At 38.6% G+C, this 259073-nt stretch overlaps 2 protein-coding genes across 4 annotated transcripts; both read left to right on the forward strand.

Moving 5' to 3' along the window:
* Positions 1–22690: 22690 nt before the first annotated feature.
* On the forward strand, positions 22691–178058 carry ST8SIA1 (ST8 alpha-N-acetyl-neuraminide alpha-2,8-sialyltransferase 1). 3 transcript variants are annotated; one of them, XM_061205081.1, is made up of 6 exons: positions 22691–22949; positions 78503–78647; positions 113958–114067; positions 119927–120019; positions 173629–173881; positions 177902–178058. In XM_061205081.1, exons 1-6 carry the CDS (start codon positions 22714–22716, stop codon positions 177941–177943), a joined length of 879 nt encoding a protein of 292 aa, XP_061061064.1. In that variant the 5' UTR covers positions 22691–22713; the 3' UTR covers positions 177944–178058. The 3 variants fall into 3 exon arrangements, with proteins under 3 accessions (XP_061061064.1, XP_061061063.1, XP_061061065.1); XM_061205080.1 differs by lacking the exon at positions 177902–178058 and having other exon boundaries at positions 173629–174532; XM_061205082.1 differs by lacking the exons at positions 78503–78647; positions 113958–114067; positions 177902–178058 and having other exon boundaries at positions 173629–174532.
* Positions 178059–178897: 839 nt separating this feature from the next.
* On the forward strand, positions 178898–198860 carry LOC133101736 (small ribosomal subunit protein uS3m-like). The gene is made up of 3 exons (XM_061206677.1): positions 178898–178954; positions 198084–198372; positions 198688–198860. Exons 1-3 carry the CDS (start codon positions 178898–178900, stop codon positions 198858–198860), a joined length of 519 nt encoding a protein of 172 aa, XP_061062660.1.
* The last annotated feature ends 60213 nt before the right edge of the window (positions 198861–259073 follow it).

Here is a 259073-nt window from a genome sequence, read left to right on the forward strand (position 1 = left end):
GTAGAATTTTATAACTGGAGGGAACTTCAAGATTATCAAGCATAACTCTCTAATTTTAGGAGAGAGAAATATATGGCCTAGAAAAATTAAGTGACTTTGTAGTCTACTGTGGGTGAAACTTTGTACAGTATACATATTGACATTTGGGAAAAATAAATATATTATGCTAGATGGAGTGGGCATTTAGTCTCCACTGGGTCTCATAAAATAGATTATCTTACAAAGTACACAAAGAATTTATGTGAACATGGCTCTATGATAAAAATCACCCTGGGCCACGGAAACAGGATTCAATACAAGTTTGCTTCTGGATATTTTTACTTACAGGAGCAAAGATGTTTGACTGTGGAAGGCAGCTATGCTCACTACTATACCACCAACGCTGTAAGGTATTTGACTGTGAAAGACAGGAAATTTCTTTGCTTTAGGCTGTGAACTTCGGAATACAGACTTGTCTTGATAAGCTTTTTTTTTCATGTTCCATGGGCACTTTGTACAACATAAAAGTCTGTTTTGTGATATGCTAGAGGAATTATGGGTAGGCATAGTCATTAAATACAGTTTTATCTCCATTAATACACAAAAGACGATTAGTGCAAAAAAGGATGGGCTTTAAGCAATGTGTGAGCTGGGACTGTGTCTGTCTTGCTCATAGTTGTATTTTTATAACTACATAGTGGTTTGGCTTTAAAAGACGGCCTTTTAGTTATATTTGTTGGTGCCTGCTCTAAGTAGTTTAAAATCTAACTTAGAAGACAAATCATGTAAATTCAATATACAGAGAGGAAAACAAAGTAAAAATTCAAACCCTGTTGCAATCATTCTATAAACTCTGCTAAAAGAGGTCTATAGATACTGGCATAAAATCAACCAGGGGAGATATGACCATGGCTTGGAATGTTGTGGGGAAAAATAGGCATTCATGAAAAGGATGGGATTTGAAGATGGGTGAGATCAGTACAGGCAGAATGTCAAACGAAGGCTTATATAAATGAAGCAAGCACAAGAAAGGTAGGGCCATGAACTAGAATGACTTGGTTGGAGGCATGGCTTGTATGGGGATATAAGCTTGAGAAGGATTGGTGAGACTGTGGTACATCCTGCCTGATAGACTATGGATTTAGTCACACATATGTGGGAAACTGGGAGTCCTTGTTTAACTGCAAGATGATGCAATTAAAAGAGTCTTAGAAAGGTAAATATGTCAGTGGTACACAAAATGAATGAGCAAAAGGATTGCAGGCAAGGACTATGTTCGGAGATCAAAGAAAATCAGGAGCAGACTTGAGATGGTAGCAACACAGGAAGATTGCATTCTAAAGGCACACAAAGAATTGGCCGAACTTAGCACTCATTAGATGGGATACATTCACTAATGCTTCATGCTTTCTACCTGTAACCTATGAACTTAGGATTTTCTTAATTTAAAGTAAAGATGGATATTTACCATACGTAAAGTTAAACAATAATATAGTCTTTTCAGTGTGAACAGATTAACACGTTTTATTAAGCAATCTCTGAATATATGTAGGAAGAATAATACCCCAAGACCCTTCAGTTCTGCTGTTTAGGGTTACTCCATGAGGGAATGACCCATTCTTTAAAAGTTTTTCTCAAGATATTTCTAGGCAGACCTTGAAAAAGAATAAAATGTTGTAAATCGTTGACCCTCTACATGCGTCAGATTGCTCCTTTGAAAAATGGGGACAACAACACACAGGGGCTGTCGAGTATTAAATGAGTTAAAACATGCGAAGTGTCACACAAAGTGTCTCAGGAAGTCTTAGCTCCCCTCCCATGCTCTTCCTCCTTCTTATGTTTAATGCATCTGAAATAGCCATTTTTGAAACCACACAACTGTTGCTGTACACCAAAGTGACCATTGCCTCCCAAATATAATTTGCTAAAATTGTATAGTTTCAAAAGGATTAACTATCAATACACAAAATATTGATATTCCATGACCAGATTTCTTGGACCACCTCAAAAGGACTTACCACGTGAAGGAAAACGTATTCTTTTTTTATACACTACTGATCAGGTCTTCCTCTATTCGCATACTTTATTCTCCTATACCAGATTCTCTGGGGTTTCATTCCACCTCTCTGGCCAATCCTTTTCTAACTCTTTTACACACTCACTCTCTTCTATCTGGCCGCCTGAATGCAGAGTATTCATCACTCAATCCTGGACACAGTTCTCTCCTTCCTGTGTTTTCCTTCACTAAACAGGTTCATCTATATCAGCGTCTACAGGTCCATGATTCCCAAGTATATATCATGTCCAAACCTCTCCTCTGAGTTCCAGATACAAATGGGTCCCTGCCTAGATGATATTTCTCCTTGGATTTCTCAAAGGCACCACAAATCCACATGTCCAAAACAAAACATGTCCTCAGACTCAACTTGCTCCTCTTCTAGTATCTGCTGTCTTTAAAAATAGCACCTTTTATTATTTAGCCAGAAACCTATGAGCTGCCCTCAACACTTACATCACTTTCATGTCTGTTTTCAAATTCATCGCCAACTGCCATCAGTTTTATCTCCTAAATGTTTCTCTAATCAGCTCTCTTTTCTTAATCTCTGCTGCATGCATCCCAGACTCAATGATCTCCCTGAACATCCTTTGGCTCCCCTACTATTTATCTTCTTTCTTTTAAAAGTTTATTTTCCACTTTACAAAGTGAATAAAAATGTACTTTAAAACATCAGGTAGTAGCTTAAAACAGTAAATAAATTTAATAAACAAGCAAATAAATAAATAGTGCTCCGTGCTCCATCTGTTATTCCTTACTCCACAGAGTACATCACTTTCAACTTTTTTTGGTTGTTTCTTTAGACAGTTACTCCATAATTCTAAATAATGTACTTATGTTGCCTTTTCTTGATCTGAAAAAAAATGGTATATATTGTATTCTCTCTAAGAAAGATGAGGATTTTGTTATCTTACATCCCCATTTTACCTCAACCTTAATATCATTGTACCACTTTTTGGGTTAAATTAGTATTTAGTATTTATTTTATTAAGATTATGGATTGAATGTATCAAAATGTTTCTTTTCCTATGTAACTTTTTGTTTTGATCAGGAGTTAGTTATTGCCTTGTTTTCACATTGATTTAGTGTTTTACATACCTATTAGTATTTCAGCACCAAACTAGTTAACACAAGTGTCTAATCTCAACACATTCAAACATAACAGGAGGTCTCTCAGTTTCTTTTTTTCTTTCTTTCTGTCTTTTTTTTTTTTTTTTGAGAACTCCTTTCTCAGGCTCTCTGTCTTCCTACTCCAGTATAGATTGACTGCTCTCTTTCCTTCTCTTTTCCAGCCCTCTGTGGTTATAATTGAGCATCTTCTCTCCTCTGTTAGCATGTCAGTTATATTTCTTTCTAAAATTTCTTTAGTTGTTACCCCAGAGACACAATATACGTTTTTGGTTAGTCTCAGTCCACCTTTAAATAATGCTATGATGCTTCATGTGTAGTGCAGGTACCCTATACCAGAGTATTTCCAATTCCTCCCTCCTGATCCTTCTTATGACATTGCTGTCATTCATTTTGCATATCTATTGGCTATAATTACCTTATGTATTGTTACTGCTCTTACTTTTACAATTATCTTTTAGATAAATTAAGAATAAGAAAAATAAAAGATTTTTACTGTACCTTCATTTATTCCTTCTCTGATGCTCTTCCTTTCTTTATGTAGCTCTGAGTTTCTGACCTATACCATTTCCTTCTCTCAAAGAACTCCTTTTAATATTTTTTGCAGGGTAGATCTGCAAAAAATATTATGAATTTCCTCACTTTTTGTCTGGGAAAGTCTCTCTTTTTTTTTTTATTACTTTTCAAGAATACTTTCACTGGATATGCAATCCTAGGTGAGTGATTTTTTTTTTCTCTCAACACTTTAAATATTTCACTACATTATCTTCTTGCTTGCATAGTTTCTGATGAGGAATTGGTTGTAATTCTTATCCTTTTTCCTCTTTGGATAAGACGATTTTTCCCCTCACTGGCTTCTTTCAAGATTTTACAAGAAAATGTCTTTGATTTCTGTAGTTTGATTATGATAAACTTATGTGTAGTTTTTTTTGTATTTATCTTGCTTGGTGTTCGCTGAGCTTTCTGGATCTGTGGTTTGGTGTCTATTATTACTTTGGAAAATTCTAAGCTATTATTACTGCAAATATTTTTCCTGTTCCTTTTTCTCTTAATTTTCTTTTTGGTATTCCAATTAAACATATTTAACATCTTTTTAAAAGTTGTTTTTGGTTGTTTGTTTTTTCTTCTGTTTTTATTGAGATATAATTGGCATACAGCACTGTATCAATTTAAGGTGTACAGCATAATGATTTGACTTACATGCATCATGAAATGATTATCACAGTAAGCTTAGTGAACATCCATCATCTTGTACAGAAACAAAATTAAAGATATAGAAAAAAAATTTTTCCTTGTGATAAGAACTCAGGATTTACTCTTTAAACAACTTTCTTATATAACTTACAGAAGTGTTAATTATATTTATCATGTTGTACATTATATCCCTAGTATACTTACTCATCTTATAACTAGAAGTTTGTACATTTTTGGCCACCTTCATCTAATTTTTCTCCCCCCACCCCCGCATCTGGTAACCACAAATCTGATCTCTTTTTCTATGAGTTTGTTTGTTTTTGAGGTATAGTTGACCTACAACACTATGTTAGTTCCTGTTATACAACATAGTGGTTTGATATTTCTATACATTTCTATACAAAATGATCACCTTGATAAATCTAGTTACAATATGTCTCCAACCAAAGATAACATAATTATTGACTATAATTGCCACACTGTACATTTCATACTGGTGACTCATATATTTTGCAACTGGAAGTTTATACCTCTTAATCTCCCTCACCTATTTCTTTCCTCCCCCACCCACCTCCCCTCTGGCAACGACCTGTTTGTTCTCCTTATCTATAAGTCTGTTTCTGTTTTGTTACATTTGTTCATTTGTTTCATTTTTTAGATTCCACATGTAAGTGAAATAATACAGTATTTGTATTTCTTTTCTGATTGTTTTCACTTAGCATAATACCCTCTAGGTCCATCCATGTTGTTGTAAATGGCAAGATTTCCTTCTTTTTTATGGCTAAATGGTATTCCATTGTGTATATGCATATATATATATATATATATATATATGACATCTTATTTATCCATTCATCTATCAGTAGACACTTAGGTTGCTTCCATATCTTGGCTCTTGTAAATAATGTTGCAATGAACATAGGTAAGCATATAACTTATCTAATTACTGTTTTGGTTTTCTTTGGATATATACCCAGATGTGGATTTGCTGGATCAGATGGTAGTTACATTTTTAATATTTTGAGGAATCTCCATAGTGTTTTCCATTTTGACTGCATCAATTTACAGTTCCACCAATGGTGCAGAAGGGTTCTCTTTTCTCCACATCCTTGCCAACACTTATTATTTGTAGACTTTTTGATAATAGCCATTTTGACAGGTGTGAGTTGATATCTCATTGTGGTTTTGGTTTGCATTTCCCTGATGATTAGTGATGCTGAGCATCTTTTCATATACTTGTGGGCCATCTCTATGTCTTCTTTGGAAGAAAGTCTATTCAGATCCTCTGCCCATTTTTTAACTGAGTTGTTTATTTTTTTGGTGTTGGGTTGTATGAGTCCTTTGTATATTTTGGATATTAACCCATTGTCAGATACATTGTTTGCAAATATCTTCTCCCATTCAGTAGACTGCCTTTTCATTTTGTTGATAGTTTCCTTTGCTCTGTAAAGCTTTTTAGTTTGATGTTGTCCATTTGCTTATTTTTGCTTTTGTTTCCCTTGCATGAGGAAACATATCCAAAATATATTGCTTAAGACTGATGTCAAAGACTGTACTGCTTATGTTTTATTCTAGAAGTTTTATGTTTGTGTCTTACATTTTAAGTCTTTAATACATTTTGAGTTTACTTTTGTATATGGTGTGAGAAGGTAGTGCAGTCTGATTCTTTTTCATGTAGTGGTCCAGTTTTCCTAGTCCCACTTATTGAAGATACTGTCTTTTCCTCATTTTATAGTCTTTGCCTCCTTTGCCGTAGATTAATTGCCCATATAAGTGTAGGTTCATTTCTGGGCTTTCTATTCTGTTCCATTGGTCTATGTGTGTGTGTTTTGTGCCAGTACTATACTGTTTTGATTACTGTAGCTTTGTAGGACTGTTTGAAATCAGGGAGCACGATACCTCCAGCTTTCTGAAGATTGTTTTGACTGTTTGGGGTCTTTGTGCTTCCATACAAATTTTAGAATTATTTCTTCTAGTTCTGTGAAAAATGTCATTGGTATTTTGATAGGGATTGCATTGAATCTGTAGATTGCCTTAGGGAGTATGGCCATTTTAACAAAATTAATTCTTCCAATCCAAAAACACAGTATATCTTTCCATCTGTTTGTCCATTTCTTCTAGGTTGTCCATTTTATTGGCATATAATTGTTTGTAGTAATCTCTTATGATCCTTTGTATTTCTGTGGTGTTGGTTGTAACTTCTTTCATTTCTGATTTTATTGATTCAGGCCTTCTCTCTCTTTTTCTTGATGAGTCTGGCTAAAAGTTTATTAATTTTGTTTACCTTTTCAAAGAAGAGCTCTTAGTTTCATTGATCTTTTCTATTTTTTTTTTGTCTCTGTTTCACTTATTTCTTCTCTGATCTTTATGCTTTCTTTCCCTTTACTAACTTTGGGCTTTTTGTTCCTCCTTTTCTAGTTCCTCTAGGTATATGATTAGGTTTTTATTTGAGATTTTTCTTGTTTCCTGAGGTAAGCTTGTATTGCTATAAGCTTCCCTGTTAGAACTGCTTTTGCCGCATTCCTTAGATGTTGTATCATTATGTTTTTGTTTTCATTTGCTTCCAGGAATTTTTAAATTTCTTCTTTGATTTCTTCAGTGATCCATTTGTTGTTTAGTTGTGTACTGTTTAGCCTCCACATGCTTGTGGTTTTTACAGTTTTTTTCTTGTAGGTGATTTCTTGTGCCATAAGGTTGTCAGAAAAGATTCTTCTTTTTTTTTGGCCGTGTGGCACGTGGGATCTTAGTTCCCTGACCAGGGATCGAACCTGTGCCCCCTGCATTGGAAGCATGGAGTCTTAACCACTGGACCACTAGGGAAGTCCCAAGATTCTTGATATGATTTCAATTTCCTTAAATTTACTGAGACTTGTTCAGTGTCCTAGCATATGATCTATCCTGGAGAATATTCCATGTGCCCTTGAAAATGTTGTGTATTCTGCTGCTTTGGGATGGAATAATATATATATGTGATATATATATCACATATATAAAAAATGATATATATCATATATCATATATATCATATAAATTATATATATATAAAGTTCTTCTGGTCTAATGTGTCATTTAAGGCCAGTGTTTCCTTGTTGATTTTCTGTTTGAATGATCTGTCCATTAATGGGATGTTAAAGTCCCCTATTATTGTTGTGTTACTGTTAATTTCTCCTTTTATGCTTGTTAATATTTGCTTTATATATTTAGGTACTCCTATGTTGGGTGCCTATATATTTATAATTCTTATATCTTCTGGGATTGATCCTTTGATCATTACACAATGTCCTTCTTTGTCTCTTATTACAGTCTTTGTTTTATAGTCTATTTTGTCTTATGTAAGTATAGCTACCCTAAGTTTCTTTTGATTTCCACTTGCATGGAAACTTTTCCCATCCCCTCACTTTCAGTCTGTGCTGTGTCTTTAGATCTGAAGAGAGTCTCTTTTATGGGTCTTGTCTTGGTATCCATTCAGCCATTCTATGTCTTTTAATTGGAACATCTAATCTATTTAAACTTAGAGTAATTATTGAAAGGTATGTACTTATTGACATTTTTGTTAATTGTTTTTGGCTTGTTTTTGTAGCTCTTTTTTATTCCTTTATTGTTCTTTTGCTGTCTTCCTTTGTGACTTGATGACGATCTTTAGAGTTATGTTCAATTTCTGTTCTCTTTTTTGTGTGTTATCTAATATAGATTTTTGGTTTGTGGTTACCATGAGGTTTATATATAGCAATCTCTACATATGCGTGATTATTTTAAGTTCTTGATCTTTTAAGTTCAAATGCATTTTAAAAATTCTGTATTTTTACTTCCTCCCCCACGTTTACTGTTTTTGACATCATATTTTACATCCTGTTGTTTTGTGTATTCCTTACCTACTTGTGGATATAGATGCTTTTACTACTTTTGTCTTTTGACCTTCCTACCAGCTATATAGGTGGTTGACTTACTACCTTTTCTGTATATTTGCCTTTACCAGTGAGTTTTTCTTCTTGTAATTTTCATATTTCTAATTTTGGCCTTTTCTTTTTTTTTTGCTTAGAGAAGTCCCTTTTAACATTTCTTGTAAAGCTGGTTTGGTGGTGCTGAACTCTTTTAACTTTTGCCTGTCTGTAAAACTTGTGATTTCTTCATCAAATCTGAATGAAAGCCTTGCCAAGTATTCTTAGTTGTAGGCTTTCCCCTTTCATCATTTTAAATATATCCTGCCACTCCCTTCTTGCCTGCAGGGTTCTGCTGAGAAGTCCGCTGATAGCCTTATGGGAGTTCCTTTGTATATAACTTATTGTTTTTACCTGGTTGCTTTTAATATTCTCTCTTATCTTTAACTTTTGCCATTTTAATTACATTGTGTCTTGGTGCAGTCCTCTTTGGGTTGATCCTGTTTGGGACTTTCTGTGCTTATTGGACCTGGATATTTCTTTCCCAGGTTAAGGAAATTTTCAGTTACTACTTCTTCAAATATATTCTCAGCCCCTTTCTCCCATCTTTTCCTTCTGGTACTCCTATAATATGAATGTTAGCCTGCTTGATGTTGTCTTTGAGATCTATTAAACTATCCTCATTTCTTTTTTCTTTTCTCTGTTCAGCTTCAGTAATTTCCACTACTCTCTCTTCCAGTTTGTTGATCCATTCCTCTGTATCATCTAATCTACTGTTGATTCCTTCTAGTGTACTTTATATTTCAGTTATTATATTCTTTATCTCTTTTTGGTTCCTCTTTATATTTTCTAACTCTTTGTTTAAAACTTTTAACTTCTCACTCTGTTCATCTAATCTTCTTCTGAGTTCTTTGAACATCTTTATGATAATTACCTTGAACTCTTTATTGGGTAGATTGCTTATCTCCACTCCACTTAGTTCTTCTGGGATTTTATCTTGTTCCTTATTTTGGAATATATTCTTCTGTTGCCTCATTTTGCCTAATTTGCTGTTTTTATTTTTATGTATCTGGTAGGTTGGCTATGTTTCCGGACCTTGGAGAAGTGGCTTTTGTGGGAGACATCCTATGCATCCCAGCAGTGTACTCCCCTCTGGTCATCAAAAGTATATGCTCTAGAGGTGCTCTCTGTGTGGTCTGTGTGTGTGTCCCTCTTTTGTGGTGGGCTGACTACCATGGGCTGTCTGATAGGTGTGGCTGGCTCTGGTTCAGTTGATTGCCAGGCCCCATCTTGTGCAGAGGCTGCTGGACTCTGGTGGGTGGTGCTGGGTCACAAGGTGGCTTGCTGCAGAGCCCTATAGCATCTCAGGGCTAGTGCTGGCCCACTGGTGGTTGGAGCCAGGTTCTGTGGTAGGTAGCTGTGGGGTCAGGGGTTCTGGATTTAATTTTGTCCTGCTGGTGGATGGGCCAAGCTCATGATATATATAAATATATATATGTGGCATCTGGGGTGTCCCAAAGCTTGTGTTCCTCTCCTGGTGGTTGGGGTCAGATCCCAAGGTGGGTGGTTGAGGGGCCCAAGGTATCCCAGAGCTGGTGTTGGCCTATTAGTAGGTGGGCTGGATCCTAACATGGCAGGCTGCAGGGCTGCCATAGTCCTGGGGCTGATGTCTGCCTGTTGGTGGTGGGGCTATGTCCCCACCTACCTAGTTGCTTGGCCATAGGAGGTCTAGTGCTGGTGCCAATAGGGCAGTGGGTGGGACCATGTCTTGGCAGAAAAAACTAGAGGGAAGATTCCAAAATGGTGGTTTCCAGCAACATTTTTCTCATGGTAGAACAAACTTCCCAAAATTGCTGTCACCAGTGTCCTTGTCCCCAGGGTGAGCTTCAGTATCTTCTTGCCTCTCTGGGAGGCTCTCCAAAATCAGCATGTGGGTCTGACCCAGGCTTCTTTCAAATGACTACTTCTGACTTGGGTCCTGGACCATGTGAGATTTTGTGTGTGCTTTTAAAGAGTGGAGTCTGTGTTTCCCACAGCCCTCTGGGTCTCCCCTCCCAGGATTAAGAACTACTAACTTTCAAAGCCAAATGTGCTGCTGGCTCATCTTCCCAGTGCACGACCCACAGGCTAGGGAGCCTGATGTGGGGCTTGGGCTCCTCTTTCCTTGGGAAGAACCTCTGCAATTGTAATCATCCTCCTGTTTGTGGGTCACCCATCTGGGGTATGTGTCTTGACTATATCGTGTCTCCACTCCTTCTACGCATCTTGTTGTGATTCCCTCATTATACCTTTAGTTATAGAAGATCTTTTCTGCTAGTCTTCTAGTCTTTATTATCAATAGAATATTGTGTATAGTTTTAATATATGTATATATATATGTATATAATATTGTATATAGTTGTAAATTTAGTATGCCTATGGGAGGAGGTGAGCTCAGTCTTCCTACTCCTGTCTTGGCCATCCTCCAGGAAGCTCCTTTAACACCTTTTGAATTAACTATTTACTGCCCCACATTTTAGTTTGGGAATTTTCTATTGACCTGTCTTCCAGCTTGCTGATTCTCTCCTCAGCCATATGCAGTACTGATGAGCTCATCAGATACATTCTTTATTTTCATTATGGTTTCTGTTTTCCAACATTTCCATTTGATTCTTTATTAGAGTTTCTATTGCTCTTCTTACATTAGCAATCTCTTCTTGTGTGCTGTCTACCTTTTTCATTAAAGCCTTTAACATATTAATCACAGTGATTTTAAATTCTGTCTGATAATTCCTACACTTGGGTCATATGTTCTTTGCTGTGTCTGGTTCTGATCCTTGCTTTGTCAATTCACACAGGTTTTTTTTTTTCCTTGTCTTGTAGGATGCCTTACAATTTTTTGTTGAAAGCCAGACATGATGTATTGAGTAATAGAAATAAAGGTAATTCGGCCTTTAGTGTAAAGTTTTATGTTAATTTGGCTGGGTGTTTACCTGTGTTTAATGCTCGTAGTAGCTCCAAAGTTCCATAGGCTTCAAATTTCTCTAATATCACTTGTTTTGACTCATCTATTGACTTTGGGCTTCCTAAAAGCTTTCCTCAGAGAGAATATGCATCTTGTAACTTTTCAGCTGTAATCCTCTGTTATTGCATTGGAAACTTATTAGCCTGGAGGTAATGTGTGTAAGAAGGGAATTGTTCCATGATACTATGATTAAATTTCAGTCTTTTAGAAGGCCTGTGTCCCTGGGCTGTGAACTTCATAAGTGTTTCATAGTTTTATTTTCTCAAATTAATTGAGGCAGGAAGACACCTGTGGGTTAAAATAGGAGAAATGCCCTTCCTCCAGATGGGATAAGGCTATTATAAGGTCTTTTTCCTTAGAAAGTAGGACTTTGCTATGGAGAATCTTCTGAGCATATTTTACAATGACTACTCTTCTCTACCCTAACCAGAGCCCTAAGAGGATCTTTCTCAGTTTTTCACCCTGAGAACCTGGTGGGATTCCAAGTTACTCTGAACTGTTCCTACCAGTTTATGGCTCCACATCTTCTGCTCCAAATAAACAGATCTCAGCTCTGGCTCTGGATCGGCCTATGTTTCAAGATTGGTGGTTTACCTTGTGACCTCAGTTCTCTGATGGTGCAAGAAAAGTTGTTGATTTACAGCTTGCTCAGTTTTCTTGGAAGGATGGGAGTTGCAATTTCCAATTACTTTTGAGCTAAAACCAGAAGTTACTGATTATTCTTTTGATCTGAGTCTAAGCTGTTTCCCTAGGAATTCCCTTTGCCCCTCTCCTGCATGAGAGCCTTGGATTTCTGCATCCTTAATTCATTTTTTCTTGGTAAACTTCTTATTTTAGTGAAGTCTTTCCAGTATTTTCCCAGGAAAAAGTGCATGGGAGTAAAGTTTTAAGACTTTGCATTTGAAATACCTATTCTACCTTAAGTTCTCAGTCATGTTTTGACTGGACATAGAATTTTTTTTTTTAACGTCTTTATTGGAGTATAATTTCTTTACAATGGTATGTTAGTTTCTGCTTTATAACAAAGTGAATTAGCTATACGTATACATATATCCCCATATCTCCTCCCTCTTGTATCTCCCTCCCACCGTCCTTATCCCACCCCTCTAGGTGGTCACAAAGCACCTAGCTGATCTCCCTGTGCTATGCAGCTCCTTCCCACTAGCTATCTATTTTATATTTGGTAGTATATATAAGTCCATGCCACTCTCTCACTTCATCCCAGCTTACCCGTCCCCCTCCCTGTGTCCTCAAGTCCATTTCAACATCTGTGTCTTTATTCCTGTCCTGCCCCTAGGTTCTTCATAACCTTTTTTCTTTTTTTTTTAAGATTCCATATACATGTGTTAGCATATGGTATTTGTTTTTCTCTTTCTGACTTACTTCACTCTGTATGACAGACTCTAGGTCCATCCACCTCACTACAAATAACTCAATTTCCTTTCTTTTTATGGCTAAGTAATATTCCATTGTATATATGTGCCACATCTTCTTTATCCATTCATCTGTCGATGGACACTTAGGTTGCTTCCATGTCCTGGCTATTGTAAATAGAGTTGCAATGATCATTGTGGTACATGACTCTTTTTGAATTATGGTTTTCTCAGGGTATATGCCCAGTAGTGGGATTGCTGGGTCGTATGGTAGTTCTATTTTTAGTTTTTTAAGGAACCTCCATACTGTTCTCCATAGTGGCTGTATCAATTTACATTCCCACCAACAGTGCAAGAGAGTTCCCTCTTCTCCACACCCTCTCCAGCATTTATTGTTTGTAGATTTTTTGATGATGGCTGTTCTGACAGGTGTGAGGTGATACCTCATTGTAGTTCTGATTTGCATTTCTCTAATGATTAGTGATGTTGAGCATCCTTTCATGTGTTTGTTGGCAATCTGTATAACTTCTTTGGAGAAATGTCTATTTAGGTCTTCTGCCCAGTTTTGGATTGAGTTGTTTGTTTTTTTAATATTGAGCTGCATGAGCTGTTTATATATTTTGGAGATTAATCCTTTGTCCATTGATTCGTTTGCAAATATTTTCTCCCATTCTGAGGGTTGTCTTTTCGTCTTGTTTATGCTCTCCTTTGCTGTGCAAAAGCTTTGAAGTTTCATTAGGTCCCATTTGTTCATTTTTGTTTTTATTTCCATTACTGTAGGAGGTGGATCATTAAAGACCTTGCTGTGATTTATGTCAAAGAGTGTTCTTCCTATGTTTTCCTATAAGAGTTTGATAGTGTCCAGTCTTACATTTTGGTCTCTAATCCATTTTGAGTTTATTTTTGTGTATGGTGTCAGGGAGTGTTCTAATTTCATTCTTTTACATGTAGCTGTCCAGTTTTCCCAGCACCACTTAGTGAAGAGACTGTCTTTTCTCCATTGTATATCCTTGCCTCTTTTGTCATAGATTAGTTGACCACAGGTGCATGGGTTTATCTCTGGGCTTTCTATCCTGTTCCATGGATCTATATTTCCATTTTTGTGCCAGTACCATACTGTCTTGATTACTGTAGCTTTGTAGTATAGTCTGAAGTCAGGGAGTCTGATTCCTCCAGCTCCGTTTTTTTCCCTCAAGATTACTTTGGCTATTCAGGGTCTTTTGTGTCTCCATACAAATTTTAAGATTTTTTGTTCTAGTTCCATAAAAAATGCCATTGGTAATTTGATAGGGATTGCATTGAATCTGTAGATTGCTTTGGGTAGTATAGTCATTTTCACAATATTGATTCTTCCAATCCAAGAACATGGTATATCTCTCCATCTGTTGGTATCATCTTTAATTTCTTTCATCAGTGTCGTATAGTTTTCTGCATACAGGTCTTTTGTCTCCCTAGGTAGGTTTATTCCTAGGTGTTTTATTCTTTTTGTTGCAATGGTAAATGGGAGTGTTTCCTTAATTTCTCTTTCAGATTTTTCATCATTAGTGTATAGGAATGCAAGAGATTTCTGTGCATTAATTTTGTATCCTGCAACTTAACCAAATTCATTGATTAGCTCTAGTAGTTTTTTGCTGGCATCTTTAGGATTCTCTCTATATAGTATCATGTCATCTGCAAACAGTGACAGCTTTACTTCTTCTTTTCCAATTTGTATTCCTTTTATTTCTTTTTCTTCTCTGATTGCTGAGGCTAGGACTTCCAAACCTATGTTGAATAATAGTGGTGAGAGTGGGTAACCTTGTCTTGTTCCTGATCTTAGAGGAATTGCTTTCAGTTTTTCACTATTTGAGAATGATGTTTGCTGTGGGTTTGTTGTTTATGTACTTTATTTTGTTGAGGTAGGTTCCCTCTATGCCCACTTTCTGGAGAGTTTTTATCATAAATGGGTGTTGAAGTTTGTCAAAAGTTTTTCTGCATTTATTGAGATGATCATATGGTTTTTCTTCTTCAATTTGTTAATATGGTGTATCACATTGATTGATTTGTGTATATTGAAGAATCCTTGCATCCCTGGGATAAATCCCACTTGATCATGGTGTATGATCCTTTTAATGTGTTGTTGGATTCTGTTTGCTAGTATTTTGTTGAGGATTTTTGCATCTATATTCATCAGTGACATTGGTCTTTAATTTTCTTTTTTTTTTGTAGTATCTTTGTCTGGTTTTGGTATCAGGGTGATGGTGGCCTCATAGAATGAGTTTAGGAGTGTTCCTTCCTCTGTACTTTTTTGGAAGAGTTTGAGAAGGATGGGTGTTAGCTCTTCTCTAAATGTTTGATATAATTCACCTGTGAAGTCATCTGGTCCTGGACTTTCGTTTGTTGGAAGATTTTTAATCATAGTTTCAATTTCATTACTTGTGGTTGGTCTGCTCATATTTTCTATTTCTTCCTGGTTCAGTCTTGGAAGGTTATACCTTTCTAAGAATTTGTCCATAACTTCCAGGTTGTCCATTTTATTGGCATAGTAGTATTGGCTTGTAGTAGTCTCTTAGGATGCTTTGTATCTGCGATGTCTGTTGTAACTTCTCCTGTTTTCATTTCTAATTTTATTGATTTGAGTCCTCTCCCTCTTTTTCCTGATGAGTCTGGCTAATTGTTTATCAATTTTGTGTATCTTCTCAAAGAACCAGCTTTTAGTTTTATTGATCTTTGCTCTTGTTTTCTTTGTTTCTATTTCATTTATTTCTGCTCTGATCTTTATGATTTCTTTTCTTCTGCTAACTTTGGGTTTTGTTTGTTCTTCTTTCTCTAGTTCCTGTAGGTGTAAGGTTAGATTGTTTATTTGAGATTTTTCTTGTTTCTTGAGGTAGGCTTGTATTGCTATAAACTTCCCTCTTGGAACTGCTTTTGCTGCATCCCATAGGTTTTGGATCGTCGTGTTTTCATTGTCATTTTTCTTTAGGTATTTTTTGATTTCCTCTTTGATTCCTTCAGTGATCTCTTGGTTATTTAGTAATGTAATGTTTAGCCTCCATGTGTTTGTGTTTTTTACATTTTTTCCCCTGTAATTGATTTCTAATCTCATAGCGTTGTGGTCAGAAAAGGTGCTTGATATGATTTCAATTTTCTTAAATTTACTGAGGCTTGATTTGTGACCCAAGATATGATCTATCCTGTAGAATGTTCCGTGCACACTTGAGAAGAAATTGTAGTCTGCTGTGTTTGGATGGAATATCCTATAAATATCAATTAAATCTGTCTGGTCTATTGTGTCATTTAAAGCTTGTGTTTCCTTATTAATTTTCTGTTTGGATGATCTGTCCACTGGTGTAAGTGAGGTGTTAAAGTCCCCCACTATTATTGTGTTACTGTCGATTTCCTCTTTTATAGCTGTGAGCCGTTGCCTCATGTATTGAGGTGCTCCTATGTTGGGTGCATATATATTTATAATTATTATATCTTCTTCTTGGTTAGATCCATTGATCATTATGTAGTGTCCTTCCTTGTCTCTTGTAGCATTCTTTATTTTAAAGTCTATTTTATCTGATATGGGTATTGTTACTCCAGCTTTCTTTTGAGTTCCATTTGCATGGAATATCTTTTTCCATCCCCTCACTCTCAGTCTTTATTTTTCCCTGGGTCTGAAGTGGGTCTCTCGTAGACAGCATATATATGGGTCTTGTTTTTGTATCTTTTCAGCGAACCTGTGTCTTTTGGTTGGAGCATTTAATCCATTCACGTTTAAGGTAATAATCGATATGTATGTTCCTATGACCATTTTCTTAATTGTTTTGGGTTTGTTTTGTAGGTGCTTTTCTTCTCTTGTGTTTCCCACTTAGAGAAGTTCCTTTAGCATTTGTTGTAGAGCTGGTTTGGTGGTGCTGAATTCTCTTAGCTTTTGCTTGTCTGTAAAGCTTTTGATTTCTCCGTCGAATATGAATGAGATCCTTGCCGGGTAGAGTAATCTTGGTTGTAGGTTCTTCCCTTTCATCACTTTAAATATGTCATGCCACTCCCTTCTGGCTTGTAGAGTTTCTGCTGAGAAATCAGCTGTTAACCTTATGGGAGTTCCCTTGTATGTTATTTGTCGTTTTTCCCTTGCTGCTTTCAATAATTTTTCTTTGTCTTTAATTTTTGCCAATTTGATTACTATGTGTCTCAGTGTGTTCCTCCTTGGGTTTATCCTGTGTGGGACTCTCTGCCCTTCCTGGACTTGGGTGGCTATTTCCTTTCCTATGTTAGGGAAGTTTTCAGCTATAATCTCTTCATATATTTTCTCGGGTCCTTTCTCTCTCTCTTCTCCTTCTGGGACCCCTATAATGCGAATGTTGTTGTGTTTAATGTTGTCCCAGAGGTCTCTTAGGCTGTCTTCATTTCTTTTCATTCTTTTTTCTTTTTTCTGTTCCGCAGCAGTGAATTCTACCGTTCTGTCTTCCAGGTCACTTATCCGTTCTTCTGTCTCAGTTATTCCACTATTGATTGCTTCTAGTGTATTTTTCATTTCAGTTATTGTATTGTTCATCTCTGCTTGTCTGTTCTTTAATTCTTCTAGTTCTTTGTTAAACATTTTTTGCATCTTCTCGATCTTTGCCTCCATTCTTTTTCTGAGGTCCTGGATCATCTTCACTATCATTATTCTGAATTCTTTTTCTGGAAGATTGCCTATCCCCACTTCATTTAGTTGTTTTTGTGCAGTTTTATCTTGTTCCTTCATCTGGTACATAGCCCTCTGCCATTTCATCTTGTCTATCTTTCTGTGAATGTAGTTTTTGTTCCACAGGCTGCAGGATTGTAATTCTTCTTGCTTCTGCTGTCTGCCTTCTGGTGGATGAGGCTATCTAAGAGGTTTGTGCAAGTTTCCTGACGGGAGGGACTGGTGGTGGGTAATGCTGGGTGTTGCTCTGGTGGGCAGAGCTCAGTAAAACTTTAATCCACTTGTCTGCTGATAGGTGGGGCTGAGTTCCATCCCTGTTGGTTGTTTGGCCTGAGGTGACCCAACACTGGAGCCTACCCGGGCTCTTTGGTGGGGACTCTTTAATGGCGGACTCTGGGAGGGCTCACGCCAAGGAGTACGTCCCAGAACTTCTGCTGCCAGTGTCCTTGTCCTCATGGTGAGACACAGCCCCCCCCCCCATCTCTGTAGGAAAGCCTCCAACACTAGCAGGTAGGTCTGGTTCAGTCTCCTTTGGGGTCACCGTTCCTTTCCCTGGGTTCCGATGTGCACACTACTTTGTGTGTGCCCTCCGAGAGTGGAGTCTCTGTTTCCCCCAGTCCTGTCGAAGTCCTGCAGTCAAATCCCACTAGCCTTCAAAGTCTGATTCTCTAGGAATTCCTCCTCCCGTTGCCAGACCCCCAGGTTGGGAAGCCTGACGTGGGGCTCAGAACCTTCACTGCAGTGGGTGGACTTCTGTGGTATAAGTGTTCTCCAGTTTGTGAGTCACCCACCCAGCAGTTATGGGATTTGATTTTATTGTGATTGTGCCCCTCCTACCATCTCACTGTGGCTTCTCCTTTGTCTTTGGATGTGGGGTATTTTCTATGGTGAGTTCCAGTGTCTTCCTGTCAATGATTGTTCAGCAGTTAGTTGTGATTGCGGTGCTCTCGCAAGAGGGAGTGAGAGCCCGTCCTTCTACTCTGCCATGTTGAACCAATCTCCTCATTATAATTTTTATTGAAGATACCTTATGTTTTCTGCATTATTCTTTCCTTGTCTGGGTATATTTTTTTTGCAGTTTTTTGTTGGCTTGTTTTTTCTTTGCTTTCGTGTTGAACACTCTTCAAATGTCTGTGATCCTTGACTCCCCACTCTTATTTAAGATTGAGGCCTAACAAAGAGGCCAGTGGGTCTGTGTGAGTAGAACTTATCACTGATGGGCTTCACCATAGGGTGTGAAGCAGGGATATGGCTGTTTGGATGGATACCTCTTGCATATATCACAATCTGTAGGTTTTCTCCTTTGTGCTGGTCAGTCTCTCTAGAGAGGTAATCTCATATGTTAAGCCAGGCTAGAGGATAACACTGTTCCTAGAGATATCACTGTTCCTTCTAAAGACTTTCAAACAAACCTCTTATTTTCTTTCATCCATCACCTCCATCTTCAGAGGTACCAGATGCTTCTAAATTCTGAGCCTTTCGAGAGCTCCATAATGCAAATTGGCTTGATTCTTGTTGGCTTCAATTTATACTCCCCCATCCTGTTCGAGTGCGCGCACACACACACACGCACAAACACACAATATCACTTGAAGGCCCAGGGGTTTCTCCATTCTGATAAATCAGTTATCACTCTTCAATTACTTACCTGCTTGTGAAATTTTTGACATAATTTGCCTTCTTATGCATGCTTTCCTTTTCTCTTGTTCTTTTGAGTTTATGCCTCTTTTTTTCCTTTACTGTCCTTTAAGTGGGGTCATAAGAGGGAGTGGAGATAAGCAAATGCATTTATTCAGATAATCTATATTCAGAGCCTTTCTCATTTTCCACCCCTATTTGCTTTAGTATTGTAACTGGTTGTGAAAAGGGCATGTTTTTTGCTTTAGCATTGTAACTGTTTGTGAAAAGGGCATGGTTTTTGCTTTCGTCTCTCAATTCCAAGTCATTCTGACAACAAGAACTTGAGAGGAGACTGAAGAAAGGATGACATTTTTGAATTTTGTAATCTCAACTCATTGACAATTCTCTTTAGTCTTCTAATGAGAAACTTCTACGTGACTATTAATATTTGTCTACACACTGTTAGCATCCAAGCTAGCTTGTAAATTGTGTGTGACCCATTCACTCTGATCACCTTCCTGCATCTTGGTCTCTCTCAACTTTTCAGTGTGAGGGGCTCCTTTTCCTTTCTTCTCCAAAGCTTCAGTTCTGTGGTGGCTTCATCTCTTAGATGAGCTTTCACCACAACTCTGATGTCACGGAAGTGCTGCCCATCAAATTTACTTATGGTATCAAGTAGTTTTGCACATCATGTTGACTGGTCCGGTAAAAGACATTTATAGAGCAAACCCTGCTTGTGTACTCAGATGCAGAACTATAAAACAATACCTAAACTACCTACTAAAAGTCGTATAAACCAGAGAGCTAAATATCAGGTAAAATATTTTATTTAAAACATTAAACATGGGGGTTTATACATTTCCTTAGCAGTGCTGCCTGAGCAATAGCCCAAATAAATTTGAGAAGCTCAAATTCTCAAGCAAACAACCAAGCAACAATTGTTTGTTGAGTACATATGTACTCAAGCCTGAGATTGTACCTGGAGGAATATGAAAAAAACATAAAATATTGTTCCTGCTCTTTCCCCAGACATGGAGGCATGTCATGTGGAGTCCTCCTTTGGATCAAAAGCACAGGCTTGTCATTTGACATATGAGGCCAAATACTCTTACTGTCCCGTTGCTGAGGCAAAGCTACATATGAAAAATGCTAGCAACATAACACTACACATCTAAACGTTTAATCATCTGTCAGAGCCAGCAAATACTACAGACATTCAGATCAGGAGGTCAAAGGGAATAGAAGCAGAAACCAGAAACATTTACTGAGTTCCTACCTACGAAGCCTATGTTTTAGGTGGTCTGGGAACACATGGAGGGAGAAATTCCTAGCCACTTGGTTTGGCCTTGAAGCATGTGCTGGATTTGTATGGAGGGAGAAAAAAGGTATCTCATGAAAGAAGAACGTGGACCACAAAACACAGTGACAAAAGTGATGCCTGTGTGACTTGGAAGGGGAAGGGCAATGGTCTGACTGGATTCAGTGTTCATGCTCCAGAGAAGCAGGGAATGAAGTTGGATTGTAGGGTAGGGCAGGAGTCAACAAGGGTAAGAGAATCTTAGTTTTCAGAAGAAGGAAAAACAGCACATTGCATCACAGAAATCCCTCGGTTTAAGGCACAACTTTGCTGCATTTTTTTTTGAAGTTAAATGGGGAAACATTTATATAACCCCTTCCTAACTGCAATATTTTTGGTTGTTGTCTCATTTATTTGTATCTCTTGGACTGGGACAGGAGTACCCCTTGGACTAGGGGAAGAAAAGAGAAATTGGATAGTTTGTGTTCTATTTAAATGACTGGAACAAAGGAGGCAGATGATTTATCCACAGCCTGGCAACTATGGGAAAGATTTCCCTGGCCCCTTGCACCCCTCCCCTCCCCGCCCCCCAACAATCCTCTTCCCAGAACAGAAGAAGGTGGGCTGGGTACTTTGCAGGTAATCATGATTTCAAAGAATCTCGATTAAGCTCCACTGTGTAGGATGTAACTTTGGGATTTTACGCTTTCTCATCTCTCCTTATTCACCTAAGTAGAAGGGATTCCTGGGGCATGCTTGCAGGCCGGAGGGCAGTGGGCCGTTCTCCTAAGAGGGAGGAATGAGACTTTGGTGGTCTTTTTCGGTAAATAACTTTCCATCAACTTCTCAAGTCCCATCTCTCAGTGGAGAAAGATGCACCAGGCCACGCAAAACTCAGTGTAGGTCCGAGGGACGCTGCAGCTTGGTCGGCTGAGCAACTGAAGTTATGGCCCTAAATTTTGGTTTCGTGACGACGAAGGCGACCTGGTTAGTAGGCTGCTGGATTTCTTTGTCCCTGCACACATCATGCTTGACGAGACGCTTAAGCAAATAGACTAGGCAACCGCTAGGAGGTAGCCGAGCTATTCGCCGGCCGCCGGGGTGGCAGAAATGGCTAACTGTGTGTCCCTGGGCTCGGCCGGTCCAGGCGGGTGGCGCTTTTCCAAGGTCGGGGTTGCGATAAGCTGGTCGGTGGAGAGAGAAGGACGTCGAAGAACAAACGGCCCTTGCATCTAAAAGGCAGAGGAGGCGACAGCGCCTCCAAGGCATTGTCACGTCCCGAGGTCTGTTTGCTGGGCCACCAGCTGCCTGCACATCTGGATGCAGCAGCGCCTTTCCCTGCAGGGCGGAGGCGAGGCGGAGGACCCCGGTGTGCACGCACCTCCGCGTGCGCGCGCGTGCGGGCCCGCGAGCGTGTGTGCCCGCGAGCGCGCGCGCGCACGGGTGTCGCTGGAGCCGCGGCTCCGGGACCGGGGAATGGGGGTGGGGGCCCAGGAAGGAATCAATCTCCGCCGGCCTCCTCGCGCCTCACTGCGGGTTAATAACCAACCAGTTACAGAGAGCCGCGGGTGACGGCGGCAGGGTGACAGCCCCGGCGCGTCGGCTGCGTGTCGGAGGGTCAGGCTTTCAGCCAGTCTCGGCCACACTCAGGGATTTGTGTATACACATTTTGGGGCAGGGTTATTATCATTATTGTATTCTTTGCCTCTGTCTCCGGGGGACCAGGGCGGGAGAGAGGGGCGCGCTCTCCAGCCGAGCGTCGCGCGTCTGAACGGGTCGAAGGAGGCAATTTCGCGGGTGGGGGAGGGAGGGGAGACCTTGATTTCCACCAATCCCCGGGCGTTTGTCTGCGAAGTCCCGGGCGCCGCGGAAGGCTGCGGCGCGCCGCTGAATTAACTGATGAAAGCGAGTTCTTTTCTTCTCCGGGAGGGGTGGGAAGCAGGGGTCCTGGCGGGGCAGGCGGAGAAGCCCGGGGCGGGCTAGCGGTCCCGGGCCGCCGTGGAAATTTCCAAGGACTTGGCGCGGCGCGGGGAGCGCGTCTGGGGGGTGCCTGGCAGCGCAGTAGCGCGGGAGGCGGGGAGAGGCGGCGAAGGGCGCAGGAGCATCGCTCAGAAGCGGACGCCGCGGACCAGATGTCTGCGAGGGAGCCGAGACTCTCCCCGGCCCCACGCCGAGGGCGACGGTAACGCTGCAGAACCGGCGGGAGCGACTCGCCGCCGCCGCTCCCCGCGCTCTCGGAGACCCCGGCGCCCGTCTTCTGCAGGGGGAGCGACCATGGCCGTAGCTCGTGACTTGCTCCCGGGGCACTTCCCCTAGGAAGAAATCCTCGAAAAAGTTGCCTTGGAAAAAATCCTTGCGCTGACCGTTGGGGCTGTGGGCGCCGAACGACCGTGCGTGCGAGTGCGAGCACGAAAGCGAAAGGTGTGTGTGCATGGGGGGCCGGCGGTGGGGGGATCCTCCGCTGCCACTGCGCCTAGCCTAGTGCTGAGGCTCCGGCCCGCGACCGCCACCCTGGGACCCGGGGGCTGCGATGAGCCCCTGCGGGCGGGCCCGGCGACACACGTCCAGAGGGGCCATGGCCGTCCTGGCGTGGAAGTTCCCGCGGACCCGGCTGCCCGTGGGAGCCAGTGCCCTCTGCGTCGTGGTCCTCTGTTGGCTCTACATCTTCCCCGTCTACCGACTGCCCAACGAGAAGGAGATTGTGCAGGGGGTGCTGCAACAGGGCGCGGCGTGGAGGAGGAACCAGACGGCGGCCAGAGTCTTCAGGTACTCCTGCTTTCGCGGCTCCACCCTGCTCGTGTCCTTTCCTCCCGGGACGCTGAGGACAGGGTCACCGGCGAGGACCGCCTTGCAGAGGCCCTTTCATCCCGTCCTTCTTGTCCTATTCCCTTTCTTTGTCGTTCCCAACCTGGAGACATTAGTCAGGGGCCCTTCCCCAGCCCTTACCCCGGGAGATGTGCAGACACCTGCTTTGGCCCTGGAAAGTCTGTACGCATTTTTTCCCAAGCCTGAGTTGTATTCAGCGATTTGCCGATAACCGCTGGGAAGAAGAATCTAGGCTAACTTTGTCCCTTGAACTTAATGAGAATTTATCTCGGGCTCTGCAGACATTCGAAGCTGTAGAGAACTAGAAGCAGGTACCAGGCGTCTTCCTGGGGTTTGGTGCATGGTTGGTAACGTAAGTAACTAATACGGGAGTCATGGGCAGTGAAAACATGGACATCCAGCCTGGCTCCCGCTGCTTTGTGCAGTATGCCCGTAACAAACACAAGGCACTTACTGATGCGCTACTAAAGAGCCGGGGACTGAGTGATTTTTATTGGCGTTTCACCGACTTTCTAATAACAGATATTATATCCGCATCTTACCAACCACAAACTGAATCTTCAGAGGAGAAGTTACTTCCCCAAGGTCATGTACCTTTGCAGGGTCGGAGCTGGGATTTTGGTCACGTAAAGCTCTAAAGCTTCCAGCTCTTTTGCTTGGCTTACTGTGGATGACTTCTGGAGGCTGGGAGATGTACTTTAGGTGGGGACTTGAAATCAGAAAACAAACAAAAAAACCAAAACCAGGTTGGAAATCACCCTCAGAGCATCACTCAGAGGTTGTAGTTTCCCTTCTTTTCTGGGAATTTCAGTTTAAGGGTCTAAAGATGAGTTCTTGGCAGCAGGGGTTGTGCGGTAAGATTGGAGGTGAGGCAAAGCTGCTTCCGCTTATTCTCTGCCTTCCTGATCATGCTGAAGGGGCACCCTGGTGCTTCTCCCACTGTCAGGAGCCCCTTTCACCTTCAGTCCCTTCAGCTCAAGGTGCTGCAGTTGGCTCTTCCTGTGATGGTTGTGGTCTGGAGGTGCAGAGGGGGTACAGAGTGCTTTCCTTTGCTCTGCAGGATCTTTCCAAGCCGTATATGGCCAGGTGAGAGCCAACTTCACTACTGTTAGTTACAAGTGTTCAGAAATATCTGTAAATTAAAAAAACAAACTTTTAAAACATATGGTTTCCTTCCCTTTCTCAGGCCTGCTCCTGGAAAGGTCAAAGAGATAATAGCCAAACCTTGCAAGGAAAGGCAGCTGAATTTGCCTTTAAACTGCGAGGGAAGACGTTCCTTCTGTCTCTCTGTTTAGAATTCTGCTATCATTAAGTTTAAAAATAACCCCACTCACCTTAAAAGTATATAAGAGCTGATTTTCTCTTGCCTTCATGGTATTGATTGTTCTACTCAAAAGGCATAGCATGCAGCCATCCTTTTCTCTAGAGACAGAAGGCACTTTCATTTCAAGTAATGTAAGGAAATGAGTTAAGAGCTTCCCATTGGTTTGCAATGAAAGAGTCCATTTTTTTTTTTTTTTTTATAGGAGGAGCAATAATGAAACTCGTTTAGAGAATAGATTTCTTTTGGAGGACATAATTGAGTGGAAAATGCTTCACATTCTGAGAAGCCCAGGCTCGTTGTTTCTCAGACACACTTGCCTCTTGCTGTCTGTAGCCTCGGGGTAATCTTCAGTGTGCTTGGCTGGCATTTGGTCTAGTCTCTCTGTGCAGAGAAATACTTATGAAAATCCCAAAACTGCCTAAACGCATACCCCTCGAAGTTAGTGTCTGTAAGACTGTGTAAGCGGCACCATTGCGCATGGAAAAGAGTTCGGGCTTTGGAGGAGAATCCTGAAGTTTTAGACTGACCGTGCCATGACTAGGGAAACAGCAGAGGATCTTTGGCAAGTTACCCTATCTCTTTGAGTCCGAGTTGCCTTTTGTATAGATGGACATAATAGCATCTACCTTGCAGGGTTGGTGTAAAGTTTAAATAAAAAAACTGATGCCAAGTGTCTGGCACATATAACTAGTCAGTGGTGTCATTCTAATTGTTAGAAAGTGTAAATAATAAGTTATATACGTTACAACTTTAATAAGGACATTTGGCCAGGCCATAGGAATTTGGTATGTTTCACTTGCCAAATTTGCAGAGAATCATTAGTGGTTCAAATTCGCCCGTCCGCACGCCTCCCCACTGAAGCTAATGAACGGGGACGAGGATTTTAAAAGATAGTCAAAGTATCATGGTTTGTTAAGTCAAAAAATTTTTTTTACTCTGCATGTTTAATTGTTTTTTAACATCTGGATTGTTAGTATGTGGGTAACAGAGTATGATTGTTAACTATTAGGTCAGCCAGAGGCCTTTATTGTGTTAAGGAGACACAACTTTGGCAAACAGTTATCTGTGTTTGCCAGTCTGAAATATCTTCTGCACAAATACAAACACACATACATAAATGTACAATATGCACTTACGTGTGGGGATGTATACACATTTATCCATAAACCACGGAATGATGTATGTATATGTATAAATATATGTATATTTATATATACATACATACAAATAATTTCAGCCAGTCAGTCAACCCATATTTAATGAGTGACTACAATGCACCAAGTATGAGTTAGGCCCTGGGGGATAGCAGTAAACAGGATGCATGAATTGCTTCCTCTGAGACAGCTTACCTCCTCCTAGGGCGCGACTGACAAAAACCTATGAGTAAGGAAATGTGATGGTTTAAAGTCTTGTAAAATCCTGTGAGGACAAAAGAAAGTGTTTCACTAGGTTTATAAACATCAGAGTTTCAGATTCCATTTTGCCCTCTGTGCTTCCATTTACTTTTGTGATTTTCTTCTTCTCCAAGCTTAGAACTTAAGTGCTGACTTCTCAGAGGGGAGTTTTGACAGATTGCTTGTGGGGGGGTGGTGGGCAGCACGAAAGTAACAAAGCTGCAAGAGTTTTGCTAAACAGGAAGTTTCCCTATCACCCACGTAGTCTAAGAAAGGTAAAGAAGTCAGTTCACCCTATCATAGAAACTTAAAGTTATTACACAACTCTTGCTGCTTCTGACTGAGTAATCAAGTAGTGCAAGGAAATGCCAAACCAAAGTGGCATTTGTCTCATTCATCAGGTCCTTCCCCATTTTGGTTGTTTCTCAGAAATAAACTCCTGTTCACGGTTTATGTGCAAGGCACCTGACATGGTAGCAACAACAACAAAACCAACAAATTATTAGGCTCTTGTTATGTGCGTGGCACTATGCTAAGTGTTTTAAATGTACTGTCTGATTTAATTCTTCTAAGAACGTTGTATGGGTAGCTTCTTATCCACGTTTACAAAGATGACTATGCCCTGGTCCCTGTGACAGGTGTATATGTATGTAATCAACTAACCACCTGGCAATAGGGCCATTAAACAGAGGCAGCATAACAGAGTGAAAAAGTTAGGAATTGGGGAACTGTCAGTACATGGTTGGAGCTCCCTTTCTGGTTGTATGACCATTGGCAAGTTCGATTCTCAGAGCTTCACCTTCCCCATTTGTAAAATGGGGTTTGTAATCATTTTTTACAGGTTTATAGTGAAAATCATATGGTAGCGTACAGATAGCATTTAAAAGGATGCTTGCTTCGTACTTCTGTTTTAATACGTGGCCCTTAAACAATTGAACCACAAGCAAAGGGCTGGGGAGATTCATAGAACGTGGCACTTGATTCCAGGGAAGGAGGGGAGTTGGAGAGGAGGTGGGATTTGTACTCAGCCTTGAAGGATGGTGAGATGGGGGAGTAGTGAGAGGGGAGGGCAAAGGATGTTCCGGGCAGACAGGACAGCAACCGCCAAGACGGGGAGGTGGGCAAGTGTCTGGTGTGCTTCCTGTGTGGAAAGTTCTTAAGTCGCCCACAGCGAGCACAGCAGTAAGCAGACTGGGAGGCAGGTGGGAGCCAGGTCCCAAGCTCTGAATGGGCTTAAGGCGCGGCTCGTGAGGAATGAACAGACATCAAGTATCCAAGGGCACTGGCCATGTGCCGACATCAGCAGAGGAGGCACATCACTGTTCCTGGTGGATCTGGGGAAAGGGGATAACACCAGAGTGCTGTGAGCATCCTGTCTGTTCACTGGCTGGAGACCATCAGTCTAAGTAGTCCTGTTCCTATTTCCCTTACTAAATTCTGAATGAAAAACACTCCGGTAAGCAGTTCTAGCTTTATGTAGCTTCCTTTTTGTCCCTATTTTAAATCTATGGTTACCAGAAGCTTCGGGTGTTTCCACAGCTGCCCTGGTGGCTGCAGAAGGGCACTGGTGGGAGGGGGGAGTGACGGGATGGGAGGGGCGTGCAGCCATCTGTGTATATAGGATGTAAGTTTTATGTTTGTTAAGTGGGGAATTTGTGGAATTCACTGTAAAAGTAGTTTAGGAGAAAGCTGGTTCAATGTGGTGCTTATGAAAATAAGCTGCCATTATGCTGCAGATTTACACATGTGAAAAAACTCCATCAGCAATAATGCGATAACAAAAGTAAGTCATTAACATTGCTTGGACTCATGACATGTACCAGGTCCAGTTCTTAGTGCTTGTATTAGTTACGTTTGTTGCCATTGCTATTTTATAAAGTAGATATTTGTATGTTCTTTGTCTTACAGTTGAGGAAATGGAGGTTCAGAGAGAACCACTAACAAAGTGATTGGGTTGAGTTTCCACCCACAGCTATTAGACTCTAAGCCTTATGCTCATTCCCTGATAATCTCGGGGAAATGAGGCATTGCCGATGTCACTTATGATCTGGCCATGATTACTTTTCCACCATCATCTTTCATCAGTGTTCCTCCTTATGCTTTAGTAATACTGGTAAAAGTTATAGCCCCTGAAATAAGCCAGGCTGTGTTGGCTTTGCTTGCGCCATTCCCTCTGCCTGGAATGCTTTTCCTTCAAGGCCACAGGGCCCGCCCTTCACGGGGTCAGTTCTTACTCATCTCTCCACAGTGCGTTGCAGTGGTTAAGAACAAAGGTTCCAAAGTTAGCTGTCCTCAAACCCTGCTGCCACTATTTGTTGTGTTCTGGAGCAAATCAGATTTCATTTCCTCATATAATAAAATGTGGCTTCTTATAGGAGTGTTGTGAGCATTAGAATAGGTAATACGTTGAAAATGCTGAGAACTGTTTCTGGCCCATAGCGGCGGCCCTCCGAATCCATGGTTTCCACATCCGCGGATTCAACTAGCTTAGGATGGAAATTCGAGACCCGCAGTTCATTGACTCCTTGGAGGCAGAACCCACGGATATGGAGGGCATCCTGCACTAGCCATTTTATATAAGGGACTTGAGCATCCGGGAATTTTGGTATCTGTGCGGGGTGGGAGGGTGGGGAGATGGGGTGGAGTCCTGCAACCGTTCCCTCACGGATACCGAGGGCCCAGTGTAATTAGTGCTTAATCCGCATTAGCTTTCCTCAAGGCAGCTTTCCTTCCTTCCTCCCCAGGATGTGTTAGAATCTCCTCCTTCAGAGAGAGAAAAAAAAAAAAAAAAAAAAGCCTTGTGCATATTTGCATTTTTTCATTGATCCAAAATATCTACTACTGTATCTACCACTATTATCATAAAAGGGGCTGGAACCATAACGGTGAACTTAACAAAACCCGTACTTTCTTGAAATTTATAGGCTAACGAGGGGAGACATAATAAACAGGTAAATATAGAAATAGCTGGTAATGACAGGTGCATTTCTCAAGCTGTGTTAAAAGTACCGGTTTACTTGTCTGCCTTTTATGCCGACTCATTCATATTTGCATCCCCGGAGCTGAGAGGTGGTTCCTGGCACACTCATTTTTGTTGAGTTACTGCGTGACCGAACGTTTTAGAATGGAGTGGGACCAGTTAGCCAGTCAACCAGCAAGGATTTATCGAGGTCCAGCACTCTGCTTGGCTGTTTGGGGACCGAAGGAGTAAATGGCATCCTGTCAAAGAGTTCCTACTCTAGAACAGAGTTTCCTCACCTCAGCACCACTGACATCCTGGGCTGGATAATTCTTTGTTGTGGAGGGTTGTCCTGTACATTGTAGAATATTCAGCAATACCCGTGGCCTCTGTCCACTGACCATCCACGGAATGAAACAACCGTATATATCCCCAGATATATCTCCCGGGGGGCAAAGTGGCTGCTGGTTGAGAATCACTGCTTTAGAGAAACAAAATCAATCCAATTGACAGGATTTAAAACACCCAGAAAATATCATGCAATTAACAGCTGCATTTGGAAACGACAAGCTGTAAATGCTTTGATGACTGGAGGAGGAGTGAATGAATTTACTTTGATAGATGGCCAGGTCTTGGTTAGGGAAGGGTAGGGAGAGGGGATGCATTTGGGGAGATTTATGATACGTTTCTATTGAAAGCTTGTGTGTGAGCTGATCAGTGCCCCGCCTTAGACCTTGGCAAGAGGAGCCCATGCTTTGTGTCCTGTGTTTTAGGGGGGGAGCTCACTTCGCTCCTCCTCTGGTCTCACCCCTTCTCAATCAGGCAAGGCTCAATGGGGCCTTTGTAGACCCTGGAATTCCCAGCCCAGATGACTCAAGCCCACTCTGTAGCCTGCCTGCCTTTATGTAGTGTTTCCCCCATTCCTCATCCTGGGGGTGGCTTGTCCCACTGCTGTGTGCACTCCTAGGCCCAAGGGTTCGCCAAGGAACAGCTCTTTGCGAGAATGGGAGGCTGTGAGAGGAAATTGGATATGGGATTGGGGGGATTTCACGTGTACACATGGGGAGGGGGTGGCTCTCTCTGTGTTGCCATGTTCCAGTACCAAACTTGCTGGAGTTTGAGAAGCCTCAGTTTGAATCTGGCATTCCCGATTGTTATACAGGTATATTTGTCCAGGGAAAAGGATAGGAGGAGAGAACATATATTTCATCTGTTTGTTAATTTGCACTTTTGTCTTCTGCCTTGCAAGTAGGGGTATTTTTTTTTTTTTTTTTTTTGCAATGTGGGAGCCTATTTGTCTTCATTTTGTAGAGGAGTGTTTAGGCAGCTAGTTGGATCAACTGAATAATTATAGATGTTAGTGTAGAGTATGGCCAGTTTGTCTTTTGACAAAGTTCTGTAAGGAAGCCAGAGCTGTTATATCAAACTAAAAACTTGCTGAATCAGGAGACACAAGCTCCCCACTGTGGGGATAGGTTCCTCCCTCAGCGTCCAGCGTCCACTTTGGGGAGGTGGAACCCGTGGTAGTATTGACTGAAGACACGGTTTTAATACGCTCATACAAAGGAAGTGGAGTCCAGGATTTGTTACTTACAGATCCCAGAAGCAAGGGGGCACAGTGAGCTTGGGGAGGGGCAGCCCTCCATCCCAGGCCCAGGAGCTCAAGAGTGGGAGACAGAAAACAAGGTAACAAGCACCTATTACTTATAAGGTGGTTGGGGCAGAGGTCTGGAACTTTTTGTCGGCTTAACTCTTAAGTGGTTATTTTAAAAGGTGCCTGGGGAAAAGCAAAGAGGGAACGTATGGCGGGCATCCTAAACGCGAGTCCTCATCAAAATGTCCAGACTCTGAGTGTGAGCAGGGTTATCATACTGTAAAATGCCTAGGCAGCAACTCAGTAAAACAAGCTTTTTTCGCAAAGCTTGTTTTTCTCATCATAGTTGTGAATCGTTTCGGAAGTGATGCTGACTGTGTATCATTAATGCAATCCCTTACGATGAAGTTGATAGATTTCTAGTCAAATACTTTATAGCTTTTCATTCTATTTTGGCTCTTTTGGGAGCTCTGTGACCTTGGGCAAGCTGCCTGACCTCTCTGTTCCTTTGTTCTGTCATCTGAAACATGGTGTAATATGCCAACTCACTTCCTAGGTTTATGATGATAATTAAGGGAGATAATTGTGTGCAATTGTGTGCAAGCCATAGTCATTCTCAAGCTGGCTTGGTGAGATGACAAGATGATTGTTCCCACGTAGGAAGAGCCTGGACTTCAGGGCCCCATAGAATCAGGTTTTAATACTGGTTCTGTCATTTATTAACTTTGTGACCTTGAAAAATTTACCTGGCTTTTCTGAGCCTTAGCTGTGGGTGGCACTTCTTACCTTGGGAGGATTAGGTACTGAATAATTGCTAATTATTAAGCCATAATGATGAGAAAGGCTGCTCCCTGGGACACATCCTATGCCTATTATTGCACATTTAGTAATGGAATGTATGACAATGACATGTGACCTTATGACACACTTCTTCCTCCATAGTGTTAGTACTAAGGTTGCTGTAAAATGGCCAGCAGAATTTTAAGGAAGAGAGCAGACCCCAGTCATAAATCACCCATTCATTCATTCATTCATTCATTCAATCATTCATTTATCTACATTTAGTAAATGCCTCTTGTGTGCCAGTTAGGTGCTGGGATACAGTGATGAAAGTTAGACATGGTTCATGATTTTATAGAATTTATTGTCGAGTCTAGTGTCATTAGTTAAGTCAGTAAGAAACTGAGTGCTGTGTTCCAAGGGTGAGAGTTTGTTTTAGATAATCATGCTGAGTTTTTTTTTTTTTTAATAAATTTATTTATTTATTTATTTATTTTTGGCTGTGTTGGGTCTTCGTTTCTGTGTGACGGCTTTCTCTAGTTGCGGCGAGCGGGGGCCACTCTTTATCGCGGTGTGCGGGCCTCTCACTATCGCGGCCTCTCTTGTTGCGGAGCACAGGCTCCAGACGCGCAGGCTCAGTAGTTGTGGCTCACGGGCCCAGTTGCTCCACGGCATGTGGGATCTTCCCAGACCACGGCTCGAACCCGTGTCCCCTGCATTGGCAGGCGGATTCTCAACCACTGCACCACCAGGAAAGCCCATGCTGAGTTTCGAAGCAACCCATTTTCCCCCTTTCTGTTGGACGGTCTTCTAGCAATGGCACTGCATGAGAGGGAAGCTGCCAAAGCCATAAGAGCTGTGCCACTCCTTTAATTAGGTGCCAGAAGGAAGCTGAAATGAATTCAGAGTTACACGGTCTCCATTATTCAGGGCTTGAGTAACAGACTACAAACCAGAGATTTATTTCCAAGTGAGTGTAATGAGAAAGGGCTTGTTTTGAACAAAGTGCTTGTTTCAATTATTGATAAAACAAATATGTACATGATTTTATGTCCCTCACGCTTATTTTAAAAATTTATAGTGTTTATTATTTGTCTGATTTTGGAAGTAATAGTTACCTACTATAGGAAAATTTTAAATGTAGGAAAAAGGAGAAAAAAAATCATTCATAATTCCGTTCCTCAGAAGTGCTCATTGTAACTGTTTCTTTTTCTATTTTTTTTTTTAAGAAGTAACTTCAATCCTTCAATCTTACAAATTCTCCCAAAGAATAGACAAAGAGAGGGAACATATAGTTTTTAAAAAAATTTTATTTATTTATTTATTTTTATATTTATTTTTGGCTGTGTTGGGTCTTCGTTTCTGTGCGAGGGCTTTCTCTAGTTGCGGCGAGCGGGGGCCACTCTTCATCGCGGTGCGCGGGCCTCTCACTATCGCGGCCTCTCTTGTTGCGGAGCACAGACTCCAGACGTGCGGGCTCAATAGTTGTGGCTTACAGGCCTAGTTGCTCCGCGGCGTGTGGGATCCTCCCAGACCAGGGCTCGAACCCATGTCCCCTGCATTGGCAGGCAGATTCTCAACCACTGCGCCACCAGGGAAGCCCGTAACTGTTTCATTTTGTGTATTTGTTTGCATGTGTATTATTACTAAATTTTATGTATTTTTAGTTTTATATCCTTTTTAATCATTCAACATTATAGCTTTAACATTTTCTCATATAATTAATTTTTAACTTACAAGCTTGTGATAAAATAGATTTATGATTTTCATTTTGGAAAAAAATTATTTACCATGAGTTTCTTTTTAAAAAATATGTTACCACATAGGAACAAATTACTTTCTTCAAAAGGATCCTTAAAAAGGATATTGAAAAGATATGTTGGCCAAAAGGTTCATTCGTTCTTTTCCATAAGATGGCTCTAGTAGCACTTAGTTGTCTTTAACTTCATTCAAAACAATTTTGTTAGATTGTATATGACAGCTGCCATATCAGCGTGCATTTAAAAAAAGACTTATAAAAATCGGTGAATTTTTGTGTAGCCATTTTAATATTGAAGATGGGAGAAAAAAAGCAACATTTTCGGCATATTATGCTTTATTATTTCAAGAAAGGTAAAAATCCAACTGAAACGCAAAAAAAGATTTGTGCAGTGCATGGAGAAGGTGCTGTGACTGATTGAACGTGTCGAAAGTGGTTTGCGAGGTTTTGTGCTGGAGATTTCTCACTGGACGGTGCTCCACGATCGGGTAGACCAGTTGAAGTTGATAGTGATCAAATCGAGACATTAATTGAGAACAGTCAACATTATACCACACGGGAGATAGCTGGCATACTCAAAATATCCAGATCAAGCGTTGAAAATCATTTGTACCAGCTTGGTTATGTTCATTGCTTTGATGTTTGGGTTCCACATAAGTTAAGCAAAAGAAACCTTCTTGACCGTATTTCTGCCTGCGATTCTCTACTTACATGCAGTGAATACATTCCGTTTTTAAAACATATTGTGACGGGCAATGAAAAATGGATACCGTACAATAATCTGAAAGGGAAGAGATCGTGGGGCAAGTGATATGAACCACCACCAACCACACCGAAGGCCGGTCTTCATCCAAAGAAGGTGGTGATGTGTATATGGTAGGATTGGAAGGGAGTCCTCTATTATGAGCTCCTTCCGGAAAACCAAATGATTCATTCCAACAAGTACTGCTTCCAGTTAGACCAACTGAAAGCAGCACTCAATGAAAAGCGTCCAGAATTAGTCAACAGAAAACGCATAATCTTCCATCAGGATAATGCAAGACTGCATGTTTCTTTGATGACCAGGCAAAAAATGTTACAGCTTGGCTGGGAAGTGCTGATTCACCCACTGTATTCACCAGACATTGCACCTTCGGATTTCCATTTATTTCAGTCTTTACAAAATTCCCTTAATGGAACAAATTTCAATTCCCTGGAAGATTGTAAAAGGCACCTGGGACAGTTCTTTGCTCAAAAAGATAAAAAGTTTTGGGAAGATGGAATTATGAAGTTGCCTAAAAAATGGCAGAAGGTAGTGGAACAAAAGGGTGAATACGTTGTTCAATAAAGTTCTTGGTGAAAATGAAAAATGTGTCTTTTATTTTTACTTAAAAACTGAAGGCAGTTTTTGGCCAACCCAATATTTGGCAAATACTGAATATGAGAAATCAAAGAGCTTCTTTAAAGAGTTCTTCTTTCTCAAAGTTGGCATTTAATATAAGACCAATACTGTTTTCATTTGTAAAAGTGACTGACATTTATTCACCCAGAGAGAAACATTGCTAATATTTTGGTATATATTCTTCCAGACCATTCAATGCCTCCATGTGTGTATATAATGGATTTGACAGTACGTCGTGAATATTTTTGTAGTAACAATATATGTAGATCTACATCATCGCTTTTTTTTTTAACATCTTTATTGGAGTATAATTGTTTTACAATGGTGTGTTAGTTTCTGCTTTAAAACAAAGTGAATCAGCTATACATATACATATATCCCCATATCTCTTCCCTCTTGCATCTCCCTCCCACCCTCCCTATCCCACCCCTCTAGGTGGTCACAAAGCACCGAGCTGATCTCCCTGTGCCATGCGGCTGCTTCCCACTAGCTATTTTACATTTGGTAGTATATATAAGTCCATATATAAGTCCATGCCACTCTCTCACTTCGTCCCAGCTTACCCTTCCCCCTCCCTGTGTCCTCATGTCCATTCTCTGCGTCTGCGTCTTTATTCCTGTCCTGCCCCTAGGTTCTTCATAACTATTTTTTTTTTTTAGATTCCATATATATGTGTTAGCATACAGTATATGTTTTTCTCTTTCTGACTTACTTCACTCTGTATGACAGACTCTAGGTCCATCCACCTCACTACAAATAACTCAATTTCATTTCTTTTTATGGCTGAGTAACATTCCATTGTACATATGTGCCACATCTTCTTTATCCATTCATCTGTCGATGGACACTTAGGTTGCTTCCATGTCCTGGCTATTGTAAATAGAGCTGCAATGAACATTGTGGTACATGACTCTTTTTGAATTATGGTTTTCTCAGGGTATATGCCCAGTAGTGGGATTGCTGGATCATATATGTGGTAATTCTATTTTTAGTTTTTTAGGGAACCTCCATACTGTTCTCCATAGCGGCTGTATCAAGTTACATTCCCACCAACAGTGCAAGAGTGTTCCCTTTTCTCCACACCCTCTCCAGCATTTATTGTTCGTAGGTTTTTTGATGATGGCCATTCTGACTGGTGTGAGGTGATACCTCATTGTAGTTTTCTTTTTTTTTTTAACATCTTTATTGGAGTATAATTGCTTTACAATGGTGTGTTAGTTTCTGCTTTATAACAAAGTGAATCAGTTATACATATACATATGTTCCCTTATCTCTCTCTAATGATTAGTGATGTTGAGCATCCTTTCATGTGTTTGTTGGCAATCTGTATATCTTCTTTGGAGAAATGTCTATTTAGGTCTTCTGCCCATTTTCAGATTGAGTTGTTTGTTTTTTTGATATTGAGCTGCATGAGCTGTTTGTAAATTTTGGAGATTAATCCTTTGTCAGTTGCTTCATTTGCAAATATTTTCTCCCATTCTGAGGGTTGTCTTTTCGTCTTGTTTATGGTTTCCTTTGCTATGCAAAAGCTTTTAAGTTTCATTAGGTCCCATTTGTTTATTTTTGTTTTTATTTCCATTTCTCTAGGAGGTGGGTCAAAAATGATCTTGCTGTACATCATCGCTTTTTAACAGCTATAAGATTTTCCTTTTACAGGATAGTTAATTATTTAAGTAATCCACTGTTACTGGATATTCACGTTGCAGTTTCTTACCTTTAGAAATAATGCTTTTATGAACATACTTGTGTATACATCTTAAGCATTTGTCCGTTTATTTTCTTAGTATAAATTTCCAAAAGTAGTTTCTTGATGGTTTGTTTTCCCCCTACCATCAGTTCTTTATAACTGGTTTCTTTGGCTGTGCATAGAAAATCTTTGACTTTGGTTGAGGGCAGATTTGAGGTTTCCTCCATTTCAGTGTGGATAGTGATTGCGTAAATAGTCAGACATACAATGATAGTTAGCATTAAATGATGAAATTGGTCAAGAAGCCAAAACAACTAAGAAAGATTCCCATAAAACTGGATATGTACAGTGGCAGTCTCCCCTCAATTGCAGAGACCTAGCTATGAGGAATTTACTTAGTGCTATGTAACATGTACCTTTATCTGTCACGGTTATCCTCTCCATTAGCATGGTCTGTCATCTACATTTAAAAGGCAGTGCCTTATTTTGTAAATAATTTCATTTGTGTTTTTTTTTCAGATTCCCTAGATAAGTGATATAATATAATATTTGTCTTTCTCTGTGTGACTTCACTTAGTATGATAATCTCTGGGTCCATCCATGTTGCTGAAAATGGCAATATTTCATCCTTTTTATGGCTAAGTAATATTCCTGTATATATATGCCACATCTTCTTTATCCGTTCATCTGTCGATGGGCCCTTACTTTGCTTCCACATCTTGGGTAGTGTAAATAGTGCTACTGTGAACATTGGGGTTCATGTATCTTTTTCAATTAGAGTTTTCGTATTTTCAAGCAAATGGACTCACAGACATAGAAAACAAACTTATGGTTACCAAAGTGGGAAGGTGGGAGGAGGGATAAATTAGGAGTATGGGATTAACAGATACACGCTACTGTGTGTAAAATAGATAACTAACAAGAACTTACTGTACAGCACAGGGAACTATAGTCAATATCTTGTAATAACCTATAATGGAAAAGAATCTGAAAAAGAATATATCTATATATCTATATATATCTGAATCACTTTGCTGTACACCTGAAACTAACACAAGATCGTAAATCAACTATACGTCAGTTTAAAAAAAAGCAGTGCCTTTATGGAACCATTTGCATCATTTTCCCAAGACTTAAGCAATTAAATAAAACTGTAATTTAAAAGGGAAAATGAACTTTGCTTCACTATAAGGTAGAGATTTCAAGGAAAAATACAACTGTCTTAAATTTAAAAATTGTGTTTTCTGACTCTGTTAAGAGTCTTTTTCCTGTTTACTGAAATTAAAACTCCTGAGCTTGACTCTGGAACAGATCGTACCCACTGAGTGGAGGGTGAAGGTGCAGTAAAAAGGCACAAAAATCCCATGATGATATTTTGTTGGGTTGGGTTTTTGGAGGTTGAGTGTTGGTGATTGTGTTGACATTGGCCTATGTCATTTCTTCCCATGTCCTTCCCCCCTTGCACCTGTTTGAAGCAGCTTACACATACTGTTGCTTTGGTGCTTTAGGGTCAAAGATTCAGTCTTGTTTTTGTCTGTTTTAGATCCCTCATCACAGTCTTATTACTAAGTGTCTAAGAAGTATTTGTTGTCTGAATAAAGACACTGGATTATCTGAAAGGCCTGTCCACAGCTGTTGGAATACCTTTCAGGGGTAGTTTCTTTTGTTGCCTAATATTAAGACTCCATGCCATAAATATTCACTCCCAATTCATTCATTCACTTCTCCACTCATTCCTTCATTCAGCAAATATCTCTTCAGTGCCTTCTATGTGCCAGACACTGTTGCTAGGCCCTGGGAATAAAGCGGGTAGCCAGGAGGACACGGACCTTCCTGCAGAGAACATAGAAGCACACAGTATTTATAGGAACAGTTATGTTCTCCAAAAAGCCTCTCAGCTCCTTTATATGGAGGAAAACCAAGCACAGGTTGACCTTCACTTTCAGAACTGAGCTGTGTGTGTCTGTATTTGGTGGAGTCCAGAGAGGGCCCGAGTCCCTCCTTTGGTCCATTGAGGTTTTGGCCTGCCCGGGGACTCCACGCAGCTCAGTGGTATAATATCTCTCGACTCTGGGTAACCTGTGCAATATGTGAGATATCAGAGAGAAAAAGCCCTTTAAAGCATTGCTAAAAGATACATGAGTCCTTGGGCGAAAGCAAAACTCAATTACCCGTGGAATAAAAGAGACGGAGAAGCCAGCCGGGTTTGGAGGGGGATCTCTCACTTGGTGAGCTACTGCTCTGCACTCCCCCCGCCAGGCTGCCATAGTGAGAGGGAGCTCAACAGGAAGCAGAGAGGCGGGAAATAGGACGCGTCCACCGGGGATTGGGGAGCCTCAATTTTGGGGTAAAAATACAGTCATTTTATTTTTTCCTGGTAACTGCTCCAGCTACGCCTTGTCAAATCTACCTCCTGACCCTCACCCCTTACTCCCCTTTATTGACACTAATGGGTCTGTGACCAACTTGGCCAGATTTTATCGATTTACATCCACCTTGATTACTGGGATAGTCTTATCTTGGTACTTAGCTCAGTTGTGTTGATTTTAAAGCACAGTGAAAACTCTCTTGTGTGACCCCGCATGAATCTCCAGCACCTGGGCTGGAAGTGTGAAGGGTGCCCTCTGATGCAGAGCCCTGGTCCTCCCCTGCCTGGAAGCTGCTCCTTCCCCACTGGGCAGGGAGGAAGGAGACTATTCACAGTCTTTCTCTTGGTGACTACTGCTTCTCAGGTGAACCCTGAAAGCCTGCCCACATTTTTTAAGAGCAAATTGTCCTGGTTCCTTTGCCTGCTGGGCAGCCTTCTAAGGTGGAGGAAAGACGCCGTCCTTGCCTCACCAAAGGGAATTTCACTGCCCATCGCCTCAGCCTCACCATCTCTTTCTACGTCTGTTTCTTCTTCCCAGACAGTGCAGGACCAGCGCAGCAAAGCACCCGAGGATGCAATAACTGTTTCTCTTTAATGCAGACCCTCAGCACTTCTATAAGTGGTTCTTTTGGAACTTCCCCCATCCCTCTTCTTCCCTAGTTGGCAGGCAGGGGTGGGGAGCACTGTCTCCTCTCTCCGCGGGATGGAGAAGCAATAGCATCCCGGCAACAACAGGGCACTCCCGGGGCTTCTCATTCCTCCCAGGCCTTCTTAGTGTGGATCAGCTCTACGGTGGGGGGACTGCTCCTCGGGTTGCATACCACCACTTAGAAGACTTGTAGAGAGGTGGCTGGCTCCAACTTCTGGCAGCTTTCTGAACTTAAAAGATGGGGTACTTAGCACATGTTGGTCTCAGTTTGGGGCTATGACCATCATTCCCAGATAGAAGAAAAAAACCCTCATATTTTGTTATACTTATCCCCTGGAAGACTTTTTGTATCCTTCTAAGACTGTCATTGTGCACTGTTTCTTAAAGGATCCCTGTGGGCCCTAGGAACAGTGAAATGCTCAACTGACTCAGTTCACTTTTTTGAAAAAAAATTTATTTATTTATTTTATTTATTTATTTTTGGCTGGGTGGGTCTTTGTTGCTGCGGGCTTTCTCTAGTTGCGGCAAGCAGGGGCTACTCTTCCTTGCGGTGCGCGGGCTTCTCATTGCAGTGGTTTCTCTTGTTGCAGAGCACGGGCTCTAGGCACGTGGGCTTCAGTAGTTGCAGCATGCGGGCTCACTAGTTGTGGCTCATGGGCTCTGGAGCGCAGGCTCAGTAGTTGTGACGCACGGGCTTTGTTGCTTTGTGGCATGTGGGATCTTCCTGGACCAGGGCTCGAACCCATGTCCCCTGCATTGGCCGGCGGATTCTTAACCACTGTGCCACCAGGGAAGTCCAAGTTCACTTTCATCTTGAGCAGGTGATCAAGGTCTCACATCCCAAAAAGTCATCCATGCTCCCCACACCCCCATTTTGGGGGTTTACCATGAGTGTCTCCAACTGTTGCCTCATCATTTAGGGTCACTCTTCTACTGCTGATTCATTCTCATTTCCTTTTCTTTCCACTTAGGAAGCTTGGGTGACAGGCCAACAAGGGTGTTGGCTTAAGCCAACCCTATGGAAGGATACCCCTCTGGCCAGGTACCCTCAGTCTTAATTCTGTTGGGTGCTCCCTCTTCTTTAAGGAAGGGGGAGAATCCCCACTCCTCAACAGTCTTCTCTGGCTCCCAGTTTTCTCTCTCTCTCTTTTTTTTCTTGAAGTGTAGTTGATTTACAATGTTGTGTTAGTTTCAGGTGCACAGCAAAGTGATTCAGTTATATATACATATATATATATTCTTTTTTCAGATTCTTTTCCCTTATAGGTCATTACAAAATATCGAATAGAGTTCCCTGTGCTATACAGCACGCAGTATACAACAAGTACAGGTCCTTGTTGGTTATCTGTTTTATATATAGTAGTGTGTATATGTTAATCCCAAACTCCTAAATTATTCCCCCCCCTCCAGTTTTCTCTTTTTATGACCATGGTTGGGGGATGGTAGTGGTGGTGGGGTCTCGATTGCTAATGAACACCCTTCAAGCCCTCCTGGGGGACTGACCGCATATCCAGTGCCTCTCTCAACTCAGAATATGATGTACTTAGCATCTTTGTCTTCAGCTTTGTACTTCAACCATAATTCCAGCATAAAATCCCACTGAAAATCCTGTTACAAAAGGAAAGAACCTGTAGAGAAACCAGAAGATTGCTCCTGGCATATCAGATTTCAAGATTTATAACTTTCAAGCACTCTGAAAAATGCTCTTTACATTTTTAAAATAGAGATGCAATACGGAAAATTAAGTTTATATTTAATTAGCATTTATTGAACACCAGTTACGTGCAAGCACTGTGCTAGATGGTCTCATGTGCAATATATCCATCTAACCCTGGATTTTAAAATCAGCTTCATTTTTCAAACAATAATGATGATACTTTTAGTAGTATAGTTATTTATTTTGTGTCTGCCATATGCCAAGCCCTGTTTTAAGCACTTTACGAAGTGTTATCATTTAACATTCACAAATGCTCTGTGAGGGAGATATTATCCTTATTTTATAAAGAAACAGGCTGTGAGTAATTATTTGCCTAAGGCCGCTTAGATTGTAGGTGGTGCTGAGAGCTAGCATTTAATGAACACTTACTATGTGTCAGATCCTCTTTTAAATACTTTTATGTATGTTACCATCATCCTAGGAGTTTTGTAAGATAGTCCTTCCCCACCCCCAAACAACAACACAAATTTATTATTTTACATTTCTGCAGAATAGAAGTCTAACGTGGGCTTCATCTCAGTGGGCTAAAATCAAAGTGTCAGCAGGCTGCATCCCTTTCTGGAGGTTCTAGAGGAGGGTCCATTTCTTTCCTCATCCATGTTGTTGGCAGCATTCACTCCTGTGTGGTTGAAGGATGGAGGTCACCGTTTCTTTGCTGGCTGCCAACTGAAGGCTGTCCTCAGCTTCTAGAGGCCACCCTCATTCCTTGGCCCATGTTTTCCGTCTTCCTTCTTAAAAGCTCCCAAGGGCCGGTTAGGCCCCTCACTGTACCTCTGCCTCCCCATGCCTTTTTTAAGACTTTATTTTTTAGAGCAGTTTTAGGTTCACAGCAAAACTGAGAGGAAGGTTACAGAGATTTCCTATATACCCTGTGCCCCCCACATATGCATAGCCTCCCTCATTATCAACATCCCCCCCTAGAGTGGTACATTTGTTGCAATTGATGAACCTACATTGACATGATTACCCAAAGTCCATAGTTTATCTTATTAGGGTTCACTCTTGGTGTTGTACATCCTATGGGTTTGAATAAATGTATAATGACACATAGCCATCATTATAGTGTTATACAATGTATTTTCAGTGCCCTTAAAATCCTCTGCCTGTTCATCCCTGCCCTTTCCCCTAACCCTGGCAACCGCTGATCCTTTACTGAATCCATTGTTTTGCCTTTCCCAGAATGTCCTATAGGTGGAATCATACAGTATATAGCCTTTTCAGATTGGCTTGTTTCCCTTAGTAATATGCATTTAAGGTTCTTCCATGTCTTTTCACAGCTTGATAGCTCATTTCTTTTTAGCACTGAGTAATAGTCTGTTGTTAGAATCTACCACAGTTTATCCATTCACCTATTGAAGGACATCGTGGTTGCTTCTAAGTTTTGGCAGTTATGAGTAAAACTGCTGTAAACATGTGCATGCAGGTTTTTTATGTGGACATAGTTTTTAAACTTTCAGGGATTAAATACTAAGGAGTTTGATTGCTGGATTGTATGGTAAGAGTATGTTTAGTTTTGTAAGAAACTGCCACATTATCTTACAAGGTGGCTGTACCATTTTGCATTCCCATCAGCAATGAATGAGAGTTCCTGTTGCTTCACATCCTCACCAGCATTTGGTGTTGTCAGTGTTCCAGATTTTGGCCATTCTAATAGGTGTGTAATGATATCTCATTGTCGTTTTGATTTGCATTTCCCCTATGACACATGATTTAGAGCATCTTTTCATATGCTTACTTGCCATCTGCTGAGGTGTCTGTTAAGGTCTTTGGCCCATTTTTTTTAATGTGCAATCTAATTGACATATAACATTATATTAGTTTTAGGTATATAAAATAATGATTCAATATTTGTGTATATTGTGAAATGATCACCACAGTAAGTCTAGTTAACACCCATCACCATACATAGTTACAAAGGTTTCTTCTTGTGATGAGAACTTTTAAGCTCTACTCTCTTAGCAACTTTCAGATGTACAATACAGTATTAATAACTGTAGTCACCATGCTGTACCTTACATCCCCAGGCCTTATTTATTTTAAAACTGGGCATTTGTACCTTTTGACCACATTCACCCATTTTACCCACCTCCACCCCCCAGCCTTTGGCAAACACCAATCAGTTCTCTGTATCTATGAGTTTATTTTTATTTTTATTTTTTATTTTTTTTCATTTAAAAATTGGGTTATTATTTTCTTATTGTTGAGTTTTAAGAGTTCTTGGTATCTTTTGGATAATAGTCCTTTATCAACTGTGTCTTTGCAGATATTTTCTCCCAGTCTGTGGCTTATCTTCTCATTCTCTTGACATTGTCTTTCACAGAGCAGAAATTTTTAATTTTAATGGAGTCCAGTCAATTAGTTGATAATATTTATCAGTTATTTCTTTCCCCTTGCTGTAGGACCAACATTGACTTTCAGGGCTTCAAGATAAAGCCTGCTACCTTTTTTAACACAAAGGAAAGAATCTCAAATGGTAAAATTTCAGTCTGTGAAGGTGAATTAACACTTGTTGTATTTTTAGTTATCCAAGTATCCAAGGCTGTTTTTACCACCCATTCCTCAAGGATCCTGCAAATCAAGCAAAGATCTTAGGTTCAAGTCAGCGGGAAGGTGTCTCCATCCTTTGTCTCTGCCTTACATCTCTTATTCATCCCAGGGGCTTAGCTTTAGGGTTGTTTGTTTGTTTTTTTTTCCTCTCCTATCTAGCTGTCGTAGCACACTTTCTTAATTCTCATTTATACCTGCGAGATGGATGCTAAGAAATGATACCAACTATGGGGTATCAGGGGACTGAAGTCTGTAAAACTGCGAGAAACCAGAGTGGAACAGCTAACTGCGTGGTGACCTTTCCTGTGTCACCTGAAAAGGGAAGTTATTCTCTCTCTTCTCTCCATAGCTGAAATCCCCAGAGGCTTTTCTTTCGGCGTCAGTCTCTGTGCCTGAAATGGAAGCCATGTGATAATATTTTGAGTTATTCCAAAAAGTAATATAGAGATCTAATGTGTAATTTCTGTTTCTTGAAAATTCTTCATCAAGGTAATGCATTTTTAGTGTAAAAGTTAAAACTTACAAGTGTGTATTAAGCAAACATAGAAATCTTCTCAATTTCATTCCCTCTAAGAGGTAAACAGTGTTAATGTTTTGATATGTATCCTTTCAGATGTTTCTTCTATTCAGAGTATAATTTAGTATTCAAACTGGGATACTTGAGGTAAAATACTATCATTACTCCAAGGCAGCAGCAATAAAATAGGACTATTTCAAACAAACTGGGATGTATTGATACAATCCCCCTACTTTTTATAAGTGTTTTTATCCATATCTATATAAACATCTAGATATACTCCATATATATATATATATAGTATAGTGATGGCTTCTAAGATGGCTCCCAATGATCCCCACCTCCTGGTATTCATGTGCCATCCCCTCCGTTTGAGTGTAGGCTGGGTTTAGTGACTCACTTCTAGAATAGAATCGATTACCGCAGGAGTGGTGGTATATCATTTCAGAGATTAAGTTATAAAGACCATGGCTTCCATTTTGGGTGTTCTTTTTCTCTCTCCACTGGGTCACTTGCTCTGGGAGAAACCACATGCCATGTTGTAAGGGACTTGGGCAGTTCATGGAACTGAGGTAAGAAAGTGGTAAAGGACACATGGCAAGGAACCGAGGTGCCTTGTCAACAGCCAGTGAGGAACCAAGGCCCCTGACAACCATGGAAGTGAGCTAGGAAGTGGATCCTCCAGCTTTAGGTGACAGTAGCCGACAGCTTGACTGCAAGTTCATCCGAGACCCTGAGCCAGACCCATCCAGTTCAGACACTCCTTACCCTCAGAAACTGTGTGAGAAGTATGTCTTTGTTGTTTGAAGCTGCTGAGTTTTGGAGTAATTTGTTAATGTAGTAATAAATAGCTAACATTTATCAAGTAATTATCAAATCACATGAAAAGTATTCTTAACAACATCCGTCTTTTCCCACTCACAACATATCTGTCAGTAGATACCTCATTTAGTGTGTGTAGCACAAAGCAATACTATCTCATTAAACAAAAAAGATGGAGAGAATATAAAATTGCATTTTAGAATTGACCATGGTGAGTTTTTTCCTTTGTTTTTTAAACCAAAACTGGCTTAACAAACATCCTGGAATTAGATGTTTCTGCTTCTGCAATTATCTCCACAGGATAGCTTCTTAAACTGAAAATTTCAGGGTCATGAAGCAACACATTTGATTTTAGATAGATTGATATTTACAAATTATCTTCCAATGGAAGTCATCTGTTTTGTGACTAAAAGGAGACTGTTGGTCTGTCCAAAACTGAATAGTATTAACTTTAAAACATTTTGTGATATGTAGGTGAAAAATTGTAATTTTAATGACTAGTGAGACTGGGCTTCATTTTACTGTTTTTTTAAAATTTTTAAAATTTATTCCTGAGGATTTCCTTTCCAGGGAAGGGTACTTCATGTATTTTGCCTACTTTATTCTTGAGGTGGTCATTTTTTTCTTTTTTGACTTTGTCATATCTATGGCAAATATTTTTCCCAATTTGTCTTTTGACTTTGCTTATGTTAATGTTTTAAAAAGTTTTTAAAGGCTGCTGTAATAAAAGTCTATTTTTTGCAAAAAAGGAAATAGGAAAAAGCTTCTTTTTTTCTGTAAAGACTTAAAGAATAATCAGGCAATCAACTTCATCAGTTTTTTCTTTTATGGCTTTTGAACCTTTGTGTCATGATTCCTGCAGCCCAAGATATTTTCATTTGGTATTTTCTTTTTTTTTTGGTTATTTCCGAGATATATATTTTAAAGTAATAACTAGAATTATGACTTATAACATTATGCCAGAATATATAAGATTTTTAGAAATTTCATGTAATGTCTGAAACATTTATATTAACATATTTCCATACAAATAACCCAAAGAAAGTTTAGTATTAGTCGTTTTGCTTGTTTGTTTGTTTTTTTATACTACAGGTTCGTATTAGTCATCAATTTTATACACATCAGTGTATACATGTCAATCCCAATTGCCTAATTCAGCACACCACCATCCCCACCCCACCGCGGTTTTCCCTCCTTGGTGTCCATACGTTTGTTCTCTACATCTGTGTCTCAACTTCTGCCCTGCAAACCAGTTCATCTGTACCATTTTTCTAGGTTCCACATACATGTGTTAATATATGATATTTGTTTTTCTGTTTCTGACTTACTTCACTCTGTATGACAGTCTCTAGATCCATCCACATCTCAACAAATGACTCAATTTCGTTCCTTTTTATGGCTGAATAATATTCCATTGTATATATGTACCACAACTTCTTTATCCATTCGTCTGTCGATGGGCATTTAGGTTGCTTCCATGACCTGGCTATTGTAAACAGTGCTGCAATGAACACTGTGGTACATGTATGTTTTTGAATTATGGTTTTCTCAGGGTATATGCCCAGTAGTGGGATTGCTGGATCACATGGTAATTCTATTTTTAGTTTTTTAAGGAACCTCCACACTGTTCTCCATAGTGGCTGTATCAATTTACATTCCCACCAACAGTGCAAGAGTGTTCCCTTTTCTCCACACCCTCACCACCATTTGTTGTTTGTAGATTTTCTGATGATGCCCATTCTAACTGGTGTGAGGTGATACCTCATTGTAGTTTTGATTTGCATTTCTCTAATAATTAGTGATGTTGAGCAGCTTTTCATATGCTTCTTGGCCATCTGTATGTCTTCTCTGGAGAAATGTCTATTTATGTCTTCTGCCCATTTTTGGATTGGGTTGTTTGTTTCTTTAATATTGAGCTGCATGAGCTGTTTATATATTTTGGAGATTAATCCTTTGTCCGTTGATTCGTTTGCAAATATTTTCTCCCATTCTGAGGGTTGTCTTTTTGTCTTGTTTATGGTTTCCTTTGCTGTGCAAAAGCTTTGAAGTTTCATTAGGTCCCATTTGTTTATTTTTGTTTTTATTTCCATTACTGTAGGAGGCGGATCAAAAAAGATCTTGCTGTGAGTTATGTCAAAGAGTATTCTTCCTATGTGTTCCTCTAAGTGTTTTATAGTGTCCAGTCTTACATTTAGGTCTCGAATCCATTTTGAGTTTATTTTTGTGTATTTTGTTAGGGAGTATTCTAATTTCATTCTTTTACATGTAGCTGTCCAGTTTTCCCAGCACCACTTATTGAAGAGACTGTCTTTTCTCCATTGTATATCTTTGCCTCCTTTGTTATAGATTAGTTGACCATAGGTGCGTGGGTTTATCTCTGGGCTTTCTATCTTGTTCCATTGATCTATGTGTCTGTTTTTGTGCCAGTACCGTATTGTCTTGATTACTGTAGCTTTGTAGTATACTCTGAAGTCAGGGAGTCTGATTCCTCCAGCTCCGTTTTTTTCCCTCAAGATTACTTTGGTTCTTCGGGGTCTTTTGTGTCTCCATACAAATTTTAAGATGATTTGTTCTAGTTCCATAAAAAATGCCATTGGTAATTTGATAGGGATTGCATTGAATCTGTAGATTGCTTTGGGTAGTAGAGTCATTTTCACAATATTGATTCTTCCAATCCAAGAACATGGTATATCTCTCCATCTGTTGGTATCATCTTTAATTTCTTTCATCAGTGTCTTATAGTTTTCTGCATACAAGTCTTTTGTCTCCCTAGGTAGGTTTATTCCTAGGTATTTTATTCTTTTTGTTGCAATGGTACAGGGGAGTGTTTCCATAATTTCTCTTTCAGATTTTTCATCAGTAGTGTATAGGAATGCAAGAGATTTCTGTGCATTAATTTTGTATCCTGCAACTTTAGCAAATTCATTCATTAGCTCTAGTCGTTTTCTGGTGGCATTTTTAGGATTCTCTATGTATAGTATCATGGCATCTGCAAACAGTGACAGTTTTACTTCTTTTCCAATTTGGATTCCTTTTATTTCTTTTTCTTCTCTGATTGCGTGGCTAGGACTTCCAAAACTATGTTGAATAATAGTGGTGAGAGTGGACATCCTTGTCTTGTTCCTGATCTTAGAGGAAATGCTTTCAGTTTTTCACCATTGAGAATGATGTTTGCTGTGGGTTTGTCGTATATGGCCTTTATTATGTTGAGGTAGGTTCCCTCTATGCCCACTTTCTGGAGAGTTTTTATCATAAATGGGTGTTGAATTTTTCAAAAGATTTTTCTGCATTTATTGAGATGATCATATGGTTTTTCTTCTTCAATTTGTTAATATGGTGTATCACATTGATTGATTTGCGTATATTGAAGAATCCTTGCATCCCTGGGATAAATCCCACTTGATTGTGGTGTATGATCCTTTTAATGTGTTGTTGGATTCTGTTTGCTAGTATTTTGTTGAGGATTTTTGCATCTATATTCATCAGTGATATTGGTCTATAATTTTCTTTTGTTGTAGTATCTTTGTCTGGTTTTGGTATCAGGGTGATGGTGGCCTCATAGAATGAGTTTGGGAGTGTTCCTTCCTCTGCAATTTTTTGGAAGAGTTTGAGAAGGATGGGTGTTAGCTCTTCTCTAAATGTTTGATAGAATTCACCTGTGAAGCCATCTGGTCCTGGACTTTTGTTTGCTGGAAGATTTTTAATCACAGTTTCAATTTCATTACTTGTGATTGGTGTGCTCATATTTTCTTTTCTTCCTGGTTCAGTCTTGGAAGGTTATACCTTTGTAAGAATTTGTCCATATCTTCCAGGTTGTCCATTTTATTGGCATAGAGTTGCTTGTCATAGTCTCTTAGGATGCTCTGTATTTCTGCGTGTCTGTTGTAACTTCTCCTTTTTCATTTCTAATTTTATTGATTTGAGTCCTCTCCCTCTTTTGCTTGATGAGTCTGGCTAATGGTTTATCAATTTTGTTTATCTTCTCAAAGAACCAGCTTTTAGTTTTATTGATCTTTCCTATTGTTTTCTTTGTTTCTATTTCATTTATTTCTGCTCTGATCTTTATGTTTTCTTTCCTTCTGCTAACTTTGGGGTTATTTTGTTCTTCTTTCTCTAGTTCCCTTAGGTGTAAGGTTAGATTGTTTACTTGAGGTTTTTCTTTTTTCTTGAGGTAGGCTTGTATAGCTATAAACTTCCCTCTTAGAATTGCTTTTGCTGCATCCCATAGGTTTTGGATTGTCGTGTTTTCATTGTCATTTGTCTCTAGGTATTTTTTGATTTCCTCTTTGATTTCTTCAGTGATCTCTTGGTTATTTAGTAACGTATTGTTTAGCCTCCATGTGTTTGTGTTTTTTACGGTTTTTTCCCTGTAATTCATTTCTAATCTCATAGCGTTGTGATCAGAAAAGATGCTTGAGGTGATTTCAGTTTTCTTAAATTTACTGAGGCTTGATTTGTGACCCAGGATGTGATCTATCCTGGAGAATGTTCCGTGTGCACTTGAGAAGAAAGTGTAATCTGCTGTTTTTGGATGGAATGTCCTATAAATATCAATTAAATCTATCTGGTGTCTTGTGTCATTTGAAGGTTCTGTTTCCTTATTTATTTTCATTTTGGATGATCTGTCCATTGGTGTAAGTGAGGTGTTAAAGTCCCCCACTATTATTGTGTTACTGTCGATTTCCTCTCTTATGGCTGTTAGCAGTTGCCTTATGTATTGAGGTGCTCCTATGTTGGGTGCATATATATTTATAATTGTTATATCTTCTTCTTGGATTGATCCCTTGATCATTATGTAGTGTCCTTCCTTGTCTCTTGTAACATTCTTTATTTTAAAGTCCATTTTATCTGGTATGAGTATTGCTACTCCAGCTTTCTTTTGATTTCCATTTGCATGGAATATCTTTTTCCATCCCCTCACTCTCAGTCTGTATGTGTCCCTAGGTCTGAAGTGGGTCTCTTGTAGACAGCATATATATGGGTCTTGTTTTTGTATCCATTCAGCAAGCCTGTGTCTTTTGGTTGGAGCATTTAATCCATTCACGTTTAAGGTAATTATCGATATGTATGTTCCTATGACCATTTTCTTAATTGTTTTGGGTTTGTTTTTGTAGGTCCTTTTCTTCTCTTGTGTTTCCCACTTAGAGAAGTTCCTTTAGCATTTGTTGTAGAGCTGGTTTAGTGGTGCTGAATTCTCTTAGCTTTTGCTTGTCTGTAAAACTTGATTTCTCCATCGAATCTGAATGAGATCCTTGCTGGGTAGAGTAATCTTGGTTGTAGGTTCTTCCCTTTCATCACTTTAAGTATATCATGCCACTCCCTTCTGGCTTGTAGAGTTTCTGCTGAGAAATCAGCTGTTAACCTTATGGGAGTTCCCTTGTATGCTATTTGTCATCTTTCCCTTGCTGCTTTCAATAATTTTTCTTTGTCTTTAATTTTTGCCAATTTGATTACTATGTGTCTTGGCGTGTTTCTCCTTGGGTTTATCCTGTATGGGACTCGCTGCCCTTCCTGGACTTGGGTGGCTATTTCCTTTCCCGTGTTAGGGAAGTTTTTGACTATAATCTCTTCAAATATTTTCTCTGGTCCTTTCTCTCTCTCTTCTCCTTCTGGGACGCCTATAATGTGAATGTTGTTGCGTTTAATGTTGTCCCAGAGGTCTCTTAGGCTGTCTTCATTTCTTTTCATTCTTTTTTCTTTAGTCTGTTCCGCAGCAGTGAATTCCACCATTCTGTCTTCCAGGTCACTTATCCTTTCTTCTGCCTCAGTTATTCTGCTATTGATTCCTTCTAGTGTAGTTTTCATTTCAGTTATTGTATTGTTCATCTCTGTTTGTTTGTTCTTTAATTCTTCTAGGTCTTTGTTAAACATTTCTTGCATCTTCTCGATCTTTGCCTTCATTCTTTTTCCGAGGTCCTGGATCATCTTCACTGTCATTATTCTGAATTCTTTTTCTGGAAGGTTGCCTATCTCCTTCATTTAGTTGTTTTTCTGGGGTTTTATCTTGTTCCTTCATCTGGTATATATCCCTCTGCCTTTTCATCTTGTCTATCTTTCTGTGAATGTGGTTTTTGTTCCACAGGCTGCAGGATTGTAGTTCTTCTTGCTTCTGCTGTGTGCCCTCTGGTGGATGAGGCTATCTAAGAGGCTTGATGGGAGGGACTCTGGTGGGCAGAGCTCAGTAAAACTTTAATCTACTTGACTATTGCTCTGGTGGGCAGAGCTCAGTAAAACTTTAATCCACTTGACTGTTCGTGGGTGGGGCTGGGTTCCCTCCCTGTTGGTTGTTTTGCCTGAGGCAACCCAACACTGGAGCCTACCTGGGCTCTTTGGTGGGGCTAATGACAGACTCTGGGAGGGCTCATGCCAAGGAGTACTTCCCAGAACTTCTGCTGCCAGTGTCCTTGTCCCCAGGGTGAAACAGAGCCACCCCCTGCCTCTGCAGGAGACCTTCCAACACTAGCAGGCAGGTCTGGTTCAGTCTCCCCTGGATTCACTGCTCCTTCCCCTGGGTCCCGAGGTGCACACTACTTCGTGTGTGCCCTCCAAGAGTGGAGTCTCTGTTTCCCCCAGTCCTGTCGAAGTCCTGCAATCAATTCCCACTAGGCTTCAAAGTCTGATTCTCTAGGAATTCCTCCTCCTGTCGCCAGACCCCTAGGTTGGGAAGCCTGACATGGGGCTCAGAACCTTCACTCCAGTGGGTGGACTTCTGTGGTATAAGTGTTTGCCAGTCTGTGAGTCACCCACCCACCAGTGATGGGATTTGATTTTACTGTGATTGCGCCCCTCCTACCATCTCATTGTGGCTTCTCCTTTGTCTTTGGATGTGGGGTATTTTTTTGGTGAGGTCCAGTGTCTTTCTGTCGATGATTGTCCAGCAGCTAGTTGTGATTCTGGTGTTCTCGCAAGAGGGAGTGAGAGCACATCCTTCTACTCCGCCATCTTGGTTCCTCGTCCTCATCTGGTATTTTCTGATTTAACTTTTTGCATTTAAATTTTAGATCTGTCTGTGACTTATTTTAGTATAATGAGGTAGAGAGCCTATATTTTACCCATATGTTCTAGCATCATTACTTAAAAACAAAACAAAAAACTTACCTCACTGCACTGATTTGAAATGTCAAGTTTATCCATGCTAGATAATTCTGTATGTTCGGGTCTGTTTTGGAAGTTCCACTTTCCTTGCATAGCTTTGTCTCAGTAGTTCTGTTCTACAGCCATACTGTCTCAAATACTGTAGCTTTTTAGTAAATTTTAGTATCTCGAAAGGCTAGTCATCATTTCTTTGTCAGAATTTTTTTTCCGGTTCTTTCATATTTTTCTCTTAGGTGCAATTGAGATTGCTTTTCAAGTTCAAGTGATTCCTGTTGATATTTTCATTTGAATTTCATTAATTGATATATTGTTACAAAACTGACATTTTCTATCCAAGAATAAGATATATTTACTTTTATATTCAACCCTTATTTTATTTCCCAAAACAGAGTATTTAATTGTTTTCTCTTAGATTCTATACATTTCTTATTGAGATTGCTCCTAGTTATTTTGTTTTTGATGCTTCTATTTTATACCCAGTAGTATTTTCTTTTCATAATTATTTCTGTTCATATGTAGGAAAGTTATTACTTTTTATTTATAACAATCCACCTTATTTAAGTTTCTTAGTGTGTTTTTTTTTTTTTTGGTTTATCCTCTTGGGTTTTCCACATATGCACTTGCATTTTTATATATCTTATAAATAGTGATAATTTTGGTCTCATTTTTAATATTTACTTTTTGTGATTGGTGTTCTTTAATGGGCCTGCTTTCGGTGTTTATTTAATGAGTTCAGGGCTGGACTTCTTTATCATTCCTCTCCTCTCTCTCTCTCTCTCTCTCTCTCTCTTCATTTCAATCTTACCCCTCATCAGTTTTGAGCTCTGTGACCTTGGGCAAGTTTCTGATGTGTGAAGACAGTGGGGCTCAGAGGGGTAGTGAGTGGCTGAGCCAGGATGCAGACTCAGGAATCTCTGACTTCAGGACTACTCTCTAAGACTATCCCTGTACATGGCCTCAAAAATGATTTTGGAAGCTTGTTTGCTTCCTGTCTGGCTCTTCTCTTCCCCTTCTTTCCCTCTTCCCTCCCTCCCTCCCTCCCTCCTTTCCCCTTCCCTCTCCCCTCCCCCACCGACCCCTCCCCCTCCTCCTTGTCATCCTCCTTCTTCCTTCTTTTTTTCCTCTCCTCCTCCTTCTTCTTCCCCCTCCTCCTCCTTCCTTCCTTCCTCCTCCTCCTTCTCCTCCTCTCATTCCTCCCCTCTCTTCCTCTCTCTCTCTCCCTTTCTCCCTCTCTCTCTTCCACTGTCCCTCCCTCCCCCCTGCTTATTTGCTTATAGATCCTCTAAGTATAGTCACCAAACCTCATCCCAGATTGCATTCTGTTGGAATAATTGTGCTGGAAATCTGCATTTGATATAATAAATATGCATTTGATAAACCATTATGGTGACTGGAAACAAGGTAAGATGGACCTCTGACTTGAAGAAACAGCAGATTTCATCATATAACATTGCCTCTCTGTGAAGGTCTTTTTGGAGGGGGGTTCTGAGTTGGTTTGTTTGTTTGCCATAACCACTTTCATCTTTTCCAGATTATTCAAAGTCCTTATTTCTTCACTCCTTCAAGGACTCTTGCTGCATATTCTCCTCTTAGCCTTCACTACAGTAAGGTCCTCAGTTTGAGAGGGAAACACAGCTCACTGTGAGAGGCTTAAATGAGTCTGGTTTCTGGAAATGTCATTATTTTAGGAGGGCACATAGGAGGGAGAGCAGGAAAATAGTTTAGATTTTTGTGGGGAAATGGAAAGCAAGAGCCAAAACAGAAGTTCTGTTCAGGAGAGAGGAAATTGATGATAGGCTTTAAAAATTGGTGTGTGTTAATTTTGCTATATTTTCTCTGCCTGTATCTTACTTCAGAGACAGATTGGCTGCTCTAAACCAAGTTTTTTGTTAATGGAGCACAGGTCTATCATGGGTGGTTAGGATGGGGCTGGAGTAGGAAAAATGGCAAAAATAGAAACTTCTTGCTTGCAAGTGAGAGAATTTCAACTCTGCTTAGTACATCTTCTTTTATCCATCAAATCATTGTTGAGCTCTTACTATAATGATGGCTTTGAGGCGAGATACAGAGAAAGGGAATGGCATAGTCCCAGACCTCCAGGTGCTTGTAGGCAATGAGTCAGACAACTAAGTAATGTTATTTAGGAGAAGAGAAGAGTGCTGAACTTATGCCTGAAGGATGAGCGGGATTTGAAGTGGCAGAGAAATAGTAATGGCACATTCTGAGGCTGAGAAATGGTTTCTGGTTGTGAGCTAGTGGTGAATGGTTGGTTTCAGCAGAATTATGTGAGCGTGAGAATGAAAGAAAATCTCAAGCAGTTCGGACGAGGTTCAGTAGGAGTTTGAGAGCCACTGTAAGCTCCTGGGTGTGGAAGTAACTCGGTAACTGTGACTAGGAGCCGACGTCTGGTGGAGGGGTGGGAGCGGATTGTCAGAGGTGGGGATGTGAGTTAAGAAACCGCCGTGCCAAGAGCCCAACGTCGAGTGCAGAGGATGGGGCTGGCGTAGAAGAGGCAGATCTAAGAGACCTAGCAGAAAACCCCCCAGTGAAAAAATGATTTAGTAGAGCTAATGGAAGAGGGGGAAGATACACGATAAATCAGGTTGGAGCCTCAGGTGCTGCTGTTTAAAACTGGACCGACAGACCAATTTGACATTAGCTACACACTCTCGTCCTGAGTCATGGAGTCTGTGCTGGAATCGAGTTTTCTTCTGCCCATTGAGCCAGTTATCATTTCATTTTTCTTCTTTAAATCTTTGCCCCATTCATTGTTTGATGGGATTCTCAATGCATTCCCATAGCTCTTTCATGGGTTATGTGTTGACTTGTCCTCAACTGATCCTCCAGAAGATGCCCCAGGGAGTGAAAAGTCAAAGCTCTCACCATGATGACATAACAGAGGGGGAGTTAGGAACTTCTATTAGGAGACACACGGGCTGGTTTCCTTTTCTTCTTCTTTTTTTTTTTTTTCCTTTCTTTGATACTATGGGGTAACTGCGTTTGAGAGCTCTTTGGTGACTGAAAATCTACAATGAATGCTGATACCTCAGTGATCACGGAGGAGGGAAGGGAAGAGTGTAAGGCTAGACCAGTTCCACATTAGTCACTTGGTCAGTTGCTTGCTTCTGGTCCGTGTGCAGTGGATGTTTGTGCACCAGGTGGGACCGAGCTAGCAGGGGTCTGGATGGATGGCAGAGGCAGACATCCTGACATACTTATTCCCTTCTTTTATCTGTCTTCAGATAAACCAACTCAGTGCTTGAAGGATCACAAAGCACTTATTCCAAATGCACCCCTTGCCTTGCAGCATACCCAAACATAGGCGGTTGTGCACGCACCAAAGCAAATACAGCAAAAATATCTTTTCACTAGACAAACATTTGATAAAAATGAAAATCTCTAGATTTGCATTGTGAGCAAATACCAAGGCATAAATAGAGCATGTCTGCTGGTGCCAGGTATCTGACCACTAATTGGTCAGCCCATATGGCCTAGGACCTTCCTGCTGGCAACACATGCCCTTGGCTTCATGGACATTCCTAGCATATTCTGGATATAAAAGCACCTGTGTGAGAAGTTTAAAGTATTTTCCATAAAAATTGGGAAATTGAACTTAGATATACATTCATCAATTTTGGTACAATTTAGTGTACATTTCAATAATTCTATTTTGTTGATCATCAGGGGTATCTGGCTTAGTTGTCTATATTCACTGGAATAGGGTGACATTTGTGGACAAGTGTTTACCCAAGCCCTTTGGCACAGGCTGGAATTCTCTTGCTTCTCATTTTCTCCTCCCTTGGATATTATCCCATTTTCTGTTCCTGATGGTTTCTGTGTGGAAATAACTCCTCCATCATTTGTTCTGCATTTTTCCTGTTTTCTTTGTTGGCAAAACTCAAGTGTGTTTATTTGGTGGCTTTAATGCATGAAGTCTTCTTGTCCTTCTTTGTAACCTAGTTTTACTTTATGTTGAAAAATGAATTAAAATAGTAATAATAATAATGGCTAACTTTGAGCAATGTGACAGGTTCCATGCAAAGGAATTCCTATGATTGATCTTATTTCATTTTCTCTACTAACCTGTGAGGTAGATACTGTTTTACTTCTATTTCCAGTTGAGAAAAATGAAGCTGAGAGAGTTTACGGAATATAGCCAAGATCTCATATGTATTAAGAGGTAGGACCAGAATTCAAATTCAGGTTAGCTTGCTTCCAAAGCTTACTAACCACGAGCTATGCCTACACCAGCACATTTATGGATGGTTCATATTTGAACTGTAAATAATACAGATATGTCTCAAATTAAAGTTACTCGAAAATTATAACATACAACACTCTCAGTGTAAATACTCTTCTCTTACCTGCCAAAGAGTCTAATAATGCATAAGAAACTAAAATTGTTTGTGAAATTAATCAAAAGTTCTGCTTAAAACTTTTAGAGGCCGTAACCATTGAAAAGAATATGGGATGCTTGGTTTAGCAAAGTTTTTTGAATTTGCCCATGATGATTATTTCAATGCTTTATAGGAATTCAAGTATCAAGTTATTTAAAAAATTTCTTTTTCCATTTCTGTGATGCCCTTACTTGGTTGGCACACCGTATACAAACATATCTGCCTTTTGGTGAATCCAGCAATGACTAAAGTAATTTATATTTACAAACAAGAGCAGTAGCTGTTGAAAATCACAACCAGTTTCCCATACACTGATGATGCGCTGATACAACACGTCTTTTCTAACAATTGTGGGAATTTCAAAACTGCATGTGTCAGGCACAAAAGAAGCATTGTCCTGTAGCCAAGTGTGACACAGCAGCCAGGCTTCTTTGTAGAATGTTGAGTGGGAATTCTTGGTAAACTCTAAAAATGTTGTAATTCTAGTATTTGAATACTAAATTTTTCATAACTCTTAAAAATTAGCTTGGTACATTGTTAGGAGGTGGTCCTTTGTTACACATAAAAATCAGAGTCTGTGCAGAGACGTGTCATTCATCAATTAGAACTCAAGAGGTGTCTTACTGTTTTTGGCACTTCATGTCCTGTCAGTAAGACCTGTTGGTCCAAAATCTTGGCCAAAAGTGATGGGGGTAGGGGTGGGAGTTTAAAACTGGTTAGTTTAAATATTTATTTAGAGAAGAGGGAGGATCTTATTAATATTAACCCTTTACCTTTGGAATATACCCTAGAATTTATGGAGTATTTCATCAACTTGTCTTATTTTGATTTAAGCACCCATGAATCTGGTAGGTGTGGTGTGGTTACCAGCATCAGCATTTTCCAAATAAGCAACAGAGAAAGAGAGTAAGCGACTTGTCCAGCATCACACTTACTAATTCCTTTCCCTTTTGAATGTCACTCCCCTCCTTTTTGCCTATGAGATAAAGTCTAAACTTATTAACCAGCTGTATAAAGCCCTTCATAATCTGGTCCTCGCCTACTTTTTGAATTCAGATCTCCTCGTAAACAAATGCATGCTTATTTGCCATGTATGTTTTGCCTCCTCATCATGCCAAGTACTTGTGGCTCTGTTCATCGTGTTCCGGCTTTCCCAAATTTAGGGTTTAACGGGCTAGAAAATTACCAAAGAAATTAAGAAATGGACATTAATAAATGGATAATTTTGTGTTGTGGCAAGAAAGGAAATTATAAGATACCACCATTTCATTAAAGACTTTACACGTTACCATCAAAATGTAGAAATGACATAATCTCAGGAAAAAAGGCTGCTAATTAAAATAAAATATGAAAGCCTCACTCATTGCTTGCATTCTCCTCATTTTACCAGAGATGGTTGAAAAAAATTGTTCTGGACTGGCCCTGGCCTGTGGGATTTGGGAACTTGGTGCCTTTGTACATGCTGTTTTCTTGGTCAGGAATTCTTTATTTTTCTCATGCCTCTAGCTTTTGGCCTGTCTGGCTAAACCCTCTTAGTCCTTCCATTCTCAGTTTACATGTTGACTTTAGAAAATCTTTTCCCATCTCCCTCCACCTGTTCTCTCCCACCCGAGCCAGCCCTCCAATTATCTCCCCTCGGTGGCGTTCTGTGCATCTTCCTCCAGACACTGATAAATGGTGCCGAGGTTGTTTATTTGCTGCTCTCTCTTACCACAAGACCATGAGATTTTAGAAGACAGAGGCCCATCTTATTCACCCGCATTCCTAAGGTTTAGCATATAGTCTTTTGCACAGTGTGTAATAAGCATTTAATCGATGAATGAATAAATATCTGGGTACCCCTCATGACCTTGGCTTGTGTCTTGTTCATCTTCTGTGACCTGCAGTTTCAAGCACAGAGGATTTATTCAAACAAACACAAGCGCTCATTGAATTGAATTAATTTATGGATTTTTGACCTCATTGGTTCTTCTATTTTTCTTTGTCAAGGAAAACTAATTATGTTCTCCATTATCAGAGTGTCTGGGAACAGTCTGCAGCTGCTGTCTGAAATACTTCCATGGGCTATAATGCTTCTCTCAGCTTTTCTGGTCAGTTTGTCTTTTTCTTGTAGTCTGTTCACTTTTGGTTTACCAGGTTGATCATCACATTTTAATGTATTTTTATGGCAAAGGAATGTTAAGGCATGCTATAGAGGAGGTATGGAGAATATTCAGCATTTATTGTAGTCTGATCTTTCTAAATCCGCAGGGGCTTATGATGCTTTTCCTTTTTGTTATTGTTCCTTTAAAAAATACATACCTTTTTTTGGCTTTTAAAAATTTTGTCAAAACGATTTATCCAGAAAGGATAGCCACAGCTTGTCGTAAGATTCATTAGTGATGCGAGCACTCTCTTTTGGGGACATGTGATCTCTCGTCAGTAGGAGCTCCTGGGTCGAGCATTTTTCCAGCTCACAAAACGACTTTGACTCGTGTTATTTCACTGACTCTTGCTCAGTCACAGTGGGACCCACTTCTTGGCGCTGCTCACAGAGACGCTCTCTGTTGATGGCGAATTGCTGAGATCTCTTCTCTAAAGCTGTGCAGCCATGAGAAACCTAGAGTTCCGTCTGGGCTTGGGTCTATGCTTTAGAAAAAACATTACCTCCTCTTCTTGAAACTCTCTTCCTTTGCTTTCCATCGTATTCTCTTTTGTTATAAAAATATCCCGTCTTTATAATAGAGTCAGAATAATAATAACCACAGCTACTTATGAGCACTTCCTATGTACTAAGTACTTTATACATCTTATTTACAGTCCTTTCATTAGTCATCAACTAAGTTTGTCCCCATTTTGTAAATGAGAAACCTGAAAACCAGAGTGTTAAGTGGTTTGGGTAGAACCACATGGCAGTAAGCGGTGGAGTTAAAGCCGTGTGACCCCAGAGTCTCTGTTCTTTACATTACACTGTGCTTCTTTCCTCATCAGATGACCTGGATCATAGCTATGTGGTTTTTGTGCCCCTGCTTAATTCTTGTAAAGAGAAATAAAGTACCTGACTCACGGGATTGTGTCAAGAACTAAATGGGGTAGCATATATTTGAAAGGACCTGGCATAGTGTCTTGTGCATTGTAAGAACTGAGTGCTTTTCTTAATTCCTTCTTTTTTCTCTGTACCCTCCTTTTTCCATTAGCCCAACCCTGCCCACTCAGTTTTAGATATCTCCTGATGGTCTGTTCTAGGTTTTTTCTCTTTTGTATTTCTATACGAGATATTATTAGTTTTTTTGGTTGAGCGTAAGGAATGTGACTGTGACTCAATCTTTCATTATTATTAGCATAAGAAAAAAGTACTGGGAACCAAAGTTGAGTACTGGGAACCAAAGTTGGGACATAATCACATTTAGGTAATGGGAGGAAGAACTGCTATTTTGTCAGGAAAGAGAGAAAAAGCAAATAGAGAGGAGGTGGTTAGGTGGGTTGATACGCTGCCATGGATATCCAGGACAGAGAAGCTTATAAGAAGGAAACAGTTGGTCAACAATGCCAAAGGCCAGAGTGGTCATTTGGATGAGTAAGAAATGAGGAAAGGCCATTTGATTTGATTTGGTCATTTGGATGTATTTGAAGCCCTTGGAGAGGGCTGTTTCAGTGAAGGTGATGGACTGGAGGCAAGTGAAAAAGTTAATGAGGGGGGGCTTCCCTGGTGGCGCAGTGGTTGAGAATCTGCCTGTCAATGCAGGGGACACGGGTTCGAGCCCTGGTCTGGGAAGATCCCACATGCCGCGGAGCAACTAGGCCCGTGAGCCGCAATTGCTGAGCCTGCGTGTCTGGAGCCTGTGCTCCGCAACAAGAGAGGCCGCGATAGTGAGAGGCCTGCGCACCGCGATGAAGAGTGGCCCCCACTTGCCGCAACTAGAGAAAGCCCTCGCACAGAAACAAAGACCCACACAGCCATAACCCAAAAGTTAAAAAAAAAAAAAAAAAAAAAGTTAATGAGGAAATAGAAGCAATAAGTGCTTTGAGATGTTTTGTTTGTAAAAGTCCTCAGAGAGATTTTAGCATATCTTAAAGAAGGTGGCATTTTTGAGGAAATTTTTCTTTAGCTTAGGATAAATATAAGTATTTTTATGGTCAGAAATTAAGGATTTAGATAAAAAGGAGACTTTCAGGATGCTGGAGAGAAGGGGTGTTTAGTAAGTGTAAATTAATTTTAAAGAAAGCCTGAGAATATGGCATTAAGATCACAGGGAGAAAAAAATATTAATTGCACTTTTCTCCGTGTGGTTGTATTGCTTTTTAACTTTTAATTTCTTCTCTGTCCTTTTAAATATTTACCAGATTTTCTATAACAAGCATTTATTACTTTAAATTTTTAATAGTTCTAAAAAATTAATCAAATTTAATATGATAAAGTAATAAAATGGTAAATATAAATGCATAATATGAATGAATGAATAAAAATATATATGACAAATAAGTGATAAATTGATAAAATAATAAAAATGATAACTTTCACAGCACTAAAAAGGTATAGAAACATATAAGATGAATATTAAAATCCCTATATATCCTAATACCCCATTTCCATTTCTTTAAAGCAGCCATCATCAGAATGGTTTTTCCTGGCAGCCTTTTAGTTTTACACACATATGTTTTCAAATCAGAAAACATTATTGAAAATCACCACTAAAGAAGTTAAACTGGAAAAGGATAATACCACCCGGCTTCTGGTTTTCTGACCCCTCTTGAAAGACTAACAAATAATAATAGAGGAATATAAATAAGAATGAACTTGTAAGAATGAAGAAAATGGAAGAGGCGACAATAGCAGACAAAAGACATCAACAGAATTTTAGGAGATGAAAAGCAGATGGCTCAGTCACATCTGACAACATGTAGAGTACAGAAGTTGGAAACTTGAGTGTTTGCAACAGGGTAAGCCAGCAAGAAGGAAGCCAGTTTATGTTGCAGAATTCCTGAAAGACTCAGCAATTAGAGGTGAGTGCTGATGACACTAAAAGCAGGAAGATTGGTTGGCAGTGTTCCCCATCTCCCCTTACCCACAGACACAAGGAGTTGTCTTTGTCCATGTGTTAGAAGACTGGAGATGACACGGAGCGACTCTGGACTTGGGACATCAGCTGAAAACAGGGAAATTAAGAGAAAGGTTATATTCTGAAGAGTGAGACCTCAGCCTTCTCTTTTCACTTAGCTCCCAGAATGTTATCAACCAGGCTTATACCTTATCAAGAAATTGGAAGATTCCTCAGTGGGAAAACTGACTAGTACAAGAGAAAAAGATGTGGATACTGACATTTGGGGATCCTCTCATGAAATGGCTGTTGGATTACACTCTGATGAGGCCCAGCAGTTGGTAATTACTACCCAAGCATAGAGCTTTTATTCATCTGTTTAGTACCTCATTCTTAAATGTAAACAGAGAGCTATAGATCTTTATTTAGAAGTAAAAATATTTCTAAACTATTTTTAGAAAGCCTCTAACATGAAAGACAGAGACCAAAGTAAACCAATAGAAAAAACACACATGAAATGGACAATAAGGAAGCAGAAAAAATATATAACAAATTATATGGCTACGATTCTCACAAAAAATTGTATTGCATTCACAAAGGTTAGGAAGCTATGAACATAAAACTTTTTGAAAATAAGATCATCAGAAATAGAGACACAGACGTAGAGAACAAACGTATGGACACCAAAGGGGGAAGGGGGGAGTGGGATGAATTGGGAGATTGGGATCGACATATATACACTATTGATACTATGTATAAAATAGATAACTAATGAGAACTTACTGTATAGCTCAGGGAACTCTACTCAGTGCTCTGTGGTGACCTAAATGGGACTCTTTGTTTTCTTTCTCTATATCAAATCAAACCACGAACAAGTCAGCTATTCGCATGACGAGTAGCTATTTTTAAATGCCCATCCTATAAACTTCCATAGATGAGAACATAGCTTATTCTCCAGGTCAAATGTGTCAACTCAGTTTACCCCCAACATGTTGTGAAAACAATCAGGCAAATGGGAAGGAAATCCAAAAAAAGAGGGGATATATGTATACGTATAGCTGACTCACTCTGCTGTGCAGTTAAAACTAACACAAAATTGTAAAGCAACTATACTCCAATAAAAATTAATAAAAAAAATTTTTTTGAAGATCAGAAAGAACTTTTTGATATTAAAAATATGGTAGTTGGAAATTAAAAGTTCAATAGGTGGATTTGTAAAATAATGTTTAGGAAATCATTCCCCCCAAAATAGAAAAGAAAAATAAAACAGTGAAAAAATGGAAAAAAAGGTGAGAAGTTTGGATAATAAGAATTTCAGAAAGAGAAATATAGAAGAAAAGGAAGTTATTGAAGAAATAATAGAAGGTGGTTTCCAGAACTGAAGGACCTGTTTCCTGGTTGCAAGGGACCACCAGGTGTCTAGCACAGTGAATGCAAAAGACCTATTCAAACCATATCATTGTGAAATTTCAGAATCCTTAATTTAAGATCTTAAAAACCTTTGAAGATGAAAAATGATTAAAATCAAATGATTAGAAATAAGAATGATGCCAGATTTCTCAACAAAATACTGACAGCTAGAAAACAATGGATGATGCCTTCAAAATCTGAGAAAATTTATCTTTTTTTTGAGAAAAATTATTTTTAAATTAGAATTTTATACCCAGCCAAACTAAGCGAGAGTGTTTTCAACATTCAAAGACTAAAAGCCTATGAACTGCTCTCTTTATTGGTGGTTATTTTAAAAATATTAATGGTTGTTTTTTAAAATGTACTATATTTTAAAATTCTTATACTGACCCTCAATAAAAGCATAGCTTTGTAATGTAACTTGGTTGAAGGTGTTTTACAGGATGGTTAGTTTATTCAGAGACCTCTCTACTTTTCACAGGTTACTGTTCCAAAAGTTGTTTTCAAGTCCAAAATGACCAAGAGAATTTTTGACCTTGCATTCCCCAATACATTTCTACTAAGTAGAGTGTGAGTCTGTCCTTTGAAAGTATGTTATTCTGCTTTTTGGTTTTATAGCCAATTAAGTTACAGTTTCCCCAAATGGTTAGGTTTTGTCTGCATTGAAGGGTTTTGAGGTAACTAAGCATTTTCCTTGATCTCTTCTGATGTTGTGAGGGATTCCTTAGCAGGTAACCCATAAACACTTGCCTTTGTCCCCTTTAATGGGCAGATTCAGAGTGGCCTTGAACATAAGGAAACATACATTTTTGTATTTCCCCCAGTTGAATGCAGTCTTGTTTATCTCTAAGCACTGAAGACATCATAGTAGGCTTATCCGGTCTCTAGTTTTCAACTTTTGTTTATCCTTTATTGACAAACTAAAAACAAAAAAATTCCCTTTCATCTATTATTTTCTTCTCTTTTTTCAATTGTTTCTTTATTCACTCTTTGTCAAATGACTCATTCCATCTACACTTGTAATATCCTTTATTTTCTCAATGCTTTCAGTTTTTAAAATTCATCTCCACTTTTGTTTCCTTTTTAAGCCTACTCTTCTCCTTAACTGTTGCTGTCAACTGTCTCAATACTTTTCTATCTCGATGGGGTCAATGATATTCACAAAACAATTCAAAATTAAGTACAAATGTAGTGAACATAACAAACAAGGTGAGGGATGATAGATGGATGAACTGAAAATACCTGCCTGATTGTTTTCACAGCATGTTGTGGGTAAACTGAGTTGACACATTTGACCTGGAGAATAAGCTGTGTTCTCATCTATGGAAGTTTATAGGATGGACATTTAAAAATAGCTACTAGTTATGCAAATAGCTGACTTGTTCGTGGTTTGATTTGATATAGAGAAAGAAAATAAAGAGTCGAACTCCTAGGAGAAAATCCGCTAAGACATCCCTTTGTCTCTCCCAAATACCCGTTCCTTTAACCACACATTTAATGGGAACTAGAGGACAGTAAATTAAAGGTTGTTGACAACCTGAATGGCTGATACTCTGTGCTGAGTAAAGAGAGACCCATATGTTTTAGACAAGCAGGTGGCACAGTTAATATTCTGGTAAGAAAATTGAGAATCCCTGGTTTGTTTTGTTGCACAGAATTCTATCCTGTGAAAATGGGTCATAACGAAAAGCCAAAATTTTTCTCAGAAAATAATTTTGAGTATGTTCAAATACTGGAATGGTTACTCACATAAATACCAGAAGTGTGTGCCATACATCATGGAAGAGACAAAAAATTTCAGGATTAATGCTCCAGTCCTGCATTGAGTGGGCAGTAGAGCTGAGTTGAATCCAGCAAACTTGACTCCTGGGTTTGAACCTCTAAAATTTACCACTTAGGTCATCTTATGTTTGTTGGTTCAGTTTCCTAGTTTAGAGAAATCTGTATAGTTTGGAAAACCCATGTGGTTTCTATCACATTTGTCTCCTTTTTGTTTGTTTTGCTTTCCACTAACTTCTCATCTTTCACAGAAATAGTCTCAGACCTAGGTGTTATTAGAACAAGAAAAGAAAAAATCGTTCTAAATGGAGTTCTTTTTTCTTAATTTTTTTCAGCATAGTGACTTACATACATCATGAAATGATTATCACAAGAAGTTTAGTGAGCATCCATCATCTCATAGAGACACAACATTAAAGAAACAGAAAAAATATTTTTCCTTGTGATGAGAACTCAGGATTTACTCTCTTAATAGTTTTTATATATAACATACATCAGTGTTAATTACCTTTATCATGTTGTACATTACATCCCTAGTACTTATTTATCTTATAACTGGAGCTTTGTAAATTTTGACAACCTTCATCCAGTTCCCCCTCCCCTTACTCTGTCACCTGTGGAAACTACAAATCTTATCTCTTCTATGAATTTGTTTGTGTGCTTGTTTTTGAAGTATAATTGACCTACAATGCTGTTAGTTCCTGTTACACAGCATAATGATGTGATATTTCTATACATTTAAAAATGATCACCATGGTAAGTCTTGCTACCATCTGTCACTATACAAAGATACTACATAATTATTGACTATATTCTCCACACTGTACATTATTTAAAAAATTTTTAGAATTGAAGTATAGTTGATTTACAATGTTGTTTTAGTTTCAGGTGTACAGCAAACTGATTCAGATATATATTTATATTCTTTTTCAAATTCTTTTCCCTCATAGGTTATTACAAAATATTGAGTATAGTTCCCTGTGCTGTACAGTAGGTCCTTGTTGGTTATCTATTTTATGTATAGTAGCCCCACACTGTACATTTCATGCCTGTGACATTTATTTTGTAACTGAAAGTGTGTACATCTTAATCTCCCTCACCTATTTCTCTCTTCTGCTGATCCCCTTTCCCCTCTGGCAACCACCGGTTTGTTCTCCATGTCTATGAGTCTGTTTCTATTTAGTTATGTTTGTTCATTTGTTTTGTTTTTTATATTCCATATATAATTGAAATGATACAGTATTTGTCTTTCTCTGTCTGACTGGTTTCACTTAGCATAATACCCTCTAGGTTCATCCATGTTCTCACTAATGGCAAGATTTCATTCTTTTTTATGGCTGAGTAATATTCCATTGTATAAATACAGCATATCTTCTTCATCCATTTATCCATCAGTGGGCACTTAGTTGCTTCCATATCTTGGCTACTGTAAATAAGGCTGCAGTGAACATAGGGGTGCATATATCTTTTAGAATTAGTGTTTTCATTTTTTTTGGATAAATGCCCAGGAGTGGAATTGCTGGATCATATGGTAGTTCTATTTTTAATTTTTTGAGGATTCTCCATACTGTTTTCCATAGTGGCTGCACCAATTTATATCCCCATCAACAGTGCACGAGGGTTCCATTTTCTTCATATCCTTGCGAACACTTGTTATTTGTTGTCTCTTTGATGATAGCCATCCTGACGGGTGTGAGGTGATATCTTATTGTGGTTTTGATTTGCATTTCCCTGACAATTAGTGATGTTGAGCATCTTTTCATGTGCCTGTTGGCCATCTGTATGTCTTCTTTGTCTTCTTTGGAAAAATGTCTATTTGGGTCCTTTGCCCATTTTTTAATTGTTTTTTTTTTTTTGATGTTGAGTTGTATGTGTTCTTTGTGTACTTTGGATATCAACCCCTTATTAAATATATTGTTTGCAAATATCTTCTACCATTCAATAGGCTGACTTTTTGTTTCACTGATAGGTTCCTTTGCTGTGCAAAGCTTTTTTTTTTTTTAGTGTGCTGTAGTTCCATTTGCTTATTTTGGCTTTTGTTTCCCTTGTGTGAGGAAATACTGCTTAAGACTGGTATCAAAGTGTTTACTGCCTGTTTTCTTCTAGTCGTTTTTCGGTTTTGAGTCTTACATTTAAGTCTTTAATCCATTTGTACTTTGTTTTTATATATGGTGTGAGAAAGTAGTCCAGTTTGATTCTTTTGCATGTAACTGTCCGGTTTTCCCAACACCATTTAATGAAGAGGCTGTCTTTTCCCCGTTGTATATTCTTGCCTCCTTTGTCATGACTAATTGATGATATAAGTGTGGGTTAATGTTTGAGCTGTCTGTTCTGTTCCATAGATCTATGTGCCTGTTTTTGTGTCAGTGCAATACAGTTTTGATTACTGCAGCTCTGTAGTATAGTTTGAAATGAGGGCGTGTGATGCCTCAGCTTTGTTCTCTTTTCTCAAGATTGCGTTGGCTGTTCAGGATCTTTTGTATTTCCATACAAATTTTAGAGGTATTTGTTCTAGTTCTGTGAAAAATGCCATTGGTGTTTTGATAGGGGTTACATTGAGTCTGTAGATTGCCTTGGGGAGTATGGTCATTTTAACATTATTAATTCTTCCAATCCATGACCATGGTATATCTCTTAATTTGTGTCATCTTCAATTTCTTTCATCAGTGTCTTATAGTTTTCCAAGTACAGGTCTTTTATCTCCTTAGCTAGATTTATTCTCAGGTATTTTATTCTTTTTTGATATGATTATAAATGGGATTTTTTTCTTAAGTTCTCTTTCTGATAATTTATTGTTAGTTTAAAGAAACCCAACAGATTTTTGTATATTACTTTTGTATCCTGCAACTTTGCCAAATTCTTTGATGAGTTCTATTAGTTTTTTGGTGATGTCTTTAGGATTTTCTATGTATAGTATCATGTCATCTGCAAACAGTGACAATTTTACTTCTTCCTTTTCAACTTGGATTCCTTTGATTTTCTTTTTTTCTTGTCTGATTGCTGTGGCTAGGACTTCCAATACTGTGTTGAATAAAGGTGGCAAGAGTGGACATTCTTGTCTCTTTCCTGATCTTAGGGGAAATGCTTTCAGCTGTTCACCATTGAGTGCGATGTTAACAGTGGTTTTGTCATATATGGCCTTTATTATTTTGAGATATGTTCCCTCCATACCCACTTTGTGGAGAGTTTTTATCATAAATAATTGTTGAATTTTGTCAGAAGCATCTATTGAGATGATCATATGATTTTTATTCTTCAGTTTGTTAGTGTGGTGTATCACATTGATTGATTTGTAGATATTGAAGCATCCTTGCATCCCTGGGATAAATCCCAATTGAAACATTAAAAGGGGTATGATCCTTTTAATGTATTGTTGGATTCAGTTTGCTAATATTTTGTTGAAGATTTTTGTACCTACATTCATCAGTGATATTAAAAATCTGCAATTTCTTTATTTGTGATATCTTTGGTTTCAGTATCAGGGTGATGCTCGCCTCATAGGATGAGTTTGAAAGTGTTCTTCTGTAATTTTTTTGGAATAGTTTATGAAGAATAGGTGTTAACTCTTCTCTAAATGTTTGGTAGAATTCAACAAACCATCTGGTCCTGGACTTTTGTTTGTTGGGGGTTTTAAAATTACTGACTCAGTTTCAGTACTGTTAATTGGTTTGTTCATATTTTCTATTTCTTCCAGGTTTAGTCTTGGGAGATTGTACATTTCTAGGCATTTATCTATTTCTTCTAGGTTGTCCATTTTACTGGCCTATAATTGTTCATAGTAATCTCTTATGATCCTTTGTATTTCTGTGGTGTCAGTTGTAACTTCTCCTTTTTCATTTCTAATTTTATTTGTTTGGTCCTTCTTTTTTTCTTGATGAGTCTGGCTAAATATTTATTAATTTTGTTTATCTTTCCAAGAGTCAGCTCTTAGTTTCATTGATCTTTTCTGTTGTTTTTATTTTTTAGTCCCTAGTTCATTTATTTCTGCTGTGATCTTTATGACTTATTTCCTTCTCCTAACTTTGCATTTTGTTTATTCTTCTTTTTCTTGTTCCCTTAGGTGTGAGTAAGTTGTTTATTTGAGGTTTTTCTCATTTCCTCACATAGGCTTTATTGCTATAAACTTCCTCTTAAAACTGCTTTTTCTGTGTCCCATAGATTTTGAAAATCATTGTTTTTTTGTTTTCATTTGTCTCCAGGCACTTTTTTATTTCCTCTTTGATTTTTTCAGTGGCCAATTGCTTGTTTAATAGTATATTGTTTAGCCTCCAAGTGTTTGTGTTTTTTGCAGTGTTTTTCTTGTAGTTGACTTCTAGTTTCATAGTTGTTGGGAAAGATACATGATATAATCCCAATCTTCTTAAATTTACTAAGACTTGTTTTGTGGCATAGCATGTGAGCTATCCTGGAGAATGTTCCATTTGCACTTGAAAACGATGTTTATTCTGCTGCTTTTGGGTGGAATGTTTTATGTATATCTGTTAAGTTCATCTGGTCTAATGTGTGGTTCAGCTGAATAGAGTTCCCATATTTAAAACATAATTTCTCCTAGTGCTATTCAGGAACACCATTAACCATGATTACATAAAGAAATCCCTGCTGCATCCCCCTTTACTATGTAAACTTGTGCATTGGAGAAACAGCTCAATTGTAAATCAGTGTAACTCATGATTTGAAGCATCTGCCACTTGGGCACAAGTTTAAAACTCAGTAGAGTATGGTGGTTTATGTGGATACTGGTGCTTCTGATCTAGACCTCATTTTCAAAACCTCATGTTCTCATGGATGACTGCCCACTTATTTCTCTGAAGGGATGCACTTGCCCCTTCCCTATGCTCCTACTCAAGCCTCCAAAAGTGAATTTGTTGCATTCCTCCAAACCCATGTTTTTAGGTTTCATACCACTAAAAATATATTATCCAAATTTGGTGTATATCGATTTAGCTGTTTTGTCATGATCCTGGTAAGAGACCAAGAGAGAAATATCTTTATTCATAAAACTAAACATATACAACAGGAGAATTTTCTTTGTCTTTCAAATCCTTCCATTCTCCAAAAGAGAGAAAAAAAATCCAAAAAGAGTATGTATAATAGGTCTTTTCATACCTAAGTTTGATGTTAAATGATTAGAAAGGGAGCCAAAATTAGAGGGCTTAATCAAGTGAAGTTTCTCTGGATAAGAGCGAGAGGTGGTGGAGAAAAGGCTGGCTTTGGGGATGGTTAGAGGAAATGATAGAATTGTATCCAGAGGAAAGACAGATATTCACTGGGAGACTTTAAGAAGTTTTTGTGGCATGGTGACCCAACCCCCTCCATTACAATTTCAGGAAAATCCAAATGTCTTTGTGTGACTGGAGTTGGATTTATCCTTGAGGGTCTATGGATGATGCCACAAGAAGTTTGATGGTGAGGGCAGATTCTACTCTTTTCACTGGAGTAAAAACCACATGTGCACAGCCCTGCATGATCCTCTCCCTGCGACCCGCCTGCCCCCCACCATGCCACACTCCCCTTACTCTAGCTTCGCTGGTTTCCTCCGTGTTCTTTGAACATACCAGGGTCACTCCTGCCTTAAGGCTTTTGTACTTGTTTGTTCTCCCTGAATGCTTTTCTCTGGGATATCCTGGATATCTATATTGCTTACTTCCTCACCTCCTTCTGAGTAAGCTCAAACGTCACCTACCCCGTGAGGACTTACCCAGCCTCCTGTTGAAAATTATACTCCCACCCCTTACTCACATACTTCGTCTTTTGTCTGTCTTCTTCATTAGAATTTAAGAGGGCAAAGTATTCCAAGCTCTCCTTCTCCTGGCCCCCATTCTGTCCCTAGTGCCTGGAACAGCACTGGGCACATAGAAAGTTCTCAATAAATATTTATTGAGTGAATCAAATAATGAGCCCTGTTCAAAGGAGCCTAGTCAGTTTCAGTTACCAAAAAAGCAAACCGGTGATTCTCAAAGGATAACACTAGAGCTTTTCTAGTTGTATAGACAGATAAGCATAAGTAGGAAGACTGCAAGTAAGTGCTTATTGAGATCCTTCCTGGAAAAATTTACGCTCTTCAATTCAAATAATCATGTGTACTTGTTAAGTACACTACAAAACAAATATGTGTTAGGGAAAACCAGATCATCTTTGACATACTTGTTTTCCAGAAGTTTCTCCTTTAAGTCTGCTCTGCCTGTGGTAGAGAAATGCAGATTACACAGGACACAGATCGACCTCTCTTTGGAATACTTTTTCTTTATAATACAGTCATTTCAAATGTGAAGAATAAAATGCTGCTAAATAAGAGATTATTTGCTGTCTTAAGTAGTATGCAAGAGTTGTTTTTCTCTGTTTTTGTAGTCCTGGCAAATTATCCAGAGATTAATCTTTGAAAAGCCTTTTTTATTATATCTGTAGAAAACATTATTTTAAGTGATAATCTCATGAAACTAATTCTCCTCCATACCATTCAAGAGTGTTTTACAGAGAAATAAGATGAATACAAATCTCTACCCTGTATCGAGTATGTATTTTGAATCTCTTAGGTCAGGGATGTAAGCCATTGAGGGGCCGATACTGTGGACAGAAGGTGTGGCCTTTGCCACAGAGATAGTATTGTCACCACCTGCTCCCAAGTCCCCTACAGGCAGGGCCCTGCTGTTCAGAGCAGCTTCTGCTAGTGCTTGTTCTAGATCCTGGGCCCTCAGTCAACTGTGACTCCTGACTTTTATACTTGCTTCAAAATGGGTAATTTAAGACAAAGATTCCTTTAAGTTAGGGTGAAAACCAACTTCAGCATGGTCCAAACCCTACCTGCCATAATCTCTGTGAAATCTGCCGTTTCCATATTTAGAATAAGAAATTTCTCTGTAGGCCACCAGATTCTTCACTTAAAGAAGAGCCCTCTTTTATTGGATGCTGCTGTTTATCTTCTACTCTTAATGGAGTGAACATATAATTTATCATCCAAATAGGGACATGTTTGGGAATGGAAGTGGGGAGGTAACTGTTAATGGTTGTATCTGGGAAGCAGTCATAACCTAGGACTGTGGGAGGCAAGCAGAATCGAATGGTGCCTGAATATGAAGGCAAATGAAATGAATACTTATTGAAACCATATAATGTGCTAAGGACTTTATATATATTATCCTCTGATGTGGTATGTGGGCACATTTTTAACAGTGAATCTGGAGTTACATTAACCAAGGAGTTAACATATACTAGTCTAACAGGAATTTTAGGAACTCAACTCAGGACAGTTTACAACAAGAGCTATCGATTGAACTGTCTGGAGGAAATGCATTAGATACACATTTTGGCCAAAAGCCAAATGTTAAAATCAGTAGTTGACTGAAGTCAGACATCGCTAGAATAGAAAGAATTTTTTGGAGGCAAGATTAAATCTGAAAACTTGCCTAAAATTTTATAAGTCAAATTTTGAAAGTTTGACACTGGTGAAGGAAACAGAATTTATCAGTGCCATCCGCTGATGGACCACTCCTGTGGTGCCTGTGCTGCAGGCCTGCAATCCAAAAGGGATGCTCGCTTTAATCAGACTAATGTTTAGTGCACAGTGTAAGGAACTTGGGATTCAACACCCAGCAAATCTTAAAAATCCTAGATCTGCTACTACTGAAAATGTTTACCCACCTATAGCAGTTATTTTGACAAGCTTTTGCCTTTTGGTCTCCATAGACTGCAAGTGTAAAGAATTAACTTCTTCAATTTGAATTTTGATGAGTGAGGACAAAATGTGCATTGAGGTTCTGTAACATTTTCTTCCTTTCTTCCAACTTGTAATTTGTTCATCCAGTTGATCAACGTTTATTAAGCACCAATTCAGTGTCTTAGCCACCATTTAAGGGGATGGGGACAGAGCAGTGAATAGAAGACAAAAGTCTTTGCCCTCATGGAGTTTAAATTCTGGGACTTGGGGAGACAGACAATAAACAAAAGTATAGATAAAACATATAGCATATAAATAGCATAAGTGCTGTTAAGAAGAATAAAGCAGTTACGGATATGAGGAACTTTCTATTATGACTGGGCAGGTCATGATGATTTTTCATGGTGTTGTTTATAGGGTTTTTTATTCTCATGAAATTTTTAGGGGCAGATTTGGTATTTAACTATTAATCCCACATATGAAGGGTTCCCAACTAGGACTTTTTTTTCCCCTGAACAACTCATTGTCTAAATGGAATTAAATAACTGAAAATTAAATAAAGTTCTTAAGGGTTATGTGTTTAATATTTGTTTAATATTTTGAATGCTAGTATATCAACTAATTCTACAAAGATTAGAATTTTCATGTAATCTCAACTCTGTTATTCTTCCTTATATTATTGCTTAAAATTTTATAAATATTTGTTGGTAAAAAAATGATGCAGTATTTTTCCTAAGGTTTTATGCTAAGCACACTTAATATTTCCTTTAACTGACAATTTATTCTCCTCTGTAGTTGATGATCCTTCATAATTTTTATACATAAAATTAATAGCTTTCACAATAAATTTATTATTGCAGCATTTTCCTTTTGAAGTATTAAAGATACATTTATACTTCACCTAATGGATAGAAATTCAACATAGAAAGCATATAAGGAGATTTTTCACTCCATCTACTTCTAGGCTGCTTATCAAAATTTTAAATTGCGTATTCAGTTGTAAACAGCAAACTTTAGTGACATTCCCTGTTTATGTTACTAACATCAACACCCTATTTAGATACGATGGTGAAGGAAATGATCACACAAGCGTTTGTCACATACGTGTACAAGGAGGCCAGAAATGGCATTGAATTGGATGTTTAGCTGAGTCTAAAGCTGGAGTGTAACAGCAGAGTTTGGCCAAATACTGAGACCAAAGTGAAACTCTCCTTCACCTCTGCTTTCTCAAATTCAGTTCTTCCTCAGAAGGGGCACGATAGTGTCAGTCATTGGAGTGACAGCCTCCCAACCTCCTTCATGTCTGGTGACCAAAGTGATGAACATGACATCCAAGAGAGTTTAAGCAAGGTTCACGCTGATACTGGGCATTATTAACTGAGTGGTTGGGTTTTCACCCTTATTTGTCTGTTTAGTTTCACCAGAACCTCAGTCTTCCTGGCACAATAAGCCAGTGAGGTCTTCTTGGCTTAGTTGATATGCATGGCTTTCACTGGGAGAGGATGAGAACCTGAGTGAGTTTTTAGCAAGTGGCTCCCAGGCTTCCTAAATACTTACCTTCATGATGCAATTATAGCATCATTTAGCAGGAGCTCTGCTGCAGCTTGAATTCAAATAATAAAAAGCATTTACATTTTAACTCCAATACTCAACTCACACTTAACTGAAATGTAATAATCTGCAGATTTAAACTTGAATATAAAAATGGGTTTACTTTTGCTTTTTTAACTCTGTGATTTTATTGCCTGCCACAAATAATAGGCAGTATTAATGCAAAGCATGAGAAAGGGGGTGGGAACCAGATTTTCGAAACATTCTAAAAGCTGGTATGTGTCTTCTCTCCAGGGTCACCTGCAAGTTGGATGGAGGTGAAGTTCAATTTTATATCCCCCAAACCTAGCACAGTATTAGACAAGCACTCTGTAAAAGCCATTGCTACTACTACTACCATGATTACCACTCCTACTGCTGGGAGTGCTATTTCCACTACTGCTTTTGCTTCTGTGGTTGTAGCCCGTATAGCTGGTGAGCTCGTGTGGGCCCTTCTCAGGCATGGGGGGTGAACATACTTCTACGTTGTGGTCCCTTTTTGGCCACCCTCCAGACATGCGCATGGCAGAAGGAAGATGGGAAGGCACTCTGGATGGAGGGAAAAGTTCAAACGTTTATAAGAAAAGCACTCCCATATTGCAAATGGTGCTATGATTATTTTGAATTTGCTATAACTCTTAGATTTTTAAAAGTATTTGTACACATGTGACACTTTCTATTTTCTGTCGAGTATTTGGTTTTCCCACTCAGGGTATGATTGCCCTGAGCATGATGATGCTGTAGGAAAACATGTGAATTTGAGTCCATCTAAGACACATTTAATCAATAATTAAGCAAACATTTATTAACCTCCTGAACTTTTTTCCCCACATCTTTATTGCAGTATAATTGCTTTACAATGTTGTATTAGTTTCTGCTGTACAACAAAGTGAATTAGCTATATGTATACGTATATCCCCATATCCCCTTCCTCTTGAGCCTCCCTCCCACCCCCCCCATCCCATCCCTCTACGTCATAACAAAGCATCGAGTCGATCTCCCTGTGCTATGCGGCTGCTTCCCACTAGCCATCCATTTCACATTTGGTAGTATATATATGTCAATGCTACTCTCTCACTTCGTCCCAGCTTCCCCTTCCCCCGCTGTGTCCTCAAGTCTGTTCTCTACGTCTGCGTCTTTATTCCTGCCCTGCCACTAGGTTCATCAGTACTGTTTTTTTTAGATTCCATATATATGCGTTAGCGTACGGTATTTGTTTTTCTCTTTCTGACTTACTTCACTCTGTATGACAGACTCTAGGTCCATCCACCTCACTACAAATAACTCAATTTCGTTCCTTTTTATGGCTGAGTAATATTCCATTGTATATATGTGCCACATCTTTATCCATTCATCTATCAATGGATATTTAGGTTGGTTCCATGTCCTGGCTATTGTAAATAGTGCTGCAATGAACACTGTGGTACATGTCTCTTTTTGAATTATTGTTTTCTCAGGGTATATGCCCAGTAGTGGGATTGCTGGATCATATGGTAATTCTATTTTTAGTTTTTTAAGGGACCTCCGTATTGTTCTACATAGAGGCTGTATCAGTTTACATTCCCACCAACAGTGCAGGAACCTCATGAACTTGACTTGAACAAATCTCTTGCTATGAGCTTCAGTTTCATTGTCTGTAAGTTTAAGGTAATGTAATTAGCTCTATCTTAGTTTTTTGGGGGATGAATAGAGGAAGCCAGTGTAAAGTGATATGTAAGCTGCTAGCTTAATAAAGATTAAATGGGGTGTTATTATATGGCTGGGACAAATTTTTCTTCTGAATTTCCTGTAGCACTTTGTGCTCAATAGCAAGTTTAGTTTGGTTTAGAGGCGAGAGCTGTGGTCTGGCTGGAAGTAAGTACCAGATATGATGTAAAAAGACCTGGGAGCAAAATCATGCCCCACCACTTCACTAGTGATGTGCCCCAAGTTAAATTACTGAAAAAAAGAATCCTAAAGCTATGTAGCTCCAGGGTCACTCACTGTGAGAATTAAGTGGGAAAAGATCTAGGAAGGCACCTGGTGTGTTGCAGGTGTTTGGCTAGTGTTTGGAAAGCATTCCTTCAGGAAGGAGAAAGGTAAGGGTGAGTCACAATGGTCCTGAACAGGCAGCATGCAGAGAGGAAAAAGCATGTCCCGTGATGGCCCTAATACATTTCCTCAGATGTGAATTAGGAATAATAATGATAATAATTCCCTTAATTATCTCTTAGGGTTACTGTAAGGACTAAAAGTGGTAAGATATCACCAGAAATGGAATAGGGGCTCAAGAATTTACTCACCCCAAAAAGTTGAGAGTCATGCTTAAGATAATTCTCCTCATTTTTAAAGACAGTCTTAAGCCATGTCTAGTTCTATGTTGACTGACTATAGTACCTAGGATGCTTTTTTGAGAAAATGTAGGCAATTCACTATAAAACTTTCCTGCCTCTGTTCAGGCTGCCTTTTGGGTAATGAAACACAATAAAAATTACCAAAGATGGAGGAGGCAAGGAAAGAGCAGCTGATGGAATGATGATGTAGAAGCAAGAGTGACGCACATTCTAGCAACTTTGAAAGATGTAGGCCATTTTCCCGAGCCCCTCTCCCCTGTCCTTTCTGTTGAAACCTTTGTGAAGGGGAAGCCAACCAGAAAGCACCAGAGAAAGCACCAGGTGTTGGGAAGAGTTCCAGGCACTGACTCGATTTATTCGTCTCTGCAATGAGGTCAAACTTGTACTACATGCTTCACGTGTGCATTCTCAGGGAATTCTCAAGAACAGTCTCTGAGGCCATTTCTGAAGCCCAGTAACATTCCTGGGTTATGGAGTCAGTAAGTGGCAGAGCCAGTATTTGAACCCAGGTACGGTTGCCCCCAAATCCTCATCCTCAGATTCTGCCTCTGAGGATTCAACCAATGGGTAGATGGAAAGTATTTGGAAAAACTAAAACTTCCAGAAATTTCTAAAAAGCAAAACTTGAATTTGCCTCACACTGGCCACTATTTACATGGCATTTACATTGTATTTATAGCTATTTACATAACACTGAATTAGGTAGTGCACTAATAAGTAATCTAGAGATGATTTAAGGTACACGAGAAAAATTGTGTAGGTTATCTGCAAACACTGTGCCATTTTATATAAGGGACTTGAGCATCCATGGGGTTTGGTATGGGGGCGGGGTGGGTCCTGGAACCAACCTCGAGGAGACCAAGGATGACTGTACTGTAGCTCCCCATCCCCATCAGCTCTAAGCTTGGGTACCACTCGTGGCCAAAGATATCTGAGCAAGCAGGTCTATTTAGGGGCACCATTCAGAAGTGGTTTATGTCAGCGATTTGTTTTATTGGTCCTTCTAGAAGTGGGACTGGGGAATGAGTTCTTTTACTCCTGAAGGCTCAGTGAGGAAATGGAATTGGTTCCTGACAGGCTTTGAATTCGAGGAGAATGTGAAGCTTAGCCTGTAGAATAGTAACATGGCCACCATGTGAGGGGCAAGCAGAGGAGCGCCAGCGAGCCAGCCCAGGACAAGGGGAGGAGACCCAGGAGACCCTGGTGTTTCAGACACAAAGAGAGTGAGGAGACCTTCGCCAGGCCCCGGTGCTCAGCTGTGTCTCACACTACTGAGAGATCAGACAAAACGAGAACGGGAAAGGCCTGCAATTCACCAGTTGAAAGGCAGGTTGCTTCACCGGTGCCTGAAATCACATCCTTCATCTCATTCTGTTTCTATTTAAAAGGATTTCCCAGGGGTGGTTCTTTGATCATGCCCTCAGTTTGGGGGGATGTGCACCCTCTTTGGGGCTGCTCTGTGTATTCCCTACTCCGTACAGGTCACGTAAAGTCCCTGGTCCCCAAATGTAACCATCTGATTGTTAAATCACCATGAAGATGCGTTAGCCATCCAAGCCTTTTCTGCACCTGGATGTTTAAATCCATCAATCTGTAATTATAATGATTATTTTCGCCTTTGGACATATTTCAACTGCATGTGAGAGCTGATGTTTTTCTTTCTTTTTGTTTAGTTATATCAATTTCAGGAGTACAGCATTATAATTTAACATCTGCATACACTACAGATTGATCACCACCATGTGTCTAGTTACCATCCATCACCAGACAGTTGACCCCTTCACCGAATTTCTCCCACCCCCCAACCTCCTTCCCTTCTGGTAACCACTAGTCTGGTCTCTGCAACTATGAGTTTTTTGTTTTGTTTTTTTGTTTTTTTTTCTTAGATTCCACATATGAGTGAAATCAGACAGTCTTTCTCTATCTGATTTATGTCACTTAGCATAATACCTTCAAGGGTCATCCATGTTGTCGAAAATGGCAGGATTTCATTCTTTTTTATGCCTGAGTAGTATTCCATGGTGTATATATACCACATCTTCTTTACCATTCATTCATAAATGGACACTTAGGTTGATTTTATATCTTGGTTAGTGTAAATACAGTTGACCTTTGAACAACATGGGCTTGAACTGCACAGGTTCACTTATACATGGACTTTTTCAATAAATACATACAGTACTGCACAATCTGAGGTTGGCTGAATCCATGGAGGCAGAACTTCAGATACAGAGGGTCGACTATGGGACTTGAGCATCTGTGGATTTTGGTATCTGAGGCAGGTCCTGGAACCAATTGCCTGCAGATACCCAGGGACAACTGTAATGCTGCAGTGAACATAGGGGTGCATATACCCTTTCAAATTAGTGTTTTTGTGTTCTTGTGATAAATACCCAGAAGTGGAATAGCTGGGTCACAAGGTAGTTCTAGTCTTAATTTTTTGAGGGGTCTCCATACTGTTTTCCATAGTGGCTGCACCAATTTACAGTCCTACCAGCTGATGTATTTTTTTTAACTTTTTTAAAATTATGAAATATTCCAGTCATGCATTCTGATGGCTGGAAGAATGAATTAATAGTAGTCTAATCACCCTGGAGACACAGATGCTTTTGTGAGCTGGCGCTGAGGTAAGGCTGCACATCTCTGTGGGAATGACAAGTGAATGAGTCTGCTACTCACTTAACCTGCTGTTCTTTTCTCTCTCTGTTTTCTTTCCTAGGAAACAGATGGAAGACTGCTGTGACCCCGCCCATCTCTTTGCTATGACTAAAATGAATTCCCCCATGGGGAAGAGCATGTGGTACGATGGGGAGTTTTTATACTCATTCACTATTGACAATTCAACTTATTCTCTCTTCCCCCAGGTTAGTACAGAGTTTGTTGCCTTTCAATGTAGTCTCTTATATGTCTTGATATCATAGGAAAGGGATAATTGATTTTGCCTAACTAATCAGATCTACTTCTTTTCATCTTCTTACTTTTCTGAATTATAAATGCTTCCCTTTATACTGTCATTTTTTCGTGAAGAAATCAAATAATGTTGTGATGCAGGGGCAGCAGTAGGATATTATAGAGTAACAGATTTCCTAGCCCTTCTGATTCGAGTCATATGAGACTGAAGAAAACAAGCAGAGAAGGAAGCAAGGTCAGGGAATTGTGGAATTCCAGAGTTTTGAGGTTGGCTGTGGCATGATCTTGAAGATTTGCAATACTGGAATGTTTTCTTAGGGCTGATACTGCTCTCAGGGAGTGGGGACCATATGGTCAGAAGTTGCTTCTTAGAGCTTGTGAATCTTAACCCTGTGGTTAGATTACTGCTATGAAGTGGAGGAGTGGTGGAGATGGAGAGAAAGTATTTGACCACTTTTGAAGTGGTCTAAATCAAGCTTTGCTTCCTTAATGTTTTTCTTTGTGGTTTCCTAAACATTGAAATCAAATGTTTTACTAAAATATATCTATGTAGCTAGTGGGGGGAAAAAGGAAGTCTTTATTTCTAGGGAGCCCTAGTTGGAGATGGGAAGTGGATCTTAGGTGAAATTGCCATTAGGGAGAAATTGAGAAATGAATCTCGGCTTCCCCAAGTCTTCACGCTACTCTTGGTTTGGCCAGATGATTGTGCAGAAAGAGAATTCATGGTCAGAGGTGGAAAACATATATCTGTAATAATAGCAAAGATTCTTCAGAGGAGGCATCTTATAAAGTTTGAGGCACAGGCAGTACCAGATCCGAAGTCACATGCTCTATGAAATAGCTCCCATTTGCTAGTTCATTCTTAGGTGTTTTCATCCAATTTAACGGTTTTAAAGTATGTATAATGATACAGTTAAAAAATTTTATTTTAAAATAGGAAATAGAAGGTTTAATTCACGGCCAGCATCCTTGTCCTTTTTTCTCTCTTCTTCATTTGCCCTTGGGAGCCTTCCTTATGTCAAAGGAAATGATTAACAGTCATAAAATGTAGGATTGAATTTTGTCTCCATCTCTTCCTAACTAAATGCCTTGCTAAGTCACCTAACTCTTCTGAGGTTCAGCTTTCTCATTTGTACAGTGGCAAGAGCAGTACCTGTCCAGCCACCTCACAGAGTTGAGGTCAAGGACATGTCATATAATGCATGTCCAGATACGCTGTAAACTACAAAGCATTATGTAAATGTTAGGTTTATTAATGTTGTCCTGGTTCATATACTGCATCTTTAGACTGAGGAATGAAGAATATAATTGCATTAGTCAGAAATCTTCCTAGATGTTTTTAGCAGAAAGATATTTCATGTTGGGCATTAGGCACTTAAAAAATCGTTAGGCGAATAGAGGAGTGGGAGTCAAGAGGTGGCTCCTGGAATTACTTAGTCCAAGGACTTTACTGCCATAACTGTGGTTTAGGGATTAGAAAACTGCAGTGGCCACTGCCATCAGCAGAAACAGGGCCAGGAAGATGGGTTTCAACTCACCTCCTCCCTCCAAATCTCCTTCAAGTGCATCTAGTGGGTAAGATTAATTTGCATCCAGAACACTAGTTGCAAAGAAGTCCAGGAGGGGCAGTTTTTAAAGCAATCAAGCTTTAGCAGGAAACTAGAAAAAGGGTGGAATTGAGGTTGAGTAAGCCAATTCACAGCATCTTCTTTGTACAAACACTGATATCAACTCGCTATGAAATGAAGAAGAGATAAGGAAGCAATCTTCTTTAATAGCTCATCAAATAGAAAAGATTTTAAAGAAACCCAAAATAGGATTTTATAGATGAGGGCCTTCAGTCATACTAACTGACTTTGTGCTAGAAAATAGATTTGAAGAGAGGAAATGATTAAAGAAATACAAACTAACTTCCCATCTTATCTGTTAAGTTGCAGCAGTAAGATAGCGGGAAACATTTTCTTTTTCAAGTGTGTGCACATGAATTTTGTGTCTCTGTATGCCAGCTGCAAGACCAAGGAACCATCCCTGAATAATAAAGGAAAAATGCTTTTTTCTTAGAAAGTGAAAGTCATCACATCACTGTGTGTGTGCACAGTCATTACAAAGGGCTGAACCAGTTCAATGGGTAGACTTGAAAAAAGGTCACGTGTGTATTCTTCTGCAGAGATTCTGAAATGACTAATTAATTTATAGAAATCCTGGAGAATCAGTTTGCATCAACACAAAGGGTGTCTATCGCCGGGCCCTCTTATTTCTCAGTGAAAGATTTCTAGTTTGTTATCAGGAAGCTAAGTTGTCAGTTAATTGTTAGGCTTCATTCATGCTCCCTGTGGGAAGAAAGTGGTGTGTGCTGATTAGGCAGAAATGCAGGTGAGTGAGCTGGGCTCCGTGTGGTCAGTTGAACAAAGCATCCCTCCTCTCCCTGTTTCAGCAAGATAATGCTAAATCACTCCTTTGCTAACTCAGATGTATAACTTTATATCACACTTTTAATTATATACTTTAATGTATTTAGTTTAATTATATATTACACTTCTCGCCTAAATGCTCCATATATGTCAGCTGTCATTGTTATTGGTATTACTCCTTTGCCTATTTTAATCACTGCTTTTGTTGTTGTTGCCAAGATGCAATCCAAGATTCTCTGTGTGATGTGGAAAGTTAACAGGTCCTGAATCAAGGCTGGAGGGTCCACAAGGGCCCTAGTGAGATGCTGTATACTTTGTAATTACAGTTAGTTGCTTCTTATTTGGACCTCCTATGACTTCCCATGGCTTTATTATCAAATTTATTCAATTCTGCCTCCTATGCGGTTATTTGCTTAATCACCTATCACAGTTTTCTAAAAGTCTTTATCTGCTGATCTCAATACCATCTTGTGAGCTTTTGAGGAAACTCATTTTTGTGCCTCGTGCAGTTAAGCTTCGCACTTAATATAGATGCTCATTTCCAGCTGCTCTCCCTGCCTATGTATGTCCCGCCTGGGCTGTACCACTGCTGTGCCCTGGCTTGAACTATAGGAGACCAAGCAGGACAGTTTGATGCAGCTGTTTTCAAATGGCTCTATAAATGTATTTTGGTGAAATATTTGTTGAATATTACTAGGCATGAAGAGCCGAATTTTAATCCTCATGTAGATTTTCTAGAATATGCAGTGCGTGTGTGTGTGTGTTTGGAGGGGACAGTGTGATGGTAGTGTTCCCACTTTGAGAATACTTGAGGATACCTCCGTCCCCTAGGCTGGGATCAGCTCTTTCCTGCTCTGCCTCTCCCTTTGAAGCCTACATGGTCCCACATTTGTAGATAATACTGAATAAATGCTATTTTGGCCTAAGACATACTTTTACCCAGAAAGAGCATAAATTTCCTTGGCAATGAGTGAGGGAGTAGCAGGAATGTTAGAAACCACAACTGTGTTGATATAATTTGATAAATATTTTCTTTGGTGTAATAAATATATGGTCGGCCCACCATTCTCTTACATTGTGCTGGATAGTCACATGAAATATATCACAAACTAGACGAGTCAATTTTCCTCAAAATATCCACCCAAGGCCATATGTACAGAATCACAAAACATCATTAATGCACCTCGGACAGACATTTCCAGCTCTTCTGATTGCCATAAACTCCCTGACATCTTCCACTTGGCCTGGACCCACAATGCCCTTGGCCCAGGGGAAACCCAGCAGGATATTTTGAAGTAGTTTTGTCAAAATGACTTTGTTAGAATGAAAATACACATTTTTTTTCACAGTAATGTGCTTAATAGAATCCTCTGAGCTCCTGGGTATTCCCGAGTCTCAGAGCAATTTTTTTCTCCTAACGAAATTTAGATTCTACTATATAATCTACATCATTTGGTAGCTTGCTTTTTTACTTACCAATATGATTGTAATCATTTTCCAAACATATACCTTTTCAACTAGAAGGAAACTGAGGGGACTGTTTGGTGGGCATAGATCTTTGCCAAGCCTGTGTTGGTTCATGTTGTCAGACTTGTGTTTGGCTGAGACCTGACACAGGAGCTTAACCAAATAGGTATTTATTTATCTCAAGCAATAGTTAGGGATTAGGAGGTGAGTAGCTTAGAGCTAGATGGTGGCTACACAGCACCATCAAGTTCCCAGGCTCCTGCTTGAACATCTTTAGCTGATGGCCAAGGAACCTTCTAGTTTTGATCCAGGATCCCAGTAGGACAGAGGGGAAAGAGAAGAGGAAATCTGGACAGACTCCTGCTGATGTGTCAGTGGCCAGGACTGAATCTCATGGGTGTGTCTAGCTGCAAGAGAGGCTGGGAAATTTCAGTATTTCAGCTGTAAGGCAAATGCACTCCATGTGCTGACCTGGACAACTGCCTGCCTTAGTTTCTTCACAGGTTAGCTCACTCTGTCCTTATAGCAACTCTGTGTGGTTGTTACTCTGGTCTTCATTTCATGGGTGAAACTGAGACTGAGGAGGGTTAAATATCTTATTCAAGGTTCTAGAGCTCGCAAGTGGAGGGCTGGCATGTAAAACCTGGCCTGTCTGATTTCCAAAGTATTATTATTATTTTAAATTAATTAATTAATTTATTTTTGGCTGCGTTGGGTCTTTGTTGCTGCGTGCGGGCTTTCTCTAGTTGTGGCGAGTGAGAGCTACTCTTCGTTGCGGTGTGCGGGCTTCTCATTGTGGTAGCTTCTCTTGTTGCGGGCTCTAAGCGTGTGGGCTTCAGTAGTTGTGGCACGTGGGCTCAGTAGTTGTGGTACATGGGCTTAGTTGCTCCGCGGCATGTGGGATCTTCCCGGACCAGGGCTCGAACCTGTGTCCCCTGCAACGGCAGGCGGATTCTTAACCACTGCGCCACCAGGGAAGTCCCCCAAAGTGTTATTGTTTATTATCTTGTTTCTATTTTTTTCTTAAAAAGTCATGGGTTCTGGTGGATTCACTGTTAATTTTTATCACGCAATCACCTTGAAACCATTTTAAGGTTTTTGCTTCCCTTATATAAATACTCTTAGAGGAAATGGAGAAATTCTTTTGTAGCTATCTGAGGAAAAAAAATAGAGTACAGATATGCAGGCTCTAGGATCCTGTACAGCACTGTAGTTGCCCTTTGACTTTGGGTGCCCTAGTGGCCCACTTTGGAAGGAGAAATAAGACCAGTTCCAACTGGTTTCTATTTTGGTTTCTATTAAATGGGTTCCTGGACCCAAATCCAATGTGTGTGTGTGTGTGTGTGGAGACTCTCCCATACCACCAAGCAATTCTCAGACACTAGCTGGGAGTCTTACCATTCAACTCAATTCTGACACTACCTACCTGGAGTTAGCATCAGATTCCACAGGTAAAGGACTCAGTCCCACAAGACCACACTCCACTTCAGACATCCGTCATGAGCCCAGGTTATTACTTGTACTTTTGACCGACCGGCTACAAATGGGAAGTTCCAGTGACTCCTCCCAACTCAGGAGGCCAATCGCAAATCCGAGTTGTTACCTGTACTTCTGACCGACTGGCTATAAATCAGAGGTTCCCACGACCTCCTTCTTGGGTTCTATTAATTTGCTAGAATGGCTTACAGAACTCAGGAAACCCGTTTACTCACTAGATTACTGATTTATTACAAAGGATATTAAAGGATACAGGTCAACAGCCTGATGAAGAGACACATAGGGCGAGGTCCCCAACAAAGGAGCTTCTGTTCTCCTGGACCTTGGGGCCTTGCTTCGTGGCAAGTGGAAGCGCCCTGTTTCCCCAACATGGAAGCTCTCTGAACCCCATCCTTTGGGTGTTTTATGGAGGCTTCATTATGTCAGCATGATTGATTAACTCCTTGACCATTGGTGCTTGATTCAACCTGTAACCCCTCTCCCCTCCCCGGAGATCAGGGGGGTGGGACTGAAAGTTCCTACCCTCTGTTCATGATTGGTTCCCCTGACAACCAGCCCCATCCTTAGATGGTTTCCAAAAGTCACTTTCATTAACATCAACCCAGATGTGGTGTGAAGGGGCTTGTTATCCATAACAAGGCACCATTTTCACCTTTATGGCTCTGAAGGATTTTCAGGAACTGAGGACAAGAGACCAAATATTATAAAAGATGTTCCCTTTGCTCTTATTGTTCAGGAAATTCCAAGGGTTTTGGGAGCTGTAAGTCAGGAACTGGGCATGAAGACCAAATATATTTGGGAAACATATTTTTGTCATCTGAATGTTCCTTATAAATCACAGCATCACATCTGTGATAGAGAAATCCAGGTTCTCAAAGGAAAGCAAATTATTCTTTGCATACTGCTTCTATATTATAGAAATCCAGAACATGATCCCACTACCATTATATAATTCAGAGCATTTACTCCTATCATCCTTGGTTAAATGGCAACGTTAGAGAAATATGTAGGGAATGGAGTCTACAGATCTGGGTTTTAGACCTGGCTTTCTATGATGACATTTGTGATCCCAGGCAAGTCATGTAACTATTATCAGCCTGAATTTATAATTTTCAGTTTGGGACTAATAATACCTGGTGTTTGTATTTCAGTGTTATTATGAGACACCAAGTTAAAATGAGATTAAGGGTGTAAAAGTGCTTTGTAATGAATGCACTGCGCAAACATATAATAATGTTACTTTTATTATCTGCTTAAGCATTTATGCCATGTAAGCATTTCTTAGGCATTTTGGGAAACAATGGGGGGGAAAACTCTAGAAAAGTGGTCAAATCAATTTTCCATGCTGGTGAGTGGCGAGAAGAGATAAATCTGTTGAGTCTGGGATTTAGGGAAATATAAATTAGTTATGGAGGATGCCTCAGGCTGTGCCAATTGGACATTTGTATCATTATAGTTGGATAATAATTATGATACGCTGAAAGTGCAATGTAAGATACCTTATTAATTTCTAGTGAATTAAGATTGTGTATCTTAACAATGGATTAGTAGCCTCTGTTCCTCTCATTGTCCTGTAACTGAGCAGATGAGGAGAGTGGGTCATCACAGGACTTCCAAATACCTGTTATCCTCGGAGGAAAGGAAAGCACACGATTAGAAGTTAGTTGCCCCACGGAGTAGTTGAAAGTAAACTGTAAGACGCCTTTGTCTTTCAAACTTAGAAATAATTACAAATTAAGACCTTTCTCTAATGAAGATTATCACAGGTTGTCTATGGTTGAGAACAAAATGAAAATGAGTTGTAAGGAATGGTGTGTCTCGCCACGGTGTGGACCTTTCTAAAACAGGTGACAGTGTGTAAAATTTAGTACAAAGACTGATTATGGCTCAGGCTTAAAGCTTCCTGGGAACAACTGAAAAGGTTGCATGACACCAATTACCACTGAGTCAAATCTCATCCCATAGGTCTGATGGGAGTGATAACTCTTTTCAGGAGGTGTTAATGTCCCACAGAACGTTTTCTTCTTAGATTTGGTTGACATGACGGTGTTTTCCTGCAGAAAAAGCTGGTATAGCTTTGTTTTTCTTCAGTTGGTTTCTTCATCTTGGTCCTTCTTACTGGCAAATATCCAAGTGTAGACAGGCATTTCTCTCTGATTTTGACTTCGTTTTGAGCTTTTGTTTTCATACCAGGAGACCTCTGCTCTTGATATGCTCATTTGCACTCCTCAGGTCTATTAGAGATCACTTAACTGCATAAAGATACATTTGATTAGCAGTGGTGACCAGGGACTGGGGCGACAGGAATGAGGAATGACTGCTTGTGGGGGGGTGGGATTATCTCTTGTGTTGATGAAAATGTTCTAAAATTGGAAAAAAAAAATCGCTTCACATGAATTGAATTACAAAACAGAACAGAGTCACACATTTAGAAAACACACTATGGCTGCTTAAGGGGAAAGGTGAGGTGGGGTGATGCATAAAACAAGGGTTGGAAATTAGCACAGATACTGTTCCATAAACCAAATATGTAATAGACAAGACCTATTCCTTGCTCAGTGAACTGGACGCAACACCCCCTATTCACCGGAGAAGAATATATTTTTCTAGTAAGAATCTTAAAACCTATGTATTGGTATCTCTCTGTAAGTGAATCAAGTGGGTGTAAAGTGGCATAAACACAGCAGTGAAAATCAGCTAAACCCCATTATAAAAATAAATTACAAAAAAAAAGATACATTTGATTAACTTAGATCATATCAACACTGAATTTTCTCTGGCTTAATTAATTTGGTCAGGGAATAAAAAGATACAAAATGAGTACAGAGAACATTTTCTTAATGTTTGTATTTGTTCAAATCAACTTACTCTCCTTCTTCTGCTAATTGGCCTGTAATCTTTAGATCCCATGGGAGCTGGCACAATATTCTTGTCATCCCTCATGGCCTGACATATCCTCTTATCTGCAGGGTCAGAACTTCTGGGTGAAGAAGGGTTGGGGTGGGGATAGAATAGGGAAGTTAATTTGGCTGTGGAGAGTAAAAGGCGGTCCAGCTAGTAGCCAGAAAGGGTTATTAAGATTCTCACCCTAGGTAACTGTTTCCAGTAACCAGAAGATAATAAGGAATAAAAGAAAGATAACTACCACATGATATCACTTATATGTGGAATCTAAAATATGACACAAATGAACTTATCTACAAAACAGAAGCAGACTCACAGACATAGAGAACAGACTTGTGGTTGTCAAAGGCGGGGGGAGTGGGGGAGGGATGGAGTGGGAGTTTGGGATTAGAAGATGCAACCTATTATTATATATAGGATAGATAAACAACAAGATTCTACTGGATAGCACAGGGAACTATACACAATATCCTATGATAAACCATAATGGAAAATAATATGAAAAAGAATGTATATAGGGGCTTCCCTGATGGAGCAGTGGTTGAGAATCTGCCTGCTAATGCAGGGGACACGGGTTCGAGCCCTGGTCTGGGAAGATCCCACATGCCGCGGAGCAACTGGGCCCGTGAGCCACAACTACTGAGCCTGCGCGTCTGGAGCCTGTGCTCCGCAACAAGAGAGGCCACGATAGTGAGAGGCCCGCACACCGCGATGAAGAGTGGCCCCCGCTTGCCGCAACTAGAGAAAGCCCTCGCACAGAAAACGAAGACCCAACACAGCCAAAAATAAATAAATTAATTTAAAAAAAAAAGAATGTATATATACGTATAACTGAATCACTTTGCTCTACAGTAGAGATTAACATTGTAAATCAACTATACTTCAATAAAATAAATTAAAAAGAAAAGAAAACAAACTTATGGTTACCAAAGGGGAAAGGGGAGAGGGAGGGATAAGTTAGGAGTTTCGGATTAACGTATACACACTACTATATATGAATAGATAAACAACGAGGACCTATTGTATAGCATAGGGAACTATATTTAATATCTTATGATAACCTATAATGAAAAGAATCTGAGAAGGAATAGATATATATGTATGTATATAACTGCATCAATTTGCTGTACACCTGAAAGTAACAAAACACTGTAAATCAACTCCTTCAATTAAAAAAAAGAAAAAAAAACCGATGTGCCAATAGTGTGCAAAACTCAGACATGAAGATTGGGGGAGGGTGGAGCTATACCCAGAGAGCCAGATTAAACAGTCATTGATTTCAAGTTCCCAGCCACTAGGCTGGAGGTTTTGGCAACTGGCAGCTTTGGGGAGGTACTGGCCAGAGGAAGGCAGGGTTCCATCCTTCTAGAGGCTTGGAAAGCTGATCATTTAATCCAGGCAGGGACTCAAGGGAACAAGGTGGAAGTTTCCAGCCTGGGGGTCAAAATTAGGCACCATTTTTGAGAACAAGGTGGAAGCACCTTTCTGGAACTGAGTCTGAGCTGGGCACCAGGAATCTGGAAGGGCAACCTGGGGCTGTGTTTTGAAAATAAGACAGAAGCCAAGTTGCCAGAGCCATACCCGAAGGCCAGGGTCAGAAGACCGCAGGTGTAACTTGATGATGATTCCCACAGCTTTGGGTGGCCACCCCCCCAAATCATCCCCCTGAAGCCAGAGCTGATCCACATTTCCCAGGGCTCAGGCCGAATCTGCAGTGGCCCCGATGTGGGTTCAGGCTGAGAATTAGGCCTGATAAAGAAGAATTTTTAAGACAAAAATGTTAGGTTCTTATCCTTTCCTGTGTCACCTCTATGGAGGCTGACAGGACAGAGGGCGCAGAAGCTAAGTGAAGGAGGGAATCTGGGAAAATTGTTAATTAAGGCAATATGTTAGCAGCTTGTCAGAAAAATAGGTGAGGGGATAAGTGTGGTGGATAAATTCAGGATAGGGTGTGGGTGTGCTGTCTGTAATGGAAACAGAAGTGCTTTTTGAGGATAACCAACATTTTATTCTCTGAAAACTATTTTTCATAAAATTTTTCTTGCCGAATTTTATTTTTCCTGTCTACCGAGACTCAGAATTTTAACTCTTTACTAAGAAAAAAAAAAAGGTGCTGAGAAAAAGACAATAGCAAATTAAATTCATTCAGTAGTGTCTTTACTTGAGGTGGTCTGCTGTTAATAAAGCACTGGCTAGCAGCTCCTTATAAGTATATGATTATTTTGCTTAAATTTTTCTCTCCCTAGGGTTTGGTCTACTCTGCTCTTCTATACATTTTGGGTCTCCTCTACTACTCAGATGATAGCACATTCACAAAGTATTGTTAATTTTGGAGCCATAAAACGTATACATTTCCTAATTGCTTTTTCTTGTTAAAGCCTGACATAGACTTTGACTGTAAAGCACAAGGTCATTAAGAACTGAAGTAACTACGGTTGGCAGGCGCTTCCAGATGAGATGGGGATTATTGGAGGACTTCTTCAAACCCGAAGGCCAGTGATATGTATGGACTCAGGAAAAAATATAGTACTTCTTTTTGTTTTTATAAAATAAGCTTTAATCTTAATTTTATTTGTATTTACTTGTTTATTTACAAGTATCTATTGGTCCTGTTCAAATGTGATTTTTTAAATTGAGGTATAGTTGATTTACAATATCATGTTAGTTACAGGTATATAGCACAGAGATTCAGTTATACATACATATATAGACATACACATATTCTTTTTCAGATTCTTTTCCCTTATTACAAAACATTGAGTATAGTTTCTTTTGCTATACAGTAGGTCCTTGTTGGTTATTTAAAAAATATAGTACTTCTATATGATCCATAAAATTTAGTACAAATCAAGAATCAACAAAATATAGTCAGAGTTGAGTTAAAATTTAAAATAAGGCTCTGATGCACCAGAAATTCCCTTTCACATGTGTTGGACTTGCCGCCAAAATGAATATGCCCTGCAGCCAGCAAAACTATGCTTTCCTAAAATTTTGGTGATTCTGTATAAAATGAGTTCACCCATTCGTTCATCAAGCATTTGTTAAGCACTTTGTGCTGTGTACTAGGGACAGTGCTAGTTCTGGGGAGGTAGTGGTGAGTAAAGACAGACCCATTCTCTCCCCCCACCGGGTACTGTCTTCAGTGTCCCAGACGTTCCTTACCTTCCACATGTTCAGAATTAAATGCCCTCCCTCCCCATCCGCCTTCTCTTCTCTGTTCCCTGCCTCAGGTAATGATACTATAGCCCACGAATCACTAGAGCTGACACCTGGGTCTTATGTTTGAATCTGTCCTCTGTACTAACCACTTTCCCAACGCAGTTTTATTTTGTAAATATCTCTTGACTCCATCCCCTCTTCCCTGACCTCTCTGCCACTGTGGTAGTTCAGGGTTTATCATCTGTTATATGGGCTCATTCAAGGACTTTCTGACAAGTTTCACTCTTATGAACTTGCCTCCCTGCAACGCCCTCCACCCTGCTGCCAACGGCTGTCATTATAAAACGTAAATCTGTTTGTGTAACTTCTCTTAGGTCGCTCCTCTCTGCCCGCCGTGCACGCAAGAGCAAGTGGCCAAACGGCACCCTCACCAAGTCTGCTGGGGCAGTGTCAGTGGAGGAATCTCACAGAGAAGGCCAAGTAGCAGCTGGCAGATACTCTGCTGCCTTTTCATAATTACAGATGATGAGATCCTAGACTTTCTGGACTCCAGGAGAGGGACTCTTAAACTAGGCTGACATATTAGTTGTCTAATTAGGTGTGTGTGATTCAAAGACTGTGATATTAAAGTATTAAGATACGGCAGAGCCTTGGCTTTGGTCTGGTTTATCAGCTCAGTGCTTGTGGGTGATGGAAAGCCCGCTGCAGTCATGATTGGCAGCTCGAGGACAAGCCTTGCAGACACAGGTGAATGACATAGCTTGCCAGAAAAGGATTTATCAATCAGCTCATGGTTCGGCAAGAGCTAGCCTCTTCCCTGGCATGATGGGAGGGCTGGGATCCCTGTCTTGCTATTGGCCAGGATTGAGGGCCTTCAGCGCCTGACCACTGCTGGTCTCCATGGAACTTTATCAGAGGCCACTTCCTTTTCTGGACCGCGGGGGATCAGTCTTGGTCAAGTTAACCCTGCCTGATTACCACCTACAGGATAAAGTTCAAACTTCATACGGGGGCACACAGGCCTTCAATATCTGAACTCTCGGAGAATATAAAATAATATAAGCTTAGTAGTAGCCGTCCACCTTCTTTCCCCTGCTTCTCATTACTTTATACAGTTGATCCTTAAACAACACGGGTTTAAGGATGGGTCCACTTATACGCAGATTTTTTCCAAAGGTAAATACTAAAGTACTGTCCCGTCTGCCGTGGGTTGAATCACGGGTTCAGAACCATGAATACAGAGGAACGAGTATAAGAAGGGCTGATTATAAGTTAACACGAGAAGTTTTGACTGTGCGGAGAGTCGGGGTCCCTCATCCCCCCACTGTTAAAGGGTCAACTGTACTCTGTAATTACCACATGACTTGCATTTCCCCCAAAAAGTTGTGCTTTTTTATTCCGTCTGCCCAGAATATTCTTCCTTTCCTTGTCTGATGAATTCTTATTTTTCAAGATCCAGCTAAAGCATCTTCATGTCTGTATAACCTTCCCAGTTCCCTCTCCCAAATCTCCATTGCCTGCCATACCAATTAAAAATCTGTCCTCCGCCCCCCCACCCCAAATTTGTGTATATATCTGTTACTATACTATCGAATAGCAGTGATTTGTTCACGTGCTTTCTGCATGCCAGACTGTGAGCTCCTTGAAGGCAGCACCTAGACAGGGCCTGGCACCTAGCATAGCAGGTGGTAAATGAAAACGAGCTGAATGAACAATAGAATGGATAGCTATTCTTCCAAAGCCTTTGCAGCCACATGACAGCAGCCTCATTCTTTTGGAAGGAGATGCTGCCTGTGCTAGAAGGACCCAAGATCATTCCCACGAACGCAACAGCACTGGGAGAAGGAAAGGGTGTGGGATGGTGTGTCTGAGATCACCTTCTTAGTGTTCAGAATTTCATCCTAGTCTTGAGATGAAATGATCATACAGTTTTAAAGTGAGCCACAGTATTGGTGCCAGACATGTATGTAGTTGTTATTTTGGTTTTGTTTGTTTTGCTCTTATTATTAATCACTTTTCAAACACATTATTCTTGAGAAATTGTTACTGGGTAGTACTGAAGGACGTTTTGATGTTTGTGAAGATCGTTTCTCTCTCTTTATCTCTATTCCTTATTTTCCACCATTGCCTCTACCATCCTATTCCAGATGACTGTGGCCTCTTGCCTAGAATTTTACGGTAGTCTCTTATTGGCCTTCTTGTATCTAACCTGGCCTCCTTACCGGTCTGTTTCCACATTGCAGCCTGAGTTATTGTTTTAGAATGCAGATCAGATTATGCCATCACATTGCTTAAAATCCTTGATTAGCTTCCCATTGATTTCAGGATAAGACAGCCTTCTTAGGCCCACAAGGCTCTGCCTGGTCTGGTCCCTGCCTGGGGCTCCAGCATCAGTTTCCATAGTGTTCCCTCTCACCCTTTACACTTCACCTTCTTGGCCTGCTTTCAGCTCCTCATAAACACTAAGTTGTGTCTTTCTATAGAGCTTCTTGACCCTCTCTCCCTTTCCCCGGGAGACTCTTGTCTCCTGTTTTCTAGTTCACTTATGTTAATCCCTTGGATCCTGTTTGAGTATCATTTCCTCAGAGGGACCTTCCTCCAGGTACCTCTCATTTGTCACTTCAAATTCAGTTGTTTAAGTATTTGATTCAAGGTTCTCTTTCTCACTAGAGACAGCTTCCACTGTCCCTGGAAGCTCCCAGAGACAGTATTTAATTTGGGGGGATAGGGAGCCGTAGTACTGTTACTGAGTCCAAGCTTTTACTGCTCGCCACACGACAGGCCAGTCAATGGAGAGACGAGTTGTTGGGACAAGGAATAGCGACTTTATTTGGAAAGCCTGCAGACCGAGGCGATGGCGGACTAGTGTCCCAAAGAACCATCTTACCCGAGTTAGAATTCAGGCTTCTTTTATACTAAAAGGGGAAGAGGTGTGGCTGGCTGTTGCAGGCTTCTTGATGCTGGAATCCTTTGTTCCTGCAGCTGTCTCTGTAGGTCAGGTCATGACTTCCTGTAAACCTCCAAGAAGACAAATGTTATTCTCTGTTCTGCAACTTTTTATCATCTATATGAACGAAGAGTGTTATGGCTTTAAAGGTCAAGCCTGGGAAGCAGAGCCTTGAGAAAGGGCTCTCATGTATATTTCAGGTTTGTTCTGTGTTATAGTGTCTCAGATATTAGCTTAATGCCTGGGACATGGTAGATGTTCAGTAAATTTTAGTGGAATGAAAGAATGAATGAATGAATGAATGAAGCTGCTTGGTTTTGCTGTATAAAATCACCAGCTGTAATACCAGTAGACTGCACAGCCTAGGTTTGGTGTGTGTATATGTGTATGTATATGTGTGTGTATGTGCGTATATATATATATATATATATATATATATATATATATATATATATAGAAAGAAACTTGGAGTTCATTATCACAGAGCGGAGGGGAAGAGCCCCGCATCAAAAGCAGTCACTTGGGAAACCCCAGAATGACTGCCTCAGATTGAAGCCTGTAAGAGAAACCTGTGGTGATGGTCAAATAGGGTGACAGTGAACCCCTTTTGTTACTGTATTTTTGCCCTTTTGTGGTTATTTATCAATACAGGGTCTCAGGTGTTGCAGTGAAATCAATCTTATGAGTCACCACAATGGAGAAATTGCTGCTATTTCTGAAGATTTAAAATCATTGTCAGAGATGTCAGCTTAGCCAGTCTCTGCCCTCTGTCCAAGCAGAACTAAAGGGCAGAAGCAGTGATGCAGCCAGAAGAGGGGTGACTCCTGGGTCTCCTCCTTGCCATGAGCTGGCATCCCCAGGCTCTAGGCTCTTGTGTTGAGGCCATCATGCTCTCTCTTTTCTTCAATCTTCCAGCCGTCAGATATCCCTGAACCAATTTTCCTGCAAAATGAATGTGTGGGATTTGCATTTTGAAAGGACTGCTCTTATAATACCACCATCTTTTCAATTAACATACTGCTTCCCTGCTTGTTTTTAAGTTATCTTGGCTCAGCTGCTGGAGGGAAACATTTTTTAGTTTTTGTAGTACTGCGGAGCCAATATGTTTAGGAAACAAACCAACCAATATAGCTCCCAAACAGCCACTGGCCAGAGACAGTAATAATTTTTTAACCCCTTGGAACTCTAACAAGGAAAAAGATTTCAGCCAAATTATAGACACTACACCAGTGTGTAGTTTGGGCAGTTAGAACAATCATCTTTGACTTGAAAACTTTGTGACTTTTCTGGAAATTAGTAAAGGCCATAAATTAAGTAATCCTCTAAGACTTCTTTTTCAGATTATGATCACCTTTCATGGAAAAGGCCTTATAACAGAAGTAGCGGAGTGCTCTGTAATATTCAGAAGGAAGAATATAGAACAGGTCAAAATTTAAAAGTCAATGATCGGCATTAAGTTCTGAGTGCATTTTATCATTTCATTGCATTTTATCATTTATCATTCATTTGTTCGTTTCCATAATGAACAGATAGAGGCAAGGAAGGATTTCGAACATGAAGATTTAGGTTCAGGGAAATAAATCGTGGTGAGGATTTATAAGATGTGGGGTGGATGAAGTGAGGGCTAGGAAAACTTGGGGGGAAAAGGCAAACTGTTATCATATTAATAAAAATACTGGCAATAAAATGTTATAGATAATGTCATGTCTTTTAAAAGAGAGTGCCTGAAGGCAACGCAGATTTTATGTTTTAGTTTGTAAAAACCACTGGGATCTTGGTGAATCACGTTTCCAGATAGTTGAGAGAAGTTTTAAGCAGAACAGTGGAGGGATGCGTGGAATGTGGCATATGGGGACAGGCAGGGCAGGTGTGGGAAAGTGGGCATTGGAAAAATGATCGAAAACAGGGAGGAAATCAAAGCAATGTGGTTATTGGTTTCTTAAGTTACTGGTTAATTGAGGTTAGTAATTGCTAATATTTCCTGAGTGATTTCTAAGAGCCAGGCTTGGCACTTTTTATAATAATCACCTTATTTAATTCGCAATATCTCTAGGAAGGTAGTTTCTTTTATTTGCCCCCATTTTATAGAAGAGAAAGCTGAGGCTTAGAGAGGTTCAGTAATCATCTCAAGGTAATGTGGTTAGTAAGTGGCAAGAATCCCTGACTCTGTCATTTGTGTGTTTAACCGTTATATTCTCCATGACTTTTGAGTCCTTTCCATGACCTGGACACTTAGACGATGACTGACAAATAATTTAGGTATATTATATTACGTGTATAAATATAGAGTCTGTATATGTTATTGCTCTATCTGTCTGCAAAGTTTTCTTCAGTTAAGATGTGTTTGAGAAGTGCTGAGGGTTAAATTGGCCAACCCCGAACTTTCTATTGCCAGTGCTGCTTTAGGGTTGGCATTAGGTTTAGTACACTTGAAAGGAAATCATTCTAGCCTTGAAAATCACCCTGTCAATGCACATTTTTTCTCACTGAGTCAGCTAAGTGATATGTGAGCCAAATGGTCCATCAAGGCCGCTGCTGACAAAACAACGAAAGCTTCATTTACTTGAGAATCTTATTGGGAATTGCAAAGAAGAAAAAGGAAATCTATGTATCTATGGGAAATGAAAGACATCATGGAACTACCGTACAGCACATGAAAGGCTGCCATATTTCAGGAGAGACACGGTAGCAGTGAAGAGTGGATGCAAGTGAAGATGGCCAAATAAATAGGAAAAAGACATATTTTAATGGAGTTTCAAATATGTTTCAAGTTATTGATTATGACTCTACAACAAGCACCTATGCAAATAAAGCAATGAGTATAAACTGCTTATAACTCCTCTGTAAGTTCCTTAATTGAAATATTTCTATTTAGAAGAAAAATTATATTGAACATATTTTTGTTTTAATTCAGTGTTCTTATTTTAAAGCAGAAATAATAGATACATTTATTTAAATAAACTCAATTTCTAAAACTGTTACATTTGAAGTAAAACGTCTAAGAAATATTCATGAAAATCAAATATATTAAATAAAATCTACTAAAGAGTAGGTTAATTATATTTTTGTAATTTGATTAGGTTTTGTGGATATACTCTAGAGCTGTAGTTGGCTGAGAACTTACTATGTGATAGGCTTTTTGCTAAATGTTTTGCACATATCGTCTGATAATTCCAGCCTATACAGCTGGTTTTACTGTCTCCATTTTACTTGTAGAAATTGAGGCTGAGAGATGTTATGTGACTTGCCCAGATCTCCCAGCTAGAAACTGGTTCCAAGATGTGAGTCCAAGCTGAGCTCAGATTCGAACTCAGGCCCATTGATGCCAAACTGTGTGAATATAACCAGTTAAACTGAACTGCCTTTCCTCTCAGATTAAGTAATCCACCACAGAATGATTATAACACAATAAAGTCTCTCCCTTGGTATGTCTGAAATAGCTGTGAGAGTATATAAGGAGATTTCCACTCTGTTTTTCTTATGGAAATGGATGAATACTTACTCAGTTGCTAACTTTTATTGATATGACTCAAGTTGTTAGGGCGCACTGGGGTCAGTGAACCTGGTACAGTTTTTCTGGTGAGAAATTTCGCAGTGCATATCAAAAGCCTTAAATATGTGCTTCTTATCTGACCCAGCGATTCCACATCTAAGGATTTACCTTAAAATAACTGATCAAGTTCTCAAGGTTGTATGTATCAGGTCAGTAATAGCATGAGGAATTCTGCATGGAATGGGTTAGGGATGTCAATCTTGCTGAAAAGCGGTCTTGAAGAGGCTCTTGCATGGAACTTTACATAAAATTAAGCCAACCTGATTGTTTATACCAAAGGAAAAAATAGAGTGGGCTCATCCCTCCCTCCCCATCCACCTTCCTGGATTTGCCACAATCCAAAGATGTTTATAGCAGTATTGTTTATCATAGTGAAGAATTGGGAACCACCTAAAATATTCACAGTAAGGAATCGGTTAAATTATGAGCCACCTATCCAGTCAAATAGAATGAGGGTATTAAAACAATGGTGGAAAGATGCGCATCATATCTTGTTAAATAAACATGCGTGTTGCAACAGCAAGGATAAGATGATCCCATTTTGGTTAGAAAACAAACAACTGTTTAGGATGAGACTATCTGAATATGACTTAATATTATTTTAAACTGATATTAGGGAGACTTTTCAAAAAACCTTTGATCTGTTCTTTGTCTCTTTGAATCCTGAATTTTTCACAAACTGCCTTCTAAAAGGACCTCTTTCTTTGGGTCCTGGAAAGTGGAAGAGAGTCTTCCCCAGTCTTTGGCAAAAACTTCCCCAAAACATGCATTTTCCTATATCTTTCTGAATAATTGAAGATTCACACTCATCTCTTACCTCCTACTCTTTGGGTTTTTTTTAAGATTATATAAATATATTTTTTTAATTTATGCATTTATTAATTTTGGCTGTGATGGGTCTTCGTTACTGCGCACGGGCTTTCTCTAGTTGCGGCGAACGGGGTCTACTCTTCATTGCAGTGCGTGGGCTTCTCATTGTAGTGGCTTCTCTTGTTGCAGAGCATGGGCTCTAGTGCGTGGGCTTCAGTAGTTGTGGCACACGGGCTCAGAAGTTGTGGCACATGGGCTTAGTTGCTCCGCGGCATGTGGGATCCTCCCAGACCAGGGCTCGAACCCGTGTCCCCTGCATTGGCAGGCGGATTCCCAACCACTGCACCACCAGGGAAGTCCCTAACCTCCTACCCTTTGAATAAATATAAGTCTGCTAGGGCCCTGCCTGGGTTCTAGAGGAGAAAATGCTATCAGCAAGCCAAACCTGGCCCTCAAATGTCTTTTGTTTGGCTTTTACTGTTTAAGGAAAAAAGTCATCTGAACGATATTGCCAACATTAAAAACTAGATCTCATATAAAAATCTGGATTTTTAGTATTGCCTAGAAAAAAAATCAGTGTGTCTGGCAGCACTGGGTCCCAGTGCTCATAACAGGGTAGGGATCAGTTCCTGCTCTTTTTGGTTTGGTCAGGTGTCCTTTGTTTACCATAGTTCTTAGCACTCCCTATTGTCTTCCCTCCACTCTGCTTGTGCTTCCTGCCTGGATTCTGTAGGCATTTGATTTTGTAACTCTTGTGTGCTAGACTCTTTTAGCTCAGCTGTGTATCCTTAACGTCTATACCAGTAGTCTGGAAAAGTTAACAGATTTGCTTTATTTGCTTATATTCCTAGCATCTCTGGGTAAGTCAATCAATGAATGAATGAGAACTTTTACATACTTATTGTGGTCAGTATATAATGTCTGAGGACATTAGGAGTTACAAGACATGCTTTATACCCTTAGGCAGCTTATTTTCTATTTGTGGAGGATGGGTATATACACAAAATGGACTAGCAATTGGTGCCAAATGCTAAGTGTCTAGAGTGTTTGGTTAGAGGGAGTGACAGTCGGCACTGTAGCTCTTTGGTGGCAGTGGGCAGGATTGTGGATGACGATCCCAGAAGATGAGATTGGGCAGGGAAAGTTCTAAGGAAGGAAGACCTTAGGTTGTATTTGAGGGTTGGTAGGATCTGGTGGGTCACAAACTTTATTGTGCACATGAATTGTGTAGGAGAACTTTAGCTTTTCATGCTCTACTCAGAGATTGTGATTCAAGAGGGCAGAAGTGGGACCAAGAATACTCATCTTTAATATGCATTTCAGGGTGGTTCTGATATACGTGGGTCACACTGAAAAAAGGGGAGAAGATGGTAGGGTGAAATAAGTAGAGGTAGGGGTGTGAGTGGGGACTTTAGAGGCTATAAAATTTAGCTGATTGGGGGTTTGTATGGCGGTGCCCTGGGAGATGATTAAGGGAGCAATGCTGGGAAGAAAGGGGTGCTCTGGAAACAACTTCTTTTCCTTTTTTTTCTCACAAGAAAGGATGACAGATACTTTTTTATAAAGTTGGGGCAAGGTGGGAAGCCTCAGGAACCAGTTATTCTCAAAGAGAATATTCTCTGTTTGATTTCTGCATTTAAAAAAAAATTTTATTAATTTTTTAAATTGGAGTATAGTTGATTTACAATGTTGTGTTAGTTTCTGCTGTACAGCAGAGTGAATCAGTTATACATATACATACATCCACTCATTTTTGGATTCTATTCCCATATAGGTCATTACACAGTACTGAGTAGAGTTCCCTGTGCTATACACTAGGTTCTTATTAGTTATCTATTTTATATATAGTAGTGTGTATATGTCAATCCCAATCTCCCAATTTATCCCTCCCCCATGATTTCTTCACTTTTTAATGGAACAGTTATATACGGGACAGTACTGGGTTTGCTTTTTTTAAACTTAATTAATTTAATAGTTAATTAGCAGGCAATCGATCCGGTTCTGCTAGTTCAGGTACTTAATCCGTTAAATTGGATTAACAGTTTAACAATCTGCTCCATTACTGAGTAATTGCACACTATTTATAATTGAAAACAAAACAGATGTCTTAATTCCCACCACATTTTAGTGGGATAAATATAGAGCCAGGGGGTCAGGTTTTTTGCCCCAGTATGTTGTGTAGTGACTGGTATATGATTGGTTGTCACTCAATAAATACTTGCCAAATGTCCTTAGCTGAAATGTGTCTGATGTTTGTGGTTCTTCATTTCTGGGGAAAAAAAAAAAGGAATTTGATTAGGTTAGTAGTTTTCTGCACCATCAAATTCCTTGGGGTGTCTCAGTGTAACTTTCAGAAGTGAGAGAGACCAAGAGGTCGGGGAGGGGAGGGCGCCCACCTTGACCTCAAACAACATCTTCTCTTTTGTTTTTCTATTTTTGTTTTTGTTGACGGGGTTTTTCTGCATACAGCCTTGTTCAAAAAACAAGAGACTTCCATTTCCAAGCAAACAGAATAACGACATCAACAGTAATAAGTTTAAAAGTCTCTGACGTATTGAAGAAATGATTTGATTCAATTCCACATATACTTACAAGCCACCGTGCACAGCTTTAATACCTAATTCTCATGACTCATTGAGCATAAATGAATCCTAACGTTCCTCTGATCTTCTTCAGTTTTTGAACATTTCCTTGAATTTGTACAGGATCTTATTGGACACAATACCTGCAGACACTTCATAAATCTTAAGGGTGAAAAATAATTTGGTTGGTGGATAATAGAGTAGGGAAGGGGGGAGGGGAAGAGGCACTGTAGCAGCCTCAACAAAAATATAAGGAGACAAGAAATTTGGGCTGTATTGGAGGCCAACCGTCGTAAATAAAATGGTGTGGAGAGAATATTGGGTGTGAGCATAGATGATGTGGTTTGAGAAAAGGATGAGCAGGGAGTTTGGGGTGTTGGTGGGTCCTGAGTGCCTCTGTGAAGATCTCAAACGTTTTTGTCGGCAGACGACATAGTACATTTTGTACTTTTTTGGTAGGGGAGTGATTTGCATTAGCCTTTGTTTATTTAATGATTTATTGAGGGATAATTGATACATGTATTTAATGAGCATTATTTGACGCATTTGGACATACTGCAAACACCTGTGATGCCATCACCTTTGTCTTAGAAGAATAACTAGTATATGAGAGTGAAGGGGGGATGGGAGATAAGAACTAGAAGCCGACTAATAGTAACCAGCCGTTGTAAAAATATTTACAATGAAAGTGGAAAGAGAAAAAGCATAGAAGAGCTTTTGAAGAGGTAGGTGTTACGGTGATATTGAGAGATGGCAAACATGACTCCAAGGTTTCTAGGCTTGTTGCTGAGAAAATCTGGGTCCATTAAAAATAAAAATAACAGTTATTGATCACTTACCTTGTGCCAGACAGAACTCATTTAATCCTCACAACTGTACAAGGTGGATACCATTATTACCATTGAGAAGAGTAAGGCACTGAGGTTAAGTAACTTGCCAGCGGTTACAGAAGAAACATTAAGCCAGGACTCGGGTGCAGGCAGGCAGGCTCTAGGGTAAGGCTCATCAACAGGAAGAGGAACTGAGCATATTTGCAGAAAAAGAATCCTTCAGTGGTATTTCCACCTTGGGAGCTGAGAAGACAAAGGCTCGCCATGACATGAGGTATAGTTTCTGCTGCTGCGGCTGCCACTTTCTGCTTCACTACTAAGAATCACTGGCCACTACCTTTGCGATGTGCATGCCCTTCATATTTCCTTTCCTTTCCACCAGAAAAAGCCCCCCAGTTTTGAGAATTTTTGAAATGTGGCCAACCTCTGGCTTAAAGCACAGGCGCAGCCTTCCTACGGCTTTATTTATTTTTAAAAAATATTTTATTTATTATTTATTTATTTAGGCTGCGCCAGGTCTTAGTTGCAGCATGCGGGATCTAGCTCCCCGACCAGGGATCGAACCCAGGCCCCCTGCATTGGGAGCTCGGAGTCTTACCCACTGGACCACCAGGGAAGTCAGTCCCCCTTACGGCTTTAGCGTCCATGGGTCAGAAACAAGATCAGTAACAAACTTCAGTTAACCAGGAATTGAATATGAAATGTTCAATAAATCTGATGAATGGTCATCTTGTCACTGACAGCAAGTTTGTGTGCCTGACACACAGTGAGGCCAAACAAACTGAAACGTTGGCGTTTGGAGCAGAAAAAGGTTTATTGCAGGGCCATGCAAGGGGACGGTGGCTCGTGCCCAAAAAATGTGAACTCCTCAAAGGGTTTCAACAAAGCACTTTTTTTTTTTAACATCTCTATTGGAGTATAATTGCTTTACAATGATGTGTTAATTTCTGCTGTATAACAAAGTGAATCAGCTATACATATACATATATCCCCATATCTCTTCCCTCTTGCGTCTCCCTCCCTCCCACCCTCCTTATCCCACCCCTCTAGGTGGTCACAAAGCACCGAGCTGATCTCCCTGTGCTATGCAGCTGCTTCGCACTAGCTATCTATTTTACATTTGGTACTGTATATATGTCCATGCCACTTTCTTACTTTGTCCCAGCTTACCCTTCCCCCTCCCCGTGTCCTCAACTCCATTCTCTAGTAGGTCTGCGTCTTTATTCCCGTCCTAGGTTCTTCATGACCATTTTTTTTTTTTTTTTAGATTCCATATACATGTGTTAGCATAGGTATTTGTTTTTCTCTTTCTGACTTACTTCACTCTGTATGACAGACTCTAGGTCCATCCACCTCACTACAAATAACTCGATTTCGTTTCTTTTTGTGGCTGAGGTGAGTGAGAGGCTTGGTTAGTTGTTGCAGACTTCTTGGGGTCGGAATCCTTTGTTCTTGCAGCTGTCCACGTAGGTCATGATGTTCTTGCCAACTTCCAACAAGACAAAAATTATTCTCTGTTCTGCATCTTTTTATCTCTATATGAATGGACTCTTAAAGGTCAGAGCCCTGAGAATAGGCCATCCTGTATATTTCAGACTATAGGCAACATTCTTTTACAAAAGGTGCAGAGTCAGCATGACTAAGCACAGGAAAAGGAACAGATCTAATAAGGAGTCAGGTTTGTTCTTACAATCTGAACTGATGTTTTATTTTTGGCTTCCAAAAGTTATGTCCAGAATAATAGATAGTGAAAAATACATAATATTCCTTGGAATGCTTAAGTGTTAATTTTTTTTATAATGGATTGAGTCAGAAAGTTTAATAGGGAAACAGTACCCAATATATAAATATTCACATCATTCAATTTCCAGAGATGCCTCCTATGTAGAAAGACTATTAATACTGAACTAATCTTTTTTAAAATCATAATTTTATTAGTGGAATGGGGAATACGGATCTTAACAGCAACTTTCTGGAAATTCATTTTGTATAATTGAAGAACAGTTAACCTTTTTTGAGTGGTAGGGATGTGCAAATATTCTGTAATTAGTATTTATAAATATATATCCCAGGTGAAGTTTTGGGTAATATCTTTTTAAAGGGTTCAATAATTAAATATCTGTAATGAGAAGCATTTGTCTCTGAAATAAATTAATTGCTAGATATTTTCATCATAAAAATGCTTAAACATGCAAAATAAGAAAACATCTGAAATTTCAATTTGGACTTCCAAGGGGGCTGGCTAAATAACCAAAAAAGCAAATATTGGAAAAAGCTTATTTACTGGAAAGGACCAAAGCTGCTTTTGATTCAGCTGCATCTTGTCATTATTTTGCCTGTTTTGTTGGGCGCCATACTTACTAGGAATTTGCTTGTGGGAACTTGCCAGTCTTTAGTTGAAATAATAAAGTGGGATACAGAGATAAAGAGATGTGCATCTGAAGAATATGGTTGGAGGGCTGGGGGCTTCATTGATGCACTGGTTAGAATGTAATTAGGTCCTTGAGCAGGGCAGTGCAATTAAATAGTCTAGGAGGGCATAATTAGATGGGTGGCTGAATGGTGTAATTACATTCAGAAGAGGGGGGCTGTAATTAGATGTGAGGCGGAGGGGGGGTGTATTTAGATGCCTAGGTTGAGGATATAATTAACATATGGGTGAGAAATTAAATTATGTGTGTGGGTGAAGCATAATTATGTGTGGGAGTCCATGCGGATACATGGGTGAGGGTACATAGAAACGAATGGGTTAGATGCAATTAGATGTATGAGCTCATGTTCTTATGGACAAAAACTTGATATTTTCATCAATAGGGGCAAGCATATGTTTTGACTTCATCACTAATAGCAGCTGGCATATAGTGACAGCCTTTCAAGCCTAACTAAAGGGCTGCAAATCAAAATCCCTGCTTTTCTATTAGGACTTGAGACCCACATCTAACATTGACATTGATTCCTCTTCTTAATCATGGCACTTGGTGGTGTTCTAAGTACTGAAAGGCTTGGTAATTTTTCTAGCTTGAAAACTGCATGGCAAGGAAGACTTTCTCCTCCTTCCTATAAAAGAGAAGTCTGGAGGGAGTAGCAGAGCAAAACAAAGATTTTTCCTTTGAATTGTGAAGCGTGAAAATAGAAGTGCCAACTCTTCCAGCTTAAAGTATCAGCATAAAGTTACATGTGTAACAAAACCAGCAAAATTTAGCTTGACAGCCTCATTTTTTTTTAGTTTATGAAACCGTGTTTATTCAGCAATATTTATGGCATTTCTCCCCTTCCTCCCAAGTATAAAATTAGGAAGGCAAGGAATGTAGGTTATGGGTACAATAGAAACAGAATGATAGAAAGAAGCTAGAGGAAGAAGAATCTAGAACAAGTTAGGTCCAAAAATCACCCAGTGCATCTGAGAAACTTATATTGAATTAGTGAAGTATGGTGAGAGTTATAATAATCTGATATATCCTGTATTAAATTTAAAACAATGGAGTCTTTTGTTACCATCTTCAAAAGCAAGAGAGCATTTTAAAATACAAATTCATTGCTTACAGAAATTCTTGATATTAAAGTTATTTCACTGGCCACTAGTCTGCTTAATCTGATTCAGTCTGTTACTCAGTTCTCCTAATTCTGGACACCTTAGAGCCTCCTCTTATCTGTTTAGGGCTTAGGTTGTATCTGGTCGAGCTTCACCGTGGATAGAATCCAAGTGGGTCGCTTCCAGGATTTCAAACTTTTTGGCTTCCTGGTGCTCCCAAGAAGCCTAGATTTAAGGTTAGTTATTTTTATTACCTGGATGTAGGGACATTACAGCCTTCTCCCTAATCTCCTGTTTTGTCCTACAGTGATTCTGCAGAACATTGTCTATTCTTTGATTCTGATGCTAATTTTTTACATTGTTAGACATGCCTAAAAGATACCCTCTCTCTCCAAGAATATTGTAACTTTTTTTTTTCAGGCAAGGCTTTATTGGGGCCCCTGCTGCAGCAGGGGGGAGTGAGAACAAACAACAGGTTCCCTTGCTTGCTTGCTTCCCCAAGGCGGGGGCGAGCTTGTTCCTTATATGGGGGTGAGGTAGGGGTGTGTCCAGGGGTAGGGCCGGAGGGGCGGCTTCAGTGATTTGCCCACCCCTTTGTGGTGTTTTGTTCAGGGCGCATGCGCACTACCCTGCTTTTGCTCCAGGTTCTTCAGGAGTGGCAGTTGCGTTTTTTGGTCCCTTTTTTGTACATAATTTTGCCCCAACTGGGCATGTACACAGTTATTTTTAGTCCCATACAGTTTCTTTGTATTTTGTTGCTGGAGGAGAGGTGTGTCCAGGTACAAGCTCTGCAGCACTGCAGCAAAGGATCCCAGGTCCCAGCCTGTCTCATTCCCCCCTGAGAGACTCTACACCCTTATTCCTAAGGGGTAAAGGGCCAAAGGTCTCTTCTTCTGAAACTTCCTCCTGCTGGACAGGGGCCGCAGACCCTAGCCAGAGGTGTAGCAGTCCCTTGCTGACTTCTGCACTTCTAATTTGTGGTCAGAGGCGCTGTTACTAAAATGTTGTGTATTCCTGTGAAAATAGTTACCACAACTTTGTTTAATCCAGTTCTTTATTTACTAAATGGTTTGCACGTTTCTTTTTTCCCACACCTGTCCTTCCTCCCCTCCCTGCAAGGCCAGCCCAAACTCTAAGAATTAGAGATTGACGGTGGTTAACTCAGTCGCTCATAGAGGTAGTGTAATTATCATTGAGGACATCTAGTTATGTCTATGTGATGGAAGATGAGTAGATGATCAAGGTCACTGGGTCTTACTACTTTGTTGTCTTGTGTGGATTGCCCATGAAGAGGAAGAGGAAGTGACGTGTTTGGCTTTGGAAATGACTTGGTAAATAAGGCTTTATTCACTTAATTATAAAAGCCATTCTGGGACGCTTTGGAGTTATTTACATAAGGCACAAAGAACAGGGTTTAAGTTCTTCAGTTTTTAATAGCCTTCTTCAAGGCATATTCTCAGCCAGGAATATTTTCACAGTTGGCATTTGTAGTTTGTTTCTGAAAAAGTCTTCCAACCTGTAACAAGTCTTTTCACTTTCATTCATGCCATAAAACATCAAAGACTCTAATTTTTGTCTGTTTTCCCCCAGTCTTCCTAAGATGATCTAATAGGCCGAAATCTCAACTACCTTTCTTATGCCTGAAAACTTCAGATCTCAGGTCCCAGTGTCAGTTCCTCAGAGAGATTTTTCCTAACCTTATAGCATTCTGTACTTTCCTATTTGTTAAATTCTGTTTTTCCTGTTTCCAGGAGCAGGGTATGTGTCTATTTTGTTCACCAGTAAGTTTCCAGCATCCGTAACAGCTCATGGCGCATATCAGGGCTCAACAAATAATTGTTGAATGAAAAGGGAAGTCAGGCATCAGGGCTATTTAAGAAGAGGCACAGGCAGTGCAGGCTGTGGACCATAATAAGGGTAAGGGTGTCTCAGAAGCAAGATTCTGAATGGCTTCATTAATCGGCTCATGTTTAGAGAGTGGTGGGTCTCATGTTTGTTCTTGAAGTTTGGAGATTATATATCCATTATGGCAGAAGACCTAAATAGACATTTCTCCAGAGAAGACATACAGATTGCCAAGAGGCACATGAAAAGATGTTCAACATCGCTAATTACAGTAAGTCCCCTACGAACGAGTTCCATTCTGAGAGCTCGTTCGTAAGTCCAATAAAGTTAGCCTAGGTACCCAACTAACACAATCGGCTATGTAGTACTGTACTACAATAGGTTTATAATACTTTTCACACAAATAATACATAAACAAACACGAAAAATAAAGAAAACATTTTTAATCTTACAGTACCGTACCTTGAAAAGTACAGTAGTACAGTACAAGAGCTGGCATACAGGGGCTGGCATCGCGTGAACAGGCAAGAAGAGTTACTGACTGGAGGAGGGGGAGGAGGTGGGAGATGGTAGAGCTGAAGGATCGTCAGCAACAGGAGACGGAGGGCAAGATGCAATTTCACTCACGCCTGACGTTGATGACAGAGGTTCTGGTTCCTTGCTGAATTCAATTCTATCTACCCTCTTGAAAAAACGATCTAGTGATGTCTGGGTAGTAGCTGTTTTTTTCTCATCATGGATGACATGGTAGCACTGGATTGCATTCTGAATGGCTGCTGCAACCTTCGTGTACTGTTCTACGTTCCAGTCCTGTGCTTCAAATACTAACAGTGCCTCCTCAAATAAAGAAAATCCCCTTGCCATTTCCTGCGTTGTGAATCTCTTCAGTTCTTCAGTTACTTCTTCTTCCTCTTGTCACTCCACTCTCTCAATTATTTTCACTTTTGTTTCCATCGTTATCTCTTGGTGCTTCTTAGCAGCACCAGCTACATCACCGCTGCTTTTACGCTTGCTGCCAGCATCCTGGGCTTGAAATAAAGATACTGTACTATTGTACTCTATACAGTACAGTACAGTAAAGTACACAAAAGCACAACCACTTGTAAAGGATGCACGTATGTGATAATGTACACCAGACACGTGAACTAACTTACGTGATTGGACGTGCAAACGCATGTTCGCATCTTTGAAAGTTTGCAACTTGAAGGTTCGTATGTAGGGGACGTACTGTATTAGAGAAAGGCAAATCAAAACTACAGTGAGGTATCACCTCACACCAGTCAGAATGGCCATCATAAAAAAGTCTACAAATAACAAATGCTGGAGAGGGTGTGGAGAAAAGGGAACCCTCCTACACTGTTGGTGGGAATGTAAATTGGTGCAGCCACTATGGAAAACAGTATGGACGTTCCTCAAAAAACTGAAAATAGAGTTGCCATATGATCCAGCAGTCCCACTCTTGGGCATATATCTGGACAAAACTTAAAAGAGATACATGCAGCCCTATATTCACAGCAGCACTATTCACAGTAGCCAAGATATGGAAACAACCTAAATGTCCATTAACAGATGAATGGGTAAAGAAGATGTGGTGTATATATACAATGGAATACCACTCAGCCATAAAAAAGAATGAAATAATGCCATTTGCAGCAACATGGATGGACCTAGAGATTATCATACTGAGTGAAGTAAGTCAGACAAAGACAAATATATGATATCACTTTATGTGGAATCTAAAATATGACACAAATGAACTTATCTACAAAACAGAAACAGACTCATGGACATCATCAGAAAATCTACAAACAACAAATGCTGGAGAGGGTGTGGAGAAAAGGGAACCCTCTGGCACTACTGGTGGGAATGTAAATTGATACAGCCACTATGGAGAACAGTATGGAGGTTCCTTAAAAAACTAAAAATAGAATTACCATATGACCCAGCAGTCCCACTACTGGGCATATACCCAGAGAAAACCATAATTCAAAAAGACACATGCACCCCAATGTTCATTGCAGCACTGTTTACAATAGCCAGGTGATGGAAGCAACCTAAATGCCCATCGACAGACGAATGGATAAAGAAGTTGTGGTACATATATACAATGGAATATTACTCAGCCATAGGAAGGAATGAAGTTGGGTCATTTGTAGAGACGTGGCTGGACCTAGAGACTGTCACACAGAGTGAAGTAAGTCAGAAAGAGAAAAACAAATAACATATTAACACATATATGTGGAATCTAGAAAAATGGTACAGATGAACCAGTTTGCAGGGCAGAAACAGAGACACAGATGTAGAGAACAAACGTATGGACACCAAGGGGGGAAAGCGGGGCGGGGGGTGGTTGTGTGATGAATTGGGAGATTGGGATTGACATACATACACTAATATGTATAAAATGGATAACTAATAAGAGCCTGCATATAAAAAAATAAAATAAAATTCAAAACAAAAGCAGAAACAGACTCACAGACATAGAGAACAGACTTGTGGTTGCCAAGGAGGAGGGGGGTGGGGAAAGGATGGATTGGGAGTTTGAGATTAGCAGATGCAAACTATTATATACAGAATGGATAAAGAACAAAGCCCTACTGTATAGCATAGGGAACTATATTCAGTATCCCATGATAAACCATAATGGAAAATAATATAAAAAAAAATGTATATATGTGTATAACTGAATCACTTTGCTGTACAGCAGAAATTAACACAACATTGTAAATCAACTATACGTCAATGAATTTTAAAAATAAATAAACAAATACTATATCCATTATGACATTAAGAAAATGCCTTTAGGTCAGACACTGCTTACAATAGATTGGATGCTCAATAGAAATCTGCAAATTAAATAATTTTGAACAAATTGTTGATCATCTGATCTGTTCTTAGTTTGCATATAGAACAGTGAGAAAAAAGATATGATACTTGGATTGATTCATACAAAAATGTGCATTTGAAAACTCATTGATTGATCAGAGTAGTAGATATACCCTCTAAGGGCCAATGATGAGAAAATATTTTGTTCAAAATCTATGTAAACCTTTGAAATTGCAAGTATCTCACACAAAGGTAAACTATATGTAATAGTAGTGCTTTAGCAATGTAATGATAATTTTTCCCCAGATAATGTAATTCTTTTAGTATTTAATAATGTACTAGTCTCATATATTTATATGGGACTTCAGAGTTTTCTGATGATGTTCAACACCTCAGCTGATTTTAATTCTCATAATCATACTGGGAGACAGATGGGATAGTTATTATCATGTCTGACTTCCAGTGAGGCACTGAGAGTTTGCAGGGCCTGGTAAACCATAATCTGAATCCAGATGGTTAATATAATAGAGTCATTAAGAAGATGGCCATTAATAGATCGAACAGTGATAGGTGAAAAAACTTGGACAAAGATTTATAAGGTGAATTGGTGGTCAAGCAATATTTTGAGACCATTGCTGTAGTCAATCTGCCTAATCCATCCTTTCATTTAGAGTAGTATTTTTTAAGGTTAGCAGGAAGAGTGTTATAGTATAGTACTATATTCTCAGACCCAGTAGATATTTTCTTACATGGGTGCAAGGAGATACCTTTGAAAAGAAAGGATGCAGTTAGTGCCTTAATAAAAATAGTCCTTGACAGAATCATGATATTTTTGTGGAAATGGATGACCAAAATTCTTTCTATGTAATATACACCAAAAAGAGGACACCTTGTTCACGGATCATTCTGGTAAGCATCGACCATTGCCAAGTTAAAATATTTTGTGTCTGAAATAGAATAATGATAGTATTATCTCAATTAGTTAAAAAAAAATTCTGCAGTATTTTCTCAATTAAGTTTTTCCTCTGTAAAACTTTGGTGAGATCCTTTGTTCACTGGCATATTACCAATGCCCAGAAGAATGCACCCAGATACCAGAGAAACAGTTATTGAAATGAAATTGCTTGTGTGAGGGCTAGCATTGACCAAATGAAGAGGAAGTAAGCAAATATTACCAGCACAAAGTCAGAAATGGCTTCCTCCTCAACTGGGCTTTTGTTCAAAGGCTTAAAAAAGCGTAATGGTGTGTGTGTGTGTGTATGTGTGTATAAAACATATATATACATATATGCTGTATATGACATATACGTATATATAATGTAAGAACAGGTAAACACCCTATAAAGTAGGTCAATTTTCTGCTAATAAAATTATTCCAGTTGTTAAGATAGAGTGTGATAAATCACTATTTTACCATGTTTCTCCCAAACCCATGGAATCTAAGTATTTTGTGGCTTGAACAAGTCAGTGAACTCTGCTAGAAGGAGGAAAGAGATGAAAGAAGAGGGGAAGGATAACGGGAGGACCACCATGCTAGTGGCTCAGTGAGATGCTTTATGTACATCATCTCATATAATCTCATATAGTCCTGTGCAGCATTATCCCTCTTTAGAGACCGGAAGTGGAACGCCCACGGGTCCCACAGTCTGGAAGTTAGGAGGTAGTATTTGTACCCAGGTTTATGCTGCCACTGCTGCTGCCGCTTCCCAGCTCTGCTTGTTCTGTGCCCAGATTCTTGCTTGGAAAACTGGTATTGTCGGTCGATCTGGTCCAGGGACTTTCCTTTAACAACAATGAGCGGGGGTTAAGTTGGCTTTTACAAAGCAAACTAAATATTAGTAGAGCATGAGTGAGCCCAAACTTTTGACATAAACTATATACAGATAGTTGTATAACTCACTGAACTCAGATCAGGCTTCCATCCTCACTCCTGAAACAGGTCTGTCCTGAGGAAGGTTACCAGTGACCTCCATGTTGCAAAATCCCGTGGCAATTTTCCGCACTTATCTTACGCAATCTATCAATAGCATTTGCTGCAATTTTTCCCCATCCTTCTTGAGTATCTTGAGATATTTTTTTTTTAAACTTTGCTTGCAAGACACCCTACTTTCCTGTTTTTCTCTCCCATTCCATGGGCCACTCCTTCTGTCTCCTTTACCGATTTCTCCTCAGTCTCCTGACATCTTGTTGGAGCCTCCCGGGATTCAGTTCTTAGACCTCCTCTCTTTCCTGTCTACACTCATTCACCAGCTTGTCCCCTGATTTTAAATACCTCCTATATGCTGATCACCTCCATCTTTCTATCTCCAGGAGAGACCAGTTCCCCGACTGTATTCTCAGATATTCAACTGCCTACTTGACATTGCCACTTAAATGTCTAATGGGGATCTCACACTTGACATATTTAAAATTGAACTCCAAATTATCCCCCCTCCAAAACCTGCTTCTCTATCATCTTCCATGTCTCAGTAAATGGCAAGTCTGTCTTCACAGTTGTCCAAGCCCCAGACCGTGGCATCGTTCTTGATTCCTCTCTTTTTCTCTTATCCTATTTCCATTGCATCAGCAAATCCGGTCAGCTCTTCCTCCAAAACATCTCCAGAATCTGGTTACTTCTGACCACCCCCACTGCTCTCACTCTAGCCCAGGCCACCAAAATCTCTAGTCTGCTGTTTCAGGAGACTGGTCTCTTTCTTTCTGTGCATGACATCTTACAGCCTATTCACACAGCAGCAGAGTGATTGTTCCAGAATACGTTATAGCGTCGCTCCTTTGCTCACCCTACCTTGACTTGATTCTCATCTCATAGTAAAGCCCAAAGTCTTTACAGTACCCTCCAAAGCTCTACAGAATTTGTTCCCCAACCTTCCTACCAGATAAGTCTCTAATCTCTCCTCCTTCTCTGTCCCTTGCTTACTCATCTCCAGACACAGTGGGCTCTTTCCTCTTCATTTCACACCCCAGGAGTGTCCCCTCCCAGTGGTTCCCACAGGTACCTGTAAGGTTCACTACCCCCTGTCCTTCAGGGATTTGCTTCCATGTCTCCTGACCACCCTATTTCAATGGCAAGTCCTCTTCAAAAGTATTTCCTCATCTTCTCATGCCAATGATTTTCTTTCTCTCCACAGCCCATGTCACCATCTGATATTCTGTTTATTTACTCATTTGTCTTATGTATCATCCATTTCTCTGCTAGGATGTAAGCTCCTTGTGAGCAGGGATTACTATGTCCCTGTCACCCAGGACAGTGCCTGGGACATAGTAGGTGTTTAATAAATACTCGTGGAATAAAAGAACAGTTAATTTGAGCATAAAGACTTAAATCTACATCTAAAAAATTACAGATCTAGCCCATGTGTTTGTTGATTTCAAACCTTCCTCCCAGGAGTGACTGAGAAAAATGCCACGTGTCATCCTGGCTTATCCTGGGTGTGTTGGAGTGCTGGCCTTTGCTTGACACTCCTCTCTGTATCCTGATCTGGAGGTCACTGGACAGTCTCTGCTGTAGTGTTACGAAGGGAAGTCTTTCCCATCTGCACATGCTTAGACACTACGGTTTCAGTACCGTATCTTCATCAGCTATATTGTCATAGCTCTGGCTATTCCTTTTACAAAATAGAAATCAAGGAAGTGAAATTCCCTTCTTGTGCTACAGTGAGTGCCCCTCACCTACCAGTGATCACTCATACCCCTGGAATTTCATTTTTCTGCTTTAATTACTTTATGTGCATATATTCAGGTATTCATTTATTCTTTTGGTGCAGTCCATATTATGCCCTTCAGATTCATCAAGGATGGCTGACTTAATATCGGCATGGTTATTTTATGTCCCAGTTATGCAGATGTAAGGTCTTCCCCCAGAGAACACCAACTACTGTGCCTGGTTTCAGCAAGCAGGAAATGCTGTGCCTGGTGGTTCTTGCTGACCCAGCTAAAAGAGACCAAATGTCACATTTCACTTCCAGGGGCTAGTGCTGGGTTTTGATATTCCCTGGTACTATAAATAGCACGCCAGGGAACATTCAGGTACACGGAACATTTTCTTTGCAGTCCAGTTCAATGTCTGCAGAAAGTCGTATGCTGTCTGGATGGACACAAGTCACTCGTCCCTTAGTGCCTCCTAAGTTCTAGACAGACCCACCCAGAGTGTTCACGTGCTCATAAACACAGCGTTTGCTCTCAGCATACTTCTGTGCCTCTGTTTATGATGCTCTCTCTGCCTGGCAAAACCTTACTCATCCTTAAAGATTCATCTCGAGTGAGAAAGCGTTCCCTGAATCAGCTTGACAGACGTGCCTTCTTGCCCCTCTCTGGATTCTCCACAGCATGTGAAACATACCTCTTCTACAGCAAGTTCAGCATTACAATAGGGTCTGTTACATAAGTTTCTGTGTTCACACTCTCCTCACATCCCAAACTGTGAATTCTGAGACCTGTGATTTCTCTGTCTTCGCGTTTATCCCCAACAGTTAGCATAGGAAACGCCAGCAACGTTGAGTGAATGACTGATTGTATGAATGAATGGAATTGCATCCAAATAGGGGAATAGAATTCATTTGAGTTTGTTCCCAGCTTAATGCCTTTAAAAAGAATCCTAAGAATGTTTAGTGGGGATTTTTCCATTTTCTTTAGCAGTCACTCCCTACTATGTGCACGGCCAGTTTGATACCAAAAATTGTTATATTGAAATACACTTCAGGGAGTTAAAAAAAAAAAAATTTATTTCAAAGGAATAGGCTCGTTTGTTCCTAGCAAACTTCCTGACATCTTTCTTTCTACATGCTCTTTTCCCTCTGCCCAGTCTTCAGCCAAATTCTCTGGCCGGGTCTGCTGTAAACAATGATTTTGTGAGTGGTTGTGTGTTCTCTGCAGTGAAAACCCGCCTTGTTTTCTGTTGCTAGGCAACCCCATTCCAGCTGCCCTTGAAGAAATGCGCGGTGGTGGGAAATGGTGGGATTCTGAAGAAGAGTGACTGTGGCCGTCAAATAGATGAAGCAAATTTTGTCATGCGGTAAGAGAGCTCCCACAGCGCGGCTTCTGCCTCCTGTCTTCTCCCCCACCCCTCCTGCCAGCCCCGGGGCCTTTGTAAACCAGTCACTGGTGATTAATCAGCGGTAGCTGCTCTTCAGCGTCCCTTCAAGCTCCCATATAAGTGAGTTGAGGAGACAGGCCAGGGGAGCCAGGGAACGGACCCCAAGAAAGTGCAAAGCTGAGAGAGCTTCAGAGGTCATGGGGAGACCCCCAGAGTGGAAACACTCATTTAATTTTAGACGATACAGTTGGGTGACTCCAACTTTAAGACTTGTTCTTAAGACAGACTCTCTATGAATAAACATTTTCATTAATTCATTTCATTCTACACACTCTGCTGCTTTGTGTTTCACAAAAGCATTTGGAGGTAGTGAGTAGGATTCGAAGATGGGTTGGATCTGGGCAGGACTAGGAAAACTGGAAGGGAGGAGGGGGATTACATTTCGAGCAAAGAGGAAGCTTGGTAAGGGGACTGAGCAGAGTGGTGACGTGATCCTGCAGGGGTGTGTAAAGGAACTGCTAGGACACATCCAGCCAAGAGTAGAGACCATGACACTGAAATGGCACCAACCTGCGCCGTTGTGTAATTTTGACCAGAAGGGAAGGTAGCGAGTGATTGGATGGACACAGGCTTGGGATTGTCTGGTGGAGAGGAGAGAAAGGTGGGAAGGGACAGCATGGAGGGTCCTGGCTAGAGAGAGCGTGAAGTGACACACTTTGAAGTCTCGGCTGGATGGGAAGTGGGCCCTGAGAGGCGTGAAGGAGAAAGGAAGGGGGCCAATGGGACCAAATGATGAGGTTCTTCAGAGCTGGAGGGGGCGGTGGTGGGAAGGATGAGAGAAAGTGGAAAAAAGAGAGCTAATGTCAAAGAATGGCCCACTGGAGAATGTGACTTCACCTTCTCTGGGGGATGTGCAGACGTGTTGTAGAAAAAAAGGACATTTGTTACTGAAGAAGTGTAGGCACCTGGAGGCTATTCTGGGGAGGGTCTTTCAGGTGGGCCTCGAAGTCTCAGTGAAGTGGAAATGACTGTGAACCAGGGGCCAAAAAGCTCCGGGACCAGGAAGGCTGAGGTCTCCAGCAACACGGAGGGCAGAAAGCTGAAGGGGGGTGGCGGTTGTGTTTTGTGTTCATTTTTAAGGATAAATAGATAATGGTCTAGAAGTAACAAAAGTTAGCTGAGAGAACACTGAACCACCTCTGGGCTCTGAGCTAAGTGGAGTAGGGGAGAGTAAAGCCTGTCTGAGAGTGTTTCAAGGAAGCTGTGTACTGAGGGGAGGGTCAAGTTCCCTCTCAGAGAGCAAGGGTTGGGCTCCTTGAAAGACTTTATCTCGCTGGTGAAGCCTGCTGTAGAGTGGGAGTGGGGTCCTCTTCTATCTCTCTTTCCTTTATGGAGGTGCCCTGCCCTAGTTTTTCCAGTGTAGGACTCTGTTTTCCTCTCCATTGCCATTCTTATTTTTTGTGATACATACAAACCGTGGAAACATGGAGACAATAAAAATGTAGTTCTCTAAATTCAAGTCGATGTCAGTTTGGTGAGCACCTACTTTGTATTGGGTCTTCACTGGGGTTGGGAATGGTATGTTGAACAATTCCCTCATGGACTTAAAACCTGGAGATGGGCCAGTGCTGTGACTGGGGTGATTCAGAAGCAGATGATGAGTGACTGGGGACCTTCTGAGGGGAAGTGACATCTGGGCAGAGCCCTCTCTCCATTCCATTCTGGACACAGGCCATCGTGTCCAAGCTCTAAGGTAGGAAGGACGCCGAGTGCTGCCACAGGGTTGTGAGCCATGGGGAGAGCGCGGTGAGATGGGATTTAAGCTGTAGAAGTGGGGACAGTTACCTGAAGAGCAGAGGTACCCCCGCTAATACATTGGTGTTAGGTGGAGGCTGAAGGGCCAGCAAAGAAAACAGAGGGGTTGGAGGACCAGCCCTTGCTGCAAACTCACTCTGTGACCCGCAGTGCACCACTGTACCTTTGCTGCAGCTCAGCTTTCTAATCTATGTGAGGAAGTGGCTGCAGACAATACCCCAAGCCTTTCCATTGTGGAAACTCTGATTCTGTGATGATGTGACTATCACACCACTGTATCACATTCACATAGTCTAGTTTCAATTTTCATATTGCTCTCGAGTATAAGTTGATTTGCTTTTTCCAGAAACTATGTAAGGAAGAAAGAGTGGAAATATCATACTCACAGATTCAGGAAAGTTAAGTGATTTCAAGAGGTCTGAGTGCAATGTGGAAGGAGGCATTAGTACCATAAATGTATTTTTTTAGTATTCCTGAGTGGGCGTGTGTTTGTCACTACATTTAGGAAGATGGATATTTTAAACTTAACGTACACGAGATCAGGCCTAAGCATCTTAGGGGGTTACCTATATGATTTATTACAAATAAGCAAGACTACATTTGCGTTGTATACAATCAATATTGATATATTCAAGTTCAGAATTAATGAGTGCTTGTGATTAGGGTGCACAGCACAGGATTAAACAGATGTTCATGGAATGATGAGGGAGGTGAGGATTGAAAAAAATTCAAAGAGGGTAGCATCAAAACTAGATGTGCATGTGCCTTTGATTCAGTTTCAAGAATGGCGCCATTATCATAACACCTTTGAATCTTTAAAAGGCCTTATTAATAGTTTACAATGTGGGAGTAATTAAATGTTGACAAATTGTTTATAAAGTATTCTTATTTGACCATTTATGTATCTATTTATGCATGGTTGCTTAATACACATTTTGGGGGCACCCTGAGGAAATTGAGGTAATATCATATGTTCAAAATTAAACATTTAGTGAGTAAATGTGTGATTAGAAAGCACATAGTATGTTCCTGGACTATAGGGTACATGGACAGTTACATTGAAAGATGAGATCCATAAACAGCCTTACCTGTACACAGTGGTATACCCAGTGACAGTTCAAGATGTTTTCCAGAATTAGGATATAACAATGCCATAATTTCCTTTGCTTGGACATTTTCAAGTACGTCTTCTAATGCTAGAAGTCAACTCCCTGTTTTTCAAAGTAAACATTTGCTCTGTAACCAAAAGCAATACTTTAAAAAATAAAATGGTTGAATAAAATGTATCTGGAAGTTGTGCAAGACAGAGATAACAGTGATTGTGTCCTGGAGAGGAATTGGGTGGCTCAGGAATATGAGTGAGGACAACATAATTTTGGTGCCTTTGAATTATGCTCAGTTATATGTGTTTTACATATTTAAGTGTACATGCAACTTAAAAAGGAAGTTTATAATTTATTCTATTTAAAGATTCCTCTCCAGACCCATCACCCACCCATCTCCATTCCCCACTTCAAAGAATATTCATTCCTCATCAATTCTGTGATCATATCTTCTAGGATCACAAGTACAGTTACTAAGACACTTCAGCCATTAATATCCGTTCATTGAGCCAACAAGCGATAATGCAGAGTTTGAAACACTTTTACACAATTATGCCTTATTAGAAACAATTTGACTGTATTAAATGTGCCTTTTATGTAAATCTATGTAATTATCAATTTAGGAGTTGAGGAGCTAAAATTATAGTGTGCTTTTTTTCTAAGAAAAAAGCTACAGGGAAGTATCATAGAAATTTGTACTTGAAGAGAAAGTTTACCCAGAAGAACAGATATTTACACCAGAATACAATGTCATTATTTTCCAGAAATGAATGTATAAAATATTATCTTTATTGTTTTAAGCATTTCCCTCTATTGCAGGATTTGGCAGTTAGTGTCTGGAAGTGTTTTTCTGAGCTTTTGCTTTGTGATAGGAGGTGTGAAGTGGACCCAGACATATGAGCCATGGATCAATCTACTAGGAACGCACAGAAAAACAAAGTATTTTTTCAGGAATACCAACTAGTTTCATTTAATGATGACAAAACAGGTTAACTGCACTTTCCGGCAATATTCAGAGTTTACAGGTTTAATATAATGTGGTTGATTCTCAAATGTTATGAAGGGCCATCAAGATCAAAGGGGAAGTGATAAATTTATGGATATATATATATGTGTGTGTGTGTGTGTGTGTAACTGATTCACTTTGCTATACACCTGAAACTAACACAACATTGTAAATCAACTAGACTCCAATAAAAATTAAAAAAAAAAAAATTACATTCATCAAAAAAAGAGACAGATGCCCAAATTGTAGTCTGTGTTTTATCCTGGGAGTCCTTTTCATCTTTGCAAAGATCAGTTAAATCACAAGACCACAGTCAGCACCATGGCCGGATGAGCCTGGCGGTGAATAAACTCACTCCCCAACATGGTCTTCGGAAACCTCTTGGGATATGGTTCGACCACTAGACTAGAGATGCCTTAAGTAGTCTCTGTGACTTGACTTCCCCCAGGCCCCTCACCATGCCTGTTGTGTTTGTTCTCAATGGGCACTCAGCTGGCTGACATTAGTCTGTGGGGAGCTGCCAGAAGAACCAGGATCTTGTTACCGAAGAGCAGGTGAAAGGAAGATTCCAAATCAACTGAGACAAGTTTCTGCCTGGGATGCCCTGATGTGGTAGGAGTCAAATACAGGGTAAATACGAGACGACATCAAGGAACTTGTGCTGATCAGCTGAGTCGGTGCTCAGACAAGTCCATGTCCTGGGGGAAATTTGTAGGGAAATTTTAATAGTTGGGGAATGGCCAAGACCTTAATATTTGTAAGATGTCTACCGGCAAATAAACGATGCTTTGGTTTGCTGAAGTAAGAAAAAGTTAGAGGTGCCCTGCTGTGGAGTCAACTTAGAGACATGGGTGGAGAGGAGCACTTAGGACTCAGTAATAAAAGAAAATCTAATGGAAGCTATAGACTCATTTGGGATGGTCAGAAGTAATAGATATATATTTAGTTATATTTATATGATATTTCTGATAATGTGATATATTTGAGCTTTTACTAGGTATGAGGCATCAAGGTAGGGACTTTTTATACATTTCTTACTTTAATCCTTGCAGCCACCTTATTGGAGAGGAAAAGTCATTATCCTCATTTTGTGTAATGGGGAAACTGAGGCAGTTGACAACTTGGTTAATGTCTCACTGGCAGAAAGCCATGGGATTTGGATTTGCAGTTGCAATATTTTCCGTTGTAAGCATTCATAAGACGTTGCAGTCGAGGAGAGTACCCAGGGCTGTGTTGTGTGTGTGTGTGTGTGTGTGTGTGTGTGTGTATGAGGGAGGAGGAGCTATTTCTGTCACCTGTACTCTTCCCTTGCCTAGACTGGGATGGTGGAGAATTATTGCATTTCTTTAAATGACAGATTATTTTGTCTTCACCAGTAGGCAACCATACGTTGGTCATGTACCCAAAAGTCACACATGCATCGATTTAGGTGGCAGAGTTTGCCTTGAATGTACTATTATAATTTAGAATTTGGGAAAAGAATGAAAAACACAAGCAAATACAATTCGTCCTTTTCTCTTGAAGTTTGTTGGTATCCACAGAGAACACTGTAGGTCCTGTGTCTTCTAGGGGACTACACCCTCCTGAACACTAATTTCAAGTCTAATATACCCTGACTTATCACCTCAAAAATATTTTGAATGGAATAAATTCATTTTAGTTATATCTCTTTCCTTTAGTAAATCCCTTACCTCTCTAGCTGACATTTTCTTTCTTCTAAAACAGAAATAGTTTTTATGACAGCATTTTGAAGATGCTAAGAGTTAGTCATCTTATGTCTATTAAAAGGGAGAGGCGATAAAAACAGTTATTTGTGAATTGAGCTAGACTTAGTAAAATTCCTGTTTGCCATGATAATTGACCTGATTTAAAAGTATGTAAATCATTCTGAAGTGCTTGTTCTTGTTCCTCTAGATGCAATCTTCCTCCTTTGTCAAGTGAATACACTAAGGATGTTGGATCCAAAAGTCATTTAGTGACGGCTAACCCCAGCATAATTCGGCAAAGGTAAGAGTTTATGACTTCTGTTTGTGAGGAATTAAAAGGAAGGCTTTCGAAGTATTTAACATCTTAAAGGCAGTGAACATAATTCAGTTTGGGAAACAAAGAAGAAAACCATCTGGATAGGCAGGAAGGATGAAGGAGGGAATTGTAAATAAACTAGACAGGATTGTGGGAATCCAAACACTATTTTATGCTTCCTCTGGGATTCCGTTTCTCGCCTTTAGAGATGGTAAAAATAACATGTGAATCCATCGTTTTGCTCAAAGAAGTAATATAATATCGTGCTTACTCATTACTACTACTTTCCAATTTGTTGCCTTCAGTCCCAACTCATTGATTGGCACTGATTGGTGAACTGAAGTCATATCAACTTTATTAAAGAGTAAAAACAGAGAAGTGACCACTTTACTGCATGTACATGCATGAAAGTAGCAATATTGTGGGAATGTACAGGAATGTGTGATTATATGATGTAACAATATAGTACATCACATGATATTCAGTCAGATTTGGGAAAGTAGATGGAAAATTCTTACTCTAGTATCGATTCCAGAAATCTTGGCAGCTGCTGTGGGAGCTTCTGGGGGTCGTCGGTCTCTAGTTGATGAAGCCCAGCGGTAAGCTGTGAGCTGTTTATCCAAGGACTGTTCATCATAGAGAATGACTCAATCTCTGTGAAAAGAAGGGTCGAACATCGCCCTTATGCTTTCCCATGTACACTAGCAGTTAATAGTGAAATACCCAGATATTCTAAGCTCAGGCATTTGCCACCTAAGGAAGTCTTATCCGAGTGAACAGCACTTGTGTGTCACTTGATAAACAATTCTATGCTACTTGTTTTGGTTCATAAGTAAGTATTCCCATAAAATAGATGTTGGGAAACACAACCAATTTTTAATTTGACAGATATTGTGAAATTACACTTCCAAAATGTACTATTTACTTCCTGTTCGGTCATGGGTCAGACTGCCTGTTTTCCAGTACTGAAAACATTATGTGCTGTTCATCTTTTAAATTTTTGTCAGTTTGCTGAGTTAAAAATGATACATTATTTTTTACTTAATATGTGTTTTTTATTTTGAATATAAGAAGGGCTGAGTGAGTATTGACTATTAGTATTTTTTCTTCTGTGAATTGCCTGTTTGCCTTTTTTGCTCATTTCATACTTTTTTTCTTTTTACAAACTATTTTCCTGTTGATTTAAAAGAACTGTATAGATATTAAGTCTTTGCTATATATGGAGCAAATATTTTCTTCTAATCTGTTTAACTTCTGTCCTATCAGAATTCAACATTTTTTATACAATGAAACTTGTTAGTCTTTTCCTTTTTTTAAAAAAAAAACTATCTTTAGACAATCTTCCTTACCCACATTCCCTCCAATGAGAAAATATTATCCTGTATTTTTTTAGTGCATTTATAGTTTCATTTTTTATACTTAAGAAATTTAATCCATGTGACTATCTTCATTTTTATAACACTGATCTTAATGTTTTTCCACAAAAATATATGTTCATTATAAGAAATTAAGAGAGAAAAATACAAAGAAGATGGTAACAAAAAGAATCACCCCAAACCTCACCATTTGTAAATAACTATAACTAACACGAGGTACACTTTTTTCAGATATTTCATATATTCTTCAGAACTTTGAAGATATTGTTTCATTATCTTCTGGCACCCAGAGTTGCCAACCAAAAATCTAATGGAAATTTATTCATTTTTTTGTTTGAGGGAAATCTTTCTTTCCTTCCTCCACTAAAACGTATACATTTCTTTTTACCATTTAAATTCAGAGTTTACCAAGATATATCTCAGAGTGGGTCTCTTTTTTCATTAATGTTGCTTGGCACATTAATGAGAGGTCTTTTGAGTTGGAAGATGTGGAGGTGTAGTGGTTATGAGTCTGTCCTCTAAAGCAAGATGACTTGGGTTTCACTTCCTGCTCGCCCACTCACAGCTGTGTGAGCTTGACTGAGTTATTTAACACTTCCTCCTTCAGTTTCCTCATCTGTAAAACAGGGATAATAATACTTAGTTTAATTCATACTTACAATGAATTAAACTACATATATATGTAGATGTATATATGTGTAAATATGTGTGTGTATATATGTATATTATAATTATATATATGCTTAGAACAGTGCCTGGTATATTGTAAGCACTATATAAATGTTAGCTATCATTAGTATTGCTTTTCATCTTTGTGAACATTCTCTCTCTTATATGCCTGATTATTTCCTCTTCTTCATTATATTTGCTCTCTCTTTCTAGTCCTCCTATTAAGTGGATATTAGAACTTCTAGATATATTAACCATGATTTCTAACTCTTTCCTTGTACCATGTAGCTTTGTGTGTGTATATGTGTGTGTTGTGTCCCAAGAATAACCCCTTTCAGCTCAGTAAATCGTATTTCAGTTGTTTTCATTCTGCTATGTAGTCTACCATTTCCACTTTTTAATTGTATTTTTATTTTTTGTGAGCTAAATTATTTTTCTCAAAGCAGCATATTTTTTATGGATATAATGTCCTCTTAGGTTTCATCAAGACTGTATAAATGGACTTAGAAGTTTTGTGTTTTTGTTCTTTCTATATTCAGATTATTCTTCCTATTTTTTGGACTTAATGCTACATATATGATTTGACATTTTCCAAAATTTGTACTTTAGTTTTCTGTTCAATTTTGTATGGTAAGCCTTTTTGCTGTCAGTGAATATAGCTTTATAGGTATATACTTTCATAATAAACAGTTAGTTTTTAAAATGTCACTGAAAACCAAAAATGCCAGTCAAATTTGTGAGTTAGTATTGAATAACTTAAATGAATGACCAAAAATCAGTGCTCTGTATTTAATTTTTAGTGTGATTTGTTTGCTGACATAAACTAATGTAGCATAGCAAGGAGTTGGGAAGAATAAGAAAACAAAACATTTCTCTTTTACAGTTTAGTTATTGACTCACACTCAGTCTTGGGTTTTTTGTGGGTTTTTGTGAGAGGGCTTGGGGGTCTGATCAGGAAGATGTCAGAAAATCAACAATGGTGATGATGTCTCTTTAATTCAATTAAGTGGATTGGGGTTCTGGAAATCATAAATATGTGCAATTTTTAAAATTGGGAAGGGTTCATATCAGATTCAAGAGAATGAGCAAAAGGTCAAGAGAACACTTACAGAAATATTTTTCTTTGATTATTTAAATTTTTTTAGATAATTTCAGATTCACAAGAAGTTGCAAAACGAAAAAAAGTACAGGAAGGTCCTTTGTACTCTTCATCCAGTTTACCCCAATGGTAATGTCTTGCATAACCATAGTATAATACTTTTCCGTGCCTGGAGGGGAATGAAACATTCAGTACATTACACTGAAGGACAAAAGAGTCTATTTTTCTATCTGAATATGTGGAATTGGTGGTAAGATTTTTAAAAGCTCGTGAAAACGAGTATTTATTTAGAACAAGACAGAGCAAGATGAAAGAGAAAGTGAGATTGTGATTTTGAGAAAAATTATAACTACAGAAGGAGAAAGGAAAGGATCAATAATTGTTTGAAGGGAAAAAAGTTCAACATAAAGAATTAATGCAAGGCAAGCAAGAGTCATTATGAGTAATGCTGGGTCAACATTTAGTCAGTGTTTCTATGTGCCAGGTTCTGTGCTCTTTATATGCATTGCCTCATTTAATCTCAAAATAATCCTAATAAGGAAGTATTTTAATGTGTGTTTTTACAGAAAAACAAACGTGACATAAGTTTTGTCATCTGCTCATATTCACAGCTGCTGGTCATCAGTCTGGGACTTCACCCAGACTTGTCTCCCAAAACCCATACTCTTAACCAGTGACCATCGCACACCCCATCTTTCCAGGTGATCCATATGTTGCACAAGGAGACAATTGAGTTTCCACAAGTGATAAGTCATTTTGGAAAAGGGAGTGAAAGTTTTTTCACTTAACAAAGTATATTCCATGTTGCAAGGTTTTTGAATACAAAATCAAAATGCATATAGCAGTTCCATTTTGTGAAATATGGAAAAATATATCCCAGTAACATCAGATACTTTTATATACTTAACAGTTAGACCATGGGAATTCCCTGGTGGTCCAGTGGTTAGGACTCGGCGCTTTCACTATTCTGGCCTGGGTTCAATCCCTGGTCAGGGAACTAAGATCCCGCAAGCCACGTGGCTCGGCCAAAAAAGCAAACAAAAATTAGACAAAAAAGCAAACCCTCTATAGAAAAATTACGGAATTTTATTGAGGGACATTTTGGACAACCTAAATGTCAAATAATATTAATCCTAATGATTCTTGCTTAACCTTGTGTTAATTCTTTATATTGAACTTAATCTTAACCAACAGGTTTACTTTGCCTCTTAAACGTTTAATTTTTGAACCTTTCCTTTCTCCTTCTGTAGTTATCAGATTCACATATATATAGACCCTTAATATATGACAGAGGTAATATTGTAGATCAGAGAGAAAAGGACAAATTTTTCAAAATGATGTGAAGACAGTTAGGTGTCTATGAAATTATACCTCTACCTCATACCTTATACCAAATATCACTTCCAGATGGCTAAGACCTAACTTTGAAAAGCTAAACAAGAAAGCTTGTAGAAAGTAACATAGGTCTTGTGATTTCTTATATAAGAATCACATAGCACTAAATAGAAGGGAAAAGACTGATAAGTTTGATTTATTAAAATTGGGAACTTTTATTCATAAAAAGACGTGGTAGAAGTAGGGCAAATACAACCACATTTTAGAGGAAGACAACTAACAAAGGACTTGGATCCAGAGTATACAAATAACTTTTACGTGTAATTTAGAAATAAATTAATTGAATATGAAAAACAGAAAACCGGTAGGAAAATAAGTCAAAGAGTTGAACCAGACTTCATAGAACAACTCCAAATAGCCAATAAATGAATGAATAGATGCTCTACCACATTAGTAATCAGAAAAAATGAAAATAAAAATCCTTAGGAGATATCATTACACATCCATCAGGTTGGCAGAACTTATTCCAACTGTTAGTGAGGATGTGGACCCGAAAGTACCAGATATGCTATTTGGAGGGAATATGGTTCCAACCACTCTGGAGTGTGTTTTGACGTTATGTAGTAGGGTTGAAGATACACATGCTCCATGCCCTAGCAGTTCCACTCCTAGGTATATATCCTAGAGAAAAACAGTATTTATAAGAGAGAAATGTATAATAACGTTTATAGTAGCTAAAAATTAAAGTAGTTGATTGTGAATTCATGGTGGAATGAATCAATGAATTCAGGTATGTTCACATAGTGGAATGTTTTACCACCATGAACTATGACTACCCACAATAAAGTGGGTGAACTTCAAAAACCTGATACTGACAAAAAGAAGGGAGTCATTAAAAAATACAGTAGGATGTCCATATAAAGGTAAAAATAAAACTAATTAACAGGATGGTTTAGGGACACGTCCATAACAATTCTGAGGACCAACAAGTGGTTCCTTCTCAGGGGAGGAGAGTGTTGGATTCAGGAAGTTTTTTATTCAGACCTTGTAGTCTCCTCCCAAAGCTTTGCACGCCCAAGATGCTGGCAGTGTCTTGCACTTTCATGTGACTAAAAATCAAATTCATTGGGCAAAGATGTGCAGTGGAAATGCCTAAGTACCACTAATTTTCATGGCTGCCCTCCAGATCCTTGATTCTTATAAAAATATTCCACTGAGAGTTATAAGCACTATGAGTTTTCACTACAAAATTCTCGTAGAAAAGATATCTGTATAAAGGTAAAACAGGCGTGAGAAAATTCAGTATATACGAGAGGCACCCATGATGATGATTCACACATTATATATGTATAATTAATGTATATATATATTTATAATGTACACATTATTCTGCCTGTAGCAAAAATAAGGTTAGAGAAGGTAATATTCGTTGATGTAGTTAGTAGAAATTCTCAGTAAGAAGGGGCTCTGCTATAGCCTTTGTTAGGATATCTTGTCTAGAGTACAGTCTCAGTTTTTAAAAACAGCTGTATTGAGGTATAATTGATAGACAAAAAAAAAAACTGCACATGTTTAATGTGTACAATTTGATGAGTCTGGGCATACGCATACACCCATGATACTATCACCATCATCAAGGTAATAAACATAACCATCGCCGCCAAAAGTTTCCTTGTGCCCCTGTTTTTTTGAGTGTGTGATAATAAGAACACTTAAGATGAGTTCTGTTCTCTTAACAGATTGTTGTTCAATGGGTATACAGTGAACTCTTTTTGACAGCACCTAGAACAAAAGGATTAGTTAGGGTGCCCGGGACACAGATTAGAAAGGGCTTTGCAGTCACATTCAACTTCTGATTGCATTTTTATGGCTTAGAGAAGAGAAGTTATTCTAATGTGACAGCAGAGTCTGTTGGATCTTCAGACCCACTGCTGTTGTCTTCTTCCTTCCTTTGCTGGGTTTTGTAGGTGGATGGCAACAAGGATCCCTTCACAGGGTTGCCCTTCATTAACATACACCAGCTCTAACCCATTGGTCCACAAACATTTTTGTTCAAATACCCTTTAAAAGAATTTTTTAAATCCATCATTATTTCCTTGATCTTTTAAAAGTTACCTAATTTTTTTTGGCATGAAGTTAAATTGTTGCCAAGCATGCACTTTCAGAGCTTTCTACACTGTGCATATTTAAATACATATTGTCAAAGTCTCAGAAGTGCAGATTTAGCTTTTTGGATGTTCCATGTCCTCATAGCAAAGCCAGTGCGCTTTGTCAAATTAATTCATTAAGTTGAGTTGACTTTCTGTCAGAAAAAGGCAGACTACATTTTATTCAATTAAGCTCTAAAATGTAACCCCATATAATCATCTCACTTCTGAGTTCTAATTATTCAACATATAAGTAAGGTATAGGAGTTGCCAAGAGTTTGTCCCCTGGATAAAATAAGGCACAGCCTCTATCTATTTCTTATAAAGATCTTTTTGCTTTTTCTCAGGGGACATGTCTTCAGAAACTATGTACCTTACAAATGTTTCTTTGTTTGGTTGCCTGGTGGCTTTTACACTCTGGGGCACTGCATCATTATAATATTTGGGATAATAGGAGGTATGCCTTTTGTGAAGTGGAAAAGGGAAAATTATGAAAGTAGAGTTTGGAAAATAGTTGTTTAAGCTATCAGATTAGTCTTGAGTAAATGTTTTAGAAAAGTGCATATGTGGAATTTGAGGATTTGGAAATTCATGGGGGAAGAGGGAGATTAAAATGGGAGCTTCACAAGAACAAAGTTGCAGAGGTGCTCATTCAACAAATATATTTTGAAATCTACTCTGAGACAGAGAATACAAAGTTGAAGAAAATACAACTCGTACCCTGAAGTTGCTCCCAGTCAACAGACATTCTGTGGTCTTGGAATCCCTAAAGGGGGTGCAGGGGACCCCTGAATCCCTTCTGAAATTTACTTTTTAAATTTTATGTATGTGTATTATGTATTTTTTAAATCCGATTTTCCAAGGCTTCCATTACTCACAATAGGTTTAAAATTCACTGGCCCAAACTGAGTCATTCTGTCAAGTAAAATTAGAGATTACAGTTCTCAAAGCTTGTTTCTTAATTTTTCAATAGAATTGAAAACTCAATTAGCCATTTTGCCCATATCAGGAGTTCAGTACATATTTGGGCAAATGATGGTTAAAAAATAAAAACTGGAACTTAATTGATTGTCCTGTTATGATATTACTTTTGAGCTTTGAGGCTCCAGCTTGGGCAGTGATTATTATTTGCAGCCACAAAAAAGAGCATCAGTGTTCTGAGTGTGTGCTTCCATGTGGGCATATTAGAAGCAGTAGTATCAGTGTGAACAACTTGGGGTCAAGAATCTTTTATCTGTGCTCTTGAGACCCCAGCATGTTTTTTGGCATACAGGACATGCACAGTAAATGTTTAGGGAATGAATGAATAAGTGAATAAATATATTTTAAATATCCTTCAAACTGAATTTCTGGTTTAAACTGTCTTTAAAAAGGAAATTTAATGAATTTTTTGGTGTCAGTTAAAATGTTTCTATGCTCTTAAACTAAGGAGCTAAATTTTTTAGTAACAGATATTTCAAAGCAGTATTAATGAAATGTTTGGTTTAGCAGGGAAAACTTGGTTCCTCTTTTTTTAAAAAGTTGACATAAATTAAGGAACAAAAAAGCTATCAGAACAAATGGAGTACAAATCATGGTGGAGTTAACCTTTTAAAATTTGTAAGTGTGTAACTTTTAGTTGACTGGAAGGACTTGATATAAGACCCAAATATTTATTTTGAGGTTTCTAATATCAGGTAGAAACTGGGTAATCTCTTTTCGTACAAGTGAAAGAGACTATCCAATGGTTATCACCTCAAATTTTACTAAAGGCACTTGGGAGTATAGAGGTATTATCTGGGAGGACAATTGCTTATTTTATTGATGTACTTTTTAAAAAATAATTTGAGCTTTGAGGAGAATGACTTGGATCTAAAGAGGGTTTATAACAACTTCTTTTTAACATTCTACATGACTCATGCCTCAGACTGCGTTCCTAAACATCTCCATCTCTTCTGCCCGCTGACTTCTTTTTTCTTTTCTCTCCAAACTTAGAGCAGTTTATCAGTGTTTGCACCAAGGTTTGGCAGTCACTGATAGCCATTCTGTCTAACATCTGCTGTGATATAAGGGAATTAAAAGGCAGATGCTAAAACTGGAACTAGAGAGAGCAAGGAGAAGACAGAGAAGAGATGCCTCTAAAAGGGTGTAGATCTGTATGGAGTTTGTGTCTGGATGAAATAGTTATCCAAGTTTTGGCTTTAAACAGACTTTGTGTTCAAATTCTAGTGCCACTACTAGTAAGTGCTTCATACTTGCTAGCTATGTAAAGTTAGTTACTTAACCTCCCCCCCTGTGAGTTGAATATAAAATTATTTACCTTGAGGATTGATGAGAGATGTAAATGAAATAATGTAGCTGTGGCCAGTAGAAGCTATTCTGATTAATACCCAGAATAGCTACTCAGGAGGACTCTCCTGTTGGAATACATTTTGTTCTTGGTTAAAACATATTTTTAATGCATTATTGGGCTCATCAAATTTAGGGAATCTCCAAGAGTATCTGCATACTTCTCCCCCAAACAAACAAAAAACCCCAAAACACAAAACAGGAAATCATGAACCTAAAACCAGACCAAGCATTGTGAACTATAAAATTCTGATACCAAAGCTGAGAACAGGAGACCAAGCCCTGTATTTACCATGTTAATGTGTGCCCCATATTAAGCCTTGATAAGGGACAATGTGGTCCCAAGTCATATTAGCAGTCTATGGCTTCTAATAGAAGCAAACACAAATTTCTTCTAGAGAAAAGCTCTCAGAATACCACTTTCAAACAGATATAAGCTCATAAGGAAACACTGAAATTCACAATATTGAAAGTCCTCAGAGCTAAAAAGTAAACAAAAATTGTGGATAGACATGCCTGAGAATTTACTGAAATTGTCAGATGCAATATATTACTAAGTATGAAATTCTTATAGAAAAAATAAATATGAATCAAAAGTCAGCAAGAAAATATCAAAATTACCTAGATAGCTTTAAAAAAGAACCAAATAGGAATTTTATTTTATTTTTTAAAAAATATTTATTTATTTATTTATTTATTTGGCTGCATTGGGTCTTAGTTGCAGCATGCGGGATCTTTTGTTGCAGCATGGGGACTCTCTAGTTGTGGTGTGCGGGCTCTAGAGCATGTGGGCTTAGTTGCCCCATGGCATGTGGGATCTTAGTTCCCCGACCAGGGACTGAACCCGCCTCCCCTGTATTGGAAGGCAGATTCTTAACCACTGGACTACCAGGGAAGTCCCCCAAATAAGAAATTTAGTAATGAAAATATAATTGTTGAAATGGACAGACATCAGATTAGACATAACTGAAGAGAGAATCAGTGAACTGGAAAATAGAGCAAATAATTTTTTAGATACAAAGATGTAGAAAATATGAAGACAAGACAAAGAAACTTGGAGACTGGAATAAGAATGACTACCAGTCCAGTCTTTCTTTAAATGGAATTGTGGAATTATAAAATAGAGGTAAAAGTTGAGACTTCTTCAGAGTTAAAGAATAATGTAATCCATAAATACAAAAAACAAAGTATCAAACATGAATTAAATTTTAAAAAAATGCAAACCTAGACCATTTTAGTAAAATTGAACTAAAGATAATAAGAAGCTTTTAAAAGCAGCTGGAGAAAAAAGACATTACCTGCAAAAGAATGATCATTACACTAAAAGCAGACTTCTTCCAACAGTAAAAATGGAAGTCAGAAATCAATGGGAAAAAACAAATGGAATCTAATTAAACTTAAAAGCTTTTGCACAGCAAAGGAAACCATAAACAAAACGAAAAGACAGCCCTCAGAATGGGAGAAAATACTTGCAAATGAAGCAACTGACAAGGGATTGATCTCCAAAATATACAAACAGCTCATTCAGCTCAATATCAAAAAAACAAACAACCCAATCCAAAAGTGGGCAGAAGACCTAAACAGACATTGCTCCAAAGAAGATATACAGATTGCCAAATAGCACATGAAAAGATGCTCAACTTCACTATTTATTAGAGAAATGCAAATCAAAACTACAACTAGGTATTGCCTCACACCAGTCAGAATGGCCATCATCAAAAAATCTACAAACAATAAATGCTGGAGCGGGTGTGGAGAAAAGAGTACCCTCCTACACTTTTGGTGGGAATGTCAATTGGTGCAGCCACCATAGAGAACAGTATGGAAGTTCCTTAAAAAACTAAAAATAGAACCACCACATGACCCAGCAATCCCACGCCTGGGCATATACCTGGAGAAAACCATAATTCAAAAAGATACATGCACCCCAGTGTTCATTGCAGCACTATTTACAATAGCCAGGACGTGGAAGCAACCTAAATGTCCATCAACAGAGGAATGGATAAAGAAGATGTGGTACCTATATACAATGGAATATTACTCAGCCATAAAAAAGAACAAAATAATGCCATTTGCAGTAACATGGTTGGACCTAGAGATTGTCATACTGAGTGAAGTTAGTCAGACACAGAAAGACAAATATCATATGATATCACTTATATGTGTAATCTAAAAAAAAAGGGTACAAGTGAATTTATTTACAAAACAGAAGTAGAGTCACAGATGTTAAAACTTATGGTTAGCAGGGGATTGGGGGGGAGGATAAATTGGGAGATTGGGATTGACATATACATACTACTATATATAAAACAGATAACTAGTAAGAACCTACTGTATAGCACAGGGAACTCTACTCAATACTCCGTAATGGCCTGTATGGGAAAAGAATCTAAAAAACAAAAGAGTGGCTATATGTATATGTATAACTGATTAACTTTGCTGTATGCCTGAAACTAACACAACATTGTAAATCAACTATACTCCAATAAAAATTAAAAAAAAAAAAAAGAAATCTGGGAAAATATCTTCAGAATTCTGAGAGAAGAAACTATCAACATAGGAGTGTGTACAAATTTTCTTTCAAGTAAGAAAAACATTTTCTGTAAAAACAGACAGATTATTTACCATCAGCAGACCTTCACAGAAAGAAATTCTAAAGAATGTATTTCAGGAAAAAAGAATGTTACTTTAGAAGGAAAATCTGGGATGGCAAAGAAATTGGTAAACATATAAACAAATCTAAATGAACATCACCCATATGAAATAATAATTATACATTATCTTTACGTATGATTTGTAGAAGCCACAGATACAGAGAGCCTGCTTTAAGGGATGTGAGTATCCATGGACTGGGTCCTGGAACCAATTCACTGCAGATACCAAGGGATGACTGTACTGGAAAATAACATCACTTAAATTGAGAGGGAGAGATTGAAGTGTTTTAAAGCTCTTGTTTCAGTTATTTATTGCTCAATAGCAAATCATTCGCCATGGCTTAAACAACAACAGTCATTTTAGTGTCTTTCACAGTTTCTGTGGGTCAGGAATTCAGGAAGGACCAGGCTCAGGAGATCTGACTTATGATCTCTCATCTGGTGACTGGAGTTGAAATGGTGAAGGATTGGAGCATCTGGGGTTGGCTGGGCATCTCTCTTTCTCCATCTAGTCTCAGGGATCTCCATGTGGTCTCTCCTTGTGAGCTTGTTTGGGCTCCCTCACAGCATGCCAGCCTCAGTACAGTTGGATTGTTTGTATGGTAGCTGGCTTCCACCAAAGCTAGTGTCCAAAGAGAACATGGCAGAAGTCGTGACATTTGTATAACCTCACAATGGAAATGACATATAGGTCAGTTCCATCACATTCTATAGGTTGAGGCAATCACAAAGGCCCACCCAGCTTCGAGAGGAAAGAGTCCTAGCACAGATCTGTCTGTTGTTAGGAGAAGTGTCAAAGTCACATTGTTAAAAGAATATGTATGATAGGAGATGTTATTGTGGTCATCTTTGGAAAATATAATCTGCCTTGGTCACAACAATTCATATCCCTTGCCCATTCAAAATAACATTAGTCTTTCCCTGAAGATCCTCAAGACTTACTCCATCACAGCATCAACTTCAAGTCCCAGGATCTCCAAAGAATTGAAAGAAGGAACAGCAACAACAACAGAAACCCAGAAAAGAATAACCTGAAAACAAAAGTACAGCAGAGGGGATCTAAAAAGCTAAATTTGATTCTTTGAAAAGTTGATAAATAAAAATTACTTAAAATAGACCTTTTATAATTTTTCTACAAATCTATCCTAAAAATAAAGGGAAAAAATCCCTAGTGTGTACAAGCACACGTATCATGTTGTAAATAATTTGAAAACATTTGCACTCTTTAGACATACAAAAATATATCAGTGGTTTTGTAACTAGTGTCCATATTGATGGAATATTATGCAATGATATTATGGAATAATATTCATGAATAGTTTTAACAAATGGTAAAATGCCCACATAATAAGTGAAAAAATAAGTATATAAATGCGTATGCTTCAACTATGTAAAACTATATGCATAGAAAATCCCTAAGGAAATAAATCAACATTTTCCAAATTGGCTGCAAAATTTTATAATAGGAAAAAAATCATTAAAAGCAAGCCTTGTTATTTTACATTTTCTCCTAATGTTAACTCCTTTTGATGATACAGTAACCCTGTGAGTTAGAGGAGCAGACAATAGAATGAAGCCCTGATTTTGTGTGTGTGTGTTCCTGCCTTTCCAGATCTAAGTAAGATTGGCTTGGACCCCAAATTTTATGTACTGAATTCAGAAAGTCAGAACATTCTGTGCATCTTTTCAGGAACATTGTCCTGGGAGCAGTGGAAGTGAGCCTGGCAACAAGAACCCACCTCCTGACATGGAGTAGTTATCACATCAGTGTCCATTTGTTTCTTCCCTTTCTCTTTCCCTCTCTGAAGTTCTAATCCTCAGCATTAAGTAGCAGGTCAGATCAAATGTTACTTTAAAAGAATAATTAGTACATAATTAGTAAATAAATATTGGAAGAGCCTAATTTCTCATGATACTTTAATGCAGATCCATTGAGAGTAGGTTGCACTCCAGTGATAAAGCATTAAGGGGTTGACCCAGGAGGAGTACCAGGTTAAGAATTTTTACACAGGATTTATATTGACTTTCAACACGTTGAATTATAAGAACATGTCTCTTTTTCCATCCCCTCACTTTCAGTCTGTATGTGTCCCTAGGTCTGAAGTGGGTCTCTTGTAGACAGCATATATACAGGTCTTGTTTTTGTATCCATTCAGCTAGTCTATGTCTTTTGGTTGGAGCATTTAATCCATTTACGTTTAAGGTAATTATCGATATGTATGTTCCTATTACCATTTTTAATTGTTTTGGGTTTGTTATAGTAGGTCTTTTCCTTCTCTTGTGTTTCCTGCCTAGAGAAGTTCCTTTAGCATTTGTTGTAAAGCTGGTTTGGTGGTGCTGAATTCTCTTAGCTTTTGCTTGTCTGTAAAGGTTTTAATTTCTCCATCAAATCTGAATGAGATCCGTGCTGGGTAGAGTAATCTTGGTTTTAGGTTTTTCTCCTTCATCACTTTAAATATGTCCTGCCACTCCCTTCTAGCTTGCACAGTTTCTGCTGAAAGATCAGCTGTTAACCTTATGGGGATTCCCTTCTGTGTTATTTGTTGTTTTTCCCTTGCTGATTTTAATATTTTTTCTTTGTATCTAATTTTTGATAGTTTGATTAATATGTGTCTTGGTGTGTTTCTCCTTGGATTTATCCTGTATGGGACTCTCTGTGCTTCCTGGACTTGATTAACTATTTCCTTTCCCATATTAGGGAAGTTTTCAATGATAATCTCTTCAAATATCTTCTCAGTCCCTTTCTTTTTCTCTTCTTCTTCTGGGACCCCTAAAATTTGAATGTTGGTGCATTTAATGTTGTCCCAGAGGTCTCTGAGACTGTCCTCAGTTCTTTTTATTCCATGCAAATGGAAATCAAAAGAAAACTGGAGTAGCAATTCTCATGAAAGACAAGATAGACTTTAAAATAAAGACTATTACAAGAGACAAAGAAGGACACTACATAATGATCATGGGATCGATCCAAGAAGAAGATATAACAATTGTAAATATTTATGCATCCAACATAGGAGCACCTCAATACATAAGGAAAATACTAACAGCCATAAAAGGGGAAATCGACAGTAACACAATCATAGTAGGGGACTTTAACACCCCACTTTCACCAATGGACAAATCATCCAAAATGAAAATAAATAAGGAAACACAAGCTTTAAATGGTACATTAAACAAGATGGACTTAATTGATATTTATAGGACATTCCATCCAAAAACAACAGAATACACATTCTTCTGACGTGCTCATGGAACATTCTCCAGGATAGATCATATCTTGGGTCACAAATTTAGCCTTGGTAAATTTAAGAAAATTGAAATCGTATCAAGTATCTTTTCCGACCACAACGCTATGAGACTAGATATCAATTACAGGAAAAAAGTCTGTAAAAAATACAAACACATGGAGGCTAAACAATGCACTACTTAATAACCAAGAGATCACTTAAGAAATCAAAGAGGAAATCAAAAAATACCTAGAAACAAATGACAATGAAAACACGATGACCCAAAACCTATGGGATGCAGCAAAAGCAGTTCTAAGAGGAAAGTTTATAGCAATAAAATCCTGCCTTAAGAAACAAGAAACATCTCAAATAAACAACCTAACCTTACACCTAAAGGAATTAGAGAAAGAAGAACAAAATAACCCCAAAGTTAGCAGAAGGAAAGAAATCATAAAGATCAGATCAGAAATAAATCAAAAAGAAATGAAGGAAATGATAGCAAAGATCAACAAAACTAAAAGCTGGTTCTTTGAGAAGATAAACAAAGTTGATAAACCATTAGCCAGACTCATCAAGAAAAAAAGGGAGAAGACTCAATAGAATTAGAAATGAAAAAGGAGAAGTAACAACTGACAGTGCAGAAATACAAAGGATCATGAGAGATTACTACAAGCAACTCTATGCCAATAAAACGGGCAACCTGGAAGAAATGGGCAAATTCTTAGAAATGCACAACCTTCCGAGACTGAACCAGGAAGAAATAGAAAATATGAACAGACCAATCACAAGCACTGAAATTGAAACTGTGATTAAAAATCTTCCAACAAACAAAAGCCCAGGACCAGATGGCTTCACAGGCGAATTCTATCAAACATCTAGAGATGAGCTAACAGCTATCCTTCTCAAACTCTTCCAAAATATAGCAGAGGGAGGAACACTCCCAAACTCATTCTATGAGGCCACCATCACCCTGATACCAAAACCAGACAAAGATGTCACAAACAAAGAAAACTACAGGCCAATATCACTGATGAACATAGATGCAAAAATCCTCAATGAAATACTAGCAAACAGAATCCAACAGCACATTAAAAGGATCATACACCATGATCAAGTGGGGTTTATCCCAGGAGTGCAAGGATTCTTCAATATACGGAAATCAATCAATGTGATACACCATATTAACAAACTGAAGGAGAAAAACCATATGATCATCTCAATCGATGCAGAGAAAGCTTTCAACAAAATTCAACACCCATTTATGATAAAAACCCTGCAGAAAGTAGGCATAGAGGGAACTTTCCTCAACATAATAAAGGCCATATATGACAAACCCACAGCCATCATCGTCCTCAATGGTGAAAAACTGAAACTCTTTCCACTAAGATCAGGAACAAGACAAGGTTGCCCACTCTTACCACTATTATTCAACATAGTTTTGGAAGTTTTAGCCGCAGCAATCAGAGAAGAAAAAGGAATCCAAATTCGAAAAGAAGAAGGAAAGCTGTCACTGTTTGCAGATGACATGATACTATACATAGAGAATCCTAAATATGCTACCAGAAAACTACTAGAGCTAATCAATGAATTTGGTAAAGTAGCAGGATACGAAATTAACGCACAGAAATCTCTAGCATTCCTATACACCAATGATGAAAAATCTGAAAGTGAAATTAAGAAAACACTCCCGTTTACCATTGCAACAAAAAGAATAAAATATCTAGGAATAAACCTACCTAAGGAGACAAAAGACCTGTATGCAGAAAATTATAAGACACTGATGAAAGAAATTAAAGATGATACAAATAGTTGGAGAGATATACCACGTTCTTGGATTGGAATAATCAACATTGTGAAAATGACTCTATTACCCAAAGCAATCTACAGATTCAATGCAATCCCTATCAAACTACCACTGGCATTTTTCACAGAACTAGAACAAAAAATTTCACAATTTGTATGGAAACACAAAAGACCCTGAATAGCCAAAGGAATCTTGAGAAAGAAAAATGGAGCTGGAGAAATCAGGCTTCCTGACTTCTGACTATACTAAAAAGCTACAGTCATCAAGACAGTATGGTACTGGCACAAAAACAGAAATATAGATCAATGGAACAGGATAGAAAGCCCAGAGATAAACCCACGCACATATGGTCACCTTATCTTTGATAAAGGAGGCAAGAATATACAGTGGAGAAAAGACAGCCTCTTCAATACGTGGTGCTGGGATAACTGGACAGGTATATGTAAAAGAATGAAATTAGAACACTCCCTAACACCATACACAAAAATAAACTCAAAATGGATTAAAGACCTAAATGTAAGGCCAGACACTATCAAACTCTTAGAGGAAAACATAGGCAGAACACTCTACGACATAAATCACAGCAAGATCCTTTTTGACCCACCTCCTAGAGAAATGGAAATAAAAACAAAAATAAACAAATGGGACCTAATGAAACTTAAAAGCTTTTGCACAGCAAAGGAAACCATAAACAAGACCAAAAGACAACCCTCAGAATGGGAGAAAATATTTGCAAATGAAGCAACTGACAAAGGATTAATCTCCAAAATTTACAAGCAGCTCATGCAGCTCAATATCAGAAAAACAAACAACCCAATCCCAAAATGGGCAGAAGACCTAAATAGACATTTCTCCAAAGAAGATATACAGATTGCCAATAAACACATGAAAGCATGCTCAACGTCATTAATCATTAGAGAAATGCAGATCAAAACTACAATGAGATATCATCTCACACCGGTCAGAATGGCCGTCATCAAAAAATCTACAAACAATAAATGCTGGAGAGGGTGTGGAGAAAAGGGAACCCTCTTGCACTGTTGGTGGGAATGTAAATTGATACAGCCACTATGGAGAACAGTGTGGAGGTTCCTTAAAAAACTAAAAATAGAACTACCATACGACCCAGCAATCCCACTACTGGGCATATACCCTGAGAAAACCATAATTCAAAAAGAGTCATGTACCACAATGTTCATTGCAGCTCTATTTACAATAGCCAGGACATGGAAGCAACCTAAGTGTCCATCAACAGATGAATGGATAAAGAAGATGTGACACATATATACAATGGAATATTACTCAGACATAAAAAGAAACGAAATTGAGTTATTTGTAGTGAGATGGATGGACCTAGAGTCTGTCATACAGAGTGAAGTAAGTCAGAAAGAGAAAAACAAATACCATATGCTAACACATATATGTGGAATCTAAGAAAAAAAAATGGTCCTGAAGAACCTAGGGGCAAGACGGGAATAAAGACACAGACCTACTAGAGAATGGACTTGAGGATAGGGGCAGGGGGAAGGGTAAGCTGTGACAAAGTGAGAGAGTGGCATGGACACATATACACTACCAAACGTAAAATAGATAGCCAGTGGGAAGCAGCTGCATAGCACAGGGAGATCAGCTTGGGGCTTTGTGACCACCTAGAGGGGTGGGATAGGGAGGGTGGGAGGGAGAGAGACGCAAGAGGGAAGAGATATGGGAACATATGTATATGTATAACTGATTCACTTTGTTATAAAGCAGAAACTAACACACCATTGTAAAGCAATTATACCCCAATAAAGATGTTAAAAAAAATAAGAACATGTCTCTATTAAGTTTCTATTACTAAATTGCTTTAATTTGTTTACTAGAACTTTTTTTTAAAAAAAATAAGAGCTCTACTGTTTGATTGGATCTATAAATCGTGATATGCATTTTAACTTAAATGCATATCTGGATATGCTCTCATATCTGGATCTCTATATGACACACACCTGCCCACACAACAACAACCCAGGAGGACAGGCATCTTAATGGTCAGGGTCAGGATGTAAATTATTGGCATGGGAAGAATATAAATTGGTGGGTCAGATAGCATATTTGATAAATACTATTGCAAGTACTAATGAAGGGAAAGGCAGAAGGAAGAGATGCTTACAAGATAAAAATAACATATTCTTTTGATCAGGGGAGTAGTTTCATATTATAGCATTTGTGAGACTGAGCTGCCTTTTACAGCCTCTGTTGACCAGTTAGAAGCTGAGGCATAGTTGACACTGCCTGAGCAGGGTTTGTTCATTGTGGGTACTGCACATGTTAAATTTGATTGACATTTAAAATATAACCATAATGATGGAATATCTATTGTGTATAAAGAAAGGCACAGAAACAGCAGTGGGGTTCCAATTTGATTTATAAACAAATTATTTCAGAGAAATGATGGAAGCAACTCTATATTTTCTTGTAAGGCAGCAAAATAAATATGAAGGAAGAAAATACCCACAAGTAGATGAAGCAGTATTATAAATAGTTTCTAAGATGTGTGCAGAATGATCGTCTTCATATCAAAAGTCAAACAGTGCATGTGAAAGTAGGAAAAATTGATCAGTTCCTTGGAGTGAATGAAAGAAATGTCAAAGCAAGAAGAGGCTAGTGCAGGACTGTCCATAGCGCTACTGTAAAATCATTGAGTCATAGTTTCATTGGCAGTATTCTTTTTTTCTGTATTATTGATAAATTGTATGATAGCATCTTAGATCTGATGGAATATAATTTCTTTTAAATAAGTAATACCTGCCAATTACCCAGAAATAAAAATAATTAAGTAGAAAAAAAGAGTGATTGTGTGGAGGCAGAGTGACACATAAAAGAAAGAAACACTAAGCATTGTGTAACCATTATGTACACAGGAGCGACACATGGAGAGGCTAGTAATGCAGGTATTAGCATTATCCTGATTTTTCTGTGACAGTCTTTGTGACAAGTTAAGTGATTTGCTTCAATCATATATTGTGTCAGAATTGGCTTGAACCTAGGACTTTAGACTCTCTTTTCTTTTCCTGGGAAGTAGTTGGAGAACTATCAGCTAGGGGTTTATAGTTGCTATCACAGCTTATATTTAGTTGTTATCTCTGGGAGAGAAGAGAAGAGAAAACTCCAAGAGGCCAATAATGAGTTTACCATTTAAAAGGGAAAGGGAGAATTTTTGATGAAGAGACAATTGGGTGAAACTCCTGAGGAGACAAAAAAAGTGATTTATGACTTTGTAATACTATATTACCAAGATTCTGACAGCAGGAGGAAATGGCAGAGAGAAACAAAAACAAAACCAAACCAAAAAACAGAGGAAGCCACAAGATTACTACTGAAACACGAAGAGTCAGCAGGAAAAAGACCCAGGCCACTGCAAGTTAATACAGAAAACCTTTTTATGAAAGTTGAATTTACCATCGCTCCTATTTCCAGTTGCTTTTTGGAGCTGTTTAAAAGAGAAGCATCCCATCACTAAATACTTGCTTGTTGTAGTAACTTTAAACTCACCCCTTAGTATAATATTTCCCATCTGGGTAAAAGGTAATTGATTACTCATTTTCAGGATAAATTGTGATTACCCCTTACCAGGTTCTCTGCTTCTATTATCTTCCACCTTTTTACGATCAATTCTCACAGCCAAATTACCATGTGATATTTTTACTGTGACACCTTCTTTCAGTTCTTCAAATTGCTTTTCTTCAAATGAGGCGGCATCATCACCTTCTATTTCAAGCCACTTCTGCAGTGTGCATTTTCGGAATACTCTTACACTGGGCGCCGCCTGCTCTAGACCACTCCTGCCAATTCTCCGCTGGAGTTGACCTCTGCTCTTCTTCATGACCACTCAGGCTTGTGAGCCACCCTCTCTGCTTGGTGTCTTTTTTCTCCTATTGGAGTAGTTTCTGTTCTTTCTGGCTGCTCTCACCTTGCATTAGCTGAGTTTATCAGTCCAAAGAAACCAGCACTCTCATATGCCACTAAGAACTGGTAGACAGTTGCACAGCATTTTTCAAGTCCATTTATTCTCCCACTTCTAGATGGTTATATGCTGTCTTCTCCTCTCTCAAACTTCCAGCATCGCCTTCTCATTCCTCTTCTCTGAGGTGATAACCGCGCTTTCCACTTTCCAGAGAAAATAGAAGTGAGGATAAGGAAACAACCCTGCTCTCACTCCACAATCGCAATCCCTCCTGCCTGGAGCTAATTCATGTCTTATTCCTTCTTCTTTTTTTTTTTTTTTTAATGTACCTGTTTGTAGTACAACTTCCCAAATCTTAACCAGTTGTTTAAATGACACTCAGCTGTATAAACAGTCAATTTCAGCTTTTTAAAGAATGAGTCTCAGAATCTTCTCACGCATTCTAATACCTACTAGGTGCAAGACTGGTATCCTGGAATCTTCCCTCACCATCATCCTAGAGATTCCCTTCCCCTTTCACCTGTACTGATCTCTGAATTCACGTAACCTGTATCATCTTCTTCCTTGGATTTTTTTTTTTCATTTTACTGGTGCACATCCTCCAATAGCTTCCCAAGAAAAGGTACAAGGGAATTAAAAGTTTTGAGATCTTGTGTGTCTGAAATTATCTTTATTCTACCCTCAAACTTGATTGATATTTTTGGTAGGATTTTACTTCTTGTTTGGAAATCCTTTTCTTTTAACATTTTGAAGACATTTCTCCAGTGTTTTCTAGATTCCAAAGTTGCTTTTGAGAAAAGTGATGTCATTCTGATTCCTGATCTTTGTATGTGACCTGGATTTCTGTTTCCCCCTGCATTCCAAACTGGTCTCATCTTTACCTCCTTCTCTTCCTGCACCCCCAGTATTTTGAAATTTCACAATGATGTTCCTTATTATTGGCCTACTTTCATTTATCATGTTAGAACTCAGTGGACCTTTTTAATCTGCAAGCGTATGTCCTCCCACTTTGGGAAATTTTCTTGGGTTATTTCTTTAACTCCACATTGTTAATTGTCAGTTCTTATCTTACTTGACCTATTAGTACCATGGGACACATTTGATCCTTCTCCCTCTTAATGCATTTTCTCCACTTAGCTTCCAAATCCACACTCTTTTGATTCTCTTGCTGTTTCAGAAGCCACTACTTCTTAGTAGCTTTTCCTGGCGTCTCAACTCCTAAACCTATGAGCATTGGAGTGGTCCAGGAATCTACCCTCTAACTTTTCTTTTTCTCTATTTGTTTATTCCCTACAGGATTTCTTCCAGTCTCATGGCTTTAAATACTATGTATACTCTGATGACTCCTAAATTTGTACTGCAGCCAGGACATAATTCTTTATCTCCATGCTCATATACCCAACTCTCAGCTTGGCTAATCTATTAGGATATCAAATATGAATTTCAAACTTAAAATAATCTGTACAGAACTCCTATTTTTTTCCCCTTTAAAACCCATGGGTTCTGCCATCTTCTCCATCTGAAAAAAATGGAAACTCTATTTTTCCAGTTGTTCAGTTCAAAAACCTTGGAGTCTACCTTGGCTTATCTTTTTCTTTTATACCTCATATTTGATTAAATCCACTGCCAATTCTGATGAACCTTTGCTCAAACATTATAGCCATTTCTCACCTTCTCCACGGCCACTACCCTGGTCCAAGCTATCATCATCTCTCTCCTGAATTACTGCAATAGTCTTCCAACAAATTTTTATGCTTCCGCTCTTACCACTTGTGCCATTTAGTAGGTTGTTGTCTCTCAGCTACAAACACACTTTCCTTTACAGTGTTTTGTGATGTTGGAACCAGGACTCTACAAATCACATTTTTCCTTTGCCCCCTGGTTCCCTGTGAGGCTTTCCAATAGGGGGCATTAGACAGAGACTGGCGGAAGAGGAAGGGGGCCTTTCTGCTTCCTATTGGCATCCTGTGGATTTCCTGTCTCTTTATGGTTCTTACGGCATCACCCTAGCAACAGTCCCTTTCCATAGCAGTAGCTCAATCCAACTGGCAGTTTTTTCCAACACATTTAAAACAGTCAACACACAGATGAGAAATTCTTATTCTTGTCTTCTAGTAATTTGGCATTTGTAAAACCACAACAACCCAATCTAAGCAATAAAGCCTGTTGTAAATATTAGCATAAAATAGAAGAATTAGTCTGTATTTGGCAATCCCAAATTCTTGTTTCCTTATTCTCTTTTCAGGCATTTTCTTACCACATGGGCTGGCTTTTCTGGTTTAAATTTTTGCTTCAGCCTATAACAATTATTTTCTATGATGCTCTTCAGCTCAGGGAGGAAATATGGCCAATATTAGTTAATTTGACCAGTTGCTTGCCTCTTGCCTGTCTTGGAGTGCACGTGTTAGTGACAGGGGTAGTGGTGGTAGCACAGATGGTACGTTAAGTCAGGATCTCCAGCAGGACATGGGTCTTTGGAAAAACATATGCAGTATTATAATATAATTATATATTGAAATATTTATATTTGGAAATTTTAAGAAATTTTCTTATAGTTTTCACAGATTACAGGAAATCATGTTCAGTAACATTTTCTTTTGGTTGTTTGGGATTTAAAGATTTGTGATTCTTAGGGGAGGTCACAGCCACCTTGGGAAGTACATCAGAATCTGGAGGGACAACAACAAGATAAGAGATCTTAATATTTATTAAAGAGGAATTTGGGTTAAAAAAGTCTGAGAAACTCTGATTTACATTGTCCCTTTCCCTTATTTCAGCATCCTATCTCCCATTCCCAGTGACATGGTATTCCTTCTTTACAAGAGCCCTGTCCTAGAGGCAGAGCCCTATGACTCAAATCTTCTCAATGCCCTGTCACAACTCTTTTTTTCCTAAGACAGTAACAAGTCATTTGATGAACAGGTTTCTCTGTTGACATATTGGCTGATAATGAGTTAATGTTTTACTCCTCTCAGTGTTTTTATGGAAGCACCTGGAGGAATCTAAGTGCTTTAGCAAATTAGAATAATTCTCTAACTAGAGAAATTGCAGACACCTTGGCTGTCTTAGGGGTAGGGGCTGGGGAGGTATTTTCACTGATTGATTGGAAAGGAATCTTTAGTATTTATGTCACACCATGTATATGGCTAGTTATTCTTAGAGCTGACCCTGCTGCCCACAAGATTAATGATGGCGTTCGGAGAACTAATGGGAAACAGACTCTACTTTTCTGTATCACAAAGCCCCGTAAAGGGCAGGATTCAAACTCTAATGCTGTCTTCTAAGACCAGAGGCTCTTGGAAAGTTGTATCCTTCTTGGGTTACCTCTCAGCTCATCACTGCAACAAATTCTGTGAAACAAAAAGGCTACATTTCTCAAATCTTTGCTAGATAATAACCTGTGCCTGATATAGCTAAAAAGCCCAGAAGGCAGAGGCTTCCTAATACAAATTCTCATTAGATGGAAAAGTTTTCTGATTAGAAGCACTTGTGTTATTGTACAAGCGCTTTCAGTTATTATTTGTTTGAACATTTGTTTTTCTGCTTCCTTGAAATTTTTTTCTTTTTTTAAAAAATTGAAGTATAATTGATTTACAGTGTTGCAATGTGTTACTTTCAGGTGTACAGCACAGTGACTCAGTTATACATTAAATATATAAATATATGTGTATATATATATATATATATATATTTCAGATTCTTTTCCCTTATAGGTTATTACAAAATGTTGGGTATAGTTCCTTGTGCTACACAGTAGGTCCTTGTTGGTTATCTATTTTATATATAGTAGTGTGTATATGTTAATCCCAAACTCCTAATTTATCCCTCTCCCCACCCTTGAAATTCTTTGCTCCCTTGAGTCCCAACACATCTCTTTTTCCTGTTTCTTGTTAGCTTCCTTTGCTGGTTTTTCTTTCATCTACCCTCCCCCCTTGATGTTGGTGCTTCCCAGTGTTACCTCTTAGCTCTCTCTTTTTTTTTTTTTCCTCACTGGATTTGCCTTCTCTTGGGGAAAACATCCACAGCCTTCACCGTCAGCCATAAGCACCACTAGTGTAGATCCGTCCCAGACCGTGATTCTCTTCTTGGCTTCAGTCAGCTATGTGTCTACTGGCTGCCTCCATTGAGAAGTCCCATAGGTATCTCACATTTAATATATCCCCAAGGTGAATTAATGATCTTTCCCGTCACATCTTCCTTGTCCCTGTATCCCTATTACAGTTATTAGCCCCATCCAGCCAGTCACTGAGGTGACTAACCTTTAAGTCTTCCTTGCACCTCCTGGCTTCATCATCTACCTGCAAAGCCCTGACAATATTACTTTCACATTGTTCATTAACTTTGTACCGTCTCATTATTTCTCATGCCATTGCCCTTGTTCAAAGGATAACATCCCTTGTCAGAGCTCAAATAGTGTCCTAAGATCTTCCTTCAATCTGTTTTCCCCTACAGTACAGATACATCTTCTGAAATCCAAAATGAAAATTCTTGACTGGCTCCCCATCACTTTCTCAAGGAAGTCTCAGCTCATCATCCATCCCTCACCACCTCTCCCATTTGCCTCAAACTCCAGCATCATTCATCACTCCCCAAAGACTGCGCTCACCAGTACCACTGCACTCATGGAGTGCCCTCTGCATAGATGGTCCTTCTCCTCATTGTCCCTTACAAGGCTTAGCTCTCCAAAGGCTGGGCACTGTCTCTTTCATCTTTTTATAAACAGAGTGTTTGACACACAGAGAGTGAATCTTCAGCAAGTAACTGGGTTAATATATGCCATTCTGGTGAAATACTTTATTCCAAATTTTAAATTAAATCACCATAAATAAATAAATGAACCAGAAAATCTACAAGATAACTGAAAAATAAGGATAAGAGGAAATCAAATGCTAACATCTTTATGGAATTTCCACTAACTGTAGCGAGGAGAACGTTGAGTTGAGAGTCATAATCCTAAACTAAGCCTACTGAACCAGAAGAGCACAGAAATCTGGGAAGAAGATGGGAAAACACTATGACTCAACCCCATTCTATCCACTAGCCAAGAAACAGAAAAATTCCAAAACCATGTGAACTCTTTTTAGACTGATATTGTCATGCCCTTCCTTCTCCCTGTCAGTTCTCTTTTTCGTCCACTTGGAAACCATACTTCACAATACATTTGCTGCCATGGGTAGAGACAGTAGCACTTTGCAGGCTGAGATGTGTAAAAGCTTCAGGAAAATGTTTACAGAGGGAAGATGAAGAAGAGAGGAAGAGCCCTAAGAATAGTGTAGCTAGAAGTACAATTTTTACTTCTGTCATTGACTGAAGGAGAACTAAAGCTTGCATATGACTTCCTAGCAGTCAGTCAACTGGCCAGTTGGGGTAGAACATCCTCCCTCAGTCCAGTAGAAACAAGAGATGAATGTTTACAAGACAGTGGAAACCAGGCCCAGGGTTCAGCACTCCAGCATTCTCTCTAGGAATAGATCCAAAAAAGATGTACAAACACCTAAATGACCAGTAAGAGGGTAAGAAGACATCATGCACCCATTCTGCAGCCAAATATTGTTGTGGATCAGGTTTGTGGTTGTGTGCATGCATACGTGCATGTGTGTTTACTGTTTATGGAAAATAATTTTAAAATATTTGGTGTAGATCCCCCCAAATATTCTGCAGCACAAAGAAAAGTGACTTAAAGGCTCAGAAGAAAAAAAACAGAAAAAAATTTTTCCAGAGGAAATAAGAAAAAAACTTTCAAAGCCTTAGCTTGATGTACTTAACAGGAATTGACCCACTGAGTACAAGGGGTATTTAGGAGAACAGAGAATGAGCTGAAAGTACAGATGAAAATGGAGATGGCTCAGAGCAGGCAGAATTGCAAAGAAAGCAATACATTTCACATTGGATGCAGCAAAGAGCAGAGTTAGAGTGCAGACAGTAAAGTCTGTAATATTTAAACTTGAATGTAGAGGGGAAAAAAAGAGATGTACATGGCAAGTAATAAGACTGAGGACAACGCAATGTTTATAGCAGCACTATTTACAATAGCCAAGACATGGACACAACCTAAATGTCCATTGACAGGTGAATGGATAAAGAAGATGTGGTACATATATACAGTGGAATACTACTCAGCCGTAAAAAAGAGTGAAATAATGTCATTTGCAGCAGCATGGTTGGACCTAGAGATTATCATACTAAGTGAAGTAAGTCAGACAAAGACAAATATCATATGATAACACATATGTGGAATCTAAAAAATGATACAAATGAACTTATTTATAAAACAGAAACAGACTCACAGACATAGAAAACAAACTTATGGTTACCAAAGGGGAAATGGAGGGGGGAAGGGAAAAATCAGGAGTTTGGGATTAGCAGATACAAACTACTATGTATAAAATAGATAAACAACAAGGTCCTACTGTATAGTACAGGGAACTATATTCAATATCTTGTAATAAACTTGAAAGGGATCTGAAAATAATATATATATATACTTCAATAAAAAATATATACTTCAATATAAAAATTTAAAAATTAAAAGAAATTTTAAAAAAGAAATAAGATGGAGGAAAAAGAAAGGAGAGCCATGTAAGTTACAGGTTCTCTGAAGAAGAATCAAGAGAGAACAAAAAATAAGCAATCATTAGACCCAATCAGAAAAAAAATGTTAAAAAATCTTTTCTGAAACAGGACCTGGTCCACAGATTAAAGGCACTTGTCACATTCCAAATTAATGGGAAAAGACCCCCACTGACATATTCTGACAACATTTTTACATTTCAAGGATAAAGAGAAAAATTCTACAAGCACCGAGTCAGAGAAACATGGTTTACTTACAAAGGAGTAAGAATCAGTGTGGCTTCAGACTTCTCTATATCATTGAATTTCAGGAGCAGTGTCACAGTAGGTACAGAGATTTGAACAGCAGAATTCCTTCTCCAGCCAAGTTGTCTATTCATATAAAATACAAGGGCTCAGAAAATATATTTCTCAAATACCTTTCTTGAATTACGTGATTATATAATATGTTCTGTGTGTGTGTGTGTGTGTGTGTGTGTATATATATATATATATATATATATATACACACACACACACATACCAGAGCTGAGTGCCAAATACTCAAGGAAATTTGCAGTATAAGATACTAATATTAAAATCCAAAAGCTGTTAAAAATGTAGGGACTGAACAGTGGTATGCTGGTCAGTGTTTTAAAACCACCTGTAAGGGTGTGGAGGAACAACCTGATTTGTAGAGTTTGCCAACTTTCATGGTGTAAGAACGGCTACTGTGTCCGATTTCAAGCTACCAGTGTGATGTCAGTGTGGAATTGAGAAGTGCAATTGACTCTCACATGCCTTTAGGAGCTGGCTTCAGCTGGACCAGTTATTCGCAATTTGAGAAAAAAATAAACATTTTATCTGAGACCATATACCAAAAAAAACTGTATACTCCTCGTATTAGTTTCTTTGGGCTGCAGTAACAAATGACCATAAACTGGGTGGCTTAAACCAACAGAGGTTTACCGTCTCACAGCTCTGGAGGCTGGCAATCTGAAATCCAGGTATTGGCAAGGTCATGCTCTCTTTATGTCTCTAGGGGAGGATCCTTCCATGCCTCTTCCTATCTTCTGGTGGCGCCAGCAATCTTTGGCTGGTAGACTCATCATTCCAGTCTCTTCTTTCATCATCACATGGCATTCTCCCTGTGTGTTTCTGTGTGGTCGTGTCTGTTTTCTCTTCTTACAAGGATATCAGTCATTGGATTAGGGCCCATCCTAATCTGCTGTGACCTAATTTCAGAGTAACTAATTGCATCACAAAGACCCTATTTCCAAATAAGGTTGCATTCTGAGTTTCTGGGTGGACGAGGATTTTGGGAGGAACACTATTCAACCCAGTATAAGAATGAACACAAAACGTAAGAAACAAACCACACAAAAAATAACATTGATGTGAATACCTATTTGTTCTGAGGATGGAATACTTTGTGCTGGCAGAAATCACAGGAGGATGATTATTTGACTCCAAAAATTTTTAATTTCTTCTTGCCCAAAACATGAATGAAGTCGAAAATCCGACAATAATTTAGGGGAAAATTACATCAGCTATGAAAAGAAAAATGGTAAATCTCTTCCATATATAAAGATAGTATGTAAATAGATATGAAAAATATTACAGCCCAGGAGATAATTGGATATAAAGGTGGAAAAGTCACAAAGAAGTAAATGCGGATGGCTCATGAAATGAGTAAGTATTCAACAATATTAATAATTAAATACAATTACATTAAAATAGCAAGCTATCTATTTTTAACCATTGAAGTAGCAAAAATAAAGAGAAAGGATAACAATGACTATGTACATTCTCATGGGAGAATAATGAGGGACTAAATTAGTGCAATCTTTTCTTCTAGAAAAACCAAAGAATTGACATGTATCAAGAACCTTAAAAATGTTCCTACCTTTTGAATTAGGAATAACACTTCTGAAAGTCAATCTTACAATGGTAATCTTGAAATCTGTATAGCATAAAGTAGAAAGCAAAAAAAAAAGGAGGGGTATCAAAGAATTAAGTATTATCTTGAACAATTATAAACACTCTATTGTTGAAGATTTATTGTAGAGAATGTAATCCATACTAGGTAGTTTAAGCATAAAGGGATTGATTTAAATGGATTTTAAAATCGTTGGGAGGCTGATGAAACATTGAAGAAATGGAGAAGGACTCCAAAGGCCGCACTGCAGAACTTACTGTGATCAGTAGAGGGCAGAGCAGGGAGCCACCTGCCACAATGAGAAACTACACGTCAGCTGCTAGCTCCAGACTCATGCTACTTGAGTCAGAATCTGACTTTAAAACAAAAACACTTGTTTCCAGTTTCATTCTGCACTCTCAAGACTGAAGTTATAGATTTGGCTGCATTTCCACAGGAAATGATCAAGCAAAGACACCCAATTGGAGTCAGTTGAGTCTCTGCAGCCTCAGTGGGGGCCCTTCCAGTCTTTTCTTCCACTTCTGCAGAATTTCGTGCAGCAAATACTTCTTTCTCCTTGCTTGCCTCCACTATGATGTTTGGATAAGAGATGGCCAGTGGAGAATATTTGTCTCTTAAACGAAAAACAAAAACAAAAACAAAAACTAAACAAGCTAAAAAGAACCTAGAATCTTCAACTGAACAGTCATTATGAAAATTGCTAATGGTGCCAAGGCCAAGGAAAAAGTCACAGAAAACGAGTGTGGGAAGGAGTGATCACCCCCAGAATGCAAAATCAGAGGAGTGTTATCTGGTGCTCGAACAAGGAGCTCCACTTAACAACCATTTTTTTTTTAGGACTTGTGAGGGATGCAGCCACAGGAAATCCATCCACAAAGGATGCAGTGCCCCAACTGGTACCGCACCTGGATAGTTATGTGATCATTTACTGAAGAAATCTAGTGTACTTTAAATTTTTTTCATAAAAGTTTACATTGTATTGTAGGTTAATATTAAAGGTTTTATAACAAAAATTTCAAAAAAAATTCATTCAACCCAGTTCAGAATTCAAGACGCACAGGTGAATTTCATTGGTTGAACCTACATCACAGCTGGAACCCTAGCTGTAAAGAAGTCTGGGAAATGCAGTTTTTAGTACCCCAGCTTCTGAGCAGAAGGTACAGAAAGAGGTTGGAATGGATACTATGTGAGGACGTTGATATAATTGCCACACCCTAAACATCCAAAATGTAAGAAATGCATTCAGTAGCTTTTTTAAAATAAATTTATTTATTTTATTTATTTATTTTTGGCTGCGTTGGGTCTTCGTTGCTGCGCGCGGGCTTTCTCTAGTTGTGGCGAGCGGAGGCTACTCTTCGTTGCGGTGCACGGGCTTCTCATTGCGGTGCACGGGCTTCTCATTGCAGTGGCTTCTCTTGTTGCGGAGCACGGGTTCTAGGCACACGAGCTTCAGTAGTTGTGGCACTCAGGCTCAGTAGTTGTGGCTCGCAGGCTCTAGAGCGCAGGCTCAGTAATTGTGCATATGGGCTTAGTTGCTCCGTGGCATGTGGGATCTTCCCGGACCAGGGATTGAACCCGTGTCCCCTGCATTGGCAGGCAAATTCTTAACCACTGCGCCACCAGGGAAGTCCCCATTCAGTGGCTTTAAATGATTTTGGAAATACTTTTGCTTTAACATTTTTTAAAAAAGCATGGCATAGAAGATATATGTAAGATCTCAACTTGTGAAAAATATATAGGGGACAAAACACTCTGGAGAAATATGCCAGTGCATTCAGCACTTGCATGAGTCTATGAGGGATTTCTTTTTCTTAAGTATACCTTTTACCTCTACTACAATGACCATAAATTAATTCTATAATCCTCATTCCCCATCACAACAAGTCAACAAACATTTGTTAAATAAATGCTGGAATTAGTGACATGAATGAACAGACTATTTGTTTTGCTCTTCTAGGATTTAAAGAAATAAGAAAGGGCTTGTTAATTTCCCTCAAAACTTGGCTTTTTCAGAGCAGCCGTGAGTTCTGGCTGCTGATACGATAGTGTGGGTAGCACAGTTCAGCGATTTAGATATAAATTTAGGTACGTGTGCATGTCTTTGTCTTATATTATTTATGTTAACGTATATGACTATTGTATAAGTTAGGATTCTACAGGGAAACAGAACCAATAGGATAGATAGATAGATAGATAGATAGATAGATAGATAGATAGATAGATAGATAGATAGATAGATGAAGAGACTTATTATAGGGAATTGATTCATGCAACTGTGGAGGCTGAGAAGTCCCATCCTCTGCTGTCTGCAAGCTTGGAGACTGGAAAACTGGTGGTTTAGTTCCAGTGCAAGTTTGAAGGACTGAGAACCAAGAATACATAGTTAGGTTCTAGTCTCTGTCCAAAGGCCTCAAAACCAATGGTGTTAAATCCCAATCCAAAAGCAGAAGACCAATGTCCAGCTAAAGTAATCAGGCAGAGAGAATGAATTCTCCCATCCTCTGACTTTTTGTTCTATTCGCGCCCTCAATGGTTTGGTTGATGGGGAGAGCTACCTGCTTTACTCAGATGGATTCAAATCCTAATCTCCTCTGGAAGCACCCTCTCGGACACACCCAGAAATAATATTTAACCAGACATCTGGGCACCCCGTGACCCAATCAAGTTGACACATAAAATGAACCATCACTACTATATAGACTTATTTACTATTAATATATAAAGAAGCTAATTTTATTTCTCAGTCTTAAATAAATCAATGAGCTGTAATAATTGCTTGCAAAGAAAAATAAAACCCAGAAAGACAGTATGTATATGGTCTTTTCCTAGTTAACTAGCAATAATATTACTTACTTTTCTTTCACACAGAGTGCTCTACTTTTAATTAAAATTCCTTTGGTATTTTGAATGAATAATTTTTACCAACTGTGACAAAAACATAAACTCTTCGGTATCATTTCTCTCTTCCTTGAATATTAGAGATTTTCTTTTTGGAAAATTAAGGATTTTCTCATGTAAATCGATTCCTGAAATAAAACTACTCAAGAAGAGCAAAAAGTTTGTTTTCTTTTTCCTACAGTTCCTTCTCGTGAGGCACCTTCTTTTGCTGAACTTCTGTCTGGACCATGCTTTTCCAACTTAGCATATGACCTAGCAGAAGGCTTTTCTCAGAGATTCTAAGGAGCAACTTAACTGCCCCACCTAGTTACAGGAAACCCCTACAGGATGATGCTGAAAGATAGAGACTCTCATGTTAAAAATAAATTAATCCAATAACAGATATAATAAATCAATGAACTTTTTCCCCAAATTCATCCTTCCTATAAATATATTTGGTCTGTTATCCTAACACACTGTGATTATAGAGCATGGTACTAAGAAGATTCCAGGGCTTCCCTGGTGGTGCAGTGGTTGAGAATCTGCCTGCCAATGCTAGGGGACACGGGTTCGAGCCCTGGTCTGGGAAGATCCCACATGCTGCGGAGCAGCTGGGCCCGTGAGCCACAGCTACTGAGCCTGCACGTCTGGAGCCTGTGCTTCGCAATGGGAGAGGCCGCGATAGTGAGAGGCCCGTGCACCGCGATGAAGAGTGGCCCCCGCTCGCCACAACTAGAGAAAGCCCTCGCACAGAAACGAGGACCCAACACAGCCAAAAATAAATAAATAAATTTATAAAAAAGAATTATTATAAAAAAAAAAGATTCCAATATATGTGCTATTCTGGTTTTTTTAAACTTTCTTTTCCATTTTTGAACAGTGGGAGAAGAAGGTTGGTATTAACCATGTTCTAGAGAGATAGGAGAATGGCTGCTGGGTATATATAACATATAAAATTTGTTATCAAAATACTTTCTAGTGTAGACAGGCAGTGACTGAGGACAGATAGAAGTGGAAGGAGTCGCTATTTGCCCGCACATCTAATATAAGTGTAAGTGGGGAAGACGGTTTACTTTAAAAGCTGATGTAATCCACTAACACTTGAATCACAACATGAAATGAAAATAGATGTTCTGTTTTCAACAACTGTAATATAATTAACTCTTAGCCTCTGTTTTTGCCTAGCCACAGAATCAACTGTTTTGCAGCCTACCGAGGTTTGTCTGGGGTTGTTTGCAGTTCATGATTTGAAAGAATTGGAGGTGAGAGGAAATGGGTGTATAATTAGTCCTTGAAGTTGAAGAGAGCAAGTGAGACACACCTCACCTCCTCTTCTTAGTTACTTTCTTCACTTTGCGATTTCCCTCTGCAACTTGGTTCACTGTGGCAGATGGAGAATGGAGTCAGTGACAGGGAAAGAAGTGAAGTGATTTTTGTTCCTTTTCTCTATTTGTTTCTCTAACTCTGTACCACGCAAGTTTTTGATCCCCTGATTTTATCTTTCCATTTGTTTTTGGCAGTATTTTTTATTTACCTCCTCTTCCTCGTGTCCCTTTGTTTCCTATTCTTCTATTTTCTCTCTCTTTTTCCTTTCTTCCCCATCTTTCCTCACGCCTCCTCTTCTTTTTTCCGGGTGATGGTATAAATTAGAGAGTTAGGGTATTAATAATGTGGATGAGCAGGGTGTGCGTCTGAAAGGACTATGTGTCTCTCCAAGGAGACTGGGAGCCCAAGTGGAGTCCATCTTGGTGCTGGGAGGTAAATAAAAAATGGCTGAAAGAGAGTGCCCAGGGCTGGGCTTGAGATGATGTCTCCAGTTCTCCATAGCCTGCATGTGATATTTTGAGAATCACGACATTTCCATATTTCCAGTAGGAAGATACAAAAACATTAAAAGCACCGATGGAAGGGGAATTCCCTGGCAGTCCAGTGGTTAGGACTCCACGCTTCCACTGCAGGGGGGCATGGGTTCGATCCCTGGTTGGGAAACTAAGATCCCGCATGCCGTGCGACCCAGCCAAAAAAAAAAAAAGAGTACCGATAGAGAAGAAGAGGCCCAAGGTTGGGGAAGGGCAACCATGGATTACCGGGACAGCAGAGGGGACCACAGACTTGAGTACTAGTGGCCAGCTTGGTGTCCAAAAAATCCAGAGATACTGACCACATCTCAGAGACACCAGAGCTAGACCCCAAGGACCAGACAAGATAAACCACACCGCATTAAAGATGGCTAAAGGATCCACCAATTTTATGAGGATCCAGAGGGGAGAGTAGGAGGAGAGACCTCCTGAAAGAGGAAAAACAGCTCTGAAGGAGTTTTGCATTTTAAATAGATGAAACATTTAGTCCAAAGACTGTTTTACTTCAAAAGACACTGAATGACTTTAAACTGACAAATGGAAGGTTTTCTCCAGCCGTTAGTAAGAATGGGAACACCAGAACACGATGAAGGCAACTGTAGAGGGAAAAAAAAGGGAGACTTCTGAGTTCTGTGTAAATTTCAATCCTGCTCTTAGGGATGTGTGTGTATGTGTGTGTGTTGAAAGTTGGAAATCAGTATGTTAATAGAGGTCAACTCTGGTGGAATTGTGTGATTATTATTTTATTTTTCCTTCTCTCTATCATTCAGCGTATATTTACTGAACATTTACTATATGCCAAACACACTTCTTTGTGCTTATCTTCATTTCTTAATTTCTCTACAATTATACAATTACTATGTATTGGTTTGTAAAGAGGAAACCATAATTCAATGCTATTTAAAAATAAGTCTGTCCGGTTTACTCATTGTGGTATTTGAATGATCCATGTCCCACCATGTGAGTTGTAAATAAGGCCTTGGAGCTGATTCTTCTGTTCCTTAAGTATATGCTTTTGAGGTTGGTTAGTTGTAAATTCCAAGCTTCTCAGGAATCATTTTCTAGAGCTATATAGAGCTTAATTCTCAAGCAGACCTTTTCATTTACAATTTAAGACCTACCATGTTGCAATTATATACAAACTAGCGTTCTGTCTTGATCTTCAGAAGCAGGGCAAGTTTGCCAAGTAGCATGCTCAAATGATCGTACCCAAAAATGGATTAGAAAGGTTAAGTGAAAGTTAAATCTGATAGTTGATTACGTTTTTGAGATAATGACCTCTCTATGTAATGACCACACCAAATGCAATGGGTGTTCTTTGCAGACGAGTCATGGACACCCTGACATGTCTTGTGGCAGCCTGCAAAAGTAGCCTTTGCAAGTTACAGGTGGCACATCTAGTGAGATATTTCCATTTGCTTTCCCATGATTATCAAATACACTCTCTAGTGGCTTTTGGGATTTGTAAATGATTAGTTAATAATGATTTCACTTTTAAAAATTCTCATCAAGAAGTCTCCCCAAATTAGTCATATTTTTGAGGCAATATCAAGCATTCAACCTGCCTAGTCATCCAGCCATAGGCAGGTGGAACATTTATTCTTCCATTTCTTCAGATCAGTCAGTGGGCTGCACAGTGATAGCAAGTGCCCTTGCCCTCAGCTCTTTCCTGGCTCTTAAGTGCAACTGATCATCCCTCTCACCACCCCCTTCCCAGAACCTAGGGGAAAAGGATCCCTTCCTTCATACCCTTCCCAGATTTTCAGTTTGAGTTGAGTTTATGCCACAGAAGAGAAATGCAAGTTATTTTCTAACTTTTCAATTGTGAAGTAATCAAAGAAATAGAGACTCTAATAACATTAAAACATATAATTTAGATGTATGATAATGATTTTATTGGCAAAATTTTAAACTGAATAATAATTGAATAATGGAATATATCATTAAATAAATGTGATACCTAGAATAAATGTGCAGTACATTAAAAATGTTCATGCAAATGCAAATGATTCCATTAATTGTTTTAAATTACATTATGAAGGGCACAGATAAATTCTTTGTGATAAAATTATTTTACTATATTTTGGAGAGATATCATTGTCTTATAAAACTTTGATTATATTTAGCTTTTTTCTTTTTGATTATAGAAACGATTCTTTGATATTCCCTTTCTGCTGTCAATAAATCTGGCAAACTACATGAAATTGACCGTTTTCACTGACCCTTATACTTATTCTTTCCTTGTTATTTCTAAGTGTTCACTGATAGTTTGGAATATCAGTCACATATTTAATTTTTTTTTTCACAAAATAAAGAAAAATGACAAATGTACAGTTATACTCATTTCAGTATTCTAGCAATGCCTGGATAAACACGTGCTAGCCATATCCTGCCTAGGAAGTGGCTTTTCTGTTCATTTATAACTTGTTTCCTTGGCAGTAATGTTTACTTCTCTAGAGTTCTTTAAGAATCGGGTTCTCATTACTTGTTCTTGTAGAGAGGAGAGGAAGAATGATGATGATGCTGATGATGGTGTTGATAGTGATGATGATTGTAATGGTGATTATGATGATGATGGTGATGGCGATCATGGCGATGATGGTGGTGATGATGATGATAAAGCAAAAATTATAAGAATTCTTATGTGCCAGGCACTATTCAAGGTGCATCATGCGTATGAACTCACCTAGATCTCACAGCAACCATATAACTAGGTGCTCTTCTTATCTCCATTTTTTCCAGAGAAGAAAAGTTGAGGCATAAAGAGATGAAGTAACTTGCTTAAGGTTGCGTAGTTTGCCTGTGGAAGAGGCTGAATGTTCAGTCTTCTCAAAGTACCCTCTGTACCATTGGAAGCCACATTTGAGACCACCATCTATATTAAAATTTTTTGTGAGATACGAATATGGCAATATCTATTGACTTCTAAAATGGGATCTGTTTTTTAAAATATAAGATTATTGCTTTGTGCCAACATTGCCATATTTTTTTTACCTAAAAGGTGACATTCCACAGATTAGAATATACCTCACCTAATTTTATATGTCTTAAAATAAATCTATATCTGTTTTTAAAGTTTACTGTGGCTTTAATTTCATATGGAATTTTAAAGAAATAAATATAATTGCTATTCTGAGAACTACAAAAGGGAAAAACCACAAAAGAAGAACACCTGTGGTCAGAAAAACAAGCACAGTTTTATTTGTCTCGGAAAACAATGAAATTTTTCTAAATGCTTCGTGAGATTGAAAAATGATTATATGATTATTAGAGGGTTTGATGTTTGTCAAAAATGATCATATTCTGTTTACAAGAAAATGAACTAGCTTCTAATGAGAGATTTGTATTTAAGAGTGCTGTTCAGTTTCTAATCACCCATTTTCAGGTTTAAGACGGGGGCGGGGTGGGGGGGGGAAGGAATGGTTTGCATAAAAACCAGTGAAAGACAATGTTGCTTGACAAATGTGAAGGCAATCAAAAGTATCTCTTGTATTTTCTTAGTATTCCTGGGAAAAAAATTTTCCTGGGAAAAATTTTGTGTTTTGTCCTGTAGCATATTTTGGAATGAATTAAATGCATTTTGTGACAAAGATGCAAAAATGATTAAAAATTCACTCATTCCTGTATGCATTTATACACAATGAATGCCTACACTGTGTCAGGCACAGTATTTGGCTTAGAGAATACAAAGATAAAGGAATTAGCCTTTTTTGAAGGAATCAGTAAAGGAGCCGTAAAGGGAAAATTACATGACAAGGTAGTAAGTACCTTGATAAAACTAAAGTGCTAAAGGGCACAAAGTTAGCTACCTAATCCAGGCTTGGGGTCATGGAAAACTCTCTAGCAGATGCCATGAGTTGATTCCTGAAAGATTACTAGGAATTAACAGGGCAATGGGGGTGCTCACTTCAGACAGAAGGTATAACATGTACAATGGCTTGGAGGCGTGAGTGGGCATGGCCCATTTGAGGAACAGTAGGTAATTGGGCCGGGCCGGGCAAAGGCAGAGAGTGCTGATGAGCAATAGCAAAAAAGAGAGGCTGCAGAGGTAGGCAGGGATTATCCAGAATTGCCTGGACAAGTTGAGGGCAAGCCATTGAAGAGCTCCTCCTTGACGGGGGATTGACATGGTCAAGTTGGGGCTTGGGACAATGACTTGGGGAGCCTTGAGAAGGATGTGTTGGAGACTGAGAGATCAATTTGGATGTTGTTGCTATGATACAGAGGAAGATTGATGATGATCTGAAATAAAACTGTGGCATTGAGGATATGCATTAGTTAGGGTGGGCTAATTGCTATAAAAACTACTGCAAATCTTCGTGGCTTAATACAATAAAGTATCCTTTCTCACTCACATATAACTTGAGGGCACCTGAGGAAGAGGAAGGGTTCTGCTCCATGCTGTCATTTATGAACCTAAACTTCTTCTATCCAGTGGTTCCACCATTCCCCTGGGGCCATAGAATCCTTGACTGTGTCTGCTTTATTCTGTGTTACTGACAGAGGAAGGACTAGGGCAGGCGGATATTGGGGAGAGAGATTTTAGGGTCCAGGCTGAAGTGTCATACAGCAGTTCTGTTCAGAACGCATCACATGGCTCTGCCCAGCCACAAGGAATTCTGGTAAGTAGTCCTTTTGCATGCTCTGGAGGAAAACAAGATGGGTTTGGTGAGCACATGCCCATGTTCAACTGTTTTTGATCTGTAGAATGTCTGTTTCATGTGGCTCAGCCTGTAAGTAATAGAGAGAGACAAGAAAGTACACTCAAAAGATGTTATAAAAAGGAAACTTAGTGACCAGTTGGGTACAGAAGCTGTGAGAAGGGGAAGAATACATGTTTTAAGGCTGGGTTCAGTCACTGGTGGATGGTTGTACCATTTGTTCAGTTAAGGAATATGGTTGTTGCAAAAGATAATGGAGGGAAGATGCTGAGTTTGAGATGCTTCCTGCAGATCTCCACAGGACTTGCTGCCTCATTTTCTTTAGACCTCTGCTAAAATGTCACTCTAAATAAAATATCAACACCCCACCCCCTCTTTCCTATCATCCTACTTTATTTTCTTCATGGAACTCCCCACATCGTGTTCATTTTTGTTTATTGGGTATCTCTTCTCACTCAAAGGAAGGCTCCTAGGGAGCAGAGACTTTATGTTGTTCATTGCTCTATCCTATATTGCATAGAACAATGCCTGGCGCATAACAGGTACTCAATAAATAATTGTTGAGTGTGTAAATGAATCAAAGTGGAAATGACCAGCAGTCTATTGGTTGTAATAATAAATGCTAATATTTATTGAGTGTTGACAATGGGACAGATACGGTTCTAAATACTTTGTAAGTATTAATTCATGTAATAAAGCATCCCTATAAGCTAGATACAACTAATATCTCTGTTTTACAGATGAAGAAACTGAAGTACATACAGCTGAAGACACTTAACCATGCTCACAATGTTAGTTAGAGAGGAGGTTCAAATGTAGGTGTTAGGGCTTCAGAGTTTATGCTCTTAACCATTATGCTATTCTGCCACATAATTTTGGAATGTTTGAGAACTGGGCTGGAGCCAGAGATCAGGAAATCATCAACATGAATTTAGATGTGAGTAGAGGTCAACCTATCCCTTGAGATTTTTTTCAGACTGACCTGAAAACTCCTATCCTGTATCAGCCAGAGAGTTCAATGCTCTCGCCAATATTTTGGGAATTTCCATAAGCTTAAATTTACATGATCATTGTTTATTCCAATTACCTGTTTCCTTCAACTACCTTCAGCTTACTTGTCTCCTCATCTCATCTCCTGTGACTGGTCTCTTCCTGCTCCACATCAATGTAGACATGGATTAAAGCTTTCTTTCCTTAACTTTTCCAGAATACTGTTCCCAAAGGCATTATGCATATGTAGCAAAATTTATAGAAGGTTTGAGGTAAGAGAGCGGAAACACTGAAAAACTATCAAGCAAAGAATATAAAGATGGAACATCTGACATTTCTGTGCTTAAAAGTATTTGACCACCCTGTCACTGGGAAGGTCTCACTTGGTGTGTTACAGCTACTCTCTAGTCTCCTGGGATGTTGTTACTCCTCATTTCTTTTCTTTCTCTCTTCATCTCACCCTTTGGCTCTCCCCGCCCCCAAATTCCCATTAATTACGTATGCAGGAGAGGTTAGTTATCACTTATTTCCCTTTCTACTCCCAGGACATACTCTCAGAATTTCACCTTCAGCACCCAAAGCACCCTCTACACTTAAACAAAGGGAATTCTGTTTCCAAAAAGGACTCTGGCATCAGTTGTTAAAATAGTGTTTTCCACCCGTTACCAGTTTGGGTCCTAGTTTGGGAAATGAAAGTGAATGAAATCTCCCAGAGAGTATTGGTGACTTGAGATAAGAAGAAATCAGCTATGGATGGAAAGAAAGAGATCAGGAAGCAGCTAGAGAAAGATGTACTTTTGAGAAAATTTTTGTTTGTTGTTAGTTTGTTTTCAGTGAGGGAGACTTGGCCAAGAGCTCACATGGGGGAAATGGGCCAGTGGAAGGGAATGGATGAAATTAAAGGCAATAAAGAGGGTAACATGGACCAGATCTTTGAGAAGGTGAGAAGGAGTGTATCCCAGATCACAGGTGAATGAATTCATACAGGGCAGGAGGCATACATCTTCCCCTTAAGGAAAAGCTACACAGTGTGATTTAAAGAGCGTTGAATCACCAGTCAGACTGAGCTGAGTTGGAATCTGGAGTCTACTATATGCATTCCAGCTATGAAGCTTCTCTAGAATACTTAACTGCTCTGTTCCTCAATTTCCTCCACAGCAGAAAAGAGATAATGCCCTCTTCATAGAGTTACTACAAGGCTTAAGTAAGATAACACGTGTTAAGCAAGAACATTATAATAGAATTTGTTGATTATTTCTGTAATTTGATTATAGGTCTTCCAATTTCTTATCTGAGACTATCACTAATTTCATAAACAAGAGACCAAATCTACTACATTTGTTTTTTCATCTGCTTCAAAGGGATTTTGTGGTTTCATGGTCTCATTGTCATTTGGAATTTTGATTAAGTTTTGAGGGTTGACTTGTTGCCATCGGGCCAGACCTGGTCTGCATGACTGTTTTACTTAGCCATTCTTTTTCTTTTTCTTTTCAATTTGAAATCCTTTAGATGGGACACGTACATTCCATTTCTAGATCCACTCCCTCTTGTCCTGTCCTTGGCCCCTGCATATATTTTCCTAATCAGCTTAGCTCCTGGACACACTTGAGTTTTCAACCCATGATCTAGATTGATTTCTACTAAAATAGCTGATGCCACTGAAAACAGGTGTGTTACTGAATCTCCAGTTAGCATTTTCTATCTTCGTTTCACTAGATCTCTTCTCAGCATCTAGCACTGTTGACAAACTTCTGAAACTCTTTTCTCTTCTGTTATTGAACACTCTCCTGGTGTCCCCTCACCTCGCTGCCCATCTACCTTTTGCTAGAATTCTACCCCCTTTGCCCACCATTTAAATGCTGTAATTTGTCAGCGTTTTATATGTTGGCCCATTGCTCTTCTGGGTGATCTCACGTCCAGAGCTCAGAAGGTCCAAAATTGGGTAATAATCTTTCCCCTCAAACCAACTTCTCTTGTGTTGTGTATCATGATGAGAGGAGCCACCAGAACTGAAAACACCCTCACACCTAGGAGGGACACAGATCTAACAACTGGTGCAGCATTCATACTAAATCAGCACGGACACTGCGCCTAGACCTCACCACTGCTTTCTAGTGACGTTAAGCCCTGCCCCTCCCAGTCACCAAAGTCAGCTTCTCTTTCCTCTCCTATAGCCCCTGGGGGGCCACCCTCGTCATCTCCCTCACAGAGGAAAAATGCTCTCCATTTTTCCTTATGAGTAAAATCTCAACCTTGATTGGCAGTAGGTCAATCTTTTTTTTTTTTTTGCAAGGGCTTTCTCTAGTTGCGGCAAGTGGGGCCACTCTTCATCACGGTGTGCGGGCCTCCCACCATCGCGGCCTCTCCTGTTGCGGAGCACAGGCTCCAGACGCGCAGGCTCAGCAGCTGTGGCTCACGGGCCCAGTTGCTCCGCGGCATGTGGGATCCTCCCAGACCAGGGCTCGAACCCGTGTCCCCTGCATTGGCAGGCAGATTCTCAACCACTGCGCCACCAGGGAAGTCCAGGTCGATCTTTTATACTGCCCTGTGCACCAAGCTAGCCTCATCGCTAGCTACTCCCAAGGTGCTAAAGCTCTACCATATTAAATTATTTGCATTTTCCAGAAGTCCCCCTCTCTCCTCTCTGTGCCTTTGCCCACGCCGCTCTCTCAGGCAGGAATGCTCTCTCTCCTCAGTTCCATGTACATAGCCAACTTCTTCTCAGTCTTCAAAATTCAGTTCCGATATATCCATCTCTGAAAGGCCTGTCCTAAATCTCTCTGCTCTTAGCCACATCCCCAGTTTAGGTTTGGAAGCTTCACCTTGCAAATATGTTTTAAAGTTTGCATTCTTAGGGCATGTTTTAATATGTACTATGTATGAAGGGAATAGCTTGGTATGAAGTGTTGTTTGCAATCTGGTAAAATATTTTCTTGTGGAAGAGGCACCCCCGTAGCATGAGAAGGTCCAGAGGAGGAAAGTATTGTAAATCAACACAAAAATCAATGTTCATTGACAGAGGAAAAGGAAGCAACAGCTGGGTAAACAAACAGCTGCACAAAGAGACAGAAAAATGACAGCAGCCATGAACATGGCAGATAGTCCAAAATATTAAAAAAGCAAGTAACAGGAGGAAATGAGTTAACCTACTGGAAAATTGCTGAAACATTTGAACAGGAAGTAACTAATAAGAAAAGTGTTCAAATAAAAGTTATAGAGAAGAAAATTAGAACAAATATTCAGTGTAAAAGCAGTGAACTTTTAAAATGAAATATGCTTAAAAGATAAATTAACTTGAAAACTTGTGACTCTTTTTGTAAATGTGGTTTATATGGTACAGACAACATTATCATAATATTAAAAACTTAAAAAGAATAAAATTACACCCTAGGCCTAATTTATTGGTGTGTTGAAAAGAGTAAACTAAAAACTCACAATTGTCTTACTTTACATTTATATGAATATTAAGCTGCCTGACCTTTCAAAAGGAAACATCTAATAACACAAGAAACACATGAATATATTCAGCTTCTAAAGAACAGAAGCATTCCAGATAAGCCTGGACCCTCTTTTACTGCCCTATACCCACTGCTCTCCCCAGAGGTAACCATTGTTTTGAGTTTATTGTGTATCCTTCCAACGTTTTCCCATGCATTTATATACATATGTGAAAATATATATCTTTATCCTGTATGCTAATCCACTATACAAATTGCTGTAGTAATTCTGCATCTCCATCTTTTTCATGTAACATTTTGTCTTGGAAATATTTCTGCTTCCTTACAAATAGAGTCGTGTTATTAAAGAATTGCCTTGTATTCATAGAATGGACATACCACTGTTTTGCCATTCCCTCAGTGATGGACACTTAGGTTGTTTCTGATTTTCTGCACACTTCAGCAAACATTCATGAATATTAACTTGGTTCCATGTGCCAGGCACCCTTCTTAGTGCTCTAGATTTAGGGGTAAACAAAATAAAGTCCTCTTTATATACATTCAAGAGGATACAAACAATAAACAAAGATATATATATCTTTGTTTACTATATATATGTAGTAAAATGTCATGTAGTGATAGGTATAATGAACAAATGCAACAAATGTGAGAGAGATGGGGGTGGTCAGGAAAGATTTATTTGATGTGCTTTCATGTGAGCCAAGACTTAAAAGAGAAGTGAGGGAGGTTCTGTAAATATCAGAAGCACCATCAGAGAAACGAAAGTGCTGGGTCAGTAGGTGTGCATCTTGAAGATGCCAAATCACCTTCCAAACTGTAACAATTCATGCTTCCATTTGAAGCATAAAGTGCCCCTTTTTCATACTCTTTCTAATACTTGTTATTATCATGTTCCTTTTACCGATTGGATATATAGAAAACTGTTATTTCACTGTAGTTTTAATTGTTACAATTTTTAAAAATTGATGTAAATGTATAATTTGCATGCTAGTGAGGTTGTGCGTGTGTTAATATGTATGTTGGTCCTCTGACTTTCCTCATCTCAGACTCGACAGCTCATTGTCCATTTGTCTATTGTGTTATTTGTATATTATTGATTTTTATTGTTTGTATCCTGGATACTAATCCTTTGGGGTTTTTTTTTTTGCTTTTTTTTTAACATCTTTATTGGAGTATAATTGCTTTACAATGGTGTGTTAGTTTCTGCTGTATAACAAAATGAATCAGCTATACATATACATATATCCCCATATCTCCTCCCTCTTGCATCTCCCTCCTACCCTCCCTATCCCACCCCTCTAAGTGGTCACAAAGCACCGAGCTGATCTCCCTGTGCTATGCAGCTGCTTCCCACTAGCTATCTATTGTACATTTGGTAGTGTATATATGTCCATGCCACTCTCTCACTTCGTCCCAGCTTACCCTTCCCCCTCCCTGTGTTCTCAAGTCCATTCTCTACATTATTCTTGTCCTGCCTCTACGTTCTTCAGAACAATTTTTTTTTCTTAGATTCCATAAATATGTGTTAGCATGCGGTTAATCCTTTGTTATGCATGTTGTAAACATTTTCTCTCAATCTGTTGCTTGTCTTATTAATTACATAACCTTTATCTTATAGAAATATTTAATTTTGAAGCAGTCATGTTTATCCATCTTTTCCTTTATGGATTTTGCTTTTAGTGCCTTATTTAACAAGGCCGTTTGTATCCCAAGGTCTTAAAAGTATTTTCTTCTAATTTTAGAATATATTTTTATTCCATCTGGAACTTAATTTTCTGAACACTATGAGGGAGGAATTTATCTTAGTTTCTATTATTTGGCTTGCCAGTTGTCCCAGTACAATTTATGGGGGTCAGTTTTTATGAATTGGTTTGAAATGTCACTTTCATCATATAGGAAATCCCTAAATATGCCTAGTTCCATTTTTAAACTCTTTATAGATTGTCTGCTCTTTCATGGATTCTGTTGTGTTTTTATTACTATAGTTTTATAATCAGTTTTGGTATTTGGTAAGTTAAGTCCTTCCTGTATTATTCTTTTATCTAAAATTGCCTTGAGTATGTATACTTGATTTACCTTTCATGTGAATTTTAGATTCATCATATAAAATTTTATTTTAAAATAATATTGGAATTTTGGTTGAGGTTGCATTGAACCTATACATTTATTTGGGGAGACATCTTTCAGTATTCATTATTGTCTCCATAAAAATGTTATATATTTATTTTTAGGTTTCTTTCAAGGTGTTTGAGGACATGTTGCTATTACAAATAAAACCTTTGATACTATGTTTTTTTTAATATGTTCTTGCTCTTGTGTAGGGAAGCTATGGATTTTTTAAAGACTTTATTTTTTCAGAGCAGTTTTAGGTTTGCAGCAAAATTGAGAGGAAAGTACAAAGATTTCCCATCCCAACCCCACACATGCCTAGCCTCCCCCATTATCAACATCTCCCATTAGAGATACTTTTGTTACCATTGATGAACCTACATTAACACATTATAATCACCCAAAGTCCATAGTTTGCATTTCAGTTCAATCTTGATATTGTACATTCTATGGGTTTGGACAAATGTATAGTGACATGTATCCATCATTACAGTATCATACAGAATATTTTCACTGCCCTAAAAATCCTCTATGCTCTACCTATTCATCCCTCTCTCCCCCTCCAACCCCTGGCAACCACTGATCTTTATGTTGTACTATATCTGTAGCTTTGCCTTTTCCAGAATGTCATATAGTTGCAATCATACAGTGTGTAGCCTTTTCAGATTGGCTTCTTTCACGTAATAATCTGCCTTTAAGGTTTCTCCCTGTCTTTTAATGACTTCATAGCTCATTTCATTTTAGTGTTGATCATATTCTGTTGGATTGAAATAATACAGTTTCTTTATCCATTCACCTACTGAAGGACATCTTGGTTGCTTCCAAGTTTTGACAATTATGAATAAAGCTGCTATAAGTACATGTGTGCAAGTTTTTATGTGGACATAAATTTTCAACATCTTTGAGTTGAAGGAGCATGATTGATGGATGGTGTGGTAAGAGTATGCTTAATTTTGTAAGAAACCACCAAACTGTCTTCCAAGTGGCTGTACCATTTTGTATTCCCAACAACAGTGAATGAGAATCCCTGTTACTTCACATCCTCACAAGTATTTGGTGTTTTCAGTGTTCTGGATTTTGGCCATCCTCATAGATCGGTAGTGGTATCTCATTGTTGCTTTCATTTGAATATCCCTGATAATGTATGATGTGGAACATCTTTTCATATGCTTATTTGCCATCTGGTGAGATGTCAGAGTCTTTGGCCCATTTTTTAATTGAGTTGTTTGTTTTCTTATTGTTGAGTTTTAGCAGTTCTTTGTATATTTTAGATAACAGCTCTTTATCAGCTGCGTCTTTCGCATATATTTTCTCCTAGGCTGTGGCTTGTCTTCTCATTCTCCTGACATTGTCTTTCACAGAGCAGAAGTTCTTAATTTTAGTGAAGTCCAGTTTATCAATTATTTCTTTCATGGATTGTGCCTTTGGTGTTTTGTCTAAAAAGTTATCGCCATACTCAAGGTCATCTAGATTTTCTCTTGCATTGTCTTCTAGGAGTTTTATAGTTTTGCATTTTACATTTAGGTTTATGTTCCATTTTGAGTTAATTTTTGTGAAGGGTGTAAAGTCTGTGTCTAGATTCATTTTTTGGCATGTGGATGTCCACTTGCTCCAGCACCATTTGTTAAAACGACTATCTTTGTTCCACTGTATATCCTTTGCTCCTTTGTCAAAGATCACTTTGCTCCTTGTCAAAGACCCACTGTATTTATGTGGGTCTGTTTCTGGGCTCCCCATTCTGTTACATTGATCTATTTATTCTTTTACCAATTCCATACTGTCTTGATTTCTGTACCTTTATAGTAAGTGTTGATGTTGGGTAGTGTCAGTCCTCCAACTTCATTCTTCTCCTTCAATATTGTATTGGCTACTCTCAGTCTTTTGCCTCTCAATATAAATTTTAGAATCAATTTGTTGATATCCACAAAAGAACTTGCTGGGATTTTGATTGGGGTTGCACTGAATCTATAAATCAAGTTGGGAAGAACTGACATCTTGAGAATATTGAGTCTTCTTATTTGTAAACATGCAATGTCTCTCCATTTATTTAGTTCCTCGATTTTTATTTAGTTCATTAGAGTTTTGTAGTTTTCCTCACATAGATCTTGTACATATTTTGTTAGATTTATGCCTAAGTATTTCATTTTGGGGGTTGCTAGTATAAATTGTATTGTGGTTTTTATTTCAAATTCCACTTGTTATTACTGATATATATGAAAGCAATTGACTTTTGTATATTAACCCTGTATCCTGCAACCTTATTAGTTCCAGGAGCATTTTCAGTTCTTTCAGATTTTCTACGTGTCATCTGAAAAGACAGTTTTATTTATTCCTTCTCAATCTGTATACCTTTCACTTCCTTTTCATATCTAATTGTATTAACAATTACTTCCAGTATAATGTTGAAAGTAGTGGTGAGGTCCTTGACTTGGAGACATCCTTGACTTGTTCCCAATGTTAGTAGGAGAGCTTCAAGTTTCTCACCATAAAGTATTATGTTAGGTGTAGGTTTTTTATAGGTATTTTTTATCAAGCTGAGGAAGTTCTCTCCTAGTTTAACTATGGATTTTTAGAAGTTGATCTAGACTTTATTGGTTTTAGTAAATAACTTTTCAGTTGGTTCTCTTATATATTCAGATAGGTAATTATATCATCTGTAAATATTGATTTCCCCTTGTAAACATACTTGAAATATGTTTTCCAGTGCAGTATGTATATTTTTATGTGGTTGATGATCTGGACTTTATGATAATAATTGTTTTAATATATTTATGTATATATATCATACTATATATTTTCTTTTGTGACATAACGTGGTCATTTTAGAAACTTTCATTCATGTTTAAAAATAATAGACATTTTAAAATTAAAGACTTAATTATGATTGTGGGTTTGTGAATACCTATCCATCTGAATTTTAATCAGTTTTGCTAAATATATTTTGAAACTATCTTGTTAGGTGCATAAAGTTTCTTGACTGTTACACTTTTGGGTGGTATTGTTCATTGGATCAATATACATTAGTTTATATTTTTAATTTATTTTATTGAAGTATAGTTGATTTACCATGTTTTGTTAATTTTTGCTGTACAGCAAAGTGATTCAGTTATACATATATATATTCTTTATTTTCTATTTTTATGATTTAAAATATTTAATATCTATTTTACCAAAATATTATGTGTATACTACATAGTTTTCAAGATCAAATAATACAACAGCTTTCAAATAGAAAGCAGCAATCTCCTGTCATACACTCCCCCAAGAAATGTTCCAAGGCCTTCAACTTCTCTAGCTGATTTTTCTCTTGTTACATTTTAAAGCAGCATGCTTAATTGCAATTAAAAATTTTTTTCCATTTATCTATAGATTTCTTATGGAAAAATTAAGATTTTTCTCTCTTAAAGTGCTCCGCACAGCACCACTCCCCCATAGACACTTACACTTTCTTGATCTCTCAATCCAGATTTATCACAATCAAATCAATAGTCAGTGCTTACCTTAGTGTCTATCTAAGTACTGTTCACATCTGAGACAAAAAGTCTATTACAAGTATTTAATATCCGGTTCAACTTTTAATTTTTCCCCAGAGTAAATAAAGGCTTTCCATGCAACAGGCACTAATTCATCTCCAGACTCCCATTAGAGCTGCAAATCTTCTTTTATTACTGCCAACATGCTAGTCTGTCAGGGTCACTTTTTTGTTGTTGAGACATCCTTTTATTTATTTATTTATTTATTTTTTTGTTAGCATGCAGTATTTGTTTTTCTCTTTCTGACTTACTTCACTCTGTATGACAGACTCTAGGTCCATCCACCTCACTACAAATAACTCAATTTCTTTTTATGGCTGAGTAATATTCCATTGTATACATGTGCCACATCTTCTTTATCCATTCATCTGTCGATGGACACTTAGGTTGCTTCCATGTCCTGGCTGTTGTAAATAGAGCTGCACTGAACATTGTGGTACATGACTCTTTTTCAGTTACGGTTTTCTCAGGGTATATGACCAGTAGTGGGATTGCTGGGTCATTTGGTAGTTCTATTTTCAGTTTTTTAAGGAACCTCCATACTGTTCTCCATAGTGGCTGTATCAATTTACATTCCCACCAACAGTGCAAGAGGGTTCCCTTTTCTCCACACCCTCTCCAGAATTTATTGTTTGTAGATTTTTTGATGATGGCCATTCTGACTGGTGTGAGGTGATACCTCACTGCAGTTTCGATTTGCATTTCTCTAATGATTAGTGATGTTGAGCATCCTTTCATGTGTTTGTTGGCAATCTGTATATCTTCTTTGGAGAAATGTCTGTTTAGGTCTTCTGCCCATTTTGGGATTGGGTTGTTTGTTTTTTTGATATTGAGCTGCATGAGCTGCTTGTAAATTTTGGAGATTGATCCTTTGTCAGTTGCTTCATTTGCAAATATTTTCTCCCATTCTGAGGATGGTCTTTTCATCTTGTTCATGGTTTCCTTTGCTGTGCAAAAGCTTTTAAGTTTCATTAGGTCTCATTTGTTTATTTTTGTTTTTATTTCCATTTCTCTAGGAGGTGGGTCATAAAGGATCTTGCTGTGATTTATTTCAAAGAGTGTTCTTCCTATGTTTTCCTCTAAGAGTTGTATAGTGTCTGGCCTTACATTTAGGTCTTTAATCCATTTTGAGTTTATTTTTGTGTATGGTGTTAGGAAGTGTTCTAATTTCATTCTTTTACATGTGGCTGTCCAGTTTTCCCAGCACCACTTATTGAAGAGGCTGTCTTTTCTCCATTGTATGTTCTTGCCTCCTTTATCAAAATAAGGTGAGCATATGTGCGTGGGTTTATCTCTGGGCTTTCTATCCTGTTCCATTGATCTATATTTCTGTTTTTGTGCCAGTACCATACTGTCTTGATTACTGTAGCTTTGTAGTATAGTCTGAAGTCCAGGAGCCTGATTCCTACAGCTCCGTTTTTCTTTCTCAAGATTGCTTTGGCTATTCGGGGTCTTTTGTGTTTCCATACAAATTGTGAAATTTTTTGTTCTAGTTCTGTGAAAAATGTCATTGGTAGTTTGATAGGGATTGCATTGAATCTGTAGATCGCTTTGGATAGTAGAGTCATTTTCACAATGTTGATTCTTCCAATCCAAGAACATGGTATATCTCTCCATCTGTTGGTATCATCTTTAATTTCTTTCATCAGTGTCTTATAGTTTTCTGCATACAGGTCTTTTGTCTCCTTAAGTAGGTTTATTCCTAGGTATTTTATTCTTTTTGTTGCAATGGTAAATGGGAGTGTTTCCTTAATTTCTGTTTCAGATTTTCATCATTAGTGTGTAGGAATGCAAGAGATTTCTGTGCATTAATTTTGTATCCTGCTACTTTACCAAATTCATTGATTAGCTCTAGTAGTTTTCTGGTAGCATCTTTAGGATTCTCTATGTACAGACATCCTTTTAGAAACTATCTTTTTCTCTCATAGAATCTGATTGATGGCTTTCTCAGCCTGCTGTGTAAACTGTCTTCCTGGAGATTTCCTTTACCCGCATCCATCTGTTGTTATATGTTCTAATTACTAACAGCTCTTTCTTATTACCTAAATTATTTTTTTCATTTTATAGCATCTAAGTCTTAGTTCATGGGTGCAAATATTAATTAATAATTAATATTTCTAAACATACTAATTATAGACTTTTAAGAGTTTTCTTCTGCCTCTTTAATGATCTTGGTTTTTTCTGAGTTCTTTTGTTCTTCCATTCTGTTCTCTGACTTTCGTGTTGGAGGCTTTCCTTCAATGTCTTCTGATCTTGACTATCTGTTCTTGTTTGGAGACTGGAAGCTCTGTGCAGAGACTGGACCTGCTGACAGGTGGGCTTCACTCTCAGTTGAAGAGAAAGTGGCAAGGTGGCTTTCTCTTCGGTGACTCCCAAGTGTCATAATCTACAGGTCTCTCTCTTGGCCCTCCATTGGCCTGGCTGCCAATACTGTATGAGTTGAAAAGAATCCCCAGTTTCCTGTGGGCTGGACCAGGTATCATCTGGGCACACAGCCACTGTTCCTCCCTAGAGGCTGACACTCCCTCTCCACTACACACAGCGATAATTGGCCAGTGCAGGATTTTAGGGTTCGACCCACCTGCATGTTCCTGCTGCCCTATAATCTGAACAATGACCTTGTTGATTGTTCCAAGACACCCACCTTCTCCAGTATCTCCTGCCTTGAGGAATAGGGCACAACTACCTTTTAGAGCAATGCTTGGTAAATTAGTTTATGTTCTGCTTTCCTTCTATAAGCTTTCTGTTTTCAGAAGTATTCCAGATGTGGGGATTGACTGAAGGTTTGCCTTCTTTTCTTTTTTTAGGATAAATGTAGATTTTTTTAAAAAAACATCTTTTCTCTTATTTCTAGAGATTTGCTCTAGGAGGGGAGAGCTGGGCCCTTACCTTCCCTGATTCTATTCAGTTTGCATCTTGACTGGCAACCTGAAGCTGAACATTTTAACATTTTATTAATCACAATTGAAAAATTAGAAGATATAAAGAAAGAGATGCTGAGGGAAAGATGCAGAGAGTTAGATAGCTTACATTGATGGTGTCTATCTTCTAAATAAGTATAGCCCCTGGACACCTGCATCAGAATCAGCAGGGAATGCTGGGTAAAAATTCAACTCCCTGTGTCACTCTCATCAGAATCTAGGAATCTGTGATACAGGATATTCTAACTAAAGTTTGAGAACCATAGTTCAAATGAAGTAGGAAGTTATCTGCAGGGTGTATCTACACAATTAGGAAAGTGTTAGTGAGCCGCAAATATGGGCGGGCAATGGAGAGAATAAAAGAATTATTAAGCAGAGCCTATTGAAGTTGGGAAGCAGGAGTTTGTGTTGGAGAAGCTGGCCCAGCTCCAGAGTATGGATCAGTGTCTTCCATGCCTTCTTTTAGGGTAAAGTTATTGCACCTAAAAACCCTGTTGTCACTTCTCTGTCAGAGCCCAGGGAAAATTGCTAAGACAGGCTGCTGAATCAAGGACATGAAGAAAACTTGAGCAATTTCCCTTCCTTTGGGCTTTAGAAACACATCTTTCTTGGCAGGCAGAGTTCATAACATTGATTGCGACATAAAATCCTGTGGATTTGTGTATTCAGAATTTCAGTTTCACATATTTCTGATGAGCCCTGCCAACCTGTCAGGCCAGACTTCCCTCTGCTGGTAGTGGCTCAATTCCATTCTCAAATGCTGCTTCTTCACCTGCACGTAACCCAAGACAGGTGACTTCCGTTTGTGAAAGAACAAGAAGTTACAAGGCACTCACTGTCTTTTTGTCTTTCTTCACTTGAGCTACATCAGCAACCTCTTAACTGGTCTCCAGGCCACCAGCCTCTTCCTTCCCCAGATCACCAGAGTCACTTTTTTTTGACACGGATGATTGACAACTAAACAAATGATGAAATATTTGTAATCCGGATAGTAAGTGCTCTAAGTACTCACTTCTGTGAAGGTTCTCAGTCATCACAGAGCACAACCCAAACAAATTAGAGATGCAGGGGTTTTGGCAACACACGTCATCTCCCATCACTGCCTCCACAATCCCTGTCTCGCTCATTCCGGGGACACAGAATCCTCATCATTGTTTCAGGACACTGCACCCTTGCCTATGACCAAAGTGTCCTTTATAGTTTAGTGGTTGTTCTTCCTGTTGTTCCCCTAAGGAGATGTATTTAAATGTCATCCCCTCTCTGTAGCTTTCTTGGAACCCACTCTCTCTCCCAAGGCAGAATTATTTTTTCATCTATATTCCATAGTAATTTATACAAATATCAACGGTTGCACTTAGAACATTATATTGTGCTCACTTATATTTTTGTTTCACAATTGCACTAGAATTTCCTGAGATCAAAAATTGGGTCATTAAAATTTTACTTCCCCAATGCCTGATGCATAGGATGTGTACCATTAATTTTAGCTGAATACATTTGAATCAGAGATCCTCCTTCTATGTAATCCAAACTGAAAGAACATAGGAAAGTGGAGTTCTTTGGAGCAAGCAATATGGGCAACTCTTAGTAGCTTTTTATAATAGAGACAAGTCTTTCTTTTTCCATGTAATATTATAATATAGCATTCACTGATTAAGCTGCATACTTATAGAATTTCAATGGTAAGAAGTATCTTAGAAGTGATTCCTTTGATTTGCAGATGAGAAAACCAGTCCTGTGCTTATGTCTACCACACAAGTAGCTTTTATCAAAAGCCTATCCAACAACCAACAATCTTTGTGAATTCATGAGTATTAAATCATTTTTACGTTCCAGGCGAGTAAATTCTAAAAGAGAACAAAATGTACAATGCATTTTAGTTCAGAGGGCATCTCATTAAAGAATCTTAACTGGAGTTTAAGATGTTGCGGTGGGGAAAAGTCAGGCTACTTGATGAGAGATAACTGGTAAGTTCAAGGTGGATTTTAAATACAAGAGAAGTGTTTTTCTTGTTTTTTGCTGAGATGATATGAGCTATCAGGGCCATCAGAAGAATGGTAGAGCGGGTATTGATGAGTTTCTTTTCTCCAGGTTTAATTGAGCTTCTTCTTTTTGATAGGTTTCAGAACCTGCTGTGGTCCAGAAAGACGTTTGTGGACCACATGAAAGTGTATAACCACAGTTACATCTACATGCCTGCCTTTTCTATGAAGACGGGAACAGAGCCATCCCTCCGGGTTTATTACACACTGTCAGATGTTGGTGCCAATCAAACAGTGCTCTTTGCCAACCCCAACTTTCTGCGTAGCATTGGGAAGTTCTGGAAAAGTAGGGGAATTCATGCCAAGCGCCTGTCCACAGGACTCTTCCTGGTGAGCGCGGCCCTGGGCCTCTGTGAAGAGGTGGCCATCTACGGCTTCTGGCCCTTCTCTGTGAATATGCATGAACAACCCATCAGCCACCACTACTATGATAATGTCCTGCCCTTTTCTGGCTTCCATGCCATGCCGGAGGAATTTCTCCAACTCTGGTATCTTCATAAAATTGGTGCACTGAGAATGCAGTTAGACCCATGTGAGGACACCTCACTCCCACTCACTTCCTAGGGACTGTGGAAAAAGAAAGGACTGAGCCAGGGTATTTTTGTTAGGTTTTCTACGTGATTCCAAAAGGGAATGGTCAGGTCGTTTCATGGATTTGCGTGGGCCACTTGGAAAAAATGACAACAAAAACTCAAGGAGAACTCTACTTTTACTGTTGGCTGGAAGGACAAAAAAGAAGTGAAATGTCCTATGAAATCTTTTATAGCACATGGTGGATGTGCAACTAGTAACATGCTGATGAAATGATGTTGGTAAACCACATTTTCATGGTTCAAATAGCGATGGCACAGTTCACAAACAAGACAAAACTCTAGTTGTTGAAGCTGAGGAATTAAGGTATAGTAAATGAAATGCCAGGGTAAAAGTGTTAGTGATTATCAACATGAACTGGCTTAATTAAAAAAAAAAAACTATCTTATTAAGACTAACATTAGAACTATAGGTTTTTAAAAAATTATTATTTATTTTTGCCTTATTTAAGGGCAGTGAGTAGGTGATGGGGTAGATTTTTAAAATCCCTTACTGAATAATATGGATCCAAAATGCTACAGCTGATTATTGTGATTTGTTGAACCAAGTCTATGTTAACTAGAGTTCCCTTCCCTTCCATTTAAAAAATGTTAAATAAGAAAGACCTCCTCCCCTTTTGTCAGGTCTACTTAGACGATGTGAAGCACTGTTGAATTTAGTCTGGGTTGATTCATTGTCAGGATGAAGAGCCACTTTCCCTCCTCAGAATTTAGGGCATAAACTCAATTTTAGGTGTGCATTATGTAAACCTATTTGCATTATTATTATTTTAGTACAAAAAACTGCAATTGTGAGTGCATTATTTATTTGCAAATTGGCAGAATTGTCTTCATAATTTAATGTTTGGAGATGAAGTAAAGCACAATGGCGTAAAGCTTAGTCTTTGGAAGATAGATTGGAAGGCATATCCTTTTCTATCTACCATGGTATGTTCCCTCCAAGATAAAGAATATGCATGCACACATAAAAGAATACATATATTTGTGTACCCTCATACATAGTCTTTCACACACACACTGTTAAACAAAGCTCATTCCTGTGTGATTATGAAAGCCGAACCCACATGACCTGGGATGGCAAAAATCTGTAACTGGTGTTGGAGAGCTACAAATGCATTATGTACTACCTACTACACCTTGATATGAGAGAAGCCAGCTTACTGCATGCTGCTGTAATGCTCAAACCAGTATGAGATGCAAGCCTTACCCCCAAATCACTCCAAATGAGCAGAATTGGTTTAGTCAATGTGACTCTTCCCAACATCTCATGAGTAAGTCCTGTGTTAAGCATGGTCATCAAGGCATGGTTCACACCAGTAAAGGGATGTGAATTAGTAGCTGTTTATTCCCTTAGTAACAGGTAGGACTGCTTAGAAGGCTTGTTACCTCAGCTTCGACACAACTGCACACAAACTCTGTTGACAGATTACAAGCAGTCAGATGTGTTTACATATAAGAGAAAGGTAAATGAAACCTCACATGATCTTTGTGCTTTGGGATGCCTTAATCGAAAAGGAGACAGTAGAAATCACTAACTTTATTTTTAAGTGTCACCAAAATGTAGGTAAACTGTACCCAAAAGTTCTGCTTCATTTTTAATGGTAGAGACTTAGTATACAATATAGACTAAAACAGTTAAACAGGTGGCAGTTTTTGGTGAGTTAATTTAAAAGATACAAAGATAACAAAGCCCTTGGAAAAATTCTACATCATTGGAATTGCCAGTTTCTAAATATGATTGAATATTGAGGTTATTATAGAAATCAGCAGTTAAAATACGGCTGGTTGACATAACACAGATTCTGTTGATACTTAGAAAGTTAAGAATTTGAGAGTATTGATTCTCTGCAGATCTCATTTGCTCTTTTGATCCTATTTGGCAGCAAAAATGTAATGAGAATGTACTATGAGGGAGTTGCATTAAATATTCGCTGTGTGTACAACCCTGAATGTATTTCCTCTTTTGAGCTATTGTTATTACTTAATAACTACCTTAGAAAGGAATATATTTTTAGCTATATGTTTCATCAAAATATAAAAGGCCTAACAAAAAACATACATAAAAGTTAATAAAATATGTATCACTCAGATTAGTGCTTTAATTATTAAAATTGTTCAGATGTAACTAATGAGCTCCATAGAACCCATGTGTCACAGTTCCATTGGAGATGCCTTCTGGAAATTTTACACCTTATGATTCCTGGGCTAGGTTTATGCAATAGATTTGTACAGTGGTTAGTCTATACATTTGGGGTTTCTGAAAGGCAAAACAGAAATGGCCCAAATCGATAAAGTGTAATTAGATCAGGGCTTCTTAATGGGGTGATTCCCCTCCCCAATCTGGTGACACTTGGCAATGTCTGGAGACATTTTTGATTGTCATGATTTGGAGGGTGCTGCCAGCATCTAGTGGATAGAGGCCCGGGATCCTGCTAAACATCCTACAATGCACAGAGCATCGCCCCCTGCCCCCCAAACAAAGAATTCCCCACTTGAAAATGCCAATAGTGCCAAGGTTGAGAAACCCTGGATTAGACCAAAGTGATATTTTGATTGTTCCATATTGTCTTCAGTTAAGGATACACATACATGCTCACATCATTCAAAGTAGGACTACAGTTTAATGAGAATGTTTCCTTAGAGTAGGTTACAGTTTGGCATTATTTTATAGTGATAATTCTTAGGTATGCCATACATATTCCCTTTTCTGTGGTTAGATAGATGTATCTAAACCTAGGAGTTTTGAGTGTCTGTGTGTGTGTACGTGTGTGTAGCATAAAGTTATATATGTCCATCCTTATTGAAATATGTGTTTTCCTAAGTGAGGATCTTTCTAGAATTATCTTTCAGAGTACTCTGGCATACTCTATTACTCTTAAGAAGTTGAATTCTTTTTTATTTTTTCATCTTTATTGGAGTATAATTGCTTTACAATGTTGTGTTAGTTTCTGCTGTACAACAAAATGAATCAGCTATATGTATACATATATCCCCATATCTCCTCCCTCTTGCGTCTCCCTCCCACCCTCCCTATCCCACCCCTCTAGGTCATCACAAAGCACCGAGCTGATCTCCCTGTGCTATGCAGCTGCTTCCCACTAGCTATCCATTTTACATTTGGTAGTGTATATATGTCAATGCTACTCTCTCACTTCGTCCCAGCTTCCCCTCCCACGCCCCCCTCCGTGTCCTCAGGTCTGTTCTCTATGTCTGCGTCTTTATTCCTGCCCTGCCACTAGGTTCATCAGTACCATTTTTTTAGATTCCATATATATGCATTAGCATACTGTATTTGTTTTTCTCTTTCTGACTTACTTGACTCTGTATGACAGACTCTAAGTCCATCCACCTCACTACAAATAACTCAATTTTGTTCCTTTTCATGGCTGAGTAATATTCCATTGTATATATGTGCCACATCAAGAAGTTGAATTCTAAACTCCCATTATTTTATTTTGTTTATTTGAAATTGAGACCTTCAGAATTGGACCTCTTTCTTTGTCAAATTTGGTTGATTACATTTTAATATAACTGACCCTTAAGATGCAGCTCAGAAGAGATTCAAGTTATGGCAGACACATTTAATACAAAAGTATTTCATCATTTTTGATGCATCTGCCAAGAGAAGGTGTCACCCTCTGACATCAGTGTAATTTTTAAATTGCTTTTTAGTGACAAAAATTAGGTTGCTCCATGGGGATAAAAGAGGGGTTGAAGAGACTGAAAATGAGTACCTGATGCGAATTTTTATTTTTATTAGCTCCAACTGGAGAATTGCACTGATGTTAAGGATCATGAGTAAGGACGACCTGTGTTTGATTTTAATTAGACTTTGGTCCAATGAAGATGGCTAAAGGATTAAGTCATTCCATAACAAAGAAAAGTAATTTTTTATATGAAAGATTTTTATATGGAAGAGGACACTGGACACATATGCTTTATATAGAGTGTTTGACCAAGTTTATACAACATTGTGCATCTAAACTGTAAGTAACACAGGAAGTTAAGGAGTGCTTCCTGGATTTTGTTTCTGTAGAATTCACTTTTAGCTATTTTAACAAGGGCAGATGATCCAATGATCCAAAGTGACAGATGTTCAAACAGTACTCTGTGTTTGGCTTTGTGATGTTTTATGCCCTTTTCTGGGGTAAAAACCTTGTTTAGGTTAAATATAACTTGTACCTGAAGCAATGGGCAACATGGCTTAAAAATCTACATGGAAAATAACTGGGAAAATCCTAGGACTCTGAATTTTCCAAAAATATTCTGAGATTAGTCAAAAGATTTACAGGAATGTTACAGATAATTTCAAATAGAAATGATATCAATAACATTTCTTCTTGTCGGCAACTATGGTAGGTTGTAATTTTATTATATACCACCTCCTATTTCTCTGTTTTGAAAATCAGCCACCTAGAGTTTTCATTTCTATGTTTAAAACTACTGACTTTGTGAAATTTTTAACTGATAAATCCTTGTTAGGAGGGACTAAGAGGAAAAAAATGTCACAGTCCCCTGAAAACTTCAGGAAATGCTTACTGTGTTGTATAAAAACTTTCCCACCAGAACCAGGTAATAACTACTCTCTGTCTGTAGAGTTTCAAAGATCAAGAGCTGTAAGGACGTTTGTGGGAACTTGAGGATGAGCATGTGGAGGAATAAGTCTTGAGAACAATACTGTGCTTTTTATTTCTTCATCTTCCCAGTGTAGAGGTCTCCTCTGAGATGATCTGATTTTAGTGGGCACACAGCAGGGATGGAAGTGTGCAGGCAACTCCGAGGCACCTGCAACATAGATCAAGCCTCTTACAAAGTGAGCAGTAACAACAACTAAATACAAGTAGCAATTTTGGCAACCTCAGTGAATTGAGTGCTGGGACAAGGAAGAGGCAAGTCGAAAGGAGGAAAAACGCAGTCCCCACGCTCTCCGGACACAAGGGGTCAGAGAAGTCTCTGCCCTTGGCCTTGGCTTTCCAGCACTCTCTATCTCCGTCCACTACCAAGGAAGCTGGCCTGGCTCCGGGGTCAAGCTAGTAGCCTTGTGACTAGCGAGTTGGTGTGGAAATTTGCTGAGATGGTTAAACTTGTGCTCTCTAAATTTGGGTGTCTTGTGACAGAATTCTGGTCATCCTGACCTGATTATGGCCTTGCCAGTGTTTATTAAAAATAGAGCTTTTTTTCTCTACTCTGATGCATTTTCTGAGTTCTTGAAGCTGGGAAGATAGCACATATTCTACTAGTTCTCTAGTAGCCTAGAGAAAGTTCTGTAGCCTCTTTGAAAACCCTGGAGACTCATCCAAAGGCATCCTGAAGCCTAGACTGTCTGTCTGTTTATAAAATCCTAAATATGAAGCCGCAGTGTTTAGGATGAGCACCATAAAATTCCTATTTTGAAAGTGACAGGAGATTCGTGTGACTCTGCAATTGCTCTAAGCTTTTTTCTTCCTGGCATAAGAAAATGGATACTACTGGCTTTACCCCCAGCCTAGGCTTCTCTGAAGTTTTGACCTACATCCTAGGGGTGAGAGATTGAAATAAATACATAAATGGAAAATTCATTCAAACATAACACAAAAATTCTGCTTGTCATTGCAATAAAGAAAAAATATATGCTTCTGTCTCCTTCTTCTGATTTTCTGGTGCCGGCATTTCTGATTTCTTCCATCTCTAACTAATAAGGAGTAAATAACTTACGATAAATTGACTTACAATGCCTGTGAGCATTTGTATGATAGCCAAAGCCCATAACTATAACTTTTTAAAGCACAAAAGAGGAATTATATTTTGGTTATGGTCACTAATTTACCTACCTCCTGTGTTTGTATTGATCTCTACATTGTGCTAAAATTCTTTCTGATTTGCTTTCCTGTTGAAGCTGTGGGATAGAATCAATGATGCGAAGCTATCTGGGAGTTTTATAGAATAGTATCTAGATATATTGATCATGTCTCTTTCTGCTTCTATGTAATTAGATTTTCTCCAGTTATTTGTCATTTTAAAAGCTTATGTTTCACATGATACCAATGAACATCTAAGAGATGTGATTTTTATCCAGGGCAGAGAAAGTCAGGAGACAGGTATGTCTGTTTTTCTCTACATAGTAAGAGAAATGGAGAATTGTAATCTTAAAAAAGAGGTTTAACCAAAATGAAAAAGATACAGATAAAAATCAGGGCTTTAATGGACAGGGACCACTGGGAAGGATCTTAGTGTGCAGCAAAGAGAGAGCACAGAGGCTGCTGTCCTTGTGTCAGCCTCAAGAACCTTTTCAAAACATTTTAAAGGAAATACATTGTCATGCAGTTGTTATGGCTAATGATGGAAAGACACTAGAGAAAGCAGCGTGAGACTGTGAGAAAAGGGAGAAAAGCAGAAGTGGCACTTATTTACCTACTTGGACCCTCACGGTCTAAATGCTACCCCCCTTTCTGCCCTCTCCATGTTGGGCTTTTCTTGGTGTCTGAGCCTGAATATGTAAACACTCCCATTCCCACACCCCTCTTCCATCTCCACTTTGATTCGTACTCCCAAAATAAGATTATTTAGATCTTTTATCATGATGCAGCAGCGATAGTAGGAAGTGTTACCTTGAACTTGACCCTTTGAAACATGATGACCCTATGCTATGCATAGAGTTAGCTTTAGTCCACGGCTCCCAAAATTTTACCTCAGTAAAAGGGTTTTATATTCATGATTACTTAGGCAGACATAGATGTATTTTCTCCCCTGTGTTCCAGTGTAAACACACACACACACACCCCTTGCATTAGTTATGCCCATTGAAAAGAAAAAGATGGCTGACCTGGTGGGGGGTGGCAGAGGGTGCCTTAACTTTTTCTGGCTTGGCTCCCACTTCCTTGTGTATTTCCTTCGTGTACCCCATCACTCTAGAGGTGTAACCATGTTTGTTCCAAGTTGTATTTTTATCATCAGCAAGAACTCTTGTAAGTGTAGTGAATGTGACTATTTTATATAAATGCACAATAGTATATAGGCCTTGGAGACGTCTGATAACAGTATGTAAATATCCTTTGTTGAAGTAGTAGAACCTTCTCATAGGGAACGCCTTAGGTGATAGCCACAGGAGGACACATAGACTAAAAATGTTTGTTTTTCCAGCAAATTGTAGCATTCGTGGAATCAAGGAAACAATTTTTTTTTCTGTTTCTCATTCATTCTTTAGCACCAATCCTTTGGGCTTTCTTGTTGGTAGGTTACTAGAGACAACTCTTTCATAATATATAGGATTCACAATTTGTGATGATTGATGGCCACTGGGGTACATCAAAGTCAGAGACACTACAAGGAAGGGGGCGAGAACAGACAAGGAGAGCTCCATTGAAAACTTGCCTAAATTTTTAAAAGTCTGGAACATGATTAGAACTCCAGTTAACCATACAACATAGTTAGTCTGAAAAGCTCTGAAAAAGAAAGTTTCTCTTTAACTCAATGATTGCACATTACATAGTATTCCACATGTATGCAAGCTGTTTTTCAAGAGCAAATTTGCAGAGACTGGGGCTAAGAAAAAAATAGAAAAATTCAAATATTCTTCCTTGTACAGTAGTCTAAAAGTCCATAGATGCAGTAATTCTGGAAAAGATGTTAGATTAGACCATAACATTGAAATCACTTTTGAAGTGTACCTGGAATTACTTCTTCCTAATAAAACCAAACTCCACTGGCAGTAGGTGTGGGGAAAATCTGTGCTCTTCATTTCTTCTTTTTTTAGTTTCATAGAATATGTAGCAGGTAAGAAAAAACTTTAATTGGTACTTTTTATAGTATGACTTGAGAAAAACAGTATCTCTGTTGGTTCTGCTGAGTTGTTCTTTCCACAGAATTTAAATGCAATGTCATAGGAGGAGGTTTGCTGTAAAAACATGTCTTTTTCTTTGCTGTGTTCATTGTAATTATGGCTGGTACTGGGAAGGTTCAGTAAGTCTCAATTTCTCTATCTCCCTTACTTGGAGAAATTTTGGAAATGCACCCTGTGAATAAAATGATTTCTTTTATAGCTTGTGAAGTCTTTTTATTTCCCAGAAGCGTGTGGGTAATTCTATTTCCTTTTCTTTTCTTCCTTTATTTTGTATTCATATCAGCTACACTGATTTTTTCTTCTGGGTGAAAACTCATGCTACTTAGAAAATTATTTTAGAAATACAGAATTATAAATGCTATGAATAAGCTATAAGGACATTATTTGTACTTCTTATGCAGGTGAAAGGCACTATCTACTGGGCAAAGTAAAGTAGAAAGAATATTGAACATTTATTTAACACGGTATATGTACATGAGCCTACTTTTTCCAGGGATAACATTTTTCCTTCACGCAATGAGTCAATATCGGTATGTGTGCCCTAGAGATACTTTAATAAATTTCTAACAGGATTCAAAATATTTAGGTTCAGTGACTTTGACAAGCCTAAGTGTGCCTTCTTGTCTGAATTATTTAGATAATTGCTTCAAACTCCCATTTACCTTGAACTCTCGTGGCCCCATTCTGCCACTTTCTCAAGAGGGAGAGATATCAGAAAAAGTCACCTTGGTCCATCCTTTACCATACATTTCTCCTCAGAAATTGCTCAAGGTGCTTTGTGCAGATCTCCTTATTAATTCTCTGACTTCATTCTCACATAACAGCTTTTTTGGACTAAAGCTATTTTAGGAAAGGACATTCTATTACCTAATGTTAAATCTTCATGAGGTTTAGCTGAATCATTTGGGGGAAAAGGGCAGAGCTCCAGCATAAATGTGGGTTGCTCTAGTCTATTCTCAGATCACATGAGGAAAATAGATCTCACTTGTTTTCACCAACTATCATTAAGTAAAAAAATCTAGATATTACTGAGTCCTGCTGTTCTACTTTATTTTGGTTTAAGCATTCAAAAACAGATATTAAGAATCCAAAGGCATTAATTACTCAAGAATTCCTAAACCTAAAAAGTGTAATTACGAGTCACAGTCTATATTTTTGCTTGAAAACTTATTATTTGGATATACAGTTAGATTCTTGATGGTATGAAGGACTAAAGATTTAGGATGATTGAATTGAATCTTGTGAAGTTTATTGTGAGTGATCAGGAAACCGTGGGATGAAATTGGGGCCATATCTGTTTATGCTTGACATGTGTAATTCTGAGACATACTAACTAGTTTCTAGGATTTTGAAAGTACAGGAAAACAAATCCTTTACTTCTTTTATATGGATAGAAAATTATTTCTTTCCTCCACAAGAGTCATGGTTTCCAGGCATGAATTCAAAAATCAACCTCAATATTTGGGAACTTTTTCATCATAAACAATGCAATCGAAAGTTACATTACAAAACAATCAAGAGTTTATTGATCTCAAGATACACTTCGATTAAGAAGATTCTGACCTTTGTGTGTAGAGGAAAAGGGGACAGTAAGAATGGAGCATGAGAGTTCATTTGGTCGGTCAGCTGTAATCAACACGCCACCAGGTGGATTACTGATCTATTCAGAAATGGTTTTATTTATTTATTTATTTTTAACACAATTCCTCTTATTCTGATTCAAACTCATTATCTTTTATCAAGAACATAACAGTGTAAGTTTACTTGGCAGTCTCTCATACAAAATGTATTTCAGAGTAACCCCAAACAGTCTTTTTTTTTTTTGAACATCTTTATTGGAGTATAATTGCTTTACAATGGTGTGTTAGTTTCTGCTTTATAGTGAAGTGAATCAATATACGTATACACACATCCCCATATCCCCTCCCTCTTGCGTCTCCCTCCCACTCTCCCTATCCCACCCCTCTAGGTGGTCACAAAGCACCTAGCTGATCTCCCTGTGCTATGCGGCTGCTTCCCACTAGCTATCTATTCTACATTTGGTAGTGTATATATGTCAGTGCCACTCTCTCACTTCATCCCAGCTTACCCTTCCCCCTCCCTGTGTCCTCAAGTCCATTCTCTACATCTGCGTCTTTATTCCTGTCCTGCCCCTAGGTTCTTCAGGACCTTTTTTTTTTTTTTTTTTTAGATTCCATATACATGTGTTAGCATACAGTATTTGTTTTTCTCTTTCTGACTTACTTCACTCTGTATGACAGACTCTAGGTCTATCCATCTCACTACAAATAACTCAGTTTCGTTTCTTTTTATGGCTGAGTAATATTCCATTGTATATATGTGCCACATCTTCTTTTTTTTTTTTTTTTTTTAAACATCTTTATTGAAGTATAATTGCTTTACAATGGTGTGCTAGCTTCTGCTTTACAACAAATTGAATCAGTTACACATATACATATGTTGCCATATCTCTTCCCTCTTGCATCTCCCTCCCTCCCACCCTCCCTATCCCACCAACACATCTTCTTTATCCATTCATCTGTTGATGGACACTTAGGTTGCTTCCATGTCCTAGCTATAGAGCTGCAATGAACACTGTGGTACATGACTCTTTTTGAATTATGGTTTTCTCAGGGTATATGCTCAGTAGTGGGATTGCTGGGCCATATGGTAGTTCTATTTTTGTTTTTTGAGGAATCTCCATACTGTTCTCCATAGTGGCTGTATCAATTTACATTCCCACCAACAGTGCAAGAGGGTTCCCTTTTCTCCACACCCTCTCCAGCATTTATTGTTTGTGGATTTTTTGATGATGGCCATTCTGACTGGTGTGAGGTGATACCTCATTGTAGTTTTGATTTGCATTTCTCTAATGATTAGTGATGTTGAGCATCCTTTCATGTTTTTGTTGGCAATCTGTATATCTTTATATTGGTCCATGCTATTACTGCTTGGGCACTCAGCAGTGGCGGAAGCCAGATTATTGATTCCATGCATAACCTCCATACCTGCTAGCAAAACAACTCTGTATAGAAGCCTATAGAGAAAGTAGTGGGGTAACTGAGAAAAGAGATTAACTGGTATCTATTCAACATACTGTTTTGCCTCGATCTCTTATAAAGGTTAAGACTGAGATAGGACGGTTAATGCCTTGAGAGGTCAAGAGTGGTTATCAGTGCTTTCCATCATGGAGATGCAGCAATTTGTTCTCACTGAAATAGACATTTATTCTGGATTTGTCTCTCCTGTCCTCAATGCTTCTGCCATCACCACCATGACTTATGTACACCACCATCTACAGAAGGACTTGTGTACCATATTGGCATATACAACACACAACATCCTTTTGACCAAGGACACATTTTACAGCAAAAGAAGTATAGAAAGGAGCTTTTGCCTATGGAATTAACAAGTATTGCTCTTTACCATATCATGGAGAACATTCATTTTCAATGGGAGTGATATTGCCTCCACAAAAGGCAAAAGATTGTTTTAAGGGGCAAAAATATCTTAGATATTACAATGATTAGGGGCAAAAATTTTTTTAATTTCCTTGGAATAAGGGTGGAGGGGGGGATAATGAAAAAAGTTTGAGAAACACTGACCTAAAAGCAGTTGCCTTACAGAAAGCTGGCAGCGCCTAATAGAGATTCACTTTAAGGACCATCTGAGAGACAGTATCTTAGGAAGTTGTGGTACCATCTTACGAGACGTGGTGTATGTTTTGGACAGTAACAAGTTTCTCTTATATTTAGATATTTGGATCGTATTTAGAATATTTGGATCTGGGGAACCCAGGAATGGAAGTAGAAGTGGCCCCCGCAAATTGTGATATGTAGTGCTTGTATTACTGTTTAATTCAAAATATTTTCTAATTCCCTTGTGATTCTTCTTTAACCCATGGGTTTCTAAAAGTGTATATTTTAATTTCCAAATATGTGTAGTGTTTACTAGTATCTTTTTGGTATCTCTTTCTGACTTAATTCTGTCATGATCAGAAAATATACTATGTATGATTTAAATTTTTTGAAATTTATTGAACCTTGTTTTATGGCCCAGCTTCCATGAGCACAGTTGTTGGCTGGAGTGTGCTAAAAATGTTTACTAGGTCAACTGTATCCTTACTGACAGTTTTTTCGGTTTGCTCTTTCAATTACAGAAAAAAGAAATGTTAAAGTCTCCAAGTGTATGCCCATTCCTTTTTCAGTTCTGTGCATTTTAGCTTTATGTACTTGGAATTCTCTTGTAAACTACATACACTGAGGAGTCTGACTCCAGGTCAAACGACTGTCTGATCCTTCATGCCCTGACCACAGGTCATTCCAAGGCTTTGCCCGGCAGGCCTCGTGGGGAGAAAGCTGTCCCAGCCACACCAGGTTTGTACAGAGCTGATGCATTGATTTTCTGGAGTGAATTGCAGTCAGGGGCTCAGGACCTCCTGGGACAACCATTCTCAGATGCATGTCTGCATTCCTAGCCCAATACATATCCTCCTAATCAGGGGTCTGGATTAAGGCACTTTTCTCCACTTTAACTCAGTGCCTTTCTACTCCTAGCCCTTCTCTCTCTCCTTCCTCCTGGCCCATAGGTACATAAAGAGGCAGAAGCCTTTTGTTTAGGGCTCCTTGGTAGTGAGATGACTCCCCCATCTGCACTGCATCCATCTGACTCTCATCCAGTGCCATCCCATGAGGAAAAATGAAACCCTTAGGAACTGGCACTTGTTTTTACCTCTTGTTTGCAATGACACAGTAAGTGAATAAAGGCTTGCTTGCTACTTTCAAGTTGGTTCACTGTCCTAATTGATCACCTCGGCGGCTGATTGCTTGAGAAATAGTTTTTAAGACTGTTATATTTTCTTCATGAATTGACCCTTTATTACAGGTTTCCCCTGCTATCCAAAAGCAGAGCATTCTTACGAAACCTTTTGTAACCAGAAATGGCATGAAGTGAAGAAGCAATTCCCTTAGGACACATCTTGAAAACAGATGCACAAAATAATTTGAGATAAAGCTCAGATGCTCACAGACACAGTTCAAAGCTATGGCAGCTTGATGCTGAGATGTTGAGTGTAGTTCCTGGAGAAGGATCTTGGAGGTGCCACTGTCAGTGCCCGGGGTGTGGGCAGCCTCTATAACGGTTCACTGCAAAACAAAAGGAAGCAGCTGCATGGCACAGGGAGATCAGCTGGGTGCTTTGCGACCACCTAGAGGGGTGGGATAAGGAGGGTGGGAGGGAGACACAAGAGGCAGGGGATATGGGGATATACGTATGCATGTAGCTGATTCACTTTGTTATACAGCAGAAACTAACACAACACTGTAAAGCAATTATACTCCAATAAAGATGTTTAAAAACAAAAGACAAAAGCTGAAAGTTATTTTTAATTTTTGCCTTTTTTTTTTGTAAATGCAAAAATTCTCTTCAGAATTCCTTCCATTAGCAAAAACAGGTACTAATGTATGTCTTTCATAGAAGCAAAATGGTGTAAAGCAAATTTTTGAAAAGTGGGGGGTACCTGTATTAACATTTATAACAATATAAATATTATGCTCTAAATAAATATCAAGATAAATATATAAATAAAATGTTTTTCTTTACTTCTGGTCATAAACCTTGTTTTGAAGTCTACTCTGTCTGACATTAATAAAGACTCACAAGATTCCTTATGATTACTATTTTCATGGTATATCTTTTTCCATTTTTTAACTTTCCTTATTGTTATATTTATTTTTAAAATGCATCGCTTGTAAACAACTTATAGTTGGGTCTTGTTTAGCTTTGTATCTATTTTGACAATTCTATCCTTTAATTGGAATGTTTAACCCCTTTATACTTAACGTAATTGTTGATATGGCTGGTTTTAAGTCTGCCATCTTGCTATTTGTTTTCTATTGGCTTGCTCTGTTCCTTTTTTCCTTCCATGTTGCTTTCTTGTTTTCTTTTAGATTAATCATGTGTTTTCTTAGTGTCTTATTTATCTCCCTTATTGGATTTCAATCTATGCTTTTATTTTAATTGTTGCTCTAGGAATTATAATATGTACCTTTAATCACAGTATAACTTGAATTAATATACCACCTTATATGTAATATTAGAAGTTTGCAATAGTATAAGTCACTTTACTCTGTCTCTCCTGTCCTTTTTTCCCTATTGTTGTGTGTTGTGAAGTAAATGTTTACATTCCCCCAAAATTCATACATTGAAACTCTACCTACAATGTGATGGTATTAGGACGTGGGGCTTTTGATAGTAATTAGGATTCAATGAGGTCATGAGGGTGGAGCCCTCATGAATGGGATTAGTGCACTTATAAGAGCCACCAGAGAGTTTGCTTCCTCTCTCTGCTATCATATGAAGACACAACAAGAAATCAGAAATCTGAAACCTGGAAGAGAGGCCTCACCAGAACTTGACCATGGTGGCACACTGATCTCAGACTTCCAGCCTACAGAAATGTGAGAAGTAATTTTTTTGTTGTTTATAAGCCACCCAGTCTATGGTACTTTGTTATAGCGGCTCAAACTGACATGAAGACAACATGTGTTTTATTACCATGTATTTTATAAACCCTGTAATACAGTATTGTTGTTTTGCTTAGTCTTTCAAAGAAATTGGGATATTAAAATATACTTTGCTTATTTACCCCCATGTACTAATTTCATGCTTTATCATCCTTTCTGGTATCATTTCTCAACAACTTGATGAAATTCCTTCAGCTTTTCTGGTAGTGCTGGCAGTAAAATCTCTCACAGCTTTTGTTTATCTGAAAATGTCTATAGTTCATTTTCATTTTTGAAAGATGTTTTACTGGGTACAGAAATATAGCTTGACAGTTTTTATTTTAACATTTAAACTATGTCATTCCATTGTCTTCTGGTTTGCCTTGTGTTTGATGAGGCTTTTGCTTAAATTATTGTCATATATGTGATTTCAGCTTCTTTTTCACCCTCTAGTTCTTTTAGAATTTTTTTATCTTTGAGTTTCAGCACTTTGACAGAGGTTTTATCTTTGGATTTAGCAGCAGCAGTCTCCAGTTCTAGGCATCACCAGAATGTGCAAAACTATGTAAGTTCTTGTGTTTTTCAGGCCCAGCTTAACTAACCTTTTCACATCAAAATGGTTCTTATGGTGGTTTAGTAAGCAGGGAGATGTCAGGCCAAGTAATTATTGTTGCACCTGAGGATTTTACCAGTCCCCTCTGCTCTGCTTGCTAATAGCTTGACAAGTTTATTATTGTTGTTGTTATCATTATTATTATTATTATTTAATAGACAAGCTACCCAAGATCTGTGTGGGACATGAACATTACACTTTAGTTAAAACAAAATTAGGTTGCTAATAAATTAGGTTGCTAATAAAAACAATTTTATTTGGGGGTATTTTATGTACCACACAATTAACCCACTGTAAATGTACAGTTTGATGATTTTTAGTAAAATTTATAGTTGTGAAACCATTATCAGAGTCCAATTTTATAACCCTTCTATCATCCCCCAAAGTTTCCTAATTCCAGTAGCCAACCCTGGCTCTCAGCCCTCACCCCAGACAACTGTGGATCTGCTTTCAGCCTCTATAGTTTGGCCTTTTCTGGAAACTTTATATAAATGGAATACTACAGTATTCAGTCATTTATGTCTGGTTTCTTTCATTTAGTAGAATGTTTTTGAGATTCATCCCTGTCATTGCATGTATCAATAGTTTGTTCCTTTTTATTGCTGAATAGCATTCCATTGCATTCATTTAACACATTTTGCTTATTAATTCAACAGTTGATGTACATTTGGGCCAGTTTAGGCCCTTGGCTATTTTGAATAATGCTGCTATGAACATTTGTGTGCATATTACTGATCCACATGGTAAGATTTTCCTTTTAAGAAACTACTAAAACTGTTTTGCAAAGTAGCTATACACATTTTACACACCCAACATAAATGTATGATTGTTTCTTCACATACTCAATAACCGTTGGTATTGTTAGTCTTTTAAAAAATATCCCTCTTCTCAATGGGTATAGAGTGAAAAAGTTCTAGAGAACTTCTGTACGACGTTGTGCCTTTAGTTCGTATTATTATACTGCATACTTAAACCTCTGTGAAGAGGGTATATATCATGTTATATGGTTCTTATCATAATAAAAAATTATAATGATAAAAAATAAAATAAATAAAAATATCCTTCTTACTGTGTAATGGTATCTCTATGGAGTTTTAATTTTCTTTTCCCTAATGACTAATTGAGTATGTTTTCAGTGCTTATTAGTCACTTATATTTCTTCTTTGGTGAACTGTCTATTAAAATCCTTTGCATTGCACATTTGGAGGGGGGAGTGTTTCCTCTTATTATTGAGTTCTTAGATTTAAAAAATGTATTTTGTATGCACATCCTTTTTCAGATATAATATTTGGAAATATTTTTCCTTGTTTGAATTATTTCTTCATTTTATTAATGTTGTCTCTTGAAAATTAAAAATATTTCATTTTTACGAAGTTGATTTTATGTTTTTCCTTAAAGATAGTGCTTTTGATGTCATCTGCAAGTGAAGACACATGTATTTCTTTTTTTCAATAAGCATGTCTTTAATTTTATTCTTGCCTTACTGAACTGGCTAGAATCACAAGCACAATGTTGAATAGAAATGCTGAGAATAGACATCTTTGCCTTATTCCTGATCTTAAATAAAAACATTTCATCTTTCAGCATTAATACAATACTAGCTCTAGTTTTTTTTGTATATGCTCCTTATCAGAATGAAAAATTTGAATTCTATTCCTGGTTTTTTGAGAGTTGTTACCATGGATGACTATTGCTACTTACAAATGCATTATTGTGTACCTATTGAGATGAACATCTTTATTTTCTTTATTTTATTAATGTGGTGTATTAAATTAATCAAGTTTAAGATATTAAACCAACCTTGCATAACTGTGATAAACTCCACTTTCTCATGTCGTTTAAAGTTTTTATGTGTTTCAGGATTTGGTTTGCTAGTGTTTTAGTAAGAATTTTGTTTCCATGTTCATGAGGAACGCGTTCATTGGGATGTTTGCTTCCTTGTCATATCTTTGTCTGGCTTTGATATTAGGGTAAAACTGACTTCATAAAATAAGTTAGGATGTGTTTCTACCTCTGCTTTCTGAAAGCAGAGTGGTACAGCAACTATGGAAAACAGTACGGAGGTTCTTTAAAAAACTAAAAATAGAGCTACCATATGATCCAGCAACCCCACTCCTGGGCATATATCTGGAGAAAACCATAATTCGAAAAGATACATGCACCCCAATGTTCATTGCAGCACCATTTACAAGAGCCAGGACATGGAAGCAACCTAAATGTCCATTGACAGATGAATGGATATAGAAGATGTGGTACATATATACAATGGAAAGTTACTCAGCCATAAAAAAAAAAAAAAATGAAATAATGCCATTTTCAGTGACATGGATGGACCTAGAGACTGTCAGACTGAGTGATGTATAAATCAGACAGAGAATGACAAATATATGGTATCACTTATATGTGGAATCTAAAAAAATGGTACAAATGAACTTATTTACAAAAGAGAAATAGAGTCACAAATGTAGAAAACAAACTTATGGTTACCAAGGGGGAAAGGGATGGGGAGGGATAAATTGGGAGATTGGGGTTGACATATACACACTGCTATATATAAAATAGATAACCAATAAGAACTTAATAACTAATATTAATACTCTGTACTCAATACTCTGTAATGACCTACTCAATACTCAATACTCTGTAATGACCTATATGGAAAAAGAATCTAAAAAACAGTGGATATATATATAACAGATTCACTTTGCTGTACAGCAGAAACTAACACAACATGTAAATCAACTATACTCCAATAAAAATTAGTTTAAAATAAATAAATAGATAAATAAATAAATACAAATAAAATAATTTGAAAGGAAAAACAAAACTCTTCTTTTAAAAATGACAGGAAACACAAAATTACCAAATTCATCTACCAATATTTGACAAATTTAAAAATTAATGCAGAAATCTAGCAAGGTTACCAGATATAAGATCAACATATGAAAGTCAATTTTATTTTTTTATCACTACTACTTTCTAACAGCTAGAAAATGCAATTTGAAAAATAAAATTACTTTATTTCATAGCAACAAAAATAATGAAATGTCAATCCATGACAAATACAACAAAAATTTCAGAGGTCTTTTACAAGGTAATTATAAAATCTATTGACAGTAAAGAAGATCTACATTAATTGAGAGATGCACTATATTCATGAACAAAAAGATTCAATATCTTAAAGATGTCATTGCTCCTAAAATTGATCTAGACCTAGAGAGTTTGTTGTGTAACTTAACTTGTAATTTATATGGAAAAAGAAAGAATCAAGAATAGCCAAGGCAACTCAAGTTAGTTTTCAATGAGCTTCTCCTTTAACCATTAAGATACATGGGCATGAAATGCATCAGAAATCAAACTACTGTGTGAGTTATGGGTAGCTGTTGACACCAATTCCAAGTAACTTTAGATAGCCCACCATTAACCCAACCATTATCCATCCAATTATTTTGCCATTTATACATAATGCACTTTTGGAGAAGATCTCATTGTTAGATTTCATGTTGTGGCTTAAATATATGGAGATAATTGTTCAGTCATCAGTAATTATGCATATTATCATAGTGACATGCTGATTTTTTCAGTTTATTGAGAAATAATTGATATAAATCACTGTATAAGTGTATAGCATACAGCATGATGGTTTGATTTGCATATATTGTGAAATAATTAAAATAAGTTCAGCTAACATCCATCTTCTTATATAGACACAATAAAAATAAAAGAAGAAAAGAAGAAAGGAATATAATTTTTCTCCTTGTGATGAGAACTCTTAGGATTTACTCTCTTAATTTTCCTATATATCATACAATGGTGTTAGCTATAGTCATATGTTGTATGTTACATACTTAGTACTTATTTATCTTATAACTGGAAGTTTGTAGCTTTTGACCACCTTCCTCCAATTCCCCCTCCCCCTCCCCTCCACCTTTGGTAACCACAAATCTGATCTATTTTTCTAAGAGTTTAGTTTTCTAGGTTTTTATGGGGGTTTTTTAGATTCCACATGTAAGTGAGATCATATAGTATTTGTTTTTCTCTATCTGACTTATTTCACTTAGCATAATGCCTTCAAGGTCCATACGTGTTCTTGCAAATGGTAGGTTTCCTCGTTTTTGTTGTTGTTTTTATGACTGAATAACATTCCATCATATATATATATGTATATATATAACATTACATATATATAAAGTTATATATATAACAGTCCATCATATATATATATATATATATATATATATACATGTATATATATATATCTCACAACTTCTTTATACATTCATCCATTGATGGACATTTAGGTTGTTTCCATGTCTTGGCTATTGTAAATAATGCTGCTATGAACATGGGGGTGCAAATATCTTTTCCAGTTAGTGCTTTTGTCACCTCTGGGTATATTCCCAGAAGCAGAATTGCTGGATCATATGGTAGTTCTATTTTTAATTCTTTGAGGATCCTCCACACTGTTTTCCATAGTGGCTGTAGATATGCTGATTTTTATTACTTGTGTTCACTGTCTTGATCTCTTTAATACTTCTAACATTGTCAATATGATTTTGAGAAGTGTTTCTACCTTGAGATTCACCAGGATTTTCAATTTACCATTATTACTGTTTCCAGTTTTACCTCAAATGAATCCTGTGTCATTACAAGTAAACCACTTCTGTTCCAAAAAATCAGGAAGGTGCTGACAAGTTAACATCTTACTGATAGTCTGTGCAATGCGCAAATAGGTCACATCAGTCACTCATTACTTTGAAGTTTCTTTTATCTATTCAGAGGGAGAGTTGCAAATTTTCCCACTTCTGGCTGCATTGCTTGGCACATAATAAGCAATCTTTTTGCATGCATCTCAGTAATAGAATGCAACACAGCTCTATCGATTTCTGGGTCTCTTCCCCTCTTAGGCCTTGTAGGAAACTTGTTGTTGTTTTGCAGCACAACCTGGAATTCTTTCAAAACATAATCAATTTACACTAATTGATTTATATCCCACTGCATAATTTTCTTGCCTTTTTTGCATACACAATAGCTTTATGTTTTAAAGCCAAGTATGGCTCTGTCTCTCTATGTGTATGTGTATGTGTGTGCATGTATAAATATAGATATAGATATGCAGTTAGTGTATCTTAGTATATATCTTTTAAAATATATTCAAACGACAGTTAAATTTAACAAACTTGATAGAAACAATGCTCATAACTGATGTGAGAAGTGCCATAACCAAGTGTGCACACGTGTAAGCAATGGCAACAATGCCATGATTACTGCTTAGCCAAGAGTGACCTTGAAAGGCATCGATAAGATGCTGTTTGGCAGCTGTTTGTCAGAAATGTTAAAATGTGAAAAGATGTATCTTAGAATCAATGACACACTTTATCTTCCATTAATGGGTTGAATGAAAAGAACTTTGGGAAGGAGGCTGAAGCATAGTCGGTGCTGCTGTCCTGGAGAATTAATGAGTTTTAATATTCTAAAACTGATCTTTCCCCTCAGAAGAATAAATTAGAGAGATGAGAAAAGGAAAGCATCTTGAATTAAAGAAGTGAGTCCAAGATCATTCCCTTGAAAACTTGCTTAAATTCCTGTTAATCTGGGCTCCTTCACACAGCTCTTTTTGCACACTAGGGGGCTCTCACACACAACAACACGTCAAGTGAAATATTGATAGCCTAGTTTTTTTTGTTTTTTGTTTTTGTTTTTTTAATGTCATGTTCCCTCAACAAATATTTATTGAGCATGAGTTGTTAGGCATTATACTGAACTTTTTGAGGAGCATAAAAATTACTATGTTCTGTACTCAGCCTGTAGGAGATCTACAATTTGGTAAGGGAGATAAAACATGTATAAAAATTAAAATAAAGGGAGGCATGAGACAAGTGTTGGCAAACTAGAACAAAGAATTATAAAAATTCAAAGGAGTAGTGAGCCCTTGCCCAGTTTAAATTTCTTTGACTTGAAAAAAGTGTCATCTCCCTAATGCAGTGGCCAGCCCCTGTGTTTCAGGCAATCGTCCTCTCTGAGGTTTGTGGGAGGGGTAAGAGCAGAAGCAACCACCTCTTGCTAGTGGCTTCGAGGGGTAGCTGAGGTAGTGCTGGCAGCATGTGCTTATTCTTGTCTTTCTCTCCCTTCTTCCCTGTTTTTCACAGAATTCCCTTCTATCTTTGCCTTCTTTCTCGGGATATTCCAAACCATAATGACCTGGCAGTGACTCTAATATACAGTCTTAATCTTAAGGGTTGCATTGTGGACTAAAGAAGTTGTCCACCCCAGTTTCAAGGTAAATTCTGGAACGTGTTTTTCTTCCCAGGGAATTATCGTGGCCATCAATTCCCTGGCCTTCCCAGGGAATTATTGTGACCATTATTGTGGTGTTGGCCACAATAATGGTGTTGGCCTCTTACTAATATTACTGTATGTGCATTTTCCAGTGTTGCCAAAATTGCAATGAAATGTTCGTAGCCCCCTGAATTAGAGACGCAAACTGGCAGAGCAGGAGCAGAAAGAAGCCTGCAGAAATACTGACCTCCTTCCATTACCATCATGCATATGCATTTTTGCCCACTTTCTACCCAGGCTATTTTCTGGCCTTACTTTCTGAGCTCCTAGACACACCCCAAAGCTATAGTCTTTGGGACTTTTTGAAGTCTTTCCCGAGAATCCAAGAGGTCTACTCAATTCTAAGAGCCCAAGGCAAAAAAAAAATTCTCTCCTTTCTCTTTTGGCTTTCCTTCTCAATTGAGAAACTGCTCTTTGAAGATTCATTTTAATTATTTATTTAAAAATCCAAATTTAAAAGAACCATCGAACTTAAAAAGTTGTAAAAATCCTACTCCCGTATAACCTTTACTCAGAGACAACAGTCATTAATGTTTTGCTCGTATCTGCTTTATTTATCTCTCTAATCATTGCCACTATTATTTTTGATGAAATATTTGAGAGTAAATTGCAGACGCAATGATCCTTTAATCCCAAATTCTTCAGTGTATATCTCCTAACAACAAAGACATTTTCTTGCATAACCATAGTATAAAGATAATTTCAGAAATTTAATGTTGATATAACAGTATTATCTTACATAAGTTTCTATTCATATTTTATCAATTGTCCCATTTGTGTCCTTTATAACTATTTTTTTTTTTCTGTTCTAAGATCCAGTCTAGGAGCACATAGTGCATTTAGTTGTCATAACTGTTTAGTCTCCTTCAATCTGGAACTATTCCCCTGTCTTTAACATTGAAAAATTTTAAGAGTTCAGATCAATTGAATGTCTCTGAATTTGGGTTTGTCTGATAGCCTCACATGATTAGATTCTGTTAATGCATTTTTTGGCAGGAATGCTACAAATTCTGTGACTATTGTATCAAGAGACATACGATTCCCCTCCTTAGGGCTTGAAACGTTTTTTTCTTCCCGAAGCAATGTGAGAGTGTTCATTACCCCACAACCTCACCAAAAAAAGTGTGTTGTCAAGCTTTTGAATTTATTGTCAATGTGATAGGTAAAAAATGGTATCTTAATATAGTTTTTAAAATCTTTATTGAAGTAGAATTTAAAAGCAATAACATGAATACATTTTAAGTGCACAGCGTGATGAGTTTTTGACACATGATGTAAGGTATAGACTATGTCTATCACTTTAAAAAGTTTCTTGTTCTCCTTCTCAGTAAATTCCCCCAATCCTGGCCCCAGAAAACCACTGTTTGCTTTCTGACACTATAGGTTAGGTTTTTGTACTCTAGAATTTCACACAAATGGAATCATATGGTATGTACACATTTGTGTCTGGAAGGAAGAAAATACTGGTAGTATCCCTATCGTAGATTAGAGATTTCTCATTCTTAATATGATCCAATTTAGGCTAAATGGCCTGAATATATATAGATTATAAGTAAAACTGAATTCCTCTAATTTTAAAATGCAATTTCTACTCTGACTTTTAAAATTGGTCTTCTTACTATGCCAATGTACTAATTCCCAAAGAATGGCAGAATTATAGCATCTGTAGGAATCTCAAGACATCATTTTTATAAGTTCTATCCTTACTGTCAAATAACTTTTTGTAAACCTTCTGTGACAAGGATTCTGTACCTTCCAAAGAAATTACTCTCCATTTTAGAGTAACCTTCTTTCTCCCTTGGGAAGCTATATTGGGATCAGTGGTTAGTTCTTAAAAAGAAAAGAACTCTGAGTACAAAGTTTAACTCTACCTTTCCAAATAAATGTATTCTGAGCAAGTGTTGTAAGTGTTATATAGGGGAGGGGTATAAATGCTGTCATTTATTAAATTGTCTTTTCTCTCTGGGTTCTTGATTTGTCAGGGGGCACATCGCGCCAATAATTTTATTAAAGAGTTGATCCCATACCGTCTTAACTTTTCACTGTGTCATAGGTGTCTCTTCCAAGGTTTAGGAGAAAAAAAAGTAACTGCATCTTTGATACTTAATTTAGCACTGATTTCACTCTGTGTTAGGGCTGCTTTTAGCAACCTTTGAGACTCTGTGTGTGAGCCCAGTGTACAAACTGAGCTGATGAAATAAAGGAAGACCCACTTGATTGAAACATCTAATAACCCTCGCACAAATCAATCCCTACCATACTTGTATTCAAAGCTAAGCTTCTTGGTTGCTCTGAATCAATACATGTGAGAGATTCAAAAGAAGAACAGCAATTAATCGTCAGTACTAGAAATATTCACTGTTCCGGTATAAAACACTTTCCAAAACTGAACCTCATTTGCATAAAGTGTTATCTCTGATTCAATAGCTAAATGAGGAACTAAAGCCCTGATATTTAAAGTCAGTGATGCTTTGGTTCAGTTTGCTTTTCAGATGGTATTTTTTTTTTGGTTGGTAGAAAATGACACACGGAAAGAACACGGGGAGGAGAGGAGAGTGGCAGGCCAGGAAGGTGGAGAAAATAAGGGCATATTTAGCCCCTGAAAAGACAAACGTTAAAAAATCGATAACTTTAGGGCCCAAGGTGGCAGTGCCCATATGCACTCTAGAACCGGAAGCTGCCAGGAGTCTCGCGAGCCTTGCACACCTCTCCTCCCTCTCCCACCTCTCGCGAGGTCGGCGCTAAGAACCGGGTGGCCCGAGTTCGACTGGGCAAGGGGGACAAGCTAGTGACCTGCGAGGAGGCGCACGCGCCTCACCACATCACCCACCGCAAGGACTGGCTGGCACTGCACACAGGTAACCTGGATGGGGAGGACCAGGCTACAGAGCGAGCGGTGGAAGATGTCTTCCTTCGCCAGTTTCTGTTGGGCATCTTCCCCGGCTGCCTCCCCGACCAGCTTATTCTTTTTTTTTTTTTTTTAAAGATCGATTGATTGATTGATTTCTATGTTGGGTTTTCGTTTCTGTGCTAGGGCTTTCTCTAGTTGCGGCAAGCGGGGGCCACTCTTCATCGCGGTGCATGGGCCTCTCACTATCCCGGCCTCTCTTGTTGCGGAGCACAGGCTCCAGACGCGCAGGCTCAGTAATTGTGGCTCACGGGCCCAGCTGCTCCGCGGCATGTGGGATCCTCTCAGACCAGGGCTCGAACCGGTGTCCCCTGCATTAGCAGGCAGATTCTCAATCACTGCGCCACCAGGGAAGTCCCCGACTAGCTTATTCTAAAGCGCCAGGCTAACCAGGTGGAGATCTGTGCCCTGGTCCTGAGGCAGCTGCCTGCGCACAGGTTCTCCTTCCTTGTGGGCTACGGTGAGACTCTGCTGTCCCACTTTTACAAGTGTCCTGTGCATCTCCAAACTGTGCCCTCAAAGATTGTGTATATCTAGGACAACTGCCTTTTTTTGCATCAGGCTCTAGCCTGCAAAGGACAGACATTTGTGGAAAAGGACTGAAGTAGAAATAGGGGAAATACATCCCCTCAGACTACTGAGGGGATGTATTTGTCTTCAAAGCGGCTGTTGAATAAATAGACTCTCCATGTTGTCTTGCCTCTGGGTCTGTGTAGAGAACTAGAATAGGGTTTCTTTGAAGATGCTCCAGCGGTCCCAGGAAGGCTGCCGGTTACCTGAGGTTTAGGTAATAGCTACAGTTCAATGAGTGTCTTGTGCCAGTCACTGTGTCAGGAACTTTACCTGAAGTTCTTTATTTTCACTTAAAATGGAAAGATCCGTTTTTGGAGATTATAAAGCATGTTAATTTTTAAAAATCAAAACAGTAGGGCCATGTATTAAATCAGCCATGGAGCTTGAAATTCTACCCCGGAGAGAACCACTGTGAACAATTTGTTGTATTTTATTTCCAGATGCACTTTCATCCCCCATAAATACTGTACTGCATATTCATCATTTATTTTAAAAGCTTTTAACTGTGCAAATAATAATAATAATAATAACTTTAGCAAGAAAGACACCAACATAATTACATGATATTCCAATAGTATGGCCTTATTAATTTTAAAACTGCTAATTAAATTTCTAAATTAAAAAAACCTTTTAAACAATTTATAAAGGTAAGTGATTTATCAAATAATTTCAGTAGCATTGGGTCAAGACCCACTTCATATTGAACACACACTCACATTAAATAGGAAAGAGTTTGCAGTAATCTTTGATTGTCAGATTCTGGATATTGAAATATTTTCCTCGATAATTTTAACAGCTTCATTGAGGTACAATTGGTATACAGTAAATTGCACATATTTAAAGCATACAGTTGGCATATGTACACACCTGTGAAAAACATCACCATAATCAACATAACAAGCATATTAATCACACCCAAAAGTTTCCTTGTACCCCTTTCTATCTCTGCTTCCTGCCTCTCCCCACCTCCTTCCCAACCCCAGGCAAACACTGATCTATATTCTGTCATTATAGACAAATTTACATTTTTTAGAATTTTCTGTAAATAAAATCACAGTATATACCCTTTGTTTTCTGACTTTTTATCTAGCAAAACTATTTTGAGATTCATCCATGTAGTTGCATGTATCAATTGTTCCTTTTTATTGGTGAATAATAGTCTGTCATATGGCTATACCATAGTTTATCCATTTGACTCCTGATGGACATGTGTTGTTTTGTTTTGTTTTGTTTTTCAGTTTTGGCTATTACAAATCAAATCGCTATGAGCTTTATGTATATGTCTGTATGGATGTTTGTTTTCATTTCCCATACCTACATGTGGAATGTCTGGGTCATGCAGCAGGAATATGTTTAACTTTTTAAGAAACTGCCAAACTGTTTTACATCCCCATTGCTTCTTAGATCTTCTTCTATTTTGTTCTTTTTTTTTTTCATAATGGAAAAGAATATTTATTTGTTTATTTATTTATTTATGGCTGTGTTGGGTCTTCACTGCTGCGTGCGAGCTTTCTCTAGTTGTGGCGAGCAGGGGCTACTCTTCGTTGCAGTGCGCGGGCTTCTCATTGTGGTGGCTTCTCTTGTTGCAGAACACTGGCCCTAGGGCACACGGGCTTCAGTAGTTGCAGCGCGTGGGCTCAGTAGTTGCGGCACATGGGCTCAGTAGTTGCGGCGCGCAAGCTCTGGTGCAAATGGGCTTCAGTAGTTGTGGCTCACAGGCTCTAGAGTGCAGGCTCAGTAGTTGTGGTGCACAGGCTAAGTTGCTCTGTAGCATGTGGGATCTTCCCGGACCAGGGATTGAACCTGTGACCCCTGCATTGGCAGGCAGATTCTTAACCACTGCCAGGGAAGTCATATCTTGTTCTTTTGTTTCAAGTTGGAAAGTAAGCCAGCTCCCATTAACTCCATCTTTGCCAGAAGCCTCCTTCAACTTATATTAAAGGCAAGAAAATGCTCCATGAGAGAAAAATAAAACAATGAAGTAAACAAATAAAAACAAATATTCACGTGCTAATACTGCACTGTAATAATCTGAGATCAGCTGAGAATTTGCCCTACCAGTGAGGACAGTTTAACAGTGTCAGAACTCTCTCAGCAAATTCCTCAGTATCTGTACTCCTCGGCCCAAGGTAATTTTCTTTTCACTTAGACAACAGTATGGGTTTAGACTCTAGATGAGGACCTCCTCTTGAATGTGGAAAATGAAAACTGGCCCTCATAGAGAAACCTTTCCTGACCACCCAAATTAAAGTAACCCCCTAGTTATTCTATATTGCATCACTGTGGTTTTGTTATTTGTATTTTACTTATTATAACTTGATATTTTCTCATTGTCTATTTTTTAAGAAATTATCTGTCTTCTGAACTAGAATTCTCTCCATGAAAGTATATACTTTACAGTCATATTCAGATTCTATTTCCTGTAGCCAGAATAATGTCTGGTGCATTAGAAGTGCTTGATAAAATATGTCAGAGGAGTATTTTCTGACTGACCTTGGAGCAACTGTTGCTTTAAAAGAAAGTGTTCTAAAAGAAAAGGAAACATAAAAAAAATTAATATCACAAGGCAGCTCCGAATTCACTGACATCCACGTTCCTTGTGACTTCATTGTTTGTGTTACCTGTGGACCTTTCCTGATATCTCCTTCTTATCTGATATCTTTCTGTCTGTTACTCTTCCTGTTGCTTCACATTTCCTGTTTTGGGGTTTGTTTTATCCTGGCACTTGAAGTCACTGTCATACCCTCCCTTGGTATCAACATCATGGGAGAAAGAAAAAGAAATCTTTTTCCTTGAGTTTTTTATTACTGTAAACAACCACTGCACTTCATGTTGTGTTTTGTTTTTTTGGTTTTTTTACTACCCATATCCTGCTACCAAATTCCAGACCTTCTCTCTTTCACAGTCCTATACCTGAAAACACCTTTGCATTTCCTCAGCTTCCTGCTCAGTTCAAGCCAAGCTTTTTGAAAGATGCCTTAATTGGTCTGTCTGCTTCGAGTTCTCCTTTTGCTTTAGTTCATTTCATATATGACCCCCAGATAATGTTCCTAAAGTAATTCTAAACGTGTTATCCTTCTATTCAAAAAACATTAATTATTTCCTAAGCAAGGGGGCAAATTAGGAGCCTACGGTTCTAATTTAGATGGGATATATGTTTTGTTTGTTTGGCTTACTGAGTTTTTAAAACACATTTTTTAGCCATTGTTAAATAATCAAAGGATTTTATGTCAAAATCAGAATTTCTAATTTTTCATGAAAACCTAAAAGATCCGCAAGTACTGGGCCCAGTCTCTCATGAGGCAATAAAGAGCTGAGTGTTGAGTACCTCCAGAGACAAAGCAAATCCACTCCAGTTTGTCTGAGTCCTCAGCTCTCCCTATCTATTCCTGATGCTGGGACCAAGTGTAGTTTGTTATGTATGGTTGCGTTTGTGCTGTTGTTTTTCTTAGAGTGGAGAAATATTTCTCTTTCCTCATCTCTATTTCAAACATAAGAAAATGAAAGATAACCCGAGAAGCTACATATTTAAATTATAATTGAAAGGCAATGTATTTGCTTAGGGAAGTGAAGATAATTTCTAAGTGTTTAGTATAAATTAAGTATATGTCTCTGTCTTATACTTGGCCCTCTTTGCCCACATACTTTACTTACCTGGCCTCTGTGAGGGTGAGAACTTGTGACCCTTTCCTGTTATGTTTCAGGTTGAGAACGGACTGCTCACTTGGGCATCCAGGACTGTCCAGGGCAGAGACCCGGACAGTCTGACTTTTAACCTCATCTTCTGCTGTTCCTATTCTATCACCAGCCCAAGTTGTTGTAGCTGCACTTCTCAGCCGCTGTCCTCTAGGCCTAAATCTCCCTCTTATGGTCCCTGGTACCCCCCACCCCACCTCCTTTCCGAAATCCTGGTCCACCTACCCTTTGTCTGTGAAAATCTTCGAGTCCCTGGTCAAAGGCCACCCTCTCCAGGAGCCATTACTGACTGTTCATCAGATGTGCTCTCCCTTAATTCAGCTGACAGAGCACCGTGTTTCTCCCTCACTTATGGAGCCTGGATCTGCTCTTGGTTTTAGTTCCCCACTGGGGATTATGTCTAGGCTTCTGGAAGGCCCCAAAGATGCAAATCTTGCTTTTAGAAATGGAGGGAATGAAGAGAATTTACTTCTTAGTACATCAAATAGCAGACCAAAATTCTGATATTTACAGACTACTGAGGACATTTTACTCATACATGAGCACACAAGTACACACACTCTCTCTCTCTCTTCCATGGATACGACTAGGAGGACTATCACACAATGATTCAGAGCATGTGCTTTCAAGTTAATCATATTTACCACTGACTGTGCTATTCTAACTAAGTGTATTCTTACTTAATCCCATTGAGTCTGTTTCTTTTCACTAAAATAAATGAGTTTAATAATATTTCTTTTATAGTGTTGTTGTAAGGGTGTGCACATAGAACGCAGTACTGTGCCTGGCATGTAATAAGTACACTGTAAATGGTGCTTGTTGTGACAGGGGTGACATTTTAAAAAATAATTTCTATACTTTCCTTTTTGACTTTCCACGCACATGAACTTTACCTCAGTACTCTCAGAGGTAGGAAAAGAGAATTATGCTATGTTACAAAAGAAAGCAAATAAAAGATCATTTTCCACATTCGACATTGAAAATAGAATTATGCATTAAGACATAACCTAGGGGACCAGATTATCATTTTGAAAGAAGGCTTAAACGTTTCCTTAATATTCTTCCCTCCCCACTTTTTTTCAGCTGCGCCACGCAGCTTGCAGTGTCTCAGTTCCCCAACCAGGGATCGAACCCTGTGCCCTCGGCAGTGAAAGCGCAGAGTCCTAACCACTGGACCGCCAGGGAATTCCCAAGGCTAGCTTCTTTATCTTCCTAATCAAGCCTTCCAGGTTAGGGTCTTCCTTAAGGGGATCCAGACAAGAAGACTAAGGAAGAGGGTCTGCCCCTTTCTGGCCCCAAGGGGTTATGGGAGGAAGGAGAGGGAGTGAGGGAGGAGTTCAGGGTTTGACATGTGTTGCTGTTGGCAGTTGTCATTTCTCAGTCATCACTGTCACACACACTGATACTCTTCCTCCCCTCATTCCAATACTGCTATTGGCTCAGCCATCACACCCACAAGGGTTCCCAACCCTCTCTCAGGCAAGAGGAAAGCATTCCTCAGTATGATGCTGGAAGGGGTTTTCCTTCCCAAACAATTAAGAGCTGTTTTGGCCAACTTTCAGTTCTTGAGCTATCAAGGCTCTCTTGCAGGACCACTCAGTACTGCATCCAAGCACATTTCTTGCTGATGGTCAACAAGGCAACCTTTCAGACCTTTTCTGCCTCAAGATGTGTTCATTCAAAATTTAGCCTTCATCTCCTCAATTTTGAGGATATGAGGATGTTGTCTGTAAAAAAAAAAAAAAATTCAAGCAATCATTAACATGTATGTAAGTAAGAAACTGATACTTGAAATTCCTCCAGACTGAGATAACTACAATTGAAATTTAATGCTTCTCCTTTCATATATCTCTTTCTGCATATAGACACACATATATTATATGTCTATGTAATTTTACATAAGTTATATCATGTCATGTTTGCTGTTTTTCTCAGAAACAATCTTCTTGTTTTTTTTTAATTACTTCTTCCTCCCTCTTTCTTCTTATGCAGTCATAACATCCATGTGTCATAAATTTTCATATCTGTCTCTGACTCATATTATCATATACAGACAAATACATATGTGTACCCATACATACATGTGTAGAAATGTAAGGCTTTGGGGAAACTGCTTGCTTTATAAAAATGGGATCATAATATGTACATTTCTTTTTATGCTGCTTATGCCTTTAATGTATCTTTTTAAGGTAACATAATATTTCACTGTATCCAAATTTATACAACCATTTCCTTTTTGATGGAAGTAAGGCTTCTATTATATATTTACTTTGATTTGGATCTGTAGTTTGTCTCATGCTTTCTGTCAAGCTTTCTTTTTTTAAAATCAATTTAAAATCTTTTTATTGTAGATAAAAATGCCATCTGCCATAGTGTTTGGAAATATTTTTCACTATCTTAATTTATCTTGTAATTTACAATGTCTTTTCCCATTAAACATTTTCTATCTAGTCAAATATGTCTACTTTTTCTTTTACATCTTGTAGTAAACTATTAAGCCTCCTGGATCTGCCCTCCATTTTTATTATTAATGTTTTATTTCTTTTAATTTTTGCTCTGCGTTTTGTGATTTTTCTTTGAGTGGCTCTTATAGGTCACCTATTGGGTATTCATCAGGAACCAATCTCTCCTTTGATTCACTTGCTGACTTTGTAATTGTAAATCATTTTTAAAGGTCTTTTTCAAAAGGTTTTAATAGAATCTCCCTAAATGCTCTTATTATTTATTTTCTAAATTTAAGTTGTCACTTATCTCTACCAGCAATTCTAATCCATGAAATTCTTCCAAGTCTGGGCGTTCTGTTTGTTATTCTTCTTTCTGGCTTCTGGCTGACGAATTGTAATTATCCATCACTTATTCACGGTTTTACAGCCTTAGGGCTCAAACCAAGCTTTAGGGACCCCATGTGGCATAAACCTACCAGTGGTGGGAGATGCAGCATGCTCTGCTCCTGTGGTCCAGAAAAACACCTGCTGACAAATTGTCAACATCTGATCAAGACACCAGGATGAGGCTTCTCTCCTCCCAAGTTTCCTCACTGCAAAGACTAAAGTCTCAAAGTATCAAAGAGAGAGAAAGAAAGGAAAGAAGGTGGAAGGGAGAAAGAAAGAAAGAAAGAAAGGGAGAGGAAGAAAGAAAGAGAAGAAAGAAGGAAAGAAAGAAAGAAAGGAAAGGAAGGGAAAGAAAGGAAGGAATGAAGGAGGGAGGGAGGGAAGGAGGAAGAAAGAAAGAAATGAAAGGAAGGTGAACCCAGCAATCCCACTACTGGGCATATACCCAGAGAAAACCATAATTCAAAAAGACACATGAACCCCAATGTTCATTGCAGCACTATTTACAATAGCCAGGTCATGGAAGCAACCTAAATGCCCATCAACAGACAAATGGATAAAGAAGATGTGGTACATATATACAATGGAATATTACTCAGCTGTAAAAAGGAACGAAATTGGGTCATTTGTAGAGACGTGGATGGACGTAGAGACTGTCATACAGAGTAAAGTAAGTCAGAAAGAGAAAAACAAATATTGTATGTTAACACATATATATGGCATCTAGAAAAATGGTACAGATGAACTGGTTTGCAAGGCAGAAATTGAGACACAGATGTAGAGAATAAATGTATGGACACCAAGGGGGGAAAGTGGGGATGAGGGGTGGGGGGTGGTGGTGGGATGAATTGGGAGATTGGGATTGACATGTATACACTGATGTGGATAAAATGGATAACTAATAAGAACCTGCTGTATAAAAAATAAATAAATAAAATTAAAGTTAAAAAAAGAAGGAGAGAGAGAAAGAAAAGAGAGGCAGGAGAAGGAAGGAAAGAGGGAAAGAAAGGGAGAGAAGAAAAAAAAAGAGAGAGAGGCAAGAATAGGAAGGAAGGCAAGGGGGGAAAGGACGAAAATTTATCTGGTAGACAGCCCGAGACTAGTTCCCAGCCAACAGCCAGCATCAGTTCTTATCCATGTAAGGGAGCCGTCTTGGGTGACCAGCTCAGTCTTCACATAACTCTAGTCCCAGCTGCTGTGAAAGACTCCAGATCAAAATTGCCCAGCTGAGCCCAGAAAAATCATAAAACCATGAGAGATGATATACTGTTACTTTAAAATGCTACATTTGGGGAATTGTTTGTTATTCAGCAAATATATAAGGAAACAGAGATTGATACTTGCATATGAGGTGTTTTTGTAACAAAAACCTAAAACATGTAACATTGATTTTGGGACTAGATAGTGAGGAGAAGCTTGACAGGGCATGAGGAAACTGTTACCCAACTTTTGAAGGACCGTGAGGAAGTTATTATTGGAGTCTGCATGAGAGAGGATTATGGCAGAACAATTAGCAACACTATCCCCTGAGTCTTAACAAACTTGTGACTTTGCTCAGGAGACTTTCAGGCAGAACGTTGAAAGCGATAACTGGGTTCTTCTAGTGCCTGTAATAAAAGCATAAGAAGAGAAAGTTGAATTAAAGAAGAAACAGTCCAGTTTTTTACTAGAATGTATGAAATAAGATCCATGACAATGTTTCTAGCTAGCAAAAGGTTCTCACAGTAAGAAATGACCTCAGAACAAGATCACATCCTTGGCACTACCAACAAAACACGGTCTCAGGGTAAAGATGAAGTCAAGGATTTAGTCGTAAGATCTTTTCTTGATACCTCAGAAAGATAAAATGTGTGTGTGCCCCATAGACCTCATAGGTAGACAATGGGCTTTTAAGAATCTTAAGGGCATGACTCTCTCATCTGCTAGACAAAAAGACTTCTAAGAGTCTCAAGGATATCATCTCAAAGCACCCTGTTCCTCATTCCAAAGAAGAATGGGGCCTATCCCGGAGATATTTATGGGTGTGGCTTTTTGTCACATGGACAGAGCAACAATAATAATCACAGAAAGCTTACACCATTTTTTAAGAGCATTACGTTGGCAAAAAAAAAAAAATCAAAACCAAACAAAAACGATCACCTACTCAGACTTCAGGGACAGAGACAGTTCAAAAGTAAAAGAGCCCTTATAACCCCTGACCTTCTACAGGCACGAGTCAGTCTGAGAAATATGCTCAGCTGTGAAGAGTGCTATTTCTTAGGGAGGAAAGATGGCTCAGAGTGCAGAACTGAGAGCCCAGAAGGCAGACCCTAGAACGTCAGAGAATCACTTGTAGGGAGGAGGAAGATTGGACTCAACAAAATTTCTCTAGCTCACTAACACTTATGTGCTTCCTATTCTTCTCCTTTTTACATAGAAATGTCTCCTCCAGTTATCTTCTCCCTGTCTTAGCATTGTACATTGGGTGTGTATCAGAAGATAACCTGTCTCTTTAATTCACAGGTCTTCAGATTAAGAGAATCATGCTCTAGGAGCTGCACCCTAGGACCTTCAGTAGAGGGAGCTGTCCCCAAGGAGCTCCATTTATATTTAGACCTGATTTAGGTAATGAGATCACAGACTTCAAGCCTGACCCTGATGACTTAATAGAGTGAGGATTTGGAGGTCTTAGGAAGGTTGTGAGAGCATTCTGTTGCTAGATGGGAAATGAATCATGGAGGTTAGAGGAAGACGGTAAGAACCAGTTTCCCATGACGGCCCCGTGAACTACACTTCCCAGTATTCAAGTTCTGTGTAGTTCTCTCCCCACTGAATCTGGGCTGGCCCTATGTAGCTCATAGAATGTAGTTGAAGTGATGCCACATGACTCCCAAGAGTCTGTCATAAGAAGCCTTGTAGTTTCTGCTTTGGTCTCTTGGAACACTCATTCTTGGAATGCTCTCTCTTATAATCCAGCTGCCATGCTGTAAAAAGCCTGAACCGCATCGAAAAGCACATATAAGCACTCTGATAGAGAGCCCCAGTTAAACTACAGCAAACAGCCAGAATCAACTGCCAGCCATGCGAGCAAGCTGTCTTCTATGTCAAGCCCAGTTAAGTCTTCAGAAAAACCCAGTGCTTGCTACCATCTGACAGCGACTACACCAGAGGCCTGAAGCAAGAACTACCCAGCTGAACATGGTCAACCAACAAAACTAGTAAAGAACAAATTGTTGCTTTTAACTCATTACAATTCATAGTGGTTTGTTACCAGAAATAGGCAAATAGAATACTACCAAACACTTTTCCAATATGTTTGTAGCCAATTTATATACTCCTGCCAATAAAGTGTGACAATATCACATGCTGGCAAGGATATGAATCAACTAGGATTCTTATATTTTGCTGGCAAGAGATTCTAGGGGATGTATAGTCCTAGTTGTTTTTCTTAATATGACAGATTTATTTATATAAAATCACATACCCCAGAATCCACCCATTTAAAGTGCACAATTCAATGGTTTATAGCGTATTCACAGAGTTGTGCAAGCATATCAAATTTGGAACATTTTTATCATCTCAAAAAAAGAAATCCCATATGTATTAGTAGTCATGCCCCATTTCCCTCCAACTTCTCCAGCTGAAGGCAACCACTAACCTACTTTTGTCTTTGTAGATTTGCATGTTCTGGGCATTTCATATAAATGGAATCATAAAATATGTAGTCTTTTGCAAATGCTTTCTTTCAGTTAACATGTTTTCAACATTTACCCACGGTGAAGCATGTGTCATTATTTAATTCCCTTTCATTGCTGAATAATATTCAATTTTATAGTGTGATAGATGGAATAATGGCCCCCCAAAGATGTCCATATCCTAATCCCCAGAACCTATGCATATGTTGCCTTATGTGGCACAAGAGAGTTTGAAGAAATAATTAAGTTATGGATCTTGAGATGAGGAAATTATCCTGAAGTATCTGGGTGCACCCACTAGAATCACAGGGACATTATAAGAGGGAGGCTACAGGGTCAAAGTTAGAGAGAAAGTGATGTGACTATAGAAGCAGAGGGGGAAAAGGTTTGAGATGCAAGGCCATGAGCTAAGGAACGAGGGAAGTCTTTAGAAGCTGGAAAGACAAGGAAATGGAATTCCTCCCCACAGCCCCGAAAAGGAGCACAGCCTTGCCAACATCATTTAGGACCTCTGACCTCCAGAATTAAAATATAATAAACTTGTGTTGCTTTAAGACACTAAGTTTACAGTGTTACAGCAGCAACAGGAAACTAATACATATAGATATACAACATCATACATATATGTGCATGTATACATCTATCTCTATACACACACATTTATATTCATATATACATATTCATTAGTTGATGGACATCTGAGTAGTTTTCACTTTATGGCTACTGTGAATAATGCTGCTGTGAACATTTGTTTACAAATTTTTGTTTGGACATGTTTTCATTTGGGGGTATATAGTTAGGAGTGGAATTGTTGCATTATGTGATAACTCTATGTTTACCATTTTAAGAAACTGCCAGACTGTTTCCCGAAGCTTTGTACCATCTTGTATTCCCGCCAGCAGTGTCTGAGGGTCCCATGCTCTCCAAAATTGTCAACATTTATTATTATCTGCCTTGTTTATTATAGCCATCCTGGTGGTGTGAAGTCATCTTACGGTGGTTTTGATTTGTACTTCACTGATGGTTAATGATGTTGAGCAAATTTTCACGTAGTTATTATTCATTTTTATATCTTTGGTGAAATGTCTATTCAGATTTTTTTCATTTATTATGACAAAAAATTAGAAACAAAGTTTCTACAGTGAGAATTGATTAAATACATTAATTAAATACAACAGAATACTAAGGCTCCACTAAAGATTGTGCTTACCATATTTATAGTGTGTTACTTGTATTTCCATATTTATAGTGATATATTTATATTTATAGTTTTGTCAAACAGGTTGCAAAAAAGAATGGTAACATTTTTGTAAACACACACATATTACAAATATCCATAGGAAAAAATGTCTCAAAGGTGTATATCAACTTCTAGCTGTTACCTTTGGATGATAAAATTATGAGATAATTTTCTGGGGTTTTTTTTTTTAGCATTTTTTAATTTCTCTGATAAATACATATTACTTGTATTTAGAAAAGAAAAGGGTTGTTTTTCTTTCATGCATATTCTGTGTTTTTAAACATGTAGGATGCATTGTAAAATTAAAAATAGATTCTTCCTATGTTAGCTTTCTTTAAAAATATTTCTCTAAGTAATTAAAAATTTGCCCTCTGTGTATAACTAGGTTCCCAAATTCTTCATATTTTCAAAGCATAATAGTCCCAACAAATATAAAACTGAAATTTAAACTCAAGTGCACAAAGAAATTCTCGTCTCAGATATATCCCATCAGTCCAGAGAGAAAACAACAAAAAACCATCAGAATTACAAACTGTTCTACCATCTAGATTTTCTTCAATAGTCATTTACCCAGTCTACTGCCAAATGTAGAAGACCACTTGAAAACTCTGCTTTGTTGTCATTACAATAAGGAAAACTTTGCATAGCTCTAATGATATCTAATCACTGTAGTTTTCCCTGGGATTTCATTCTTAGAACCCAATTACCAAAACTCTGAAGATCTATTCCCACTCAGCTGATGAACTGCCTCTCTAAGCTGAAACCAGCAGGGCTATTTTAATATTCATCTATATTAAATATATAAATATGTTCAATATTTATACTTAATCTATAGTCCTTGGACACAGACTCACTAGCAACACTCGAGAATCTTAGGACATGATCAATATTTCCAGATTGCATTGGCTCTCACATCCTTAGGATTTTCTAGATACAAGATCATGCCATCTCTAAATAGAGACAGTTTTATGTCTTTCCTTTCCATCTGGAAAGTTGTTTTTTTTTTCTCAATTTTCTTGCCTAATTGCCCTGGCAAAAACCTCAGTACAATATTGAATAGAAGTGATAGGAGCAGACATCTTTTTCTTGTTTCTGTGGGAAAGCATTAAGTCTTTCACTATTATACATGATGTTAGCTGCTCATTTTCTTGTAGGTGACCTTTGCCAGATTAAGTTCCCTTCTATTCCTAGGTTGTTTTTTTTTTTCTTTTTTATCATAAAGGGATGTTGGATTTTGTCAAATGTATCTCTGCATCTGTTGAGATGATTGTGTGGTTTTTGTTTTTATTCTATTTAAATGGGGTATTAGGCTAATTGATTTTCAGTTGTTAAATCAATTTTGCATTTTTGGGATAGCTACCAAGAATTTTGTCACAGTGTATAATTCTTTTGCTGGATTTGATTTGATAATATTCCATTGAGAACTTTTACTAAGGGGCATTGGTATGTAGTTTTCTTGTGATCTTTATCTGATTTTGGTATCAGGGTGATACTGGTCTCATAGAATAGTTGGGAAGTATTCCCTCCTCTTCTATTCTTTGGAAGAGTTTGTGAAGAATTGGTGTTAAGTCTTCTTTAAATGTTTGGTAGAGTTTATTACTGCAGCCATCTGGAATTTTATTGGTAGAAAATTTTTGATTACAAATTCAGTCTATTAACTTATAGTCTACTCAGATTTTCTGTTTCTTCTTGAGTCAGTTTTGGTAGTTTGTGTCTTTCTAGGAATTGGTCCATTTTATCTAAGTTAACTAATTTGATTGAAAACAATTTCATAGTACTTCCCTAGAATCCTTTTTATTCCTTTAAAGTCAGTTGTAATGTTCTGTTCCTGCCATTGCCCACCCCTCCCCCCATCAGTTCAGCTAAAAGATGCAAATTTTGTTTTTATTGATTTTCTGCATTTTTTTGTTATTGTCTGTTTCATTAATTTTCACTCTAATCTTTACAACTTTTTCCTTCTGCTGCTTTTAGGTTTAGTTTGCCTTCTTTTATTTAGCACCTTAAGGTAGAAGTTTAGACTACTGATTTGAGATCTTTTTTCTTTTATCAATATGAATTTATAGCAATAAATTTCCTTGTAAGCACTGCCTTAACTGAATCCCATAAATTTGGTATTTAAAAAAATTATTTTCTAATATTCTTTTAATTTCTTTTTTGACCCAACTTTCTTTGCCCCATTGCTTATTTAGGAGTGTGTTGTTTAATTTCCGATATGTGTTAATTTTCCAGCTTTCCTACTATTACTGATTTTTAATTTAATACCACTGTGGTCAGAGAACATACTTTGTATGATTTTAATACTTGAAAATTTATTGAGGCTTGTTGTATAGCATAGCATATGGTCTATACTGAAGAATGTTCCAGGTGTACTTGAGAAGAATGTGTATTCTGCTGTTATTGGGTAAAGTGTTGTATAGATGTGATTAAGTCTAGTTGGTATATAGTGTTGTTCAAACCTTCTATGATGTCACTCCTCAGAGGGTGCATCCTTGGGCATGTACACAGTCACTCTGGGATGACAATGGTTTTAGCAGGGCTCTTTTTGACTGTCTCTTTCCTTGATCTTTCTGTTAAGCTGTCTGCCTCTGTTGGCATCACACCCAGCTATTTGACTACAATAACTGCTGGCTGATTGCTCTGTTGTTTTCAGCAATGCCTCAGTATATAAATTGATCCACAGTCTAACCCAATTAAATTTGGGCCACTTGTGGAGGTAGTTTTTCTATGCCAGGAGATCTTTTTTTTTTTTTTAACCGCTTTCCCTGGTTCTCTATGATAAACAAGTTAGTGTACAATTTATTTTATTGCTTTCGTGGAGCTAATTGCTTACTACAAAAATCTCCGTTGTTTTCTAGAGCATTTTTATCCTTGAATTCCCCCTCATTCTTTTCTAAATAAAGTCAGTTTCTTTAGGAAGAGCTTCAGAGCTCTTTGTTCTTATGCCCAGCTTCATGCTCTGGGGGAAAAAAATCTCTGAACCATTTACTGTGGAGTTGGGTGTGAGGACAGTGGTCCATTTCTCTTGGAGTGACACACCTTTTTTTTTGTGCGGGGATTTGGTAAATGATCAAAGCCGCTGGTCTTCTTGGCTTTCCTCTCCTGATATGGAACCTCTGACCTATAAGCAAGCTGGGCCAAAGGCAATCAGGGCCCCAATGTTTTCAGCCTGACACACCAGCAGTAGGACCTCCCCCCTATGAGTGGGAACTGGATGGAGGAAGGAATCCCTAAACCTTTTGCCTGCAGTCACCTGGAATTCCAACAGAGTTGGAAGGGATGAGAAATGTTGGTGGCTTGCTCCTCCCAGGGAAGTACTGGGGAGGTATTTTTAGGGATTTTATTTTTTTTCAAATTATTGCCTGGAAGCCAGGGGAAGAGGAAGCCCCATCTTCTTGGCCATAACTTCTTGGAGTGGAGCTTTGATGCTTAGCTGGCAGGGGCAATGGAGGTAGGGAACCAATTGTTGCTCAAGTGTGATAGAGTCTGGCTGTTCTTATAAATATTCAGTGCATTTTTCTTGAATAACTGTTTTTTCATTTGCTGTGTGCTTTTAGGACAATTTCTAGAGATTTTAAATATTTATTTATTTATTTATTTATTTTGGCCACATTGCATGGCATGTGGGGTCTTTACCGACCAGGGATCGAACCAATGCCCCCTGCTTTGGAAGCTCAGAGTCTTAACCACTGGACCGCCAGGGAAGTCCCTATTTATTTTATTTTAAAAATAACTGTCACCATTCATGGTTGTTTTTTCAGGGAGTGGATCCACAGAGCTCCTCATGCCAACATTCTGGAAGTGGATCCCCATACGAGGTTCATTTTTTTAAAAAATATTTATTTATTTATTTAGTTATTTATTTATTTGGCTGCGTTGAGTCTTAGTTTTGGCATACAGGATCTTCACTGCAGCATGCGGCATCTTTCGTTGCAGCATGCGGGCTTCTCTCTAGCTGTGGTGTGCGGGTTCTAGGTCTGCTTCCTCTACTGTGGTGTGCGGGCTCAGTAGTTGCAGTGCCTGGGCTTAGTTTGCCCCACAGCATGTGGGATCTTAGTTCCCCGACTGGGGATTGAACCCATGTCCCCTGCCTTGGAAGGCGGATTCTTAACCACTGGACCACTAGGGAGGTCCCACGAGGTTCATTTTAATTAGCATTTCTTTAACAACTAATGACGTTGAAAATTTTTCAAAGGCTTATTCGGGTCTTTTCCTCTTTGTTTTGTTGTTGAGTTGTTTGATTTCTTAAAAAATTGATTAGTAGGAGTTCTTTAAAGTGTCTAAAACTGAGTACAGTGTTGAATATATGTATCACAACACTTTCTTTCCGTCTGTGGCTTGCCTTTTTTACTCACTTAATGGTGACTTTTAATCAACAAAGGTTCTTAATTTAATGAAGTCAAGGTATAATTTTTTTCTTTAATGGATAGTTCTTTTGTGAATCATATGTAAGAAATCTTTGCCTTCCCAAAGATCATGAAGATATTCTCCTACATTTTCTTCTAGAAACTTTTTTTTTAGTTTAATTCTATGATCCGTCTTGAATTTTTCTTTGTGTATGATAAGAGCTAAGATTCCTTCTTTTGCCCAATATGGATCCCATTGAATAAGCACCATTCACTAAAAAAGACCATGTTTTTTTCCCCTTACTGAATTGCACCTTTGTCATGAATCAAGTGAACATTTATGTGTGGATCTTTTTCTGTACTCTTTACTTTGTTCCATTGATCTACATGTGCAGCATTGGGCTCAGACCACAGTATCTTAATTAGTGCTGTTTTATGGTAAATCTTGAAATCTGATCATCTAAGTCTTATAGCTTTGTTCTTCTTTAAGAGACCATTCTGGGACCTTTGCACTTCCATACAAATGCTTGTCAATTTATACACATGCACACACACGCAGACACAAACACACATACACACGCCTGTTAGGATTTTGACCTAACTAAATGGACTTCATAGACCAATAAGGAGAATTTTGACATTTTATTTTTTTGTTTGATTATTTTTTGGTTTTTTGGGGGTTTTTATTTGGCTTCATCCCACGGCATGTGGGATCTTAGTTCCCTGACCAGGGATTGAACTGGTGCCCCCTGTATTGGAAGCACAGAGCTTTAACCACTGGGCTGCCATGGAAGTCCCTTGACATTTTAATAATATTGAGTCATCCAGTCCATGGACATGATATTGTTCTTTATTTACTTAGGTCTTCTTTAACCCATCTCATTCATGCTTTGTAGTTTTCAGTGTCTTTCACATATTTTATTAGATTTATTTCTAGAGATTTAATTTTTTCATATTATTATAAATAGTATTGTTTTTCAAATTTTATTTTTCAATTGGTTGTTGCTAGAATACATAAATACAATTTACTTCCATGTATTGCCCTCATAATCCAGCAACCATGATCAATTTACATATTCATTTTAATTGTTTGTAGATTCTTTGAGGGGTTTTTTGGTATATAATCGTTTAAAATTTTATTTCTACTACCATCATTTGTATCGTCTTCAATTAGTTCTTCGACAATTGACCTCTACTTTTTTGTGCTCAACTAAAATGCTGATTATTTCCTTGTTGGTGTACATTTCTTTTTAATGTTTAGACGAGCAAACAAAAAAGATTCAAATGTGGTTCATTGAAGTAACTGGGCGCTTCATTGCCATATCTGATTCAATCCAGAATATAACAATATTGGTGACCAGAAGCTAAGAATGACTCAAACAAGAGTTTACTAGTTCAACCAAAAAACTTCCTGTGTACATCAAAGCTCAAGATTTGTTTTTTTTTTTTTTTTTGCTTGGGTTTCCTGATTCCCATGTTATCTTTTGTACTTTTTATTTAAAGTATTTCCTGTGGGGTTTATGTTTAGTCACAGATTTATCTGCCAATTCCTAGAAAAATTTATATTTTCTTACTCCATTCCTCTTTTCTTCCTGAAATGCAATACTAGCTGCTTCCTCTACTGTGTGTTAATATTAACCAGAAAAGGCTCAATTTTTCCAGTCACTTCCACAATGATATAATCCATTATAGCCACTAAAAGTCAGTCCTTATTTAGGACAAAGGATTTGAAGAACCTTAGTCCCTTAATATAATGATTACACTCTGATAACTTGATAGCTGTGTATGTAAACTATCTGAGTCAAGTTGGAGGGAATATTTTATAACATGTGTTATCAGCAAAATTCAGATAACATCATTTTCACAGTAGCCTTTGGCTCAGTTATCATTTAAAAATTACTGTTGTGAAGAATGGCAAAAAGTATATATATGTTCCTCTGATTGGAATGTCAGCTTAGTGATTACATTGCCAGTGAGCTAGGATTAAAATCAAGGACAACACTTGCTCTGTGCCTTGTGTAAAGTTAGTGTTTAGTAAATACTTTTTGATTGATTTGATGAAACATGTCATCCAAGAGCCAATCGAGTGTTCTTCATAAATTCAAGGGAATCCTCTTTTCTACTGTGTCTTCAGAATAACTTTTAAATTCCCTGGATTCTTCCGAGGCAAGAGAAGATGATGTGTTTCTGGTTTCCTATCCAAAATCTGGTAAAATTTATTTTAATGTATTTTGTTATGTAGAAATACAATAATAATACATATAATAGTAAATTTTATCAAACATTTATTTTTCAGAATTTTTCCACAGGAAATTAGAGTACCTTAAATGCTTATTGTAATGAAAAAGCTTGACATTAGAAAGCCAAAAGATGTGCTTTGAGAAAATTCAACTGGAGAAATTAGAGCTTTACTACACTTTCGTTTCTATTTTATTCATGAAGATATACAGATGTTAATATATATAATAAGCATAATATCTATAACATTATGAATTCTCTTCATACTTTGAGCCAGGCATAGTGATAAATAAATAGTTTTTGTTCAATTTGTACTTAATGATTGATTTATAAATAAATAATTGTTTTCTTCTGGGCTGATAAGAACAGGTGGCTAATTTATACCACATACAAACAACCATATTTAAGGCTTCCACTGGACGTATTGGTGCCTATAAATTGACATCTTCCACTAGTTGCCAGGAGGTCCCTTTCAGCAACACAAAGCTGTGTATTCTCTCTTCTTTATCAGAATAAATCAGTATGTTTAATTAAAATAATCCAAATATCACTACTATATGAGTCACATTTATATGACTATTATAATTATACATATTTAAGACTTATTAACATTATAATCTAAAATTGTCTGAAATTTGAAACATATAGTGTTAACGAGAGCACTGTTTAAATATTTAGTCAACTGTAAATTTGTTGATACTGTATCTAATTGGAATTACAATGAGATAAATGGAAACTAGGCCTCATTTAAACCCTTTATGGGCATTGCTTTCAAATTAGGGAAACACCCTCCCCACCCAAACTTCTACCTCTTTGCTCCAATTTACTATAGTCTACAGCACTGGAGCATATCTTCATTTGCTTTAGGTAAACATAAAGTGGTATTTCTTCCAGACTTCATGGTAGTTTGCATCTCCATGACATTTGAATATGGCATTCGTTCATTGTTCAAATGCTTTGTTTGCACAACTACTCTGTATTTGCATACAAACAAAAATAAGATTCTGTGTCTCTATTCAAGGGGGAAATAGGGAGACAGACAGACATGAATGCAAGCAGTGGCAACTCTATTCTGGTGTGTGCTGCTTCTGAGGGACAGAAAGAGAGAGCAATTATGAGAGGGGAGTGGGGACTCAGAAGACAGTTTTTAATACAGCAAGATGCATGAGCTTGCAGGACCAGTAGGAGTCGTGAATGAAAAGATATGTGTGTTTGTGAATTAAAGGTACTAGAAGTGAGTGGTAACATAGAAGAGTATTTCAAGCTGAGGAAACAGCATATACAGTTTTCATAACTCTTCACGCTCTTTAAAATGTGATTCCTCCTGTAAAGTGAATTAACATCTCAAAGGTTTCAACAGGTTTCAGTTGGTGTCAAGAGGTGATAACTATTTATAATAAAATTAATGCATTCATTGCTTTTATAACCTCATACTAATTTTCTATATTCATTTCAAGTATCACTTAATTATAAAATGCATTTCATTTTATTTTCTTATGAAAGCACTCAACTGGATTGCAAAAATCATTGAGAACATTCCCAATGCTAGAATTTTACCCTAACACCTCTATTGAATTGGGAGACATTTCTAAACTTGAAGAGCTAAAAATGTACTGTGAGAGGACTTATCCCAACGCATTTGAACTACAACGTGCTACCAATGAATATTAAACAAAAACAATGCAAGGTAAGTTCAATTGTTAAGGGCAGGGGCTCGGGGGTACACAAACCTGGACTTGGATTCTTGCTGTGTCACTTTCAAGCTATGTGACCTTTGAAAATTGCTGATGCTCTCTGAGCTTTGGTTTCCTCATTTAATACAGGGGTAATAATATTCATCTCATATAGTGTGATGAAGATTAAACAGGATAATAAGTGTATAGGTGTTACCACAGTATCTGGCTCATAAAAATGATTTTATTATCTTTCAGTAATGAAAGAAATCTGAATCAGTATGTCAGCTGTAATTATGCTAGACAATGTCTTATTCTATTCTGAATCTGGTTTGAGTCTTTTTACTTTAAATATTGATGTCTAGAGAAAGAAAAACTGCCTTAATAATTTTATTTTAATTATTTTGTCTATAATTTTTGCAAAAGATTATATAGGAAAAGAATAAAAAATAAACCGTAATATAAAACACTAAAGAATATTTACCTCAAGCCATTTTTAAAGTCCCCACATTATTATTTTAAGTTACTTCTGGGACTTCCCTGGTGGTGCAGAGGTTAAGAATCTGCCTGCCAATGTAGGGGACACGGGTTCGAGCCCTGGTCCGGGAAGATCCCACATGCCGTGGAGCAGCTAAGCCAGTGCACCACAACTACTGAGCCCACGTGTTGCAACTACTGAAGCCCGCGTGCCTAGAGCCCGTGCTTCACAACAAGAGAAGCCACCGCAATGAGAAGCCCGCGCACCGCAACGAAGAGCAGCCCCCGCTCACCACAACTAGAGAAAGCCCGCACGCAGCAACGAAGGCCCAACACAACCAAAAAAAAAAAGTTACTTCTAATTTTAAAGAATATCTTCTACCTTCATATACTTCTTATTCAAATTTGTTTTCATGGAGAAATGCATGATCAGGAAAAAAAAGAGAATAATATTTGTAAAGCAAAGGCAAGATACATGTGTCCACTGTAAACAATTTCCCAGTAATGAAGCCTCTTTAAACAATGTCAGCTATATTCTTCAAAAAAAAAAAAAACCTACCAAATGTGCATAAATCGAAGCAGATATTCCAATGATTATAACTCTGCGACCACAGTGTTTCCACGTACATCATCTACTCTTCCACCCAAATAAAAGTAAACACAACGAGAGGCAAATGCCATGAAGTTTTGTTTTTATCCCAAGCAAATCTATCAGAACAGGTGAAAGTATACTAACCTGAGTACATTTTGACTCAACCGAGCATCTTCATTTCAAACAGACTGTCTCTAAGACAAGGAGAGAGAGATTTGGGGAGGAAAGGAGTCTGGTAAGCTCAATAACCCTTACTCAGGGCAATACAGTGAAACTGATAACAAATGCTACCAGAGATTAAGCTGTGCTTTATAAACATTACAACAATGACAAGAGTAGGTATTTTTCCTCTTATAAGTAAAGAAACTGAAACTCAGATAGGTTAGGGTGCGTCTTAAAACCACCACACTAACAGTACAGCCTGAAGGTACAATCATTTCAGTGTGACCCTTAATGGGGACTGAGACTGTCTGGTTGCCCGTGGTCTCCCTAGAGGATGACCTGTCCCCTCTTGCTGATGGCCGAGCCCTGAGAGCTCGGGGGATGGACAAGCCTTAAATGCCCCAGGAGGGCCAGAGAGTAAGTTCCTCCTCCGATCTTTCCGTATCAGCTCTCGACCCTACTTGGTCTCCTATATTTTATTCCTAACCTTTGTCTCTCCTTTTATAATGTTTCCCAACTTTCTTACATGAAATTTATGTTTTCATCTCATTTCATTATTTTAGTTAATATTTAATTTTTTAAATAGAATTTTAATTTTTAAAAAATTTTAATTTTTTAAATATTTAGTTAATATTTAATTTTTTCTCCAAAGTACTATTCTGCCTTCCCTTCATATCCCTCAACCTCCCCCTAATGTTTCTTATAATTTCTTAGAATACATCCTTAATGTGTGTGTGTGGTTTTTTTTTAAATTTAATTTTTTTTTTATACAGCAGGTTCTTATTAGTTATCTATTTTATACATATTAGTGTATATATGTCAATCCCAATCTCCCAATTCATCCCATCACCCCCCCCACCGCTTTCCCCCCTCCCTTGGTGCCCATACATTGTCCTCTACATCTGTGCGTATTTATTGAGTGTAATTGACATATAACAGTATATTAGTTTCAGATGTATGACATAGTGATTCCATATTCGTGTGTATTGCGAAAGTATCACCACACTGTCTACTTAACATTCGTCACCATGCATAGTTACGGAACACATTCTTTTAACCTCTTTTGGTAAAATATGTGTTAATGGGTTGCACTGCCCTTCCCACTAGATCGTACTGACATGCAACTTTGAGGGAGGGTTCTCCAAAGGCCCTAAAAAATTCTTCTCTCTACCAAAAAAAAAAAAGTCTCCATCTGGATGTCTAAGGTTTAAAATTTGGCCATTTATTCCTTTTTGTTAAGGCAGTGGATTTTTAAACTGTCACCTCTGGGCCTTGGGGTTTTGTGAATCTGCTCAGGAAGCCTAGGGCATTTAGAGGAAGCCTGAGGTGCTGGGTTACTCCACAATTATCTCTTGGGATGAAGAGAAGATAATGGTGGGGGTAAAGGTGGCTCTTCATTCCTGCGTGTCATGGTCTTTGTGTATCTTTCAAGTAAAGCGCAGCAGGTGCTGTGCATGAGGGTCACAACCTGGGCCATGAACACAGTAGGGAAAGAGTTCTGTATTAAAAATGACTCAGTAAAAACTTCCTTATCTAAGTAACATGTGTCCACCTTGATTTTCAATTAAAAAGCAAGTAGAATATCTGGTACTCATGCAATGCTGACCATGATTGAGGACAGTTCTATTACATCCGGACTTCTCACACTGGTTTCCAGAGGTTTCTTACACGCTCCTAAAGCTCTCTGTACTTCGCTGTTGTAACCTTCGTAACACTGCACTGTCAAGTGTGTGTTTAATTATCTGCTTCCCTCACTTGACTGCAAGTTTTGAGAGGGCTGGAATCATTTCTGTCTTGCTCATCATTCTATTCCTTGGCTCTGGAACATTGCACACTACCTGGTATACAATAGTTACTAAATTAATATTTATTGAATCAAATTAAATTGCAGTTGCAGTATTTGTATAAAGTGGGAGGGTATCTCAGATTCCCTGCTCTTTGGAGGATTAAATTGTGCAAAAAGGAATTCCAAAGCATTCTTCTTCCTATAAATATGAACAATTTGTAAGAAATCTTCTTGTATGGAAATCATGTTTTACAATACATGGGTATTAAAAAATTAATCTTGTCCTTCAAATGAGTAGGGTCTCTCAAGTCTGCCCCTAAAATATTACGACCAAATTTTATCACATAAATTCAAAAAGTGTGGTCAGTGGGCTGACAGCATCAACATCGCCTGGGAGCTTGTTAGAAATGCACAATGCCAGGCCTCATCCTGGAACTTCTGAATGAGAATCTGCATTTTAACAAGATCCCCTGATGATTTTTATGCACCTCATGCACCTTAAGTTTTGAGAAACGCTGGTCTAAGTCTGTGTTTAATAATCAGCTGAAGCTACCAAAAAGTTGTGACTTGCACAGGTAAGTTTGGCTGCTACTTTCTTTTAGGAAATATTTTGTGTTGGGGCTATTTCCCTCCAAAAATAAATGGATTTTTTTTTTAACAGATTATCTACATCATTAGGAATCCAAAAGATACAGCTGTTTCACTCTTCCACTACTACAGAGAACCCTGATCTCCCTGGTGTTGAAACCTGGCATGAATTGTTTGAGCTGTTCCTAAGAGGAGATGCTAAATACAACAATGATTTTTATTCATAATATACAGGGAATATTTCTACTCAAAATGAAAGCATCTTCCAAAAGTTCAAATGAATCCTAACTGCCTACTTTCAGAAATACATTTGAATAGATTATTCTTTTGCTTCTTCTAAGCAAATTCTTTCTCACTTTGCGTCCTCACAGTTTTTCTTATCACCAGTGGGTAGTACATAAGAGCAATGACTTATTAGCTGGTTTTAATGTCTTCAGAACAGATTAATTCTGATCAAGCATTCCTTTATTTCATATACCATCAGTCTTTTCAGTGAAGTAATTATTCACTGATTAGAGTACAGTGAGATACAGCTAGCTTGAAACATGCCTTATATATACCTGCACAGAAAATAAAACAAGTCAAACAGTACACACACACACACATACACACACACACACAAACCCCCAATTCCCCAATTATAACAAAGAATTTGCCATCTTGACACTTGGCAGAAAGTAATTTATTCTGAAAACACCACAATGATACATCATTTATTGAGCTGCACAGCACATGCTGGGCCTGCCACCATGTGTGACCTTTGGATTTATTCTTTTTTCCCTGACTCAGTGGTGTCTGGAGCACTTAAAGAAAACAAAACAAAACAAAAAATCTTCTGAATTCCCAAGGCTTTCATTAAACAAAAATAATATACCAAGATGATGCAGAATCTAGAAGAGACATGATTTAGAAATGGTGTATTCCCTGAGGATCTTATCTCTCACTGGACTTAATTGCTACTTTCACTGTTTTACTTGCAAATTGTTAAGCTTTTACTTGTTAATTTAAGAGAGGCCACAGCAAGCGTAACCTTAACATGAGGACCTTGGAAACCCACCAGCAACAGGGTTTTTTTTTTTGTTGTTGTTTGTTTTTATTTTTGGCTGCGTTCGGTCTTTGTTGCTGTGCAGGCTTTCTTTAGTTGTGGTGCGCGGGGGCTACTCTTCATTGCCGTGCACGGGCTTCTCATTGCAGTGGCTTCTCTTGTTGCGGAGCACGAGCTCCAGGTGCATGGGCGTCAGTAGTTGCAGCACGTGGGCTCAGTAGTTGTGGCTCGCGGGCTCCAGAACGCAGGCTCAGTAGTTGTGGCGCACGGGCTTTAGTTGCTCCGTGGCATGTGGGATCCTCCCGGACCAGGGCTCAAACCCGTGTCGCCTGCATTGGCAGGCAGATTCTTAACCACTGCGCCACGAGGGAAGTCCCAGCAACAGGGTTTAATATTTTGTTTTGCTGTAATCCCTAAGGAAGAATATACTATGCTCACACTGTTTCAACTCCTCTTTCTATTTTGCTCCCTATCTAATGGCACATATTTGGTAGAATCATCAAATTTCAGAAATGACAGGTATATTAAAGGTCATCTGGTTAAAACGCCCACCTGATGTTTGAATCACCTTTACAACATCCCCAGGAATTGTAGAGGCTAAGCTTGAACTTCTTACCCTTGACAACAAGTTCACACCCCTCCCTCTTGCCCCAAAGGAACACATTCAATATTGGTACTGCTAAGATGTTTTAAAAAATCTTACCATGTGATATAGATTGTGCACGTACCATGTGATACAGCCATTCAGCTAAGTGCTCTGCAAACACGATCTCATTTCATCCTCACTAGAACAAATGAGGTAGATCTTATTATCCTCACTTTACAGATGAGGGGAATGCAGGCCTTGGGAGGCCAAATATCTTATCCACAGATGCATAACTAATGAGGAGGAGAGCCAAGATTTAATTCAAGTGTGAGCTCCAAAATCTTTGCTCTGACCACTGTGCCTTAACTCGTCCAGCAAAAAAAACTGGCCCCCGATCATTAATTCATCTTCCACCTGATCGCCTTCTAAATATTTGAAGATAGTTAGCATGCCTCACTCTGCCTCAATTCCATTTTTGGAATAAGCAGAGTTTAAGTACATAAATTATTTTTTAAAACACAGATTTTGAGTCTGCTTTTCCTCAAAAAAAGAAAAGCTGTGTTCATCTGCAACTATTACAGACTGTGGTTCACCACCCCTGTCTCAGCACTGCATGAGCTCTCCTTTGGCAATATCTCTATTATTTTGTGGTGCCGGAAGGCAAAGCTTCCTCTGGGTATGGTCTGACTAGGGCCTGCTCCTGTTCTAGAGATTGTTTGTCTATGAGGGCAGCCACAACCCAGACAGCAGGCAGGGAAGCAAACTAGCTACCATGGAGCGTCTACCTTTGCTACCATTGTAAGGAGTCCTGGCAGAATATCTGGGAAGGGCAGAGTGTAGTCAGAAAAAATATTTCAGATGATTCTTTCACACCTTCTTAGCTGAGTTCATAGGGATTTGACTTGTAATTATTCTACAGTCGAGTAATCCAGCCTAGGCAAACCGTGTCACAACACGAATAGTCACTGAACCGCTAAAGCTTTAGTTAAATTTGAGTGGTAGCTTCCCTTTTTACTATTTATAAGATAGGGTATTTGTTTTCCTGTGTGTGCGGGGTAGGGGATGTTTGTATGTATGTGACTGTGTGTCAGGTGTGTTCTTCAGTGTCTTTTTGAGGGGAGGGTTATGTGCAAATGGCATGATATATTAGAAAGAACAGGCTACGGAGACAGAAGAACTGGGATGAAGTCCTGACTCTATTTTATTCCCTGTATGGCTTTGGACAAGTAGCTTAGCTGTTCTGAGGTTTACATTCCTAATGTAGAATAGGACTAACAAAACTATTTTGTAGAATTATTTAGAGGTTATAATTATGTGATGGCTAAAGTTTCCTGTAGAAATCTACTCACTTATTCTATTAAACATAGACATTTAAACACACACAGACTTACATAGTTTCACATTTGGGTGGAAATGTTACAAGTAGATATTTATCCAGAAAGATTAATTTATGGCTGAGGCATCATGATACCCTGTACCCAATTCCAGACCATAAACATAAATACACATGATATGACAAGGCAGGACAGTAAAGATATACATAACTACACATTTGTCTAATCATTTAATTTTCTCTTTCAGTTTACAAATACGCTTTAGGTTTTCAAATTACATAATAACTATAAATTGCGTTCTGGCAATATCCTGACAGATTAATCTCTCAATGCAATATTAGCATTTTACTTTTTTCCCTACAGCCCCCTGTCCAGTTTTATATTAGAACTGGAGACAACTTTAGAACTTTATATTTCCTAGGCCACTTCATCCCGGCGAGTTTTGTTTTCTGCACAGTTATCTATCATCAGAGTGCTTTCTAGAAACTAGAAGCTAAGATCTTCATTATAACTGGATATAAGAGTAGGGCACAGGGTTTGCAGGAAATGTGGGAGATTTGAAATAGCTGATGGGAAGAATAAGAGAATGTGTTCATGCAGGACAACTAGGTTTGCCAGGCAGCTCTGGAGCCCTTAAAGTTGGAAAAATGAATTTGCAGTGGTATAAATACATAGAGTTGTGTAAATTTCTTCAGCAGAACTCAGCAGCAAGGAGAGAGAGGAAGAGAAGAGGAAATGCTTTAGTTTAACACTGGGTGCTTTTTGGTGATTCAAATAAACAATTAGAGGGCAAAAAAGAAGGTATTGGCAAGTCAATTGTTGAGGGGATGAATGAAAGGAAGAATGTGAAAAAAATGGTCAGAATAGGAGATTGTAGAAGCTACCCATCAAGATTTTGGTCGAAAATCAGAATCTTCAGTGACTGTGGGAGAGAGATCCCAAGGTTGATTTCTGACTGAGACAAGGATGGAAAGAGTAGTATATTCAAAAACATGACTCCTAAAGGAGCCTGGATTCTGTAGGAGGGAGGCGTTCTAGAAGTGGGTAGGAAGCAGTGAGATCTCTGATTCACTCTCCAGACCCTAAGACACACGGGTTGGTTGAGAAAGAGCAACTTCTATTTAGGGGCATTTCAGAGGAATGAGTAATTTTGGATAGCAGAAGAAGGGCCATCCAGGCATATGTTAAGGCCAGGAGGTGGTGGAATAATTCTATAATTTCGTGAAGAGTGCAGAAAAACATTTTCCATTAAAGGAATATTTCAAATCTGTTTTGGAAGCTGTATTTTCTTTAAAGCCATAGGTCTACTAATGACCTAGACAATGAGGATTCTGATTAAAAAATGAACCAAAACTGTAATTTCCTATATTAGTAAGGAAGCCACAGGCAGCGAATTTCTTTAGATTCTTTTGGCTGGCTTAAGTCCTTTTGGAACAAGGTGGAGAATGAATTAGTCAATAATAGAATTGCTGGGTCTCAAATTATGATCAGGCTATTATGCAAAGTTTATTCTTAAATCTATTTCGGGTATGTTGGAATATATTTCCTGCTGAAAAACCATAATGGACAAGGTCAATTACATCTAATCACTGGGTATGGCACTGGGTCTCTATCCCTCCTCAGCCTCCTGGCTATAGAAGCATGGGCTCCCCTGACAGTATTGGGAGCTTCCATAGCATCAGCAACTCTAGGCAGTGACATTAATCACCAGGGCTGGGCTGTAGCTGCTGAGGGGAGGTGGAGAGGCAGGTTGAGACTATGAGCATAGTCTGGGGTTCTAGAGACTTCCTAAATTTGAGAGAAAATCAATCTTCCTCCTACCACCGTGTGTTTTGTGCCTTGGAAAAGGTTGGCCATTCTTAGAAGATAAACTTCTTATCACTGATATGGTAATTTGGGTAATTCTAAGATAAAGTATTATGTAAGTCATTGAAATAGCAGTGAGATTGCTAGTAACTGAAGATTGTATCAGGGCAGCTCTTCTTGGCACCAATTCTTATTACATAGTCTTCTGGGCCCATGGAGCAGAAAATTGGGTTAACACTATAATGATACCACTGTAGTCCTGGAAATTCTTGTTTTAAAAATACATTATGGGACTTCCCTGGTGGTCCAGTGGTTAAGACTCTGTGCTCCAAGTGCAAGGGACAAATGTTCAATCCCTGGTCAGGGAACTAAGATCCTGCATGCCATATGATACGGCCCAAAAAAATACATTATTTTTTTGCCCTTTGCTTCCTCAGGAGCTGAAGTCATGAAAAACTGCCGTTAGTTTGGAGTTAATTATACTTCAATTTATTCAAAGATTTAATGTCCTAAATGTATAGCACAATGTCTGGCAGACACTAATGGCTTAATAAATGTTTATTAAAATGAATCAGCAGTCAGCAGATCTTCAGGAAATCACTAGTAGAGTAGCTCTTTTATGAGTGAGCATTAGCTAGTATTAAATCTTTGGATGATAAGGAGATGTCTACAAAAAATTAATCAATAGCCTAAGAAAAAATGGAAAATTTTGTTTAAGCCAATCTGAGGATTAAAACCCAGGAGACAGTCTTTCAGAAAGCTCTGAGGACAGTTCCATCCATTAGAGGTCAAAGCACAGTTATATAAGTTTTGAGACAAGGGGTTATATGTCAAATGACGTATTATTTGATAGTTTACACGATCCAGATCTACATGTACAAAGTGAGTCATGAGTCATCATGACTTCTTACAAGATTAAGAAGGAATGTTTTCTCCTAAGGATGTCTGGTTAATGCAGACACTCTAAAGGGGAGGGAGGAGGTCCAAACAGGCAGAGAAAACTTTTATGTTTAAATTTTTCTCATCTTGCCATAAAATATGGATTTTAATTCATCAATTTCCTGCTTTTGATCATTAATCTTTTAATAGAAAGCATTAGGTGATCATATATTTGGTCCCTTGATGCCAGGGTGGTTGCTTACCTAGCCTGAGTCCACCATGTCCCTTGATGTCAGGTCTTAATAGCCCGGTTCTTTCTTTCCTTTTAGGGGGTTGTACTAGTAAGATATATGGCAAAGAGTAACAGTCAATTCCAAGTTGTCCAATAGGACTGATGCCAATTTTACCTTGCATGTGCATTGTGCACATTCATTAATTTATAGAGAACTATAGATATGATAAATAGTTTCAAGTTTAGATATCATTATCTTAGTAGAAGTTGATGCACAGCTTGAGAGGCAAGAAAGTATCACTTTATAAATTACACAAACTGTAGTCAAAATTGCCAATAGGAGTAACCATGTCATTAGTAAAGACTGAAGCCAAGATCTTCCTAAACCAAACAATTTTCCTAGTATTTCCCTTAGATTGGGAAGAGGATCTTTCATAGGGGAAATTTGATTCTTCATGTGTCATAATACAGGTCACATTAGAAGACCCATCAGGTATAAAAACCCAACATTCAGTATGTATTATAGCACAAGTTCCCCCCCAAGAAGCAGTTAGAATATCCAGGGCCATGCAATCCTGTAGGACCACTTTTCTCATCATGGAGACTTCCAAATTGAGCAAGCTAATGGCTTGATTATTATCATTCAAAGCTTGCTGAGTAAATTTTGTTAAAGCCTACATGGGATTAATGATATCTTCTATCCCTAGTGAAGGAAAGAGTGTCACAGCCAAATGGTCATACCATTGGAAAACTCATCGAAACCCAGCATGCTCGCATTAAAGGCAGATTGGCAGGGGCTGTTTCCAAGCCTTCCTGTAAGTGACCTTGAACCCAGAGGAAATCAACTGTGCATCTTCCTAACCAACCTGGGGAAATCCAAGGCCATAAACTTGTTCCATAAATCCACTGTTACCCAATATTTAACATTTAGTGTAAAGGAGTATTTATGGCCAGGTTCAGAACAAGTGTCATTAGTTGGTCAGGTAAGAGGGTCTCACTTATTGATACTGGTGGTAGCATTAGCTTGCATGATACTAGAATTTCTTTCTTCTAAAATAAAATTTCTAAGAGCCATCCAGTTAGAATCCTGGAGAAGAGAAATCTACCAAGGTGAACTAGGAGTATTGGACATAGGCAGTTGGCCATAAACACAGCAATTGGATTGACTTTTTCAAACTGGAGAACAATTGAGTCCAGGGAAGAAATACATTTGGTTCATAAGTAAAAGTATGAACAGCTATCAAAGTAATTGCTATATGAGCCTTGTCCAGCATCTTGGGTCAGCTGTCTACTTCAGATGTTGTCTTCTCATCCTGGTCTGGTAGTGATGGTCTTAGTCAGGTGTTAGAAACAGGATTTGCAGTTCATTCAGGAGAGGAGGCCTGATCGGGTTCTTTCCAACGTGGCTGTAAAGATTTCTTTAACTGACGTCTTTTCCAGTGTGCACAATGTCCCGGTTGCAGGTCATGGGGCATCTATTCTTCTTCCAAAGATAGATTACTGTGATAGTAAGTTTCAGAAAAAAATCTTTCTGGTAATGTAACATAGCAAGAAGGAGCCATCTGCGAAGTGAGTCTTAGGTGGTAAATACAAAAAACCTCAAAGACAACAACCGTAGAACTTAATGGTCCACTAAAACATGATTTTTATTTTTTTTAATAAATTTATTTTATTTTATTTATTTTATTTTTGGCTGTGTTGTGTCTTGTTTGTTGCAAGCGGGCTTTCTCTAGTTGCAGAGAGCGGGCTCCTCACTGTGGTGGCTTCTCTTGTTGCAGAGCACAGGCCCTAGGCGTGCGGGCTTCAGTAGTTGTGGCGCGCAATCTCTAGAGCGCAGGCTCAGTAGTTGTAGCGCACGGGCTTAGTTGCTCCGCGGCATGTGGGATCTTCCCGGACCAGGGCTTGAACCTGTGTCCCCTGCATTGGCAGGCAGATTCTTAACCACTGTGCCACCAGGGAAACCCAACATGATTTTTTTTTATGTCTACTAAAATTACCCTCATTTATACCAAATGTAGCCAAATTAAGACTAATTTAATTGCAAAATAAGTCTGGTTTTAATAAACTCGGCTTGATTATTTACATAAGTGTAATTGATCATACAGGTTCTTTTAAGGTGGCTCTGCTGGAACTTTTTATAAAGAATCTCAAATTGAACTTTAAAAAGGCCTCTCAAGGCCAGGAAAGCCACACCAAGGGCTTGACATCAGATTCCACCTATGATATCTATAGATTTGGATGGACTCCTCTCTTCTCTAAGTCCCCCAAATATCCCAAGATTCCTGCACCTGCCAGGAGGCAGCCTTTCATATTCACCTGATAAAGCTGCTGGGAACCTAAGAGTTTCCAATTTCTGGAGGGGTCATGTAGAGAGAAAAGATAAATATTTCAATTCTACTTACAAAGGTACAACTTACCAAATTGCTGTAAGTCATAATTAGCTTGAAGGGAAGGGTTTCCTTATAGCTCAAAACACAGATTAAAAACCAGTAATATTTCAGACAAAAATTAAAAAATTATAACCATATTCATCAATTTGTTCAGCCTATGTGACTAATCCTTGATCTTAATCTTCTGTTAACAGTTTTATTAAGCTATCAGATTTTCCATTAGATTTCTTTAATTTCTCCAGTTCAGCAGTATAATCTGAAAGCTATCAGAAACCTGTACTTGTCAAAAAGTTCCTCCTATGAATCTTGAAGATGAAGCATTTTTGCAAAAGCATCAGAGTACAAACAATAACTGTCTGTAAATGACAAAAGATTTAAGAAGCCACGGTTAAAGATCTGATTACAATGCAATTGACAAACAAACTTGGTTATTGCTGTGGCATAAAACATTTTTTTTTTTTTGGCTGTGTTGGGTCTTCGTTGCTGTGAGCGGGCTTTCTCTAGTTGTGGCGAGCTGGGACTACTTTTTGTTGTGGTGCGTGGGCTTCTCACTGTGGTGGCTTCTCTTGTGGAGCACGGACTGTAGGCGCTTGGGCTTCAGTAGTTGCAGTGCGTGGGGTCAGTGATTGTGGCTCGCGGGCTCTAGAGCGCAGGCTTCAGTAGTTGTGGCGCACGGGCTTAGTTGCTCTGCAGCATGTGAGATCTTCCCAGACCAGGTATTGAACCTGTGTCCCCTGCATTGGCAGGTGGATTCCTAACCAATGCACCACCAGGGAAGTCCCGTTTTTAATATTTTACTTTTAAACCCTGGAGATTTTTAAGGCTGTCAATTTAATGAAACAATAAAGGGATAATATCAACTACAGAGAAATCTCTAAGACTGCATTTTTCAGCCTTGAACTAAGATGAGTGAACAGAATTTGTTTTGAGGATGTTTATAAACTTTTTGTACTAAGAACTTATCATTATGAAAAGCATGTCATTTTACAGGAAGAAAATGATAAATTCTTATTGTTTCCCTACTTCTCCCAAGATCCAAGGTAGATATCAAAACACAATTCTTGGGAAAATATGTATCTTTGTAGTTCTGCTGTCACTGTTTTTTTTTTTTTTTGGCCTTGTGGCTTGCGGGATCTTTGTTCCCTGACCAGAGATGGAACCCGCACCCCCTGCAGTGGAAGCACAGAGTTCTAATCACCGGACCACCAGGGAAGTCCCTCTGCTGTCACTTCTGATGATAAAAGAATATTTACTAAAAATAAAAAAACACCTCAGCCTAATTAAAAGAGGGGGCCATCCAGCTTCATTTCACAATATTATATTTATTTGAAATAGTGAAATTGAGCTCTCTGAAGGAAAACTCTTTCCCTCCAGAGTCTAATGCGTGTGTGCCTTACTTTGACTACTTCACTGAAGTAGGAAGAACCGAGGGATGCAAAGCGATAATGTTTAATGAAACCTTTTTTATAACATTTAATATTAGCACAACAATTCACTTTTCTTCTAGTTGTATATGGATCCTGGTTTGATCACGTTTTAAGCTGGGAAGAACACAAAAATGCTAAGAACATTCTAATTATATCCTATGAAGAAATGAAGAAAGTAAGTCCTTTCTACCATTTCAACAATGAAAATTTAAGTAGAATTAAGTTAAAACAGGAAATCAATCAATGAATTCCATTTTCAGGTTTCAGAGAATGAATTTAGTGTTTTGATGAGATATACTTTATATATATATATATGTGTGTGTGTATATATATATATATATATGTATTTATTTGCTTTTTGCTCAGGATCCTTCTAAAACCATAAAGAAAATAACTGCTTTCCTTTGTTTAAGCATGAGTGATGGTGAAATTAATCAGATTTCTTGGAAACATCATTCACTGAAATGAAAAATAATACAGCCAAAGAAAACTGTGATCCAAATCATACTATCTGTGCCCTCACATCTAATAGGAACCTGGTATTTAGGAAAGGTAAGTCAGAGATGTGATGCTTTGTCTGGGCTTACATCTGGAAGTAGTTGCATTTCATCATTTTTAATCTCTCATTTCACCTTTGTACACCCCATACCTTGCACAGTGGATTGCACATTGGCATCCCTCAGTGAATGTTTATTAAATTTATTAAGTGAAAATTTTGAATTACATTCTTTCCAGACGTTGACATTCCCAGGCCCAGTTAGGAACCAATTGAAAGATAGACACAGGTGTCAAACAGATGGAAATGATAAAGCTATGTGAAGAATGTGCCTCAGGTCTGCAGCCTACTGTGATTGCTAATAACTAACCCTGAATTTTACAAACATACTCATTTAGTCACAGCAGCTCAAATGCAGTCCTGACCCCTGCTGGGGCAGGACGCTTAGAGCATGGCACAGAGTGGTCCATGACTCATGTTTTCTCCAGGAGAGAGAATAGAGCTGATGAGTGTGACCAGTGCATTTTCCTAACCTCACCCATCAACTCACCCGGCAGAAGTAAGGAAGGGGTGGAGAGAGAAGCTGGGATTGTTATCTAAGGATGTTCCTCCGCATGGAAACACAGAGAGAAGAAGATAAATCTTCTCCACTAATTCCTGATGTTTTACTTAGAAGCAGGTTGGGTACATCTAGATATAGAATTGTTTTGAAATCCATGTGAATTTTAATCCACATCTGGGGAGAAAATGTTTTAACATTTTTCAAATTTTTCGCAACTTACAAAGACAAAATTCTTTGTACTTATGTACTCAGGTTTCTTACTAAAAACACACATTTATTTCCGTTCTTTGCCTCAACTGAATATAATTACTCCCAAAGCAAATACTGGCCAACTCATGTAAATCAGATATTATCTTAACTTTACCAATTACTTTTGTCCTTTTTTGTGGTTCATTTTTTATTTCCTTATAGTTGGAAACCCAGGGCTAAGAGAGAGGAGAGAATTCAATTTACCAAATGTTTATTAATAAACTATTTTCTAAAAACTAAGTTTCAAAAATTGAATAAAATACAGACCTGTCATTCAGAAGATCATAATCTAGATGGTAATACAAGGTCATAGCAACTATACTAATAGTATGAGCAAATGTGAATAACAACATGAATAAGGGAGAGAAAATATTTGCCTAGCAAAGTAGGTGAGGAGATCAGATCTGGGATTGGAGGCCTGAGCAGGATTTTACTAGGAAAATGACAAGGAAGAAATATGTTACAGCAAGAAGAAAATCTCAGAACCACCATGGAATTAGGAGGTATTTTCTAGAAGGAGCAGGTCGTCTCATGTGATATGTGAAGCAGAATGAGAGAGATAAAGACTGTGGACAGAGAGCAAAAGCTTTGATGGACAACATGAGGTCTGTTTGCTGTTTTAAGGAGGGACCTGACATGGTCGGACCTGTGTGCTAGAAAATAATAGAGGCAGAGTGGAAAATTGATTAGAAGAGGGTGAAAACAGAGGCAAAACGTGCAGTTAAAATGTTGCTGTAATAGTACAAGTAAAGAAACATTGACGGTCATAATTCGGGCAGGGGCAGCAAGCCACTGTTGGGTGCAGCTCGGCTGAGAGGTCAGCTTAGGAGGCATCAGCAGACTGTGGAATTAGGTGAAATTGTTCAGGGTGAGTGGGAAGGGCTAGTGAAGAAAGGGATAGAAGGGAGAGCCCTCGGGACCCTGACATCAACAGCCCAAGACAAGCCAAGAAAAGAAATCAGCCAGAATTAGGAAGAGAAAACTAGGGTCAAACATGACCATTTATTTACCATTTGTGAATTCTGGGAATGCAGTTTCTATAGTATTGGGGCTGGAAGCCACATTCAGGAGGGGGTTAAACAGATAAGAGGTTAAGGAGAGGAGTAGAAATGAAGGGCCACTCTTAAGAAGCATGAGAATGGAGGACAGTATTGAAACGGTTTGGGAGCTAGAGAAAGGCAGGGTGAAGAGAAAGGTTAGAAGGGGTGGGGGAGGGATGATAAAGGGAACACAGAATGTGGAAAAGGATGCATGAAGAAAAGAAATGAGCAAAGAGGAGAGAAACAGGAAGATATTGGGAGGGACCATGGTAAAGAGGATGCTGAGAAGTGAGGAAGTTCTAATCCTTAGTGGAGTCCCATACTTCTGTTGACGTCTTTTACCACCTCTCTTTGAGTTATGATTAGCAATACTCAGTATTCATACAGCTTATTCTACAAACTTGAGAAATTTCACTCTAATGAGAAGAGTTAATCTCTGACCTGCCAACTAGGGACCCTAGCAAATAGCACCAGGTGAAATCATGTCAACATAATGGTAGCTAGCAACCTTAATTCTAATGCATTTAAATTCTACCTAAAAGTGATTTCCTTATATTAGATCTAACAAAACACAGGTTAACAGTGGAAATAGGCTCTCTGATACTAGTTCCCATGAGTGCCAGTTGGTAAATTAGGACTGTATGAGGAATTATACACAAGGAGGGTCAATAGAGACCACTTACTTCATTCCTTCCATTGGCTGAATGGAGTGGGAGTGGGGAATCCATCCTCTGAAAATAATCATTTCAAATAAACGACTGAAGTTGGTGATTCAGACTCCTTGGCACACGGAGCTATTCCTCACTTTTCAGAGGAGAATTTGTGCCTGCAGTTGTCCTTACTTTAAAGTCATAAATGGAGCTGATATTCCAGAAAGTGACTATGGTGGCCATGGAGATAAGGTGACAAGGGAGGATAGAGAGTAGTCCACGTAAGTGTCAGAAGTCCAAGGGCCCGTACAAACTAAAATTTATGGGGAATATTACAGGAGTATGGAAAGATGTATGGACAGGATGCATGTTGCAATACTGCTTATAACAGTGAAAACCTCAGATGCACTTAAATGGCTGCTAATCAGAAATTTAAACATATTAAGTTACATCCATACAGGGGTTTACTATGGAGTCATGAAAACTATAGATGAAGAATAGCTAGCATTTACTGAGTGCTTACTCTGTGCCAGGCACATTACTTGATTTATCTAAAACTTGGCAACAGACTTTTGAGGATGCTATTTATGTGGTTTTACTGAGACACCAAGCAATAACTTGTCTAATATCACACAGCTAGTAGCTGGTACAGTCAAGATTTGAATCCAAACAATCTTACTCTACTTAGTGTAATTTTCATTGTAGGTGTATAAATAGTAATATGGAAAGATGATCAAAGTATAAAAAGTGAAAAAAGTAGGTTATAATTGTGTGACTTTTAAATGCAGTTTATATGCTTATATATGTTTACAAAGAAGAACATCTAGAAGAATGTATGCTAACCAATTTATTAGCCATGTGAGCTGGGTACATTTCCTTGATTTTTATCTTCTTTTGTGTCTATGTATGTATTTTCTGTAACCTACATATATAAATACTCTATTATTTTTAGAATATTTTTTTCTTAAAAAAAGTAAAAGAAAGTTAGAGTGAAAGAATAAATCAGAAACCAAGCAAACAAAAGTCAGGTCAAATGGAAGAAGACAAGAGTGGTTCAGGCGAATTGATATAAGAGGCCAGAGGGAGAACTAAGAAGGACGGAAAAATATTAATCAAATTAATAACATTAACATTGCCCTTCTAAGGGCCAGGCATTTTGACCTCATGAAATTGACCTTGTGCCCCAGTTGGTGTGTTTTAGAAGCGATGCCATTTCCTGATTCTGGGATCTTCCCTCTGATACTATTTTCTTTCCTTTTTCTTCTCCCCCAAGTGGAAGAATTCCACTTTACTTCTTCTTTTTATTTATTTATTTATTAATTAAACATCTTTGTTGGAGGATAATTGCTTTACAATGGTGTGTAGGTTTCTGCTTTATAACAAAGTGAATCAGCTATACATATACATATATCCCCATATCTCTTCCCTCTTGCATCTCCCTCCCTCCCACCCTCCCTATCCCACCCCTCTAGGTGGTCACAAAGCACCGAGCTGATCTCCCTGTGCTATGTAGCTGCTTCCCACTAGCTATATTTGGTAGTGTATATATGTCCATGCCAGTCTCTCACTTTGTCCCAGCTTACCCTTCCCTAATTGGCAGATGATTAGACTAACGTGTGCTAATATTGTTTCTTCCATGCTTGGAGTCAGATGTCAGCTCTTTTATCCTCCACAACTGTGTAGATTGGAGGAGAGTTAAAGCATTGAAGTAGAAAGCAGGAAATTTACTCTTTGCCCTAATTTTAGAACTTATATCCCTTAAAATTAGCTGAAAACAGGAATGCTGAGTGGGAATGATAAATGAGAGAAATATATTTCAGTTGAATTGTGCACACGTGAAAATTTTGTTAACTAGGACCTTAAAGATCCTAGGGTTGGTTTTTACTGTGGGGAACAAAAATCTTTTGCTGATAACACTGGCATTTTAAGGTGATAGAAGTCAAAGATTGTTTCCTTGGGGTTGAACTAGCAGCCAAAACATTCTTTACTTAGGGGCTTGGGATGTGGCTGTTGGCAACGCATTTCATGGTGGGGTCTTTAATTCAATGGTAAAATTTAAGCCAAAACAAGCCAAAAACTATAGGTTTCTTTATTTTCACTAAACAGGCAATTGAAATACACGGTACAAAAATAAGTGGTAAGATTATTGTAAAATGAAGTGGACAGAATGAATATTCAATTTAATTTTCCATCTATGAGAATTTCACAATAAAATCACAGTTTACTTTGTAAAAAAACAAAAAACAAAAAAAAACTCCCCGTGTCCTCAAGTCCATTCTAGTAGGTCTGCATCTTTATTCCAGTCCTGCCCCTAGGTTCTTCATGACCTTTTTTTTTTTTTTTTAGATTCCATGTATATGTGTTAGCATATGGTATTAGTTTTTCTCTTTCTGACTTACTTCACTCTATATGACAGACTCTAGGTCCATCCACCTCACTACAAATAACTCAGTTTCATTTCTTTTTATGGCTGAGTAATATTCCATTGTATATATGTGCCACATCTTCTTTATCCACTCATCTGTCGGACACTTAGGTTGCTTCCATGTCCTGGCTATTGTAAATAGAGCTGAAATTAACATTGTGGTACATGACTCTTTTTGAATTATGGTTTTCTCAGGGTATATGCCCAAAAGTGGGATTGCTGGGTCATACGGTAATTCTATTTTTAGTTTTTAAAGGAACCTCCATACTGTTCTCCATAGTGGCTGTATCAATTTACATTCCCACCAACAGTGCAAGAGGGTTCCCTTTTCTCCACACCCTCTCCAGCATTTATTGTTTGTGGATTTTTTGATGATGGCCATTCTGACTGGTGTGAGGTGATATCTCAATGTAGTTTTGATTTGCATTTCTCTAATGATTAATGATGTTGGGCATTCATTCATGTGTTTGTTGGCAATCTGTATATCTTCTTTGGAGAAATGTCTGTTTAGGTCTTCTGCCCATTTTGGGACTGGGTTGTTTGTTTTTTTGATATTGAGCTGCTTGTAAATTTTGGAGATTAATCCTTTGTCAGTTGCTTCATTTGCAAATATTTTCTCCCATTGTGAGGGTGGTCTTTTGATCTTGTTTATGGTTTCCTTTGCTGTGCAAAAGCTTTTAAGTTTCGTTAGGTTCCATTTGTTTATTTTTGTTTTTATTTCCATTTCTCTAGGTCATGGGTCAAAAGGATCTTGCTGTGACTTATGTCATAGAGTGCTCTGCCTATGTTTTCCTCGAAGAGTTTGATAGTGTCTGGCCTTACATTTAGGTCTTTAATCCATTTTGAGTTTATTTTTGTGTATGGTGTTAGGGAGTGTTCTAATTTCATTCTTTTACATGTGGCTGTCCAGTTTTCCCAGCACCACTTATTGAAGAGGCTGTCTTTTCTCCATTGTATATTCTTGCCTCCTTTATCAAAAATAAGGTGACCGTATGTTCATGGGCTTATCTCTGGGCTTTCTATCCTGTTCCATTGATCTGTATTTCTGTTTTTGTGCCAGTACCATACTGTCTTGATTACTGTAGCTTTGTACCATAGTCTGAAGTCCAGGAGCCTGATTCCTCCAGTTCCGTTTTTCTTTCTCAAGATTCCTTTGGCTATTCAGGGTCTTTTGTGTTTCCATACAAATTGTGAAATTTTTTGTTCTAGTTCTGTGAAAAATGCCAGTGGTAGTTTGATAGGGATTGCATTGAATCTGTAGATTGCTTTGGGTAGTAGAGTCATTTTCACAATGTGGATTTTTCCAATCCAAGAACATGGTATATCTCTCCATCTATTTGTATCATCTTTAATTTCTTTCATCAGTGTCTTAGAGTTTTCTGCATACAGGTGTTTTGTCTCCTTAGGTAGGTTTATGCCTATGTATTTTATTCCTTTTGTTGCAATGGTAAATGGGAGTGTTTCCTTAATTTCTCTTTCAGATTTTTCATCATTAGTGTATAGGAATCCAAGAGATTTCTGTGCATTAGTTTTGTATCCTGCTACTTTACCAAATTCGTTGATTAGTCCTAGTAGTTTCCTGGTAACATCTTTAGGATTCGCTATGTATAGTATCATGTCATCTGCAAACAGTGACAGCTTTACTTCTTCTTCTCTGATTTGGATTCCTTTTATTTCTTTTTCTTCTCTGATTGCTGTGGCTAAAACTTCCAAAACAATGTTGAATAATAGTGGTGAGAGTGGGCAACCTTGTCTTGTTCCTGATCTTAGTGGAAATGGTTTCAGTTTTTCATCATTGAGGATGATGTTGGCTGTGGGTTTGTTATATATGGCCTTTATTATGTTGAGGTAAGTTCCCTCTATGCCTACTTTTGGAGGGCTTTTATCATAAATGGGTGTTGAATTTTGTTGAAAGCTTTTTCTGCATCTATTGAGATGATCATATGGTTTTCATTTTTCAATTTCTTAATGTGGTGTATCACATTGATTGATTTGCATATATTGAAGAATCCTTGCTTTCCTGGGATAAACCCCACTTGATCATGATGTATGATCCTTTTAATGTGCTGTTGGATTCTGTTTGCTAGTATTTCATTGAGGATTTTTGCATCTATGTTCATCAGTGATATTGGCCTGTAGTTTTCTTTCTTTGTGACATCTTTGTCTGGTTTTGGTATCAGGGTGATGGTGGCCTTGTAAAATGAGTTTGGGAGTATTCCTCCCTCTACCATATTTTGGAAGAGTTTGAGAAGGATAGGTGTTAGCTCTTCTCTAAATGTTTGATAGAATTCGCCTGTGAAGCCATCTGGTCCTGGGCTTTTGTTTGTTGGAAGATTTTTAATCACAGTTTCAATTTCAGTGCTTGTGATTGGTCTGTTTATATTTTCTATTTCTTCCTGGTTCAGTCTCGGAAGGTTGTGCTTTTCTAAGAATTTGTCCATTTCTTCCAGGTTGTCCATTGTATTGGCATATAGTTGCTTGTAGTAATCTCATAATCCTTTGTATTTCTGCAGTGCCAGTTGTTACTTCTCCTTTTTCATTTTTAATTCTATTAATTTGAGTCTTCTCCCTTTCTTTCTTGATAAGTCTGGCTAATGGTTTATCAATTTTGTTTATCTTCTCAGAATACCAGCTTTTAGTTTTATTGATCTTTGCTATTGTTTCCTTCATTTCTTTTTCATTTATTTCTGATCTGATCTTTATTATTTCTTTCCTTCTGCTAACTTTGAGGTTTTTTTTGTTCTTCTTTCTCTAATTGCTTTAGGTGTGAGGTCAGGTTGTTTATTTGAAATGATTCTTGTTTCTTGAGGTAGGATTTTATTGCTATAAACTTTCCTCTTAGAACTGCTTTTGCTGCATCCCATAGGTTTTGGGTCATCGTGTTTTCATTGTCATTTGTTTCTAGGTATTTTTTGATTTCCCCTTTGATCTCTTCAGTGATCTCTTGGTTATTAAGTAGTGTATTGTTTAACTTCCATGTGTTTGTATTTTTTACAGATTTTTTCCTGTAATTGATATCTAGTCTCATAGCGTTGTGGTCAGAAAAGATACTTGATATGATTTCAGTTTTCTTAACTTTACCAAGGCTTGGTTTGTGACCCAAGATATGATCTATCCTGGAGAATGTTCCATGAGCACTTGAGAAGAAAGTGAATTTTGTTGTTTTTGGATGGAATGTCTTATAAATATCAATTTAGTCCATCTTGTTTAATGTATCATTTAAAGCTTGTGTTTCCTTATTTATTTTCATTTTGGATGATCTGTCCATTGGTGAAAGTGGGGTGTTAAAGTCCCCTACTATGATTGTGTTACTGTTGATTTCCCCTTTTATGGCTGTTAGCATTTGCCTTATGTATTGAGGTGCTCCTATGTTGGGTGCATAAATATTTACAATAGTTATATCTTCTTCTTGGATTGATCCTTTGATCATTATGTAGTGTCCTTCTTTGTCTCTTGTAATAGTCTTTGTTTTAAAGTCTATTTTGTCTGATATGAGAATTGCTATTCCAGCTTTCCTTTGATTTCCATTTGCATGGAATATCTTTTTCCATCCCCTCACTTTCAGTCTGTATGTGTCCCTAGGTCTGAAGTGGGTCTCTTGTAGACAGCATATATACGGGTCTTGTTTTTGTATCTATTCAGCCAGTCTGTGTCTTCTGGTTGGAGCATTTAATCCATTTACATTTAAGGTAGTTATCAATATGTATGTTCCTATTACCATTTTCTTAATTGTTTTGGGTTTGTTATTGTAGGTCTTTTCCTTCTCTTGTGTTTTCTGCCTAGGGAAGTTCCTTTAGCATTTGTTGTAAAACTGGTTTGGTGGTGCTGAATTCTCTTAGCTTTTACTTGCCTGTAAAGGTTTTAATTTCTCCATCAAATCTGAATGAGATCCTTGCTGGATAGAGAATCTTGGTTGTAGGTTTTTCCCTTTCATCACTTTAAATATGTCCTGCCACTCCCTTCTAGCTTGCAGAGTTTCTGCTGAAAGATCAGCTGTTAACCTTATGGGGATTCCCTTGTATGTTATTTGTTTTTCCCTTGCTGCTTTTAATATTTTTTCTTTGTATTTAATTTTTGATAGTTTGATTAATATGTGTCTTGGCGTGTTTCTCTTTGGATTTATCCTGTATGGAACTCTCTGCGCTTCCTGGACTTGACTAACTATTTCGTTTCCCATATTAGGGAAATTTTCAACTGTAATCTCTTCAAAAATTTTCTCAGCCCCTTTCTTTTTCTCTTCTTCTTCCTGGACCCCTATAATTCGAGTGTTGGTGTGTTTAATGTTGTCCCAGAGGTCTCTGAGACTGTCCTCAATTCTTTTCATTCTTTTTTATTTATTCTGCTCTGCAGTAGTTATTTCCAGTATTTTATCTTCCAGGTCACTTATCCGTTCTTCTTCCTCAGTTATTCTGCTATTGATTCCTTCTAGATAATTCTTAATTTCATTTATTGTGTTGTTCATCATTGTTTGTTTGCTCGTTAGTTCTTCTAGGTCCTTGTTAAACGTTTCTTGTATTTTCTCCATTCTATTTCCAAGATTTTGGATCATCTTTACTATCATTATTCTGAATTCTTTTTCAGGTAGACTGCCTATTTCCTCTTCATTTGTTTGGTCTGGTGGGTTTTTACCTTGCTCCTTCATCTGCTGTGTGTTTCTCTGTCTTCTCATTTTGCTTAACTTACTGTGTTTGGGGTCTCCTTTTTGCAGGCTGCAGGTTCGTAGTTCCCTTTGTCTTGGTGTCTGCCCCCAGTGGCTAAGGTTGGTTCAGTGGGTTGTGTAGGCTTCCTGGTGGAGTGGACTAGTGCCTGTGTTCTGGTGGATGAGGCTGGATCTTGTCTTTCTGGTGGGCAGGTCCACATCCAGTGGTGGTTTTTGGGGTGTCTGTGACCTTATTATGATTTTAGGCAGCCTCTCTGCTAATGGGTGGGGTTGTGTTCCTGTCTTGCTAGTTGTTTGGCATAAGGTTGCCAGCCCTGTAGCTTGCTGGTCACTGGGTGGAGCTGGGTCTTGGCGTTGAGATGGACATCTCTGGGAGATTTTTGCCATTTGATAGTATGTGGATCTGGGAGGTCTCTGGTGGACCAGTGTCCTGAATTCGGTTCTCCCACCTCAGAGGCACAGGCCTGACACCCGGCCAGAGCACCAAGACCCTGTCATCCACACAGCTCAGAATAAAAGGGAGAAAAAAAAAGAAAGAATGAAAGAAAAAATAAAATAAAGTTAATAAAATAAAAAATAATTATTAAAAATAAAAAAAGATTTTAAGTTAATTAAAAAAAAAGAAAGAAGAGAGCAACCAAACCAAAAAACAAATCCACCAATGATAACAAGCACTAAAAACTATACTAAAAACAAAAAACCAAAGAAACAGACAGACTGAACCCTAGGACAAATGGTAAAAGCAAAGCTATACAGACAAAATCACACACAGAAGCATACACATACACACTCACAGAAAGAGAAAAAGGAAAAATATATATATATATTGTTGCTCCCAAAGTCCACCTCCTCAATTTGGGATGATTCGTTGTCTATTCAGGTATTCCACAGATGCAGGTACATCAAGTTGATTGTGGAGATTTAATCCGCTGCTCCTAAGGCTGCTGGGAGAGATTTCCCTTTCTCTTCTTTGTTCCCACAGCTCCGGGGGTTCAGCTTTGGATTTGGACCCGCCTCTGCGTGTAGGTCGCCTGAGGGCGTCTGTTCTTCGCTCAGACAGGACGGGGTTAAAGGAGCAGCTGCTTCGGGGGCTCTGGCTCACTCAGGCCGGGGGGAGGGAGGGGTACAGATGCGGGGCGAGCCTGCGGCGGCAGAGGCCAGCATGACGTTGCAGCAGCCCGAGGCGCGCCGTGTGTTCTCCCGGGGAAGTTGTCCCTGGATCACGGGACCCTGGCAGTGGCGGGCTGCACAGGCTCCCGGGAGGGGCGGTGTGGATAGTGACCTGTGCTCGCACACAGGCTTCTTGGTGGCGGCAGCAGCAGCCTTAGCGTCTCATGCCCATCTCTGGGGTCTGCGCTGATCGCCGCAGCTCGCGCCCGTCTCTGGAGCTGCTTTAAAAGGCGCTCTGGGTCGTATGGTAGTTCTATTTTTAGTTTTTTAAGGAACCTCCATACTGTTCTCCATAGTGGCTGTATCAGTTTACATTCCCACCAACAGTGCAAGAGTGTTCCCTTTTCTCCACACCCTCTCCAGCATTTATTGTTTCTAGATTTTTTGATGATGGCCATTCTGACCGGTGTGAGATGATACCTCATTGTAGTTTTGATTTGCATTTCTCTAATGATTAATGATGTTGAGCATTCTTTCATGTGTCTGTTGGCAATCTGTATGTCTTCTTTGGAGAAATGTCTACCAAATGTGAAATAGATAGCTAGTGGGAAGCAGCCGCATAGCACAGGGAGATCAGCTCGGTGCTTTGTGACCACCTAGAGGGGTGGGATAGGGAGGGTGGGAGGGAGGGAGATGCAAGAGGGATGAGATATGGGAACATATGTATATGTATAACTGATTCACTTTGTTATAAAGCAGAAGCTAACACACCATTGTAAAGCAATTATACTTCAATAAAGATGTTTAAAAAAAAATATGCATGTCATATACAATATAGGCATAAAAAAAAAAAAAAAAAAAAAAAAAAAAGGCACTCTGAATCCCCTGTCCTCGCGCACCAGGAAACAGGCCAGAAAAAGTCTCTTGCCTGGTCGGCAGTTCCAGACCTTTTCCCGGACTCCCTCCCGGCTAGCTGTGGTGCGCTAACCCCTTCAGGCTGTGTTCACGCTGCCAACCCCAGTCCTCTCCCTGCGATCCGACCGAAGCCCGAGCCTCAGCTCCCAGCCCCCGCCCGCCCCGGCGGGTGAGCAGACAAGCCTCTCGGGCTGGTGAGTGCTGCTCGGCACCGATCCTCTGTGCGGGAATCTCTCCGCTCTGCCCTCCGCACCCCTGTGGCTGCGCTCTCCTCCGTGGCCCCGAAGCTTCCCCGCTCCGCCCCCCGCAGTCTCTGCCTGCGAAGGGGCTTCCTAGTGTGTGGAAACCTTTCCTCCTTCACAGTTCCCTCCCACTGGTGCAGGTCCCGTCCCTATTCTTTTGTCTCTGTTTTTCCTTTTTTCTTTTGCCCTACTCGGGTACATGGGGAGTTTCTTGCCTTTTGGGAGGTCTGAGGTCTTCTGCCAGCGTTCAGTAGGTGTTCTGTAGGAGTTGTTCCACATGTAGATGTATTTCTGATGTATTTGTGGGAAGGAAGTTGATCTCCACTTCTTACTCTTCCTCCGTCTTGAAGCTCCTCCACTTTACTTCTTAAACTCAATCTTTTGAACCAGGAACCAACAACACCAAAATTTCTTAGGTTGTAGCATACTTCTTTGCTGTAGGTGACATTGTCATGGGTTTTGAGCACCCACTATATGGTCAGTACCTGATTCAGTACTACTGGATTACACATGAACATCACTGTCCTTAACTTGAAAGAGTTTATAGCTAATTGGAAAGATAAGATAATAGAGAACAAGGTAAGACAGTCTGTATGGAGGGATAAAATGGTGTATTGATATTACGGCCCAATATTATGGACTCCAGTTCCCCTAGACTAGACTCCAGGGATGAAGCCTGGGGCCAGAAGTGGTAAAGGACCATGGCGGGCCAGGTCGAGGATTGGGGTTTGACATAGTGTGCGTTATGGAGGTGAGAAGCGCAGACCTGCGGGGATGATGCAGTGGCCAAGGCCGAGAGTGTGACTCTAACGATCAGGAGAAGCCAATGGACCGTGTGAAGTGTACGTCTTATTTCAATTTCAGAACACCTTATATTGAAGGTGAGGATGTCATATAAGTAACTTGGTGTTTATGTTTTCAACTCTCCGTTATCGAATTTGTAAAAGAAATTTCCTTAAATGAGACCAATGACCCACTCCTATGGTATGTTATCAGCACAGCTATGGCTGCAGAGGTGCAGAGGCAGGAAAATAAATGAAGCATCATTGCATCCACTTTGTCTGCTTTATGTTTATATTGCATTTAGGTGAGATCCTTCTTTGCCTCCTATGGTAAAACCTAGGATATTTATATATTTTTCATCTTCCTTTCTTTTTAAGAAATAACTTTTTAAACTATACAAATTAATATGCAACTACTGAAGAAATTAGAAGCAACAGATAAGCAAATGAAGAAAAGAATAATTCCCCATCATCTTACCATCAAGAGATAAAATTATTCACATTTTCTTATAAATCTAGCAGATTTCTTTTGTGCATACTGTACATTTAAATTGGTTCTTGTCTGATTTCTTTCCAGTTTTTTTTCAGGTGCAATGGGTGATTGGACAAACTACTTTACTTCAAAGCAGAAGAGAGTATTTGATGAACTATTCACAGAGAAAATGAAACATAGTGAACTAGCAAAGCACTTTGGAGATTACTCTTAATATAAATGGCAAATGAAACCAATTTCCATTTTATGCAGTGCAGTGCTTGGGGAATACATAAATATTTTTCACAAATGTGGAAAGCAGTTATTTCCTGCAGTGAGAAACAGACACCTTATGAAAAAGTGTCATGTGTGAGAGACTATTATTAGCATGTTTGGTGATAGATAATTACTAATAAAAGGAAGTATACAATTTTTGAATGGCTGAATTATATATCTGCTTTCGGAATATTTGTAAGGCAAGGAGATTACTTCTATTCAGAGACAGCATATTACTGTGTGTGTTCTATAAGCTGCATTAATGTACAACAAAAGAGGTGAGGGATTATCTAAAATAACAAATGTCTGAGAAGAAATTATTTTCTGCCTATTTGGACAATCATGACTTCTAAACAAACATTTTATTTCAACATTCCCCAGTGTCTGTGTAGAAATATTCTCCAGTGCAGTACAATGACAGATATCATTTTGCTAAGGTGGGAACATGTAATAGATAGATTATATTAAATGATCACAGTCTGGTGTATTAGTGATAATGAAGAATGAAAAAAATACTCTTTACCTATAAATTGACAGTGGCTTGGCATTCCAGTATTTTCTTTATCATTAATATAGTCAAATTACAATTTTGAAAGGTATAAGTTTCCTTGAATTACATATGATTTTTTACAGTATTTTGAATATGTATGCTTTCTCCCAGAAGCATTTCTAACATTAATCCAATCTCTATAATTCTTTCTCTCCTGTAATGAATATGATTCTGTAGCTTTAGCCTAGAGGACATTGTAATGAAATTTCAGTGAACTTATTTTAGGATTATTGCCTAAATGACAATACACAAGTTATGAGCATCTATGTCATATTGTTTACATCTTGGCCATAATATCTTATTCAAGGCTAAATGGAAAATCGAGATTGTATATTGTATATGGCTCTGAGCTATAAACCCAAAGCAGTGGGTTGAGTTAGTTAATTCAGCCAAACACTTTGATTCTGTACCTCAATGTATTGGGAATCTAATTTTTAGTAACAAATCTGTTGGAGCATTTTGTATCAAGTTTATCACAATTCAGGAAGTATTAGATTTTGATCAATCTTCTATATATACATATTTGTTTTGAATAAAACGTATTCCTGTGGACTTCATGCAATTCAGGGTTTTGTTTTTTCTTCAGAATTAACACTCACAGAGATCTACTTCGACATCTCCCTTCCCCAAATAAATGAGGTTAGTGAATGAGAGAGGCAATCAGGTGTGGTTTTGGTCAAGTCCTTATCTTCATTTTGGAGCTAAAATCATAGTTAACTTCCCCTGATGCTGATGTGCAGAGGATGACTAAGCTGTTGGAATATGGCAAAGGGGGTCTGATGAGACAGGCGAGGGGAGAAGACATTGACCGTGGTGTTCGAGTTACCAAATTCCATGAGGCTATATCATCTTCTCACATTAAGATGATCATTGAGGTGGAATGAACTGACGTAGGACTTTATTTGATGACATGATAGTATTTTAAATCTGTAAGGTACGTTGGGGATCATTGTAATCCAATTTTGATAGGAAATTCCTTAAGGTCAATAATCTAAAGGTATTTACAACTAAGAGCCTTAATTCCCACATCATTATCATCAGGCAAAAAATAATTTTTTGAGCATCTTCTATATGCCAGGCCTTATTGTAGACCATAGGGACACATGATGAACTTGACAAAGTTCTCAAGACGCTTACATTCTAGTAGGGATAAATATATAATTTTTTATGAAGTAAACATTTGAGATACACCAGGTACCAATATGTGCTCTAAAGGAGATAAAATGAGATCATGTGGCAAACAGTGACTGCAGAGCTGCCTCAGCTGGGTGTTGGGCTGAGGACCCTGAGGAAGGGACGTAGGAGATCCAATGCGAATGATGAATGGGGCTCCCTGGCTTGGGGGCGTGGCAAGGAGTTTGGATTGCATGCTAGGTGGGGGATTTCCCACGGGGGAGTGAGACATTCTGCTGGACACTTTCACAAGATCACTCTGATGACGAGACGGAGGAGGGACGTAGGGTCAAGGAGAAGAGGCATGGACAAACGGCTAGTACAGTGTAGGTGAGGGAATAATATAGGAGTGGGAACGGTGAGAAATGGCCAGTTTCAGGATATAACATGGATATCGAGCTAGCTCACCTATTATAGGAATGAAAGACAGAAAGGAGTAGAAGATGAAGCCTAGATTTTTAGCTAATCAACTGAGTAGCTGAGGTACCATTTAGTTAGATATGAAGGCTTGTTAGCAGCATGATTTTGATGGTGGAGGGGCGGGGGGGAGGAGCTATGGATCAAGACCTCTGCTTTGAGAAGTAGAGACACAGACGTAGAGAACAAACTTACGGTTACCAAGGTGGGGAGGGGGCGTTGGGACGAATTGGGAGATTGGGATTGACATGTATAGGCTACTGATACTGTGTATAATATAGATAGCTAATGAGAACCTGCTGTATAGCACAGGGAACTCTACTCAGTGCTCTGTGGTGACCTAAATGGGAAGGAAATCCAAAAAAGGGGATATATGCATATGTATAGCTGATTCACTTTGCTGTAGATCAGAAACTAACACAACACTGTAAAGCGACTATACTCCAATTTAAAAAAAAGAAAAGAAAAAAAGAATACCTGCTTTGGCCATGCTGTTTGAAACGTCATTTAGACACCAGGTAATTGGTAGGATAGGAGAGTCTCTCTGATGATGGCGGTGCTGTCCCTTGGGGCCAAGGGGGAGGTTGAAGAAAGTGGGGAGACTTGGGAAGCTGGGCCAGTTTAGAAGAGTTATAGAGCACCTCGGAAACGAGAGTCTGCATGACGATGGCTATTGCTGGGGATGGGCTGCAGACTAATTGCCCTGATACCCACATCCACTGGGAAGTTCACCTTTTCAAAGGTAAGTTCTGAATCTCTCCCCCTGAACTCTGACCCACCACACTGCTTTTTCACTTCCTTGGATCTGACCAAACAACTTATATCCATTTCCTCATCTAAATGGCTTCCTACTACTGCCCTATCGATTCCCCTGTCTTGTTTTTTAAATTTTCGCTCTTCTTCTATCATTTCTCTGCCCTACGCCCTCCTCTATTGTAGTTAATACATCACTGCCAGATCCTAATGATTCTTCTCAGGTTTCATTAGGAGGCACTGTCTCACTTCCATGTATTTGTTTGTGCCTTAAAGGCATTTCACCCCATTATTGGTTTAGCACCAGCTCTAAGAAAACCTTCTCTGGTACCCCCCTTTCCCTGCCCCATTGTTTTTCATTTCTCCCTCATTGGTTCTTCAGTGACCCTTTGCTTATATTTTACTTCCCACACTTAACCATTCGGGCTTTGTATTACTAGGTAAATGTCTGCCTCCTATTCTAGTTTGTAAGGTTCTTACCAGTAAGAGTCCATGGCATGTTCATTTTTGTATCCTCCACCACACCTAGCTGGCGACAGCACTCATCATAGATGTGTAACTAATGTTGGTTGTCAATTGAGTTCGGGGACCAGTTTAATTTTACGTCTTCCAGGAGACTCAGTTCCAATACTGTTATCTACTTTGGTTCTATTTTTGTATTCTCCTATTACTTCATGCTTGCATTAGTCAGTTTTTTTAAATTTAATCGTATATTCTCTTCTATTATTACTTAACTATTTCACATGAGGCAAGTCTTTTCTTCCCAATTTTATTGTAGACTTACAAAGAGCTTATCAGAAGCTTTTTCAGTGACAGATGCAGCGTGTTGCCCTCAGAAATTATTCAATAAGGGTGGGTTGAATGGAAGAACGAATTAGTGAATGAATGATCTAAGGAATGAAAACACATTCCCATCTATCTACCTGCTCAGCTGTAGGCATGAATGCTTAGAGTCATATTTAATTCTTTGCTTTTCCTCCACTTTGCAATTCAAACCAGTCACAAAATACTATCGATTCTTGCTTTTCAATCTCTCTTAATCCATTCTGTGCATAATGAAAGACTTTGTCAATCTTCCTTCAAACATAAAGTAAGCCAAGATCAGTTATAAATGATAAGAACAGCCTACCACCTACAGGGTAACTAAGTCTCGTGGAGAAGTTTGTGGTGATTCACACAATGTGTGTGTGCTTTTAGCCTTTTCTTGGTTTTTTGCAATTTCTCCTTGTCATGTGTAAGACTATAGAATAGAAATACTTTTTGTCTTTAAGCAGCTCTTTCACACATTAATAAAATATCAATTAAAGTCCGGTAATTGAAAATCAGTGTCAAAGAGGAATCCTGTAGCCTTTAAATAACATTCACAGTGATTTTGTTAATGTTTACTCTAATAAAAGACTTCTTGATTCTTTTCCTGAATGTACAGCTGCAGACCTAAATGGAATTTTCTAAGGACTTAGCAGAGGAGGAAATAGGAATGGCCCTGTGGTTACTTTGGATGAAAAGCTACACAAAACATGAGTAACTAAGGTGTCATCAGTCCACCTAGCCACCCCTCCTCCCACCAGCTGCCAATTAATTACAGGGAAACTAATTAGAGCCTGCAGGGTTACATGGGGTGTGTGCCCCATTTGGATAAGGACAGTTTGGATTATTACCCATCTGAAGTGTGAGGTAATCTCACACTTGTAATCTCAAACTCTAACAGATTTGGGTAAATAAATTTGGGCATTTTTTTTCAGGTTATTTGCAATATAATCATTTAGTAGTTTAAAATCTTCACAACAATTGGTATATAACTGTGAGGGTTTACTAATCTTTAATTGTTAACTGGCTGTGTGATCATTATCCCTGGGATGAAAAGGAAAATCTCAAACTACAGTTAATAATAGGAGTAGAAATCTGAGCCAATCTATGTCTTTGAATTTATATATATATATTTCTAAAAGTATGATTTTGGTCAATTCAAATTTGCTATTTATTTCAATGGCTTATATTAATTTACATTATCAAATTTGCTTTAATAGAAATGAGAAAATATAGGTGTTTGGATGCTCTCAGTTATTTGGATTATGCCTTCATTTTGTGAAAGTTTCATAGTCTACCAGGATCTGTGCAAAGGACACCTGAGGGAGGTACGGGCAGGCACGGTGGGAGAGAGCATCCTTGTGATAAGCGGCCTGGTTAGGGAGAGAGGGTATATTTCTAAGTAACTGACACAAAGGAAATTTTATTTTATTTTATTTTATTTTATTTTATTTTATTTTTTAGTCTTAATCACTTTTATTTGACTTGACAAATAAATACAAGAGAATGGCTGTGAAACCACTGGCAATATAGTAAACTTCTTTAAAGAATTTATTTTGACTTGATCCACTTATATTTCTCAGAATGGGAATATATACATTATTCACCAATAAATGCTTAATGCTTTAAATTTACAATTACCTTATTTGCAGAAACTTGGAAATCATTCCAATTAAATGGAAAAAAAATACAAAAATTTTTTTGTTCTTATAATTCAAAATATATTTAAAATATTTCTACAGCAGCCAAAACCTTTAACCAAAAAATTCAGAACTGCAGTCTCAAGCTTAACAAAATGGCCACATTCTAATTTTAATTAAAATAAATGTGGCCAACTAAATCCTGCCAGGTAGTAGACAGCTGAGTTGGAAAATGACAGAGAAGCTTAATCAATCCTGACAGAAATATCTAAAAGTCATCAGGTAAATATACAAATTAATAATGTTAATATTACATTTGCTCCAAAAGGTAGTTCTAGCCAGTCCAATAAGTATCTCATTTCATTCTTCTTTTGCTCGCATAGTAAAGGTCAACTATATCCTGTATTGTGAGAGTTCAGTTTCTGATTTATAACTAAGGTTATAAGGTTTCTGTAGCCAGGGGTGAAATAACATTTCCGCCCTGAGGGTCATAAAACCTAAGTAGGAATTCCTTGAGCCCTCTGTAGAGTGCAAACAAAACTAAGGCCCGAAGGGGATGAGGGTGCAGTGACAGGACTTGTCACAGTACTCTTTCTATGATGGCAATTAAACAAAAGGGCCTTGGGTCGCAGGAAGGACAGCTAATAAGTGCCCTGGCCAGGGCTGGTTTGATACCTAGACCATTGAGGACAGTCATCTGCTGGTCCAAGTAAGCTCCTGCCTTCAATCAGAGCTGTTGGCTCTTAAAGTCTGACCCAGGCCTGGGTCTCTGCTATGAAATGAGAGATCTGAAATTAAAAGAAAGAGAACTTGGGCAGTGATATTTATTTCTGTAAAATGAGGAGATTGTACAAAAAGACCCCTGAGGGCCCATCCAGCTCAGCACCTTTCCCATGCCCTGAATTGCCTCCCTCAGGGACTCTCCTCCCCGAGAAGCGAGAAGGATGAAGAATGTAGGTACCAGGTGCGGGTAGAGGATGGAAGGAAGAGGACAGCGACATGTTGTCATTTCCCCAGCCACATCCAGTGGTCCTGTCTTGACTCCTATTTCTGTCTGTGTTGCTCTTTTCCTGCCAGAACTTCAGGCTTTCCTATTTTTACAGGTGATGGGAGAAGGATCTGGAATCCCTTAGAATGGACTCCAGGTGCTGTACTAGATGGTGAAAATACTGGTGATTAAGCCAGAAGACGTCATTTCTTTAGCCCTTACAGCCAGAAGTGGAGGGTGATGACTAAAAAGTCCAGTGACAGAGTTCTGCAGGCCTGAATCACTGTGTGTGGGCTCAAGAATGGGGTCCTTAAAGGAGTCCCATGGACTGCCATTGGCAGGCAGTGGTCCCCCACTCATGATGGACCCCTAATGTGCAGCTGTGCTGGGGGACCCGGAATGCCCACATGGCCAAGCAGGTCTCACATTTTGCAAAACACAACCCCCTAGCCAAGTGGGTCAGGCATGAGGAGAGACTACGGGTGGACTTGCTGGCCCCTTGACAGACTCCTCTTGCTCAGTCTGTGACGTGAGCTTCCAGACAGCCTGGTCTCTGGATCTGGAAAATCAGCCATAGTTTAATACCACCTGGAAGAGTCTTAGTCTAACACTTCTCTCCCCTTTGGCATTCTTTTCTCTACCCCGTCTTTTTATTCTTTTTTTTTTTTTTTTGGTCCATGAGGCACGTGGGATCTTAGTTCCCCGACCAGGGAACGAACCTGTGCCCCCTGCAGTGGAAGTGGAGTCTTAATCACTGGACCTCCAGGGAAGTCCCTGTCTTTTTGTTCTTTAAGACAGTTTCTCAAAGTGTATTTTGCAGAATTTGCATGAGAATCACCTCTAAGGTACTTGTTCAAGATTTCATTTGAGAACTATTGCTCAAAAACATGACATCAACTCTGGCTGCACAAAAGAATCACCTGGAAAAAAACCTTTTTAAAATACCAATTCCCTGGGCCCCATACCCAGAGCTTCCCATTTGATTGGTCTGGGTTAGTTCTGATTCAGTAGTCAGGGATGCAACTGGAATATATATGTTAACAATTATTATACTTACCAATTATTTTTTTAAAATTTATTTTTATTTTATTTTTGGCTGTGTTGGGTCTTTGTTGCTGCACGTGGGCTTTCTCTAGGTGCGGCTAGTGGAGGCTACTCTTTGTTGCGGTGCGTGGGCTTCTCATTGCGGTGGATTCTCTTTGTTGTGGAGCACAGGCTCTAGGCGCGCGGGCTTCAGTAGTTGTTGTGCGTGGGCTCAGTAGTTGTGGCTCGCAAGCTCTAGAGCACAGGCTCGTAGTTGTGGCACACGGGCTTAGTTGCTCCACGGCACGTGGTATCTTCCCGGGCCAGGGCTCGAACCCGTGTCCCCTGCATTGGCAGGCAGATTCTTACCCACTGCGCCACCAGGGAAGCCCTTTACCAATGATTATATTCAACTTTGATGAGGGTGGTTGAGGTACCATGACATTTTGAAAACACTGTCTAGGCCTTCACCAAGGGTATAATCTGCTACCCTTGGGAATGTTCTCTGTCTTGAATTCTGGTTCCACCAACTTGTGTCTGATCTTGGGTAGTTATTAACCTCTCTGTGCTTCAGTTTCTCCATCTGTAAAATGGAGGAAATAAAAGTACTTACTTTACAGAGGTTGTAAGGATTAAAAGAAGTTAAGACAGAAAGAGATCATTTTTATTTTGGGAATCTCTCTCTCTCTATTTAGTTGGCTCTGGTTCTCTGATAAGGCAGTAATTCAACTGTTTCTGTGTCCTCCTTCAGCCTTAGCCTTCCCATTCCACTTGCCCACTCACATGAGATACTCCAATCATGGTTAGAAGAAATTTTCTCTCTATGTGATTTGTTGTGAAGAAAAACAAAACATGCTAAAATTGTATTTTACAAAGAATTTCCTCTAGTGGATATTAATGTTCAATGTATAATGGTTGAACAATGAAAATATGTTATTAAATCTCTAATGAGATTAATAATCATGAGATTTAATATCATTAATTAATTTCTTATTAATTAATAAATAATTTATTAGTTACTTCCAATCAATTGATTAAAACTTTATTTTTTTTAAAAGCTAGAACTGTGATGATACCCAGTATATCTTTGAAAAGATAAAGAAAATTGATAAACCTTTAGCCAGACTCATCAAGGAAAAAAGGGAGAGGGCTCAAATCAGTAAAATTAGATATGAAAAAGGAGAAGTTACAATGGACACCACAGAAATACAAAGGATCATAAGAGACTACTACAAGCAACTATATGCCAATAAAATGGACAACCTAGAAAAAATGGACAAATTCTTAGAAAGGTACAATCTCCTAAGACTAAACCAGGAAGAAATAGAAAATATGAACAGAACAATCCCAAGTACTGAAATTGAAACTGTGATTAAAAAACTCCCAACAAAAGGAAGTCCAGGACCAGAAGACTTCAAAGGCAAATTCTATCAAACATTTAGAGAAGAGTTAGCACCCATCCTTCTGAAACTATTCCAAAGAATTTCATATAAAGGAATACTCCCAAACTCATTCTATGAGGCCACCATCATCCTGATACCAAAACTCGACAAAGATACCACAAAAATTACAGGCCAATATCACTGATGAACATAGACGCAAAAATCCTCAACAAAATACTAGCACTCTGAATCCAACAATACATGAAAAGGGGGGCTTCCCTGGTGGCACAGTGGTTAAGAATCCACCTGCCAATACAGGGGACACAGGTTCGATCCCTGGTCTAGAAAGATTCCACATGCTACGGAGCAACTAAGCCCATGTGCCACAACTACTGAGCCTGTGCTCTAGAGCCTGTGAGCCACAGCTACTGAGCCTGTGTGACACAACTACTGAAGCCCGTGTGCTCTAGGGCCCACGTGCCGCAACTACTGAGCCTATGTGCTGCAACTACTGAAGCCTGCATGCCTAGAGCCCGTGCTCCACAACAAGAGAAGCCACCGCAATGAGAAGCCCGTGCACTGCAACGAAGAGTGGATCCCGCTCGCCACAACTAGAGAAAGCCCACGCACAGCAATGAAGATCCAACACAGCCAAAAATAAAAATTTTAAAAATTAAAAAAAAAAAACGTGAAAAAGATCATACACCATGATCAAGTGAGATTTATCCCAGGGATGCAAGGATTTTTCAGTATCCACAAATCAATCAGTGTGATACACCGCATCAACAAATTGAAGAATAAAAACCATATGATCATCCCAATAGATGCAGAAAAAGCTTTTGACAAAATTCAACATTCATTTGAAAAAATGAAAAACTCTCCAGAAAGTAGGCATAGAGGGAACCTACCTCAACCATACTAAGACCATATATGACAAACCTACAGCTAACATCATACTCAACTGTGAAAAGCTGAAAGCATTTCCTCTAAGATCAGGAATAAGACAGTATGTCTACTCTTGCCACTTTTATTCAACACAGTTTTGGAAGTCCTAGCCACAGCAATCAGAGAAGAAAAAAAAAATAAAAGGAATCCAAATTGGAAAAAAAGAAGTAAAACTGTCACTGTTTGCAGATGACATGATACTATACATAGAAAATCCTAAAGATGCTACCAGAAAACTACTAGAGCTCATCAATGAATTTGATAAAGTTGCAGGTTACATAATTAATACACGTAAATCTCTTGTATTTCTATACGCTAAAAATGAAACATCAGAAAGAGAAATTAAGGAAACAATTCCATTATCATTGCTTCAAAAAGAATAAAATACCTAGGAATAAACCTACCCAGGCAGCAAAAGACCTGTACATGGAATACTATAAGATACTGATGAAAGAAATCAAAATTGACACAGATGGAAAGATATACCATGTTCTTGGATAGGAAGAATCAATATTGTCAAAATGACTGTACTACCCAAGGCAATCTACAGATTCAATGCCATCCCTATCAAATTACCAATGGCATTTTTCATGGAACTAGAACAAAAAATCTTAAAATTTGCATGGAAACACAAAAGACCCCAAATAGCCAAAACAATTTTGAGAAAGAAAAACGGAGCTGGAGGAATCAGGCTCCCTGTCTTCAGACTATGCTACAAAGCTACAGTCATTAAATCAGTATTGTACTGGCACAATAACAGAAATATAGATCAATGGAACAGGATAGAAAGCCCAAAATAAACCCATGCACCTATGGTCAGTTAATCTATGACAAAGGAGGGAAGACTATACAATGGAGGAAAGACACTCTCTTCAATAAATAGTGCTGGGAAAACTGGACAGTTACATTAAAAAAAATAAAATTAGAACATTCTTTAACACTATACACAAAAATAAACTCAAAATAGATTAAAGACCTAAATGTAAGACTGGATACTATAAAACTCTTAGAGGAAAACATAGACAGAACACTCTTTGACATAAATCACAGCAATATCTTTTTTGAGCTGTCTCTTAGAGTAATGGGAATGAAAACAAAAATAAACAAATGGGACCTAATTAAACTCAACAGCTTTTGCACAGCAAAGGAAACTACAGACAAAATGAAAAGACAACCCACAGACTGGGAGAAAATATTTACAAATGAAAAAACCGACAAGGCATTAGTCTCCAAAATTTACAAAGAGCTCATGTGTCTCAATATCAGAAAAACAAACAACCCAATCAAAAAATGGGCAGAAGACCTAAATAGACATTTCTCCAAAGAAGGCATACAGATGGCCAACAAACATGAAAAGATGCTCAACATCGCTAATTATTAGAGAAATGCAAATCAAAACTACAATGAGATATCACCTCACACCCGTCAGAATGGCCATCATCAAAAAATCTACAAACAATTAATGCTGAAGAGGGTGTGGAGAAAAGGGAACCCTGCTACACTGTTGGTAGGAATGTAAATTGTTATAGCCACTATGGGGAACATTATGGAGGTTCCTTAAAAAACTAAAAATAGGGCATATATCCAGAGAAAAACGTGGTTCAAAAGGACATATGTGTCCCAATGTTCATTGCAGCGCTGTTTGCAATAGCCAAGACATGGAAGCAACCTAAATGTCCATCAACAGATGAATGGATAAAGAAGATGTGGTACATATATATACAATGGAATATTACTCAACCATTAAAAAGAATGAAATAATGCCATTTACAGCAACATGGATGGACCTGGAGATTATCATACTAAGTGAAGTAAGTCAGACAGAGAAAGACAAATATCATATGATATCACTTATACGCAGAATCTAAAAAAAAAAAAAATGATACAAATGAACTTATTTATAAAAGAGAAACCGATTCACAGACTTAGAGAATGAACTTATGGTTACGGGGGGGGGGGGGGGGAAGGGGGAGGGAGAGAGTGGGAGGTTGGGATTGACATATACACACTACTATATTTAAAACAGATAACCAACAAGGACCTACTGTATAGCACAGGGAATTCTGCTTAGTATTCTGTAATAACCTAAATAGGAAAAGAATTTGAAAAAGAATAGATACATGTATATGTATAACTGAATCACTGTGCTGTACACTTGAAACTAACACAACGTTGTTAATCAACTATGCTCCAATATAAAACAAAAAAACAAAAAAACAAAAAGAATCGCTAGAACTGTGGTGACACCCAGTGGCCAAAATGTTAACCACTGAGATTTTTAAAATACATATATTTTCCTCGGCATACAGATACTTAATATTGCATCTATTTTATCTTTATATTTTGAGACCAATTTAATAATAAAGTATGAAACAGTCCTGCATTAAGAATATCAGCAATGACATCACTTATATGTGGAATCTAAAAAAATGGTACAAATGAACTTATTTACAAAACAGAAATAGAGTCACAGATGTAGAAAATAATCTTATGGTTACCAGGGGGGCAGGGGGTGAGGCGGCATAAATTGGGAGATTGGGACTGACATACACACACTACTATATATAAAATAGATAACTAATAGGGACCTATGGTATAGCACAGGGAACTCTACTTAATACTCTGTAATGGCCTATTTGGGAAAAGAATCTAAAAAAGAGTGGATATATGTATATGTATAACTGATTCACTTTACAGTACACCTGAAACTAACACAACATTGCAAATCAACTCTACTCCAATAAGAATTTTTAAAAAATAAAATTTTACCCAGTATAAAAAAAGAATATCATCAATGAAATGTGGACAAACCAACATTCTTCAGTATATTTTTAGTAGTAAAACTTTTCCAGCCAGTTCAGGCAGACAAGAGCACAAGGTCATCAAAGGTGACATTCATAATAAAAACTTTTCCACTTGGAGAAAGCAATTTGTATCAGTATGTAGAAAACAAACAAAAGACCAGACACAGACACAGGAGAATTGTAACAGAGACTATTAAGACTTCACATATGGCCCTTTAAATGATGAGGAAATAATGAACAATTCAGGTAACAATGATTCCTCTATCTAGTTCCCCTCCCAAATTGGTATAGGATCTATCCTTCGGTATATTCATTCTTTTGCTCATTCAGGAAATATTTCCCAATGTCCTATTTGAGAAGCAGACTCTGAGAGGGAGATTAATGTCCAGGAGGTTTATAGGGAAGTGATCTTGGGAGGATTGGGCAGAGGGAAAAGATGGGCTGCTATGCAGTCTCAACAACGGCTTCAGCTGACCCCACAGGGAGCTCTGAAGCTAGCATGACCCCTTAGTGTTGCCTCTTATTGGGGAAAGTGGGGAGAACTTTTATCCTCTGGGTCCATCCAGTCATTGGATGTTGGCTACCCCCAGGAAGGGGTGACTTTCAGTGAAGTAGCTCTCTTTTAGCTGAAGCAGCGCTGAAGAGGGCTGACAGCTGAGGCTCATCTGCTGACAATACTCGCAGCAGTTGGAAGAGTAAGTCCTCCAGTATCAAGAGTGATCGGCCTAGCCCATCTCAACATCCTTTGAATCACCACGCTGAAGCCATACGATGCCAATAAAACAGACCAGCCTTCTGACCTTTTGGAACTTAAACA

The sequence above is a fragment of the Eubalaena glacialis genome, chromosome 11 (genome assembly GCF_028564815.1).
Source record: "Eubalaena glacialis isolate mEubGla1 chromosome 11, mEubGla1.1.hap2.+ XY, whole genome shotgun sequence".
Taxonomy (NCBI): Eukaryota; Metazoa; Chordata; class Mammalia; order Artiodactyla; family Balaenidae; genus Eubalaena; species Eubalaena glacialis.

Excerpts from the sequence above, each read along its gene's own strand:
- ST8SIA1 (XM_061205080.1), top strand. The coding sequence starts at position 22,714 with ATGAGCCCCTGCGGGCGGGCCCGGCGACACACGTCCAGAGGGGCCATG. Across the intron at positions 22,950-78,502 it reads ACGGCGGCCAGAGTCTTCAG|GAAACAGATGGAAGACTGCT; the intron begins GTACTCCTGCTT and ends TTTCTTTCCTAG. Across the intron at positions 120,020-173,628 it reads CCCAGCATAATTCGGCAAAG|GTTTCAGAACCTGCTGTGGT; the intron begins GTAAGAGTTTAT and ends TCTTTTTGATAG.
- LOC133101736 (XM_061206677.1), top strand. The coding sequence starts at position 178,898 with ATGGAAGTGTGCAGGCAACTCCGAGGCACCTGCAACATAGATCAAGCC. Across the intron at positions 178,955-198,083 it reads TAGATCAAGCCTCTTACAAA|AACCGGAAGCTGCCAGGAGT; the intron begins GTGAGCAGTAAC and ends TATGCACTCTAG. Across the intron at positions 198,373-198,687 it reads CCCCGGCTGCCTCCCCGACC|AGCTTATTCTAAAGCGCCAG; the intron begins AGCTTATTCTTT and ends AAGTCCCCGACT.